Raw genomic sequence first — 240096 nt, 5'->3', positions numbered from 1 at the left:
GTAGCTGCAGCATCCAGTGCTGTAGGGACATGTGAGATCACTGCAGAAGGGAAAGGGGATGCGCAGGAGCACAGGTCCCAGCTGCCTTTGTCTAGTAGTGAAACGTATCACTTCTAGTCATAGTTCATTGACCAGAATAAGTCACAAGGTCCCAAACTAACTGCAAGGGAGAGTGGGAAATATAGAGAGTCACATGGATATTCACTGACTTTCTCTGCCACGACTGTTTTTCAACATGGCGATGAAATAGAGGCTGTTTAGATAAACACTTAAAAAGTTTAACATCAAAAAACTCTTAATAATGGAACTCCTTAGCATTTCCTTTAAAAAGAAGGAAAGTGATCTGAAAAAGAAAGTCTGAGATACAAAAAACACAGTAAAGTAAAAGACAAACTGTTGGGTAAATCTGAACACATACTGCTGGTGAAAACTATACAAATAAATAACGAAGTGTAACTTGTGGGGTTCAAAAATAATAGCTGGTAAAGTGGAAGTGCTGATAGGCGTTAAAACATTCTTAGCTCTTTGCATATTTGGGAAGGTTATAAAGATAGTAAATGTAGAGTTTGTTAGGTTTAAGTATTCATGTTCTGATTTCAAAGGAACTACTCAACAGAAGAAAAGTACAGCCTATACCTTCAAAACTAGAGGGGGGAAAGTTGGGACTTAAGAAATTTAATCCGCCAGGCAGATTGGCTCACACCTGTAGTCCCAGCACTTTGGGAGGCCAAGGCGGGCGGATCACCTGAGGTCAAGAGTTCAAGACCAGCCTGGCCAACGTTGTGAAATCGCATCTCTACTAAAAATATAAAACAGTTAGCCGGGTATGGTGGCGGGCGCGCCTCTAGTCCCAGTTACTCAGGAGGCTGAAACAGTAGAATCACTTGAACCTGGGAGGTGGAGGTTGCAGTGAGTTGAGATCATGCCATTGAACCCTAGCCTAGGTGACAAGAGGGAAACTCCATCTCAAAAAAAAAAAAAAAAAAAAAGAAAAAGAAAAGGTAATTTAATCAATTGAAAAGAGGCAAGAAAGAGAAAAAAGAAACAGAAAAGCCAGAAAAAATAGAAAGTTAAAAAACTGATGACAGGAGTAAATTTAAATATATTAATGAAATAAACCCAGTTGAAAGGGAAGTTGTGAGATTGGATTTAAAAAACCAAAATCTATTGGATAAAAGAAACAAAATCTATGTTTGTGCTTTTTATAAGAGACATACCTAAGACATTAAGAAAGAATAGTTGAAAGTAAAAGAATAGAAAAATATATTTTAAGCAAATATTAAGCAAAAAGAGTTGGAATATCTCTCTCTATAAAATGTAAAATAGATTTGAGGGCAAAAAAACCTTATGATAGACAAAAGAGATCATTTAATAATGATAAGAGGTTTAACTCCCCGGGTGGAAAAAATTCTAAAGTTTAAAACTTGGTAACATAGCTTCAATAAGATAAAGGGGAATTTGTCATACTTACAAAGAGATACTGTCGAATTCTCCACTATTGTGAGTCGTTAAATATATATATATCTCAATAATTGACAGATAAAATGGACCAAAAGCATTAAAGATATGATTAATCTAAGCAATACAGAAAGCTGATCTACTGAACATATAGATTTCTACGTTCCAAATAAGGTATACAAATTAGTTTTGGTTATGCAAGAAACACTACAATAATTTATCATGAATTAGCCTATAAATCAAGTCTCAACCAATTTTAAGGAAGTGATCTTAAACACATATTTTTGACCACAATTCAATTAATAAAGATATCTTTAGCTAAAAGGTAATGTTTTAAAAATTTAGAAAATCCAGAAACACTTTTAAAGAACTCATCAATCAAGGAGAAAATCATAATGCAAAACAGAAAATGTTTAGGATCAAGCAATAATAAAATCCACTTTACCAACTTCACTAAAACAAACGGTTAAAAGAGGCTTAGAGGGAATTTGAAGTCATAAATGCTTAAATTAGAAACTGAGAAAGGCTGAATATTGCTGAGCTAAGCAATCATGAGAAATTATTTAAAAATAGAATTCATTTAAAGAAAGCAGAAGAAACAAAATAATAAGAATAAGCCTGGAAATTAATGTAATAGAAAACATGAATAAAATAAAAAAGATCAGCAATGCCAAAATTAAGGTTTTCAAAGAAGTGAGTTAAAATTGATAAATTGATCTGGCCTGGTTTAACTAAAAGAAAGAAGAAAGAGGAAGGAGGATGAGGAAGAAGAAGAGAAAGATGACAACAGAAATGTTAGGAATTAAAAAAATTCAGAGATATAAAAAAATAGTAAACTAGTACAAAAAAAGTTGGTGTCACATTTGAAGATTTAGACAAAATGGTCAAATTATTAGAAAAAAAAGGAACTTACCAAAACAAACTGAGGAAGAAATAGAAATTCAGTCATTGTAAAGCCCTTAAAGAAATTAGTTCACCAACTTTAAAATCTTACCCAAAAGCCTGACCCAGATGACTTTATAGGTGAATATTAATAAACGCCTAAAAAACGCAATTCCAGTGTAAGGCACACTTTCAAAAACTTGAAACAAGGAAAAACACACCCCCCAAAAAATTTGGTGTCCTCATTCCATGGAAAAAATATATATCTTATATAGCAAACTATATAAGGATGATACAAGAGATAAAAAATGAAAAAAAAAACTTCACTCATGGATGTAGAAGCAAAACTCTGCAAAAAAGTATAAAAATGTAATCCAGCAATGCACACAATATAACATATTATGATTAAATACATTTAAATAATGTATTAAATAATGTATTATTACTATTATTTATTTTATTATTAATTATTATTTTATCATCATTATTTTATTATTTATAATAATAAAATAATGTAAATAATATATTATGTTATTATTATTATTTGAATAATGTATTATTTAAACAAACTCAATTCGTTTAAATAATGTATTATTTTTTAATAATAATGTATTATTTAAACAAATTGAGTTTACTTTCAGAACACAGGATAGTCTAACTTTAGAAAATCAAATGATTACAATTCACTAAATTACAGATTAATAGAGAGTAAACACATGCTAATATGAATGGTTGCAGATAAATTATTCTATACAACTTATTTTTTATCCATGTTAAAACAAGCAAACAAACAAAAACTCTTAGGCAACTATGTAAATTAAAGCAAAGGAAGGACAAACACATAATTTAGCAGGGTGGCTTGCCCGAGGAGGCAGGCTATACAGATTGGTGTGGAGCATACATAGGAAGCTTCTGTGCCACTGGCATTTGCTTACCACACAAGGCTCTTCATGTTCTGGCCCCTCACCATCCCTCTAGTGTCACATCCATCCAAACCTTTAAACCCATTCTTCATTTCCATCTGTATGGATCTTCCAAAACCACACATAATGGCACTTCGTGCCTCCATGCCTTAGTACACACTGCTTTCTCTTGGCCAGAAATGCTCTTCCTCCCTTCTCCATTTAGCCAACTCCTACTCATCCTTCAAATTCTGGAACTTCATTTGACACCTTCCCTCAATATTGATTTAGAAACCTTCCCTTCTTCTGTAACATTCCATGTTTTCTTGTGTCATGGCACTAATTGCGCTACACCAAAACCTTCACTTAGGTCTCCTCTTCTAGTAGTCTTTCATAATAGTAATGTGTTACTTATTGAATATTCCAGGGAATTTACTTACATTATTTCTAATCCACAATACAACTGTCGAAAGTACCTATCTTCAGCTACAATTTAAAGTTGAGGAAACTGAGGCTTAAGAGAGTGAGGCAGTAAGTCCATAGCCCTATAATTATAATGGCAGCATTACACTCGCATCTGGTTCTATAATGTCTTATTGACTGTCTCTCTACCACCACTCTCAGTGCCTGAGACTTTCCTGGATAGATGGATGTGGATGGATGCATGGTCTGGGTTGAAATAAATCCTAGGTTAGAAGACAAAAAAAAAAGGGGCCAAATTTGAAGTCAGGTTAAGAAGACTCGTGCTCAAGTTTTGCCTCTACCTCTAGCTGCTAGGATAGGAGAGTTTCCAAACAGCTGAGCATGTCCAGATGTGATTAGTATGGCAAGCGGGCTGCCTGGGTTGGGGACGACTTTGGCACTACAGTCTGCAGATCAACAGAGAGGATGGAAGGACAGTCTGAACTCAGAGGCAAGGTGCCTGTTGGTACAAGTTTTCTTTGCGGAAGAGCTATGTTGCCATGCAATATTTATCTGAGATCCTTAGATGGTAAGATAACGATTTGCTATCTGTGCACAGCTGTTACCAGAGAGAGTGATGTGGGACTTGGTCTCAGTGCTGATTGCATACACATTGCCTGCCCTTTGGTTTGTGTCCAAGGCTGCCGTTTTCTGAAAATAGTACCTGATTCTGCCTCTGACTCAGTCCCTTTCTCCTCATATTCTCTCTGGTACATTAGGTCTAAGAAAATCAACTGATCTCTGATTGTTTGCTACATGCCTTTTTGTGTGTGTGAAATTTGTGAGTTATTACCAAGATATTTAAACTTTCTTTTATTAATTCCTGAAAGTTGGTGTCATGTGAATCAGTGGAAAGATACACACTTTCTTGTTGCCTCTCTAATGATTTACAAAGTCCTGGGGCATCCTTCACTCTGAATCTTTAAATAATGTAACAGAACGGAATTCATCAAAACCATCCCCTTGGAATCCATTGCATTGCCATTTGGGGTGGGCTTCTGCCTTCTTTTTTTTTTTGAGATGGAGTTTCACTCTTGTTGCCCAGGCTGGAGTGCAATGGCATGATTTCGGCTCACTGCAACCTCTGCCCCCTGGGTTCAAACGATTCTCCTGCCTCAGCCTCCCAAGTAGCTGAGATTACAAGCACCTGCCACCACACCCAGCTAATTTTTTGTATTTTTAGTAGAGATGGGGTTTCACCATGTTGGCCAGGCTGGTCTCAAACTCCAGACCTCAGGTGATCCACCCGCCTTGGCTTCCCAAAGTGCTGGGATTACAGGCGTGAGCCACTGCGCCTGGCCTGGATTAGGCTTCTTGACTTGCGTTGACTTGCTGACACCCTCTTTGCTCCCTCTCCAGGCACTCCTCTCCTTTAATGTCTCCCTTTTAAGTGACTGTTTAATGGGGCTTTTCTGCAGCCCACATAACTAGAAATGGTGATGCTGCATGTTCTGAGCACCTGCTAAGCCTCCCTCTAAATTCTAGCCAGTTGATCCCAAGTCTCCATTCAGTACCTTGAGTAGGATTCTGCACTCCCTCCAGACCCCCCACCCCTAGACAGTGAGGATTCAGCATGAATGACTGCTCTTTTTTTAAAATCCTTTTTGTATTTTTATTGATTGGTTAGACTCTGGGCATTTAATTCCCTGTGATGCGAACTCTCTCAGTTGTACATACTTAAGTCTGTCCATGTCTCACTGACTTACTGTCTCAGTCAATATAGTGTTAGTTGGCTTAACCATGGAACCTATTCTGTTTGCTACCTATAACTTTATTTTCTCCCTAACAAGGAAGCCAGGAAGTTGGGGGCAGGCAAATATCGGTACATTCAGTGACTAACTTTCTTCTCTTTTCTTTTTTTCAATTTAGTGTTTTATTATGAAAGTAATACATGCTCATCATCAGTAAATGGTTCAGAATTGGGGGATTTCCTAATCCCATCTCCTGCTAACAGTGTGTTAAGTATTCTTCCAGCTGTTCTCTAGTCATTTACTAAAAATGGAATAAGATGAAATAAAATAAGGTAACATAAAAATCACACAAAACACATTATATACACAAATAGAATACTACCAAAAACACGATTGTGTAATTTGACCTTTTTCATTTAATAATTATTGTGATTATTTTCTATATGTCAGTATATTTGTCCATTGTTCTTTTTTTTCCAGATGTTTCTTTCTAATGAATTCGCCATTACATTTCCAAAGTTATAAGATGGCCAACAGACCATAGAAAGACAATTATTTAGTCTCCTGCTTGAAACCAACAGCTTCAGCAAACTGCTGGCCTTGAATCAGGACCAACCATTCTTTTTAATACCTATGGAATACTTTTACTAGAACATTCTGCCTTCAAGGTATAGCAACCCAACTCATATACTACTTTAAGCAAAAAAGATAATTTATTGATTCACAAGAGTAGGAGGAAGAGATGTGGGGTTGGCCTTGGAAGGTATCAGTTCAGGGACCCAGTGGTGTCATGGGGATGCCCTTTCTTTCCATTTCCAGATCAGTACTAATGATTTGTTTGGTTTCCTTCTTTTCTACAGCAAAGCATACTTATTTCATGCAGTAGGAACAGAGGGTCACTCCTGCGGGTATCTTCTTTTGCATCATCTCACATCTACCTACCTACTGGTTGGATGATCCCGAGCTAATTACCTCACTCCTCTAAACTGCAGCTGTCATGTAAGCAGGTATTCCTGGGCTCTCTCTCTTCAGCTCTTTCTTGTGGTCCAGCCAGAGTCATGCCAGGTGTGGAAACTGGAAGTCTAGAAAGCAAAGTTTGCCACTGCTCTGATGCAGGTCCTCCTCCTGGGTGAGGAAAACAACCACATCCTTGAACCTAGGACAGCACCTTGGTGTCCATCTCCTCTTGCTTGTGCCTGGTCTTGGGATATTGGTGCTAGGCCTTCATTTTATTGTGTGCACCTTTGAGAGTAGATGAAGAGCTAACCAAACTATAAATCCCTGATTGGGTGTCTCTCTCAATAATGAACAGCTTAGGAACCCTTCTACCTTGTTTCTGAGGCCAAGGTTACTCTTCTCAAAGGAGTTTCCAGAGTTATGTTTCATTCTTATAAAATTATGCTTCAGAAGCCATAATACATGGGTGCCCACTGTTGAGGATTTCTTAAGATAAAGATCCTGGGCTCTACCCCTTGAGACTAAATCAGTAGGTCTGGGGTAAGGCCCAGAATTTACACTTTAAAAAAGTAACACACCAACTTCCAGTTCCAGTCTGGCATGTAAGAAGCTTGGAAGTTGTCACTCAGCCCAAACAACAAGTAAAAAGCTGAATAAGCCAGGTGTGGTGACTCTCATCTGTAGTCCCAGCACTTTGGGAGGTTGAGGTGGTTCCAATCACTTGAGCCCAGGAGTTCAAGACACGCCTGGGAAACATGGTGAAACCCCATCTCTGCAAAAAATACAAAAATTAGCCTGGTATGGTGGCACACACCTGTAGTCACAGCATCTTGGGAGGCTGAAGTGGAAGGATCACTTGAGCCCAGGAGTTGGAAGTTACAGTGAGCCACGATAGTGCTACTGCACTCCAGTCTGGTTGAGAGGGTAAGACTCTGCAACAACTCTTTTTAGATCTCTAAGAGAGATTAGATTACATGGCAAACTCCTGTCCCCCAAATTAAAGAGACCAGCAGGGGAATACAGAGAATCACAACTCTGTGAGCAGGAAACCATGAGTAGTAACCTCTGTAGCAACCGGTGCCCATGTAGGAAAACCTTAACTGTAATTGATGAATTGCTGGAGGCTGAGTGTGGACAAGTCAAAAACTCCAGGGGGACCCAGTCATTAGGAGATCCCCACATTTTTGTGTTCTACCTTTAGAAGCTCTACCACACTGCCACAGTGAATATTGGAGAAAAATCTCATCATGCTTCTGCCAGGGGAAGGGGAAAAGAACTATTTAAAAATACCCCAGAACACTCTGTTCTTCTGAACGTGGTCTGCCCTTAGGAGGAACTACTTAGCCAGAGCCTAACCTTCAGGGGTTTTACCAATGCCTAACTGACCTAGAAGAAGGGAAACACCCAACTCTAAGTAAACTAGGAATAGAGGGAAATTTCCTCAACTTGATAAAGAATATCTGGAAAAAAAAAAAAAAACAAACAAAAAACAAAACCCAGACACCCTAGTTAACATCATACTTAATGATGAGAAACTTGAAGCTTTCCCATAAGATCAGGAGCAAAGCAAAATGTTTCCTCTCTCCACTACTTCTGAACAGCAGATGAAAAATTCTAGATAATATAGCAAGAAAGAAAAAGAAAAGACACAGATTGGGAGGGAAATAATAATGTCTTTGTTTGCATATGACGTGATTGTCTATGAAGCAAATCTGAAAAAAATTGGCAGAAAAGTCTCCTGGAACTAAGTAATTATGGGAAGGTTGAGGAATACTAGGTGAATATACAAAAGTCAATTGTTTTCCAGTATACAAGTGTGTTAGTCTGTTTCATGCTTCTACAACAGAATACCCAAGACTAGGTAATTTATAAAGAACAGAAATTTATTTCTTACAGTTCTGGAGGCTGGGAAGTCCAAGGTTGAGGGGCTTACATCTGGTGAGGTCCTTCCTGTTGTGTCATCCCATGGTTGAAGGCAGAAGGGCAAGCAAGACAGCATGTATATAGAAGGAAAAGGAAGGGAAGGTCAGGGGGTAGGGAAGGAGAAGAGAGGGGGAGGGAAAGGGAGAAGGGAAAGGGTGGGGAGGGGAGCCAAACTCATCCTTTTATTAGGAACCCTCTCCCACAATAAGCCTGAATCCATTCATTAGAACAGAACCCCTCGTGACCTAATCCCCTCTTACAGGTCCCACCTCTCAGCACTGTTGCGTTGGGGATTAAATTTCTCTCCATGATATATTCAATCCATGACAACTAGCAATGAACAAATGAAATTCAAAATTAAAAAAAACAGTACTTCCCCAAAATAAAATAGGTATAAATCTACCAAAATATATACAAGATCCATGTGAGAAACATTGAAAAACTTTAATGAAAGATGTCAAAGAGGCACCAAACAAGTGGAAAAATACTACATATTCGTGGATGGGAAGATTCAATATTGTCAAGATGTCAGCTCTTGCCAACTTGATCTATAGATTCAATGAAATCAAAATTAAAATCCCAGCAAGCCACTTTGTGGACATTAACAGGTTGATTCTAAAGTTCATCTGCAGAGACAAAAGACCCAGAAGCACCAGCAAAACATTGAAGAAGATTAAAGTTGGAGGACTGACACTATATGACTTCAAGACTTAATATAAAGCTACAGTCATCCATACAGTGTGGTATTGGTAAAAGAATAGACAAATAGATCAGTGGAACAGAATAGAGAGCTCAGAGATAAACCCTGCAGATAGTGTATGTCAAAGGAGCAAAGGCAATATAATAGAACAAAGGATCTTCAACAAATGATCCCAGAACAACTGGACATCACATACAAAAAAAAAAAAAAAAAAAGAGTAAGACACAACCCTTACTTTCTTCACAGAAATTAACTCCAAATAGATCACAGACCTAAATGTAAAATGTAAAACTGTAACACTCCTAGAATGTAATAACACAGGAGAGAATCTAGATGAGTATGGGTATAGTGATGACTCTTTAGATACAACACCAAAGACATATCCATGAAAGAAATAATTGATAAGCCAGACTTCCAGACGTCACTAAAATTAAAACCTTTTGCTTTACAAAAGACAGTGTCAAGATAATGAGAAGATAATCCAAAGACTGGGAGAAAGTATTTGCAAAAGACACTTCTGATAATGGATTGTTTTAAAAAAAAACAAAAAACTCTTAAAACTCAGCAATAAGAAAACAAACAACCCAAAACGGGCCAAAGACCTTCACAGACACCTTACCAAAGAAGATATGCAGATGGCAAATAAGCATATGAAGAGATGTTCCATATCATATGTCATCAGGGAAATGCAAATTAAAGCAACAATGAAGTACCACTACATACATATTAGAGTGGTCCAAATCTGGAACAGTGACACCACCAAATGGTGGTGAGGATGTGGAGCAACAGGAACTCTCATTCATTGCTGGTGAGAATGCAAATTATACAGCCACTTTGGAAGACAATTTGGTAGTTTCTTACAAAATAAATATTCTCTTACTATATAATCCAGCAATCATGCTCTTTTGGTATTATGTCCACATATAAACATGCATATGGATGTTTATGGCAGCTTTATTCAAAATTGCCAACGCTTGGAAGCAACTGAGATGTCCTTCGGTAGGTGAATGGATAAATAAACTGTGGAACACCCAGACAAGGGAATATTATTCAGCACTAAAAAGAAATGAGCTATCACATCACGAAAAGACACGGAGGAAACTTACATGTATATTATTAAGTGAAAGGAGCCAGTCTGAAAAGGCTACATACTGTAGGATTCCAACTATCTGAGATCCTGAAAAAGGTAGAACTACTGAGACAGTAAAATGATAAGGGGTTGCCAGGGCTTAAGAGGAAAAGGGGGATGAATAGGTGGAGCACAGAAGATTTTTAGAGCAGTAAAACTGTTCTATATGATACTATAATGGTGGATACAGGTCATTATGAATTTGTTCAAACTCAAAGAATGTGCAACACAGAGTGAACCCTAATGCAAACTATGGACTTTGAATGATAATACTATGTCAATATAGTTTCGTCAGTTGTAACAAATGTACCACTATGGTGAAGATGTTAAAAATGGGGGATGTTGAAAATGCCTGTGTCAGCACTGGGAATACATGAGAAATCTCTACCTTCTGCTCAGTTTTGTTGCAAACCTGAAACTGCTCTAAAAAAATAAAATCTACTTTTTTTAAAAAAAAGCAGCACACCTAATTTTATAACTAACCAGGTTGGGAAGGGCAAACATATAAATCTTCTGGATAATCCTCTTTGTTTAACTTCACCTTTCTAAAGAGCAGCAGCTGGGTAGGTGTTGGCTGCTTTTCCTGCTATGTAAATGACAGGCCCTGGCCAAGAATGCTTAACAGACAGGTGTGTCCCAGCCTCTCCCCTACTTTTACCCAAGTCAGTTTTTTTTCATTCCTAGGCTAACTCTAAGGTGGAAAGCTTTTCCTAAGTGGGGGGTTGTGTTGGTCTTAAGGCTTATGTAACTTGGACATAGCCTCTTTAAGGAGAAAAAATAAATCAATGTATGAATATAAAACTAAGTACAAAGGCCCTCAGAAGAGGTCTGTAATAATGAGGAATTCTAAAGCTTAAGCTTCATTACCTTCACAGCAGATTTACCTCTGCACAACGTTCTCATTTTGGAGCAAATCAAAAGAACTCTGTTTTACAAATGTCTACGTTTTCAATATATATTAGTTAAATTGAATTTTTAGAAATAAAAAGGAGAAAAAACTCCACAGAAATGGACCATTTTGGCTGAGAACTGCAAAAATTCTGGGCACAAACATGTTATTCACCCTCTCTTGAGAGACTTAGCCATTCCCAGGCTTTTAGCAGCCTGAGCCTTGTCTCTGGGAAGACTCAAACACCTTCTGAGTTCCTGTCTGGAAGAGTTCAGTCCCTAACCTCCCTTTCTTACAGCTTTTACTAAAAAGGGCTTGCAATTGTGAATCTTTCCTCTGTCCCTTCCAGATGTATATGCATCTCCTGCAACTCAGGAGTGTCTTTCTCAAGGACTTGAAAGCCATTCCTTTGAAATGTAATCCTCAGGAAGGAAAGGGCCTCTGTCTCAGTCTCTGTGGGAGGATAGAAGCCTAACTTCAATAATTGCCAGCAAGCATTCACAGTTGGCTTAATTGCATTTGCATTGACCAACCTTTTGTAATTTTTCACTTCCCTGATTCCACTGAGCCTCCGCTCAGGCCTCTCCTACTCTCTCATTCTCCTTTAAAAACACCCAGTCACCTCTGTGCAAATCTGAATGGAGCTCAGCCCTTTCCCTTGTTATCAGTAGCTACTGAACAAAATCAGTTTTCACTGTTTTAACTAACATCCGACTTTGTTTATCTTTTACATGCCCCAGAAGAGTCTGAGGCTGAGTTCTTAACCACAGCCCAGTGGCACAGGCTTCGTTGGTGGGTGAGTTTACTCTTTATCTCCTGTGTACTCTGAAATTGTAGAAAGAGCAACATAAACCCTTTATAAACACCTTCCCATCACCTTTCTGACCCTATCTCCTAACACTTTCCTCCTTGCTTGCTCCTCAGCAACTATGCTGGCTTCCTTGTCCATCCTGGAACAGACCTGGCACGTTCTTGCCTCAGGGCTTCTGTACTTGGGAATCCTCTTCCTGAAACACTGTTGTCTGTATTTTGCAGGGAAGGACATTTGGGCTAGGAAAATTTAAGTGTTGTGACCAAGTGATTAAAACTTGAGAAACGCTCCTTAATGTTTTTTCCCACTGGCTTCATTCTCAACACCCCACTTCCTCTCATGATCTATTCGATCAGTCAGGAGACCCTGTTGGCTCCACCTTTGAAATGTGTTCTGGGTTCCACCAGTTGTCCTACCTCCACTGTTGCCATGAAGGTGGGACGACTACCGCTTCTTGCCTTCATGACTACTGGAGCCTCCCATCTTGTCTCCTTGCTTCTTCCCTTGTCCCTGTAGTCTATCTCAACACAGCAACCAATGTGGTCCTTTTAAAATACAAGTTAGATCGTGTTGCCCCTCTGCTCAAAACCCTTTGATTGCTTTGTATTTCCTGCAAGGTAAAAAACTTTGAACGGCCTTACAAAAGCCTATCAAGCTCTACAGTAATGCCAGTTGGAATTGAGATGCAAAATACACACTGGACTTTGAAAACTTAGTTTGAAATAATGTAAAATAAGTAAGAATGTAAAATATCTCATTAATAATTTTCATAGTAATTATATATGGATATTATAACATTTTTGATATATTGGATAAATAAAATATATTATTAAAATCAATTTTACTTGTTTCTTTTTACTTTTTTACTATGGCTACTAGAAAATCAAAAATTACATATCTGGTTCATGTTTGTGGCTTGAATTATATTTCCATTGGACAGAGCTGGTCTATAGTAACTGATCCCTCCCGAAAACCTCTTCTGATCTTATCACCTGCTCACTTCTGTTCTTGCCACGTTGGCCTCCTTGCCATTCCTTGAGCATCCAAGCACACGAGACACGCTCTTACCTCAGGGCCTTCGCACTTGCTATTTCCACTCCTAGAAAACCTTCCCCCTGTTATCTGGATGTTTCTTCATCTTCCCTAGACTTGATTCAAATTTTACCTTCTCAATGATACCTTCCTGACAGCCTACTGAAAACTGGATTCCTCACCCACCTCCACTCTCATATCCACTATCCCTTTCCCTGTCTTACTTTTCTCCATAGCATTGTCACCATGTAACATACTGTACATCTTTCTTATTTATTTTATTTATTGTCTAACTTCCCCTGTAGAATCCACCAGGCAGGGAGTTTTGTTTAAAGTCGTGCTCCCGAAATCTAGAACTGTACCTGGTATGTAGTAGATGTTCAATAACTTAGTGGAATGAAATACTGAATGAATCTTAATCAACCACTTCATTATACAGGTGAAGGAACTGAGTGGCTTTCCCAGGGTCTCACAGCTTGTTTAGGGGCACAGTGGATGTACCCTCAGTAAGATCAGATGCCACCATCTAGAACCCAGCCCTTTACCTATATTTGAATTTCTTCACTGGACTCTGTGCACCTTTTTATGCCTCTTTTAAACTTTGCACTTAAGGAAGACTTACTCTAGAAATAATCTACTCAGTCACACCCAGGGGATGACCTCCAGCTTTCTTTCTTGCTCCAAGGATATGCTTTTGACATTTTTTTTCCCTAGGCAGGAATTCTGGGTCTGTCTGGATCACAGGAAACTAATTATTTCACCAGGGAAAAAAATCTGCTTGAAGGAAGCCATTACATTTGATTGTATAATAAATAAAATATTTAAACTACAGCCTGAGGATTTAAATAGTTCATTTATTCGACAAAAAGACACATTTTTATTGAGCACTTTGGCATATTGATATATGCCAGGCATTGTTTTAGGTGCTGGGAATAAACAGAGAGATGTGCCAGTCTCTGAGGAATGGACAGTCTAGTGTGTATGTGTGGGGAAGGAGGGTAAGCAAACAATTGCAGGGTGCATTAGTTTCCTATTGTTGCTGTAACAAATTACCACAAGCTTAGTGGCTTAAAACAATGCATATTTATTTTCTTACAGTTCTGGAAGTTAGAAGTCCAAAATGGATCTTATTCAGCTAAGAATCAAGGTGTCAGGAGTCTGTCCCTTATGGAAGCATTATGGGAGCATCTGTTTCCTTGTCCTTTTCAGCTTCTAGAGGCCGCCTGTATTCTTGACTTGCAGCCCTTCCTCCATCATTAAAGGACATCTCTTCAATCTCTGCTTCCATCCTCACTGGCCTTCCCCTCTCATTCTGACTCCTCCTGGGTCACTCAAGATCTTTGATTTAAATATATATAGCTGTATATATTTTACTCTAGTTATTTATATTTAATATATTTTGATGATATATATTTTAATTGACAGATAATAATTGTCTATATTTCTGAGGTACAATGTGATGTTTTGATATATTTATACATTGTGGAATGATTGTATCAAGCTAATTAACATATCCATCATTTCACACATAATCATGCATTGCTTAACAAGTGGGATACATTCTGCGAAATGGTATGGCCTATTGCTCCTGGGCTACAAAGCTGTTCAGCTGGTTACTGTACTGAACAGTGCAGGCAGTTGTAACACAAGCTAGGTATTTATATGTCTAAACATATTTCAACATAGAAAAGGTATAGTAAAAATACAGTATTCTAATCTTATGGGACCACAGTCATCCATCGTTGGCTGAAACATTGTGTGTATGGATGACTGTGTAATGAGAACTTTAAAATCTATTCTTTTAGCAATTTTGAAATACACAATTTATGATGATTAACTATAGCCACATTGCTGTGCAATAAATTCAAGATCCTTAATCACATCTACAAATTCCCTTTTGTCACTTAAAGGAACTTACCATTCACAGGTGTGGGGATGAGGATGTGGACATTTCAGTGGAGGGGTGGGTGGGTGGCATTACTCCATCACAGGACAATGTGACAAGCGCTACAGTTGAGGTGAATATTCGATGCTATGTAAACAAAAATGACAGCTCAGAGAAGACATTGAGGAGAAGCAAGGTAGTTTTATAGAGCAAGTGGCTGCTTAGCTGAGGCTTGCATGGTGCAGTGAATGGTACCATTCTTAAAGGAATACACAAGAAAAATGAAGTATAAATGAAGATGAGATTTGTATTAACTACCTATTGCTGGGTCACAAATTACCTCCCAAACTTAGCAGCTTAAAACAACAAATGTCTAAGAGTTCGTCATTTCTGAGGGTCATCAGTCTTAACTATCTGATCCTGCTCTATGGTCAATCATGAGATTGTAGCCAAGTTGTTGGCTGGGGCTGCAGTCATCTGAAGGGGCTGAAGAAGCAGTATCTAAGCTCACCCATGTGACTGCTGCAGGAGGCTTCAGTGCCTCACCACATGGGCCTTTCCATAGAGTTGCTTATAGGACACAGCATGGCATTTGGCTTCCCAGAGAGTGAGTAATCGAAGAGAAAGAATCAAAGACAGAAGCCACAGTTATTTGCAACCTAATCTCAGAACTGACATATCCTCACTTCTCCCATGCTGTTGGTCATAGAGACCAACCCTGGTACAATATGGAGAGGGGAGAGGACCACAGAAAGGCTGAACTCCGGTAGCAGGGATCACTAGGGCCATCTTGGAGTCTGGCTACCACAGTATTCTTGGGATTACAAACAGTTTCCCATTGTTGACATGTAGGCAGTCTGGAAAGATTGGTGGGGGTGAGGTTGGTGGGGGTGAGGTTGGCATGGGAAGGAAGGGCTAGAGCATGTGGAGCCTATACACTTGCCCAAGAGTTTGTAGATAATTATTTTCTTGATAGGGAGGGATTGCAGGGGCTTAGTTACGGGAGTGACCAAGTTGCTTTTTAGAATGATCACTGCAGTAAGAGTGCATGGAAGGAGGTGGCGCAGAAGGCAAAGAGATTAGAGAGAAAGAACTGCTAAGAAGCTATTGCAATAGCACAGGAGAGAGAGGAAGAGGCCTGATATAAGGCAGTAGTGGTCAAGGAGTGGTGAGGATGATGGGTTCAGGGCACATTCAGGAGGTGGAATGGTTCATGGTTCGGGAGGGAGAGTTAGGGAAGCCATAGGGCCGCTCTTAAGTTGCTCGTTTGCAGGAGGGATTGGTAACATTACATGAATATAGAAAGAAGGGCAAGGTCCACATGAGGTGAACAAAAGTTAAGATGCCTCATATGAATACATTGTGCCTATGGGGCATTCAGGTGTAGAGATAACTAATGAGTAGTTTGAGTGGAATAAATTTAGCTTAGACTAACTACAGCAAGAGCTTCTTAGCATTTGTCAAGAGATTCTGTGCACTTGGGCAAGAGAAGAGTTCTTCTCACTGTGTTAGTGTGATGTCCGAGCCTAAGCTGAACAGCATTTTCTAGACACCATCTTTATGTTTTCATCATCCTTGTAACTACCATTGATTGTCTGCTGCATAGCGCACTCTGTGCTTCACACCTTGCATGCCCTTTCATTTCATTTCATCTTCCCACTAACCCAGTGAGTCATGTAATGTTATTTCTTTTTTACGGGGGAAGAAACTGAAGAAGGTTCTACTGCTAGCCCCATTTTACAGATGAGGAAGCAGACTTACTTCATGTCAATAACATTGCTCAGGGCTATACAGGGAATCAGTATGCAGCTGTCAGGTCTAGATCTTCCTCTCTAGACCAAGCTTGTCCAACCTGCAGCCTGTGGGTCACAGGCAACCCAGGACAGCTTTGAATGTGGCCCAACACACATTCATAAACTTTCTTGAAATGTTATGAGATATTTTTTGCAATTTGTTTTCTTAGTTCATCAGCTATCATTAGTGTTAGTGTATTTTATGTGTGGCCCAAGACAATTCTTCCACTGTGGCCCAAGGAAGTCAAAAGACTGGACACCCCTGCCTAGACCCTACTCCTTTAATTGAGCAGGCATCTATCATATGCTTTATAGAATTAGAGACACTTTCCAGCATGGTTTGGGTGGAGTGATGGTTTATGATCTGATGTGTGAGAGATAGCAAATAGAAAGCAGGAACAAGGTCATGAATCCACATATGCAGTGGTGTGAAAAAAGGGTCAAATGCCCTCTTCCTGGTAAATATAGATGTCTACATATTGGCAATGTTTTCAATCTTTTTCCTAAAACTCTCTTCTTGTTTTTGCTACTTCTGAAAAAATGTGAGGAAATGCTTTCATTCACTTAAAAAAATAGCAAATTGTTCATTTTCTTGTCACAGAAAAATGCCAGCATCTTGCATTAGCAAGATGGCTTTTGAAGCTTAAGATGGATGCAAATGGAGTTTTACCACAGCAGCATTTTTCATTAGAAGGGAGAAAAGGGAGGGGAGAGATGAAAGATGTCAGACAGATCCTGTCTTTTTTTTTTAGGGAAGGTTCCCACAACAGCAGATAGACTGGTCTAGAAATAGCTACCCGTCATTACTTTATATATATATATCTATATACACCCCTCTATTTCTTAAAAAAGTTTCCATATCCGAGGTTATACTGTGGAATTTAAGAGGCGATAAAGGGAATAATAGTCATGCATGCTTCATGAATGGCTCCCAGATTATTCACTGTCCTAAAGAAGATGCAGGCTCTGGACTGCAGACTTCCTGTAGGTCAGAGTATGAAAGCACAGGGTCCTACTGAGGCAAGAGCAGCTTCACAGCTTCTCTGCAGTTGTCTAGAATTTCCCAGAGAAAGCAAAAGATGAGGCTAAATGTAGACTTTCACCTTGAAAAGCTGTAAAGGTAATAAAAACAGGGCATAGTGGGTTGGTTTGCAAGACTCCCACTTCACATTTTATGTGCGTTTCCAAGCAACAGAGCTTCCTAAAACTAGAGAAGTGGGGACGTGAGTGACGAGCACAGTAGGCTCAGCCACTAGCTGCACCAGATAACTTTGGACACAAGAGAACTGCTTGCTTCATCTCTGTCCATTGTGGAGTCAGCTCCAACCCTGACTCACTCCTCCTGCCCACCATCCTTCCTCCTCATCCCCACCCCACTATCCTCAGAGCCTTGGGAATCCCTGCACATATTAGCTGTCTAATCAGTACTCATTTCCTTTCTTTCTTTTATTTTTTTTAGACAGAGTCTCACTCTGTCGCCCAGGCTGGAGTGCAGTGGCGTGACCTTGGCTCACTTGAATCCAGGTTCAAGCAGTTCTCCTCTCGAGTAGCTGGGATTACAAGCACGCACCACCATGCCCAACTATTTTTGTATTTGTAGTAGAGACAGGGTTTCACCATGTTGGCCAGGCTGGTCTCGAACTCCTGACCTCGAGTGATCCACCCACCTCAGTCTCCCAAACTGCTTTACAGGTGTGAGCCACCGCACCTGGCCCAATCAGTACTCATTTTCTGGCTTTCACTGATACAATCATATCTTCTATATTGATTTATCTGGGAACCATCTAATCTTTCCTTAGATATTTACTGGTTAGGTAAATGAAGCAGCTCAGTACTGGGGGGAGTCCTAAATTTGGGATGAGGCGTTATTCAACTGTTCGGACACAACTCTTCCTATTGCATGTAGGCTTTGGGCCATAACAGAATTTCTGGTTCTGGCTTTGGGTTTCAAGGCATTAGCACTTCATTAAAGTTAACTTAAAAAAATGCATCAACTGAGTTTTCTTTCTCAGCTAATTTTAACACATAATGTTTTTTATTTCTTTCACTTTTCCATTCAGTGAAATGCATATTAAATGAAAGAAAGAAAATTATGAAACTTCTGTAGTCTAGGCTCACAATTAATAAGATGCTTAGGTGCCTATCAATATACTTGTTGGTAGTAACATCACAAAAACATATTATACAACTTCCTGCAAATGGGCTAAGGATAGCAAAGACTGTGGAAAAACTCTCTAACTGGAAATTAATCTTCCTCCCAGGAGGACCACAATAATAAAGTCAAATGCTGAATATATGCAGATTTATGTGACATGCTAGCCCATTATTACCACATATTCTATTAATTACTAGTCAGCCAGAGGAAATCAGCTCAGGGGTAGAAGGAAGTCAGTTCATGGACAAATTCAGCCTTCAGTTTGAAATTCTTCCACTGCCATAATCACTGAAACCTTTCAGGTTCTGAATGGCCACATTCACAAATTCTTCCACTGCCATGATCACTGAAACCTTTCAGGTTCACCTACTGAACATTAGGATTAGCTCCTTAGCAAATAGCGGTTTGACGAGACCTTCGGAATAATTTTCTACTTGCGCAACTTGTCCAACTTTGCTATAATTGTCTTTTTAATTCTACTAATTTTAACTTTGCTTGTGAAGAAATCATTTTATGATATTAATGAAATGGATATTGTCTGAGAGGTTTTCGGATAACTGAATTTCCTAAGTGTATTTCAGAGTGGAATCTGTGATGCGTCTGGAATTCTCCCCCTTCTTAGGGACATCTCTGGCCCAGGGAGAGGAAGCACCCCACACCCACAGATGGCAGGATACTCAGGCTGGTGCTCTGTGACTCTGAGGTCCACATAGAAACAGCCATAGGAACCCCAGCACCTCATTCGGACTCTACTTCCTCTAGGTTAACTCTTATCTTCTCCCTCCAATGTATCATTTCATTAGCTCTTCCCATTTAGTAACTCTGTTCCAACTAGTAGACTTCCTCCTTCTTCCTTATCCTTTTACCTTCTTCCATATCCCCTGCCTGTTTGTCTCCTATTTTTTTTATCTGATGCTTCTTTCAGACACCGTTCTTGGTAACTGACGTGTCCTACTTAGTCCAAGTCCACTCCTGCAATATGCCCCGGGGAGCACTGCTGCGGTGGGTGGGCTCCTGGCCCTGTTGCTCTGAGGCCCACCCCTGTGTTTCAGGGAGATCTCAGCCAGTTCCTGGGTTTCTTGCTCTGGTTGGAGGAATTTCTGGCTCTCCAGGTGACCTGGGTCCCAAGTGAGACATAGCATGTATGGTAAGTGGAGTTCCACCTGAGCAGCAAGGCCCAAGCAAAGCATCCCCGCGGAGGAGGGTGTTCCCTGCTCAAAAAATATGAGGTCTCACCTGTCTGTATCTATGTGCTATACCTGTGATCCAGATGTTATGATGTACCACATGGATGCAAGGATATACGGTGTGGTCCAGATGTGCACCTGGCCAGTCACTAGTCCTCTGAGCCTTGGTGGGGAGCTCACATCCCCAGAAATAACACTGAAGTCTCAAGCTTTGTCATGTGTATCCCTCTTTACTGCACAGATCCTTTCTTTTCTTTTCTTTTCTGTCTCTCTCTCTCTCTCTCTGTCTCTCTCTCTCTCTCCCCCTCTCTCCCTCCCTCCCTCCCTCCCTCTCTCTCTCTCTCTCTCTCTTTCTTTTGGCAGAGTCTCACTCTGTCACCCAGGCCAGAGTGCAATGGCATGATCTCAGCTTACGGCAACCTCCGCCTCCCAGGTTCAAGCGATTCTCCTGCCTCAGCCTCCGGAGTAGCTGGGATTATAGGCGTGTGCCACCACACCCAGCTAATTTTTGTATTTTAGTAGAGACGGGGTTCTCCATGTTGAACTCCTAAGCTCAGGTGATCCACCCACCTCAGCCTCCCAAAGTGCTGGGATTTTAAAGGCATGAGCCACTGTCCCTGGCCTGCACAGGTCCTTTTAATCCTTCTGGGATTTGACTGCTTGTGGACGGAATTGTAATCTATTCTTGGGTAACACAGTAATCAGTAGATTACTGTGATGTGGGCTCATGTGAGCCCTTGCTCAGATGCCTCCTTCGTTTTCATGGGCACAACATTGTCAAACCCAATATCACTGCATAGTCCTATTCTATCTTTTTCAAGAAAAAAAAGGAAATTCAATTATTTATTTATTATAATAAAATATACGTCACATAAAATTTACCATTTTCACCATTTTTAAGTATACATTTCACATTATTGTGCAACCATCACCGCCATCCACCTCCAGAACTTTTTCATCTTCCCAAACTGAAACTCCATACCTACTAAACAATAACTCTTCATTCTCCCCTCCTACCCCACGGCAAACACCATTCCACTTTCTGTCTCTATGATTTTCCCTTCATATAAGTCGAATCACATAAGATTTGCCTCTTATAATTGGCTCATTTCACTTGGTATAATGTCTTTAAGCTTCATCCATGTTGTAACATGTATCAGAATTTTCTTCTTTTTTAAGGCTGCATAATATTCCATTGGATGCTTGTATCACATTTTGTCTATCCATTTATGCGTCAATGGACACTTGTGTTGCTTACATCTTTTGGCTATTATGAATAATGCTGCTATGAGCCTGTGTGTATAAATACCTGCTTCATTTTCTGCTTCAATTATTTTGAGTATATACTCAGAAGTGAAATTGTTGTTTCATATATAATTATATTTTTAATTGTTTTGATGGAAATATCATGCTGTTTTTCACAAGGGCTGTACCATTTTACATTCTCACCAGCAATGTACAAGCGTTCTAGTTTCTCCAGGTCCTCAGCAATACTTGTTATTTTCTGTTTGGTTTGTTTATTTTATATAGTAGCCATTTTCATGGGTGTAAAGTGGTATCTCATTGTGGTTTTGATTAATATTTCCCTAATGATTAGTGATGTTGAGCATCTTTTCACGTGCTTGTCGGCATATCTTCTTTGGAGAAATGTCTATTCATGTCCTTTGCCCATTTTTAAAATCAGGGTGTTGTTTTGTTGTTATGTTGGGTAGGAAATCTGATTTTTTAATGATCTTTCCCAGGTGTTAAATATTGACATTAAGATTTCCAAGTGTTAAATGTTGGAACAACAACAACAACAACAACTATGGAGATCAAACAAATCATATCAGCCGGATGACTCTGGCCTAAGGGCTGCTGGTTCACCACCTCTTTCTCAGAGAGGCACTGAGGAGTGTTGTCCAGAAAACAAAGCATGGTGGGAAGGACTGAATGATGGGCACCTGCATTGTGCTGAACACATTTAGTGCTTTCCAAAGTCCCATTTTCCCTCCTTTGTTACAAAAGCCAAAATCCATATGCCTGACCTGTGTTTACCTCAGAAATGAAAGCAAATGACATATTTGGCCTTACTTAAGGGAGGGCTTCACCTGGTGGTGGGCGGTCAGAGAAAATTTCCCATCATCTGAACGGGAGACATTGAGCCATTTGCCCCACTCGACAACTTTTCACCAGCAGATATTCCTTCGTAAGGCATCTGTTGACTCACTCTGTTTACAGAGGGGGAAAATGGCACGTTGATATGGAAGTATATTCACTAGATAACTCAAGGAGACAGCAACTGACCGCCACACTGATCTCTTCAGTTCTGCTGGGAAATGTGCTTTGAGTGGGCTCAGTGATAACGTCCTGAACGGGGAGGTCCTAAGATTGATTTCTGTGCCTGCTACTATATTGCTGTGGAAACTTACTGCTCTGAGCTCCGTTTCTGCCCCCATAAAATAGGCTTAATAATACCTTTCTGGAGGGGCTTTTGCTAAGAGAAAATGAGATTTTTTAAAAGTATAAGTTGTTTTTCAACATAATATTTTTCTCAACCCTGGTTAATTCTCATTTTTCCAGGTAGTCGTAGTCCTGGGGACAAGCAGAGGAGTGGGTAATGCTTGTAATGGTATTTGGTCTGAGCCTCTTGAGTGTTATACTGAAATTCTAAGACCTCTCAATCTTGCCTTTTGAGGGCCAATGATGGTTTTTTTTTTTTTTTTTTTTTTCCTGCCGTAACCATGATTCTCCTTGACATTCTCCACTTGGCAGTCTGCGTGCTTCTCCCGGCTCCCCAGCCTGCCCCGGCAAAGGTAATGCTGCCATTAGCCAGGGTGGCCCCTGTCCTTTGTGATCCACACCACAGCAAGCTCAGCACTCACGCCTGAAACTCCTGTGCGTACCTGCTCAGGGCTGAGTGTGGGCGTCTCCCCACAGGCAAACACTGTCCTCCAGGCTAAGGTCTCTGAAACTCAACTGCAGGCTCTTATTCTCACAAACCTTGAAGATGTTTTTGAGGACCTCCAGGAATATTTGGATCCCAATTTAGGGAATGCTGTTCGTCCTAGAACACCGTTCTAGGATATTCCAGTGATGGGAAACAGGAGGGCAAGTGACAGACAAAGGCCTGTCTTTACATACACCTCAGCCCCTCTCCTTGCTAGCTGTGTCACCTTGGGCAAGTTTATCAACATCGTGGGCTTCAATGTCCTCTTCTGCAAAATTAGGCTAATAAGACCCATCTTATCAATGTGATGAGAGGGCTAAATGAGACGTCAAATTTAATGTGCTCTATATTCAGCAGGAGCATCACAAAAGACAGTTGACAGCTAGCAGGGAGAAAAGCGCAAGGGACAGGGCCTTGAAGCATTTGCCAGTCGCCAGCCAAAGGTGCAGCTTGCACAATCGTCATCTCTAATGTGCCAGGGACCAGAATAGTCCCAGCACTGGGCACTGTGAGGACACTCAGTGAGTTTCCTGTCTATAGTAGGGGGTTTCCTGAGATGTGGTGGGTCATGTCACCTCAACCCGTGTCACAGAGCTCACCCGCTGTTTCTCTTCATCCTTTCTCTTGGGAGGCTTGAGAGCCCTTGTACAAATACAACTCCTGGGGATCTGCCTGATAGCCTAATTGCTCCAGAATGGGTAGGAAGATTGGGCTCCTCGCTGTGCCCTTTCTACACAAATGGCCATAGCTATCATCATTCAGGACTGAGCCTGTGGAGAAAATTGTACAATTGTGCAGATTAGAGCTATGACAAATTCATGGTTTTCAAAATCAGTTAACTCTTAACAATCTTTTTGTCACTATCAGCTCCTTCTCCTATTCCCTCTGTGGCTTTCCTAAACCTTAACCCTTTCCCACCAGTCTCCCAACTGGCCTCCTCTCCCACCCTCTCTGCACATGCACTGGCCTCCACTTCTGTGGGGAAACCCAGCGTGCTAGGGCTCATTGTCATGCCTGCATCTTCAAAGTTGTCTACTCCGGCACCAGCCCTTCCCTTCTCTCCTCCAGCCTGAGGAGATAAGAGGCACTTCTTTCAGTTCAAGAGCAATCCTCCTGTAGTAGACTGATATTCTTTCTGCCTCCCTGGTGTCCCTTGTCTGGCCAAGAAGCCCAAACTGCCATTTGGAACCACCCTCTTCTGTTCTCAGCTCATGTGGTTGAGTTGGCATAGACCCCACACCTCCTCCTGCCCCAGAGGTGGACGTGTGACCATTCAGGGCTAATCAAGATACTCTTTAGCCCTGGGCAGAGTTTTTGGATCAGAAGAGATGCATACATAAGCCCAGGTCAACCAGAGTCCACCCAGTCTTGACAGAGCCATTGAAAGGCAGGCTACTTATTTTACTGAAACAGTGGACCCTAAGGACCATATAATGATGGACATAGCACCATTCTTCTACCACATGGATGCAGACTGCCTGAGAATAAAGTCAGTAGAGAGGAAAGTGAAGCCGCGAGAGAGGAAAGAAGCAGGAAGAGGAGGGAGAGGATGTAGAGAAGAGAGAGAGGGACAGGGAGACAGAGGGAGAGAGATCGTTCTGAAGACATTTTGCTGAGTCTTCAGAGGCAGCGCTTCCTGAATTTTTTTCAGTTACATGGTTGGTCAGTTCTCTTTTTCTCTTAAGTTGGTAGAGTTTCTTTTACTTGCAACTAAAGAGGACTGGAAATATACTTTATCTGGACTGTAAATGTCACTAGGAAAGGACTATGTCTGTCTGTGTTGTTTATTCCCAGACTTAGGACTGTGTCTGGCACACGGTAAGTGCTCAATAACTAGTTATTGACTAATCCCATCTGTTACTCGTTTTGATCCCATCTCGTCACCTTACCTTCATCTTTGTTGCTTTCGTTTTATTTCCTATGTTTTAAGACTCTCCCTTCCTCAGATAATATATTTGCTCAAGTCTCTAATCCTAAAAATAAAACTGAGTATTCAACCAAACAAACAAACAGAAATCTTCCTTCATTATGGCATTTCTTCCTAGCATGCTGACCTACTTTCCCATCTTGTCTGAGACTTTCTGAAGCATATTCTTAACTCACTGCCACCTGGTTTCTGTCCCGACTCTTTCACCGTTGTTACGGTTTTCTCTGACATCACTGAAATGAAAGCACATAGCTCTCCATTTCACCCACTCATTCAATCCACACAGTCGTTGAGACTCCCTTCCTCATAGAAGGCAGGATGTCCCTCATTCTTCCAGACTGTACCCTCTGGATCTCAGTTCATGGGGCTTCCTTTTGGTAAACGTGTGGCTTGGAATTCTAGCCTTCTATTCACAGACTATTTGGAATTCTTCTCTTGCAGCGGGACTGTGGCAGCACAGCACAGATTCTCCTTAGCCTTGGCGACTTGTCCCATGTGGCAAAGTAGATCAGGCTTTCATCATCCAGCATGTCCAGGGCCCGAATGATGCCATGTTTTAACCTTTATAAGTATGCCACGCCTCCAAGGAGGATGGCTATTGTGCCTCAGCCTTCTCCCCTGGACCACAAGACTGCTTCTTTTAGCTCAGCAAGTATCAGAGGCCAGTCTCTAAGGTTAGCTCTTTAAGTGTTGAACTGGGAATATGCTCTGCAACATCCAGGATTAGGATAGAGATGGATTTCATTTTGTATGGGCTAGCGTATTATTATTAAAGACCATTTCAGCAGTGGGACTGTGAAAGGAGGTACTCTGTCATCTGGTCCAAGAGCTCCTCTGGGAATTAATCCTGGCTGGTTGTGATGAGCTGGTAAGGAGCAGAGGATTGCAGTCTTTAAGTAGAAAATTAGAACCTCACCCATATAACTAGTGAAGGTGCATTAAATAACTTGAATTATTTAATTTATAGGAGCTTACGAGAAAAATGATCTCTGGTCATTCTGCTAGCTTTAGAAAACAATAGAGTTCTCGAATGGTTACATTGATTTATCTATTCAACAAATATTTAACAAGCATCTACAACATGCAAGGAATTTATTATCTACATAAGGACAAAAAAAAATTCAGATAAATGGCTTTAATAGAATGTGCTATTAAATTTTAAATGGGTTTTCTTCTGTTAAAAGGCCACAAGGAGCCTTAACATTGGGCATTAAGTCAACAGTACGAAGTGCTCATTTAGCTAATAAAACACCAGCCCATCTCACTGACTGTATATCAGAGTCTAGAGCAGTAGCCTGCAGGGAACCTGGGAATTGGTCTTTCTGACAATGTCCTTGGGTGATTCTGATGGCCCTTAGGTTTGATCTTGATACAGTTCATCATTTGCCTTCATAACTGGACTTGACATCTCAATGTCATTTGAAATATCTCATTCTTGAAAATGGGCCATGTCTTGATTCTCTGACTGCATTCCCGGTTGTCTCCTCTCTCTCTGGTTTTTTGTCAATCTCTTTCCCTGGCTTCTCCTTTCCCACCAGTCCTGCATTCGGTTGCTAAACTACCTCAAACTTAGTGGTTTGAAGTAACACAAAGTTGCTATCTTATAATTTGGTAGGTTAGAAGTTTCACCCAGGGCAGACTGGGCTAAAATCCAGGTGTTGACTGGGCTGCATTCCTTCTAGAACATCTGGAAGAGAATGTTTCCTTCCCTTTTCTGGCTTCTAGAGGCTGCCCACACTCCTCAGCTCATGGTAATGCCGAGTCTTTCCATCTTCAAAACCCATAATGGCTGACTGAGTCTTTCTTGCATCGCACTGCTCTGACTGTGCCTCCGTACTCACATCTCTTTCTCTACCTGCTCTTCTTCCTCCTTCTTTCATCTTTAAGGTTCTTCTATTGTTCCATCTTGAAAGCCATCAACATTGGGGCCAAGTCCTCCTTAAAGATTTTTGTGATGATATTGGGCCTACCTGGGGAAGCCAGAATACTCTCCCTGTTTTCAGGTCAGCTGATGAGCAGCCTCAATCTCATCTGCTGCCTTCTTCCCTTTGCCATAACACAGATTCTGAGGATTTGGCCGTGGACATTTTTATGGGGGGCCTTCTATTACTAAAGCCACTTTATTATTGTTGTTCTCTAGCCCTCTCTTTGCAAATTCAGACCTACAGGGGCCAACAGGCAGTGTTAAGTAGGTGAAGCTGGATAGGGAAACACAAGCGTTGAACTGGATGCTCATTTTTGCTATGTGAGAATGTGGGCCCAGCATTGCCGGATCCGATTTTTTTTGGAAAAGCTAAAACTTTAGATTCTCTTAAACATGTCCCCCAACTTTTAAAGGTTGGCAATGAATTTAAATATTTCAAGGCATTATGCAAGCCAAACCAAACATGTCTGCGCTTTGTATTTGGCCTTGGGTTGTCCATTTGTAACCTCTGCTCTTTATGCTCCCCTTGGAAATGATCACATTATATCTAAGGATTATGTTGTCTGTACAATGACTTGTAAGCCTATCCAACTAGCCAGACCTCTATGATAAACTGAGAACAACATCTCCAACTACGTGCTGGACAGCCACACTGACTTATTATCTCCCTGTACAAACCTGCTGCTCAAGCCTAAAACCTGGGAGTCTCTTGCTTGCTAATCCAATGGTCTCCAAGTCCTGCAATCCATTCCCTCCTTTGCACTTTACTTAGGGCCTTGATTACCCCTTTACTGGGTTATAAAACTCTCTTTTGATTCATCTGTTAGGATCCATTCTTCTTTCTGATTCCAGCCTGCCTTAGCCAGTCAGCTTCAGCTGCTATAATAAGACACTGTAGACTGGGTGGCTTATAAACAAGACATTTATTTCTCACAGTTCTGGAGGCTGGAAGTCTGAGATCAGAGTGTCCTCACTGTCAGATTCTGGTGAGGGGTCTCTCCCAGGTTACAGACTTGAAGACATGACTATTCTCACATGGCAGAAGGAAAGCCAGTTAGCTCTCAGGCCCCTTATTATAAGGGCAATGATCCCATTTATGAGGGCTCTACTCTCATGACCTAATCACCTCCCAAAGGACCCAACTCCAAATACCATCACTTTGGGGATTCAATTTCAACATGTGAATTTCTGGGGAGAAATTCAGTTCACAGCACAGCCTAATCTCTAAAAGGCAGCTCAGATCACATCATGCCTCTCCTCTACTTAACATCCTTCAGTGGATTCCAACAACATGTAGGATGAAGTTCAAAGTCCTTAGTATGGCATTCCACGCCTCTTATCATATGACTCTGCATTACCCTCCAACCTAATTTCTTATTTCTCATTGCTATCTGGTGTTCCAGTATTACAGAACATTAGTTGCAGCTCCCTATCCACTCAAGTGTATAAGAGAACACTTGTTGTTGTCTCTGACTGGTATGCCCTTCCCCATCAATACGCATGGAGACCTACTCATCCTTAAATCAAAGGCCAGGTCTTACTTTGTGAACTGTTCCCCGTCTCTTTCCTTGACACAACTTCCACAGCCCTTTCTTCAGGCTATCATTGTGTTTTGATTATGTATTTTTATTGCACTTATCTCATGTGACTTTAATTTTTTGTTCACATGCATGTCTCCCATCTTTGTGTCTCCCATCTTTGTATTATGAGTACTTAGCACAAGGCCCTCACAATGGACATGCCTAGTAATGTTTCTGAATGAACAAGTGAATGAATGAAGTATACTAGACAGATGGCATCTGTCCTGTTTATGATCAAAATTACCCTCAAGGAGGTGTAATTCTTTGATGAGTTTCTCGTTCCTCTCTTTGAACAAGTTGCTATCTTCCACCAGCTGCAGAAGTGCTTTGAATGATTTCAGATGCAGAATTCAAAATTGGCTGCCAAGAAATGCCACTTCATTTCCTTTCTAGAATAACATGATTTTCCCCATAACCCAGACAAAATAACAACCCTTGGCTAATGTTTCATATAAGGGGATTTTTCAGAAAGGATGAAAGGATTAACAGGAATGGAATTTGGCTTTGCTTTTTTCCCCTATGTTTCCTCAGTGTTCTCAGGTGTTCCTGTCCAGGTATGAAGCCTCCTGTTTAGAGTGCACAGGGGAAGGCCACTCCAGGTCAGGCTTTTAATCCCATGGTGATGCCATCTCAGGAAGTGCCAGCACCCTGTGAACCTTGCAGGATTCTGCAATACAGTCATAGATCCGGGCAAGGACCACAATTTACACAGCATTACTCTCTCAGACAGAGAAAGGATTAGTCATCTGTCTAAAAATGGAAGGAACAGGCACAAAGGGGCACTTGTCTTCACAGGGAGCCCAGCCAGCAAAGCCTGTAGACTGACTAGAAGAACTGGGCTGAAGATCAGCCTCAAGGGTGCTCCCCTAGTCACTCAGTCTCTAACTGTAGCGCAGATGCCAGGTGCAGAAAAGAAAAACCAGTTCCTGGATGTACATAGTTACTAGATGCCACCTTTTTGATGTTTGAAGTTTTATTTTCCCTGTGTCCCTGAGCATATTATCTACCTGTCTTCCTTGAGGGAAAGAGAAAAGAATGGACGTCCATTGGATACCTACTATGAACCAAGACGTGTTTTAGATGACTTTCCTTTCTAAATGTATTTTAATTGTATCAGCATTTTTCATCTCCATTTTACAAATAAGGAGAATGGGGATCAGAGAGGCTAAGTCACTAGCTCAATTTTACACAACCAGTAAATGATAGGGCCAAGATATGGTTCTAGGGAGATGCTATCTTAAAGTCCATGCTTGTTCCATTTTTGCCACAGCTGATATAGTTGTAAAAACCAAATTTTGGGGTTTGTGTACCAGAATCAACAGCTTATATTACCCACTCACTTATAATCTTATTGGGCGGATGGGTTCAGAGTATTCTTAGGCAACATTTGGGCAATCAGTCAACATATATTATGTGAAGAAACTGCAGGTTGATCCAAAGAGGCCTAAGACCCAGCCCCTGCCTGCCACGTTCACACTACCTGGTGTGATGCAGACAGTAAGGAAAAGGCAGTGTGATAATACAGGAGCTGTCTTAAAGAAGCACGTCAGTAATTCCACACATATCTACCATCACGCACACAATGATGATGATCTCATGTGTGACGTGCTCCCCTGGGTATTTGTGGGGCCATAGCTATCACTCTTTTTTTTGCCCATGCAGGAAAGTGTGTTATAATAGAATGCAAGTAACTAGGAAAATGCCGTTAAAGTGATTACTTAAATCTGTTCTAATGTTAAATCACAATAAATCAATGAGGATCTTTGGTGTTTTGGTTATTAGTAACCAAATACCAACTGCTATCTCACAATAGATGACAGTACATTCATGTGTTCAGAGCCATTGTGCCTGAGAATCACCGCAGGGGTCAGCCAAATGTCTAGTGTGGACAAAACATGCTGTAAGCTGAGAGGAAGGGGAACTCAAGGGACCTGAAGCAGACTGGGATAACTTATGGGAAAGAGTGATGACTTAGACCAGTGCCCAGCATAGTGCCTGGCATGTGGAAGAGCTTAACAAAGGGACTGAAAAATGCAGGGCATACATGGGCCTCATGCCAAAGAGCTGCAGATGCTGGCCAGTCATTCCCAAAGTCCAGCACAAGGCAAGGCCCCCTTTTCCCAGTGCAATGCGAATACACAGATAAACCCTGCCCTCTCCCTACCTGCAAGCATGTCATCTCAGTTGAAGAGTCAAGTGGAAGAGGTGCTCTCTGAGAGACTATTTTCTAAGGAAATGCTTGATTTATCAGACTGGATTATGCTTGAAAATGAAAAACACTAATTATTTCCTCTCTTAGCCAGATGGTGGGGGCTTGGGAGAAAAGCCAGACTGATAAGGGATAAAGTAAAGGAGCTACATTTTCTCTGCCCTGAGTGAAATGTGAAATAAACTTTGTGACTCAATTACATTTATACTGCTATTTGCTGATTTTTAAATTCTAGATATTATCTTGTATCCCTATGTCCCCCTCTCCTTCTTCATCCTAATTATTTTTAATAGTTAACACCTATATGTTTATATCTTTTGTGGATACCTTTATGTAACTTCATACCTACTTAAATATCTCTTTCTTGTTCTATTAATGTTCAGTGATGTCGCTGAGCTCTCATTTTGTAAGACAGAGGCACTCTTCCATCTGCTACCCCTTCCACCTTCTAATTTCTGTAATTTGGATCATTAATGTTTATCTTATGTTCTGTAACCATATTTTAGTCTTATTTTACATTACATGTAGGTTGAGTCTAAAAGGTTGAGAACCAAAAATAAATTTATGCAATTTGTACAAATATTTTTTCACAGCAGGGCTACACGTCAATATCATGACTCCTGCTTCTCTCAGACTTCAGCTAGTACACAGCTGCTACTATAAGATCTACTACAGACTTAGTGGCCTAAAACAACACAGATCTACTATAGTTTTTAAAGTCATAAATCTGCCATGGGTCTCATTATGGGTCTCATTGGGCTAAAAGCAAGGTGTCAATAGGACTGGTTCTTTTAGGAGGCTCTAGGGAGGAATTCGTTTATTTGCCCTTTCAAGCTATTAAAGGCCACCTGCACTCTTTGTTTTATGGTCCCCTTCCTCCTTCTTGAAAACCAACAAACACCGAACTTCTCTATATCCTCTTCCAGCATCATATCTCTCTCTGACCATAGCCTGGAAAGGTTCTCTGTTATTAAGAACTCATAGGATTCAATTGGGCCTACCTGGAAAATCCAGGATAATCTCTCGATCTAAAATTTCATAATCAGGCTATTATCCTAAGTGAATTAAGACAGGAGAAGGAAACCAAATATGGCATGTTCACACTTATAAGTGGGAGCTAAGCACTGGGTCAACATGACATAAATATGGGAACAACAGACACTGGGGACTACTAGAAGGAAGAGAAGAGCAAGGGATGAAAAACTACCTGTTGGGTACTGTGCTCACTACCTGAGTGATGGGATCATTCACATCCCTAAACCTCAGCATTACACAATATAGCCATGTGAAAAACCTACATACATATTCCCTAATCCAAAATAAAAGTTGAAATTATAAAATAAAATTCCTAACTTTAATCACATATGCAAATTCCTTTTTGCCATGTAAAGTAATGTATTCACAGATTTCAAGGATTTAGGACATGGGCATATTTGAGGAACCATTATTCTGCTTATAATACAAAACAAAATGTTTCTAGTGTTGAGAAAAAAATGAATTATCCTTCTTATATATCATCAATTTAACTCAAGGAAGAGTTCAGTAAGACATGTTATAATCAAACTGTCAAAATTCAAAGACAAAGAAAGAATTCTGAATGCAGCAAGAGAAAAGAAACATATTACATACAAGGGATCCCTAGTACAACTGTCATAGGATTCTTCAGCAGAAATCTTGCAGGCCAGGAGAGAATAAGATGATATATTCAAAATGTTGAGGTAAAAACCCTGCCAACCAAGAATTCTTTACCTGACAAACTGTTCTTCAGAAATGAGGGAAAAATAAAGGCTTTTGCAGATAAAAGCTAAAAGAATTCATCACCACTAGACCTGCCTTAAACCATAAATTTATAATTTATGAAGCAAAATGCTCCACCAACAAATTTTAAAAACAAATAATATTCTGGAAAAAATGTTGCAATATGTACTAAAAGAGTTAATCTCCAGTATACATAAAATAGCTCTTGCAAAAGATGACCCAAACACAAATTAGAACAAAGAACATCAACCATTAGTAGAAAAAATGTAAATGGCAAATAAAATCTTATTAGGAACCTGAATCAAGGAAAGGTGAGTGAATAGAAGGTGAAACAATGTGAAAAAATGAGAGAGGTAATTTTTCACACAGTTTCTTGGAGATTGGAGGAAAACAACCAATATAAATATGTGAAAGATGTAGAATGCAAGAAATAGTGGGTTTGAACCAGGAGTTTGAGGACAAGAAATTCAGGTGAAAACATAACAGCAGGCCTAGAAAGTATTTTATCCTACAAGTCTCTTAAACTATTATATTTTACACATTTTTAATCTCTCTATGCTGCATTTGAGTTGTTTATTCATTTCTTTCCAGTTTCCAAGATCTGTCTTCGTGTGTATAGGTAGCTATGCAAGTCCTCTGTTTTACCTCCCAATAGTTATATGTTTTGTCTCTAGAATTTCCATTTCCATTTGGTTCTTTTTCCAGTCTTTCCATCCTTTAAAAATTTAGTAAGATAAATTACTTTTTTTTTTTTATTACCTCAAATTGTTGGAGTGCTGATTTCCTGTTTTGTTATTTTTGCCAACTTTCCTTTATGAGAGTTGATTTCTTTATGTGATTTGCAATTTTTTTAACATCAGTTTTTAGGTTTATTTTTCACTGGGTTGTGAAAGCACGACCATCGTAAGAATTTGCATTTGTATCTGACAAAGGGGTTTAACTAGCCAGACAGGTGTCTATATCAATTGCTCTGCTTGAAGTCTCATATTGTACATTTGATTAAAAGAAGTGCGTGGAAATGATAAACACCAAATGCAGGGTAACGGTTACCTATAGGTGGAGAAAAGAAATGGATATACATTAATGCATATCCTTAAATATTATAGTAATAATAGTGTTATTTTATAAGAAATTAAACTTTATATAAACTGTATAATATTTAGAAAAATTTCTGCGATTAAATACATATATTTGTGTAAGTTCCAGACTTGGAGATGTGATTTCTCAAACTTTTTTTTTTTCCCTACCTTTACCACCAAATGACAAACTTCTTTCCTGCCATTGGCCGAGGATACAGGTTGGATATTTCTAGTACCCTTTTCAGTGATACTCAGTTTTTAGACTGCAAGTTTAATGCACAAGTATTCATTACCGTTACTCTTTTTGTGTGTGCCTCATGCAACATCTTTTGACCCTAGTGGGCAATAAAACTCCAGTGGCCAGTTCCTAGAGCTTCTAGCTAGCCCACTCTTTCCATGAACCACAAGAGGATCAGCTTTGGCTTGCACCATGGCTTTGAGCACCCTTTTCACTTACAGCACCAGGGAATTTTCTTTATTTTCTTTTGAAAATTTCTGAGCATTTGAGTTATTGTTCTGTTTTGCCCAGCATTTCTGTGTGTTTATTTATTGGTAGAAGCATTTCCACACTGTCTCAGTCCAGAAGTGTCATTTTTAGATTTAATACGTACATTTGGTTAAGATTTTCCCAGAAATCTCATAGCCCTTATTTTCACTAATTATTATGAAACATTTGAGACACACAGAAAATATACACAAATACAATTAACATCCATATAAATGTCATCTGGGTTAAGAAAGGAAACACTAATAATACAATAAGATAGAATAATACACAGGGTAATTCTTGTGCCCCCAGCTCCTGAGTTTCATCTCCATTTCTTTTCTCCACCCTATAGGTAACCACTACCCTGCATTGGGTGTTTACCATTTCCATGCACTTCTTTTAATTTTTCAATTTACAATATTAGCCAAAGGAGCACTTTAATGTTCCAGGCACTCTTGTAAGGGCTTTAAAAATGCTAAATTCTCGTATCTTCTATGAGATAGGTATTATTATTATTCCTTTTTTTTTTTTTTTTTGAGATGGAGTTCACTCTCATCTCCCAGGCTGGAGTGCAATGGCACGATCTCAGCTTACTGCAACCTCCGCCTCCCAGGTTCAACTGATTATCCTGTCTCAGCCTCCTGAGTAGCTGGGATTACAGGCGTCCGCCCCAGCTAATTTTTGTAGTTTTAGTAGAGATGGAGTTTCACCATGTTGGTCAGGCTGGTCCATTTTCCTGGTGAGAAGAGTCCATAGAGATTAAGTAGCTCTTCCACAGACACACAGTTGGTGTTTGTGTACAATTTGAACCCAGTTAGTTTGGCTTCATAATCTTTGCAATTAATTAACCACTATGCTGCTACATATATGTTTATCCTTAAATATTATAGTAATAATAGTCTTATTTTATAAGAAATTAAACTTTATGCAAACTGTAATATTTAGAAAATTTTCTGCAATTATCTTTTTTCCACTCAGCATTATACTTCTGAGGTTTATCCATGTTGATATTTGTAGGTCTAATTCATTTGTTTTCTAACCTGTATAGAATTCAATCATGTAAATTTACCTCTAGTTATTTATTCATTTTCATTTTCATGGCTACTTAGATTGCTTCCAATTTTTTGCTACTACAAATAATTTTGCAAAGAACATTTTAAATACGTATCTCCTAGTAGACAAATGAGTTTTCCTAGGCTATATTCCTATGAGTGAAACCTGTGGTCATGTGCTTAGGCAATGTTATTAATACTAGATTTTGCCAAGTTTTCCTTTTAAAATGGTTGCCCAGTTTACATTTCCAATGCAGCGTATGAGAGCTTTTTTTGATTGCTCCACATCTTTGCTATAGTTATATCATTAGGCTGTTCAGTTTTTGCCCAGCTGATGTGTACACAACAGAATTTTACTGTCATTTTACCCATTACGTGCTTAACAGTTGGGCATATCTGTTCCATTTATCTATTGCTGCCTAGCAAATTACTCCAAAATTTGGCCTCTTAAAACAATCAGTTTTTGATGTTTAGAAATGTAATGGATCACACATTTAAACATGTAACAACAGAAATGGCTTATCTCTGCCCCAGGATGCCTGAGGCCTCAGCTGGGATCACTGACCATTGGGGGTGACTCAATGGATGGGGCTGGTATCATCTGGAGGAATCTTTACATATGCTGGCTATTGGTTCACATTTCACATGAAGATACTGCTGTGAATACTATGTACAGCTTTTGTGTTTGGCCTGGGCTTTCTCACAGCATTGTACTTCAGGATAGTTGAACTTCTTCCAGTTTTAGTATATGTGCTGCTGACGTAAGCACGATAGTTGAACTTCTTATATGGTGACTCAGATCTCCGAATTAGAGTATCTCAGTAAACAAGGTTGAAGCTGTATTGTTCTTTTATGACACAGCTTTAGAAGTCACACACTATTGCTTCTCCTGCACTATATGGGTTAGAAGTAAGTCAACAAGGTAAGCACACATTCAAAGGGAGGGAAAATAGGAGGAATGTCCCCACTTCTCAATAGGAGGTATGTCAAAGAATCTGCAAACAAGTTTAGAACTGCCATAATGTCCCACAAGTGTTTAGTCATTTTTCCCTAAAACAACATTCACTTAACAAAGTATAGTTTGTTTTGAATAACATTTCACATTAATTACATGTTATTGTTAAATGTCTTATTGTTAAAAAGTCTTCAAAATTTTTATTAAAAGATAAAAGTGGTGATGAATATAACAAAATTAATACTTTAACTCATAGTAATTTTAAAATCCTAAATTGTGAAGCTGATTCTATTGAGAATATTAATTTTGCATTTATGTATTAGGAGAAACAAATTGTGTTTCATGATTTCTCACAAGTGGCAGAAAAATAAAAGTGGGAGGAGGAGGAAAAAACCACAAATCTTTGAGAGCAAGATTTTGTAGGACTGGGCAATCATTTGCTTCTTATCCATGATGTTATTTATTAGGATAATTTTCTAACAAGTGGTATGGTATCAGTGAAATGTTACATCTATCACTCTTATCAACCCATAAAGTTTTCCCAAAACAACAGGAAATAATTATTTTATCTTAAAGTAATTATTTTCTATACAAAATTGTTGGGTTTTATTTTTAAAGATGAAGAAGAGATTTTAGTGAACATCGGCTATTTTCTTGTCTGACCAGCACATCTTTCTTTGCAGGACTACCCCTCTCCCAGTGCACATAATTCTGATGAGGCTGTCAATCATGTATTTCTCCTTCTCCAGCCACAGAAGCAGGCTCCGACCCAGGCTGGACAATCAGAGTCCCTTTTGGGGCTTGATACTGTGCAGGAGACTTGCCTTCTCCTTTAACTGGGACCAAAACTCTTTCGAAAGTGTGAGTCTGGAGTGGCTGGCTGGTGGTTTCATTTTCTGCCCCATGGAGAGTGCTTATTGAAGATGAAGTCAATTCTGAGGAAAGCATGGCCCAGAGGTGGAAAGAGAAAGGCAGAGTTCTGATTATTATCTTCTGATCTTTTAGATCTTATTGGACAGAAGTCCACCCTCAGCCTTCCTGGTTATGAGAGTCAGCTGCTGTTCTGTTTTTGCAAAAATGACTTTTCATTGTGTGGTCTGCCACTTGCTAGGGAGAGGGTGTTGATCACTATCAATTCCGGAAGTACAAATGCAAGATTCAAAGTCGATCTCCTTAGCAAAAATTAGTACTAGACACACTATTATTAGGAAATCTGCAAAACCAGTCTCAAATAACTGACAAGTGATATCTACGGAGGGAAAGCAAAATTAGAAAAAACTTATCAGTGGCATATGATCTAGAGCAATGTATTTTTACCTTAAACCTGGGTGAGATGGCTGATGAGTAGATTCTGAATTGGATTTTAGGAGTTGGTGATACATGAAGGAAAAACACTCAGCAGCTTTTTCTTTATCACATGGAAGAAAACTTCTGTTTGGTTAGTGATTATTTTCCGAACCACAGTATAAACAGGAATAAGGTTATCAACAGATAAGTAAGTGACAAAGAAGGACATTGCTACTTGAATAAAAGAGGCTTTTTTTTGGATGTTCAATTAACCACATGATTTATTGACAGCAAACAGTCCAACTCAGCCATGTGCTTCCTGACTTTGACTCACTATTTAAAAAATAGTAAAAACTTTAATAACAAGTTGGTTGTGTTGATTATGTGTTTTTAGCATATTGCGGTGAAGAAATTGGCAGTGAAGATAAGAGGGTTTTTTTCCCCCTCACATGACAGTGGTCTGGCTGTTAAAAGAAAGGGTTCTCATGAGTTTGAGATATGAAGAGTAAGAGGAAAGCTTTCTTCATGGCAATAATAATGCTAGAGAAGCCATTTTAGTGACATCTGGTGGCTTGCACAAAAGCGTATTGATGATATAGTATCACATTTTCCATCTTGAAATTAAAGGATCACGCTGGGTGTGGTGGCTCACGCTTGCAATCTTAGCATTTAGGGAGGCCGAGGAGGATGGATCACCTGAGGTCAGGAGTTTGAAATCAGCCTGGCCAACATGGTGAAACCCCATCTCTATTAAAAATACAAAAAAAATTAACCAGGCATGGTGGCATGTGCCTGTAATCCCAGCTACTTGGGAGGCTGAGGCAGGAGAATCACTTGATCCCAGGAGGACGACGTTGCAGCGAGCTGAGATTGTACCACTGCACTCCAGCCTGGGTGACAGAGCAAGACTCTGTCTCAAAAACAACAACAACAAACAAATTAAAGAATCAAGGTTTCTTAAGACTGAACTCTGGTGAAAATGGCTTAATTGTTAAGAGTAGGACTCTTGCAAGATTGATGATTTTAAAAAAATGAATAAAGAAATCAATGCACTGTATTGGGCATGTTTATTTTTATCTTTGATTAATTACTTTATCATTACAAAGAATGCAAACAATTCAACAAAGTATAAGGGAAAAATTAGGAAATAACCTCAAATCTCATACCATTGATAACATTATTACACTATTCTCTGTGCACATATTGAGACAGAAGGGTAGAGAGATAGAGAGGTACATAACTAGATAGCACTAATTTTATAAAATTGTATTATACTTTTTTTTTTTTTTGAGACAGAGTCTCACACTGTCACCCCAGCTGGAGTGCAGTGGTGTGATCTCAGCTCACTGCAACCTCCGCCTCCCAGGTTCAAGTGATTCTCCTGCCTCAGCCTCCTGAGTAGCTGGGACTACAGGTGCACACCACCATGCCCAGCTAATTTTTGTATTTTTAGTAGAGACGGGTTTCACAGTGTTGACTAGGATGGTCTCGATTTCTTGGCCTTGTGATCCACCCGCCTCAGCCTCCCAAAGTGCTAGGATTACGGGCGTGAGCCACTGGCGCCTGACCTACACTTTTTAATATGAAGTATTCAGTTTAATTTTGTCTATATTACAAAATCTAATTCACTAGAAGAAACTGAAACGAAAATAAATGTAATTACATTTCACACAAGAAAAAGAAATTGAAGGGAAAATGAAAACTGCTTATATATGTTCCTTTCTCATAAAAAATTTACAAAACCATAAAGAAAAAATTGAGAGGTTAGAATCATTATCTTGTTTAACCAACTTCATGTACTAATTTTAGATTCCATTAATTGACATCCTGCTATAAAATGTATGGAAGTTAGAAGTTTCCTATCTTCTCTCACTTTTTTCTTTCTCTACCTTCCAACTTTGTTAGTTATATTATTCTAAGTTTGCCAAGGTTTAAAACATTCAGTTCTATGATTGTAATCATCATATTTGCTTATAATTAGAACTACATTAAGACAGATTCAGTGTTTACCACGAGCTTTACATCACTACTTCTATATTACTAGGTTCTTCATTTGGTTTTCTATTATTTTTCTTTTTGATATTTAAAGGTGCCTGCTTTGCGCCTGTAAATTAAATGCAACTTGGCTGGGTATAATACACTTGGCTCATACTTTCTTTTCCCTAGAACTTTATAGCCATTATGTAATCATCTTTTGGCATGGAATATTATTGTGGAGACTTCTGAGGCCAGCCTGGTTCCCTCCCCACCCCACCCCCAGCCTTGGGGGTTGCTTGATTTTTATGCATAATATTTTAATTGTTAAAATTCAAAACCTTCACCAGAACATGGCTTGGTGTTGAAAGCTGTATTTCAATTTCTCCTGAAAAACAGGTGTTCTTTCAGCATGTAAGTTTAGTTCTTCCCTCATTTTGGAGATAAACTTTCTGTATATTGGAATAATTTTTCTATTTTATTTATTAGCTTCTTATACTAACTGTAGATCATCTTTGTTCTCAATATCCATTACCATCTCTGAATTTTCTTTAATCTCTTTTTCTTTTGCATTTGCTATGATTATCTCACTATAATAAAAGCCTTTTCTGTGTATTAGTGTCTGTGACTTCAGCCACCACTTAACACCATTTTCATTCTGTGTCTGGTGTCTGGAGACGTTTATCTTGTTCTGAGTGCAATGTATGTCATTAAAGACATTTTAAAACATGCTCTGTTATTGTATTAGCGTGTTTGGGGAAGGACAGTGGAGGGAGGAAAGGATGGGTTTGTGTCTTTAAAGTTTTAACCTGACCAGAATTCTCTTCTAAGTTTTACAAGCTATTCTGTAGCTAACTTCTTATTCCTAATAATGTTTATTTGGGGGTTTTCTCTCTTTTTATTTCTTTCCTTCAGATTTCCCTGAGGCTGTTTCTTCTTTGCGGGACCATTTTCCGTTTTCCTAAAGTAGAATTTTGGAATTCCTTAATGAGAATCTATTGGTAGAAAATGTTCTCTTTTATTTGGAATGGTCTTCATTTTACCATTGTTGTTCCTTCTCATAGAGTGATGCCTAGGATTATTCAGTACAATGTAGAAGGGAGTGGTAAAAATGGAAATAACAATTCGTTGTCCAGTCAGGAAAATAAAAACCATTCTTGGTATTTCAACTGAGAAAATGTATTAATAGAATAGCTTTGTTACAGAGGTAATGATGAATAGAGAGCCAAACAAATATGCTTCAGATAAAAAAATAAGTACCAGTCATATTATTATTAAGAAGTTTATAAAACCAGTACCAACATGGTAATGGTATAAAAATAAGCACATAGACCAATGGAAGAGAACAGAGAACCCAGAGATAAAACCAAGCATTTGTACCCAACTGATCTTCGACAAAGCAAAGAAAAACAAAGTGAAAGAAAGGACACCCTATTTAACAAATGGTGCTGGGATAATTGGCAAGCCACGTGTAGAAGAATGAAACTGGATCCTCATCTCTCACCTTATACAACAATCAACTCAAGATGGAATAAAGACTTAAATCTGAGACTTGAAACTATAAAGACTCCAGAAGATTACATCGGTAAAACTCTTCCAGACATTGGCTTAGGCAAAGACTTCATGACCAAGAACCCAAAGGTAAATGTAACAAAAATGAAGATAATTAGATGGGACTTAATTAAACTAAAAAGCTTCTGCACAGCAAAGGAAACAATCAGCAGAGTTAACAGGCAACCCCACAGAGTGGGAGAAAATCTTCACAATCTATACATCCGACAAAGGACTAATATCCAGAATCTACAAAGAACTCAAATCAGCAGGTGAAAAACAAACAATCCCAGCCAGGCATGGTGGCTCACACCTGTAATCCCAGCACTGGGAGGCTGAGGCGGGTGGATCACTTGAGGTCAGGAGTTCAAGACCAGCTTGGCCAATATGGTGAAACCCCGCCTCTACTAAAATTACCAAAAATTAGCCAGGCATGCTTGTGAGTGAGCGAGACTCTGTCTCAAGACAAAACAAAACAAAACAAAACAAAATCCCACCAAAAAGTAGACTAAGGGCAAGAATAGACAATTCTCAAAAGAATATGTACAAATGGCCAACAAGCATATGGAAAAATTCTCAACATCATTAATTATCAGGGAAATCAAATGAAAACCACAATGCAATACCACCTCACTCCTGCAAGAATGGTCATAATCAAAAAAACACAAAAAACCAAAAACGAAAACAGACATTAGCGTGGATGTGGTGAAAGGGGAACACTTTTACACTCTTAGTGGGAATGTAAACTAGTACAACCACTATGAAAAACAGTGTGGCGATTCCTTAAAGAACTGAAAGTAGATCTACCATTTGATCCAGCAATCCCATTCCTGGGTATCTACCAGAGGAAAAGAAGTCATATGAAAAAGATGCTTGCACATGCACGTTTATAGCAGCACAATTCGCAAAAATATAGAACCAGTCCAAAGGCCCACCAATGAATTAGTAAAGAAAATGTGTTTTATATATACCATGGAATACTGCTCAGCCATAAAAAAGAATGAATTAATGGCATTCCCAGCAACCTGGATGGGATTGGAGACTATTATTCTAAGTGAAGTAACTCAGGAATAGAAAACCAAACATCATATGTTCTCATTCATAATTGGGAGCTAAGCAATGAGGACACAAAGGCATAAGAGTGATACAATAGATTTTGGGGAATCAGGGGAAAAGGTGGGAAGGGGGTGAGGGATAAAAGATTACACACTGGGTACAGTGTACACTGCTTGGGTGATGGGGGCACCAAAATCTCAGAAATCACCACTGAAGAACTTATTCGTGTTACCAAACACCACCTGTTCTCCAAAAACCTATTGAAATAAAAATAAATTTAAAAAAATAATAAATAAATAAAATAGGGAGATTAACTTGGATTACTGAGGTGGGCCTAATATAATCACAAGGGTCTTTAAAGTGAAACAGGGAGGCAGAAGAGAAAGTGATAGTGATGAGGCATGAGAAGGACTTGGCCCAATATTTCTGGCTTTGAAGATGGAGGAATGGCATCACGAGTCAAGGAAAGCAGGTGGCCTCTAAAAGGTGGAAGAGACGTGGAAATGGCTTCTTCCCTGGAGCCTCCAGAAAGAAATGCATGCTTACCAACACCCTGATTTTAACCCAGTGTGGCTCATTTTGGTTGTTAGACCTCCTGAACTGTAAGAAAAGAAATTTATGTTGTTTTAAGCTACTAAGTTTGTGGAGACTTCTTAGAGCAGCAGTAGAAAACTAATACATTAAGGTCGTCATTTGCTGTGAGCATTACTAACCCCTGAATAATCAGGAGAGGAAGAACTAGCTGGGGTATTCTCATTAACAATTTATTTGCACTCCCACTTTCCTTTTGGTCATTTCTTTGTTAGTATCACCACTAAAAGATGAGCAGAGACTGTAAACTCAATGAATCTGGTGTGCTTAATTTTATGTTACATTAGCACGGCTTCAAGAGGAAGGCTATCCTTCCATGGGTAAGTCTGACCAGGAGTTAGTAGTGGTTTGAGTTACTGATGCTTTCCCTTACTCTCAGTATCTCAGTGGCTACTGTTTCCTATTTCCTGCTTATATTCCAGGAAGAATAGAAATAAGACAGCAGGTGCAGAGGTTTGTGACCACACTGACTTTTTTTTGGTTTTTTTTTTTTTTTGCCTGTGGTAAATTCAGTTTTGCCCACATGTTAGGCATACAAAGGGAAATCAATGCAAGTCTTTCATCAGGAAAATACTTAGCTCAGCGGGTGTATTATTAACAGTTTGTTATGGCTGCCATGATGAAGTATCACAGACTGGGCAGCTTAAACAACTGAAATTTATTTTTCACAATTCTGGAATTTAGAAATCCCAAGTCAAGATGTTGGCAGAGTCAGCTTCTGAGGCCTCTGTCCTTGTCCTATAGATGGTCATCTTCTTCCTATGTCTTTATGTGGTCCTCCCTTTGTCTGTGTGCTTCTTATGAGGACATCAATCATCTTGGATGAAGTCCCACCCATATGACCTCATTTTACTTTAATTACCTCTTTAAAGGCCTTACCTCCTAAAACAATCACATGCTGAGGTACTAGTGGTTAGAATTTCAATACGAATTTTGTTCACAGTTCACAATCCAGGCCATTACACCAGGCATAAAGGCTGTTAAATAAGCATACGGAAAATCTTCAGAAAAGCTTAAATGAAAATAAGTACTTAACTTCATATCCAGTATTTGTGCACAAGAGAAAATTTACAGCTAAATAGATTTCAAATGATGGGAGTTCTTCAGTAAAGACATACCTAGATTTCTGTAATTAGTTTTACAAGGAAATGAGAAAACTGCATTTATATTAAGCCCTGATAATGATAAAATGAAGCAAGCACTGGCATAAAAATAGTAAGCTCCATGTTATAAAATGCATAAATAGAAATGTTTGCAAGAACAATCATACAAAATGGCAAGCCATTAAAATAATTATCTAAAGAAATGATTATTTCTTGAAGTAAAAGACAACTATGGAAATACACACTAATTAACCTGTCTAAAATGAAAAGAGGTAATGTGAAGCTCAAAAACACTCCTGAAGAAAAATTTAGAAATTAATAGTTCATTGTTACAATAGAAGGATGAGCACTCTTGAAGTATCAAATCCTTTAAATATGAATATTTAGAACATTATGTTAGGGATAATCTGAACCAATATAAGAAAGGAGAAGGAAGTAGAAACACTTTTGAGAAACTATTAAATGAATCTAGCAGTTTCTTAGTAAACATCCAGTGTGAGTAGACTGGTGGATATATTCCTCCCCAATTTGCTCTGCTCCCACCACCCAGAAACCAACCCAAACACATAAAAACTAGGAATCTATAAGCATCTCTTGTATCAGCAGAAAATAAATCAGGAGATGAGGGCACCAAGTGGAATTCAAGACTCAATCAATTGTCTTATCCATTGAAGGTACTTTAATTTTGCAGTTATTGATTAATTAAAAAACACAGTTGTTGTCAGCATTTCCTAGCTACAGTAGTGCATAGGAAATTCCATTCTAAACAAAGAAGTAATTAATGAAATAACAACACACCTTAACATTTTACATTGATAGGTTACAGTTTACAAGGTGCTTTCACATACATTATTTCATTTGATTCTTACAACAAGCAGAAAAAACAGTGGGAAAGAAATTTTTTTTTTCAGGCTTACAATGAGTATTTTCAGGCCAATGGGCAGTTAACACAAGAATATACCAAGAATGAGACAGCAATACCCATAAGCCACAGTATCTTTTTTGGTAGGTTGACAGTTTGATTCAACTGGGTGTTCAGCATCAGTGAATGAGAAAGGAATTAGGACAGACACCAAGTTCTTATGATATTCAAATAATTTTAAGAACACTGTCAGAGATAAGAAGAAAGATGCCCTAAAATATATTGCCTTACTAAGACTTACTTCAAAGCAACATACCCTTCAAAATTTCAGATGAAAAGACAATCTTGTCATCAACTGTGAAAGTTAGGAGGAATTTTACAAACTGCCTAATCCAGTTCTTCTATTTTACAGACAAGAGAACTGAGGCTGAGATCATACTGATAGTTTTCCAGCCTGAAATTCAGATGTCTTGACTTTCAGTCTAGGGCTCCTTCTCATACAATGCCATCTCTTAATTATTTACTGAGCATAACATAGTATCTTCTGTTTCAAATAATGTAATTTGAGGTTAAATACTGATTTATGCTACTTATTTCTTATTCAAGTTTATATCTTGTTCTTGGCTAAATTGTGGCTGAAACTGGGAATTCTACATACCTTAAAAATATTCTAATTTAGAGTACTTGATTGGTCAGAAATTGACTCCCTTGACGTATTCGCTCATGATAAGCTTGCTCACGGCCTTTAAATAGAGAGTAAAATGGAATGGCTGAATAGCCCTCAAAACCAATGTATGTCTAGGGGTCATCTACCTAAGGTAGATTCTACAGCTGGGCACTAGTAATTTCATAGAAAAAAATATTTTTTTTAGAATTCATAGAAATCTTTTTGATTACTGAAAACTAAATTGTAATAATCAAATTGTCATCCCCATGACTTATTAAAATAATTTTACAATAATATACAACAAAGCTACCATAGAATTTGTAGTTTACATATAGAATACATTGGTCAGCATGTTCTTGGGTCTAAATGAAATACAAGAAAATTAAAATATTTTATACAAATGATGTTTTAAATTTATTAACATGACGATATGTCTTTGTTACATAAAACTTGCTAGAGCAGAGTATTTTAATTTTTTTCTTGCACGTTTTAAATATAGATGGACCAGTGAAATCAATATCAGCATTTACGTGACATTACCATGCAGAAACACTTGATAACCGAAAGACATATAGATTGGTAGAAAGAACATCTCAGACAGGATTTTTTTATGTCTTCAAAGGTTTTACAAGGGTGTGGTACAGATGAAAAGAAGTGGTGTGAGTGACCTACCTGCACCGATAATAAAGCAAATGGAATGATATATACATTAAGATCAGCTTGATTAAAAACAACAAATTTTATATGCATGTAAATTGATCATTAAAATGAACCCAGTTTAACCCTTCTTGTGTGTTGTTTTAAGGTAGGTCACTGAAACGCAGAGATAAAATCAGATGGGGAAAATTAAAAGTAAAGAAAAAAACCAGAAAAACAACTGGGTTAAGCCATGGATTCTCAACAAACACTGAACTAAATGTGCAAAAGTGCTTGAAATTTCCACCTGACAGCAATGTTGTTAAGTCAGTTGGCAAAAAAAAGTGTAGAAAAAAAACTAACCTCTCAAATACCAAAATTGTATCTGCATGATCGATCAGACATTCTGTTTACTGACAGAAAAGAGGTTGGAAATTATGAAATATCTGAAAATATCATACCTCAAAATTAAAATACAATTGTGGCAGTTTTACACACTTTGTTCCCTTTCCTCATTGATGAGGCATGGGATGAAAGCAGAAGTTGCAGCAGTGCCCCTACCCTAAGCTCACAAATATAGTATACCAGAATAATTAGCTGGAAACAACTTCTTTTTAAGGGTTACAGAACAAAACAAACGTAAACCCTCATTTAAATATGAATACCTCTATAATGTTTTCAATAACCAAGCCATTTTTTGACTTTGCAAAGTGTAAGTATTTATCCAAACCAATGTTCTTTTTAGTTTGCTTATTTTCATTTAAAAAGCTTATGATGAGGACTATTAGAGAAACTGTAAAATTTGTCACTTTCATTAACCATGTTCTATTAAAATACTGGCTAAAATCCTTAAGGAACAGTTAAGGTTTAGAAAACTTAGAACTCTTCTCTAATACCTACAGAAATGCTGGTACCAAGTGAGAGAATCTGGGTGATGATCCATATCATTAGTTTTTCCTGCTGAAAGTGACACATTTGTCACACTACACAGGCTGGTCACTTCATTACTCAAGGGGAGGAGGATATAGAAGGAGGGAAAGGGAACTAGAACCTCTGATCTACAGCCATCCAAATTTCTGGGTCTAGCTGTACTGTATTAGTCTACCAAAATTTACTGCCGGAATAGTGAATTCCAAGAAAGTTAGCTTTAATTTGTATAAATTTCCTTGGTGATAAGACAGTCTATCTTCAAAAATTACCAAGAGTTTTGGCAAAACTGAGTCTGAGCTACTCAAAGTAAAAATAATTATTAGAAAGTTTATCTTCAAGCCATTGACCAACAACAATATTGGCAAGAACTACTAAAAGCAACACTTATCCTTCCCTTCAAGTACCACGTAGCCATAACACTGCCCATCTGAAACACCAACAAAATAAAATGGAGCACTGTTTAGAGAAAACCAATGAAACTGGAAAAGGAAGAAATGGATGTAGGAGAGGAGAAAGACAACCCAAAGATAAGTAAGAAAGTGGTCTAGTACTGTGTTATGGCACAGACAATGCTTGCTTAGCGGTGCCTTGTTACATAGGTGGATGCAGAGTGCACACACGGGATGATGGCAATAAAGACCTCACTCAGTCGTTGGAATGAAGGAACTAGGTAACTGCTTCAACAAGGACGGTCTCAGCTCTACCTTATCTCTCAACAGAGCGTAAACACTGAGTGTGAGCTCGGATGTCATCTTGTTCCTCTTTAAAATTCACCAAATTCTTTTGCACATTTTTCTGTTATAGAGACACGGATATCTTCTTCTTCATAGTCATCAAAGTTGCTGGTATCTCCAGAGCCTCTAAACTTTGGTATGAATGGAGCTTCAACCTATAATTGACCGAGAAAGAAAAATAAGAAAAAAGAAAAAAAAATTCCTGAGAGTTTCCAAACACCAAGAAAAATAAATTCCCACTGTTATTACATGGTGGAATCCTTAGATGCCATTAGGTTCCTAAAATGTAATAGGGCTAGAAGCAGCAGCAAACAGTAGGTTAGCTATTAACCTCAACATTTTGATTCAAGGAAGTATGCAGGTCAACAAAATACTTACGAAATTTCTGGGATAATTAACTGTTGGCATCAAAATCCTGGCTCCTAAGGTTACAAAACTTAAGTCTTAATGTTTAGTTCCTTGTTTTTAAGACCTTATCTTTTCCTATTCCTTTTGTAAAAATTCTTTTCTCCTGAAGTTACAGATAAATCTCAGACTTACTTTTAATTGCTTTCCTTTTTTAATTCCCAAGTTTGTTTTGTTTAAAATATCTGGCCATCAAAACTTTCTGAGAGGTTGGAAAGAAACATATCTCTTTTAGAATTAGAGAATTGTTAAACTTTAAACATTTTTCTCCTTTGATCCTAAAAGTAAAATGTCTTCCCACTACTTTGAATATGGTCTTCCATAAAGATTAAATGTGGGTACTGAATACGTTTGAGGAAAAGATTTTAAAAGTTAAAAAAAATCATAATCTGCACAGCCTTTAGAGAATTTACAAACAATTACAGTCGCTTTATTTTGTTCTCAATACAACACTGTGAGGAAGGAAGGACAGGTGTTCTTACTCCCATTTTACAGATTATAAAAGAGTCGACCAAATTCACATGATGGATAAGCGGCTAAAGCAGCTTTCAAATTCATGATTCTCCACTTCTGGCCCAGAGCTCTCCAAGGGTTTTTAATTTATATCTCTTTCAGTAAAACATTTTCTAGTATACATAATCAATATACATGGTTATTTACTTACAAATTATTTAGATGCATGACTATACTAAGATATACACACACACTAAGGTATTGAAAAAGAATAAGGTAAAAATAAGCAGGAATGGGACTTCTAATATTATCTTTTTGTTTGAGAGCTGGTTGCCTTGCATGCCCTGCTTTGGGGACTGCTGTTTTGCACTGTCCAGAAGAATGACATAAGCAGACAGTTGCTTCATGTCTAGCCAGCCAGCAATTTAGAATAACAGACCTATTGGGGCAATCACATGTAGAAAATGATTGTACAGTTTGAGTTGTTCAGGCCACTTCTTTCTTCGGCCTTTTTTCTTCCCTGATGCATTTGCAGATGTATCAGAGAATAAAGAAGACAATGAAAACTATTCATATTTAGTATGATTTTTGCACCGCTGTGCATAGTTATAATAGTTGAGAAGATAAGAAAACAAATGGTTAAAGTACTCTATTATTCTTATTTGTAAATTATCCAGGGATCCTTACATCTGTTTCATTGATAATCAAGATTTGGCTGTCAATCAATTTGTCCATTACTATAACCTGTACGTTACATTGTGCCACTTGTTGGTAGGTTAGCTGTTTATTACCTGGGAAAAGTCAAGCCCTTTGAAAAGCACATAAACTCTAAATGAGTAGTGGCAGTCCAGTTCTACTCCATTTTGGGAATAATTATTAAAAATTAAATACATAACATGAATAGATTAGTAAATGATTGCCATTTGGCAGAAGATTTTATTTGTAAATATAAATATGAAAAGATGCAAATACATCATAAATCTTTAGGATACTAATAAAGCTGACAAGCCTCAAGGCAATCTAAAAAATATACTTCGAAATAGCATTAATTAACAATAAATACAACAATAAAGATAATATAAGCAATGATAATTAGAAAGGGAAATGGATGATTTTATTGGAAATATAAATTTCCTAAATTGACTCAAAAAGTAAAAACTCAAAGAGACCAATATCCAAGAATTAGTTTGTTAAAATTTATAAGGAATAGATATAAGATAACTCTATGTTCCTAAATTTTCTGCAGAATAAAAGGATGGAAACTTTCTAAACTCATTTTACGAATCCCATATAATCCAAACTTCAGAAAAACATAAACTATAGATTAATAAAACTTATGACTATGGAAGTAAAAACACTTAATAAGATTTTGGCAAATAGATTTCAGGCAAATATTCAAATGTTAATACCCCATGATTAAATGGTATTCATTCCAGGAAAGTGAGGATGTCTCCCTGATATAATTCATCACACTAACATGTCAAAAAAGACGACAAAATACAGTGTATTAGAAATCAACAATATTTTGTTAATCTGATAAAGAATACCTATCTCAGCCAAATGGCCAACTTCATATTTGGTGGCAAAACATGAAAGGCAACAAACTATAGAAATGATCCCTGAAAATATATTTTTGGGCATTTCCATTCAAAGCAGGAACAAGACAAGAAAGCTCAAGAGCCCTACTGCATTAAAATATTGTTTTAGACATTCTAATATGTATAATAAAACAAAAATGGAAATGAGATGTAAATACTGAAAAGGAACAGACAAAATGATATGCCAATCTCCTGTGATTGTCAATAAAAATCCAAAGGAATCACTGAAAAATGTGGAAATCAATAACAGAATTTAGTAACATGGTCAATTATAATATAAACATAGAAACAATATGTTTTGCCCATATCCTACTATAATGGGAAAGCAAACACATTAATAATAGCAACCAAAATAAAAATTTAAGCAATAACTTTAAGACATAAATTCCTTCCTATATGGAGGAAGCGGGGGAGTCTCTAAAACTTTACTGAATGACAAAAGATGTTTGAGTAAATGCAGAAGCAACATGTTCATAATGGCAACTTCTCAAGATTCAGGTTCTCTCCTAATTAATATGCAACTTTATTGTTAATTCCCAAATTCAATCAATCTTTAGAGAGACCAAACAAACAAACAAAAAACCCCATAAACCATTGGCAAGTTTAATAAAAAAAGAAAGAGAAAACATACAGGAGATAAGGATGATTTTCTAGGAAATATAAATTCCCTAACTTGACTCTAAAATAATGCATATGGGGCAAGAGAACAGAAAATTTGGAAAGGGTAAACCAAGGTGAAGAAACTGGACCCACCTAATATTAAAATATTTTAAAGCTACATAAAGCAGAGACATATACAGTACAAAAACAGACAAAAAGAACTAAAAAATAAAGATCAGGGCTTCAAGATGGCTGACCCAGAACTCTCCTCCACAAAGAAGGACAGTGAGTAATTACATGTTGAATAAAGCCTCTAAGAGAGAACACTGAAATTTAGCAGGGAAGTGACAGGGAACATCTGGAGCAGGGAAGCAAAAGGAAGTGAAGCAGCTGGCCTGGCTGGGACCAGCTGGGAGCCAGAAGAGGTTCTCCAGTGCGGGGAAAGGGTAACTGAGAGATCCCCAGTGGTCCACGTTTCCACCACAGACTTGCAATCCTAGCCATGTAAGATCCCCACAACCCTTGTGAATTCTGAGACAAGTATAGGGACCTGCCTGGAGTTCACACAACAGCCTTGTTCCAGAGAGGGAGTTTGTTCCAGGTCCCACACCCATTCCCAGGACCCAAGAAGCTGAAGCACAGTGCCACTTTGAGAAGCCAATTACCATTAGATGGTATGCATCTCTATACAACCTGGAGCCCAACTGACAGCGCCCCACGTCCACCACGGGGGCCCCAATGGTGCGGCTGGGTCCCCAGCACTCTAGCCCACACAGTGTCCTATACTCCAAAGAACAGGCAGGGCAGCACACTAGGGAAGGCTGTTTCTGGGGCAAAGGAAGCCAAAGCATACACTCCCCAGAGCCTGAGAGCCACCCGCCTGGGGCCACTGCCACTGATAGCAATGCCCAGCCCCCATAACAGGGCTGCCATGTACTTGCAGCACCTTCAGTGGACCTGGGAACTGGCCCATCTGGATTCTATTTGGGGGCATGAGGACAGACTCACTTTGCCTACCACCTCTCAAGTATTTTATCCAGAGGCCTGGGAATAGTCCTTCCCTGCCTACCAGAGTCTGTATCTGTGTACACCAATGGGAGTCTGAGGACAGGCCTGTCCCTTTAAGTGCCACCCCTCTCAGTGCCCCAGCACACAACCTGAGGGGCTTGGGAAGTGGCCCCCTCTGTCTATCACTCTGGGAACACATACATATGATCAGGAAGCATGACAAAAGACTCAGGTCATCAGCCACTGGCATCAAAACTGCTGTCCAGTGGCCCAAAGACAGACCTGTTCACCACAGCCTGCACCCACAGGTACAACAGAGGAGCCTGGGGACAGGCCTTCCCTGCCTGGTGGCACCTCCCACAGTGACTGAGTGCACTGTCTGGAGGCTTGGGGATCCATCCACTCTGCTTGCTGCTTCCGGCATGCACATGCACCATCAGGGGGTCTAACAACAGAACCAAACCACCGACTGCCTGCACTCAAACACATTGTTTGAGGGCCTGGGGATTGCCTCACTTGGTCCAACACAGCCTGTGCCCATGTGCACCATTGAGGGTCCTGAGTATATGCCTGCACTGCCTGGCACTGCAACCCCAATGCTCAAGTATGCCATCTGAGGGCCTGGGGATTGCCCTGCCCCACCCACTACTGGCCTGAGGCTGGGCCTGCCCAGTCTGCCACCACTACCACTGCTGGCACTTACCCACATATGCCACCTGAGGGTTTAGGGCCTGGCTTGTCCAGTCTGTTGCTACCATCACTAGCAGCAGTGTGGACTGCCTGGGAGCCTGAGGGTTGGCCTGTCATCACTGCTACGATTGCTTATGCCACACATGCTGCACGGGAGACTAAGGTCTCATCCATCTGCCCAGTCTACCACTGCCACTACTGGTACCTGAGCAAGCCACATGGAGGCCTAAGCATTGGCCCTCGTGGACCTGCTAAAATTGATGCCAGTCTATGGCCACCAGGGGACCAAAGGCGGGTATGCTTGGCCTGCTGCTACCACCACTGGGGCCTGAGGATCAGGATGCCTGGTGTCCCTGTCCCCAGCGAAGCCTCACCACAGGCTCCACTAACAATGCTGCCTAAGCCACTGAGGAAATCACAGACACCCACTGATGCTAATTACAGCTGAAGAAATCATAGAGACTACACTACTGCATGCACCCAGAATAAAAGCTAAACTGCCCAACAAACCAACATGATGATACATCTACAGAAAAAAGTCTTACCCTACCAAAGCCAATCCTAAAAACTGGAGGAAATGACTGTTACGCCAGATGTGGAGATGTCAATGTAAGTATACAAGAAACATGAAAAAGCAAGAAATATGACACCTCCAAAAGAATATAATTCTCCAGCAACAGATTCTAATTAAACAAAAAATGATGAAATGTCTGAAAAAGAATTCAAAATAATGGTATTAAAGAAGCTCAGTGAGATATAAGAGAACACAGACAAACAATACAAAGAAATCAGGAAAACAATTCAGGATATGAGTGAGAAATTCAACAAAGAGATAGATAGCATAAAAAAGAACCAAACAGGCCAGGCGCAGTGGCTCACGCTTGTAATCCCAGCACTTTGGGAGGCCGAAGCGGGCGGATCATGAGGTCAGGAGATGGAGACCATCCTGGCTAACACGGTGAAACCCCGTCTCTACTAAAAAAACAAAAAATTAGCCAGGCATGGTGGCGGGTACCTGTAGTCCCAGCTACTTGGGAGACTGAGGCAGGAGAATGGTGTGAACCCGGGAGGCGGAGCTTGCAGTGAGTCGAGATCATGCCACTGCACTCCAGCCTGGGTGACATAGCGAGACTCCATTTCAAAAAAAAAAAAAAAAAAAAAGAACCAAACAGATCCATCCCAGAACTGAGGAATTCAATGAATGAAATAAAAAATACAACTGAGAGCTTTGACAACAGACTAGATCAAGGAGAAGAACTAAGGACAGGTTTTTGAAATAATTCAGACATACCCGCCAAAAAAGAAAAAAGATAAAAATGAATGAACAAAGCATACACGATATAGGGGACACCTTAAAGCAATGAAATATTCAAATTTGGGGTTTTCCAGAAGGTAAAGTGATGGGTAAAGACAGAAAAACTCATTTAATTTAATAATAGCTGAAAACTTCCCAGTTCTTTTAAGAGATTTAGAAAGCCAGATACAGGAAGCTCAAAGATCAAATAGACAGAATCCAACAAGGTCTTTTCCAAGACATGCTGTACTGAAATTGTCAAAAGTCAAAGACAAGACAGAAATCTAAAAACAGCAAGAGGAAAACATCAAGTCACATATAAGGGAAACTCCATCAGACTAATGTGGATTTCTCAGGGGAAACCCTGCAGGTCAGGAGAGAAAGGGATGATATATTCAAAGTGCTAAAAGAAAAAACAAACCCTGCCACCAAAGATAAACTGCTAGACTAACCAAGAAACCTTTCTTCAAAAATGAAGGAGAAAAAAAGTCTTTCCAAGATAAGCAAAAACCGAGGGAATCATCCCTACTACACCAGCTCTACAGGAAATGTTTAAGGTAGTCCTACATCTGAAAGTGAAACAATAATATTTACCATCATGAAAACAAGAAAGTATAAAAGTCACTGGTAGGGCAGACACATAAACGAGAAAGAGAAAGGACTGAAATATTACCATTACAGAAAATCACCAAACTATAATGATAAACAATAAGAGGGAAAGAAAGGAATGACAGATATACAAAGCAACCAGAAAACAATTTTTTAAATGACAGGAATAAGTCCTCACCTATAAATAATAACTATAAATGTAAATAAATCAGATTATCCACTTAAAAGATATGGACTGTCTGAATATATAAACATAACATGATCTAACTATATGCTGCTTACAAAAAAACTCACTTGACCTGTAAACACACAGATAGATTGAAAGTGAAGAGATGGAAAAAGATTTTATACAATGGGAAAACAAAAACAAGCAGGAGTATCTAAATTTATATCAGATAAAGGAAACTTTAAGTCAAAACAGTAAAACGAGACAAAGAAGGTCATTACATAATGATAAAGGGATCAATTCAGCAAAAGGATATAACAATTTCAAATATATATGCATCCAATACTAGAGCACACAGATATATAAAGCAAATATTATTAGATCTAAAGAAAGAGACAGACTCCAATGCAATAATAGTTGAGGACTTCAACACTCCATTCTCAGCATTGTACAGATTATCGAGACACAGAATCAACTAAAAAAAATGGACATAAACTGCGCTGTAAACAAAATGTACCTAGGAGACATTTACACAACATTTTATCCAATAGTTGCAGAATACACATTCTTCTAATAATCATATGGAACATTCCCAAGGATAGACCATTTATGTTAGGACACAAAACAAGTCTCAACAAATTTTAAAAACTTGAAATCATATCAAGTATTTTCTCAGATCCTGATGGAAAAAACTAGAAATCAGTAACAAGAAGCACTTTGGAAACTACAAATTGATGGAAATGAAACAATACGCTTCTGAATGACTATTGGGCTAATGAAGAAATTAAGAAAGAAATAAAAAAAAATCTTAAAGCAAAGAAAAATGAAAACACAATATACCAAAACCTATGGAATATAACAAAAGCAGGGCTAAGGGGAGGTTTATAGCAATAAACACCAAAAAGTATAAAGATTTCAAATAAGCAACCTAATAATGTACCTCAAGGAACTAGAAAAGCAAGAACAAACCAAACAAAATTAGTAGAAGGAAAGAAATAATAAAGATCAGAGTACAACTAAATGAAATATAGAAAAAATATACAAAGGATCATCAAAATGAAAGGGATTTTTTTTTTGAAAAAATAACCAAAATTGATAAACTGCTAGCTAGACTAACCAAGAAAAAAAGAGAGAAGATCCAAGTTAACAAAATCAGAAACGAAAAATATGTTACAACTGACACCACAGAAATACAGGAGATCATTGGAGACTATCATGAGCAACTATATGCTAACTAACTGGAAAACCTAGAGGAAATAGATACATTCTTGGACACATACAACCTATAAGAAATAGAAATAGACTGAACCAGAAAGAAATAGAAAATCTGAACAGACCAATAATGAGGAACAGATTGAATATGTAATAAAAAGATTACCATCAAACATTAAAGAAAAGCCCAGGGCTGCATGGCTTTACTGTTCAATTTTATCAACTTTATAAAGAAGAATTAGCATCAATTCATCTCAAATTATTCCAAAAAATTAAAGAAGAGAGAATTCTTCTTAACTTATTCTACGAGGCCAGCAGTACTCTGATACAAAACCAGACAAGTGAACAACAAAAAAAAGAACACTACAGACCAACACCTCTGACAAATATAGACACAAAAATTTTTAACAAAATACTAGCAAACAAAAATCCAATAACACAACAAATATATAATATAACATGATCAAGTGGGATTTATCTCAGGGATGCAAGGATGGATCAATATATGCAAATCAATTAACATGATACATCACTTTAGTAGAATGAACAAGAAAAATCATATGATTATCTTAATAGATGCATAAAAAAGCATTAGATGAAAGCCAACATCCCCTCCTGACAAAAACTCTCAACAAATTAGGCATAGAAGAGGCATTCCTCAACATAATAAAGATCATATGTGACAAATTCACAGCTAACATATTGAATGAGGAAAAGTTGAAAGACTTTCCTCTAAGAATGGGACCAAGACAACAAAGTCCACTTTCACCACTCCTAATCAACATAGTAATGGAAGTCCTAGCCAGATCAATCAGGGAAGAGAAAGAAATACAAGGCATCTAAATAGAAAATGAAAAAGCCAAACTGCCCCTCCTTTCAGATGACAATCTTACATACAGAAAAACCTAAAGACTCCACCAGAATATTCTTAGAACTGATAAACAAATTAAGTAAAGGTGCAGAATACAAAATGAACATACAAAATCAGTGACATTTCCATACACCAATAATAATCTAGCCAAGAAAGAAATCAGGAATATAATTCCATTTATAATAGCTACAAAAAAACAAAACAAAATAAAATAAAATAGATAGGAATAAATTTAACCAAGAAATTGAAAGACCTCTACAAGAAAAACTACAAAACACTGATGAAAGAAATTAAAAAGGACAGAAACAAATGGAAAGACATTCCATGGTCATGAATCAGAAAAATAAATATATTAAAATGATCAACTATGCAAAGCAATTTACAGATTCAATGCAATTCCTATCAAAATACCAACGATAGTCTTCACAGAAATAGAAAAAAAATCCTAAAATTTGTATGGAACCACACAAGAGCCTGAATAGCCAAAGGAATCCACAGCAAAAAGAGCAACGCTGGAGGCATCATGCTACCTGACTTCAAAATATACTACAAAGCTATAGTAACTAAAACAGCATGGTAGTGATATAAAAACAGACACAGAGACCCATGGAACAGAATAGAGAACCCGGAAATAAACCCACGTATTACAATTAACTGATTTTTGACAAAGGCATCAAGAACATACAGTGGGGAAAGGACACTCTCTTCAATACATGGTGCTGGAAAAACTGGATATCCATATGCAGAAGACTGAAACTAGACCCCTCTCTCTCACCATATCCCCAAGTCAACTCAAAATGAATTAAGTACTTAAAAATAAAGCCCCAAACCATAACAATACTAGAAGAAAACACAGGGGAAATGCTCTAGAACATTGGTCTAGTTAAAGATTTTATGGGTGGGGCACGGTGGCTCACACCTGTAATCCCAGCACTTTGGGAGGCTGAGGCAGGTCAGGAGTTTGAGACCAGCCTGACCAACATGGTGAAACCCTGTCTCTACTAAAAATAAAAAAATTAGCTGGACATGGTTGTGGGCACCTGTAATCCCAGCTACTTGGGAGGCTGAGGCAGGAGAATCACTTGAACCCAGGAGGTGGAGGGTGCAGTGAGCTGAGATCGTGCCATTGCACTCTAGCCTGGGCAACAAGAGCGAAACTCCAACTCATAAATAAATAAATAAATAAACAAAAAAACCTAACGAACAAAAAAGAGTTTATGGCTAAGTCCTGAAAAGCACAAGCAATAAAAACAAAAATAGGCACATGGGGCTATATTAAATTAAAAGTTTTTGCAGAGCAAAGGAGACAATCAAAAGAGTAAAGAGACAACCTGTTGAATGGGAGAAACTATTTGCAAACTATTCATCCAAGAAGGGACTAATATCCAGAATATACAAGGAACTCCAATAATTCAATAGCCAAAAATAAATAATCTAATTAAAATGGGTAAAGGATATGTGTACACATTTCTCAAAACCAGACTTACAATGGCCAACCACTACATGAAAAAACGCTCAACACCATTAATCATCAGGGAAATGCAAATCAAAACCACAGTGAGATATCATCATACCGGGAGGAATGGCTATTATCAAAAAGACAAAAAATACCAAGTGCTGGAAGGGATGTAGAGAAAAGGGAATTCTTATACACTGTTGGTAGAAAGGTAAGTTAGTACAGCCACTATGGAAAACAGCATAGAGATTTTTCAAACATCTAAAAATAAAACTATCATACAATTCAGCAGTTCCACTAATCCAAAGGAAATCAGTATATCAAAGCAATACCTGAATCCTCATGTTTATTGCAGCACTATGCATAACAGCAAAGATATGGAATCAACCTAAGTGTCCTTCAACAGATGAATGGGTAAAGAAAATGTAATATATATAGGAATACTATTTGGCTGTAAAAAAAGAATGAAATCTTGTCATTTGTAGCAACATGGATGGAAACAGATCATTCTGTAAAGTGAAATCAGCCAGGCATGGAAAGACAATATCACATGCTCTTACTTATATGTGGAGCCTAAAAAAGTTGATCTCTTAGAAGCAAAGTATAGAAAGACAGCTACCAGAGGCTGGGAAGGATGTGTGTTGGGGGAAGGGATGAAGAGGACTAAGGTACTGAGAACAAACATACAGTTAGACAGAAGGAATAAGTTCTAGCATTTGATAGCACAGCAGGGTGGTTATATTGTATATTTCACAACAATATGTTGTATATTTCAAAGTAACTGGAACAGAAAATTTGAAATGTTCCCAACAAAAAGAAATAATAAACGATCAAGGTACTGGATATTCTAATACCCAGCTTTGGTCACTACACATACTATGCATCTATTAAAATATAACATGTACTTCATGAATATATAAAAATAGTATGCATCAATAAAAATAAAAAAGTTCAGAAATAGACAGATGTATATATTAATTTAACATTAGTAAAGGTAGAATTTCAGATAAGAGGCCAAATAAGAATTATTCAATAAATATGGAGGGCAAAACTGGTTAATTATTATACAAGAACAAAAAATAAGTTAGAGTTCAGAAAGCACTGAAAGAAAATACAAGTTCAATAGACATACTTATTGTGGAGTAGGATATTTTTTCTTCTTTTAGAGACAGGGTCTCAGCTCTGTAGCCCAGGCTGGAGTGCAGTGGCATGATCATGGCTCACTGCAGCCTTGACCTCTTGGGCTTAAGTGATCCTCCTGCCTCAGCCTCCAGAGTAGCTGGGACCTAGTGTGTGCCACCACACCTGGCTAATTCTTTTTTATTTTCTGAAGAGATGACGTCTCACTATGTTGCCCACCTGGTCTTGAACTCCTGGCTCAAGTGATCCTCCTACTGTGGCTTCCTAAACTGATGGGATTACAGGTGTGAGCCACTGCACCTGGCCTGTTTTAAAACGATTGTAAAATATGGCAGTAAGTCACTCAGATGTAATTATGTAGTATGTAGCAACTGTGATATAAGAGACTGAAGGAAAGGGTCAAGTGCAGGGTTGGAGGAGGTAGATCTTAATTGGCTACTGAGCTCACAGGACTGGACTGCAGTGATGAAGAGCATAGGAAAAAAAAGTAAAAAGACATATGCCAAATACTAGGTTCTATTTGGATGGTGGAATTACGATAATTTCAAATTCATTTGCTTGATAAATTACCTGGTTATAAGTATATGAAACATATCTCAACCAGAAAGGAAAATGGAGGCTGGGCCAATCTATCTAATCTTTCTCACCAAACTACTCTTCCTTTTGTATTCTCTATCCAAATTCAAAATTTAAGGGTGCTAAAACTGATGCTTTAGAGAGGTTAAATCATTTGTTCATGATCATACTGCTAATGATTGGTTGATCAGGGATTCAGATCAATGTCTACCTAACCCCACAGTTCCTTCTCTTTTTTTGCTGCCTTCTGAGACAGTCTTCCTACTCCCAAAATGCTCAAAGCATAAAAGTTAAGAAGATGATACATCTAAAATTCATGAAAATCTTGTGAAACAATTTATTGTTTAGTGGTTTGGAGTTTGATTTTAAGAATCATACCAAAAGGACTTTAAAGGGATAATGTGACCTGGAATTGAGAATCTGAAGAACCTGGGATCAAATATAGGTATTACTTAGCAGCTGCATGATTATGTTTAAATTAGTTAACCTCTCTGAGCTGATTTCCACATCAGTAAAATGGGGAAATGGTATCACTTATTTCACAGGATTATTGTGAAGACTGAAAGCAGAAGTTATAGGGAGTTGCTTTTATTAATTATACAGTATTGCATTGATGCTAGCAAATTTAGAAAAAATATAAAAAACAAACAGCTTTTATGAAATCTAAATCTATTTCAAAGTGCTATGAATCTTATTATTGACTATGTAACACATCTATTTGCGATAATAATGCTAACAGCCATGATTCATGAACTTAACAGAGAGTTTCTGGATCCCTCCTGTGAGACAGGCTGTACTGCATTCACATTGTTTTGGTCTGGCTATATTTTCTTTTTGCTGCATTTTAAAATTCTTTAATTGTTTTGTTTTTGTAATCTTTATTTATTTATTTATTTCTTTGAGACAGGGTCTTGTTCTGTCACCCAGGCTGGAGTGCAGTGGCATAATCACAGCTCACTGTAGCCCCAATCTCCCAGGCTCAAGCAATTCTCCTGCCTCAGTCTCCCGAGTAGCTGGGACTACAGGGATGAGCCATCACACCCAGCTAGTTTTTGTATTTTTTGTGGAGACGGGGTTTTGCCATGTTGCCCAGGCTGGTCTCAAACTCTTGAGTGAGACTCAACCAATCCACCCACCTTGGCCTCCCAAAGTGTTAGGATTTCAGGTGTGAGCCAAGGCACCCAGCTTGTTACTGTAATCGTTTGTAAAATATATAAATTAGAAAAACTGTGCTTTTAATACTTAATTAGAGCATTAATTTTTTTTCTCCTTAAGGAAACTCAATCATGTAGTTGCACAGCATTATTAAAGATGACAAGTCTCTAAAACATTAGAAGTTTTGGTTTTATGAAAAAAAGAGAAAAAGATTAAATAATTCAAAATGAAAACACTTTATTCATGCAAATTATCTTTAATTATTTGAGAAGCAAAATGAGAGATAAAGGTAATTCAGTGCAGCAAAATCTTTTCTAAAATGTCTCAAATTATTACAATAGTGAAATGATAACTACTATCAATTAATATATTACTGTTACCACAACTGTTATACTGGTAACTTGTGTAGCAAAACAAAACAAAACAAAACAAAAAACAATACTACTTTCTTTTAAATATGCTACTGTTTAGCTGGGGTTTGTTCTCTATTTTATTATGGTGGTATAATAATGTCAGCGATTAACTTGATCTATACTCATATTCAAGCCTTCAAGTTGCCTGAATTTCTAACACTAAGAATCCCTTTAGCAAGCAAAGAGTCAAACAAAAGACCAAACAAAACAAATCTCAAAAAACTCAGGTGCAAAGTTTTTCTGAATTTCCACATTTCTCAAAGTATAGTACCTCTACATTTATTTATATGACCATCTGACTAATCTCCCTGTCCCCTGGAAGGATAAGCTTCATATGGGCAGGAATAAAGGTTGGTTTTACTCATCATTGTATTCTCAGCACCTTGCAGAATACCTAACACACAAGCAGGGACCTGATAACTATTTGGAAAAAATTTTATGTGAATAAATAATTGTTAAAAGGAAAAAAGTTGTAACTTTGGATAATTTGTTTTGACCTCCCAAAAAAGCATGAATTAAAACCCCTATTTGTATGAATTATGTTCAAATTAGCTTTCAAATGGATAAAAGAAAGTTGCATCCCTAAAGGGAGACCAATGCTCATTTAAGTCAATGAGCAAACATTCAGTGAGCATATACCAAGCATAAAGCTCTTTCCAGATGATAGCAATATGAAAAAAAAGTAAGATATGGTACCTGTTCTCAATGAAATGTTTTAAAACAACAGTGACCATGTAAGATATTAATAAAGAATACCCATCAGAGAAAAATATCAGAGGTGATATTTAAACTAAATCTTAAAAGATAAATAAGAGTATGGCAGATGCACAAATGGGAAAAGTCATTCTGAGTAAAGGAAAAAAAATTTACACAGGCACAAGTGTAAAAAAGCATGGTCTGTTTGGGAAACACTAGATAAAAAAATGTGTAATCCTGATAAATGCCACAGGGAGGTCAAAATGAAGACTAAAAAGGGATGAAACTAGCAATTAAATGTTGTTATATATCTGGCACATGCCAATTCTGGATGGGCAACTACATTTATTTATATATCTTCCTAATGTGGCTTCACATCAGTTTTGAAAACCCTTAGGACACTGCCTAATATATAATTTCCACAGTTTTGTGAAGTGTAACAGGCATAGATAGGAAAAATTTAACAAAGGAAACATTTCAGGTTGATGGTCAAAATAGCATATATGCTTTCTTTTAAAGCTAGGTAGGGCCAGGCGTGGTGGCTTATGCCTGTAATTCCAGCTCTTTGGGAGGCTGAGGCGGGCAGATCACTTGAGGTCAGGAGTTCAACACCAGCCTGGCCAACATAGTGAAACCCTGTCTCTACTAAAAATACAAAAAAATTAGCCAGGTATGATGGCATGCACCCGTAGTCCCAGCTACTCGAGAGGCTGAAGCAGGAGAATCACTTGAACCCAGGAGGCGGAGGTTGCAGTGAGCCGATATTGTGCCACTGCACTCCAGCGTGGACTACAGAGTGAGACTCCACCTCAAAAAAAAAAAAAAAAAATTCTAGGAGGAAACTCATTTTTAAGTTATGGGCTGTAAAGTACTTTAGATCCTGCACAAGATTAATTCAAAAGGTAAAAAAATTAAAACTATGTGTTAAGTTGAAAATATCTCCACCACATATAATTTAAACACCAACTTTAAAAAAGCTTTTAAATTAAAAAAGAAAGTCTCACCTTCCTCTGGTAAATAGCAATCCAATCTGTCGTGGCAAACCACTTGTGAGTTTTTATATCACTGACACCATTCTTTAGATTTCCATATCTCTTGGTCAAATCCACCTGCAGCAGATTCCGTAGAAGGTCCTTGAGATCTGAACTGAAGTGGGATGGGAATCGGACCTACACAAACACACCATTTGGTAAAACACACATTCTAAGACTCATGATATTTCTGTTTTGATTTCATAAAGTCTTTTTTTAAGGCAACAAGCCATTATATGAACAAAAATATGGAGCGATGACCTTCACATACTTTTAACTACATGTTACAGTCCCCACAGTAGTCCTAAAGGAGAGAATTACTTGGGTGAATGAACTAAACCTGTTCTCTTAGGGCCTTGCTTTGGTCATGATGTCTTTAAGAACATGGAGCAGTCTCCAGAAAAATGTGCATACCTACAGAACTTTTGCAAAATATCAGAAGGTTCACCTATCTTTAAGAGCAATCTCTTTGGATCGTACATTACAAATCTGTGTCTCAAAGATATACAAATTTAACTTTGTAATATAAATAGAAGAACCAGCATATGAAGGAAATCAGTATGTACATTTTGAAAAGAGATCTATCAAAAAGGAAGTCTAAAAATGGTTGTAAAAACCCACACTGCCTTTCACAGCATAGGAAAAATTTTTCATTTATCAGAGGTTGGCTTTTAAAAATAATTCTCCTATTATGCAACAGTTTAAAAATGATTTAGACTGGTTTAAAAGCATTTTTCTACCTACTAACTTGTGAAGACTTTACAAAAATACTAGACTGGCCTCCAGCCTTAAAAACAACTGGAAACCCCCAAATAAGTGAAGATTTTTGGCAATCAATAAGGTTAAAGTAACATTTATAGGAAACCTAAGTCTATTTTTCATTTTGTTTTGTTTAAACACATTCTTCTCTTCTATACCAACCTAACTTCTGGTTCTTACTGTTTCATTGATATGGGTACTAAAAAAATTAAAATGGGTACCACCAAAGGATGAGAGAATAGCTGCATCTATGCCTCCTTATTCTTTTTTGTCATCACTACCACCTCCCCACTATCCTTTCCAACTTGTGTTAAATCCCTTCCACCACCCTTTTCCCTGTCATACACACATATGTATGCACACATGTATGTGTATACATATCTGGATTATTACAGCCTCAACTACAAATTGATCATAGCACCTTTGTAGAAAATACTTTAAAGGGTTAAGAGACCCATTCCCGAACTCTCTGCATTCTTATTTTGTTTCTCTACAAGTGCTACCACTACATAATTTACATAGTGCATCATTATATTACCTCAGTTGCTCTTTATAATACATTTACTTATTCAACTATGCTGTAGTATTTGTGCATATTTCTGTCTCCCCCAGGCTCTGAGCTTCTGAGGGAAGGTACTGTGCCATTTTTATTCTCAGTATTTATTAGACTATTTCAAATACTGTAGTTCATCCATTTTACAATTATTTATTGAGTACCTACTACATGCCAGGCACTATTCTAGGTGCTGGATATAGAGCAGTGAGCAAAACCAGGCAAGTCTCTGATTTCATAGAACTTACATTCTAGTTGGATAGGACAAATTCAGTGAATATGGTATTATCTCCATTTTAAAGATGGAGAAACTAAGATTCAGCAATGTTACTGGGTATAGCTTCCCCAGTCATCAGGCCATAAAGTGGCACAATTGGGACTAGAAATCTAGTCATGATTTGTATCTTCATGAATTTTGCTCTTTATTACACTGTCTTCAAATATATAGACTCCTTAATTTATATTCTGACTTTCTAAAAGCTCAACATACTTGACAGACATTCTCATGTTCTCAAAGTAGAAGTTAAATCATGAGCATGCAAAGATAGGTTTTATAGTACAGTTAAATTCAAAACCATAGCTTTTGACTGCCACTTTTGTGCTATTCTATAAGTAAATTCTCTCAAAATCTGGTCCTAGGACCCATGCACATCAGAATAAACTGGGAGACAAAAGGATAGAAATGTGGATTCCTGTGGCTTGCCTCAGATGATAGGGGTATTGGGCCTGAAAATCTGAGCTTTTATTGCCAAGGGATTCATATGTACATAAAAGCTTGAAAAGCACTATTCTCAACTCTGTTCACTACTTTATGCAGAGGTTTTATTTTCTATGCTAGTAAAAGATCATAGCATTTTAAATGTAAATAATAACAATACAGTAAATTGAAATCATTATCATACCAGAGGAAAACTAATATTGTATCAAGCAACCAAAGACTATTTAAAGGGTTCATAGTCAATAAATGACCAGGATTGGGGCTCAACTCATACAAATTAGCAACTCAAAATCTCATTTTTGCAAGGCCCTTTATTATCCTAGATTATGAGCAGTTTTATGTTCTAAAACAGTAAGGTATGTGAACTTCTACCTTCTCTAGTTTTATTCTTGACACAATGGTTTACTAGAAGCTAGGCATTATGCTAAACACTTTGTGTACTGGCTCATAAAATCCTATAACATTTGGATAATAATCTAAATTAGGTAGGGGTGAAGCAATTGAGACCTACAGAAATTATTTTGCCTAAGATTACAGAGCTAATAAATAGTAAAGGTGTAATTCCAAACTGGGTACACTGACTGCAGGGTATATATTTTTAATTATTTATTCTCCTTCCATGATTCAATAACTTAAAAATAGTCATTATCAGGAACCTTCTAAAAGACTGAAATTTTCATCTTAAAAGTATTTTGCTGCACATTTCCTCATTTACCTAGATGAAGTAAGAACTAGAGAATAAGGGGTATTCAAAAGGCACACTGTCTACTTTAAAGATAACATGACATTTTTCCAGGGGTATGTTAGCTCAGATTTTTCCAGTGATAAATCTAAACTTTATTTAGATTCCAAAGAAATAATTTATTTGAAGTACATCTATATTTGTTTAGGATTAAATTTGTGTGAACTGTTCAATAGTAATGTACCAGTTATCTCTTTCATTATGTTCAAACAGCAGACAGTAATATACTACATATAAATTATCTTTGGAATTCAGGTAATATGCAATAGAATGCATGAAAAATAAAAGCATCTAAATAATGTAGTTCTTTATTTTGGAATGCAAATAAAGTGATGGTCTTGACTTTGTGTGTGTGTGTGTGTGTGTCTTTAATCTTCAGAACAGTGATTCTCAAATGGGGAGTGATGGGAGGTCATGACCGCAGATATCAGAATGATTTGGGAACCTTTTCAAATTATGGACATATCCTCCTCACCTCCATATCACACCCTCTTCTCCAGAGATTCTCACAGGTAGCCCACACTCTCATAGTAGTCCATGTTAATAATGGGAATCTGTCACGTATTTAAAGTATTTTGGGGGAGAAATAATGAAAGTCATTGTGAAAGTATTTTTTCCCATGATTATTCTGAAATTTAACTTGAAATGTAATTTCCTTGTTGACTGAACTTTCCAAAGAGCCATGTTGATTTATCAAACCGGAATTAGTGAAAAACAGAAAATAACTTCAACAAAATTGTTTTAAATGCACAACTTTTATTTGTAATACATCAACCTCGAGACACTAAAGATTTCTATGATGGGAAGAGTGACTATCTAATTTTTCCTTTAAAACTATATCAAAAGGGTATTACTTTTATCATTATTATCAATTATAACTACTATAGAAAGTGAAATCAAAATCTTCTAATATTGGAGCTAGAGGGTGCTTAGTTTGAGTTTAAACTCTCATTTTAAAGATAAGGAATCTGAGCTCCAGTGAGACTACCAACTCAGTTAGTGGAATTATTGGGAAAATAACTTAATCTTCCTGTCACATACCTATGAGCTTTTTGCCAGTCCAAGATAGGGCAAATAATGTGAAAGTAAATGTAAAGAGCCAGATGTTGAAAAGAGAAAGACAGTCTAAAATCATTTAGCCATTAGGTCTGAGAGATAAGGTTATGGGAAACTGGCATCATTTAACATGGAAGAAGTGTTTGTATAACATAAAATAGGTGTTTGTGATACGTACACCTCCCAAGGTGTTTTCTTCAGTATTTTTTTCTTCAATATTATTTATTGTTTAGGAATATTTTCCAACCATTAGAGACTATATTACTTCTGATTTTTCTAATTAAATTTTCTGGAGAATAAATCTAATTCCCCAGTGAGGTACAGATACACAAAACAAGCTCTCAACACATGGTGTTTATCAAAATCACTTGTGATACTTAAAAAAAATGTTTTGAATCCACAGAAGACCTCTTGAGTCAGTAACTCTCAGGAAAGACACCAAAGATAGAGTACACTTCATGAAAGCTTCATGAAGCCAGAGACCACAACTGACTTGCTGTATCCAGCATGTAGAACTGGTCTGGCACATACTGTGAGCTTCATAAGTATTTAATGAATGCATGAATTGAAATTTGACAAATATTCATTGAACCTCTACTATGTGTTATGCTTGTACTAAGCAAGTACTATGTGCTTACTAATATATCTCAGGAATTTGTGCTTGGATTATATAAGTAGACAAAATAAGATGAAGATTTCTGACTTCATGGAGTTTACATTCTAGTGAAGAAGACAATTAAAACTTAGCAACCGAGGGATCCTTTAACAATGTTATCCTATCTTCTTCATAAAACTTTGCATTGTAAGGTGTTTGACTTTTACTCTGACGAAAATGGGGAATCCTTGCAAGGTTTTAAAAAGAATAATAGGATATGATTTAACATTTTTAAGGAACCACTCTAGTGACTCACTTAAGAGCAACAGCAGTGGATGTGGTAAGAAGTGGCTGAATTCTGTAAATTCTAAAGACAAAGTAAAAATGGTTTCCCTGTGCATTAGATATGAAGTGAGGACTCCAATGTGTCTTGGCCTGACCAACTGAAAGGGTGGAGCTGCCATCAGTTTAGACGGGGAAGGCTTCGTGAAGGGGGGTGGGTGGAGTGTAGGAAAGAGGACAAAAACTTGTCAGTTTTAGACAGGTTGAATTTGAGGTATATATTAGATATCCAAGTGAAGATTTCAAGTTAGAAACTAGATACAAGAGTATGGATTTTTGGAAACACGTATGGACTGGAAAAATGAGTTTGAGAATTGTCCTGAGCATTTAAGTCATGAGACTGGATGAAACCACCCATTGAGGAAGTGCAGAGAAAGAAGAGAAGAGGATCAAGCCAAGGAGATTGAGAGGGAATGATTAGTGATACAAAGTCACTGAAGCCAAGTGAAGGAATAACAAATGAATCACTGAACTAGATTCTTCTATTTCTTGCTTTGCCACAAACTACCTTTTGTCTTTGGGTAATTCTGATTTTTGATTTACCTACATACAGGACTAGAGAGTTAAACGAAATAAAACTGAACATCCTTGCCACCTAAAAATTCTACCAAGCTATTTCTTTAGTAGAAAGAATTCCTGGGTTCCAATCCCAACTCCACTACATACATGCTCTGCAATCTAGGGAAAACTCTTAACTTTCTGAGTCTCAGTTTCCTCATTTATAAAACAATGAGAGTGTATCTCATCTGGCAGGTATGAAAAGAAATTATGTAACTTACATGAAACTGCCTTGTATTATGCCTAGTATTTTGCAGACATTAATTCAACACAGTTTTCATTTTTTAAGCCTTCCCATTAGAATACTATTTTAATGATCTGAAACTGAATTTTTGAATTAAAGAAAGAACTTGGAAGACAGCCATATCTATCATTATTTTTACAGACGCGCCAAGGACAGTCTGTGCTAGAAAAGTCATTGGGAAAGTATAGGAAGTTCCTCCTTTCTTCTTGTCTCAGGCTCCACCTGTTAATTTATAGAACAAACACTTTCATCTTTTCTTAAGGTCCTAAGTTTGATAAAGTGAGGGAGAAAATGTCTTACTATAACTTTGTTTTATAAAGACACCATTGTCAATATGGCTGATATCCTAAACTACCATCAAATTACATTATATAATATGTTAAACGAACTATAAAACTCACTCTGAATTGAGCAAACTCAACAGAATATTTTTTCTGCTTTCAGCACTGATTATAAAGTCTTGCACATTTGAGTTTTAGGAATAACTATTATTTTCTAAAAATTCAAGAGGAAGTTACAACCAAAAAGTAAATCCATTCATGTTGTTCATGGTATCCATACTGAGTGATTTAAAATCACTATCTGGTTTACTGACTGTTTTTTCTTTTAGAAATAAAATAAGGCCGACTGGGTGCTATGGCTCATGCCTGTAATCCCAGTAATTTGATTAAGTAAATTGAGAGGCCAAGACAGGTGGATCACTTGAGGTCAGGATTTCAAAACCAGCCTGGCCAACATAGTGAAATCCTGTCCCTACAAAAAACACAAAAATTAGCCGGGTGTGGTGGCACATGCCTGTAGTCCCAGCCACTCAGGAGGTTGAGGCAGGAGAATCACTTGAACACGGGAGGCAGAGGCTGCAGGGGGCCAAGACTGTGCCACTACACTTCAGCCTGGGCAACACAGCAAGATTCCATTTCAAAAAAGTAAAAAATAAAAATAATAATAAGAAAAAGAAATAAAATGAGGCCAAATCAAATTGGTTTACACTAAGCTTAATCACAGAAATTACAAAGTTGTTCTTCGAAAGAAGGGAAAAATCTTAGTGCTATTCTGCAGTTATTGGCAGGAGAAAGGATCATTTAACTAGTAACATTATCTTTTATGAATTGGGATAAAATTTACTATAGGCTTACATGACTCAAAAGAGTTTGTACACAGCCAAGAAGCAATAATCTATTAACTACTGGCTATGAGCATGTTGAGATAAATTTTAACAAATTATTTCTAAATTAGGTACAATAAGTTCTCAAAATATCTGCAATCCCAGCAAAGAACTGATTGATCAAAAATCAGATTGAACATATACATTAGACAATTTTTCAACAGGCATAATAACTTTTCATATACTAGGCATGTTGTAGATATGGTGCCGAGTTCTACACTACCTCATAAGACCTGGGTATCTTTAATCAGCCTGGATTCTACATGTGAAAAGAAAGAGCTAAGACATTAAAAATATTTATAAATATTGGTACTGCATCTGTGGGCTCTCTATTCTGTTCCCTTACCTATGCAGAAACAGTGGTAGATATGAGTCTACAAGGTTGCAGAGGATTATGATCTGCCCCATTCTCCCTCCCCCTGCTCTCACATAAGAAGCCAGTTTTGCGATTATTTGCTCATAGGACCACAAGAGCTGTCACCAAAGAAGGTATTAATAAGAATTTTAAATAACCACAGTGAAGTGTTTAAAACTGGCCCTGGGTTTTACAAAAAGAGTAAAACTGCTTTTGTGTTTTATGAAAATGATTTCCGAGTACTTCTAAGTCTCTTTAACTATGGCCATAGCAAAGTAGTAAATGATATTGTAATTTCCCCAAAAGCATTAACAATAGTATCTTAGAAAAAGTGTAGTGGAATATCTGCATATGTGTATGTTATTTAGGAAACAGAACGTGTGTAGAAAATAGTTAACATAGCAGGCCTGAGATTGCTACCCTTAGAAAGAACGGCTTACAAGTTTGGCCCTTGGGAGATGTCTGGCAATTTGAATAGTACCAGTGTCTTTATACCAATATGAAACTTTCCCTAAAGGATTAGAGTGGCTCACTGTGCCTAGACTGTTGGTACAAACAACATAATTTATTCTGAACATCTATTTTTGTTCTGGGGGCCTAGGATTTTGGCATGCAGTAGGCAGAGGGTGCATATGTGACCAACCCCCAATGAAAACCTTGGGCATTGAGTATTTAATGAGTATTGCTGGTAGATAAAATTTAACGCTTGTCAGAGTTTGTTGCTGAAGGAATTATGTGCACCCCTTGTGACTGCCCTGGGACAGGACTCTTGAAAGCTTGTGCCTGGTGTCTTCTGGACTTTTGCTATCTTCACTTTGTACCCTTTTGTTGAAATAAATCTTAGCTTCAAGTACCACTGTATGCTGAATCTTGTTGAGTCCTCCTGGTGAATTACCAAACCTGGAGATAGTTTTAGGGACCCCTGAGACAGAAAGGAATAGCAATTGGGCTGATAATCAATTACTCTTCATGTAAATATTGAATTTCCCTTCAGGAAAAATTAACCAACTCTTTGCTCATTCAGTATATGCTTATGTTTATGCTTCTATATTTTGCATAATGTCTCCTTATATATTGTTACTCATTAAGCATGGAACAATATTTACATTAGGTATGTTGAAGCTAAGAATTTTTTTTAATTACATAAGCCAAGGGCTCTAAAGTTATGGTTTCCATAGTAGCTGTTACTTAAGTACCTTACATGCAAGTATAATTTTTGACTGCAATATAAACTTTCTATATATACATGGGTAATGCAGCCAGATAGAGGTGCTATAGAGACCATAACTGATTCTTGTCATGGAGTACATGACACTGAGGCACGAAATTTAAAGACTACATACAGAAACTCAGCATATGTATTGCTAGGATGAGGCATAGTTAATGCAGGAATCATAAGTCTTTTCTTTCAACTATGAATTTGTAGACTCAAACCCTAACATTGCATGAATAATTTGACATTTAAATACCACCTCCTCTGTTTTTTTAAAGGCAAAATATGTGTAGGAGAGAATCTAACAAGTTGATTGATCATCTTTGTGTGCATTTAAAAATACCAGCTTGAGTTAAAATATTGTAATAGAGAAAGTATTTTACAATCTAATGTTCATATATATGTACTTCAGTGAATTTATCACTTAATTAATAAATTTAACTTTAACTTTGATAAGTCATTGATACCTATAACCTTTATAACATGACTTCAGAATGGAGGATATAATCAATATAAGATGTGGTTGCATAAAATAATATGCTTCTAAAATCAACAAAAACAATTCTGAATGAAAAGCACATTCTTAAATGATGTATCATTAAAACCATTAAAAGTTCAAATGCAAATATAAATATGAGGATCCACAAATATAAGACCAAATTGGATTTTTAATAATTTGCAAAATTTAAAAAACTAGTTAGTTTCCAATTTGGCTTTAGCTACTAACCAGAGAGACAATAATATTTTTGCAATGTGAATAGAGACACATTCTAGTTTGAATCTGAGTGTTTAAACAGATGATTTACTGGGAAATGGTTAATACAATCTAACTTCACATAATACAGCGCCTTTTAATGGCAAAAATTCCGCTTTCATGACTTCTACTTTAGATGAGTAAAGGGAGTAAGAGATAGGGATAATTTTATGTCCCATATGGGGAAAGATAATCTGGTACTTTTAGCTAAAAAACAAAAGTACACCAAATATCCTGTCACACTTCTAAATAAATGAAGGGGAAAACAGAATATTGTGATATAATAAAGTTTTATGTTGTTATTCTTATAAGGTGCCTACGATTTAGACTGTTATGATTTTAGAATATATGCAGATTATTAGATACAAAATTTTAAAGTTTGATATAAAATGAATATATATTCATAAACAGCTGAATATAAATTTTAACCAATAGAGAATGATTGGCAAATTGAGGCCAATGCATAAAGATGAAGATACATTAATTTTAACTAAAGAAGTTTTTCTTAATAAATGTAAATTTAGTTATGACAGTATCCTTGTTAGAAAACTGCATTTCTTATATGAAGTTAAGCATAAATAAAAGCAATATACTAAAGATTCAAGAACTTTATAATTACTGTCAATTAAATTATTTGAAACATTATATTTACATTCTTAGTTTTTGTATTAGTAAAATATTCTTCTTCCATTTGTGATTTTAATGTATTTTGGTTCTCTCATCATTCTTCATATGACCTTTAGTCCTCTTGAGAGTCTACACTTCTCAAATTCTTCAAAAATAAATCACTGCCTTGTCTGTTAATTTTTCTCAAAGTTTTGTTTTGTTCATATCAAAAGTTCTGCTGGGGGAAAACAATTACAAAGATAAGAAATCTGAAGCCAGAGATCTACAAATGTAACAAGAACAGCAGTGGTATTAATACTTGTTTAAATAAATACTGCATTCTGCTTTTCTGTATTGCCTTTATCAGTGCACAGTGTTCAACATCTAGCTTGGTTTATTTATCTGTAAGAGGTATTTATTTTTTTACCTTTGACATAGTTGAGGTATAAATTCTTCAGTCAGTCACCTAATTTGTGAATACTGGTAATACATAAAACTTTCTACATAAAATGTGGCAAAATACAAGGGAAAATCTTGTGATCCAGGCAGACTGCATATGTACTCTGAGACAGGGAACAATACTGTGCTGAAATGTATATTCTAGGCGATTGGATAGACTAATTCTATTGGCAAGTGTCTTGTTCCTACAGCCCAGCTATGCAGCAACTATGATTTAAATTTGAGTGTTGGCAAAAAAGATAAATTACCACATTATTGACATTCAGGGTACCTTGAGAATAGTTAACAATGGAAACTATAAGTTGATAGATGTCAAGGGTAAGCTTTCACACTAAATGTAGAGCTTGAATATGGCTGAGATACAAAGAAATAAAGACTTTCCCTCTATCTCCTATAAGATTCTTCAGATTGATTAGGCTTATCTCTGCCTAAGAAGGTCACAAAATACAAAACAAACAAACAAAAAATAAAACAAAAAAACCTCAACTATATAACATCTCAGGCTAACGTGGTATCAAGATTGATGCTCTATTTCCTGATCATATTCTAAACAGGACTATGTGGGAAGGAAAAGACAAAGTAGTACGACATGTAGAAATAGAAAGAAGGGAAAATAAGCAAAATACCCCTTCCCATATATTTTGTCATTAATGTATAGACGGTCTCCTTCTGGGAATGTTTAAAAGCCTATTCTTTTGCTGCATGACAGGAAATTCAAGCTCATTTCTATTGAATTGAATATGGTCTTTTTTAAAAAAGATCTGAGGTCTGAGTTAAGGCAAGCACAAATGATTGACCCTAAACAAAATACTCTTGAAAGCAAAATTAGAGGTTATAAGTGCAAAAGAAGGAAGGTTTAGAAAGAAATTTACAAAATGTAAAATACTACAACATAATAAGTCTACTCATGTTCAAGAAAAATTAATGTTATTTCCGTGTTTGCTAAAAACCAATGACAATTATAATCACAATCTATATGAACAATTCTGTTAAAGTCAGTTCTATAAATTTCCATCTTAAAAAGCCTTATTCATTTTGTATTTACTTTTACTTCCAATTTTATAGTATTGGACATAATTAAACAAGAAGTCTCTCCTGAAAATGGAAGGGCATATAAAACAGCCCCAAAAACTTTTCTCCATGAAGATAGACGTATGAAATAATAAACTATTTTTCTTTATTTGAAGGAATATTGAGAATTATGGCTATGATCCTGTTCTTTGTGGTAAAAATACTAAATACAGAAATTGCTTTACTGTTTTGTTAATTTCTTTATAAAACTGCCCCTTTTTACTTAAGAAACTGAAATGATTCATTTCTTATGCTATTAAGAGCAGCAACTGTAGGTTTTTCTATATTTTTCCCAATGTAGAATAATAATTATGATACAATATAGTTTCAATACATGAAGCTTAAAATTCATGTACAGTAATAAGAGAGGAATAATAAAATATTTTACTTACCTTTCCAGAAACAATCTTTTCATAAATCTGAATTGGTTGGTCTGCAAAGAATGGGGGATAGCCAGCTGCCATTTCATAGATTAGCACTCCTAATGCCCACCAATCCACTGCCTTATTGTAGCCCTGAGATAAATCAACACCAATGTCAACTGTTATTTAAGTTACTCAGAAGAGAATGAAATCAAAGATAATTTCAAAATGATCTGGAAGCATATAAAAATTTTTTTAAAGCAATTGCTGAGCAGCTATTCAGGACAGAATTTAAAAATGAACCAAATGTATCAGGTCAGATTTAAATTAAATAAAGGAGAGGATTTCCAGATATTGAAATTGGATATTAGGAAAGATTATTAAATCTTCTTCCTAAAATGATTAAGAATATTATAGACAATGAAATTTTCTTTATTTCACTGGTATAAGTTAGTTCTTGCTCAATAACAGGAAGGCAGTTAGATCACATTACTTCTTAAGGCCCATTCTAGGCCCATAATCTTATGAATCAGATTTTCCACAGCATGCCTAGAAAGATCAAAAGTTTTCAAAGAAAATAATGGAAACTGGACTACACAGTAAATAGTGAAGTTGACTTCAAAATATTCTATATTTTTGGAGTTAGGAGGGTGAATGTGCTAGGGATAATCCCATCTGCTTCATAGGATTTTGTGAAAGCAAAAAGTTTAATGTAGAATTCAATTAATGTAAATATTTAAGTATACTTTACTTTTGCTATCTACTGTTTTGCTTCCTGTCTCTAAAAGGTATGTTTTGTGAGGACTGTATCAAATGAAAGGGAGTAATGTGTATAAAAAGTGCTTTGCAAACCAAATGTAAAAATGTAAGGTTATGTTTGTTTTTTTTTTCATATTAAGCTTACTAAAATTAAAATCTGGAAGTATTTATAAGAAAATAAATAAGAATAACAGGCTAATATAGTTTGTTAACTGTGATCAGTATCAACTGGCACAAGACATTTTTTAACAACCCCAACAACCTGGTCATGAAGAGAAATAAGCTGAATTCTACCCAGATCTATTGTTCCGCCCTCAGAGGTACCCTCTACCATCACGACTCTCCACATTCCACCCTTTTGTCAAAATTTTAGCTTTACAAACTACTTAGTTTTCAAAATTCTAGCAAAAATATAATACTATAATGCTATAGAGATTTTCTTTATCTCTTTTTTCTTTCCTGATACTGTATATATCTTTTTAAGGGAAGGAGTGGTATAATAGGAATAGCACTTTGTTTTCTAGTAGAAATAGGCATTAACTCTCTTTAACTTTTTGATTTATATGTTTAAATTGTGTGCTAATGTTTATAGTAAATGTGTCAGACACAAGTTAATACCCAAGGTATAGAAATCAAAACACATCAATAAGAAAAATGTTAAATTACAATAGACAAATGGGCAAAGGAAATGAACTATTAATTTACAGACACACAAAGAAATACCAAATGGCTATTAACCATTTGAAAAATAAATCAAAAACATGAGAATTAAAACAATGAGATACAATTTATTACCTATTAAATTAGTAAATATTTTAAAAATGAGTATACCCAGTGATAGTGTTATGAAATAGGCACTATAATACACTAATGGTAGAAGTGTAAAATGGCATAATAACTTTGGAAAGCAATTTGGCAATATGTATCAAAAGCCTTAAAAATCTTCCTACTCCTTGACCCAGTAATTCTACTTCTGGGAATATATGCTAAGGAAATAATGTAAAATACAGAAAAAGCTTTATGTATAAGGATGTTTATCAAAGTTATTTATAATAATAAAAACCAAAAACCAAAAATAAAACCTGAACACTCAACAATAGAAGAGTGGCTAAATACTCTATGGTACATTTGCAAACAAGCCATTAGAATGATGTTTGTGTGCTTGTTATAATAAAAGTGAAAAAAGTCAGAGACAAGACTATATACATTTACTATGATTTCAACTATGACAACCCAGAAATAAGGCCACACACCTACGACCACCTGATCTTTGACAAAGTTGACAAAACCAAGCAATGGGGAAAAGATTCCCTATTCAATAAATGGTGCTGGGATAAGTGGCTAGCCATATGCAGAAGACTGACGATAGACCCCTTCCTTATACCATATACAAAAATCAGCTCAAGATTGATTAAAGACTTAAATGCAAAACCCCAAAGTATAAAAACCTTGGAAGATAACCTAGGCAATGCCATTCTGGACATAGGAATGGAAACAGGTTTCATGACAAAGACACCAAAAGCAATTCCAACAACAGCAAACACTGTCAAGTGCGATCTAATTAAACTGAAGAGATTCTGCACAGCAAAAGAAACTATCAATGGTAAACAGAGAACCTGCAGAATGGGAGAAAATATTTGCAAACTATGCACCTGCCAAAAGTCTAATATCCAGCATCTATGCGGATCTTAAACAAATTTACAAGAAACAAACAACCCCATGAAAAGGTGGGCAAAGGACATGAACTGACACTTTTCAAAAGAAGACATACATGTGGCCAACAAAGATATGAAAAAATGCCCAATATCACTTATCATTAGAGAAATGCAAGCAAGTCAAAACCATAATGAGATATCATTCCACACCAGTCAGAATGGCTATTATTAAAAAGTCAAAAAATGGTAGGACGCAGTGGCTCACACCTGTAATCCCAGAACTATGGGAGGCCGAGGAGGGTGGATCACTTGAGGTCGGGAGTTCAAGACCAGCCTGGCCAATATGGTGAAACCCCGTGTCTACCAAAAAATACAAAAATTAGCTGGATGTGGTGGTGCATGCCTGTAGTCCCACCTACTTGGGAGCCTGAGGCAGGAGAATCGCTTGAACTCAGGAGGTAGAGGTTGCAGTGAGCCGAGATCATGCCACTGCACTATAGCCTGGGTGACAGAGAGAGACTCCATCTTCAAAATAAATAAATAGTCAAAAAATAACAGATGCTGGCAAGGTTGCAGAGAAAAGTGAACCCTTAGACACTGTTGGTAGGAGTGTAAATTAGTTCAACCATTGCGGAAAGCAGTATGGAGATTCCTCAAAGAGTTAAAAGCAGAACTACCATTCGACCCAGCAATCCCACTACTGGGTATATACTCAGAGGATTATAAATCATTCCATCATAAAGACACATGCATTTGTTTATTCATTGTGGCACTATTCACAATAGCAAAGACATGGAATTAACCTACATGTCCATCAATTGTAGACTAGATAAAGAAAATGTGGTACATATATACTATGGAATACTATAAAGCTATAAAAAGGAATGAGATCATGTCTTTTGCATGAACATGGATGGAGCTGGAGGCTATCATCCTCAGCAAACTAATGCAGGAACAGAAAACTAAATACCACATGTTTTCACTTATAAGTGGGAACTAAATGATGAGAATTTATGAAGACAACGAAGGAAAAAACAGACGTTGGATTCTACTTGAGAGTGGAGGTAGGGAGGAGGGAGAGGATAAGAAAGATAACTATGGGTATTGGGCTTAATTCCTGAGTGATGAAATAATCTGTACAACAAACCCCCATGACATGAGTTTACCTATGTAACAAACTTCACATGTAACTCCAAACCTAAAATAAAAGCTAAAATGTACATATATATATATATGAATGTTTTTAAAAAGACTGCCTCTAGGTTGGTGGGATTACATATAGGTTTTTTTTGGTTGTTTCTTTATGTTTTTCTGTATTTTCTAAATTTTGTATAATGAGTATTACTTTTACAATATATACACATTTGTAAAAGTTTTAGTGCTCATTTTGTTGTCACATTATTTGTTAACTGTATTTAAAGAAATGTGTTAACTGCAATGATATTTAGATTATAAAATATCAAGAAGTTATACATTATTTAAATTACAAAAGATAATGAGAGAAAACTTGAAAGAAATCTTTTATTTTAACCCTTCTATAGGTTAGCCATATTTCAATGATCCCATTTGGGAACCACTGAAGCATGTGTCTTATTCCCTTCCTTTTCCTCTCTCCTATTTGTGCCTGGTTATTGTTAGGTTCTCCTTTCTAGATTTCTCCACCAAGAGATGGCAGAGGAAAAGTTAACCATTCTTTTAGATATAGGTACAGTTTCTCTCACCACATTTCACTATTTAGAAAAGTAGAGCTGCCTTCAATACAACTAAAACTATTCAATTGCTGTTAATAGTCCTATTTAAAATATAAAAACACTTCTCAAACATTCCTTTTATTTAACTGGTAAATTTGAAAAAGAAAGAATGGACAACTAGTACATATCATCTCTAGATTTACCTCTTGGTATAATCCAGAGCAAGTCTTCTCTACCCTCCTGTTACTAGGAATAATTAAGAAAAGACTATGTTTTTGGTTGCAAAACATGGATCTAGAGGTCATATTTATTCATATTATTTCTCTAAGACCCAGAGTTAAAATTGACAGAGGTTTAGGATTAGTGGTAGATGCTAAATAGTAATTCTTTAGTAATCATGTACAAATAGATTTAAATTCATAACTCAGATCAAATTAAAAATGTAAAATTAGATCAATAAACTTTTTACAGAAGTCCATAGGGATGCATGACTCATAGTTCTACCTCTTACGTATTGATATTATGAATATACCTTGCTGAGAATTATTTCTGGAGCCAAATACTCTGGAGTTCCACATAATGTCCAAGTTCTGCCTTTAACTCTTTTGGCAAACCCAAAGTCTGTGACCTATAAAAGAAAAAAAGAATATTAGTGAAAATGTATTACCTCACAATAAATGTGTTTATTGAACCTAAATTGAAAGTTTAAAATTCAAATTGAAACTATGAAAGAAATGGAAAAAATAATTAAGTCCATGTAATTGAAATTCATTAATGAATAGTGAATGAAGGTTTAAACACTCCAAGTTGGAAATCCTTCCTCAACACAAAGAAAAGGAACAAATTAATAACAACAAAACCCTTTTCAGTCATTATTATAAGATCCTAGACCCAAGGAATAAAAAAGTGAAAATAAAAGGTAAAAATAAATAGCATTAATAAAAATGAAACAATGCTAAATATCTGCCTTACCCCAATATGTCCTCTGCCATTAATTGCACCATCAGAAGTGTAAAAATGTCAATGGGAGAATTTATTGATAATTGTGTAAAAAGAAATGCTCCCACTTTATTAGTAGTAGAAGTGAAAAGAAAATGTTTCTACGAGTTCAGTATTGGTAGTCAGGGATCCTTTGGCAGTTATATTGTAGTCGTAAAGGGCATGGACTCTGGGATCAGACTGCCTAGGTTCAAATTCTGACTACCATTTACTGGCTAAATGACCTTGCCATGCCTTAGTTTTGTTAATCTTAAAATGAAGATAACAGTGGTATTTCCACTTCATAGGTTTATCAGGATTAAAGAAATAATACATGTAAAACACTTGGAATATGCCTGGCAGTAATAACTGCTCACAGATTTAGCTATTAATATCTCCTTATGCAAGAGGCTATACTCAGTTCACAGCTATAGATGAAGGGAGATACAAACAGGTTCCTTTCATAATAGGATTTTTGCTTCTCTGTAGTAGCAGCGAAACTCTGAGCTCTACTTAAACTGTTAGGAATAATTGTCTTCTTCAAAAAAAAATCCAGGTTGGGGTTACATACATACAATGTCTTGCCTAGTATTTTCTCAAATACATTATACAGAATATGTTAAAGTCATACCTGGATATAGCCTTGATGGTCAATTAAGAGATTTTCAGGTTTTAGATCTCTGTAGATGAGGTCTAGTGAATGGAGGTACTCGAATGTTAGCACTATCTGAGCTGCATAGAACCGGGCATGGGGTTCACTGCAAAGAAATAAAAACATTGATTTTCTGTAAAAATGAGTTAATACATTCTAATTAGTAGATTATACATAAAAACCAATACGAAGTAGAGGTACTTTGGGAACAAAAAGTATTTTTAAAAAAATGTATGTAAAGAATCTTGCTACTTTTCAAATATTTATTAAATCTCTATATTGTGTTCAAATAACATTCTGATAAATTTATGGGGAAGCACATGTTGAGGAAAAATATAAACCTAAAATAATTATCTCACTGTGAATCATTATAGCCTATATTTGAATATATTGATGTCTTTCTAATTATGTCTGATCTTCAGAATGACTGGAAAGCAAATGTGCCGATTGAAGTGTCTATCGGGGCCACTGCTATAGTGGCTCCATCTACTTTTCTCACAAATTTCAAGTGTTCATAGAATTTCCCTACATAGAAGTTCTTTAGCTGCATTTATCTGCAGATTAATGCCATTTTACCCATTTTGTAATAGTTCCTGTTACAAAAATGACATGTGCTCATTATGGAAAAATATCATAAAATATCGATGAAGAAGGATGAATACTCATAATCCCATTCAGAAACCATAGAAACGACCTTGGCATCAGGATTTCCAAATCTTCTACTATGCTTGTTTACATAGATAGACATAAGAATAATCTCTATGTTAGTGTAAATATGTACAGTTCTTTAATGTATATATTAGATTAATAGATCAGTGTAATTTTGATGTCACAATCTGAAAAATCCAAAAGGATATACCAATTTTCTGAGTTTCTAATTTATCTTCTAATGCATTATTTGAATTCTACTAATCTGCCTGATAAATTGCAATGCCTTTCAGATTTGTTTCCTCAGTGAACAACCTTAACTATGAATAGAATTTCCCTCAAGATGGTTGGTATGAGTTTGATCTGGTAGTAACAGAAATACAAATTCCAACAAAAGATTATATGTGCTCCCTTTTTTGCTTGTCACTGCATTTCCCAAGTGCTCAGTAAATATTTGTTGAAAGAATGCATATGTAAAGAAAAATGCTTTTGGGGAGCAAAATTCTATAATACCCTTCCAGTTTCTGCTTCATCCCAACACTGTCAATCTGCATTGTATGCCAAATGACAAGGAATGAGGAGAACATTGTAAGCAGAGATTAAAATAATCATTCTGATCATTGCAACATTTATGCTTAAACTGGGAAACATTTGACCTGGGAGGTCCCCTCTTATTTTCTCCATGCACCTGTAAACATAAAATGTCACTAATATTATTACTTTTTACTTATAAAATATTAATTTCCATATGCTGGTGTTTAATTGGAGGAATACATACATTACATAGATCTATAATAAAATTCTTTTTTTTCTTGCTCTGTTGCCAGGCTGGAGTGCTGTAGCATGATCACTGCAGCCTCAAACTCCTGGGCTCATGCAATCTCTCCACCTCAGTCTACCAAGTAGCTGGGACTACAGTTGCACACCGCCATACCCAGCTAATTTTGTGTGTGTGTGTGCGTGTGTGTGTGTGTGTGTGTGTGTGTGCATGAGGTGGTTTGTCATGTTGCCCAGGCTGGTTTTGAACTCCTGAGCTCAAGTGATCCACCTGCCTGAGCCTCCCAAAGTGCGGTGATTACAGGCTTACATGAGCCACTGTGCTCAGCCTCTAATCACATTCTTGAAAGGTGAAAGTAAAATATTCCAAGTGCAAAGTGTTATTGGGTATTTCTACTTAATATCGAATGTAGGAAGACAATGGTAAGGGCTAATGCTGTAGCAGTTTTAAGTCCAGACAGTTTTAAGTAGAGAATTCAAATGGCTCATTTGATTCTGATTAAAGCCATGCTAAACAATAACTCATATTCCTACTGCCTCAAAACTTCTAAGATGGACATTGCAATCGTTCAAGTGTATATGTAGTACTTGTGAAAGATGAGAAAAGACAAGTGTCTCAGTGTGAATTCCTTCAACCAACTTGCTGTTCTTTTAGTACCAAGTCAAGTATTAAAGACTCAATATCAAAGAGTACTAAGACAGTGAGGAGTTGCAAAGAAAAGAAGTTACCAATTATATAAAGTTAACACAAACTTTTTTGAGAACAGGTTCAGGTGTGGTACTTTAGTGTAAAACTTTAAATAACCATAAGGCAATATGAGGATTCTGCTTGAACAAGAGGCAGTAGGAGAGGACGATAGGAGAGGAAAGAAAATTCTCAAAGATAAGCAGAAGCTACTTTGCACAGTGCCTGACACTATATTAATTATATTAGTTGCCCTGTACATATTAAGTCAATAAATGAATCTTGGCTTAGGCCTCAGGTAATTAAAATGACTCCAATGTTTGCTCATTACTTGATATCATCTTGTGATAGTCTGAGTCTGCCACCATCATTTTATGAATCAAATTACCATCATCAGTCCTGTTTCAGTTCATACTTGTGTTTTAGTTATGCCAATATTTAATTATGAAAGTTAATTGTATAAGTTGGGTCGTTTTTGTCATACCCAACTAAATCAGAGTTGAGGGGCTGGGGCAATAAAGCACTCAGAGCACACAGTACCTACTCCAAGAATTAAATTTTCCATATGCCTAGCTGCTAAAGCTTCCTGCTGTAACCTGAAGCCAGTTTTATTTAATAGCTACTGAAACAACCTGTTGTGACTCTAAGACTAGTTTGAACCCACCACCATCACTCATCAATCACAGCTTGCCAGCTCCCCAAAACTTTGCTAGTGCCAATGAACTTTGTTCCAAAACGTATTATCTCTCTGTTTTATAAAACTTCTAACCTTCTTATTGTTCTTCAGTCACACCAAAGACCACCTGGTCTGTGTGATGCCTTGCATTGCAATTCTTACTTCCCAAATAAAATATCAAATCTAGAGATCTGCCTCTATATTTTAATTTTGACTTTGATATACTTGGTGTCAGAAGTGGGATCCTAAAGCTGACTTACTTCAGGGAGAATCACTGGCCCTGGGAACTATAGCATGAAGTACCCCCACTGGAGCCCTTTCAGTCCTGCTGCTTCTGGGGAGTCCCCTCTTTTCCCCTTAGTGAGTCTCTTTTGGACTAAACTCTTAATTTTGGTTGAGTTCTGTTTTATTTGGGATTTGGCTGGGAAGGGGTCTTTCTCTTTCCCCCTCCTGTTTGAGAGGGGTCTTTTGCCTCCTGGTTGACTGATGTCCTCTTGGGGAGGGTTATTTTCCCCCTGTTGACTTCAGTGGTAAGGATTAGACCTCAGTTTTGAGGTTTGGATGAGGGTACTTTCCCCTTCATTTGGAGAAGGCTTATTGTTCTTCCTGGTAAGGACATACTTTATTTTCTGTTGGTGCTTGTGTTTATTTGGACTTATGTATTCAGCACTTGTGTTTAATTGGCTCTTATGTATTTGGCATTAAACCGAATCACCTAAATACATTTAGTTAAAAATAGGCTCTCAAAGTTTAAAGGCATGCCCAGATATTTTCTGAGACTTGAGCTGGTAACATGTTCAAACATTATACGAATCATTCAAACAGTCTGTTGTTCTTACAACAAAACTAAAAGACCATGGTGATAAAATCATATACTCCAAATAAGACTCAGATCACAACTGATATCCTAAGGCTAATAAAAATTTCAGGACTCAGACATTGCCTTGCTACAAAATACTGTCTCAAAGCTAGTGGAGACAAGTTCCTTTCTGGAGCTTTTCCCTCCACTTTTACAATTCCTCTTCTTCATCCTAATATAGACTAAATTCTCTTTTCTCAAAACTCCTCAGCTATTTTGGCATATTGTTTAAGTAAAAACACTTGAAAATCATCAGATAAAGACAATCATCTTGATTTTCATGCTGTTTTGGTTTTAAGATAAAATTCCAATGTAAAGGACACTGTCTCTATACTAAAAGAAATGGCAACAATCTTATCTTCAGGGACAAAGAATTGAGACAAGAAAATATTGTACAGACCTAGTTCAAACAACTATCATTTGGGTGTCCTCACATAATTCATTCACATTTTCTCAGTTAACAATTCTTTGTCTAATCCAGCATATTGTCAATTGACTCAAACTACTCTACCTATAATTTAGTTCACAGACTTCATAATATTACCTATTTAAAAAAAGCTTAATGTTAAGCCTCATCCCATTTTGTTAGAAAAATAATTTGGATCTAATTCTCTTTTTATAAACTGATGGGTTTATTGTTTTACTATCTCATGACTAAAGTTCTAAAATAAAAGCTGTAATATTTTTATTTATACATTTGTATAGGTGTTTAGATGTTTTTATGCACATGTACATATATTGTATGCTGTGTCTATATAATAAAATCTGACATAGTTGTCTAGAAATCCCTTAAAGAATTCTATTTGGATAAATGGGTGCTAATATACAATATTTTAGTTCACATGACTTAAGTACATCTTTGATAAATTAATTGGTTTTTAAATTATTTTTTAAAGTTTATATTTTAGATTCAGAGGGTACATGTGCAAGTTTGTTACATGGGCATATTGGATGATCCTGAGGTTTGGGGTATGAATGTTTCTATCATCCGGGTAGTGAGCATAGCACCCATGAGTAATTTTTCAGCCCATGTTCTCCTCCCTCCATCTCCTCTCTAGTAGTCCCCAGTGTCTACTGTTTCCATCTTTATGTACATGTACACTCAGTGTTTAGCTCCCACTTAAAAGTAAAAACATGAAGTATTTGGATTTTTGTTCTTGTGTTAATTCACTTAGGATAATGACCTCCAGCAGCTTCTACGTTGCTGCAAAGGACATGATTTCATTCTTTTTATGGATGCATACTATTCCATGGTGTATATATACCACATTTAACTTGAAGGCAGCTGCAGAGAAATGTCAGGTCACTTACAGAGGGAATTCCATCAGGTGCATCTGATGGACCTCTCAGCTTATACCTTACAATCTGAAAGAGATCGGGGCCTATTTTCAGCATCCTCAAAGAAAAAAAATTTCATCTAAGAATTGAATATCCCACTAAATTAAGCTGCATAAGTGAAGGAGAAATAAAATCTTTCTCAGACAAGCAAACACTAAGGGAATTCATTACCACCAGATCAGCCTTACAAGTGGTCCTTAAGGGAGTCCTAAACATGGAAATGAAAGATGAATACCTGCTACCACAAAAACACACTTAAGCTCATAGCCCACAGATAATAAAAAGCAACTACACAATCAAGTCTGCAAAGCAGTCAGCTGGTAACATAATGACAGAATCAAAATCTCACATATCACTACTAACACTGAATGTAAATGGTCTAAATGATCCACTTAAAAGGCAGAGAGAGGCAAGTTGGATAAAAAGAAAAGTCCCAACTGTCTGCTGTCTTCAAGAGGCCCATCTCACCTGTAGACACTCACAAGCTCAAAGTAAAGGGATGGGGAAAGAACTACCATGGAAATGGAAAACAAAAAGAATAGGAGTCTATTCTTACATACAATAAAATGGAACTTAAATGATCAGGAAAGACAAAGAAGGGCATTACATAAAGATCAAGGGTTCAATTCAACAAGACTTAACTATACTAAAAAATTATTAATAAAATAAAATTAGAAATGTCTTCAAAATTGTCAACATAGATTTTTGCCTAGATTTCCTGGTCAGAGAGTTTTATATTTGCCTCTGATAAATTTCTTAAGGTCCTGAAGCTATAAACCCAGACTAAAACAAAAGGATCTTTGTATAATAAATAAGATTAATTTAATATTATTGATTTAATAAACATCTATATCTTCTGAGTTATTGATAGAAAAGTCATGTATCTAACTTTAAATTCTTATTTAGGTAAACATTTGATATTAACATGCTATAAAATTGGCTAATAAAAATAACTTAAAATAATGACTCTGCCTAATATCTCAATTTTCATAGGTAATCCAGGCATAATTAATAAAAATGAATAAATTAGGCAAATGTAAATTAAATAAACATTTATAAATAAACTATTCATGTAAATTTAAAGTCTTACAGTTATGTTATATTAAACTAAATAATAAGATACTTATTAGATGTCTGGGCCATATCAAAATAAGATTAAAAACTAAAACAAATTACTAAATAAATACAAATCCCTTGTTGGGTTTTTAAATTTTATAAAAAGTTTAAGTATATTGAGGTATAGTAGGCAAAATATGAATGTAAGAAAAAATTATGTTGTATGAAAAGTATATTAGGTGGTAAATATTTTTCCTAAAGTAAAATGATTGTCTGTTCCAAAAACAGAGGAAGAAGAAAAGGAAAATTATAAGATTAATACTGGGGGTTTGGAAAAATGAAAGGATGGGCCATATGAAAGAAGTTTTATGTGTAAATCGTTAGGGAAAGAAATTGGAAAGGAAAATTGTTTACATGTTTTTCTAAAAATTAATGATTGGTGTCAAGGACCAGAGTCTGGCTCTCTATATTTAAAACAACAAAGCTTTCTTGAAGTATTCATCTACTCTCAATAATACTGCAAAAGGTTGTGATTTTTAATTATAAAATCTGTTTCTTTGACAGCCATCTTCCCAAGTGCAGTTTCTATTTCTGCCACATTTCTTCCTGAGATCTAATTAATTTCCCTAGTTTTAGGTTTGAAATGCTGTCCTCTTCATTGAAAATAGTAATTCCATTTCTTGAGGTAAAGTTTTCCTTTTGAAATTTATATTTCAGAAGTTCGACTTTTGCTGTATCACACTACACATGATTTGAAGGTCATACATCCCCTTCTTTTTCTTGAAAAGGTATATCTTTTTGCTTGGCTGGGGTGATAACTCTCTCCTTCAACCTTTTTCCTCAACTCCTAGAACTTTTTTTTTTTTCCAGTTTGAACTCTGTTATGGCCTGATGCTGAAATGTTTATCTGAAAGGCCTAGAAAAGCAATGTTTTCTTCCAGTATAATTTGAATCTATATTCTTGGCTCTTCTTGATATGTTTGTATTATTTCATGTAACCAGGAAGTTTCTCATGCTGTTACTGACAACTATGTATTTCCCTGCTCAAGATAGTCTTCTTCTTGTTCATATTTTTCTATAATACAATGTACACTCTTAACCCTGGACATATTCTTCCTGTGTCTGATTAAATTCAAGTACTCAGTCAACTTTCAGGTGATTGATAATTTCTTTAATGGAAAGCTCTAAATGGGAAAAAGAAATATGAAAAAATGAGCATACTGCAGAAGATTTTTCTTTACCATTTTGGTAATTTGTCTAAAAAACTAGATTTTATATTTTATCAAGATAATATCCTATGTTGTCTTTATCAGGTTTTTCATTACTCAGAAAAACTGAGCTTTAAAATAATAAAAGTTTTTACGTTCATATAACTTTCTGTATTATATCTGATGTCTTTTGATTATCACTCTGGTTAAATAAATGACTATTATTTTACAGTGACCTGTTACTCTGTTTTGACCAAGTGTTTTGAGTCTTTAAAGATGTTTAACAAACTTCCCAAAAATCAAATCCTAAATTAAGTGTTCTTAATCTAGAATTAGCTTTGGGATTTTCCAGCTGGGCCCTTGGAAAACATTCGAAGACACAGAGATCATCTTGCAGACATATTAAACAATTAGATTTATTTTTAAATTATATAAGAGACATTGTATAAATGATGTGATACTAGCTCTTTTAGTTGCATTTATAGCTATGTTGTTCATATGAATGTTTCAAAAATTATATAAATTCATAGAAATTAATGTTATTCATAATTCTGGTTATTGCCTTAAAATGCTAGATATAATAGAAATAACTAAGTTTACTTGTTAACTGTAAACTTTCATCAGATTTTTACCCATGGCTATTCTAGATTGTTGTCATCCAGAGCTATTATTTTGAATTCTCAAAATTATTTACAATTAGATTCATAGAAAAGACCCCAACAAGTACTCTTAAATACAGGCTTTTAATAGCTTTAAGATCACCAGACTAAATAAAAATTTCTAGAATCCTAATAAAAAAAGATGAGTACATGAAAATACTAATAAAGATCAAGCGGAACAAAAATTATATGAACTTAAATAATTGATGAAAAAATAATATTTTCACAACTTTCATTTAAAACATTGTTAGTTCTTAAATATTTTGGTCTCCAGGTTTAAAAAAATTTATCTCTTAAGCTATTTATAATTTATAGCAATTTGGTAAAGTATATTTTTGTAAAAAAAAAAAGATAAAAGCATTTGTTTTTTTTTCTCCTTATTAATTCAAAAATTAGTTGTAAGTACTTTTATGGGAATATGACTATTTGCATAAGACCATAAAAATCTGCTCTCTCTTTATAGCAGAATACAATGGAAAACACTGATTATATTACTAAGGCTCTAACTGAACTGTCATATTTTAAAAGTGCATAAAAGGCCTGACTTCAAGGATTTCTCAGCATTACAATAAGGAAATAAAAACTGTTACTTCCTGGCAGGACCAGGAACCTTAAGACTGTAAGTAAAATCTAAGACTGCCTTGGTTCGGCTTCCTTGCCTCAAGAGGTTTTTAAATCCAAGATTCCTATGTAATCAATGTAGAGAAAAAAGTTGTTTCTAAAGAATAACTTAATATGCCTGTTATTAGACTTTAAGTCTGTACATTACTTTTGAGTCTTGTTATCTACTTATGGACTAGACAAGGTCCTCAATTCTTCTAGGTTACTCCAATCGAACTTTCTTCCATAAAATTGTTAAAATGAGAACCGCTCTGTTCCTGAAGCCCTGTAAGCTGAAACTATGTAAATTTTAAGAAACAAGTCTCATGCCTGATGTATGGGCCACAAAGTAAGTTCATCAAACTGCCCAAAGTCATAGCCAGAGACGTTTAAACTGTAAACAAGACCAAAAAAATTGATGTTTTCCATGGTGTGAACAGCTTTTCTCAAGACATTGGAACAGGACTCCATATTGTAGTGAAACTCTTACCCCTCTTAATGCCTGTCTTTTTCACTTAACCAAATAATATTGTAATTTAAAATTCACAATCAGTAACTGTTATAGGTACTGGTGAGACCTGCTATAGCCATTGACAAAACCTGACTTAAGAAATTCTTTCAGTTCATCTAGTCCACAACATTGACAATATCCTTAACACAATTTTTTGTTTAATTTTGCTGGTGGTTCCTCTTGCAAAGTCTGGCATTCTCTGCTTTAGTTCAACCCAGTCATAAAATGTTAGTCAATGGCTATAGTAGGTCTTACCAGTTTCCCCTGGTCCTTTGATTTGTTTAGTGTTTTGCCCTTAGGCCCAGGCTTTAGTTCCAAAGCACTGCACAAATAAATTTTACTATGCTGTTAATTTTTTTGTACTATCATTTGTAAGCTTTGTTCTTAATGCCTATCTAATCTTTGTAAAGGCAGCCATCCCAACAGAATAACATTAACCCAACACTTAAAGATGATTGCTAAAACCTATGGAAGTGATAAGAAGGAATTCGATGCTGGACTCCAGACAAAAATCTACTTTGAGAAACATTTTCCTTCTGGCCTCTTGGTTACTTGAATGTGGCCCAGGTCCCTGCATAGAACCCCACAATACCTTCTCTCATATGTGTGACAGAGACAACTAGACCAAGTCCATCCCAGAACCAAGGAATAATTAAGCCTAACTTCAAGATGGTTGATAAGCAATGCTTTCAGAGAAAGATCTTGATCAAAAGGGAAAAATGTGAAAGCTGATTACACAAATTAGTCATTCTCATCATACCCAAATAAATCAGAGTTGAGGGGCCAAGGGAATAAAGCACTCAGGGCACACAGCACCTGCTCCAAGAATTAAGGCCAGGTGTGGTAGCTCACACCTGTAATCCCAGCACTTTGGGAGGCCAAGGAGGGTGGATCACTTGAGATCAGGAGTTCAAGACCAGCCTGGCCAACATGGTGAAACCCTGTCTCTACCAAAAATATGAAAATTAGCCGGATGTGGTGGCGGGCACCTCTAGTTCCAGCTACTCGGGTGACTGTGGCAAGAGAATCACTGGAACCCAGGAGGCAAAGGTTGCAGTAAGTCAAAATGGCACCACTGTACTCCAGCCTGGGCAACAGAGGGAGACTGTCTCAGAAAAAAAAAAAAAACAAAAGAATTAAATTTTCCACAAGCCTAGCTGCTGAAACTGCCCATTGTAACCTGAAACCAGTTTTCTCTAACAGCTACTGAGACAATCTACTGCAATTCTTAGCCGAGTTTGACCCCCCACTGTCACTCACCAATCAGAGCTTGCCAGCTCCCCAAAACTTAACTAGTGCTAGTAAACTTTGTTTCCAAACAAATAAATATAAAATTTATTTTTATAAAACCTCCAACCTTTTCTTTGTTTTGTAGACACATTGAAGACCACCTAGTCTGTGTATATGCCTCAAACTGCAATTCTTGCTTCCTCAATAAAATGTTGAATTTAGAGATTTGTCTCTACATTTTTTACTTCAACATACTATACTGAATGAAGTTGTATCTGTTTTTTATTTTAGCTTTATTCTATTAGTGATTATTAATGAATAGTAGAAGCTTACAAACTATTACGTACAGGCAAAACTATCAGATTCTATAACCTATTTTAATAACTGTGAGATCTTATTAGTCATAACCTCATGAGGTACAAACTCCTGTTAAATTATGTATGTATTTTAAAAACTAAACTTTGCAAGAACTTTAAGGAGAATTAAATTTGTGAAAAACAAACTTTTATAATCTTATTACCATAATACCATTATTATTATTTCTCTATATATTTCTATATATATATATTTAAGGATCCTTAAAACAATCCTCTGTCCTGGAGTTGTATTATTAATATTTGTTTAATAAATGTTGATATTTTAAAATTCAATTAATTTTTGCATTTTCTGAAAACTATTCAAGTAGTGGACCCTCACAATATCTACCAATAGTATAACATTTAAATTGGCTTCGAAGTCCTTTTATTTGAATTTTAAAACTTGTGTATGATGTAGCCTCTTTGTTTCCACCTAATGCTTCAAATGGCCAAAATATTAATCAAACAAAATAAGTTTTTGATATTGGCATCAACTTAAAAATCTGGTTAAACAACACAAGCCTATAAAGATTTGAAGAAGACAAAAGCATTAGTTACCTGAACCTTCCAATTCTTCTTAGATGTGAAAACATTTCACCCCCAGGGACATATTCCATAACCATGTATAAATTAGAATTATCCTATGAACAAATAAAAAGGAAATACAATTATTCAACTTAGGTAAAAATTATTTCAATATTATACCATGTTGAATTAGAAAAATTTAACATCTTTCTGACAGATTAATAACTTTGAGAAATAAAGAATAAATGGAACATGCTCTAGTTTTTCTATACAAAGACACTTATATTTTTCCCCTCCTAGTTATTTTTGCCACAAATTAGTCTGGGACTTTTGCTCTTCCTTTTCTTGCAGAGAACATCTAGTTCTTGAACAATTAAACACTCAGGCAAAGAAATAATGCTATAATATATGCAAAAGAATAACAAAGTTAAAAAACAATTTGAAAAAGTAAGAATATTTACACTTTATGTATAAAAGATTAATGGTTTTAATATTTTAAATACATAGGTCTTAATTTAATTTAAAGAATAAAGGAGAAAAAAGATTAAAATGTTTCATATGATTAAATATTGCAGAAAGATGCCAGTATCATTCCGAAGAACTGAAAAGTGGCCAATTTAAATAATAACTCTTACACAATTTTTCAGACACTTAAATAATGGAACAAAAATTATTCAGCTTTGTATAAGTGAAAAGACTAGAACTCAAATTACTAAGTAAAAGAAGATGAGATAGTAGCAAAAAGGGCTTAATAAAAGTAGAAAATGTGTTGGGTATATGAATTTGCATAAGAATTGTTTAATAAGATATCCCTATGGTTTTTGATAAATTGGAGTAATTCTTTTTGTAATACCATCTCAAGAAGAATTGCATGTATCACCTTTGAACAATTTCTCCAGGGAGAATCAAAACCTTTTCAAATGTTACCTAAGTTATAAGCACAACAGGATTTAATTACACAAACTCGAGAGGTATTTGTTTTATTTATATTTTTTAGGTTTATCATCTGGTTTAGAATCCTATTTATAGTTTCATCTTAAAAAAAGCATATTAGGTTGAAAGTATCTTATTTAGATATTACTAAAATTTACCTTAAAAGCATACTCCAGTCGAACAAGGAAAGGAAAATTCACTGCCTGTAATATTCTTTTCTCATTCAAAGTATGCTCTATTTGCTTCAGTTTAACAACCTGTAATTGAGAGATAAATATTTCTTAATGTATTTAAGCAAAATTAAAAAGTTATCATTTAAAAAATGTAATAAACTTGGATAAGGAAAATTGTTAGAATTGGATAAGGAAGAGAATAACAATTACCAACTATTAGGTTGGTGCTTAAGTAATTGTGGTTTTTGCCATTACTTTTAATAACAGGATTCAAACAAAAACCTAATAGAGGATTTAAAACTTGGTCTTAGGAAGATCAACTACAGTTTCAATTAAGAAGTGGGAGCTAAGTAGGAATAAGAAACAAACCCATAAGAAATTACTTTAAAAATTAGTTATGTCAATTATACTTAAATAAACATATATCTATATAATTACTTAAAGTAATTTAAAAATTAATGTGAAAATACTAACGTCCTAATCACTCAAAGTCCTCTGTAAAAGCTGGCTCAAATCTCTGCAATAACTAGATACTGACTTTAAATACTTCAGAAGATGAATAAGAAAATTAAGAATGAAGAGAAAGCCCATAATTGAAAAATAGTGAGTAAAAATGAACAATTTTCATTTTATAATATCTAAATAAATATAGGTATAAATTCTAAAAATTTATTTTATATCGCTATAGAAGAGGATGCACAAAATATTGGGGGAAAAAACTACCTTTTTAACAAAAACTATCTTTGTATCCTAGGTCATTCAGACTTAGGCTTCCTCTAGATTTTCTATTCAATAGAAGGGGAAAGTAATTTATCTTAACTTCACGAAGATTGTAATTCTATTCCATATGTGATTTTATTTTGAATTTTAAAAGTGGTGACCTTAGCAAGACATATAAATAATTTTCTTTTATATGTGTAAATCATTAGAAGGTGGCATACTTTCTTGCCAGAGTCTAATGGTCAATGTGAGGACAGTCACAGATGTCAAGAAGTTAAACATAAATAAGAAAAGTAATTAAAGATAGAAGCCAGGTATTAATATATAAAATTAGGAGTATACTGATAATATTGAGCAAAAAAATAGAGTGGGAGTCAATCTGTGTTTTAATCTAGGCCTTCTATTTAACTAACTTTCTGACTCTGGAGATGCTTTCAAATCTTTGGGCCTCAGGTTTTCAAAATCTGTAACATGAAGTGGTTGGGTCACTACTGTACACATTTTAACTTCTGTAATAGTTAGAAAACAAATTAGTCCATAATTGTCACAATAAATTACAGTTGTCCATCAGTATCCCTGGGGGTTGGTTCCAGGACCTACAGCAGAAACCAAAATGCCCAGGTGCTCAAATCCCTTATATAAAATGACAGAGGCTTTGTATAAAACCTATACACACTCTCCAGATACTTTAAATCATCTCTAGATTACTTATAATACCTGATATATTTTAAATTCTATGTAAAGGGTTGTTACACTGTATTGTTTAGGGAAAAATAACAAGAAACAAAAGTCTGTACATGTTAGGTATAGATGTAATTTTTTTCCCAAATATCTTCAGTCTGTGATTGGTTAAATCCATGGATGTGGAACCCATGGATATGGAAAGGCTGAATGTATATTAACTATGCATCATATAGTTACAAAAAATAGGAATAAAAATTAAATTTAATAATATAATTATTTGAAGGTGTCAATGGTAAGTCATTATACTGAATCTGTTTAATAGTCTGGCTGATAAAACTAAAGTTTACCCTGAAAGTAAAGAACAACAAATACACTCACCTTCTGCTTATCTAAGATCTTCATGGCATAATACTGTTCAGTGGCTTTGTGTTTTACCAACATGACTCTTCCAAATGAACCTGTTCCAAGGGTTTTTTTCCTTTCAAAATCTTCAAGTCCGGCATTATTCTATATGTAAATACATAAATAAAACTTAAAATTCTCATAAAAACACTATGGGAAGTATAAATGCTTTAATAATACATAATCATAATGGATAATCCCATTGATAACTATCCATTTAAAAGCAATACAAAAAGGCTATTGAGATTCCAGTTTATCGATTCTATTTTTCCCTTTGAATAAGAAGGGATTTAATATCTGAGGACAGAATGTATTGGAAAACAGAGCATAATAGTAATAGGAGGAAATAAGAGCCTCAGCTGAAATATTAAAGATTATATTACAATATGCATTTCTAGTATTGGACTTTAATCTTAGTACTGAACTTCCGATAAATGAGTTTCATATTTTAATAATTACAAACTGACCAGAGACATACTGACAAAGAGTTATAGAAGCCATACAGACTTAATGCACTTGCAAATAACTGTAATGAATAGATAAACTGAGGGATTAGAGCTCTTTCACTAAAGTTACCTGTGAAGAAATCAGTCTTGCTTCATTTCTGTCTTTATATAAGCTTATAGAACAAGATAATAGCAGCATGAGAGAGCCTAGTGGCTTTCTCTCTTTATGTTATAAAACCACAGCATTATCTAAAACAATAACAATAAGGAAAGAAGAATTCCTCATTCTACAAAGAACCAAAAGCCAGCATCCCCGAACAATAATCAGACTCTTTTTTTCTTGAATAGATGTTTTGTTATAAGGAAACATCTTTGTTTGGCTTTGACTACAGCACAGAAGCAAATAATTGGAGGCATCAATCTATTAAATTTGTTCCTGCCACAACAAAATGAAAATTATTAGGAACAAATTATGTGTTAAACAGCAACAAGTAATAATTGCTAACCCTTTTGTTTAATAGGTTTCATTGCAAAGAACTCCATGAAAATATCAGAAAAATATTCTGAAGGCCCAGTATATAGCGTTTAGCTTGAGAAAAATGTGATGCAATATGATTCTTTATCCAGTGAGGAATCTGTATAGGTATTACAGTTCACTGTAGTTGGATTTTATCTGTATTTCAAATCAAACCTTGCCTTTTGAGACCCATTTTAGCTTCCTGTTGGATCATTACAGAGAGCAGGCAATTCTGTTTCACTTATAACTTGTTTTCATATTTTGATTTTGCAGCTTAAAATTTAAAATAATTTAAAGTAGTTATAAGATTTTTTATCAACACAAAAAGCCCTTCTAATTCTGACTGAATTAATATTTAAGTTTAGGTTTTATCAACATAGGTGGATTAAAATGTTCACCATAGTCCCAACCAAATAATGAAAACAAATTTTATTAACAGACAACAGAATATGTGTTTCTGCTCTTTATGCTTTTTTCATTGCTTTTATTTGTATTATAAAAATACGTTATCTTCCTTACCTCTCTTATTGTTTCATGTTACACAATGTCTAATATTTTGTATGTTTAATCTTTGTGGCTATGTTTTAACTTATAGGTCATACTCTAAATCTTGGTAGTAATGCATCTTTAAGAAACATTTACTTAGAATTCTTCAATGAGAAAATACTTGAAATAAAAACTTTTGAGCTAGAAAGAAAAGACCTTCAAAATTTAATTTTTTTGGTTATAATATTTTTTGTTTTTCCATAAGTTATTGGGGTACAGGTGGTATTTGGTTACATGAGCAAGTTCTTTAATGATGATTTGTGAAATTTTGGTGCATCCATCACTTGAGCATTATACATTGCACCATATTTGTAGTGTTTTATCCCTTACCTCCCTCCCATTCTCCCCGAACCAAGTGCCAAAAGTCCATTATATCATTCTTATGCCTTTGTGTCCTCATGGCTTAGCTCCCACGTAACGGTGAGAACATATGATGTTTGGTTTTCCATTCCTGAGTTACTTCACTTAGAATAATAGTCTCCAATCTCATTTAGGTCACTGCAAATGTGTTAATTCATTCTTTTTTATGGCTGCATAGTATTCTATCATAGTTTCTTTATCCATTCGTTGATTGATGGGCATTTGGGTTGGTTCCACAATTTTGCAATTGTGAATTGTGCTACTATAAGCATGCGTGTGCAAATATCTTTTTCAAATAATGACTTCCTTTTTTTTTTTGACCTTTATGTTCTTACTCATAAGTGGGAGTTGAACAATGAGAACACATGGATATGGAGGGGAACATCACACACTGGGGCCTGTTGCAGGGTGGGGGGTTAGGGGAGGGATAGCACTAGGAGAAATACCTAATGTAGATGATGGGTTGAAGGATGCAGCAACCACCATGGCACGTTTATACCTATGTAACAAACCTGCATGTTCTGCATATGCATCCCAGAACTTGAAGTATAACAAAATTTAATTTACTATTAAAATTCATTCATTATTTATAACTCCAAAAATATTATTTTTATAAAGTATAGATGGCTTTTTACATAGTTTTTAGATTCTAGTTAAGATCTAAAATACTTAAACAATATAGAACATACCCCATCAAAATGATGATAAAAAAGATGCCCATCTACCAGGGATGTTGTTGATAGCCAAACTCTCTATGATTGAGAATTTTAAACTGTACATAAGGACTCTTATTTTTGTAATTAATAAAAATTGTAAGTATGCTATCAAAGGCATGATTCAAAATTAATATATTTGAAAATATTAAGATTTTATAGCAACTTGGAATCAGTATCAAATTTATAATTAGGTATTATACTGGAAATTAGTTCCTTCTGTAATTTAGGTATACATTAAGATTATTAATTAATACATCAAAGTATAACTATGGCAAAATTCCCATTTTAAGCTTCTGTTTACTAATACCACATGAAAATTAAAATTTCTGAAGTAATACATTTCTTAGGCAAGAATCATGATTTTATTAACACAAGGTTTTTAATTGTAGAAAAATCTAAATATTCCTTACCTGAGTTGGATTCTCCCATTTTTTCAAAAAGTCTTCTTTGGCTTTGGCTAGAAACTCTTTCACTGAAAATATACATATAAAAACAAATTTATCTTGTAAGAATATTTACAATATATATAAGAATATTTATATTGCATATATTTTCTTGCTTAAAAAAGACATGTCATCTATTGTGATAAAATGTATATTTATCACGATGATACATTAAAGACTATTTAGTATCTCTAAGAACCTTCTCAAATCTCTAAGATTCTCTAATATTGTTCTATAAGGAAACCACTTTGATAATTTCAAATGTCATAACAAAAATTCTGTTCCTGAAAACATAGCAGAAAGTAATGTAAGAAAGTCAGAAATTAATTTAGGACAAAATAGTGACATAAAAACGCCATCAGTGATATTAATAGAGCCTTTAGATACAAGAATTTAAAACATCTGGAGAACATTAACCTACTGATTTGTGGAATTTCAAAAATAGTTGATTTTGATAAAGAGTTGTTTTCAGGTGTAAGGATTTATGTTATGTATTAGATTTGTATTCTCTTTACTAACGGCAAAGGGAAAAAATAAAAGCACAGACTAGCACATAAAGGACACCAACAAAGACTTAAAAACAGAACAAAACATCAACAACAAAAAATCCAGTTTAACAATCTTATTCTAAATTTGCAGCATAAACTAAATGTCTGAATACTCAATTTAAAATGTAAACTAAAGTAAAGCAATTCAAAACCAAATGTTTATATATTGATTAATAATGTACATATAAAATAGCCACATTATTTTACAGAGCTATGGTTTGAAGTTTTAAATTTGTAAATTAAATGATGAACCAGTTAAAAGTTTCCCCATTTTCAAAAGCTATCTTAGAAAACTTCAGATGTTTAAAAACAAATAGGAAAAATATTCCAAAGAGATAAAATAGCATTAACAAAATGTATTGTTGTTCATATCTTTAGGTATAAGAATAAAACCTGACTATACTAGTGAAGGGCTCACAGATTCTTTAAGATTCCCAATGATACAGTAGTATTGAAGTGAGACAGGTACCTATTTTAAAACATACTTTATTTTTCCTCCTTTATAAATGTCATACCAATGTCATACCTTTGGGAAAACACCGTTACTAACCAAAAAGGCTTCTGGCATTTTAAATGTTTTGAGATTTCAAAATGATGATGACAGGCTCCAAGAGCAGACATTAGTTTTTAAGTAACATTAGAGTATGAATCTCTGAAGACATTATTTTAGTACTTTCTATAAAGTATCCTTTGTATTTTACTGTAAAATACTCTCAGAATGCCTATTTTAGAAAAACTGAGAAAAATAATTTTTAAACTAGAACTTTCCCATTGTAGGAAAATCTCATGCACTTAAACAATGAATCAAAGAATTTCACCTAATCATCCAAATATAATGTAATTCTTCCTGAGGGGTGGATTAAGGGTGGCAAATTTTTCTCTTTTCTTTTTATTACTTTTTTTTAAGACTGGATCTTGCTCTGTCACTCAGGCTGGAGTACAGTGGCATGATCACAGTCCACTATAGCCTAGACTACTAGGCTCAAGCAATCCTTCTGCCTCAGCCTCCTGAGTAGCTGGGACTACAGATGTGCATCACCATGCCTGGCTAATTTTCTTATTTTTTGTAGAGACGAGGGTCTCACTGTGCTGTTCAGGCTTGTACTGAACTTTTGAGCTCAAGTGAACTTTCTGGCTCAGCCTCCCAAAGTGCTAGGATTACAGGTGTGTCACTGTGCCCGGCCAAATTGTTATTTTTTCTTGGAATTTAGGATGGTTCAAGTCATCCTTGCTTCTAAAAATTAAAGTGCTAGTTACAAAAGAAAAAGAGTAGTTTTACAGGTAAGATTTTCTTTTTTTCACATGGAGCAGACATATCTGCACATGGCATTCACTTGGACATGATGGCTATAAATTAAATTAAAAACATAATTTATTGCAACATGCACTGTGGCATTTAAGAAAAAACAATTTGTGATTCCCAAAATATACCTCTTGTTTCTTCTGAAAAATATTTTTAGTTATCTTTTATTTATAGAACTTGCACATCGGCTGGGCGCGGTGGCTCAAGCCTGTAATCCCAGCACTTTGGGAGGCCGAGATGGGCGGATCACGAGGTCAGGAGATCGAGACCATCCTGGCTAACACGGTGAAACCCCGTCTCTACTAAAAACACAAAAAATGAGCCGGGCGTGGTGGCGGCGCCTGTGGTCCCAGCTACTCGGGAGGCTGAGGCAGGAGAATGGCGGGAACCCAGAGGCGGAGCTTGCAGTGAGCTGAGATCCGGCCACTGCACTCCAGCCTGGGCGACAAGCCGAGACTCCGTCTCAAAAAAAAAAAAAAAAAAAAAGAACTTGCACATCAAGTTGCAATATAAACTCTCCAGATGCCTACATAAGTATAAATAATTTAGAGACAAAGAAAAGAGTCAGGGAAGGTAAAAAAAAAAAAAAAAAAACAAACTTAACATCCTGTTTCAGTTTCTCCTGTCACTTTATGCTAAGTGGATCTGGAGTTAAGAAAAAAGTAACTGATCAAAGGAAGGACTGACAGTATTTGTCAAAGATGGTAAGTTGAAAAAAATTTCTTTTCCCTGCCTGGTGATAAGCTAAAAGAAAAATTTCAGGTATTATTTAGTTTTATTCACTAATAGAATATGCAATAAATTCTTTAAAATATTCTCTGTATTCATCAATGTTCCTGAGTTTACTGTCAAATAATACTGTAGAGAGTAAGTAAACGTTTTTATAAAGGTCTTATGTGAAAATTATCAGAAATGAGCATTAATTAAATATATTACATTTTGTGAATTACTTCAACATATAAAGGGATTGTCTTTTTGAGTACATTAAAGGATGGGCACTAAGTATGATGTTCTTAAATAGTTCCATGAGGAAAACCTGTTCCTGAAACATTTTTTCTCATATAACAATATTTACACATATGAAATCTCTAGTTTTTATGTGTACTATGTAGGTGCAAAGATGAACATAGTTAATCTTTGTAAAAATATAAGTTAATCAAAATACACATCTTTTAATAACAAATCTACCAAAAATAAAATATTTCACAATATATTGGATTATGTGTAACCCTAAAACAATAAGCAATCTAAAACCACGTGTATTTGCTTTGAATTTTATTACGTTTAGATATTGGTGGATGTAGCTTCTAAATGCTTTTCTTTTCTCTGGTAATTTAAATAATTTCTATCCACTGAAATAAAGTGTTGGCAGCTAATTAATAAAATAAGATGTGAGAGAGACAGCCAGATTCAAATACTGCTCTACATTCAACCCAGAATTTCCTATCAAGTATATAGTTTGAAGTTCTCAATTTTTTAGTTTACTTATTGTGTTCTAATACATAAGCCATATCTACATTTAACCATTTAAACTATTATGATGGTTTTGGAGCTTGGCACATCTGAGTTAGAATATTCACTCTAATACTTCTAACTGTGTGATCATAGGTACCTATCTCCAAAGCATCTAACAGTGATTAGTAACTCTTCTTAAGAAAAAAATACTTTGAAGAATGATTTTTCTGAAATACATTTTATTCTCTATTGGTAAATAATTGAACAAACTAGATGTTACAAAAAAGAGGACACACAAAAAATTTATTCCCAAAAGTATACATTTTCAATTATATATCTTTTCTGTTTGTATGATTTAAAGAGTCTATCACATTGCATTCTAAAGGAAATGAGCATACCAAAGGAATCTATATGTTCACCCAAGATTTGTTTGCAGGAACATTCACCCACATTCAAGAGATGAAAAAAAAAGAGAGACAATATTTATGCATTTTCACAAGTTCATAAAAACACAACTTAGTTCTTATCCCCCCTCAAATTTGTGAATGTATTTAGACATAGAATATAGTTTAAAAATCAGATTTTAAAGTTTATTTTAAACATTAGGAAAACTGACTGAAAATTCACGCACAGCATAACTTCATCCCATATAATTCAGATAATTCTACTATAAGAATGTTTCACTATTAACATTTAACAAATGTATTTATTAGTTTTTTTGGCTGCTGTGTAAGATAAACTAGGTTACTGCATATCATAAAAAGAGTATGTTATTAGTCATAGTATACCATTATCCAATTCTTGAGTATCATTCATATTTTGTATTAAGAGTTTATAAATCTTTCTTCTATTATTTATCTTTCTTTTACTTTATTACTCTTTATTAATCTTTCTTCTACTACCTTGTACATCTTTTACTGTTTCATGGTGCTATAATTATTCTTTCTAAAATAATCACACAAGAAATTGCAATATAAATCATGTATATAGATAAAACCCAACAAAACTAAACAAACTATTTCCTTCATCAATGAAAATATTTTATTAACTTGATATACTTAAAATGTATACTTTATAAGGAAAATAAAAACTTGCAAACAATAAATAAAAAATTTTAAAGGTAATATTTGTTTTATTAAAAAGTAATTGCCTACCAGATATTTCTGAAGAGGAGCAAGCTTGTGTCCAAAAAATAAATTAGACAATGATTAAATTATATGAATAACATATTAGCATGAAGTCACCAATACGCTTTTTTTCAGAATACCATATACAGAAATAAAATGTTAATGTAGAAATACAATTATTTGATTATCTGTATTCAAATAAGTTATCTTAAAATTAAAGAGTAAAGAAATAAAAATCAGTAACTACTGTTTAGTGCCAAAATCAATAACCTTCTTATTTTCCTTAAAACAACTAACAAAAACTTTAAGTTCTCACAACAATAGTCCTCATAACAACAATATTAAAAAGCAAGTATTGACATACATATCCTGTAACTATTGCAATACCATCTCTGGAGTTCTGTTATTCAGTCAAAATATACTGTAGGAAAGACATTATGCATTATAACACCTGGTTTCTTCCTTTTGAAAGACTTTAGTATTTTTCAGTCATTCCACTTCCTCAGTGCTGGTTTAACAATCCTTTCAAAATATTTATTGAGCACCATTTAGTGGTGTCAGATTCTGAGCTAGACTCTGAATACTACAAAGAATAAACATATTTCCACTGTTAAGGAAATGAGAAGCTTACATGAATCATCATAATGGAATGGGACAAAGACTACAACAAAGGCAATTATAAGGTGCTGTGAGAGCTGGGAGGGGGAAATTCTTGGACAGTAAGGTAAGGCATAATAGATGACACAGCATTTGTGCTGAATCTTGAAAGATAAAGAACTCCTCTGGCAGATAAAGTTGGGGAAAAAGACCTCCTAGGCTGAGGTGATCTTATATAAATGGCATGGAAGAAGAGCATGGTTTATCCAGGAAACAGCAACTGACTTGTAATAACTGTAGCATTGGGTACGTGTAAAACATCAGTGGGAGATGAAGTGCACAGGCAAGCAGGTGCCGAATCAGGGAGATATTTTTTGGCATAGTGATGTGCTTTTCAATGCATGGGTAAAAACAGGAGTAAACCGAGTTAGTTCACAGTTGCTAGATTCTATTTCTCCCTGGAAATAGAAGGCAAGATCTTTTGCTAAGGAAGAGGGGAATCAGATAAAATAATGAGGGATGATGAGAATTAGAGGTCTCAGTATGTTAGACCTTGATGGCTATTTATGTAGGGAATAAGGAACAGGGCTATTGAAAATTTTCTATTAGAGAAAGATAAAATATTAGGAACCACAAACAATAATGTGTTTTTAATAGTGTCATTTTTGTAATAACAGTTTAAAAATGTGTTACTGAGAAGATAATAATTCATGTTCCTTCTACTGTCTTTGTCATTATTTTCATCTCTCTCCTTTACCGTAATAAAAGCATTATTCTATTTAATAATTATTTAGTGTATGCCAGAAAGAACAAAACAGGATGGAAACTAAAGTAAGTTACCTATGCAAATACCAAGTTCTATCATTAAATAACAGAAGAGAACAATTTCTTCCAAAATCTTGCCAAAATCTCTGGAAAGTGTAAATCTAGGGGAATGCATTAGTCTGTCTTCTTCCACCCCTATTCAAACATCTACCTCTTTAGAGCTCTATTTGGTATTTCTAAAAATACTCTCCCCCTCCCCACATACATACACACTAAAAATATTTTCAGTAAACAGAACTATAAAAACTCACACAAAATATTCTAATTGCCACAAAATATCTCATAAAAATTTAGCTTATAATAATCAAAGTAACAGAATTATTCTGTAAAAAAAGGTTTTCCTACCAGATGCATCTGATGATTTGCGTGCTTGATCAAAAAGAATAAACAGAGATTAAATAACATATAAAATAACATACCTACAAGAAATTACCCATCTATACATGTTTGCTACTGTACTGCACATAGAAATAGAATGATATAACAATTGAATATACATACCAAATGTTTTATATAAGGATTACAAGAAATTCTTTGGATATCCTTTTTTTAAAACCAACCAAAACTTTTCTCTGGAGATGTGCTAATACATTATCATCTTCTATCCTTTGAAACTGAAGAATAATTGTGTTCACTTTGCTGAAGGGGCACTTTACTTGCCTCATCATATTAAACATACTGATTCAAACTAAATTCACTGTAACCTTAAAAATGATAGTGGGTATAAAAAACAACTTTAATACTTCAGTTGTAATTGTACAGTTTATTGGATTGGACTATGCCTACTTTTGATTTCTAAGATGATTAATTAGCCTTTCTATAAAGACTAAAGTCACATATATATGATTATTTGCAAGTTTAATAGGCAATGAAAGTTACACTTCCTATTACAATATTTATTTTACTCTTCTTTCCTCTCTGTGTTTTATTACTTGTTAATTTTTCATCAAGTCTTAGTACAAGGGAACAGCATAATTGACTCACTAAACTGTGAAAAATAAAAATTTTTATTATAGTTTTATATGGAAAAATATTAACTTTTAATGAGACATATATTTAAATAATCATTCTAATAGAAATACATTAACTTATTTGACTCACATCTACATGGATAGATGGATACACTATGAATTCACACAATGTATTCATTCACAACTAATCATATGTACATGCTTTCTCTCCCAACAGCTCTCCATCTGGGGATGTTGTGGATTTTGTAGGCCATCCATACCATGTTTGACTAGTGATGTTTCCTATATAATTTTGTAATGAAAACTCAAAGTAAATTTATAGTCATAAAACTAATGACCCAGGCAACCTCTGAAATGCTCCTTGAAGTATATTTTACTTCCTTAATTGTTCAATAAAGCTTTTTCCTGTAGGAGTATTATATCTACTACAATCATATGTCAAGGATTTTCCAGAAAGGCCTGAATTCAAATATTTTGTCTTGTTACCCGACAATATAGAGTTAAGAATGGATTCCTAGATGATAAGGAATGCACAGTATCAACTTTGGCAGTAACAAATGGCTCAATAAATGGTAGCATCAATTTATTGTTCCACCATATCCTTGATGCCCTATATCCACAACAAAATTTGTTAATGTTGGACTTTCCATTTTTTGCTAATCTAATGAGTATAAAAAATCATATCTTATTGTTAAAGATTAGGTAAATATCCCTTGGTAGAATTATATACTTTTTCCCTTAAAGGTCTTATTACACTTTTATTAGATTTATACCTAGGTTATTTAGCACTCTGGTTGCTATTGTAAAAGGTAGATTTTAAAAAATTACCTTTTTTGTTTGTTGCTGATGTATAGAACATAGCTGATGTTTATATATTGATTTTGTTTTTTATGTCTGGCAATCTTGCCAGACTCCTATCAATTCTGAAATCACATTGGTAGATTCACTGGAGTCTTCTATGTAACCAATCACAAATCATTTGTGAATAATGACAATTTGGCTCCGTCCATGTTTTTCTTGTTTTACTGCTCGGGTTATGACTAACAGTGCAATGATGTACAGAAAAAAATGGCAGTGGGCATCCTTTTCCTATTCCCAACTTCAGAGAAAATGTATCTAACTAATTTTCTTTTCCTATACTTGACTTGTAAAACTATCCTAGAATTCATAAACGAATTTAAGAGTGTTTTCTCTTTTTCAATGCACTGGAAAATTTCATACAAGATTGAAATTTTTGTTCTTTGAATGTTTCCTAAAACTTGTATGTAAAACTCTCCAGTCCTAATTTTGTTAAGTTCTGAATAAAGTTTCTGTGATTCAATTTTTAAAATAGGTATAGTTCTAATTAGTCCTTTAAAATATTTTTCCATAAACTAATCTTTGATTCTCATGTATCTTTATTTTCTATTCTACCCACTGATCTTTGCTCATGTCTTTATTAGTTTCTTTCTTGTTTTGATTAACCATGTGGCTTTTTAAACTTGTTTTCTTATATCATGAATGTCTTTCTTTTTCCTAATTTAAGCACTTAAAATTTAATTCTGTATCCACTTCGGCTGCACCCCACAAGTTCTGATACATAGTTACACCTTAAATTTACCAGTTAATTCTTTGGTAAGTTATTTAAAATTTTTAAATCTCCAAATGTATATATTTGTGTGATTTTTTAAAAGTTTTTTATTACTGATTGAACTTAATTACCTTGTGGTAATTAAGTAATTAAGAATTGATACACTGTAGCCTGTATATCAATTATTTGAAACTTGTTGAATACGTTTAGTCATATGATTAATTTTGTAAGTGTTCTACATATTCCTGTGTATTCTTGAATTACTGGGTAAGAATTCTCTATCTATATCTATAAAATTTCTCCTACATAGATCAATTTTGTTTTGTATATTTTAAGGCTCTGTTAGAATTATATACATTTTTTCCCTCATATTTATTTTTATGTCACTAATTTAATATAGTAGAGATATGTGATAATTTTACTATGTCTACTGACATTATTAGCAGGTTCTAATCCTGTTGTATCTAAATATCATTTGCAGTATGTGTGTAAGTGTGTGTGTGTGTGTGTGTGTGTCTATTTTTGTTTCTGGATTGTGAACACAAAGTTCAGTGGGGCTTTATCTGAGAGAAACCTGCAGGTCTTGGTCTGAGGATGTGTCCCAGTAAAGGGTTTTGTATTAGCTTCTGCCTGGTACAAAGTATATGTTACAAGCCTGCTACTCTTCTGGCAATGTATTTTATTGGTGGTTCCTAGACCACACAATTAATACAGATTAAAAACTGAAACGTGCTTGAGAGGAGGCAGTTGATTAAAAATTCTCAGGAGAGGCATCCTACACATGCACACACATCCCTCCCCTGCTCCCAGGAACCCAAGCCAAGAAACACAAGCTTCCTTATTTTCTCCTTTTGTCAGTGGAGAGGTTTTACTTTCTAATCTAAGCTTTCACTGAGGTTATGATCCTTGCAGGATCCCAGCTTTATAAAGGGTGCTAAGAAATCCTAAACTGCATACATTAAACAACCTGTCTTCCATCTCTGTGAGGCCATTTTAAACGAAAGCCCCACCAAGTCTAAAAATGTCCTCAGGGCAGTTGAAGTATGCTCCCCCTTACAGCTCCGGTTTTCATTTACCACTTCAATTTTTGCACTTTGGGAATTTATTTTAATTCTAATTAAATTAGAATTCACTTAAAGAGTAAATTCAGGTATTCATTTAAAAGGGCACTTGTTACAGTTTATTCAGCATTTCAAGGTGCTGTTGATCTTCAATAATTTCTGCCTGAAAAGATTTTTAAGTTATCTAGTCTCCAATTTTGGATTTCTTTCTTTATAGGACAAGCTTCATGTTCAGATTGTAAGATAAAAAGACACCAGAATGTTTATGGACTTCATTTTTTTTATGCTGGAAATTCCAAATACTCACCAGGATATATTTAGGTACTGGCATCTTTGTTAATCTTGTCAAAGCAAAATGAGGTCTTTCAATTTACAGATTGAGGTTTTTCTTCAACTAACAAGTTTTCCTGAATCATATTTTTTATTATTGCTTCTGTTCTATAAATTATTTCTGTTCTGTTCTGTTGGAATGCTATCCATTCAATTTGTAAAATGTCTTTTTATTTTCTTTTTAAATTTTTTGTCCTGCTTTTATTTAACATACTTTTCATCTTATAATTTTGATCTTGTCCATTTCCTCTACATTCTATTAGGGTCTATCTGGATAGATCTTCACATTATTAATTTACTTTTCTGCAGTGATTATTCTGCTTTTTACTGCCTCTAATGCAGCTTTATATTCTGAAAATGCCAGGTTTATTTTCTTATAACTTCTCCCTATCACATCATTATGCTTCTTTTCCATTCCTGCCTCTCAGCCAGTAATCTTTTCATTCTAGGTTCTTGTTATATCTTTGTTTCATGTCTTAGTTCACTAACTCCATACTCACTTAAAATTTTAAGAATTAACACAGATGGAATCTATAACTTTTTGTGTTATACTTTCCTGCACAAATATTTTCTAAATATAAGTTCATTCTCTACCTCTTGAAGACTGTGACTTTATCGTTTTATGGTGTATAACCTCTTTTATAGGTTCTGCATTGTTGCTTTTCTTGTTTATTCATTCATAAACAATTATAAGCTTTTCAAAACTTTACAAATGCCCCAAATAAGGTAAGTGTTTTTTCTTTGGCCCTTCTCACTTCCTATTTAGGTGCTGTTAGACTAAACTCTTCACATCATTTAGTGTACACATATTTACATTATCAGTTAAGTAATCCAGTGACCTTCATAAATGGGAATGTGGCCAGGACTACAGGATTCCTTGCTGGTAGTGATGCCTTCTACGTTAGGAAAGAGCCTTCTATATTTAAAGAGAGTCCACTTTTCAACTTGAAATGGCCTAATACATTCTTGGTTGTCCCACTATAGCTGTTTTAGAATGAAAGTAATGAGCAGTATTGGATCTTCCACTTATTTTCCTCATCCCTCCAAGTTAGTGAGGGTGAAACTATTGTTTATTTCTTTTCCATGAAGAAAAGCTACTCAAATTAAAACTGTTAATTAGACTTTGGAGTCTGATCATCAAAATCTTGTACATATTTGGGCAAATAACCATCTTTAATTTCAGAGATGATGTACTGCTTTCCCAATTTTCTTTTTCTTATAGGATTTTCAGTCAGAATCCAGAAAGGGAAATTAATGAAGTGTTGGTGGTATTCAAGTCTGTATGGTGTTGTAATTCATAGCAGATTCATGCCTTCTTTTTCAGAGATTTGCCCTCAACTACAGCTGGGCCAGGGTTCTCACCCAGGATTTTGATATAATGATGCTAGTTATATCAATAAGCACATAAACTAGGAAAGCACGTAAACTTTGAAACTTTCAGATGACTAAGCTCCACTTTGCACAAGCATCAGAGAAACCTATTCACTACACAGTGAGGATAATAAAGCAAATACAAGGAAAAAAGTAAAGACATCATGTGATCTCAGAGAGAAAAACTGAGAAAGGTACTATTATGATTCTAATCAGCTTTCCAAATCAATTCTCTTCTTTGGGACAGCTCAACTCTACTTTTGCCTTTGAGCTCCATGACATACTCTGCATCCCAATACCAGTACCTTCTTCTGCTTAAGCTTATTTGAGTAAGTTGCTACATCCTCTAAACAAAAGGGCCTTACAATAGTTTGACTGATTTCTAGAGAGGTTCCTTTAGTATTTCTTTATAGACCTTGTTTGCTTAACAAGAGCAAAAACTTCACAAAAAGGGTCTAAGAAAAACATTTAGAAAGTGAAGGCTCTTTTCACACTTATGACCAATTTTTTTAAATACTAGAAAGATAAAGGTACTGACTGGTACAACTTGGTTTCTTAAGCATTTTATATGACTTCATCCTACAAAGTTGATGAAGGAACAAGTAAATACTATGGTTACTGTATTTTTTGAACCAAAAAAATCAAAACCCACACTAATATTTTTCATTGGCAACGTAAGGAAAGTGTTCAAGTATGTAAAAATGAATTATATTTAGTTTATCATTAATTCTATAAGTATTTATTGGGTTCCTTGCTGTGTTTGGGGTACTGGGGTGACTACTAGAAACATACAATGAATAAGGCACTATCGTTGACCAGAGTTCAACATTTAGAGATTAGAAAGTGACACACAAATTTATAATTTCAATATAATACAATAATTGTTATAGTTTGTAAGTGTGCTTTGGGAGTACAGAGAAATCACCTAATTCTACAGGGTCAGTGTCGGAGATACTAACCGGTTCTCTGAATTTTTATGATAAAGACTATAAATATGGAAAGGTAGCAAGGAATTATATGTAATGTAGTATGGCTAGATCAAAACTTGTGAGAGAGATTTTGCAAATAAAACCAGAAAGGTAAGTCATTGATTGCATATGACCTAATAAGGAGTTTAACTTTTATTTTAAAGGCAATAGGGAATAATTGAAAGTTTTCACGTTAGGTTAAAAAATGGGCATATTTGCATTTTAAAACTTTCAGTGTGGAAAACGGCCTGGAAGATATAAAACTGGAAGCTGGGAGACCAGTGATGCAGTTATTGTAATAGGATTGAGAAGAGATCTAGAAGCCTTCCCAGAGTCAATAAGACTGGAGAATATTGAGTGATTTCTGATGTAGAATCAATAGAACTTAATGACTGAGTTCATGTCTGAGGGTAAGAAACAAGCTAGAAATGACCAAGGTTTCTGTTTTCACTTCCTGCATGGGCAGTGAGATCATTAACAGATATCAGAGTCAATGAAAATGGAACAGATTTAGGGATGATAAAAGAAAATCCACTTTTGAACTGAATGTTCAGGTAATGATTGAAACGTAGGCATGGATGAGATTTTTTGGAGAGAATGTAGCATCAAAAGAAGGCCAAAGATGGATTCTCAGAGAAAACCAACATTTAATTGGCAAAGGATAAAAGGAATAGCCTTATAACGAGAAAAGTACCACGTACACAAAAATACCACATGTGTAGTTATAGACTTAGATTAAAAGGCCTAGCACTTGCTTATTTTTACAAATAAAACCACACTTCACTTTTTATTTTCCACATTTTGAAATGGCTAGGGCATTTAACCATTTATGACATGATTAAAATCAGTTGAAATTGGGCAATCGCGACAAAGTCAGAATGCCTAGCTGTGATTACTATGATTACTGTGGTATAAAATGGCTAGAAGAGAAGGCCAGTATAATCAAATATATCAAATACTATCTATAATGCATAGCTTTTTAAAGAAAAATTAAGCAATAGTGAAGCAACAACATTTTTCTTCAGCTAAATCCAATCCATCCTGTTGTAAAACCACCAGAATACCATAGTGGTTACCTAAAGATTCTAGATTATATGCCAAATTTTCAAAGAGAAAATATACATTGATACATTGGCCTGATTCAAATAAAAATACGTATGATAACCAGGTATATTCAGTTTGATATCCATAGAAATCCTAAGGAATGCTATGTTGATTTTGTAATATTTGTTCAAATTTAGAAAAGCAGATCAGAAAGATCTATTTCAGTAACAGGAAAACAACAATCCAGTTAATTCTTAATATTTTGCATGTTAAAATGTCCCTTTAATACCTAGTATTATTCTATAAACAAATATATAACAATGTTTAAGCTATATTGTACTGCAGCAGGATAAAGAATGATTATTGGTTATAATGAGGTGATCTCCAGTTATGAAAGAAAAGGTTCATCAATTTTGAATTCTATCATTATACAGCAAAAATCCACCTTTCAGTTTCTAAATTCCAATTCCAAATCTTTTAAATGCAAATTATAAGACTGTTATGTTATCAGAGAAACCATATTCTCCTAAAAATATCTGAATCAAATGTTAACTTCCAAGCATCTTATTTTTCAGTTAAGCAAAAGATGCTAATGAATTATGCTCTAAGCAAATATTTTTCACTCTAACAACAGGATATCTATTTTTAGCTGCAGGTTTGGCTTGAAGTGACAGCTTTTACCCTGTGATAAACTGCAGTACATACTGTAGTATATTTTCTCAAAAAAACAGTTTTGGAAATATTTAGAAAAAATAAATCACATTACAATAAAAAAGAGACTAGTTGTCACAAGTGTACTTATTCTAAAAAACTATTTCCCCAAAAAACTGTTTATTAAACATTTTAACAAAACCTACAAAACCAAATACTCTAATTATTTCATCATTAAATCCTTATTTCTCAATAAATTTTAGGTAAAAACAACCAAGACATCAACAAAATTTTGGCAGCATCTTATTCTCAAGATTACTATTTTTAAAATCTAATAAAAACAATCTAACAAAAATTAGCATTAGGATGACAAAGCTAATCAAAGGAGAGTTAAACTAATTATCTTCAGGATCAGATACTAAAAGAAAATCCTCTCTTATGGTTAGTCTATTTACTAATTTATAACACAATTAATAACAGTGCCCAACAAATACAATAAATCGAACCATAAAGAAAATCAGAAACTGGTTATTGGTATTGATTATTAATAGTGACATTAATTGTTTACAGTTCTTACTGGTTTTTGAAGGCAATTTACTAAAATGCCTAAGTACAAAAGCATCACCGCAAAATATAATTCACAGTAGCTCTGGCTTCATAGCTGTCCCTTCAAAAATATTTTTTCCTCTTATAAATATATTTTTTAAAATAAACAGCTGCAGAGTCTCAGAGAGCATACTTACCACTCATGATGAAAAGCAACCTTTCCAAAACATATTGCTCAAAACAACAATCCAACAGCAAAGGGAGTTATGCTAATCTCTAGAGGGAGAAGAACCGATGGTGTAAACACACACACTGGAGCACGCAGCACACAGAAAACGAAAAGAGCTTTCTTTTGTTTTAAAAAGAGAAGCCCCTAGAAACAAAGCATAACTGCCTAGCATGAGATATCACTAGTAAACATCAGATTAATGCCAAAGATGTCTATAACTAGATTGAATTTTTTTCAAGCTAGTTATCCCAGCCTCCTTCATATACCACTAGAACAACTCAAAATGGCAGGGAGAAAATGTTCGAACCAGGATGTATAAGATGTTCTCAATTATATCAGCATGAGTTGTTACCACGGCAACATTAGACCAGAATTATCAGTTCACTTGTATCCAAGGCGTAGATTTTCTAAAGCTTTAATCAACCAGACAAATAAAATACCTTTTTATTTTAGAGCCACATGATTTTAAATTACCATATTCCTTAAATTTAAGCACTAATCTATGCTTTTTACATCTTTCAAAGATATGAAAAAATTACTGTTTTCTTCAAATACTCACACAATCCCATGTTGAACCTGGCAAGGAGCAAACAGCAGAATGATTGCACCTAAACGTCTTTCAATTACACCAGCTCTTACTGCTAGCTGTGGACCTCGCTGATATTAAAATGCTGTGTGCTGTTGCTAGTGACTATTGGCGATGAATCTTATTGCCCAGATCGCTGATAGCTTTCATTTTTCATGAGCCAGAAAGCTATACTGCAGCACAAATGTTAACCATTTAAACATTCTGTGTTACGGAAGAGACAGGATATAATACTATATACATATATGTATATCTGCATTTTTAAAGGAGAATCATAGAATAACTTATTTGTAAACTTCCATTAAATTCAGCATTACAAACAGTGTCAGATGCCATCCATGTGGTATTCAAAAGAAAATACTACACAAAAAAGTTACTGGCAATTATTGCAGAAATGTAAAATTCCTCATATCAAATAGGACTCAGATGACAGATTGTATATAGCAAGGTGGGCTGACTGAGTAGCATGGCGAACAGATTGTTCTGATTACCAGAGATCCAAAATTTGTACCAAAATGGTACAAAGAATCTATAGAATGGTTCCTTGATAAGTAGAACTTCAGCATGTGAACTTGCCATTTTAACAGTTGCCATGTGAAGCAGGACTTGGTGATGTGGAAGTAAGTCAGGAAATCTCCCCAAGAAACAACTATGAAGCTGGACAGAATTATCAAAAACAATGATTTCATGGCTCTGGAAATTGAGCAGTCATAAACAACAAATTGAGAAACATTTATTTGTGAGGAACCACTGAACTCTGCCTAAAAACAGTGGGAGTCAGAGATGTTCTTGCCTGGGGCTGCTCCCACTCCTTTAGAGCTCAGTCAGGACAGTACTTCTACCAGGGTAGGGCTGGTCATGAAAACTAGCAGCTTCACTTCTGGAAGGGGCTGACATGAGAAGGGGCTGATTTGATTTGGAGTGGACGCCAAAAAACCCATTAGTGATACTGTCAACGAAGAATGCAAACTGAAAGAAATTAATAAGGAAAGTGCCCAGCTCTACAAGTCTAAGGCTATGGCCCTGGTAGGGCTAAGCAGCACATTGGTGGTAGAGCAAGAAACATAACAGGGTAAATTAAGATGAGACAGGCAGACAGAGGCTATGTACATTCACCAGGCTACCCAGTCTGCCCACCTTACTGTATACAATCTGACTGGGAGGTAATGACGCGCACAAAGGAGATGAAAGAGGGCCCAGTGGAAAGTTAAAGCTGGTACAGACTTCCAAACTGCCTAAATATTGCACGTGCTCCTCAATTCCCACACAGTTCCATAAGCACTGGCTGGGCCCAGTGTTTGAGTGCAACCTCTGATCAATCATCAAATAACAATTAAGCTACAGAGACACAGGACAATCTCTAGGAAACCAGGTTACAAAATAAAAATTAGAATAAGAAAAAAAACTAAGCAGAGAAATCAGCAGTCACATATCATGAGGGATATAGATTCCATAGATTAAGACACAGGAAGTTATTAATAAAAAAATAAACAAAACCAACCCTCAGGGAAAAAAATAGTCAAAATTCAGAGCTACTATCACATGTTATTTTAAAAAACACATTTTTGACAAAAACTTGTGTGATCCACAATGAGGAAAAAAAGCAGTCAATAAAAAATGTCCCTGAATGGGCCCAGGTGTAGAATTTAGCAGACAAAGGCTTTAAAGACTTTAAAATAGCTATTATAAATATATGAAAATAATTAAAAGAAAACTATGCTAAATACCTAAAGGAAAACATGACAGTAATGAACAACATATAGAAACTTTCAATACAGAAAGAAAAACTACTTAAAAATAAAAAGTGCAGATTTGAAAAGTATAATTAACTGAAATTTTAAAACTCAGTATAGTAAGCACAACAGTAGATTTAAAAGAGCAAAAGATCAAATCAGTGAACTGGAAGATAGATCAATAGAAATCATCCAGTTGGAAGGACACAGAGAGAAAAAGACAGGAGGAAAGTGGACAGAGCCTGAGAAATTTATGGGATGTCAAAGGAACCAAAATACTTCTCATGGGAATTAGAAAAAAAGGAGAGAGACAAAGGGTGATGAGAAAACATTTGAAGGAATAATGGCCGAAAATGTCCCAATTTGATGGAAAACAGTAACTTATGGATCCAAGAAGCTCAGCCAATGCCAACTAGAATAAAACCCAAAAGATCCACACTTAGACATATCATAGTCAAATTGTTGAAAGATAAGGAGAAAAGTCATGAAAGCAGCAAGAGAAAAATGACAAATCATGTCCAGGGGAAAAAGAATATGATTAATGACTTCTCATTAGAAATAAGAAGGGCCAGAAGGCAGACAAATGAAGTGCTAAAAGAAACAAGAAAGCAAACCCGTCCACCAACATTTCTCTATCCAGGAAAACTATCTCCAAAAATAAAGGTAAAATGAAACATTCCCAGACAAAAAACTGAGGATATTTGTTGTAAGCAGAAATACCTAATGAAGTCCTTAAAGCTGAGAGAAAATAACACTAGACAGTAGCTCAAATTGACAGAAACAAATGAAGAGCACCAAAAATGGTAAATATGTAAATAAAAGGCTATATAAATACAAAATTTTTCTGTTATCTCTTAATTTCTTTAAGAGACTTAAAGTTGTATGAGGCAATAATTACAACATTACATTGCTGTGTTTATAAAATATCTAAATATATGTGTAAAAACACAAATTTGGAAAACAAATGAAGCTATATTGGATCAAAGCAGTTCTATTCCACTAGAATTAAGTCAGTACTATCCTGAAGTAGACTATGACAAGATAAAATGTGTATTATAATCCCTACAGCAGATATTAAGTAAATGTTTTCAAATTTTATTTCTAAAAATCAAAACAGAATAATAAAATGTCACACTACATATATATAATAGAAAAGAAGGTGGTAGAAAGGGAAAAGAGGAACAACAAAAACTATGAGACAGAAAACAGTAAAATGGAAGATACAAATCCAACCATATCAATAATTACATTAACTATGAATGGAAGAAACACAAATCAAAAGGTAGAAATCAGATTGGATAAAAATCAAGGTCAAACTATATAACATCTATAAGAGACACATTTTAGATTCATAGATATAAATAGGCTAAAGTAAAAGGAGAAAAACAAGATTCATCATGCAAACAGTAACCACGAGACAGTTGGAATGCCTATATCAATATTAGACAAAATAGACTTTAAGTCAAGAAAAATTGTGAGACAAAAAGGACAGTCATAATGATAAAAGGTCAATACATCTGAAAAATGTGGCAATTAGAAATGCATATGCATTGAACAGAAGAGCCCCCACAGTACTAAAATAAAAATGGACAGAATTGATGGAGAAAAAAATTTAATACTAATAGTTGGGGATTTCCATACTTCTCTCTCAATAACTGATGGAAAAACTAGACAGGAAATTGGAAAAGAGACAACCAACTTAAATAACACCATCAAAAAAATCTAGACATTTATAAAATACAGCATTTAACATCAGCAGAATACACATTCTTTTCAAGCACACATGGATATTCTACACATTAAGCAAATGCTAGAAAATATAGTGTCTCAATTAATTTGAAGGGTTTGCTAAATCTTTCAAAATATATTCTATAATCACAACAGAATTAAGTTAGAAATAAAAACAGAGAGAAATTTTAGAAATCTCCAAATATTTAGATATTAAATCACAAAGACATTCCAAGAGAAATTAGAAAATATTTTGAGGTAAATGAAAATAAACTACAGCATATCTACATTTATTGGATATAGATAAAGCAGGGTTCAGAAAAAAATTCATAGCTTTAACCATTTAGAGTAAAAAAGAATAAAAGTTCCAAATCAGTAACTTAAGCTTCATATATATAGAGATTACTATATATTATAGTAGTATCATATTATATACAATATATTCAGCAAAATATATAGAAAAACAGTAGATAAAAATGAATGAAACCAAAAGTCTTATTGACAAAACTTTCACTAGACTGACCAAATATCAAAACAAAATAAATAAAAAGGAAACAGAGAAGTTATTAATTATATAAATCAGTAATGAAACTATGAAATCACCACTGATGCTAGATAAATTAAAAGGATTATAAAGGAATACTACAAACAACTTTATCCCAATCATATAAAACAACAGGTGAAATGGAAAAACTGTTAGGCACAAATTACCAACACTAACTAAAGAAGAAATAGAAAATGTAAATAAACCTGTAACACAAATACTGAATTAGTAACTAAATTTTTTCCCACAAAGAAAAGTTCAAGTTGAGATGGCTTCACTGGTTAATTATATGAAACCTTCAAAGATAATACCAACTCTACACAAACTCTTTCAGAATTCAGAAGTGGCGGGAACACTTCCCAACTCATTCTAAGAGGCCTAATATCAAAGTTAGGCAAAGATCAAAAGAAAACCACAGACCAATATACATTGCAAACATTGATGCAAAAACCTTTGTCAAAATGCTAGCAAACTTAATCTAGCAGCATATACAGTGGATCATACACAATGATCATGTGGGATTTATTCCATGAAAGGTAAGGTTGGTTCAACATTGAAAATCAATTAATGAACTACATTATATTAATAAAGTATAAAACCAAATAATCATCTCAATATATGCAGAAGAAGCACTCTACAAAATCCAACAGCCATGAGAAAACCTCTCAATAACCAGGACGAGAAAGGAACTTCCTCAAACTGATAAAGGACATGTGGGGCAGGTGAAACTCTATACTTATGTCATATTTAATGATGAAAGATGGAATGCTTTCGCCTTAAGATAGGGCACAAAGGCATTCACCACTTCCATGCATCTTTGTACTGGGAAATTTAGCCAGTGCAATGAGGCAAGAAAATAGATATTAAAGGATAAAGAAGAAATAAAACTGTCTTTATTTGCAGATGAAATTATTCTATATGTAGAAAATTATAAGAAATCTATAAAGAAACTACTAGAACCAAAAACTGAGTTTAGCAACATCATAGGACGATATAAGATCAATATTAAAATCAATAACATTTGTATATACTAGCAACAAACAATCCAAATGTGAAATTAAGACATGGCTCCATCACATATCAACAGAAATAAAATACTTAGAAATCATTTTTACAAGACTTGAACACTAAAGAAATTAAAGAATATGTAAATAAATGGAGAGACATTTCAAGTTCATGGATTCCAAGATTCAATGTTGTTAAAATAACAATTCTCTACAAGTTAATCCATGGACTAAATATATAATCTCTATGAAAATCTAATAAAGCTTTTCTTTAGAAACTGACAAATTGATCCAAAAATTTACATGAAAATGCAAAGGACCCCAAAATAGACAAAACAATTTTGATAAAAGAAGAACAAAGTTGGAGGACTTACATTACTTGATTTCAAAACTTACCTTAAAGTTACAGTAATCAAGACAGTGTAGTATAGGAATAAGGACAGACATGTAGTTCACTGGGACAGAATTGAGAATTCAGAAATGAACCCTTTCATTTATGGTCAACTGATTTTTGAGAAAGATGCCAAGATAATTAAATAGAGAAAGGAAATTCTTTTTAACAAGTAGTGCAGTAAAAATGGATATACACACTGAAAAAAAGAACTTCAATTCATACTTCACACCATATATAAAAATTAACTCAAAAAACAGACTTTTAGAAGGAAGTACAGATTGAAAATCTTCATTACTTTGGGTTAGACACAAATTTCTTAAGGTCTGGTACCAAAGGTACAATCCCAAAAGGAAAAAATGATAAATTTGACTTCACTAAAATTACAAATTTTGCTCTTCAAATACATTATTTTTTAAAATGACAACATAAGATGGACTAGAAGGAAATATTTGAAATTTATATTTATGGAAAAGAACTTAGTTCAGAATATACAAAGAATTCTTGAGACTTCATAATAAGAAGAAAAACAACTCAATTTTGAAAGTGGGAAGATTTGAAAATACATTTCTCCAAGGTACATACACAAATGGGTTATAAAAACTTGAAAATATGCTCAACATCATAAAGTTATTAGGGAAATACAAAGTGAAACAATTGTGAACAATGGATTCACACCCACGTAATGGCCATAAGCAAAATGATTGATGAGCTGGGTACAGTGGCTCATGCCTGTAATCTCAGCACTTGGGAGGCTGAGGCGGGCAGATCACTTGAGGTCAGGAGCTCAAGCCCAGCCTGACCAACATAGTAAAACCCCATCTCTACCAAAAACACACGCCCGTAATGCCAGCTACTCAGGAGACTAAGACAGGAGAATCGCCACTGCACTCCAGCCTGGGTGACAGAGTGAGATTTTGTTTCAGTAAAAAAAAAAAAAAAGAAAGAAAGAAAGAAAGAAAGACTGATGATACCAAGTGTTGATGAGCATGTGAAAAAACTGGAACCCTCTTACATTACTGGTGAAAACACAAAATGGTACCACCACTTTGAGAAACAATTTGGCAATTTCTTTAAAACATAAATTTACCATATGACCTAGAAATTCTACTTCTAGATATCTACCCAAGAGCAATAAAAATATGTTCACACAGACTTGTTTTCAAATATTTATAGCAACATTATCCAAATAGCCAAAAACAAACTAATTCTGATGTGCATCAATTGCAGAATGGATAAACAAAATGTATTATATCCATATAACATATTATAAATCAACAATAAATTGGAACCAACTATTAATATATTCTATAACATGGATGAACCTCAAAAATATTATTCTAGTGTAAGAAGCCAAAAGCAAAAGATTACATATTATATAATTCCATTTATATAAAACATCCAGAAATAAAAATCTATAGAGATAGAAAGCAGATCAGTGTTTATCTGAGCTTGAGGTGAGAGTGGGGATTGACTGGATATGGGTAACAAAAGAACTTTGTGGGTGATGTAAATGTTCTAAAACTGATTTGTGCTGATAGTTGTGCAAATCCTTAAATTTACTAATTAATGCGGAATTATACACCTAATGAGGGATTTGTATGGTTATGAAAACATACCTCAATTAAAAAAAAAAAAAAGCTGTCAAATGCTTCTCTACCAGGGAAAAAACAATTGGCTTGAAACAGATCTTTGCTGTGGGAAGAATCATTTCAGTGGACAATTTAATTATGCAAATGTAAGGCTGGTAGGCATCCATTACCTTGGGGGAATGATTTAACAAAATCTTTTGAGGCTTCGTAAGGGCCATGCCTTCTCAATACTCTGTGGTAAACAGAGATAATTAAAGGAAAGAAGGTAAATAGATCTGCATTAAAAAACGAAACACGAATTCTGAAAGGGATTAACTCCTAGACTCCATCCTCTCTGAGGTTCAGAATTACAAAAATCTCTTTCATAGATTTTAGTGATAGGTCTGTGGCTCACGAGTAGGAATATACGCTTAAGGAGGCTTTATCAAAGAGGAAAGGATAATCTGGGTTGGTGATTCAGGCTGAAAAGTAGAGACATTGTAGGCTAAATCCAAGTGGCTACAGAGGCCAGACAGGTAAAGCAACAGAAATAGTGAATGCTGGAGCAAATCAGATAGAGTCTATCTGATTAAACAGGACAATTACTCAGTGCAATTCATTTTTTCCCATGAGAGAATAAGAGGCCACTGAAATCAGTTTCTCCAATGGTTCAAGCATATGAAAGTCCAGATATTTATATGAATCTCTTGATTTGAAATTATGGTATATTTTTATATAATGATATAAAATTCAACTATTTTTGAAAATATCATGAGAACTAAACAAAACGTATCTGCAAATTGCATCTGGCTCACAGACCACTGGTTTGCTATCCCTGGACTAGATTTCAAGAAAGAAAGGCTAATTTTGGTACAGTGTGGAGATGGGCTGAAAGTACCTTCTCACACATCCAATTTGGCAAGGAAGCCAAGATGACTAAGCATATGAGTATAAATTAAGGAAATGAAATCCTTTGACATAACCTTTGAATGAACATAATACTGAAGAATGAATCATCCTGTCATTAAGAACCATTGAGGTCTCGGCAAGGACCAGTGGCATCACATCAACAAGACAAGGTACATAAAATTTGTTGGGGCCACTTTTAAATTATGAAACAACGTAGCAGTGGTAAAATCAACAGCTGCTAAAAATGCTATCACTAGCTTATATGTTCATGCTTGTAATCCCAGCACTTTAGGAGGCCAACACGGGAGACTGCTTGACCCCAGGAGAAAAGAACAGCCCGAACAACACAGCAAGATCTCATCTCTACAAAAAATAAACTTTAAAAAAAATTAGCCTAGCACAGTGGCATGCATCTATATTCCCAGCTATTTGGGAGGCTGAGGTGGGAGAATAGCTTGAGCCCAGGAGAACAAAGCTGCAGTGAGCCATGATCGCACCACTACTCTCCAGCCTGGGCAACACAGCAAGACCCTGTCTCCAAATAATAAAAATAAAAATCCCCATCACTTTCTTCAGCTAACTTTTGGACAGCAAATTAGTCTCCTTGGAATGAGTAAACTCCTAGGAGTATAGCAATACTTGAAGCAGCTGAATGAAGACTCTAAGAAAGGACCTCCTTGTGTTGGTGATTAAACTGAATATTTAAAAGATGACAACTTATTTGTCTCTCAACTGAGCCATACTTGTTAAATAACAATAATGAAACATCAGAGCTGAAAGCAACCATGGTTTCAGGACATGAAAGTAATATTCAACCTCTCAGACATATATCATTCTTCCTGTTCAACTTATTACTTCTTTCTGAATGACATTTTATTTTCAAAGTTCTTTGTCTCTCAGATCATCTGCTACTACTCAGTGACCAATTTTTAAAAGTGGAAAAAGTTTTTGTTCAAGATTGCTTAGGCTATTAGGGTCTTTTGTGTTTCTACACAAGTTTTAGGATGGTTTTTCCTATTTCTGTGAAACTTGTCATTGAAACTTTGGAAGAGATGGCAGTTAATCTGTAGATCGCTTTGGGTACTAGGAGCATTTTAACAATATTAATTCTTCAGATCCATGAACATTAGATATCTCCATTCACTGTGTTTTCTTCACTTTTTCATAAATGTTTTACAGTTTTTAGTGTACAAATCTTTCACTTCTTTGGTTAAATTTATTCCTATGCATTTTTTCTGATACTGTAAAAAGAACTGCTTTCTTGATTTCTTTTTTCCAAACTTCATTGTTAGTATGCAGAAACACTATTGACTTAATGTATTTTAATTTTGTATCCTGCCTCTTTATTGAATTTGTTAGTTTTAGCAGTTTTTTTGGTATAGTCTTCAGGGTCTTTAATATATAAGATAATATCATGTGCACATGTAAAATATTTTACTTCTTCCTTTCCAATTTAGATGTTATTTACTTATTTATTTATTTATTACTGAAATGCTCTGCATAGGACCTCCAGTATTATATTGAGTAGAAGTTATAACAGTGGGCATCTTTTCCCTTGTTCATGATCTTACAGGAAAAGCTTTCATCTTTTCACTACTATTAAGATGTTAGCTGTGGGCTTATCCTATGTAGCCTTTATTATGTAGAAGTACAGAATTTCCTTAACTAAAAAGTTTCCAATCATAAAAGAATGTTAAAGTTTCTCAAATGCTTTCTCTGACTCTACTGAGATGATTATATATAACTTTTACCCTTCATTCTGTTAATAGTGTCTCACATATGTTGATTTGCATATGTTGAACCATCCTCGATTGTGGTGTGTCATCCTTTAATGTGTTGTTGAATTTAATTTGCTAGTATTTTGTTGAGAATTTTTGCATCTATGTTCATCAGGGATATTGGCCTATAATTTTCTTTTGCAGTGTCCTTGTCTGGCTTTGGTATCAGAGCAATGCTGCCCTGGTAAATGAGCTTGGAAGTATTCCCCCTTCTTCAGTTATTTTGGGAGAGTTTCAGAAGGACTGACATTAATTCTTTCTTAAACGATAGAAATTCACCAGTGAAGAAATGAAGTACTACTAGGTTTTATTTTGTTGGGGGGTTTTTTGGATTACTGATTCAAAGTCTTCATATTCCTTATTGGTTTGTTCATTGCATCAAACTAAAAGCTTTTGTGCAAAAAGAAAACAATCAACAGAGTGAAGAGACAACCTATACAACGAGAGAAAATACTTGCAAACCACACATCTAATAAGGAGTTAATATTCAAAATATGTAAGCAACTCAAACAATTCAATAGCAAGAAAACAAATACCCAATTTAAAAAATGGGCAGGTGACTTGAATAGGCACTTCTCAAAAGCAGACATAAAAACAGTCAATGGGTATATGAAAAATACTCAACATCACTAATCATGAGGGTAATGAAAATTAAAACCACAATGAGCTATTACCTCACATCTGTTAGAATGGCTATTATAAAAAAGACAAAAGATAATAAGCATTGGTTAAGACGTGGAGAAAAGAGAACCCTTGCACATTGTGAGTGACAATATACATTAGTACAGCCATTATGGAAAATGATATGAATGATCCTCAAAAAATTAAAAATGAACTATCATATATCCAGCAATCTTCTAAGTATGTTATCAAAAGGAAGAAATCAGCATGTCTAAGAGATATCTGTACTCCCATGTTCATTACAGCATTATTCACAAGATATGGCATCCATGTATGGTATTCTATGCAATGGAATACACTATCAACCTCAAGAAGGAAATTCTTTCATTTGTGGTAACACGAATGAACCTGGAGGACATTATATTAAGTGAAGTAAGGCAGACACAGAAAGACAAATACTGCATAATCTCACACATGTGGAATCTAAAAACATCAAAATCACAGAAGTGGAGAATAGAAAGCTGGTTGTCAGGGGCTGAAGGATGGGAGGGTTCAGGGAAGGAAGATTTAGGAGATGTTGGCTAAAGGGCACAAAATTTCAGTTGGACATAATGAATAAGTCCTGGAGATTCATCATATAGCATGGTAACTGCGGTTAATAATAATGCATTAATACAGGCACACCCCTCATTTTATTGCGTGTTGCTTTATTGCACTCAGCAGATATTGCACTTTTTACAAATTGAGGATTGGGGCAACCTTGTGTCAAGCAAATCTATTGGTGCCACTTTTCTTACAGCATGTTCTCACTTCATGTCTCTGTGTCACATTTTAATAATTCTCACAATATTTCCTTTTTCATTATTATTATATCTGTTATGGTAATCTGTGTTCAGATGTTACTATTTTAACTGTTTTAAGGCACCACAAACTGCACCCATATAAAATGGTGAACTTAATTGAAAAGGGTTGTGTGTGCTCTGACTGCTCCACTCATCAGCTGGTCCCCCATTTCTCTCCCTCTCCTTGGGCCCTCCTATTCCCTGAGACAGAGCAATACTGAAATTACGCCAATTAATAACCTTACAATGGCCTCTTAGTGTTCAGATGAAAGGAATAATTGCACATCTCTCACTTCAAATCAAAAGCTAGAAATGATTAAGCTTAGTAAGGACGGTATGTTGAAAGGTGAGACAGGCCAAAGGCTAGGCCTCTTGCACCAAACAGCCAAGCTAAGAATGCAAAAGAAAAAAGTTCTTGAAGGAAACTAAAAGTGCTGCTCCAGTGAACACACTAATGATAAGAAGGCAAAACGGCCTTATTGTTGATTTAGAGAAAGCTGTGTGGTCTGGAAAGATCAAACCAGTAAGTATTTCCTTAAGCCAAAGCCTAATTAAAAACAAGGTCTTGATGCTCTTCAATTCTATAAAGGCTAAGAGTGGTGAGAAAGTTGCAGAAGTCTGAAGCTAGCAGAAGTTGCTTCATGAGGTTTAAAGGAAAGAAGCCCTTTTCTATAACATAAAAATACAAGGTGAAGCAGCAAGTGCTAATGGAGATGCTGCACCAGGTTATCCAGAAGATCTAGTTAAAATAATTGATGAAGGTGGCTAGACTAAACAACAGATTTTCAATGCAGACTTAACAGTGTTCTATTGGAAGAAGATGCCATCTAGAACTTTCCTATCTGGAGAGAAGGCAATGCCTGGCATCAAAGCTTCAAAGGACAGGCTATCACTCGCTAGGGGCTAATACATCTGGTGACTTCAAATTGAAGCCAATATTCATTTACCATTCAGAAACTCCTAGTGCCCTCAAGAACTATGCTAAATCTACTATACCTGTACTCTATAAATGGAATGTGAAAGGCTAGATGACAGCATATCTGTTTGCAGTTTGCAGCATGGTTTACTATTTTAAGCCCACCATTGGGAACCACTCCGAAAAAGATTCCTTTTAAAATATTAGTGCTAACTGACAATGCACCTGATCACCCAAGAGATCTGATGGAGATGTACAAGGAGATGAAAGTTGTTTTCATGCCTGATAACACAACCACCATTCTGCAGCCATGGATCAAGAAGTAATTGTGACTTTCAGGTCTTACTATTTAAGAAATATATTTTATAAGACTATAGGTGTCACAGATAGTGATTCCTCTGATGGATCTGGGCAAAGTAAATTGAAAACCTGAAAAGGAGTCACCATTCCAGATGCCATTAAGAACATTATGATTTATGGGAGGAGGTGAGAATATCAACATTAACAGGAGTTTGGAAGAAGTTGTTTCCAACTCTCATAGATGAGTTTGAGTGGTTTAAAATTTCAGTGGAGAAAGTCACTGCAGATGTGGTAACAATTATAAGATAACTGGAATTAAAAGTGGAGCCTGGAGATGTGACTGCAATGCTGCAATCTCATGATAAAACTGTAACAGGTGAGGAGTTGCTTCTTGCAGATGAGCAAAGAAAGTAGTTTCTTGAAATGGAATCTATTTCTGGTAAAGATGCTGTGAAGATTATTGAAATGACACCTGAGAATTTAGAATATTGTATCAACTTCATTGGTAAAGCAGTAACATAGTTTGAGAGAACTGATCCCAATTTTAAAAGAAGTTCTACTGTGGGTAAAATGCTACCAAAAACATCACATGCTACAGAGAAATCTTTTATGAAAAGAAGAGTCAGTCAAGTGTGTCACTTCGTTGTTGTCTTATTTTAAGAAATTGCCACTGCTATCCCAACCTTCAGCGACCAATACCTTGATCGGATCAATCAGCAGTCAAACATCAAGGCAAGGCCCTCTGCCAGCAAAAAAAATTAGAAATCGCTGAAAGCTGAGATGATCTTTAGCATTTTTTCAGCAATAAAGTAATTTTAAATTAAGATATGTACTTTTAAAAAGATATAATGTTATTGCACACTGAAGGGACTATAAACATAATTTAAATGCACTGAGAAACCAAAAAATGTGTGTGACTTGCTTTACTGTGACTCTACCTGTATTGTGGTGGTCTGGAATTGGACCTGCAGTATCTCTGAGGTATGACTATACATGAAAATTGCTAAGAGATTCAATCTTGAATTTTTTGCCATGAAAAAGTAACTATGTGAGGTGGATATTAATTTGTTTTAGTCATTTCACAATGTATACTTATACTGAACCATCATGTTGTACATTATAAATATAAGCAATTTTATTTGTCAAGTATACCTTAATAAAGCTGAGGGGGAGGGAGGAAGAAATAAAACTTTCCAGTGTCAGCTTACAAAGAATGGAGCTAAATTCTGAAATTCATATTTTCCACATTCAGATTTTTGTTATGGACTGGTCTATTTTGGCATTACTATAAAGAAATACCTGAGGCAGAATAATTTATAGAGATTTATTTTGGCTCATGGTTCTGCAGACTGTAGAAGAAGCAGACTGCCAACATCTGCTTCTGATGAGGACCTCAGGAAGCTTTCAATGATAGCAGAAGGCAAAGAGGGAGCAGCCGTGTCACAGGCCAAGAGAGGGAGCAAGACAGAGGGGGAGGTGCCATGTTTGTTTTAAAAAACAACCAGTTATTGCATGAATTAATAAAGCAAGAATCAGCTCATTACCCATTGGGAGGACACCAAGCCATTCATGAGGGATCCTCCCGCATGACCCAAACACCTCCCATTAGGCCCCGCCTCCATTACTGGGGATCACATTTCAACATGAGATTTGGAGGGGACAAACACATAATGTTCTTACCATGACCCTGGTAGTTGTAACAGAAGGAAGTATAATGGGCCATTATATTTTTAATTTTTTAAAATATCAATACATTGTTTTTGAGGATAAATTTTACAATGTTAAATGTGTTTTCAATTTTTTATTTTATTTTATTTTATTTTTGAGATGGAGTCTCACTCTGTCACCCAGGCTGGAGTGCAGTGGTGCGATCTTGCCCCACTGCAACCTCTGCTTCCTGGGTTCTAGTGATTCTCCTGCCTCAGTCTCCTAAGTAGCTGGGATTACAGGTGTGCACCACCACCCCTGGCTAATTTTTGCATTTTTAGTAGAGACAGGGTTTCACCATGTTGGCCAAGCTGTTGCTGATCTCCTGACCTCAAGTGATCTGCCCACCTCAGCCTCCCAAAATGCTGAGATTACAGGCATGAGCCACCACATCCAGCCTTAAATTTGTTTTTAAAAATATCATTAAGGATAGTAGCTATATAATTTTTCCACATATTCTCAAGTGCTATAATCTATGAATTATAATTACTATAGTAATCTATAATTACTATACTAATTAAATAAAAAGGATATGCAGGTTTATCTGGAATTGGATTAATTTAATGCAAAAGCCTTAAAATGGTCATAACTTCTTCAAATTAATCCTATAAAATATAAAAATAATCTTAAATATGTACAAAGATTTAGTTATACAGATGTTTATCATGGCATTTTTTAATGTAATCGCAAAACATTAAAAAGAGCCTAGATGGCTAATGATTGGTTAAATAAATTATGGTATAAACTTACGATTTAATATAAAATAGTATTGTAGAACAACTCTTTGTAAAGAAAAATGAAAAATGTAACTAAACACTATGTATTGAAAGAGCCAAATTTTGGAGCTGGGCTGGGTGCGGTGGCTCAGGCCTGTATTCCCAGCACTTTGGGAGGCCAAGGCAGGCAGATCACTTGAGCTCAGGAGTTCAAGATCAGCCTGGGCAATATGGTGAAACCCCATCTCTACCAAATATACAAAAAGTTAGCCAGGTATGGTGGCATGTGCCTGTAGTCCCAGCTACTCAAGAGACTGAGGTGGGAGGATCGCTTGAGCCTGGAGGCAGAGGCTGCAGTGAGTCGAGATCCCACCATTGCACTCCAGCCTAGGTGACACAGTAAGACTCTGTTTAAAAAAAAAAAAAAATTGGAGCTGGTAGAAATTTGTGTGTCTATACACAAAATAGAGTATATATACAAAAATGGTAACAGTCATTATCACTTTTGGCAGAATTGTTTATTTATTTATTTTTTTTACCTTTTTCTTTGTTTTTTTCCTATAGTTTCAAAATTTTCTTTCCTATTTTCTTTCAAAATTTTCTTTCAAAATTTGTTTTTTTCCTATAGTTTCAAAAGTGAAAATATACATTTGGAAATCATATTAAAATGTTATTAGGGAAAAAGTGCTTCTTACACCTTAATGCGCATATAAATCAGCCGGAAATCTTTTTAAAATGCTGATTCTGACTAAGTAGGTCTATAGGTGGGACCTGGGATTCTTCCTCCTAACAAGCTACCAGGAGATGCTAATAATGCTGGACAGGCACCACACTTTGAGTAGCAAGCTCTCTTCTAACTCTGTCATGTGGCTATTTTTGAAAAGCACAGGCAAGTAAAAGCTTCTCGTTATGTTAGTACAGTTGATATAGTACTTGCATTGCTATATGGCCCATGGAATCATTTCCTGATTTCAACATCATTTAATATTCCAACTACTTTAGTTTTACTATAAAGTCTGCTTGTTATTTAAATTTTTATTAAAAATCATGATAAAAATACACAGGTAACACTGAAAATTGGTATTTACTAGAGCCAGGTCAGCACTTCACTGCTTTTGGTTAATGGCCACAGGCTTTTAAAATAAATTGCAAAGATCACAATAGAACAAATTAGTAAGAAGCTCATTTGTGTAATACTGCAGTGATGTTTAATGTTAATTTAACAAATAACTCAAGATTTATTGAAAATTATGCTAGTAATACTGAAATAAACTGACAAGTTATTTGCCTTCAATGAGTTAAAAATCAAATATAAGAGATAGACACATAAGGATTAATAGTAATACATTTTAAATACTATAAATAAACTACAAAAAAAGTTAAGTATAAGATGATATAAGAACATAAGGAAGAGTATAGACTCTAGTAAGGATGAAGGAGAGATGAATAGGATGCATTGGTGGTTTTGTTACAGAGATGATACCTGAGAGGACGCCTAAAGTATGGGCAAATCTCATCACTGGTAGATGTGAAGAAAGAGAATTCCAGACAGAAGCAGCATCTTGAACAAGCACTGTGGCAAAAGGAATCCATTATCTGACTATTCATTGCCATGTTGACTGTCATGTTAAAAGCGTTAGTTCTAAGTAAATGCCCAGCAAAAACGGAAGATGTACAGTAGTATACACATTTCCCTGTAGTAAAGTAAGTTAACTTATCCTGTATCATGCTAGTTAAAATCTTTAGGCTCTTTTAACAAATGTTGCATTATATTATTTTCCGCTTTAAAAAACTGCATTGGCTGCCCACTAATATCGTGTAGTACAACATTCTGGATGTCTAATAGAAAACTTTTAAAGATTAAATCCAGAAACTAATTTTCTAGACTATATCTTACTAAACCTTTTAAGTAAGTTCTAAATGTTCATATTTTCACATATTTGTGTGTTATTTTCTTAAAATAACCTTCTTCTCTAGGTCTCAAAATTCTATTAATTCTTTAATATTTTTGAAGGCCCCCATTTTCTCTTTAGTAACTTTTTTCTTACACTTAGCTTCCACAGTAAGCTTAGACATTTTAAAGCAACTATTTCATTATGCCTTGAATATTATATTATGTTTGCTTTTCCTACTCTTCTTTATGAGGGTAAGAACTAGATCTTATTCTTCCTAGAATCTTGCTTACTTACTATGATATAGTAAATACTCAAAAGAGTTTTACCAAATGAGTAGAAATTGACTATTATCAAGAAGCTTATGGAATAGTTTCAAGTGGAAAAAGCTGATAAAAAGACAAGGTGGAAAGTCTTTTAGCTGAGAAGTTAAAATGATACAGATTCAATGGGCTAACAAATAGGAGGTAAACTGAGAGATTGTATAAAATTTGCAAAGGTAAAACTGACTAAAGTGGTCTACTGTAATCACTTTATAATTTTGCTTGAGGACATCCATAATCAAAATTGCTCATGTGTTTAATATCATATTTAAATCTAAGATTTACTCATATGGATTTGTATTTACAAGAGAAATAGCCTGTCAATTCACATAGGAAAAGAGAAAGAAAAAGTATTTGATGGTATTGACTTATTTGCTTCTTATAATACTGCAGTTAGACCTTCATTAAGCCAGCATTGTATAACTCTACACATTTATGATCAAAGGAAGATTAAAAAGCTAACCATAATGAATTTGTTAGAAAGACAACTTAATGCATGTCAATGCTTTCATTCATTCTGAGTTGGAACAAAAAGCAGAATTCTTCCATGCTTTTCTTTGAACTTCACGTATTTATATGTGCATGCAATTAGCTCTTATATATTTATTTAATCAAACAGGAATTTCTGTTACTTAGTTTAATAGCAAAAGCTGAAACACCTGGAGACCACTATGTGACTTTTGTTCTGTGTTTCTTCCTATATATAATGTCACTGGACAAGAAAGAAACTTGGATTAAAGCTTGTTGCATTTCATGTCTCCTAAACTGGTAACTGATCTTTATACAATGGTTTATGAATTTTTTTGTAAATTGATATAGTTTCTATGCTTAGTTTACTTCATTATAAAAACACTTTAGGAACAAACATATTCAGTGTTTATCATCAGGAGATATTACATTCCCTTGTCAAACAAGTCATGCAAATAAACTGCTTTAAGTAGCTTTGAAGAATGTGGTTCGTATGTAACTTTGTACAGTCAGAACTCCTTCTATAACTCATTCATCAAATAAATAAAAATTGTGTTTTCACCACCAAAATAAACCTTGGAATTCTGAAATGATCGGATTCCTCTATTTCAGCTCTATCAGTGTTTTCTCCTCTACAACAACACATTTCATAATAGGAAATTATAGCTTTATGCTACCATACTCATCCTTACATATAAAATTATTATCTCTATTATGGTATTTGGGGATATAAAAAGGAAAGTCAAGTAGAGGAATACTTAATTAATGAACATTCAGTTACTCTTTAAACTGAATCATGCATATTACTTGCAGCACTACGTGGTTTCTTACATCATGCATATTATTTGCAGCACTACGTGGTTTGTTCCTAATTTTATTTGTGTACAATGATCCTATTTGTTTTGACTTCACACAAAAAAACAGAAGTTTATCCAATAGAAATCATGGTTCATGATACTATTTTTCATTACTAGATTTTAAAATATGTTTTAGAAAGCATCACAGGCCCCATACATTTAAAAAGTGGTGAAAGTCTAGTTCAAACATAACTTTTAATTATTAAAAACCCCTAACATTCATTTATTTGAGACACTTTTACTAAACACCCAGTATATGAGGAGCAGGTGTTAATGAAACTGAAATTAATTAAATTCTGTCTCCATTCCTCATTTAACTTTAAATTAAAAGATATTTGAAATACATAAAAATAATTTCCAAAAGGATTTAGGAGACTGCAATTTAAAAGAATAGGGAAAGGACAACAATTAACAAGCTTTTGTTACATGGTAAAGTTTAATAATATACCACTATTTCAATATTCAACAGTTCATTAACTTGAAGATATATATTCATATTCCTCATCTATCAACTTGCTATACAGTAAAGACTATAAATAACCCAAAACCTTTTAAGTGGAAAAAAGGCAGAAATATATGTTTCCTCAATCTCCCAAAAATAGTTTGAAGAATGTAAAAAAATTTCTGATTCAGTAAAAAATTAATTCAAATAAGCTTCTATAACACTGTCAAGGTGCTGTATAAACCTAGGAGTAAATTCTTGATTTTGCTGTTGTTGTTAAACTGAGTTTTCTTCCTTAACTGCTACCAAATACATAAACAGAAAGAGTCAAACCCTAGTGCTATTTGATGATCAAACAAACACACAAAAGAGGGCAAAAGTTTCAAGGGTAATTCTATTGTTCCTCTAATTGGAGTCACAGAAATACCTTGAGGAGGGTCCAAGGTGAGATGTAGAATGGCAGCACTAGTATTGTTTATATGTGCAATTTATCTTTTAGAGTGTATGGCACCAAAAATGGTTCCACAGCACCATTTTAGCAAAGTTGTAAGTCCAAACATTTTAACATGCCTAGAAAGAATGTGATTCATGCATAACCAAGTTTTCCCTGCATTTGAGTCATATGTATAAATAGCATAAAATGTAATTATAAAGTTTTTGATATCCATAAATGTTGTAAGTGTAAGAATTTAGATAGAATAATTATGGTTTTATTTTAGAAATTCCTGTTTGTAAAACTGAAATAACTTTCACACATGCATTTAAAAATAAAAACACGGCAAACACAATAGAAATGTAATTATAAATTCAAGAGTCTTGTTGCCCCTTTCAAAGTTTAAAGCTTATAAATACAAGACATTTTAAGAAGTAAACAGATGGTTGTTTCTAAAACTTATTTCATTTTAATGTAAGAACAACAAAAAAACGTACATTAGAAATGATGTAAGAATTTTACAGAAAACTTTGTCACTGATATTGAACTTAAATAGTCAAAAATAAAACCACATAATGATGAAAGCTGAATGATTCAGCTCAACTTTTAATCAAGTTTTTATGGAACTCTTTCAACTTCATCTTGCAAAATGTCCTTGTGAAAATCAGAAAACGACAAACAAAAGAGGGTTCTTTACATTTGATTGTAAAACTCCAATTACCATTTTAGTTGCTAGTTATAATGTATTATTTAAAAAACAAAACTTACTTGATCTGTCCCATAAGGCAGTATGTTCAGAGAAATGAAGGCTGTCATTTTCCAGAGCTGTTTTCTGATCATGTGCAGTACCTTTAGAGTGTCTATGAAATAACCGGCTAGCAAAACCTTCCAATTTCTGAAGAGCTGTAGTTGTACCTGTATACTGGTTACAAGGTGGTTCTCTATAAGCTGCCATTCATGTGCACTTTACTTAATGTAACTGCAAATGTTTCCAGAAGGAGCTCACAACTTCTTACACAGAAGCTAAGAGCTATGCATGTGTCAAACTTCCTGTTTGCAGGGTATTCAAACCACTACTGCTGTTCTGTTTCCTGTTAATATAAAACAGCACATTACTGAGCTTTTCTTAGCAACACTTTTCAGCTAGAGATGAGGATTTTAAAAACTTGCAATATCTGCCTAAAGGCTTTATGTTTCGTGTTTTAATATTAATATATAGGCTAATGAGAACATTAAATATAAAGCTTTATAAATATAGTAGGCTGAACATTTTTTAAATAAAGGAAAACTAGTTAAACATGTATGACAAGTCTATGCAAACAATTGAAGGCCAAGCCGTCCTCCAAATACAACATGCTAAAGACAGGTTGTATTTTTTCTAGGAAATCAACTAATATACAGATTTTATGAATCCTTATAAGCAGCTAACTTTTCATTAAAAAAACTAGTATGATACGGGTGTGACAAAACTCTTGCAAAACAAATTTATCACACATATAAATAAAACGATCTGAAATAGCACTTTAAAAAAATGGAATGTTTCTAATTCATTGATTTAGGCCTAATACATACAGGAACTACAGACACTTAGTATGTCAGTACTGGTTATCAAACTTATAATCTGATGACATATGTCTATTACCAGGGGTGTATTTTAAAACATTCTAAAATTTGAAAAGAAAGAACAAAATACAAGATTTAAATGATATAAAATCCACCATAGCAAGAAATTTCAATTGAGATAAAAAAGTTTCTTCTAGTTGGCTGAGACATGTTAATTTTAAAATCTTACCACTGAAGACTACTACTTACCTAAACCCCTGATTTAGTGATCTCACTTAGAAACATCTATTTTTTTTTAACGGAGTTTCATTCTGTCCCCCAGATTGGAGTGCAGTGGTGCGACCTCCGCTCACTGCGACCTCCGCTCCTGGGTTCAAGCAATTCTCACCCCTCAGCCACCCGAGTAGCTGGGATTATAGGCGCGCGCCACCATGCCCAGCTAATTTTTGTGTTTTCAGTAGAGATGGGGTTTCTCTATGTTGGCCAGGCCAGGAGTTTGAGAAAACTCCTGGCCTCAAGTGATACGCCTGCCTTGGCCTCCCAAAGTGCTGTGATTACAAGCATGAGCCACCTGGCCTAGCCAAAACATCTCTTTTGATTAAAATTAAATAAAATTTGCCTTGTCGATTTTCAGGAAAGAAAGTAACCTGTGGCATTTAACAAAAAATTTGAGTACTTGTTTTTTGACCCTAAAGGATAAGAAATTTCCGTGGTTCTCTTTGGAAGCAGAGGGGAGGGGAGGGAAGGGAAGGAAAGAAAAGAAATAAAAAGATCTATCAAAACAATCTATCTAAAAAATTTTTACTTCAGATTTACTGCCAACTGTTTGACAAACATAAAAAATAGAAACAATAGTGACAAGTAAAATAAATAGGCACAATAATGTAATCAAATTAGGACTACATACAAGGCCAGTAAGAAAACACTGACTAATGAATTTTGCCATGTAACAGCTCCTTTGTGTATACTTTGTTTTGTGTAATGGAATTTATATCAATCTAAACAAGTATGTAACAGTATCTATAAGATAAACTTCAATTTGTAGCTTTATGTATAAATATTATGTGTGAATAACAGTTAACAAAACACTGACCAATGAATTTTGCCATGTAATAGCTCATTTGTGTATACTTAGTTTAGTGTAATAAAATTTATATCTAAACAAATATGCAATAGCATCTCTATGACAAACTTCTTAAATTTGTAGCTTTATGTATAAATATTATGTATGCATAACAATAATTTGTTTCTTAACATCTGGTAGTGCCTTACACAAAACAGACACTGATTAAATGTCTGTAGTCTTCAATAAATATCTACAGAGCATGGACTGATTCTATAAGGGAAGAAGTGGATAAAATTACTGAATTCCCTTGATTTGCTCTACTGAAGGAAATTCTAATCATCTTCAAGGCTCAGTTCAAATGTCACCTCTTCAGTGAAGTCTGCCACATACTTCCTAGGAAAATAAACTTTGCTGCTTTGTTTTCACTGATCTCATAATATTATGTTAAAAGGTACTGTTTATGAATTTATATGACTCTAAATTGTGAGTTACTTGAATTCATAAATGCATGTATTACATACTCAATAAACATATGTTAAAAGAAAAAAGTATTCACTCATTTTTAACAATTTAAAGGTCTAAGTAGAATCACTGAATACTTGAAAATGTTTGAATTTTATTTTATGATGGAACCATATTTATAGATAATCCAACAAGCACCAAGTTGCTCATATATAGAGACAACAGTAGTAGAACTGTTATCATTGAACTTCTCCTTTTTTCTCAACACTGTTACTAAATTTTTTTCATTCTTTGAATTACATTTTTACTCAGTGCCAATGTAGGCTTCTTAAAATAACTTGTTTTCCCTGCTTCCAATCACCCTCTTTAATCATTCACCTCTCTGACATATTAACCTCCCCCAAATATTACATTCATGGTATTCCATTGCCAAATACACAAACTAATCCTAACATTACAGCTCAACCATATTCATTTTTAACATATATCTAGCCAGATTTTTTATTTATATTCAATGTTGCTCAAGTACAGAAATTGCAGATTCCTAACTAGAACACTAAGATCACTTTATTTAAAACAATGCATAAGTTTTAAAACAAAATTACTAAAGCAAAAAGGGTAAACTTCACTAGATGAGTATCTTGAAAACACTATATTTTAAATCTGCACTGTTTTAAAAATAAAATTGTTTCAATTTGTTATGAAGTCCTTCCAGAAAATAGAATATTTAATGTTTAAAGCAGTGTTTCTATATACGGTAATGTGACCAGGAAGCTACTGCTATGGAAGTGCTTCGGATATTTGATTTTTGACTTAAAAAAAAAAAAAAAAGAAGAACTCTACTGGCATCTACTGCTAGAAAGAAACAACTGCAGTTTTAACTAAAACTATGAATTCCTTCATAACTGAAATTAATTTTAAGAAGTATATTGCTTGTTATTTTTCCTGGTGGTGTTTCCACAACTTTAACTTGCACTAAATATCTCACTATGCACACAGAATTTACCAGAATAGCTTATCTTGCAGTTAAATAAGATTTTAAAACTAGAGAGTAATCAACTTCATGAGGTTGATTTTATTCCTCATTCATTCTGCATTAATTTTTAAAATTATAGAAAATTTCAGAGTTGAACCGGCTTCAACTGCCATAAAATGCCACAAAATACTGGTTTCTTCTATTTAATAATAGTGATGACACATTTACCAGCACTTCACAACATATAAAGTGATTTGCTCTGTAAAACCATTGTGAAATTATTGTAAGGCACATGAGATCCTTACAAATAAAGTAAGCAGCACAGGTATTATTATCCTTATTTTAAGATACAAAAAATAAACTTATAAATGTTAAGTGACTTGCCCAAAGTCACCTAGGTCTTCAGACTCCTAGATCAGGGTTCCTTGTACTGCAAGACACTGATTACCACAAGAAGTAAACACTTTTTTTAAATGCAGTTATTTTCCAAATAAGGTTGAAGAAGTGGGGCTGAAAGAATAGTGGTGGGTAAGACTGGTTCTTGGATATATTGCCCCAGGTCTGAACATCTGCTATGAGAAGGTTTTCATTAAGATGGTCACCTATAGTCATTCAATTTCATTGTCCATGTTTCTTACAATCATCTTGGAGCCAAGCAGAACTATGTACTTTAGAGTTTAAAGGTTAAATAAAAGAAAAACATGAAAACATATTTAGTATGTAAATGATGTATTTGCTCCATGTAGAGGACAAGTGACATGACTATAACTCCTGCTATTCAAATAAAGGTTTCAGGGTAATAGTGTTGCTTTTTCCAGAATGTTATATATAAGTGGATTTATAGACTATGTAACCTTTTCAGATTGGCTTCTTTCATTTAGTATAGAAGTTTATAGAAATTATGGCAATTGTGATTTATCTATGTTGTGTATCTTAATAGTTCACTCATTTATATGGCTGAACTCTACTGTATGGAAGTACCACAATTTATATATCCATTTACTGTTGAATTGCATTTGCACCTTTGTCAAAAATCAATTGACCATATTTGTGTGGGTCTATTGCTGGACTCTTTATTCTCTTTCACTGGTCTATATATGTGTCAATTCTTTCACCAATACTACACTGTCTTGATTATCATAGCTTTCTAGTAAGTCTGAAATCTGATAGGGTAAATCTTCTAATTTTTTTTTCTTTTTGTCTTGAGACCGAGTCTCACTCTGTCGCCCAGGCTGGAGTGCAGTGGTGTGATCTCGGCTCACTGCAACCTCCGCCTCCTGGGTTCACACCATTCTCCTGCCTCAGCCTCCTGAGTAGCTGGGACTACTACGGCGCCTGCCACTACGCCCAACTAATTTTTTGTATTTTTAGTAGAGACAAGGTTTCACCATGTTAGCCAGGATGGTCTCGATCTCCTGACCTCATGATCTGCCCGCCTCGGCCTCCCAAAGTGTTGGGATTACAGGCGTGAGCCACAGTGCCGGGCCCTTTTCCGTTTTTTTCTAAGTTGTTTTGGCTATTACTGTTTCTTCACCTTTCCATATAAATTTTAAAATCAGTTTACCTATGTCTACAAATATAATCATGCTGGGAATTTATGTGGATTCTGTTTATTGGAAGAAATGACATCTTAACTATATTGAGTTTTTCAATCCATAATCATAGCATGTCTCTTCATTTACTTGGGTCTTCTGATTTCTTTAATCAGTGTTTTATAGTTTTCGACATACAGATCTTGCACATAATTTTGTTAGATTTATACCTAAGTATTTTAAAAATTGGAGCTATTGTAAACAGTTCTTTAAAAATGTTTTGAGGTAAACAAAGCACTGGGAAGCTCAAACTGGGTGGAGTCCACTGCAGCTCAAAGAGGCCTGCCTACCTCTGTAAACTCCACCTCTGGGGGCAGGGCATAGCCAAACAAAAGGCAGCTGAAACCTCTGCAGATTTAAATGTCCCTGTCTGACAGCTTTAGACAGATCAACGGGACAGAAAGTTAACAAGGATATCCAGGAATTGAACTCATCTCTGCACCAAGCGGACCTAATAGACATCTACAGAACTCTCCACCCCAACTCAACAGAATATACATTCTTCTCAGCACCACATCGCACTTATTCCAAAACTGACGACATAATTGGAAGTAAAACACTCTTCAGCAAATGTACAAGAACAGAAATTATAACAAACTGTCTCTCAGACCACAGGGCAATCAAACTAGAACTCAGGACTAAGAAACTCAATCAAAACAGCTCAACTACATGGAAACAGAACAACCTGTTCCTGAATGACTACTGGGTACCTAATGAAATGAAGGCAGAAGTAAAGATGTTATTTGAAACCAATGAGAACAAAGATACAACATACCAGAATCTCTGGGACACATTTAAAGCAGTGTGTAGAGGGAAATTTATAGCACTAAATGCCCACAAGAAAAAGCAGGAAAGATCTAAAATTGACACCCTAACATCACAATTAAAAGAAGTAGAGAAGCAAGAGGAAACACATTCAAAAGCTAGCAGAAGGCAAGAGATAACTAAGATCAGAGGAGAACTGAAGAAGATACAGACATAAAAAACCCTTCAAAAAAATCAGTGAATCCAGGAGCTGATTTTTTGAAAAGATCAACAAAATTGACAGACCACTAGCAAGACTAATAAAGAAGAAAAGAGAGAAGAATCAAATAGATGCAATAAAAAATGATAAAGGGGATATCACCACCGACCCCACGAAAATACAAACTACCACTAGAGAATACTATAAACACCTCTATGCAAATAAACTAGAAAACCTAGAAGAAATGGATAATTTTCTGGACACTTACACTCTCTCAAGACTAAACCAGGAAGAAGTTGAATCCCTGAATAGACCAATAACAGGCTCTGAAATTGAGGCAATAATTAATAGCCTACCAACCAAAAAAGAATTCACAGCCAAATTCTACCTGAGGTACAAGGAGGAGCTGGTATCATTCCTTCTGAAACTATTCCAGTCAATAGAAAAAGAGGGAATCCTCTCTAACTCATTTTATGAGGCCAACATCACCCTGATACCAAAGCCTGGCAGAGACACAACAAAAAAGGAGAATTTTAGCCCAATATCCCTGATGAATATCGATGCAAAAATCCTCAATAAAATACTGGCAAACCAAATCCAGTAGCACATCAAAAAGCTTATCCACCATGAACAAGTGGGCTTCATCCCTGGGATGCAAGGCTGGTTCAATACACGCAGATCAATAACCGTAATCCAGCACATAAACAACCAAAGACAAAAACCACACGATTATCTCAATAGATGCAGAAACGGCCTTTGACAAAATTCAACAGCCCTTCATGCTAAAAACTCTCAATTAAATTCGGTATTGATGGGATATATCTCAAAATAATAAGAGCTATTTATGACAAACCCACAGTCAATATCATACTGAATGGGCAAAAACTGGATGCATTCCCTTTGAAAACTGGCACAAGACAGGGACTCCCTCTCTCACCACTCCTATTCAACACAGTGTTGGAAGTTCTGGCCAGGGCAATCAAGTGGGAGAAAGAAATAAAGGGTATTCAATTAGGAAAAGAGTAAGTCAAATTGTCCCTGTTTGCAGATGACATGATTGTATATTTAGAAAACCCCATCGTCTCAGCCCAGAATCTCCTTAAGCTGATAAGCAACTTCAGCAAAGTCTTGGGATACAAAATCAGTGTGCAAAAATCACAAGCATTCTTATACACCAATAACAGACAAAGAGAGAGCCAAATCATGAGTGAACTCCCATTCACAATTGCTTCAAAGTGAATAAAATACCTAGGAATCCAACTTACAAGGGATATGAAGGACATCTTCAAGGAGAACTACAAACCAGTGCTAAACAAAATAAGAGGACACAAACAAATGGAAGAACATTCCATGCTCATAGATTGGAAGAATCAATATCATGAAAATGGCCATACTGCCCAAGGTAATTTATAGATTCAATGCCATCTCCATTAAGCTACCAATGCCTTTCTTCACAGAATTGGAAAAAAACTACTTTAAAGTTCATATGGAACCAAAAAAGAGCCTGCATTGCGAAGACAATCCTAAGCAAAAAGAACAAAGCTGGAGGCATCACACTACCAGACTTCAAACTATACTACAAGAGTACAGTAATCAAAACAGCATGGTACTGGTACCAAAACAGAGATATAGACCAATGGAACAGAACAGAGTCTTCAGAAATAATACCACACATCTACAACCATCTGATCTTTGACAAATCTGACAAAAATGAGAAATAGGGAAAGGATTCCCTATTTAAATATGGTGACGGGAAAACTGGCTAGCCATATGTAGAAAGCTGAAACTGGATCCCTTCCTTACACCTTATACAAAAATTAACTTAAGATGGATTAAACACTTAAATGTTAGACATAAAATCATAAAATCCCTAGAAGAAAACCTAGACAATATCATTCAGGACATAGGCATGGGCAAGGACTTCATGTCTAAAACACCAAAAGCAACGGAAACAAAAGCCAAAATTGACAAATGGGATCTAATTAAACTAAAGAGCTTCTGCACAGCAAAAGAAACTACCATCAGAGTGAATAGGCAACCTACAGAATGGGAGATAATTTTTGCAATCTACTCATCTGACAAAGGGCTAATATCTAGAATCTACAAAGAACTCAAACATATTTACAAGAAAAAAACAAACAACCCCATCAAAAAGTGGGTGAAGGATATGAACAGACACTTCTGAAAAGAAGACATTTATGCAGCCAATAGACACATGAAAAAATGCTCATCATCACTGGTCATCAGAGAAATGGCAATCAAAACCACAATGAGATACCATCTCACACCAGTTAGAATGGCAATCATTAAAAAGCCAGGAAACAACAGGTGCTGGAGAGGATGTGGAGAAATAGGAACACTTTTACACTGTTGGTGGGACTGTAAACTAGTTTGACCATTGTGGAAGACAGTGTGGCGATTCCTTAAGGATCTAGAACTAGAAATACCATTTGACCCAGCCATCCCATTACTGGGTATATACCCAAAGGATTATAAATCATGCTGCTATAAAGACACATGCACACGTATATTTATTGCAGCACTATTCACAATAGCAAAGACTTGGAACCAACCCAAATGTCCATCAGTGATAGACTGGATTAAGAAAATGTGGCACATATAAACCATGGAATACTATGCAGCCATAAAAAAGGCTGAGTTCATGTCCTTTGTAGGGACATGGATGAAGCTGGAAACCATCATTCTGAGCAAACTATCGCAAGGACAGAAAACAAAACACCTCATGTTCTCACTCATGGATTACACAGAGGACTACATTCAAACAGGTCCTGGACAGCTGTATGCCTACTCAACCCGGCTGTTCACCATTGATTGCATCAGCATCCCATACACATGGAACTACACCGTTTTCTATGATCAGGCACGGGGAAAAATGCCTTTCTTGGTTGAAACACTTCATGCATCCTCTGTGGAATCTGACTATAACCAGTTAGAAGAGACACTGGGTTTTAAAATTCATGCTTCAATATCCAAAGGAGATCGCAGTAATCAGTGCCCCTCTGGGTTTACCTTAGACTCAGTTGGACCTTTTTGTGCTGATGAGGATGAATGTGCAGCAGGGAATCCCTGCTCCCATACTTGCCTCAATGCCATGGGGACCTACTACTGCCCCTGCCCTAAAGGCCCCACCATGGCTGTAGATGAAGAACTTGTCAAGATACTGATGAGTGTGCTTTGGGTAGGCACACCTGCCACGCTGGTCAGGACTGTGACAATATGATTGGATCCTATCGCTGCGTGTCCCATTGTGGAACTGGCTTTTGAAGAACCTCTGATGGGCTGAGTTGTCAAGATACTAATGAATGTCAAGAATCCAGCCCCTGTCACCAGCTCTGTTTCAATGCCATAGGAAGTTTCCACTGTGGATGTGAACCTGGGTATCAGCTCAAAGGCAGAAAATGCATAGACGTGAACGAGTGCAGACAGAATGTATGCAGACCAGATCAACACTGTAAGAACACCCATGGTGGCTTTAAGTGCATTGATCTTTGTCCAAATGGAATGACCAAGGCAGAAAATGAAACCTGTCTTGATATTGATGAATGTAAAGATGGGACCCATCAGTGCAGATATAACCAGATATGTGAGAATACAAGAGGCAGCTATTGTTGTGTATGCCCAAGATGTTATCGGTCTCAAGGAGTTGGAAGACCCTGCATGGATACTGATAAATGTGAAAATACAGATGCCTGCCAGCATGAGTGTAAGAATACCTTTGGAAGTTATCAATGCATCTGCCCACCTGGCTATTAACTCACACTCAGTGGAAAGACATGCCAAGATAACGATGAGTGCCTGGAGCAGAATGTACACTGTGGGCCCAATCGCATGTGCTTCAACAGGAGAGGAAGTTACCAGTGCATCAGTACACCCTGTCCACCCAACTACCAACGTGATCCTGTTTCAGGGTTCTGCCTCAAGAACTGTCCACCCAGTGATTTGGAATGTGCCTTGAGTCCATATGCTTTGGAATACAAACTCATCTCCCTCCCATGTGGAATAGCCACCAATCAAGTTTTAATCCGGCTGGTTGCATACACGCAGGATGGAGTGATGCATCCCAGGACAACTTTTCTCATGGTAGATGAGGAACAGACTGTCCCTTTTGCCTTGAGGGATGAAAAGGAGTGGTGTATACAACACAACCACTATGAGAAGCAGAGACCTACCACATGAGGGTCTGAGCCTCATCTTACAGTGCCAATGGGACCACTGAGTATCAGACCCCATTCATAGTTTATACAGCTATGTCTGCCTATCCATACTAAGGAACTCTCCAAAGCCTATTCCACATATTTAAACCACATTAATCATGGCAATCAAGCACCCTTTCAGATTACCGTCTCTTGAACAGTTGCAATCTTGGCAACTTGAAAATGGTGTTACACTCTGTTTTGTGTGCCTTCCTTGGTACTTCTGAGGTGTTTTCATGATCCCACCATGGTCATATCTTGAAGTATGGTCTGGAAAAGTCCCTTATTATTTTATTTATTACATTGGAGCAGTTATTTCCCAAAGATTATTCTGAACATCTAACAGGACATATCAGGTTTTTAGTTGTGTAGTACCTAAGATCATTTTTCTGAAAGCCAAACCAAACAACAAAAAACAAAAACAACTGATTCAAAGTCAAATAGAATTTTTGAGCATTTGACTATTTTTAGAATCATAAAATTAGTTACTAAGTATTTTGATCAAAGTTTATAAAATAACTTATGGAGATTTTTGTAAGTATTGATACATTTTAATAGGAGTTACCTATGTTCATTTTAAGGAGAAAAACACAACTCATTTTTAAAAATATAGTACAGCTACTAGAAGTCTTGTTTGATCAGTGATTTTATGAGATCAGCTGAACTACTTATGATAAAAATTTTAAAAAATCGCTTTGCCCTCATGACAGTTGTTCATGGCATGGAACTTTAACATTTTAATATAAACTTTCATCCAGTTATGTTCATAACTTTTACATTCCAGAATTTTTTTTTATTTTCCTGTCAATTAAAACAATTTTTAAAGATACCAGTGGGACAGGTTTGTTTTATTAAAAATCTCATATGTTCAAATTAACATAAATGTTAAATGTCAATCCACTGTACATAGTGGTAATAGACTAAGCAATTGCCAAGATGTATTCTATTTTTATGAAATGTATATATATTACCCTAGTGTACATTTTCTATACAATATCTTGATGGACTCTTTTACAAAATTATTTTATTAAAAAACAATATTACACTAAACAATGTTTTATTAGATTGGTGCACAAGTAATTGTGGTTTTCACCATTACTTTCAATGGCAAAACCCTCTATTACTTTTGTACCAACCTAATATATTGTGCATTGCTACTATATATTATTTTTATATATTACTTTTGCTAAACTCAGTTTTAGGAGACTTTCTTTTTGTAGATTTCTTGGAATTTTCTATGTAGGCAGTCATGTCATCTTTCAACAGAAACTATTTATTTCTAATCTGTATGCCTTTTATTTATTTGTCTTGTCTTATTGCGTTGGTCAAGAATTACAGTGCAGTGTTGAACAAGAGTGGTAAGAGTGAACATCCTTGCCTTATTCCAAGTCTTAGGAAGAAAGCATTCAGTTTTTCATCATTAACTACTACAATGTTAGCTGTAGACACTGTTGTGTAGATGCCCCTTATTGAGATTTTTCTTTTTATTCCTGGGTTAGCAGAGAGTTATCTTAGAAGGATGCTGAATTTTACTTAATGCGTTTTCAGCATTTGTTGATAAAACCATGTGGTTTTACCTTTTTAGTCTACTAATGTGGTGGGTTGCACAGATTAATTTTCAAATATTGAACCAACCTTGAATTATCAGAATGAACACCTTTTGGTCTTGGTGTAATATTCCTTGTATATATTGCTGGATTCAACTTACTAATATTTTATTGTGGATTTTTCTGTTTGTGTTCATAAAGATGTATTGTTTGGTAGTTTTATTTTCATGTGCCATCTTTGCATGATTTTGGTAGCAGGTTAAGATTGGCTTCATAAAATAAGTTGAGAAGTATCCTGTCTTATATTTTTCCAGAAGAAACTGTGAGAATTGGTATTTCTTCCTTAAATGTTTTGTAGTTTTCCCAGAACTATCTGGGACAGTGTTTTTCTTTCTTTTTTTTTTTTTGAAGATTACAAAAACTAATACAATGTCTTCAATAGACATAGTATTATTGAGTTATCAATTTCATCTCAAATGAATATTGGTAGTTTGTGTCTTTCAAGAAATAGTCTATTTCAACTTTCAAGAAATGGTCATTTCAAATGGTCAATTTCAAGAAATGGTCTAAGTTGTCAACTTTGTGTGAATAAAGTTGTTTCTAATATCCCCTTAGTACTCTTTTAATGCCTGTGGCATTTATACAACATTACATTATTTATTTTGTTGGTCAAATTATTCCACTTTGACCATGGGAATTTCCATCAATTTTCTCCTATGTCCCTTTGATATGCCTCCATCATTGTGTATGTGTGCATGCATACATACATGTGTATGTGTTTGAGCACTTCCTTACTTTCTAGCACTACAAGATGCCCCATGCTCACTTTGTGTATTTCCTGCCCCAGCCCTAGAATCAGGCATTTCTCCAAGGAGCCTTAGTTCCTTTTATTGGAGAATGGTCTTAGAAATCAAGATCTGGGAAGTGGGTACATTCATCCACTGGGGTGTTATTGCTTCTAGGCCCTCTTTTCTGAGAGCAAGGAAGTATATGTGTATACTAACATTTGCATATTCCCTTATCTATAAGTATTTCCATATGTAACTGTGTCTATAAGCAAAGCATAAGTTCATTCTGGTTTCCAGCTCTAATGCATTACTACACGATTTCTTCTAGCTGCCTCCCCTTGCTTATCTGTAAATCCTACTCCCATAGAGAGAAACCTGGCTCCCACCACCCACCATCAACTTATTTACTTGTTCAATTTCAGTATATACATATAGAAATATCAGAATTGTTAACCTGGTAGGTAGGTTAACAGCTTTATTCCCATGGAAAACAACTTTATCAACTAGAGTACAGTACTCCTTTGCCTCCAGTCTTACAGACTTCACTTATTTGCAAGGTAACTTAAGTCAACATTTTATCTCCATTTGCTTCAGTAGGTTGTTTCATACATTTGTACTACAGTTAGATTATTTTTGCATCTCCTGCATTTCATCCAGAGATCCATCAACCTTCTAAATGAGGTTTTTTAAAGTTTGTATACATTAAGACTTGCTCTTTGTGCTGTAAACGCTGTGGGTTTGGACAAATGCATAATGCCATGTATCCAATAATTTTACAACCCTAATTAATCTGTGTTTCCCTGAACCTTGGCACCCAATGATATTTTTTACTATTGCTGAGTTTTGCCTTTTCCAGAATGTCATATAATTGCAATCATAAAGTATACAGACTTTTCAGTGTTTTTATCACTTAGTAATATGTATTTAAAATTTATCCATGTCTTTTCATGGCTTTATAGCTCTTTTATATAATTCAATAATATTTGATCATATGAATGTATTAGTCTGTTTTCATGCTGCTATAAAGAACTGTTCGAGACTGCGTAATTTATAGAGGAAACGGGTTTGATTGACTCAGTTCAGCATGGCTGGGAAGGCCTCAGGAAACTTACAATCACAGCAGAAGGTGAAAAGGAAGCAAGGCACCTTCTTCACAAGGTGGCAGGAAGGAGAAGTGCCAAGCAAATCGGGGAAGAGCCCCTAATAAAAAGAGCAGATTTCGTGAGAACTCACTATCATGAGTACAGCATGGGGAAAACCACCTCCATGATTCAATTACCTCCACCTGGTTTCTCCTTTGACACATGGCGATTATGGGGATTACAATTCATGATGAGATTTGAATGGTGAAACAAAGCCTAGCCATATCAATGGATATATCACAGTTTGCTTATCCATTCACCTACTGAAGGACATTTTGGTTACTCCCAGTTTTTGGCAATTATGAATGAAGCTATAATGTGCAGTTTTCATGTGCAGGTTTTCATGTGGATATTGTTTTTAAATCGGTTAAATACCTACAAGTGTGATTGCTAGATTGTGTGGTAAAACTATACTTGATTTTTCAATAAATTGCCAAACTGTCTTCCAAAGTGGTTGTGCCATTTTTGTTACCACCAGCAATGAAAAAGAGTTTATGTTGCTCTGCATCTTGTCACATTGGCAGTCAGAGGGTGAGTGTGCGTGTGTGTGTGTGTGTGTGTGTGGCTTTAGCCATTCTAGTAAGTGTACAGTGGTATCTCATTGTTTTTAATTTGCAATTTGACAAATAATATTGAATATATTTTCATATGCTTATTTGACATCTATATCTTTAATAAGATGGCTGTGCAGATTTTTGTCTACTTTTCATTGGGTTGTTTGTTATCTTAGAATTTATATTTATTTCATATATTTCACCAATGACTTCATCTGGTCCTGATTATTAATTATATTATATTAATTATAATATTAATTAATTATATTATATTAAATTATTAATTATAATTTTTAAATAATTCATTCAATTTATAAAATCTATAGAAGCATTCAGATACATTGACACTTATGTAAGTTTTGATAGTTTGTAGGAATTGGTCCATTTCATTTATCAAATTTTGGGGTATAAAGTTTTTCATAGTATTCCTTTATCTTTTTAATGCCCAAGGATGCTTCAGTGAAGATCCAGCTTTCATTTCTGATATTGGTAATTTCTATCTTCTTTTATTCTTCCTTACCATGGCTAGAATTTTATCAATTTTATTGATTTTTTTTTCAAATAACTTTTAGTTTTGTTGACTTTATTGATTTCCATTTCAATAATTTCTGCTCTACTTTTTATTATTTCTTTTATTTTGCTTGCATTGGGCTTAAATTGCTTGTTTCTCTAGTTTTCTAAGGTAGAACTTTTTGTTACTGATTTTAGATCTTTCTTCTTTTCTAGAATCTGCATTTAAGGCTATAAATTTTCCCCTAAGCACTGCTTTTACTAAATTGCAAAAAATTTGATAAATTGTACACTGATTATCATTTAGCTTAAAATATTTAAAAATTCCTCTGGAGGCTTCTTCGACCCATGTGTTATTTAGAAATATGTTCTTTAACTAATTTCCAGCTTTCTTCCTGTTACTGATTCCTAGTTTAATTCCACTATGGTCTAAGAACATACTTTGCATGATTACTATCTTAAAAGATTTATTAAAATTACAGCCAAGAATGTGGTCTATCTTGGTAAAAGCTGAAGGAAAAAAATGTATATTTTGCTAATGTTAAATGGAGCATTTAATGAATGCTAATTACATCAAATTGATAGTGCTGTTCAGGTCAATTACGTACTTACACTGATTTTTTGCCTGCTTAATCTATATCAATAATTGAAAGAGGAGTGTTGAAGTCTTCAACTGTAATAGTGGAGTTGGCTGTTTTTCCTTTCACTTCTGTCAGCTTTTGCTTCACGTATTTCGATACTTTGTTGTTAAGTTCATATATTCAGGATTGATAAGTCTTTTTGGAGAATTGACTGTATGCAGTGCTCCCCCGACCTTTTTAAATCCCTGATTTTTATTGCTCTGAAATTTGTTTTCTCTGAAATGTATATAGCTACTTTAGCTTCCTTTTGGTTAGTGATTATATGGTATATCTTTCTCCGTCTCTCTCCTTTTTACCTTACCTATTCTTTATATTTAAAGTGAGCTTCTTACAGACAATGCATAGCTTGCTTTAAAAAATCATAAAAGAAAAAATGAAGGTAAAATAAGTATTTATTCCCCACTGATCTAAAAGAAACTTTTAAAGTAACAATAGTAACAAAATACTGGGTGAAAATTTCAGTATGGACAAGGAAAATGAATAACTGCCATGTCATAAGAGATGGGACAAAGTCTTGCTTTTCTAAAATGAGCTTCGTTTTTATCCACTCTGAACTGTCTTTTAATGGATGTTTACAACATTCACATTTAAAGTGACTACTGACATAGTCATATTAATATCCACCTAGTTTGTAACTGTTTCTAATGGTTGACTTTATTCTTTCTTCCCCATCCTATTTGTCCTCCTCTTCTGGTTTTAAATGAACATTTTATATGATTCTATTTAATCGTGTCTCTTAACATTTCAGTTATACCTCTTTGTAGAATTTTTTTTTAGTGGTTGTCCCACAGTTTGCAGTATTCATTTTTAACTAATCTAAGTCCACCTTCAAATAGAACACTATACTGTTTTCTTTGCAGTACATGTACTTTGTAACAGAGTATTCCCAAATACTTTCTACCATCTCTTATAACATTGCAGTCATTCATTTCCCTTGTCCATATGGTATTATTGGTAAGAACAGGAGGCAGAAAAATTCTAGGCAGAAAAGGGCGGAGTCCCTGGCTAAGGCCCCACCCTCAAGCCTGGAAGCATGGCCCAAAGTGAGAACATACATTCCTGTTTTCCCGCTTGAATGTTGCCTTTTCCAAAACCACCCATGGCCAGCCCTGTGCCAAATCCTGTATCCATAAAATGCCCTGACCCAGCTGGCAGAGGAGAAGCAGCCAAATGTGGAGAGGAGAAACAGCAGCTGAAAGTTGGAGAGAAGCAGCTTGACTTCAGAGGGATGGCTTGACAGTGGGACTTCAGAGAAGAGTCTGGTCGGAGAGACTTCAAGGGGAGAATACTTTCCCACTCCATCCCCATTCCAGCTCCCTTTCCCACTGAGAGGCACTTCCATCAGCAATAAAATTCCCCACACTTACTATCCTTCAATTCATTCATCCAACCTAATCTTTCAAGGCTATCACACTCTCTGACCTTGTGAAAAAGCAAAGGGTACACTGACCTGTTAAACACGTAAGCCATCCATGGACGGCAAAGTCAAAAGAGTGCTGACTGTAACACTACTTCTGGGGCTTTGAAGGGTTGCAGGTACTCCCTCACTAGATGCTGCCATGGCCCGCATGGAGTTTGGCTCCTGCCAGTGTCCAGAAGCACTCGTCTTGGCTCCTGCACTGGCTCAGCTGTGCTCCCCCTCCTGCAAGGGGTAGAGTACAGCAGACCTGAGCGAGTGAAGCCAAGTGATGCCAAGTGAAGCTGGCCAAAGCAGCCAACTACCTCCAGCACCAGCACTCCAGTTCCCCCCCTCCCCACCACAAAGGTGTCAGGGAAAACTTCCTGTTTCATTATCACCCAGTACGTTGTACCTACTGTTACTTTAAACAGTTTCTTTTAGATTAATGAGGAATAAGAAAAATAAAAGATTCTTATTTTACCTTCATTTTTTTTCTTTTATCATTATTTTCCTTTCTTTATGTAGATATGAGTTTCAGGTCTGTTGGCAATGAATAACCTTAGTATTTGTTTGAGAAGGTATTTATTTTATTTGCCCTTCAGTTTTGAAGGTTAACTTCACAGATATGTAATTATAGGTCAGTGGGTATTTTTTTTCTTTCAACTTTTAAAATATTTTGCTCCACTCTCTTCTTGCTTGCATGGTGATGAGAAGTCTGCATAATTATTATTCTGTTCTTCTATAGGTAAGTTTTTATTTTCCCTTCCATGCTCTTGCTTCTTTCAAGATTTTTTCTTAGTTTTTGGTTTTCTGCAGTTTGAATATAATGTGCATAGTTTAGTTACTTTATCATTCATTCTGCTTGATATTTTTTGAGGTTCCTGGATCTATATTTTAAAGTCTGTCATTGATTTTGTAACATTCTTGGCCATTATTACTTCACATATTTCTTCTTTCTTCTTCTTCTGGTACTCCAATGATAGATAAATTATATACCTTTTAAAAATGTCCCACCATTCTTGGATGCTCTGTTTCTGTTTTCTCATTATTTTTTCTCTTTATATTTCACTTTAGGGAGTTCCCATTGACCTATCTTCAGTCTCACTGATTCTTTCCCCAGCAGTGCCCATTCCATTGATAAGTCTATCAATGGCATTCATTTCTGTTATAGTGTTTTTTATGCCTAGCATTTCCTTTTGATCTTTTCTTAGTGTCTCTCTGTTTATGTATCTCATGTGCTCCTACATGATGTCTACTTTTTCCATTAGGGCCATTAACATATTTACCATGGTTATTTTATATTCCTTAGCTGATAATTTGCATATCTGTAACATCTGAGTCTGGTTCTGATTCTTGCTTTATCTCTACAGACTGTTTTTTCTTGCCTTTAGGTGTGCCTTCTAATTTTTGTTGTTGTTGTTGAAAGTTCACCCTGTTGCACTGAGTAATAAGAACAAAGGTAAACTTATGATGTGGATTTATTAATCTGGCCAAGAGGTAAGCTGTGTTTAATGTCTGCTATAGATGTCAGAAACTTCAAGTTCCTCTAGTATCCTTATGTTTGTCTCATCCATTGACTTTGAGCTTGTCTCAGTACTTGTCCTCAGAAAAGAGTCCATCCTTGCAGCTCCTCCAGCTGAAATGCATTGTTATTATACCAGAGCTCTGTTGGTATGATAGTAAGGTATAGGGAATGAAAAACAGTTTATAATTTTAGGATTAAACCTTCATTTTTTACTTTGCCTATTTTCTCTGAGCTGTGATCTTCATGGGCATTTCTCCAGTGGTATACATTCTCCCCCACTGAAAGTGACACAGGAAGGCTAGAGGGAGCTGAAGTGGGAGAAATTCCCTCCCCAAACCAGGACAGGGGTCTAATAATATATTTTCCCCTAAAGAGTAGACCTTTGTTGGAGAATACTCTGGGTGTATTTCATAATGATTACCCTTCCTCCCTCTGCAAAAACTACAAGGAGACCTTTTCCAGGATCTTCATGAGAATATGAAGTATCTGATTTTTGCGGGAAGTCAGGGACCCCAAACAGAGGGACCAGCTGAGGCCATGACAGAAGAACATAAATTGTGAAGATTTCATGGACATTTATTAGTTCCCCAAATTAATACTTTTATAATTCCTTACGCCTGTCTTTACTACAATCTCTGAACATAAATTGCGAAAATTTCATAGACATTTATCACTTCCCCAATCAATACTCTTGTGATTTCCTATGCCTGTCTTTACTTTAGTTTCTTAATCCCATCATCTTCGTAAGCTGAGGCTGGATGTCGCCTCAGGACCCTGTGATGATTGCATTAACTGCACAAAGTGTTCGTAAAGCATGTGTGTTTAAACGATATGAAATATGGGCACCTTGAAAAAAGAACAGGATAACAGCGATGTTCAGGGAACAAGGGAGATAACCATTGGGCCTGACTGCCTGAGGGGCCGGGCAGAGCAGAGTCATATTTCTCTTCTTACAAAAGCAAATAGGAGAAATATCACTGAATTCTTTTTCTCAGCAAGGAACAGCCCTGAGAAAGAGAATGCATTCCTAGGGGGAGGTCTCTAAAATGGCCACTCTAGGAATGTCTGTCTTTCACGGTTGCAGATAAGGGATGAAATAAGCCCCAGTCTCCTGTAGTGCCCCCAGGCCAATTAGGATGAGGAAATTCCTGCCTAGTAAATTTTAATCAGACCGGTTGTCTGGTCTCAAACCCTGTCTCCTGATAAGATGTTATCAATGACAATGCATGCCCAGTGGGACATGAAACTTCATACAATTCTAATTTCACCCTGGTCCTGTGATCTAACTCTGCCCCCATTTGCCTTGTGATATTTTATTGCCCTGTGAAGCATGTGATCTCCTAGACCCACACCCTATTTGTACATTCCCTCCCTTCTGAAATCCGTAATAAAAACTTGCTGGTTTTGTGGCTTGGGGGGCATCATGGAACCTGCTGACATATGATGTCTCCCCCGGACACCCAGCTTTAAAATTTCTCTCTTTTGTACTCTTTCCCTTTATGTCTCAGACCGGCCGACACTTAGGGAAAACAGAAAAGAACCTACGTTGAAATATCGGGGGCTGGTTCCCCCAATACCTGATAAAATACCTGGAAGCAAAACCCATGAAAGCGTGGGGGCCTCCCTAAGACTGCTGCTCCCAGAGGTGTCACAGTCCCATGTTAGTCCACACTCAGCCTCCAGCAATTTGTCGAAACTATCATTTAAATGTTCCCGCCAATTTATGGCTCCAGTGGCTTTGGCTCTAGGTAAGCAGATCTCTGCCATGAGTCTCTGGATTTGCTTTTCTCTCCAGATTTCAGGCTAGTGGTTGCCCTGCAATCTCAGTTCTCTGATTGGGTGGGGGGGTGGGAAAAAGAAAACACTGATTCTCAGTTTTTTAACTTTATCTTGTAAGAATGCTAGTGGTAAATTCTAGGTTCTTTATATGTCAGTGCTGAAAATGAAGTCTCTTCTCTCTGTTTTTCATTCCCATTTCACATTCTCTGCCTTCTTTTGAATTACTTGAACATCTGCATATTTGCACAGTTGCTTTCTTTCCTTTTTTGATGTTGTTCTAGAGATTTCAATATATGTACTTCATTTTTCAAAGTCTACTTAGAATTATTATTATTATTATTTTTCAAGATGGAGTTTTGCTCTTGTTGCCCAGGCTGGAGTGCAGTGGTGCCATCTCGGCTCACTGCAACCTCTGCCTCCCAGGTTCAACCAATTCTCCTGCCTCAGCTCCTGAGTAGCTGGGATTTCAGGCATGCACCACCAATGCCCAGCTAATTTTGTATTTCTAGTAAAGAGGGGGTTTCTCCATGTTGGTCAGGCTGGTCTCAAACTCCCGACCTCAGGTGATCTGCCTGCCTCGGCCTCCAAAAGTGCTGGGATTACAGGCGTGAGCCACCACACATGGCTAGAATTAAAATTTTATCACTTCAAGGGTAATTTATAAACCTTACAGACATTTGGTTCTTTAAATTTGTCTCCTTCATACTGTTAGTTGTTTCCAACCTACATACATTGGAAACCCCAGCAGACAATATTGTAACTTTTTATTTCTACCATTATACATATCTTAATGAACTTAAGAGGAGAAAAAACAATCTATTATATTTATCCAGATATACATTATTTTTGTTGCTTTTCCTTCCTTCATGAAGTTCCAAGTTTCTCTTTGGTATCACTTCTTTTCTGTTTAAATAACTTTCCTTAGCATTTCTTTTAAAGCAGCACTGCTGTTGATGAATTATCTCTTTGGTTTCCAGTAATTTGTTTATATCTTTGTATGTAGTTTTCGTGGCATTCACTAAGCTTCTTCAATCTGTAAATTTATGTCAGTTGCCAAATTTGAGAAGTTTTCAGCCATTACATATTCAATTTTTAAAAAATTTCTGCAGCAATCTCTGTCCTCTCCTACTGTGATTTCAAAGACCTATAGGGTTAGACATTTTTATATTGTTCTACAGATTCTTAAGGCTCTTTTCCCTTTATTAAACAAATGTTTTCCTGTTGTTTACAATAGACAATTTCTTCTGATCTTCTGTTCTAATTCACTGACTCTTTTCTGGGTCGTTTCTATTCTTTCTCATAATTTGAGGTACTCGTTTGGTCACTGTTGCTATTGCCACTGACGCAGGAGAGCAGTTTTAGGAGTGTATCTTGTCTCAAAGCAGGACCAGAAAACAAATAAACAAATGGAATTTCATTCATTTTTTTCCTTGTCACCGGGGATTTCCTTACAGGGTCTCTCATTAGAGAAAGAGTTTCTCTTGGAGCATTTTCTGTCTGAATCCACTGTACAGTTCTGGAATTTGGACTGCCTTGAGTCTAAGCTGGAGGATGTAGGAAGAAATTCTTAAAAGTAGGAAATTCACTACTGTATTTGTCTCCTTTCAAGTTTTGGTTTCCCTTTCCAATCTTCCTGCTATATTTACTTTTCAAAGTCTTTCCACAGCTACTTTATGTATTCTGTTCAGAATCTTTTTTTTTGGCATAATCAGTGGGAGGAATATAGTGATGTGCATTTACTTACTCCATGTTAACTGGAACTAGAATCTAATCTCATCACTTCTGATTTTAATAATTTAATAATAGATTTAGAAATAAAAAATGTAAAAGATAAAGTTTGACTTTCAATATGCTTCACCTTAATCTCAGTATAAAATTAACATACATTTCTCTAAGTAAATCCACAGTAAAGTTGTAGTACTTTTGTCACAGTACTTTATGAGACAAAAAGTTACATGCATACATTTCTTTTAAAAATGTAATTTTATACAAAATTTCATGATTACTACTATCAAGTATGGTGCCATTATTAATATGAAATTGATTCACACTTGGCAAACGGATATATTTTCAATTATATAAACAAATTTTCACAATCACACCATATTTTTTATCCTTGGACCCACCAGAATACCTAAAATTATAATAGTAATATATATCTCAAAGTAAACTAAAAAAGTTTATAATTGTTCTGAATATTAAGCATTAAGTTAACACAATATGTGAAAACAATGATATTATTATTCAATATAAAAAGAAATGGAAATTTATTTAATCTCACAATTCTAATGTAAGAATATTCAATTGCTCAAAACATATGTTGTACTTGAAAGGTAAATATTCTCTAATTTTTCTTACAGGAATTCAAATTGCTTTTATTCATATGTTTGAGTCTATAGTACACTGTCCAATGTTATAGTCACTAGTGACACATGGTTATGCAAATTAAAACTAAATAAAATTAAAAATTTAGTTCCTCAGTCACATAAGCCATGATTTCAAGTGTTCAACAGCCATATGTAGCTAAATGGCCACCTTTTAGACAGTGCCAACATCAAACATTTCCATAATCACAGAAAATTACATGGGCAAAACTGGGCAATAGGAACACACATAATGCTGACAGATATACCACTTTTTAAACTAATCAGTTACCTCTATAATCTCTGGTTTCCTCTTCTGCTGAACGAGATCATCAATAACTTCCCTGACTATATCACTAGTTTTGTGTGTGGCTCAACTAAGAGAATATACATGAAACTGCTTTGTAAACTGTATTACATTAATACATCTGATTAATAACTATATGACTATTATTTATTTAAAGACTATTATTTATTTAAACAACCAAACTGTTCAAACAAGATTTTTAAAAACTATTCTGTTGTAATATTTGAGCATGAAAGTGGTGGGTATGCCATAACAATCAATTTCTACAATCAATAGAATGCTATAGACCCAAATGAACAATTCCAGTGAAATCAAGACAATATTGTTCTTCAACATGAAAGCTGTCAGTTCTATGTGTCCTATACTGTCTAAAAACCTTGTATGCTAAAACATCTTTTTTTTTAAACTGTACTCTTTTGCAGCTAAGGTGCATACATTACAGAAATAATTCTAAACAACATGGTGGAACCCAGTGTCCACTAAAAATACAAAAATTAGCTGGGCGTGGTGGTGGGCGCCTGTAATCCCAGCTACTCAGGAGGCTGAGGTAGGAGAATCTCTTGAACCTGGGAGGTGAAGGTTACAGTGAGCCGAGATCATGCCATTGCACTCCAGCCTGGGTGACAACAGTGAAACTCCGTCTCAAAAAAAAAAAAAAAGAAAGAAAGAAAGAAAGAATTTTTTTTTAGACTGGAATAGACTGGAATCTGAGCAATTCTGAGCAAAGTCTCTTTATTTTTTACAAAATGTAAAATGTGGCTAATTGGCTTTCTTTAAATAAAAAATTCCCACTAAGTACATATTAATCCTTAAAATAATTTTATGATTTAAATATAGGAAATATTATATTTTCTTCAAAACACAAAATACATTCACTGGAAGTACTTAGAAAATAAAGTAGTAAATATCAAGTTAGGGAAACAGTAAATATAGTCAATTGAATGTGTTAGCAAAATAACTTTTCAAAAGTCAGAGTCCAACAGAAAATAAGAACTATATGTATTGTCTATAGCTATCAAATATAAGAAAAAGAAAAAACCAACAAAATTCATATTTATCTCACAGACACAGTAAAATAGCTCAGTAATGTGCCAGGAATAATTAGACTTTTATGGCAGATGATTAATTGTTTTGAACTCATGCTGTTTATCTAATTAAACTATTAGTAATACCAGCAGGTAAATTAACTTCATACTTCTTTTCTGGAAAGATAGATATTTAATATTGACACAGTTGAGCAACCCTCCTGCAGAGCTGAATACACAAGTATTTTTGTTTTCAATTTTTGTTCTTCTTTCCAACAAAGAAATGCTTTAGCTCAATGTCGTACAGGTAATTTTAAGGAGCAGGGGAAAATTAGGATGCTTATTAATGATAAGCTTAAATCACATACAGCTATTTTAAGATTTTATTTGATAGATTACTATCTTATGATTGTTCAATTTAGCAGATAATTCTACTCTTTGGTCTTCCTCCCTATTTATCTTCATCTTATGTACAAATGTACATTTTCTATAATGTATTTCAGGTAACATACACAGCTGTCAAGACCTGAAGTATAAAGAAAATAGGAACTTATAGAAAGATGGAAGAAGAGTATACCAAGCAGATGAAGCTGGGAATTAAAGACCCAGATATAGGAATAAGGCAAAAACAGTATGACTACTAGAAAGAGAATGGATTCAGGAATTTTCTGTGTAGGTGGAAGGTAAGAATGGAAACACAAAAAAATAGTTAAGGACTACTGTAAAAGCCCAGGCAAGAGATGATGGACACCTGAACTGAGGTTGTGGTAGGAAAGAAAAATAGACAGATTTCATACATATTTTTGAAAAACAGGGAGATTTGATGATTCATTGAAGCTAAAAATAAAAGTAATCAAAGATAATTCCTGTATTTTTTTGGATTGAGCATGTGGGTAAGTAGTGATGCCAGTTATTATTAAGTTGGGGAAGGGTGAGGAAGTGATATAGACAGGAGGCAGGGAAATACTGGGTAGAAGAGGGCAAACCCCAAAGAGGGCCACATTCTCAAGCCTGGACCTGCAGTCCAAAGTGAGAACATGTATTCCTGTTTTCCTGCCCAAATTTGCCTTTTCCAAAACCACGTTGGCTGGCCCCACCTCCTCATCCTGTGCCCATAAAAACCACAAGCTCCACCAGCAGAGTGGTAGAGTGGCAGAGAAGAGAAGAGAAGCAGCAAAAGGACATAAAAGAGAAGCAGCTTGACTTCAGAGGAACAGCTTGACAGTGGGACTTCACAGAAGAGCTCGTCAGGGGATGCCAGAACTCCAGGGGAAGATCACCTTCCCACTCCATTCCCTTTCCAGCTCCCCATCCTGCTGAGAGCCACTTCTACTGCTCAATAAAATCCTCCACATTCACCACCCTTCAATTCATTCATGTGACCTTATCCTTTCTGGATGCCAGACAAGTACTCGGGTACCAAGAGGGCGGGTGCAAAAGGCTGTCACCCTGATCCTCCATTGATCTGTTAAAACACTTAAGTTGTCTGTGGGTGGCAAAGCTAAATGAGCACATTGTAACACATGCCCTCTAGGACTCTGGAGGTCACAGGTTCCCTGCCCCTCCCTGCTTCCCACCACACCCTGGGAAGCTGCTAGGGGACTGCACAGGATTCTACTCCTGTGGATGCCCAGAAGAACTTGTCTCAGTCCCTGCACCCACTCACCTGCATGCTCCCCTTCCCATGAGAGGTTGAGAGCTGCAAGCTGAGTAAACAAATCAATCCCTTTGTGAGTCCCGTGAAGGGGTCAAGGGAACTATCCCATTTGGAAGGAAGGGGCTGGAGGGGTGTTGTAATAAAACATTCTATTGGACATATTAAATTTGAGATGCTTACTAGACATTCAAATGGAGATTTCAAAAAGATAGCTGAATATGAGCCTGAAACACATCACTGCCTTCTAAATTTTATTTTAATCATATGCATATCTGTTAACAACTAGTTTATATTTCTGGTTGTATTAGGGAAGAAAGATGGTTTAAATTTTCTTTAACTATTAAGTAGATCCTCCTCTTAATTGTGACTGAGTCTTGAAATGCATACCAAAGGTCATAGGCTGTCTGTCCTTCCTCTTCTTTCTAAACTCTCAGTGGATTTCTGATAAGCAGAATGCTCCCCCTATTAATTCCATCTACTACCTAGAAACTGTGGATATGTTTCAATATATGCCTAACTGGACTTTGTGAATGTAATTAAGGCTACTAATTAGTGACTAAATAGATTCTCCTGGATTACTTAGGTGGGCCCAGTCTAAAAACATTTGCTCTTGAAAGCAGAGAACCTTGTCCAGCTAGGAGCAGAAGAGAGCCATGGCAAGATGTCACGAGATTCCACGTGTGAAAAGGATCAACACACCATTACTGGCTCTGAGATAAAGTAGAAGCACCAGAGAGAGGGCTCTAAGAGCTAAGGGAGCCCCCTAGATGACAGTCAACAAAGAAACAGAGACCTTAGTCCTATAACCATAAGGTACTAGATTCTGCCAGAAATATGGATCAGCTCGGAAGTAAATTCTTCCTCAGAAACTCCAGATAAGAGCCTGCCAGAATTCTGACCTACAGAACAGTGAGATAATAAATGGGTGTTATTTTAAGCCACTACATTCATAGTATTTTGTCATAGCAATAATAGAAAATTAACATAAGACTTAAATGTAATAAGGTGATGGGGATGAGGAAAGTGGATTGTATTTCCAGAGTCCTAAAATGTATGAAATATGGACATGTGAAACTCCTAGTCATGGTTGATGCGGGCACTGTCTCCCTTTAATACTTAGGGCCTTTTGTGTTGATGAGAAAATTTCATTGATCTATTAACGCCCTAGCCAAGACTATGGCCAGGCAGTCCCATAACTAAATCTCCACAGATGGGCTTTCTAAATACCTGAAATGTGAAGATGAAACTTCTCCCCTCAACCACCACTACCACCACAGAAATGGTGCAGGGCATGGGATAGTCACTCCTTTCACTCGCATGAGAACCTCAAGAGCATTGATAAGGGCAAACTTCGAACCTCAGACATTTACTTGACTGCCAGTGTAGTTGCCCTGACTGCACAGCATAAGGAGGGGAAGGTAGGGGCTATAGACAGCAACATTACAAATGTCCAGTTTTAAAAAACACGTATTTCCCCTTCACCCATAATTACTACGATAGAAACCCAATTTTCACCATTCAAATAATAACCTGACAACCTCACTCTTCAGGTAATGTGTAAAAAAGCATTCTGGATACGAAAGGCTGTAAAGTTGTACTAATACAAAATGTAAAAAACTTCAGGTAAACCAGTAGTCAAAAATCATGCATAGAAGTTCCATTTACGCAAGATGACTTTCTCCTAGCTAACTCCTACTTGTTAATCAAAGTTTAGTTCAATGTTATTTCTTCTCTTCTAGTTCCTAAAATATATTAACACCCACATTATTGTACTGACCACATTGTAGTAATTACATGTTTATACTTCTAACTCTGTGAGCTTCTCAAATCATTTCTTACCAGAATCTAACACAATGATGATCACACAGTATGCATTCAATACATGTTTTTGAATTGATTAATTTCTTCAAGATACCATAGCTCTTTTATGAGACAGCTTTAGGTATCTAAAAGATGAGTCACAGACAGAAATAGAGGCCCTTCATTAGGACCCACTATATCACATGTATTTCTACACTACTTTCGGGAGCTATGCATTTCCAGTCTTCAATTTCTCTCTTTTGATTTAATATTACTGAGTGTAAAAATGTTAAGAAAATACAAAGCTTACTGCCTAGAATATTTTGGAATTCATTTATATTAGACTATGTAATATATTCTAAATGTTGTAAGATTGACTATAACAATGCTAACTTATATGTCAGGTATCATTCTAAGTGTTTTACATGAAGTAAATAAGGCATTTATTCCTCACAACAATCTACCTTTACATTGGATATTATTATCCCATTTTCCAGAGGGACAAAGAGGTTAAGTGTGTTGCAAAAGGTCACAAATTGCAACATTCTATAGAGTTCTACTTTATTTTCTCTATCCCTCTCCAAGAAGTTTATCAAACCAATTTTAAATGAATTACATTTCCAAAAGTTTTAAGCCTTCCCAATTTTTTTAAATAAATGGCAATATATAGTAGTGTCACGAAACTAGAGGTTTAAAATTACTAAGATTTTGTTAGTACTCTGCTGTTGTACATATGGTTTCTCCTTTGTTTTAGAACTCTGGTAAGTGATTACTGAACCCAACATTAGCTTCTCTATAAGGAACTGGTGCTGATTTCAGTAACTTTCATTTCTATATCACTCTTCAAGTAACTTTCTTATGGTTATTCTGATAAATAGCTAACAAAGTTGATATAGTCTTAATATCAAGTAATATCTGAAGAAACTTTAATATTGCAGAAAAGTCAAAATTAACTACAACTCCATACTCTGGGAGAAACAATCTCATACATCACTATGTGGTATCCTATTCCAATAAATTCTAACACATTTTAGAACTACAAAATAAATGTGAGCCTGAGGCACTAGAACTACATTATAGCTTAAATTGACACTGTTTGAAATCACCCAGGCCCCAAATGTATGGTCTGCTGCCAACCATGGCAGAACAGTTACATGACACTTACCTCACAGTATTATAAGCTATGAAGTCAGCCAGAAGGTGGCAGAATGGGGCCATTTAGGCTTCACATACATACCAGAAAAATCTTTTATTGTCATTACCTTAAATTTTGGCAATATAAGATAAACACAATTTTAGGTTCTTATACAAATAAAAGTGTAATGTATTAGAAATATGCAATAACATCATTTTATTTATATAAATCAAACTATAAAATTCTCACATAAACTGCCATATCAGAAACTAATACCCATTTTCCCTCTCTCATAAATCTATTTATACAACCCATGAAAAAACTAAGTCTTCCAAAGTTCCCCCATATAATTCCAAAACGTCCTTTCAATTCACTAACAATTTAATGGAAAAATACTAGTAACTATTATATTACATTATATTTAATTTGGTAAGTTCAATCATAATTATATAATGGCAAGGTAAAATCTTTTATAAAATCTCATATAACTTTTAAGAAAACAATTGTTCTTATATTGGATTTAATGGAGTTTACACACTATGACTTAATATATGGCATATCAGCCATATTATTCTTCTATTACATTTGACTGCTTACAATAGATCTGTTTATCTCTGCATTCCTGGTACCTATCACAGGACTTAGAACACATAAACCCTCAATTGAGAAACACTTGCTCAATTGAGTATAAGATTTCAAAGAGAAAACTGAAGGCCGAAAGCAATTAAGCAGACAGCTAAAACACCAATCTGTATTAACATGGTTATTTATATTTTTCCATCAAGTGACCAGCCTTCCCAAATGAAAAACAAAACCACCTACAGAAACCAGATTTTAAAGCCAGATCTGCCAACATTAGCCTATTTACATCAGAGGGAGAGGTTGAAGAGTGCTGGAGAGAATTGTTTTGGAGAATTGTTATGAGGTATGCAACACATTTAGGGAAGGAGGTCACCCTTACCTCAAATCAGTTGAGGGGCTTCAAGGGAACTACTCAGAGACTTAACATGTACCCTATCCACTAGGGTTTATAAGAGTTAGGGGCTGTTTTGGGGGACTCACCAAATGTACAAAATGTAAAGGTACTAAATGGTAGATAACAACCACCTCTGCACAGTGGCAGAGTGAAAAGAGTTGTGTTGTCAGGGGGCTCAACTTGGGATAGCAGGGAAAATACATTTATGTCCTATAGACCGCAGAAAAGAGAGTGTGGGCAAGGGAATCATAAGTGGCCAGCCAGAGGAGAGGCCTTCTCTCACAAAGGGAACTGAAATCTGAGGGCCACAGCAGGTTTACTGTGAAGCTAACAGAGATTAAATTTCAGGACCTCTCAAGTGCAGGCGACCCTTCTAATACCCTGGGAGAGATTCTAGCATTGTGTTTGCAAGAACACATGCTTTTGTAAGATTTGCAAAAGTAAGATATTTTAATAGCAATTGGTTGAGATTGCTTTCCCTTTTCTCTCCAACTTCCCCTTCTTCATACTTTCCATTATGTCAGGTGCTAATGGAATGGAGCCAGGCATTTTACAGATCTGGATAAGGGAAAGTTGAGGTGGTAATGTACAGTTTTAGCTACAACTGGCAAGAAGCTTGGGGATTTTTCAATTAAAAAGTAAAAAATGACAGACTCATGATTTGAATGTGTTACATATATAATGTATATGAATATATATGTATAATATATGAATGTATATGAGTACCTCCTTTTTCATCTTCTAATTTATGTATTAAAAAACCAAGATAAATTTAGAAGAAACATAATGAAATAGGAAACAGATTATAAAGATGAGACATAAAATCAATAAAAATGTTCCTATATAGTAAAGTGAATTCAAGTTATTTTGTATAACAAATACACTAAATTATGAAAAAAGGAAAAATTACAAATAGAAATAACAAATAGGCATGTTGTTTCATAATGTAATTAATGAAGATATTATGAGCATGTTAGAAAAGATGTTTAAGTCTCTTGGCAATTGACACAAAATAGTAACAATAACAAAGATACATAAAATTCGTGATAGCTAGTACAAGAACATTAAAGATAAACTATTAGTGAATATTGTTACTTCAAAAATTACCTAAGATCAAGATTTGAAAAGTCCTGAAATCTTGTAGCTCATATACAAAAGAAACTTCTCAGGAACCATTACATGGTGTTTCTTCAACCATAAAAAACAAGTATCTGGGAACCAGAAGGTGGATGTGGGAGTGGTAGATATCACCACCCTATTACACTGAATCTATGACTATCAATTATAAAAATCATCATTATATCATGTACCACTAATAAAAAAAAGAAAAAACTACAGTAATTAAACTATGAGATACTTTGTCAGTCATAAATTTTCCCTATTGAGAGAACTATTTTTGATTTATTTAGATATAACTTTTTAATATCACTCTTATACACATACAAAGTGAAAAAAAATTTAATTTGTTAAGAAATGCCTAAAATGCTTTCATATTCATTGTCTGACTCTTCCAGACTATTTTTTGATGCACAGTCATTATTGTGTGTTTTTACACAATTATCGTTCTTTATGATATCAAAAATATTGGTACAGTATTTCTTGAGGTACTCTACTACCATCTCCTATATTTTCTTCCAACCTGCTGATACTCATTTTCATGTTTGTGCATGCATAGACAATAACGAGCACATCACAAGAATTGCCTGACTGATGCCATCATTTTAGGAGGTATCCTAATTTCGAATACACGAAAATGTGAGACAAAAGTATGTATGTTAAAAGTAATGAACTATAGTATCATAAGTTAACCATTTGAAAATTTTCTACTTCTTGTCTCTGTAACTTTGGACTCTAACAGTTGAGAAATTTTAATACCTTTAGAAGTACTCTTCAAGAAATATGAATTTAGAAGTACTCTTCAAGTAGGGGAAGTAGAAGTACCTGTAACAATTAATCCCTTGAACCAGAAGTTTAGAGGGCCAGCTGGGTATTCTGGTCACATTTCACTGAAAAATACAGGCCAGAAAGGAAAGTTATTTCTGTTTGGGTGATTAATCCTGGTTATTACTGAGACATAAAGTTGTGTTATAGACAGAGGCAGAGTACCTTCTTGTAATTTGCATATTGAGTATAAAAACAGAGAAGACTTCAGTATTCCAAAATAGGAAAAACTACCAAGGTCTCAATTATTCAAGAATGATGGTCTAAACTACTACCCTGAAAAAGAACCCCTTCTACACTTACATGCTGGCAAGTGGGAAATTTACAGCAACTTCAGAACAGAACAAGGACTATAGCAGCTACCCATAAATGCCACCTTGCTATGCTATATATGTTCCTTTCTGTTTCAATCAGTTTGAATAGGGTCTCTGCTTCTTGCAACTGAAAGAAACTCATTAAATACATATTCCAAAAATAAGAATATTTCTTAGATTATCCTACTTTTGATATATATGTCAACTTTATATACTTTTGGTATATAAACTCACCTCTAAGAGCTGCTAGGTAACAACAGAAGTGACTTCCCACCTTCCTCAACTGAAGAAGTAAATATTATTATAAGTGATCCTTAAGTTCCCTCTGTTACCAAGCAGAGTCCTAGGTTTTCCTACCACAGTCACTGATGCTGTGTTTCAAAGGTCAGTGTCCTTGGTGGGGAGCTGTTGTTTCACTCTTTCTGCTGTGCTCAGGTTTGCAATGCCATTCCCAGGCTTTCTTCTTCACTTTAAGCTTTATATCAAGTAACCAAAGAGAATGATGGCTGTTTTATATTTGTTTCTTAGATTTTTTTCTTTTGTTACTCTTATTCCCAGCACCCATAAATACTATTATTGATATTTTGGAATATTTGCTTCAAGTCCATATTTCTGTCTGTAATATTAAAATGTATATATTTTGAATATATTATCTATTTGAAAGTTAGAAAATTACAAATAATGGGATTTGGGTACAAGATGGCTGAGTAGAGATGTGAGACACCTGCTCTCTCCAGAAAGAAGAACCACAATTATGAATAGATAATCATACCATGAATAGAACATCTAGGAAAGAATGCTAGAGTACAATGGAGAAACACAGGGAACATTTGAGGCACAGAAGGAAAAGGAAGCAAGTAGTCAAGTTGGTCAAGATTGGCTGGGAGCCTAGAAGGGCTCCATATTACAGGGACAGCATAAGTGACAGAACTTTAGCAGTTCACATCTCTGCCACGGACTGCTGTGAAGTAAACCTCAGTAGAACTCCTCTACCAACAGGAACGCTGAAACTAGCATGGTTGGTGAATTGGAGATTATGTGAAGGCATTACAACAGACAAGGAATTCATGCTGGCTCACTCACACCCACCTAGGGATGAACAGCTGCAGCAAGGTGCCATTTTGAGAGCACAGCCATCACGGGAAGTTTTGCCGCAACAAATGTCTATTATCAAAAAAGTAGAAAGATTACAAATTAACATATAACAATATGCCTCAAGAAAATAGAAAAGCAAGAACAAATTAAACCCCAAATTAGCTGAAGAAAAGAAACAAAGTCAGAGCAGAAGTAAATGAAATAGAGGCTTTAAAAACAACATAAAGGATCAACAAAAGTTTAGTTCTTTGAAAAGGTAAACAAAATTGATAAACTGCTAGCCACAGTAACCAAGAAAAGAGAAGATACAAACAAACAAAATCAGAAATGAAAAAGCAGACATTACAACTGATATCACAAAAATACTAAAGATCACCAGAGACTATTATGAACAACTAAATGCTGACAAACTGGAAAACCTAGAGAAAATGGATAAATTCCTGGAAACATACAACTTACTAACATGAAATCAGGAAGAAATAGAAAATCTGAATAGTTCAATAACAAGGAGAGAGATTCAATCAGTAATAAAAAGTATCTCAATAAAGAAAAGACAAAGACTGGATGGATTTACAGCTGAATTCTACCAAATGTACAAAGGATAACTAATACCAATCTTCCTGAAGCTATTCCTAAAGATCGAAGAGGAAGAAACTCTCCCTAACTCATTCTACAAGGTCAGCACCAATCTGATACCAAAACCTGACAAAGAACAAAAAAAGAAAACTACAGGTCAACATCTCTGCTGAACAGACACAAAAATCCTCAACAAAATACTATTAAACCAAATCTAATAGCACATCAAAAAGATAATACGCTACAATCAAGTGGGATTCATTCTGGGAATGCAAGAATGGTTCAACATATGCAAATCAATAAATGGGATGCACCACATCATCAGAAAAAATCATATTATCTCAATGGATGCAGAAAAGACATCTGAAAAAAAAAACCTCAACATCCCTTCATAATAAAACTCAACAAACTAGGCATAGAAGGAACATATCTCAAAATAATAAAGGCCATACATGCCAAACCCACAGCTAACATCATAATAAACAGGGAAAAGCTGAAAATCTTTCCTCTAAGAACTAGATCAAGAGCAGGATGCCCACTTTAACTACTATTATTTGACATACTGCAGGAAGTCCTAGCCAGAGGAAACAGGCAAGAGTAAGAAATAAAAAGGCATCCAAATTGGAGAAGAGGAAGTCAAATTGTCCCTCTTAGCTGATGATATGATTTTATACCTAGAAAAACCAAAGACTTCACCAAAAACTTCCTGATTTGATGGATGAATTCAATAGAGCTGCAGGAGACAAAATCAACATTCAGAAATCAATAGTATTTCTATACACCAATAATGATTTAGCTGAGAAAGAAATAAAACCAATCCTATTTACAATAGCTACAAAAAGAATTCCTAGAAATAAATTTATCCAAGAAGGTGAAAGAACTCTACATTTAAAACTGTAAAACACAAATAAAAGAAATTGAAGATGAAAAAACATCCATGCTCATGAATTAGAAGAATTAGTACTGTTAAAAATGACCATACTTCCCAAAGCAATCTACAGACTCAAGGTAATCCATATCAAAATTCCAACATCATTCTTCATAGAATTAGAAAAAATAATTCTAAAATTCGTATGCAACCTAAGAGGAGCCAAAATAGCTAAAGCAACTCTGAGCAAAAAGAACGAAGCTGGAGGCATCACATTACCTGATTTCAAAGTATATTAGAAGGCTACAGTAACCCAAACAGCACAGTATTGGTATAAAAAAAGACACATAATGGAACTAGAGAACCCAGAAATAAAGCCACATATTTACAGTCAATTGATCTTTGACAAACCTGACAAGAGCTTCCACTGGGGAAAAGACACTCTCTTTAACAAATGGCCCTGGGAAAACTGAATAGCCACATGCAGAAGAATGAAACTAGAACCCTATTTCTCCCCACATAGAAACATCAACTCAAAATGGATTACAGACTATATAAGACCGAATTATAAAAATACTAGAAGAAAACCTAGGAGAAACTCTCCTGGACATTGCTCTAGGCAAAGAATTTTTTTTTTTTTTGAATTTTTTTTATTTTTGAGATGGAGTTTCTCTCTTGTTGCTCAGGCTGGAGTAATGGCATGATCTCGGCTAACTGCAACCTCCACCTCCTGGGTTCAAGCGATTGTCCTGCCTCAGCTTCCCAAGTAGCTGGGATTACAGACATGCACCACCACGCCCAGCTAATTTTGTATTTTTAGTAGAGACGGGCTTTCTCCATGTTGGTCAGGCTGGTCTTGACTTCCCAACCTCAGGTGATCTGCCCGCCTCGGCCTCCCAAAGTGCTGAGATTATAGGCGTGAGCCACCGCGCCCAGCCTAGGCAAAGAATTTACAACTAAAACCTCAAAAATACAGGCAACAAAAACACCAACAGACAAATGAAACTTAATTAAACTAAAAAGCTTCTGCACAGAAAAAAAAAAAAATCAACAGGGTGAAGAGACAACCTGTTGAATGGGAGAAAATACCTGCATGCTACTCATATGCAACAGGGGACCAATATCCAGAATATAAGTGAAACTCAAATAACTTAATAGGAAAAACATAATCCCATTAAAAAGCAGGTAAATGACACGAGTAGACATTTCGCAAAAGAAGACAAACAGCCAACAGGTTTATGAAAAATGCTCAACATCACTAATCATCAGAGACATTCATATTGAAACCTTAACTAGATATCACCTTACTCCAGTCAGAATGGCTATTATTTAAAAAAAAAAAAAAAAAAGTAGCAGCTATTGGAAGGATGTGGAGAAAAGGGAATTCTTACACATTTTTGTAAGAATGTAAATTAGTACTGCCACTATGGAAAATGGTATGGAGATTTCTCAAAAGCCTAAAATCAGAACTATCATATGATCCAGTAATCCCACTACTGGGTATCTACCCAAAGGAAAAGAAGACAGTGTATCAAACAGTATCTGCACTTGTGTGTTTATTGCAGCGCTATTCACAATAGCAAAGCCATGGAATCAACCTAAATGTTCACCAATGTCTAAATGGATAAAGAATATGTGGTATATATGCAGAATGCAATATTACTTGGCCATAAAAAAATGAAATCTTGTCATTTGTAGCAATATGGCTGGAACTGGAGGTCATTATTTAAAGTGAAATAAGCCAGGCACAAAAAGACATATATCACATGTTCTCACTTACATGTGGGAACTAAAATATTTGATCACATGGAGGAAGAGAATGGAAAGAAATAGCAGAGACTGGGAAGGGTGACTAGGACAGAGCGGGGAGGGGAGCAGCGAGGCTGAAGAGAAGTGAATTAAAGGGTACAACCGTACAGTAAGATAGAAGGAATATATTCATTGTTTGATAGCAGAGTAGGGTAAGTAAGCAAAAATATATTGTACTTGGGTGACTGACACTCTAAATACCCTGACTTAATCACTATAAATTACATAGATGTAACAAAATTCACATTACTCCATAAATTCGTAAAAGCAAAAAAAAAAAAAAAAAAGAACACTGCAAATAACGCTAAAGACCCTTCTGATTACTATCCACATCTTAATTCTCCTCCTCTGCCCTTAGCAACAGCCACTATTCTGAATTTGCTTATATCTTTCAAATGTCTTTTTTATACTTTTATATACATGTTTACGTGTAAAACATATACTGCTTTACTTTTCTAATTTGCCTGGATGGTATCATGCTCTACATATTTTGCAAACTACTTTTTTCAAATGTACTATATTTTACCTGCTTCTTTATTGATGGGCTTTTAGATTATTTCTAGTTTCCAGTATCACAAATAATTAAATAATGGACATCATGTTCATGTCTGTTTTTTTCTGTTTCCATTTTGTTTCTCCTAACATGATATATCTGTAGCCTGATTTCTTCCAGCTATCCTTCCTACAAGTGTTGGTCTACCATCCCAGGTTACAGTAATGTTTACAAAGTCCCTAGCTATTAATCATTTTAACAGTTTTATTGAGATAACTTATGTACCACAAATTTCACCAGTTTTAAATGTAAAATTCGGTGATTTTTAATAAGTTGTGAAATGGTTGCCATAATTTAATACTGCATCATTTTTCTCATCATCCCAGAAAAGGAGCCTCATTCCCATTTGTGGTAATTTTCCATTCTCACCCCTAGCCCTGAGCAAGCACCAGTCTACTTTCTGTATCTACAGATTTGGCTTTTCTTTTCATATAAATGAAATCACATAATGTGTGGCATTTTGTGTCTCACCTTTTTCATTAGCATGTTTTTGAGGTTTATCATGTTGCAGCATGTATTGATTCCTTGTTCCTTTTTATTGTTGAACAGTATTGAATTGCACGGATAAGCCATATTCTCCTTATTCACCAATTGTTGCCACTGTATGGTAACTAAGAATAATGATGCTATGAATATTCAAGTACAAATTATTGTGTGGAGGAGTGTTTTTAGTTCTCTTGGTTATTTTTCTAGAAGTGCACATTGCTGGGTATGGCAATCTGATGCTTAACATTTTAAGAAACTGCAAAACTGTTTCCAAAGCAGCTGTATCATTTCATGTTTCCACCAGCAATGTCTGAGGGTTCCCATCTCTTTCCATCCTCACCAATATGTCTTTTTTGGATACATACTTCATTTTGAACATGTATAAGTGTTTCTACTCAGAAGATACCTAACAGTAGAATTCCTGGGTCACAGTTTATATCCATTTTCATTTTAACTGATATAACCAAATTGTCTCAGGAATGGCTATCCCAATTTACATTTGACATACTTGTCATATGTGATACTATGTGACTTGTTCATCTTTGCTAATCTGGTGAATAAAAAAAGGTACCTCATTTTAAATCATATTTCACTGATCACTAGTGAAATAAAATATTTTCATATGTTAATTGATCATCTAAATTTCATAGTTAGTAATTTATCCATTTATATCCTTTGCTATGTTTTTCTATTTCATTTTTAGTCTCTTTATGTTGACTTATAAAATGTTCTTTATTCTGGGTATTAATCGTCTGTCAGTTTTACTCTTGGAAAATATTTCCTACTAACCTCCTTAAGGAATTTCGAACACTGCATCTCAGAGTTCTCCCATGGAAAAACATTCCTCTGTTGTCACTCAGTCACTTAGGTTTCTTGATTCCTGTGCCTAAGACTTTGTCAATCCTAAGAGTACCTTCCACTGGTTTCTTGGGAGCCCTATCAGGCACATACAAATAAGATACCTTGCTACCTGCCTTTCTTGGTAGGACATGTGAATTAGACTCCCCTTTAAGACCTGTACTAGTCTGGATCGTTAGTTGCAAAAATGTAAAATAAAAACTGACGCTAGTCAATTTAAGCAGAAAATGAATTTATTAGATTGAGTACATATGGAATGGATGAGAAGACTAAAAAACCAGATTTAGCCAGTAACCAAATGAGGCAAGACATAGTTAAAAAGTACGGCCAGGCATGTTGGCTCATGCCTGTAATCCTAGCACTTTGGGAGGCCGAGGCAGGTGGATCACTTGTGGTCAGGATTCGAGACCAGCTTGGCCAACATGGTGAAATCCCATCTCTACTTTAAAAATTACAAAAATTAGCCAGGCATTGTGGCGCATGCCTATAATCCTAGCTACTTGGGAGGCTGAGGCAGGAGAATCGCTTGAACCCGAGAGGTAGAGGATGCAGTCAGCACCACTGCACTCTGGCCTGAGAGACAGAGTGAGATTCCGTCTCAAAAAAAGAAAGAAAAATAAAAGCAGTCCAACTTAGGACACTATCTATTGTGAAATGGACACCTGCCTCCAATGCTGATGGCAATGTCACCAATGGATATACATTACTGCATCACTATATTCTCACTCTTTAAAACTCATCATTTAATCTTTTGTCTTTGAGTTAGCCTCACAAGACTCACTTGCAATATTGGTTTCTTATTAATGTAACAAGTAAACTCTGGCCTGAAGGTGAAGTACACAGTTGTAATTATTTCCAGGGACATAATTAGTCTTCTTGACCACTAAGCAGCTGTATTTTGATGCTATTTTCCCAATCTTATATTAGAAATAAATACTAAATAAAAATTGTAAGCAATAGTTGCCACATCATTCTCTGGGGTCAGTAGAGATATTTTTGCAGTCGTTTTTAGATATATGTATGTAAGTTGTTATGACTATATTAAAGACACAAATCACTCTGAAAAATATCTCAGATCTATGCTTTTACCTTCCAAGTAATTGTATTCATTTATTCATCAAGTACTTGTTGAGTGTCTACTATGTACCAGGCAGCATACTGTATGCTAGATTTCTGTGATGAGCAAAAACAGACATAGATCAGTGAAGAGAATGGACTGTGAAAAAAGTAATATAAGTGTATAAGTGTATGAAAACATATAATATGAGACCCTACTGTAGTGTGGTAAGATCAAAAAAAGGCCTTCCAGAAGGCATAATGATTGAAATAAAATGTGAAGAATGGGAAGAAGAGTTAATCTGGCAAAGAGGAAGGAGGTAAAGGGTCTTCCAGGAAGGAAAGACTATGGGTCAAGGCCTTATGAAAGCTAAGTACGGGGGTAAATTTCGGAAATGATAGTTTTATTTTGAAGTTTTAAAATTTTACTTTTTATATGAAAGTTATTTCAAACCTGCAGAAAAAGTTACAAAAGTAAAAATAATATGAAGAATGCCATTTTTCCTTTGTCCATATTCACCTGTTATCAACATTTGACCCCATGTGCTTTATCCTTCAGTTGCCTGCTCGCTCTCCTGCCCTCCCTCTTTCTCTGTCATCCCTTTCCCCAATTTTTCAACCACTGAGGTAAGTTACATACATCATGGCTCTAGATCTCTTAAAAATATTTTTGTATTTTTTTTCGAAGAGTAAAGATATTTTCTCATACAACCACAGTGCAATTATAAACTGGTAAATTTAATGTTGGCACAATACTTTTATCTAGCCTATCACTCACATTTTTTTTAATTTTTTTTTTTTTTTTTTTTTGGAGACGGAATCTCACTCTGTCGCCATGCTGGAGTGCAGTGGCGCAGTTGCTGCTCACTGCAAGCTCCGCCTCCCGGGTTCACGCCATTCTCCTGCCTCAGCCTCCCAAGTAGCTGGGACTACAGGCGCCCGCCACCACACCCGGCTAATTTTTTGTATTTTTAGTAGACACGAGGTTTCACCGTGTTAGCCAGGATGGTCTCGTTCTCCTGACCTTGTGATCCGCCCGCCTCGGCCTCCCAAAGTGCTGGGATTACAGACGTGAGTCACAGCACCCGGCCTATTTGTATTTTTTTAAATCACTCACATTCCAATTTGTCAATAATATACTATATAGTATTTCTTCCCTTTGAGTATAGGAACCACTTGAGGATCAGGCCTTGCATTTAGTTGTTATGTCTTTTACTCTGCCTTTAATCTATAAAATTTCTACAGCGTTTCTTTGTCTTCTATGGCATGGACATATGCTTTTTTTTTAACTTTTAAGTTCAGGGGTACATGTGCAGGTTTGTAATATACGTAAACTTGTGTCATGGGGGTTTTTTGCACAGATTAGAGAAATTATAGTTTAAAAAAATATATATACTTACCTAGTAGAATCTGATCAAAATGTTGGAAATTATATATGGGTTCTATTTTACCCTTGGGTTAATTCCTTTGAGATGTTTCTATAAAATCAAATAATGGAAGGATTATGTACAGTAAATCTTTAATAATCAATACTAATGTAAGATATTACTATAGATTATCTTAAGCAGAAAACAGACAAAACAATTTTGATTTAGCATTGAACTAACCCCGTATTTTTTCCAAACTAATAAAAGAAGTAATTTGTGAGATCTTAGTAAACATTAGCTAGCAGTACAGAAAGGCTCATTTTGTGTTTGGGGCACATTTCTGCATACATTTTGGGTGTTAAAGTCAGTAGTAATGCCGGTGCTATCATAGTAATAACAAAGTCTTATTGTGCCTTAAAAGTACTTTAAGAAGTGATAGGGGAAAAAATCAAACAAGATAAAGGGGCCAAATCATGACAGTTCTTATATGTCAGGCTAAGAATAGATTTTATCTTATATGCAATGGAACACCATAAAGATAATTTTAAGCAGGGAGTTAGATTAGATTTGGAAGATCGACTAGGAAAATTGAAGGCGGGAGAATGGCTAAGAAACTGTTGTAGATATCTTCAAAAGGGTTGATAAAGACTGAACTAAGCTAGAATCAGTGAAATTAGAAATAAAGGGACAAATCTCTAAGACTCAGTCACCAAGGAGAGGTAGAGGACAAGGAAAATTAAAGAATCTAAGATGACACCCAAAATTCTGGCTTATATGACTAAAGAGGTGCATCATTTTCGTCAAAATAGGAAGTATCGATTCAGGGAAAGATAATTTCCCCAACTTGACTTTGCAGGGTTCACATCCAGCAAAAATTAGATACACTCAGAGCACGGAAGAGATATATGTTGTCACAAAGATAGAAAGTAATTAGAAGTGGCAGAACATGAAGTAATTAGTGAATAAGTCACTTGGGGGAAACACTATAGATTAGGGAAACTCAACTATCGAGTAAGGGAAAAAACTCACAACAAATTATTGATATTTGCCGTGGCAAGAAGGAATGATATCAACCTCAGAGGATTTGAGGCATAAACAGAAAGAAAATGGAACTAGTGTATTACCCTACTAAAAAAAAAGTAAGAAAATGGAACCAGTGTATTACCCTACTTAAAAAGTTTGGTTTTGAAGGGAATTTGAAAATAAGATGATGATACAGCATAGAGGTAGCAAGTTTACATTTTCTTTCCAGAGGAAAATGAGCATCATGGGAAAAACTCAAGTGTGTGTATATCTGTGTGTGTGTGTGTGTGTGTGTGTATATATATATATACTTATATATATGTAAACATACATACACTCTCACACATATAGCCTATGCACATCTTCCCATATGCTTCAAATCACCTCTAGATTATTTATAGTACCTAATACACTGTAAATGCTATGTAAATAGCTGTTATACAGTATTGTTTTTTATTTGTATTATTTTGCACTGTTGTATTGTTATCTTTCACTGTTTTGTTGTTTCAGTATTTTTGATACATGGCTGGTTGAATTATCTTGGTTGGTTGAATCCAAGGATACGGAGGGCTATCTGTATCATGTTTTTGTGGGAAAATTTGAATAGACATACATGTATATATGTATACACACACATGCACTCTGGGGAAGAACAGAGCAGAATGAAAAAGCTGAAAGTAGGAGTAGGGCTTTTAAAGCACGATACCAAAGGCAAAAGCCGTAAAACATACACTTGACTATATAAAAAGTTAACTTATTATAAAATGTGAAAGACAAATCGGAAAAGTTTATAACATATATAATCAGAAAAGGGTTAATAAAAGGGCTTAAGATATTCACATATACTTCAATAGAAATATGAGCATAAGAAAGATGAGACTAGGTGATTTATTAAGTATATATAAATTACCAGTATAAAAATTAGCAATAAATATAATGTTTAGTTTTCTCTGGAAATAAAAAGAAATTTAAATTAAAAATATGAGAGGTTATCTTGTACTTAGTAACTGAATTAAGTTGTAAAAATTATAACTCATTTTCATAATGTTTCAGGGAAACACCCTTGTTATTTTTTAATCATGTGTATGAGAAACATGTATCACAAGACTTAAAGTATGTCTACAAAAGTATTAGTGTAAGTACTGTTTGTATTTTTTCAAAGAAAGATTGGAAACAATCTAAATGTACAACAATAGGGACTCCTGTCTATAAAAGAAAGTACTTATCCATACAATGGAACACTATATAGTCACAAAAATGCTACTGTAACATCTATCAGAATGGCTAAAGCAAAAATGAAAGGAGAAACCAAAAGTCGAAACATATTTGACAGTATCCACTAAAGCTGAATGCCCATTCCTAGATATATAAACTCAATAGAAATGCATACGTGTTTGCCAAAATACATATACTAGAATGTTTATAGTAGCACCATTTATAGTAGGCCCCAAAAGGAAACATCACATCCCATCAATAGTAGAACATTTAAACTGTGACATATTCACAAAATAGAACATTATACAGCAAAGAAAATGAACAATCTCCAACTATACCTAACAAGAGGAATGAATCCCACAAACAAATTGTCAGGCAGAAAGAAACCAGGGACAAAAGAGTACATACTGAGTACATGCTGTGTGATTACCTTTATAAAAGAGGCAAATGTAATCAATCCTGTCAAAGTAGAGAGAATGGTTACCCTTGAATTGGGGGGATAAAAAATTAGTTCCATACACTTATTTTTTAATACATTTAACATACTGACTATACAACAGATTCCTTGCAGATTATCCAAATGCAAAGAAATAATCGAAAATGAAAAAAGCAAATTTTGTCAGAATATATAATAGGGATGGCAGGTTAGAATAATGGTTACTAGGGCAGGTTCTTAAATCAAGACTATCTGGATGTGAATCCCAGTTATGTGATCTTGGGCACATTACTTAACAACTGTAGGCATCAGTTTCTCATCTGCAAATGAGGTTAATAAAAGTACACTCTTTATGGGAGGGTCTTCAGGTGGATTAAATAAACAGATTTAAGCACTTATAATGGTGTCTGGTATATAATAAGCACTGTATTATTATCATTATAATCTGAATTTGTTAAAACTCATTTTTTTTAGTATTTTAATTTTAGGTTCAGGGGTACATGTGCAAGTTTGTTATATAGGGAAACATGTAACTCAGGGGCCTGGCATACAGATTTTTTCATTATCCAGGTATAGCCAATAGTTTTTCTCTTTCTTTTCTTCTTTTTCTTCTAAACCTGTCCCTCCTTCCGTCTTCCACCCTCAAGTATATCCTAGTGTCTATTGCTCCCATCTTTCTGTCCATGTGTTCTCATTATTTAGCTCCCACTTATAAGTGAGAACATGTGATATTTGGTTTTCCGCTCCTTTGTTAGTTTACTAAAGATAATGGCCTCCAGTTCCACCCATGTTCCCGCAAAGGACAGGAACTCCTTCTTTTTCATGACTGCATAGTATTCCATGGTGTATATGTACATTTTCTTTACCCAGTCTACCATTGATGGACATTTAGGTTGACACTATGTCTGTGCTATTGTGAATAGTGCTGCAATGAATAAACAAGTGCATATGTCTTTATGGTAGAATGATTTCTATTCCTCACGATATATACTTGGTGGGATTGCTGGGTCCAATGGTAGGTCTGATTTTAGATCTCTGAGGAATTTTCACGCTGCTTTCCACACTGGTTGAACTAATTTACACTCCACCAGCTGTGTAAGTGTTCCCTTTTCTCTCCAAGCTTGTCAGCATGCTTTTTACTTTTTAATAATAGCTGTTCTGACTACTAGTCAGTATGAGATGGCATCTTGTGGTTTTGATTTGCATTTCTCTAATGATTAGTGATATTGAGCATTTTTTCATGTTTGTTGACTACATGTATGTCTTCTTTTGAAAAGTGTCTGTTCATGTCCACTGTCCACATTTTAATAGGGTTGTTTGCTTTTTGTTTGTACATTTGTTTAAGTTCCCTGTAGATTCTGGATATTAGAACCAGACTAATTATACATTAGTCAGATGCATAGTTTGCAAATATTTTTGTAGGTTGCTTGTTTATTCTGTTGATAGTTTCTTTTGCTGCGCAAAAGTTCTTTAAATAGGTCCCATTTGTCAACTTTTGCTATTGTTGAAATTGCTTGTGCCATTTTCATTATGAAATTTTTGCCCATTCTTATGTCCAAAATGGTATTTCCTAGGTTATCTTCTAGGGGTTTTATAGTTTTAGGTTTTACATTTAAGTCTTTAATCCATTTTGAGTTGATTTTTGTATATGGTATAAGGAAGGGGTCCCATTTCAGTCTTCTGCATATAGCTAGTCAATTATCCCAGAATCATTTATTGAATACGGAGTCCTTCCCCCATTGCTTGTCTAATCAGCTTGGTTAAATATCAGTTTGTTAAAACTGACACATATATCCATTTTATATATGTTTTAAAATATATTTTAACTTTTATTTTAAGTTCGGGGCATATGTGTATGTTTGTTTTATATGTAAACTTGTGACTTGGGAGTCTGGTGTACGGATTATTTTGTCACCCAGGTACTAAGCATACTACTCAATAGGTTTGTTGTTGTTTCCTTTTTTTCTTTCTCTTCTGAATCTCTCCCTCCTCCTGGGTGTGTGGCTTTATTTCTGGACTCTCTAGTCTGTTCCATCGGTCTATGTGTCTGTTTTTGTACCAGTACCATACTGTTTTGGTTACCATAGCCTTAGAGTACAGTTTGAAGTCAGGCAATGTGAATCCTCCAGCTTTGTTCTTTTTGCTTAGGATTCCCTTGGCTATTTGGGCTCTTTTTTGGTTCCATATGAATGTTAGAATAGTTTTTTTCCAGTTCTGTGAAGAATGTAAATTGGTAGTTTGATAGAAATAGCATTGAATCTGTTGTAAATTGCTTTGGGCAATATGGCCATTTTAACCATGTTGATTCTTCCTATCAAAGAGCATGAAGTGCTCTTCCATTTGTCTGTCATCTCTGATTTCTTTGAGCAGTGTTTTGTAATTTTCATTGTAGAGATCTTTCACCTTGGTTAGCTGTATTCCTAGCTATTTTATCCTTTTTGTAGGAATTGGGAATGAGATTCTATTCCGATTTGGCTCTCAGCTTGGGTGCTGTTAGTGTAAAGCAATGCTACTGACTTTTGTATATTTATTTATATCCTGAAACTTCGTTGAAGTTATATGTCAGATCAGGGAGCTTCTGGGCAGATTATGGAGTTTTCTAGATATAGAATCATGTCATCTGCAAACAGGGATAATGTGACTTCCTCTCTTCCTATTTGAATGTCTTTTATTTCTTTCTCTTGCCTGATTGTTCTGGCCAGGACTTCCAATACTATGTTGACTAGGAGGAAACTCACCCATATACTTTTAAACAGGATATACAATTATCCCTTGGTATCCATGGGAGATTTGTTCCAGGGGCCCTGTGGATATCAAAATACATGAATGCTCAAGTCCCTTATGTCAAATGGCATAGTATTTGCATATAGCCTATGCACATCTTCCTGTATACTTTAAATAATCTCTAGCTTACTTATAATACCAATTATACTGTAATGTAAATAGTTATTGTTATTATTTCTACTACTTTGTATTGTTTTATTATTGTTTTGTTGTTTCAATATTTTTGATTCATGGCTGGCTGAATCCTTAATTGTTTGAATCTGTAGATATAGAAAGTCAACAGTATTCAAAAAATGCTAACAGGCTGGGTGTGGTGGCTTACGCCTGTAATCCCAGCACTCTGGGAGGCTGAGGCAAGCAGATCTCCTGAGGTCAGGAGTTCGAGACCAGCCTGACCAATATGTCAAAATCCCGTCTCTACTAAAAATAACAAAAATTAGCTGGGCTGTGGTGGCTTGCACCTGTAATCCCAGCTTCTCAGGAGGCCGAGGCAGGAGAATCACTTGAACCTGGGAGGTGGAGGTTGCAGTGATTGTGCCACTGCACTCCAGTCTGGGCGACAGAGGGAGACCCTGTCTCAATAAATCAATAAATAAATTAAATAAATAAATAAATAAATAAAATGCTAACAGTGGTTATCTGTAAATGCTGGATTCTGGTAGAGATTTTTCTTCTGTTTTTTTTTTTTTTTTTTTTTTTCCTACATGTACATAATGATGAATGGAAATTTTCACCTTCTTAATATTTTTTTCTGAAAATTATTTTGTTGAGAAAAATTGTTTGATACGCTTACTCTAGGTTAAAAGCAAGTCATGCTGCCTTGATGTTAGAATGACTTTTCCATGAAAGAGGAAAGTTTCTCTGCATAATAAGGGGGTGGAAATGAATTGGATGATCCAGAAAGAAACATCCAGAAGACAGGAGTGACCACAGTTGTATTCTGTTCTAGAGAATGATCAAGAAAGAAGACTTCCAGTTAACAGTGCAGTCAGAGGGACAATTGAAAAAAAACTTTAATGTCTCATGAGGACTACATTGTTTATTTACCTTTTGGTATTTATACAAACTGTCCTGAATTTTATTTAAGAAATTTTCAGTCAGTTGTACTCTGCTAACTAAATGCCTTTAAGAGAACGATTTTTTTTTTTTTTTTTGAAGAACACACCAAGGAGAGTCCCACTTGAGACTTTTTAACTAAAGAATGGTTCCCAGCTGTATCTCAGGTATCATTACTCTAGAATTAAGTCAAAAAGATATGCTCACCGTAACTGCTCAACTAGCAGATGCAAGGTACTAAGGAATAAACGTCCATTCCATGGAAAACCTGTAGGTGTAAATACATTTATCTACAATGGAAAAAGGGTTCCAGAGGGCTCTCTGGAAACGACTGGGACATAGGCAGTTTGACATGTGATTAAAAGCATTAGTTCTACATACATATGGCCAACAAGTATATGAAAAAATGCTCAACATCACTAATCATGAGGGAAATGTAAATGTAAGCCACAATATCATCTCACCTCAGTTTGAATGACTATTGTTAAAAAGACAATAGTCTTTTTGGATGCAGAGAAAGGGAATTCTCATATACTTCTGGTGGGCATGTAAATTAGTACAGCCATTATGGAAGAGTATGGAAGTTTCCTCAAAAAACTAAAAACAGAACATATCATCCAGCAATCCCAATGCTGGGTATTAATGCAAAGGGAAGGAAATCAGTATATTGAAGAGATATCTGCACCCCATGTTTATTGCAGCACTATTCACAATAATCAAGATATGGAATCAACCTAAATGTCTATCAACAGATTAATAGAAAAAGAAAGTGTGTATATATAAACAATGACCTACTATTTAGACATAACAAAGAATGAAATCCTGTCATTTGTGGCAACATGGGTGAGCCTAGAGGACGTTATGTTAAGTGAAATAAGTCAGGTATAGAAAGATAAATACCATATGCTCTCACCCATATGAGGGAGCTTTTAAAAGGTGAGCTCATACAAGTAGACAGGAGAATTGTGGTTATTAAAAGTTGGGAAGCGAGAATTAGATAATTGTGGGTTACTACAGATTAGAGAGAGGTTAACTGATAAAAAATCACAGCTAGATAGGAAAAGTAAGGTCTAGTGTTATATAGCACTGGATGGTGACTATAATTTACAATAATTTACTGTACATTTTCAGCCACAAGAGAGCATTTGAATGTTCCTAATGCAAAGAAATGATAAATGTTCATAGTAAGGATATACTAATTACCCTGATTTGATCATTACACATTATATAGGTATCAAAATATCACTCTGTATCCCATAAATATATACAATTATTATGTGTCAACTAAAAATAAAAGGGAAGGGGAGAGCACTTGTTCTTACTGGCTCTGTGAGGTTGGGCAGGTGATAAAATTTTTCTATATTTAAGTTCTCCCATTTGTGTTTCAGTTGTCTGTGTTATGTAACAAACTTTGTTTTAAAACAATCACCATATTTTGCTCACAATTTTCTGGGTCAAGAATTTGGGCAACACACGGTAGAAATTGTTCATCTCTACATCACAATGTCTGGGGTCTAAGCTGGGTGGCTCAACAGCTGTGAGAAGCCGGAATAGCCCAAGTGAGGTCATAGGTCTGCTGGCTGATTTCACACAGTTTGCTGAGTCACTCTCTCATCTGTCTTCAGCTAAAGGCTGGGCTGACTAAAAGGCCCACGAAATAATTCACCTTATCTTGTGCTACCAATCTCTCTCTCTCTTTCTCTATCCGCAACCCCCACACCCCATCTCTCTGTCTCTTTCTCTCCAAGTGGCTAGTTGGGCTTTGAACAGCTATGCTTCTAGATGAAAAGGGTGGTTAAGAATTTGCAGTCATCTTCACTTTGTCACAGAATATTCCTCCATTTTCAAAATATACTTAACTCCTTCCAAGACCCCCAGAAGCCTTATCCTAAGGACCAGGATGTAATCTAAATCAAATGCAGGTATAGATGAGGCCCCTCAGATCCAGTTTCCTGAGTGCAGCTCCTCATACTCCTCATCTTAATCTGAAGACTTGTGAACTAAAGAGACAAGTTATCTGCCCAATACACACCCAATATACGATGGTGAGATAGGAATAGAAATTGTAATGGATACTCCCACTCAAAAAGACGGAAAACAACAGGTATAAACACTCCCTCATCAATAGCAATTCTAAAGTCCAGTTGGGCACATGTCACTAATTCCTTGATTAGTCCTGAGAGTGGTTCTCCTGGTCTCTTAGCTGAACTCTCTGGCTTCTTAGCTGCCTTCTCTGAATCATTCTTCCACATGAAATGGCCTATGTGAAGAGGTGAGTAGCTTTTCAGCCTGCTTCCTTTCCATAGTAGGTGAGGGCCCATACACTTTTTTTCCTTATTATCTCTGACCCTCTCAATCAACATTAATACAATTTCTTTTAAAACTCTGTGGGTTTCTCATGTTATCAAATTCTAATATATTCCAATAGATAAAAGCCACATCCACATTTCCTCTGGAGAGACCCTTCTCTACCTTGGGCCTCACATAAGACTGCTATGGGACAAGTCCTTAAGATTTCTAAAAACCCCAACTGTCTAATTGAGAGTTATGTGAGCCACACACAAGATTCTCTCTTTTTTTTTTTTTTTTTTTTTTGAGATGGAGTCTTTCTCTGTTGCCTAGGTTGGAGCGCAGTGGCACAATCTAGGCTCACTGCAACCTCCACCTCCCAGGTTCAAGCGATTCTCCTGCCTTAGCCTCCCAAGTAGCTGGGACTACAGATGACCGTCACCACGCCTGGCTAATTTTTTTTTTTTTTTTCAGTAGAGACGGGATTTCACCACGTTGGCCAGGCTGATCTCGAACTCCTGACCTTGTGATCTGCCCACCTCGGCCTCCCAAAGTGCTGGGATTACGGGCACACACAAGATTTTTATAAGCCTTTCAGTCTAGGAAGGTCTGCGAGACATCACTTTAAATTATCTGAGGTAATAGCAAAGGGTCTTTCGGTATTTTTTTTTTTTTGATTACAGCAGCTTTATTCATAATTGCCAAAACTTAAAAGCAATCAAGATGTCTTTCATTAGGTGAACGGATAAAATAAGGTATACATCAGGGAAATGAAATATTATCTATCATTAAAAGAAATGAGTTATCAAGCCATTAAAAGACATAAGAGAATCTTAAATGCACATTATTAAGTGAATAAAACCAATCTAAAAAGGTTATATACATTATGGTTCCAACTATGTAACATTCTGGAAAAGGCAAAACTATGGAAACAGTAAAAAGATAAGTGGTTACAAGGGACTGGGGTATAGAGAATGAAAATAGCTCAAGTGCAGAGGATATTTAAAATGTACTCTGTAAAATACAACAATGAGGAATACATGTCATTATACATTTGTTCAGACCCATAGAATGTACAACATTGAGAGTGAACCCTAAGGTAAATTATAGACTTTGGGTAATTATGAAGTGTCAATTTGGGCTCATCGATTGTAACAAATGTACCTTCTGGTGACAGATGTTGATAATGGGGAGGCTATGCTTCTGTAGAGGTCGGAGATACATGGGAAATCTCGATTCTGCTGTGAAGAAAAAACTGCTCTAAAAATAGTCTCTAAAAAAAAGGAAGGCCAGAATCTCTAATTGAACCACTTGTTATGAGTTGAAAAGTTTAAATACTTTATGATATCGTACAATCAATGAGTATTTAGTAAATAAAAAGCCATAATTAAATCTTGTCAGTGTTTTAAACCTCACTTACAATTTTAACTTTTTGATATAATATTTTCTTCATTAATTTCTAAATTACATTGTTACTGATAAATTAGTATCACTTTTTCTTTTTCTTTTTTTTTTTTTTTGGGGGGGGGTCTTTCAGTATTTTTTAAACGGTAGTTATTTTATTTAAGAGAATTTTTGGCCGGGCGCAGTGGCTCAAGCCTGTAATCCCAGCACTTTGGGAGGCCAAGACGGGCGGATCACGGAGGTCAGGAGATCGAGACCATCCTGGCTAATATGGTGAAACCCCGTCTCTACTAAAAAATAAAAATAAAAATAAAAAAACTAGCCGGGCGAGGTGGCGGGAGCCTGTTGTCCCAGCTACTCGGGAGGCTGAGGCAGGAGAAGGGCGTAAACCCGGGAGGCGGAGCTTGCAGTGAGCTGAGACCCAGCCACTGCACTCCAGCCTGGGCGACAGAGCGAGACTCTGTCTAAAAAGAAAAAAAAAAAGAGAATTCTTAAGTCATGAGATATTAATAAATAATTACCATAAAAATATAACTGCAGGCAGCTTTGAGGTCCTCCTTCTTGAACACAGAAATCTAGAGAGTTCTCCAAATCTTTATTAAATAGTAATTATCTCATTTATTATGTAAATCACTGCTGCCTGTATTTAGATAGATTAAATTCCTGTTACAATTTGGCACTAGGAAAGTGGTTTTATACTGTACCCTCTCCATGTAAAAAGTGCTAAATTTTATGCTCAAATACGGTAACTAGCTTCAACATAGGTTTGTTGGTTCAATCATCTTCTTGCCTTTGATTTCAAGGCTCTTGTATTTATAATTTTGCTTTAAAGGTTATATGTGCCTTCTATTGAAAAACACCTGAAATCTTTTTTGGCTGTGGTAATGGGAGGTGAGGAGGTGACAAGAATGAATAATATAAGTTACAAAGAAAGTAGAAAGTTCCATTTCTGGCTTGGGAAAATGAAACACCAACCCCGAGTTTTCCTTAAACCCGAACCTGTCAGGGATTAAGGAAAAAATATGCCTACAGGACATTTTTATGTGTCAACTTGGCTAGGGTATAGTCGTAAGTTATTCAACACTGATCTAGGTGTTGCTGTGAAGGTATTCTGTAGATGTGACTGAAGTCCACAGTCAGTTTACTTCAAGTAAAGAAGATTATCATAGATAATTTGGGTGGGTCTGATTCAATCAGTTGAAAGCCCTTAAGAGCAGAACTGAAGTTTCCCAGAAGAAGAAACTCAGCCTGTAAAGTACAGCTTCAGCCTGTCATTGAGAGGTCCAGCTTGCCCTTTGTTGCAGATTGCTCTATAGATTTTAGACTTACCTAGCTAGCCACCACAATCAATAAGTCAGTTTCTTGCAATATATCTCTTCAGATATATCCTACTGGTTCTGTTTTTCTGGTGTAACTCTGACTGGCACACAGCCTTACAGAGTAATGAGTTTCTTATCATTGAAAAGATTATAATAAGGAGAAAACTAAATGAAGTAAAAACTTTACGAATTTTTAGAAAGGCAGTCAATATGGCATGGGAGTTAATAACACTCTAGAGTCAGACTGTTTGGGTTCAAGTCCTAGCTTGCCTACTTTTTAACTGTGTGGCTTTGGACAAGTTACTTAATGTATGCCCCAATTACCTCTTGTATAAAATAAGAACAATAATGGTTCCCACTTCAAAGAGTTGTAAAAATCAAATTAGTTGTTACAGGGTTGATAACAGTGCCTGACACATAGAAAAAGCTATGTAATACTCTAAAAACTTGATAGGTAGGTAGAAAGATCTTCTAAGGTCCTTCAGATATGATGAGTTTTAAGTGCATAATTTTTAAAAGAAAATTTTCATCATTGTGTTAGGGAAATGGTATAATATGGTGCTTATGAGCAGAGGGCCTGGAATCAGACTGATGGAGTCTGCATCATTCAAAATTCTGCCATTAAATGTGTGATCTCATCTTCTCTAAGCCTCAGTATTCTTACTACATAGGGTTATTCTGATATATAAGTCACTTTTTGTAATTATTAAAGTTTTGGTGAATAACTTTCTAAAATGTCCCCATTCACTTTTATATCTTTTTATTCTTGATGATCCTGAGGATATGAATATAAATATATTTGATATGGCTTGGCTGTGTCCCCACTCAAATCTTGTCTTGAATTGTATTCCCATAATCCCCACGTGTTGAGGGAGGGACCCATGGGAAGTGACTGGATCATGGGAGAGGTTTCCCCCATGCTGTTCTCATAACAGTGACTGAGTTCTCACAAGATCCGACAGTTTTGTAAGTGTTTGACAGTTCTTCGTTCATGTGCTCACAATCTCTCCTACCACCTTGTAAAGAAGATGCCTGCTTTCCCTTCCACTACGAATGTAAGTTTCCTGAGGCCTCTCTGGCCATGTGGAACTGTGAGTCAATTAAACCTCTTTCCTTATTATTTACCCAGTCTCGTATCTTTATAGCAGTGTGAAAATGGACAAATACAAAGTTATCTACAATCTAATATAAAATTACTCGCAGTGGATGAATTTGTTGTTTCTAGTTGTCCACAGACTGACAATTCAAATAACTTGTTAAAATGAGCCTAATCTATGTAGACCATGCTTAAGAATTTCCGTTAAAAACAATAGCTTCTATTTATTGAGCATCTTGTGGGTACCAAGAGTAACACATTACATAGGATTTCTAAACCTCACAACTAGAAACTATTTCTATTTTGCAAAAGAGAAAAATCTGAAAGTAACTGCGTGAATTATGATACAAATCCTCTGTGATGTCTATTATTGCTTCTTTGAGAATATTTTTTACTTTCTGGATGTCAATGTGATCCATATACCAGGTTAATAATATTAAGTGCCCAAGTAAGTAGCCTCTGATCCCCTAAGTAGCTAGCTCCTAAATTCTCAAAGGATATTCATTTAATTAAAAAAGCGGGGAGTGGGGAACAATTCAATTACTTCTTCAATTAGATACATTTATACTTGCTGTTAATAAAAACTGTATTTCCACAGAAATAAGGATACATTCTCATTTAACTATTCAAGCATGAATATTTTAAATTCAAAAATAGATACATATTAAAACTGAAATGTTATTCTAGAAAATATATAAACTAACATACTACTACGTCTTTGACTATACAACATTAATTAAAAACTCATGCCATTAAAATGCACTGAATATATTATCCTTTTACCTGAAAATTACATTAAGTTAAAAATTAAATTTTTAAAAAGAACTTTGCTAAAATATTTTGTAGAATTTTTAAATAGGTATTGTACCTATATTTCTTACTATACATAACACTACAAATAAAATTGGACTATTTGTAGTTAATTCAAGATATATCTATTCAGTGAATATGTATATCCTCTAACCTTTCTAATATAATATCTAAATTCATTTTTATCTCAATAGATGCAGAAAAGGCCTTTGACAAAATTCAACAGCCCTTCATGCTAAAAACTCTCAATAAATTCAGTATTGATGGAACATATTTCAAAATCATAAGAGCTATTTATGACAAACCCACAGCCAATATCATACTGAATGGGCAAAAACTGGAAGCATTCCCTTTGAAAACTGGCACAACACAGGGATGCCCTCTCTCACCACTCCTATTCAACATAGTGTTGGAAGTTCTGGCTAGGGCAATCGGGCAAGAGAAAGACATAAAGGATATTCAGTTAGGAAAAGAAGAAGTCAAATTGTCCCTGTTTGCAGATGACATGATTGTATATTTAGAAAACCCCATCATCTCAGCCCAAAATCTCCTTAAGCTGATAAGCAACTTTAGCAAAGTCTCAGGATACAAAATTAATGTGCAAAAAACACACGCATTCTTATACACCAGTGACAGACAGAGAGCCAAATCATGAATGAACTTTCATTCACAATTGCTTCAAAGAGAATAAAATACCTAGGAATCCAACTTACAAGGGATGTAAAGGACCTCTTCAAAGAGAACTACAAACCACTGCTCAGTGAAATAAAAGAGGACACAAACAAATGGAAGAACATACCATGCTCATGGATAGGAAGAATCAATATTGTGAAAATGGCCATACTGCCCAAGGTAATTTATAGATTCAATGCCATCCCCATCAAGCTATCAATGACTTTCTTCACAGAATTGGAAAAAACTGTTTTAAAGTTCATATGGAACCAAAAAAGAGCCCACATTGCCAAGACAATCCCAAGTCAAAAGAACAAAGCTGGAGGGATCACCCTACCTGACTTCAAACTATACTACAAGGCTACAGTAACCAAAACAGCATGGTACTGGTACCAAAACAGAGATATAGACCAATGGAACAGAACAGAGTCCTCAGAAATAATACCACACATCTACAGTCATCTGATCTTTGACAAACCTGACAAAAACAAGAAATGGGGAAAGGATTCCTGTTTAATAAATGGTGCTGGGAAAATTGGCTAGCCATAAGTAGAAAGCTGAAACTGGATCCCTTCCTTAGTCCTTATACAAAAATTAATTCAAGATGGATTAGAGACTTAAATGTTAGACCTAATACCATAAAAACCCTAGAAGAAAATCTAGGTAATACTATCCAGGACATAGGCATAAAGCAATGGCAACAAAAGCCAAAATTGACAAATGGGATCTAATTAAACTAAAGAGCTCCTGCACAGCAAAAGAAACTACCATCAGAGTGAACAAGCAACCTACAGAATGGGAGAAAATTTTTGCAATCTACTCATCTGACAAAGGGCTAATATTCAAAACCTACAAAGAACTCAAACAAATTTACAAGAAAAAAACACACAACCCCATCAAAAAGTGGGTGAAGGATATGAACAGACATTTCTCAAAAGAAGACATGCATACAGCCAACAGACACATGAAAAAATGCTCATCATCACTGGCCATCAGAGAAATGCAAATCAAAACCACAATGAGATACCATCTCACACCAGTTAGAATGGCAATCATTAAAAAGCCAGAAAACAGCAGGTACTGGAGAGGATGTGGAGAAATAGGAACACTTTTACACTGTTGGTGGGACTGTAAACTAGTTCAACCATTGTGGAAAACAGTATGGCAATTCCTCAAGGATCTAGAACTAGAAATACCATTTGACCCAGCCATCCCATTACTGGGTATATACCCAAAGGATTATAAATCATGCTGCTATAAAGACACATGCACACGTATGTTTATTGCAGCACTATTCACAATAGCAAAGACTTGGAATCAACCCAAATGTCCATCAGTGACAGAGTGGATTTAGAAAATGTGGCACATATACACCATGGAATACTATGCAGCCATAAAAAAGGATAAGTTTGTGTCCTTTGTAGGGACATGGATGCAGCTGGAAACCATCATTCTCAGCAAACTCTTGCAAGAACAGAAAACTAAACATCACATGTTCTCACTCATAGGTGGGAATTGAACAATGAGATCACTTGGACTTGGGAAGGGGAACATCACACAATGGGGCCTATTATGGGGACAGGGGAGGGGGGAGGGATGGCATTGGGAGTTATACCTGATGTAAATGACGAGTTGATGGGTGCTGACAAGTTGATGGGTGCAGCACACCAACGTGGCACAAGTATACATATGTAACAAACCTGCACGTTGTGCACATGTACCCTAGAACTTAAAGTATAATAAAAAAAATGTGTACATTCCCACCCTACCCTATCTTAGCCATTGACTCCAAAGATCATACCCTTAGCCCATTTCATTCTACTCTTTCTCTCTAACCATGTTCTATCTTTTTAGCTCACTCCCTTTTAAGATCTCAACTTCAACAATCTTTAAACCTTACCAGGATCTCTAATCCTTTTCAGGATCCTTGATACCCCAATATTATCTTTTTTCCTCCTTTAAAAGCACAAATTCCAAAGCCAAGCATAAATAATCACTTCCTGCATACATTTTCAGCCACTTGCACTTCTCTCATTTTGTCTATACTTGCTTGGCAAAACCATAACCCTGGTGAAATCTCTATACCTACACTGTGCCTGCACTTCTGCAGCTGGGTAAGGCTGGAGAAAAACAAACTACTCTAACGTTTTATGATTTGAAGTTCAGAACCAGAAACCTCAAGAGTATATTTACTGGTGTCTGGCAATCATATTGTACTTCCCTAGTCCATCCAATCTCCCACGCTTCTAGATGACTTTTATACCTTTTCCTCTTTACCAAACCTCCAACACTTTTCCCATAATTCTTCCTCACAACTGATAATACTGCTTTCTACTGCTCTGAGACATGCAAGCAGACCTAAATGTGACAAAGATAATAAGTCTTTTAGAAGAACAAAAGAAACTATTTTCATTAACTTGGAGTAGGCAAAGATTTGTTAAAAGGGAAACAAAATGGGCTAAGCAAAAAGTTAGTACTCTCAGTATATTGAGATTAAAAGCTGTGTTCAAGGCATATAATTAAGAGAATAAAATACAACCCATAGACTTGGAGAAAATATTTTTATTTATATTCACAAGCTATATGAATGTATAACGTTTCTGCAAAATAATAACTCCTATTTTATTTTCCCAGTAGAAAAATAGGCAAAAGATTTAATTTAATGTAATAGGCATTACATCTAAAAAAGGATATCTGAATAACCCAATAAGCACATAAAAAGGTGTTCAACATGATTAATCATCAGGGAAACAAAAATAAAAAGCATAATTATATCCTGATATACACCCACTATGGTGGTTAATTTTATGTGTCAACTTGACTAGACTAAGAGATGCCCAAATAGCTGGTAAACATTATTTCTGGGTGTGTTTGTGAGGATGTTTCCGTAAGAGATCAGCATTTGAATCGGTGGGCTGAATAAAGAAGACCAACCTTACTAATGTGGATGAGCATTATCTAATGTGCTGAGGGCTTGAATAGAACAAAAAGGTGGAGAAAGGGCAAATCCGCTCTTTTTTTTCTTTTCTTTTCTTTTAAGACTGGAATATCTACCTTCTCCTGCTATTGGACATCAGTGCTCCTAGTCCTTGGGTCTTCAGACTCAGCCTAGGACTTACACCATTTCCTCTTCCCTTTCCTCAGGTCTTTGGACTTAGACTAAGTTACAGCACCAGGTTTCCTGGTTCCCCAACTTGATCATATGACTTATCAGCCTCCATAATCATGAGTCAATTTCCATAATAAGTATATATGTATGTAAGAGGAGATTTATTATAGAAATAATCTTCCCCTCCCCCCCCACACACACCTCCTATTGGTTCTGTTTCTCTGGAGAACCCTTAATAATATACAAACTAAAATGGCTAAAACAAAACAATACCTGTCAATACCAAGGATGGTGAAGATGTGGGGCAATGGAAACTCTCCTACTCTGCTGCTGTGAGTGCAAATTGGTACAACCTCTTTGGAAAACACTTTGATAGTATCTACTAAAACAGATACATATGCTTTATGACAGTATTCCATTTATAGGTATATACCTAACAGAAATGAGTATAGATGTGTATGAAAAGGCACAAAAATGGTCAACAATGTTCACAGAAGTTCTGTTCATAATAGTCCCAAACTGGAAAACAACCCAAGTACCATCAAATGTAGAAAGAAAAAATAAATTGTGTATTCATACCATGGAACACTATACATTAACAAAAAGTAAAGAACCTTACATTCAGCAACAGGACTAAATTTTACAAACAATGTTGTAATTAAAATCCCAGATACAAAACAGTATAATTGTTATTCCACTTATGTAAAGCTGAAAAACAGGCGAAACTAATCTATGGTGACAGAAATGAAAATAGTGGTTATGTTTGAGGGAAGGATGCTTATTGACTGTGGAGGGACAAAGGAAGCTTTTAGAATGCTGTTAATTTGCATATATTGATCTAGTCATGATTATGAGGAATTCATTTGCAAAACCTCTTCAATCCATAAGCTTAAAAATGTGCACACTTTATACTATGATTCATTACACAGATTTACAAAAGGAGAAAAATACTATCAAGGAATTTCTACTTCAATAAAGTGACATATAAAAAAAGCTCTTGCTAAAAATAACATAAATACTGGCAGGAATGGGGTTAAGAGTTGTTTGAAAGTAGTAGCAAAGGAGGTAGCAGGTTTTGAGGAACACCAAGGTCCTGAAAATGATTAAAGAGAGATCTATACTGCTTTTGCCCTCAGGGCATTTTCCCAGTTGGTAGAAAGGACATGCAAAAAGCTAAGGCTCAGATATTCAACATTACACTTGACTGACAAGGGGGAAAAATGGAATTCAGAGACTTTAGGGGCCAAGAAACCAGAAATAAAAATCCCAACATTCTGTACTACTTTTTCTTCTTGAAGCATTCAGATGTTTAAGATACCTAAGGCATGACACTAAAGAACAGATACCAAGAAACACCTTTTTAGGAGATTAGAAAACTAAGCAAATATTTCAGTAATCTCACAATGAGGAAACAAAAATTGAAGTTCAGGGCTAGCATGAAGTAGGGTCTTGATAAACACTGCCAGGCTTTCAGTCAAAACCACTGAAAGGCTCCATCGATAGGAGTAAGGATAAATAGGAAATAGACCAAGCCTCACAAAGACCGAGAACAGCCAATAAGTCATCTCAATTGTTGACTGGATCAACACAATCTGACCCAACTCTAACCATCAGCCAAAATAAGTCCTCTCTTAAGAAACATAACATGATACAAAATTCCTTGAATTCTCCACATTGCCAACATTCAATTAAAGATTCCCAGGCATGCCAAAAGACCAAATAACCAAAAATAAGAGAACAAACATACTATAGAAAAACACATTGGTAATAAAAACCGTAAATTCAGACATGAACTTTAATATATGTATGATTAATTTGTACAAGAATATAAATGAGTAGACAATTTTATAAGTAGAAACTGAAAAATCAACTGGAAAGTCTAGAGATTAAAAATATAATAATTGAAATTATATATCAGAAATTTTACATATACATGTAATTGGTATCCCAGAACAAGAGGAAAGAAAAGATGTGATAGAGGCAATATATTAAGATATGCTTATTGAAAACGATCTTAAATAAATGAAACATTTTGAGCCATGATTCTAAAAAGTTGCAAACACAAAGTAGGGAAAATAAAATCACCTAGGCATATTGTGAAACTGCTGAAAACCAAAGGCAAAAGGAAAATCTCAAAGCAACCAAAGAAAAAAAAAGATATACTACCTTTGAAAAGCAACACTGAGACTAACAGCTGATTTCTCAACAAAACAATGGAAAACAAAACATGATGAAACATCTTCAAAGTGTTCAAAGAAGGTAATTCTCAATTTAAAATTATCTATACTTATAAAACATATCCTTAAAAAAAGGTAAAAAATACACAAATCCAGATAAATAAAAACTGACATAATTCATCACTAGGACACCTTTACATAAGACTTACTTATGGCACAAGTAACTTAGACCAGAGAATGCATGAAGGAATAAGTGCAAAAAAAAAAAAAAAAAAAAAAAAGATAGGATAAATATAAATATTGAGGGCCCGGAACAATAATAACAATGCATGATGGAGTGTTAAAAACAGTCATGTGTCACTTAATGCTAGGGATACATTCTGAGAAATGTGTCATTAGGCAATCTCGTCATTGTACGAACATCAAAGAGTGTACTTACACAAACCTAGATGGTATAGCTTACTACATATCTAAGCTATATGGATAGCCTATTGCTCCTAGGCTACAACCCTATACAGCATGTTACTGTACTGAATTCTGTAGGCAGTTGTAATACAATGGTATTTGTATATCTAAACATATAAAAAGTACATTAAAATAAAGTAGTATAATTTTTAGAACCATGATTGTATATTTAGTATGTTTTTGACTGAATGTTGTTATGTACCACATGACTGTAATTAGTAAAAATAATACTGAATCACATCAGAAGTAAAATAAGTCCTCTCTAAAGAAATATAACATGAAACAGAATACCTTGAATTCAGTGTGAATTAAACTTGTCTTTTTGTGTGTGTGTGTGTGTGTGTGTGTGTGTGTGTGTGTGAGAAAGAGAGAGAGAGAGAGAGAGAGAGTACATGTAGGCAACAAAAGCAGAATAGACAGTCTCTTCAAAAGTCATTGGAACATTTACAAATGACTACTGTATATGGCTATATGGTGACCCATAAAGCAAGTATCAACAAACTTCAAAGAACTGAAATCATTCCAAACATGTTCTCTGAACACAGTGAAACTAAACCCAAAACCCCCAAATATTTGAAAACTAATCAATGTAACCATTAGTCAAAGAAAAAACAATGGAATAATGATAAAAGAAAACATTCTGAGACATTTTAGCAAACCAAATTCACTATTACATTAAAAAAGGATATGAATTGGATAATATATTGCAACCAGACTGGGTTTATTCCAGGTATGCAATATTAATTTAACATTCAAAACTCATAGATGCAGAAATAACATCTCATAAAATTAAATACCCATTCTCAAAGGAAAAATAATTAGCAAACCAGCAATAGAAGAAACCGTCCTTAAACTTAAGATAACAGGTTATCTTAAAATTTTTCTGCCTGGTTCCAAAATATTAAAAGCTTTTCAGTGACACCAGGAATATGACAAGGGTGGCTGTTATCATGATTTCTATGTACTATTGTATTGCAAGTCCTAATCAGTGCAATAAGGCAAGAAAAAAAGTATAAGGACTAAAAGGAAAAAGTTTACACTGTCAAAATTAAGCAAAAACGTGATTTGTGTATATATAAAATCTAAATGTATCTATAAATAACTTACAGTTAATAAAATTAGCAAGATCATTAGATAGGTCAGCATAGAATTTCCAACCCTATGCTTATATACTCATAATGAAAAATTAGAAGATAAAACTTTGACACTGATACCCTTTATAGTAACATTAAAAAGCATGTAAAACTAAGAATAAATGTAATTTTTAAATTACATTTAAAATTTAAACAGCATATTACAAAGCACTACTGAAAGAAGATACAGAATATTACAAAGATACTAAAAGAAGTTAAAGTAGATCTAAATAAATGGAGAAATACTTTTCATGGACTTAAAAATTCAATATCATAAAGATGAAAATTCTTCTCAAACTACTATATATTCAATGCAATCGCAATTAAGATTCCTAAAAGATTCATGTATATAATTATGTATGTGAAAACTGACAAGCTGATTTAAAATTTTTAAAGGAAAATTAAAAAGAAAGAATATTCAAAATTATTGTGAAGGATGAAGTTTTAGTATTTGTACTACTGATTATGATAACTTCTATTATAAAGTTATATGAATTCATGCAGTTTTGTACTGACACTAAAATAGACAAAACCAATGGAACAGAAAAGAAGTAAATCAAATATATTCAGCCTTTGATAACAAAGATGTCATTACAGTGCTTTGGGGAAGGGACAATTTCTTTTTCCTTTTAAATGGTGATGTGTCAAATAAATACTGATATTAAAAAATGACTCCTACCTCACCACACACACACACAAGCGCACACATAGAGAGAGAGACAGACAGAGAGACAGGGAGAAACAGAGAGAGAGATGCATACACTTGATTCAAGATAGACTGTATTTCTAAATATGAAAGGTAAAAGAAAGCTTCTAAACCTAACATAGGAAATATCTATGACCCTAGGGTAGTGAGAACTTCTTAAAGACCAAAGAAGGCCAAACAAAACACAAATCATACAGGAAATGATTTGTAAATTATTTGTAAGTTTGAAAATTATTAAACAGTATGAAGGAGACATTGTTAAGAAAGTGAAAAGGCAAGCTATGAAACAGAAGAAGATATTTGAAGTACATATGTCTGGGGGGGAAAAACCTGTACCCATGTTAAATAACTCTACAAATCAATTTTTTTGAAAAAGACAACAGAATGCTGCAAAAAAGGGATGGGGAAATACCTGAAAAAAATGTTTTATAAAAAGAGGATATCCAAATGACCAATACCAACATGAAAAAGTAATCAACACTATCAGTCATAAGGGATGTACAAATTATTACCAGGAAATGTTTACCAGAATAGGTATAATTAGAAATATGAAAAACATCAAGTTTGGGAAGGATGTGGAGTGACTAAAACCCTAAGCACTGCTGGTTAGAAACAGGTTCAACCAATCTGAAAATTTATTTGGTGGTATTTACCAGAACCACATGATCTGTGACCCAGAAATCCAGCAATTAATTCAACAGCATTCTCTCTCACGCACACACAAAGACACACATGCATGTATATATGCATGTATGTATATGAGTGTATCCATAACACATATTCATCAAATACATATTCACCAAAACATACATATATTTACCAAAAGTCATGTACAAGTGTGTTCAAAGCATTATTCATAAGAGCTCCAAACTGGAAACAACCCAAATTTACATCAACCATAGAAAAAATATGTTTTGCTATACTTATACAATGATATATATTGTGAAAATTAATAAATCACTGCTATGACAAAAACATGGATAAGTGTCACAAATACGTAAGTGAAAGAAGGCAGTCACAAAGGAAAACATGATGTAGTATTCCACATTTTAAATCTAGTAATGATTGGGTACGGGGAGGAGGGAAGCTTCTGGGGTTTCAATAATATTCTATTTCTTGGTATGGGTGAAAATTCACATGAGTGTTCACTTTATCAAATTCATTGGCCTATAAATTAGGATTTGAATACTTTTGAAATGTATGGTATACTTCAATTAAATTTTTTCTTGAAAATAGTACTACTGTAACATAGTTTCTCAATTCTACTACACAGAATATTATAAAGTAAATTACAACAAAAAACAATCATAACCAAAACCAAAAAAGTTTCCTTCTGCCAACTCTACCTCCACTATGGCTCTCACTGTTATTGTCACAGAAATCACTGGGAAAAAACATTTGAAGATTTTTAGGTCACTGATGCCTTTGAGTACAATAAAGATTAAAGATAAGAAGTCACTAACATGTTTATTTCTCATGCTAAACTTGTGTGAGTAACAGAACAAGAAGGTTATGGTGGCTTATACCTGTAACCCCAGAACTCTGGAAGGCTGAGGTGGGTGGATTGCTTGAACCCAGGAGTTCAAGACCAGCCCGGGCAACATGGCAAAAACCCGTCTCTACCAAAAATACGAAAATTAGCCAGGCAGGGCGGCACACACCTGTAGTCCCAGCTACTCAGGAGGCTAAGTTGGGAGGATCGCCTGAATCCAGGAGGCAGAAGTTGCAGGGAGTCATGATCGCACCACTGCACTCCAGCCTGGGGAACACAGCGAGACCCTGTCTCAAAACAACAACAACAAAAAAAACCAAAAAACAAGAAAGTTAAATCTAATTATAAAGAATCGGCCGGGCGCGGTGGCTCAAGCCTGTAATCCCAGCACTTTGGGAGGCCGAGACGGGCGGATCACGAGGTCAGGAGATCGAGACCATCCTGGCTAAAACGGTGAAACCCCGTCTCTACTAAAAAAAATACAAAAAACTAGCCGGGCGAGGTGGCGGGCACCTGTAGTCCTAGCTACTCGGGAGGCTGAGGCAGGAGAATGGCGTAAACCCAGGAGGCGGAGCTTGCAGTGAGCTGAGATCCGGCCACTGCACTCCAGCCTGGGCCACAGAGCGAGACTCCCTCTCAAAAAACAAAAACAAAAACAAAAAGAATCAAGAAATTGTTGGGTCAAAGATTCTAAAGGTATTTAAAGAATAGGTTCTTATATATTAAACCGGGTTGTGCATGTAACCCAGTTTGACATTTTTTATGTTGTTACATACTTCATATAACTTCATGTTAATACTTAAATATTAATATGCAGACCACAACATTCAAACATGTTGTATTCTAAAAGCTGAACTACATTAAATTTAAGTTCTCTATATCTTGACTGTAAGTAACTATAACATAGTAAGAACAGAAAAAGAACATTTTCTCCTTTTTCTTTCTTCCCGTCTCAGGTTTTACCCAAGACACATTAAAATTACCTGCCTGGCCACCAAAGTCAACTGATTTGACCACACATACTGTAAATCACAGGCCAGTTCACTTTAGTAGGTGAGCGATGAGAAAGGGAAAGAGAAAGTAGGGTCAAAGAGAAAACTGAAAGTGAAGGGAAAAGGGGTACACATTTTTTAAATAAATGAGAAGACATATTATTATACATGTAAAAGATAAGAATACAAAGACTCCTGGGAAAGCAGGAGGGATTGGGATCCAAAGTAATAGTGGAGGGATTGGCCTTGCAGAGAAAGATGTACAATGTGATATCTACAACATGTACCAACATTTTTCTAACTCCTTCCATCAAAGGGTGGAATCTAATTCAACTTCCCTTGATACAGACTCATTAAAGTGGCTCACTTAATGAACAGAATACAGCTGAAGTGACACTGCTTGACTTTGGAGGCTAGGTCATAAAAGGTGATACAGCTTATACCTGGCTCTCTCCCTCCTTCTTGGAACTTAGCCACATGATATGAAGGCCCAAGCCACATGTAGAGGTCATGTGTAGGTGCTCCAGCTGACAGTCCTAAGTAAGGTACAAATTACCTGTACGGCCAGCATCAACAGGGAAATATGTAAATGAGCAAGGCTTTATGTGTTTCTAGTCCCCAGCTTTTGAGCTAAGATAGTTGATGTCATATAGAGCGCATAGCTGAGCTCTGCCCAAATTACTTACTTTCAGAAGTAAAATAAATGTTGTCACTCTTTAAGTTGCTAAATTTAGGAGTCCTGTGTGATGTAACAATAGATAAATATAACAGACAACTCCTCTATTATAATAGAGTAAGACGGTCAAGTTAAAATACAGTAGGTGTGAATATTTAATAGGAAGAAGTTAAAGGGGTTCCTGTCTGATAGCTTTTCTTTTCCTGGTAAAATATGATGTAATATCATGACTTAGAAACAGATAATGGAGAAGTCAGAGGTATAAAGAGAGAAATGAAATAGAACTTGTGAAGAATGAGAGACAGAGTTGATCAGAGAAATGTGATAAAACTGTCAAGTCATGTTGACAGCCCATTTGAGGTTGATGATAGTAAATTTCTAGTGTTCTTCTGTGTGGCTTTCTCTAGCAGTGCTTGGCTCTTGGCTGAAAGCACTGAGAAAGCACATAGCTGAGTTTATCATGAGTTACTTTTTTGTTAGAGAGATTTGATAAAGAGGCAGATGTGCAAAGGAATTTTGGGACCAAGTAATCTAAAATGGTTAAGAAGAAAAAATGAAAATGAGAGGACTGATGGATAAATGGATGAGAAGTTCTGATGAAGAATGATCATAATGGGAATATTTAAAAAGCAAGCAAAAAGGAGAGGAAATTGTGATCAAAGAATCACACACCTACATTGGTGATTCTTGAGCAGTTAATGAATATGACATGGTCCTTGGCAAAACTAGACATCTGAAATGAACAAAAAGGGAATAGGAGATAACATGGTCAAAGAACAGAGGTGCAGTGATATTAAATGAGTCGTTAACATAGAATTCAAAACCACCCAGAATGAATGCAGAGCTGAGAGTGTAGAGGAACATTGTGAGCCAGATGCCAAAGTATTTGATGAATAAGAAGTAAGCAAGAGACTGGTAAATGACAGCAACAAGGATGAGAAACACATTGGCACAGTTGAATGATATATGCCTTGAATAACAAATTTTTCAAAAAGTTGGGAGCATAATACTCTAGTTTTCCCTAGTCCAGTGTCTTCTTCCTACCTGCCTGAGACCAATCTCCCCATACCAACTGTGATATAATTTTGATACATAAATGTCAAAGAAGCTACTACATAATAAAAAAAGGCAGGGAAAGAGGTACCCTCTTATCACATTAATCAACTATTATCCCCAAACAGTCAATACATTACTGACACAGTTCCTGCCAATGAAGGAAAGGGAGGAGGATGTATGCTTCTACAAGAGGTTTGAATTTTTGATCCACTTAACTATCCATGATTTTAGCTCCCACCATGACATGAGCCAAGAACTGTACCACATTCCAGAGATTAAAAAACTAAACAACATAGACACTGCTTTGCCAGAGCACACTGTAGTGGGGATAGGAGTTGAAAAAGCAATGTAGTACAAGTGCTACAATTACAGATGTAAATATCTCCAAAATGGACTCAAAGCAAGTTCCCATTTCAGTTAGTTTCAGTCTATTTCCCAAGATGATCTCAGAAATTCTATACCACTCCTATATAAATTCCTATGCTGCATTTTCACACTAGTATTAATCTCAGGTACCTATGTATCACTGTATGCCTTACTATAAATATCTGTATCTGCCTACCAGTTTAAGGACAGGAACCAAGTCTTATTTTTATTTGCATCTACAGACTAGTATAATGCCTGGTTTGAAGTAGGTACTCAGTAAGTACTGATTAAGAATGAATGAAAGACAAACAAGGGAATGCTTTGCCTGTCATTCTATGAATTGAACTATGGCTTATTCATGACCTCAAGACTACAGCCTAAAGTGAGGCTCATATTCTTCCACAGTTTAACCTGTCATGGCTCCTACTCAGAGGGAGTTGAGCTAAGATTGAAAGAGCTAAGTTACCAGTACAGCTAGCCCCTGTAAAAGAAATAATTAATACCTATACCAACATGCTCTCTGAAGTTTGTGGCTCACATACAACAATGGCCTGCTGATGCTATATGGTCATCTACTTAAGAAGAATACAGTATAGAAATGGAATATTCATTTTACTAAACAGGACTCTAAACTAATAAAATCACAAGTACAGTCTCTTTAATTTACTAAGGACAAGTCCAGATTGAGAAAACAGGCTTGTCACAGACCTAATGGTTTGGATTGCACAGCTGTCTTACAACAAAACAAGTTTAAGATGTCCCTGAAAAATTAACCTATGAATAGAAGACAACAGTGAATATAACATTAAACTGTGGTCAGAGAGCCTGGGACTTTATACCTTGTTACACCAGGCCAGATAAAAAAATATGGCATCTACATTGGATTTTCTAAGGCAGAACTAATTTCAATTATGCTAGTGTATCAATTTAACTGGTGCATTTCTCTCTTATAAGAATATCAAATTTGATTCGGAAAATTTTCTGCATAGATACATAGCATTACTGAATCTAATTCACATTACAAAAAAATACGTCCTATAATCCACTTCCAACAACATTCTCATCATTGTGCTTTTACTTGTCTAAATCTTTTACTAGACTATGAGCTACATGAAGACAACTCTTTACTCCCTATTTCACTGGTTAGGGAATAAAAATAAACTAAATGAATACATTAATTACAGCAGATTAAAATAAAGAAATCCACTAAAAGCATTTTAAGTTATACCACCATATCAGGGGAAAAAATTTATCTGCATAATAGTAGTAAACCTTAGTATTAGCAAGAAAGAGACTTATGTTATAAATACTGATGATTCTTTTGGAAAGTGCTGGGGGCTGGAGAGATTATAAAACCTATAAAGAGTAAAAAAAACAAGCCTCGGTGGTACACACCTGCAGTCCCAGCTACGCAGGAGGACTGCCTGAGCCCAGGAGTTTGAGTCCAGCCTGGGCAACACAGTAAAACTCTGTTTCAAAATAAATAAATAAAAATTTAAAAATGTTTTAAAGAGTAAAAAAGCATTAAAGTTTTCTTGCTTTTGAAATTGCTAAAAATACTACCTAAATTTGTAAACACATATGTTTCACCTTTAAACATAAATGACTAATCAGTTAAATATATTTATTGTCTAAGCTCAGTTTATATCAAGGTTTTATGACAATTCATTTTACTTGTTCTACAACTAGCTTTTGTAAGTTTGGAAGAATAGTCCATGGGTTCTAGGGTTTCAAGTTTAGGTGAGCAATCCCAGATTTTCTGTCTATGCTACTTGATTTTACACACTTTAATCATGTAACCTTAATTTTTCTAGATTAAATGAAATATATATATATAGTTTATTCACACACAATAGACTTTCCATGCTCTTACTCCTGTTAGCTGCCCCTGATCTAAAGTTTCTCTGGTTCTGCTATACACAGAACACCACATCTATACATAGTACACTAATGATTTCACATAAGAGTAGAATGCTTCATGTTTTATTTCCAAGACTCTGCCCTGATGGTGAACATTTTGATGGTTCCTTTACTTGTAGTAGGACATGAAAATATCTTCAAAGATAGTACAGTGATTCATAAATTTGTCTTTTTAGGTGCAGACCCTTGCTTTATTGGTCTGATTTGTTCACAGTTAAGCCCCCTGCTCAGAGGACCAACAGGCCAGCTAAGGAGCGAAGGAGGTGCCTCGAGCCTTCCAGAATCAAGGCTCTACAGGGTTCCCCAGTCCATCGCTCATTTTCTGGCCCCCTGCCTGGGAGGCTAGCTGGGAGGGGGTTCCCTGGGGAATGGGGATGGGCGACTACACGGGATTTCAGTGTGGGACCCAGGGTCTGCTCTTCACAGTAGGAGGTGGAAGGGATGACTAAGTTCTTTATTACAGACCTACAAAAAATGAGAGAATTATGTATTATTCTCACTAGTTTGGGCTTCTTTTTTCTTTTTCTTTTTACAAAACAGCAGCAGGAAAGAGAAATGCAGGTGGCAGATGAGCCAGGCATGAGGCTTCAGATCAGAAGGGACCAGAGATGAGGACCAAGGTGTGGCTGCCTGAACAGGAGTACTGTGGGCTGGCCTGGGCTCTCTCTATGCATCCTGAGAGAACTGCCATAGGCCCTAGTGGGAGGGGATGAAAGGCATGTGGGAGGGAAGAAGGCAGTCCCTGGATCAGCAGCAGCACCATCCTCTGATGCTGTCTGCCACCATCTTGGGCAGTCCGCCAGCTCGGAAGCACTCACTGCTGGAGCCTGGGCTCTAAGCATGGACCCCAGAGGCCAGACAGGAGAGAGGTGGCAGGAAGAGTTCTATTGGTGTTACACGGGGGCAAGGGAACCAGGACTCGTCCTTGCTTGTCAGCCCATCAGCTTCTTCAGGCAGGCCTCCAGCTGATCCTCATCTTTGATGCCCACAAACTTGTCCACCACATCCCCATTCTTCATGGCCAGCACAGTGGGCACCGCCAACACCTCATACTCAGTGGTGAGGTCTGTGTGGTCATCAATATCCACCTTGGCCATAAGTACTTTCCTATGCTGCTTGGCCACCATCTTCTCTAACCTTGGCCCCAGTATCTTGCAGTGTCCACACCACTGTGTGTGGAAATCCACAACCATGGGCGTCTCACTGTTGACCAACTGGTCTTGAAAGTCACGTCCATCCTGGATATTAACGGTCATCAAGGAGATCCTGGTGGTGTATATTATCCGATCTGAGTTGAGTGTTACAGCCAGGCCACCAGGACTGCATTGTGGGGTCTGCAGGACTCCGTAAGTGAGAGGTGGCCACCGATCCTGAGAGGGCTTCCTGGAGACGACTGAGACCAGGAACCTCCTCAGGAAAAGTCACTGAGACATTTCCCTGCAGTGCGAGCAGAGGGATACACAGCCCAGCCCTCCCTGCCTGTCAAGGGCACTCCTGTCCATTACTATCATTCCTTAAATGTAAATCAAAAGTTTTTGCAAATACATTACCATATATTTATTTGCTCAATTGAGGATCATTTGCCACTTCTCTGCCTACACATTTTGTGAGCACTTTTTATGATTTATTGCCTAATCTTGTTGCTTCCTAAGTGTTTATTTTTTCCTTTAAATAAATATAATAGAAGCATTGGATTATAAAGCTGGAAGAAGAGATCACAGTGTCATTAGTCCATCCCTCTCAATTTTATACCATAACTTGGAGATATTAAAACATATGTCCAAAATGAGATATTAGAATGTATTAGGAAAAAAATTAGATTTTTCTTACTCTCAAGTTTATGATTTTACTATTCAATTACATCTGAACTTTTAAACATCTATGTTAAAGGACTCTAGGGGAATAAAACCGACATTTACTTAGTACATAATAGATGTTGGTGCTATATTTTACATGTTCTTTCCACTACCCTGTATAACTACAAAACTGAATAGCTTAGAGGACGCACACTTAAATTATAAAAGTAATATTTTATGATTTTAAATTACTTTGTTTCTTTAAAAGTTACACTGTTCTCATCAGTGCTTTGGCTTTCCTCTTTTTAAAACAAAAAGGTTAAACTTTTAGTATATAAAATTCTTAATTTATGTAAGTTATGCCAGATGTTATAGTTTCTATAGTTTCTAAACAGTTGTCTTTGAAAAGAGTAAAATGAGGATAAAATGTGGAAAAGGTCCCTTGACCATCCAAGGTCATTTTCCCCCATGGCTGGGAGATAAAAGACAATTCACACATAGAATAACCAATCAGCTATCATTTATCAGAAATGACATGGGTATCCCAAATTCAGTATGTCCCAACCCCAACCCCCAATGTACTCCTGCCCTCTGTATTCATTTCCTGACTCTATTACCGGCGTTACAACCCATCTACCACGACACTGAAGCTAAAAATGTAACGTTTCATCCCCAATTCTCCTTTTCCTCATTTCCCACATGCAATCAGTAAAATACATTCTGCTCAATTTTTCAGATTTCTCCCATTTCAGATCCTTTTCTCCATCCCTACCTTTACCACCTTGGTTCAGACCCTCAATAGCCCTCACCCAAATTATCATGAGTCTTATAACTGATCTTGCCTCTTCCACTTGCTCCATAATGATTTATCTTCACATCACCACCAAAGTAACCTCTTTTAAACCCAAATTGTATCATGTTTCTCTCTTATTTCCAAGTGCACAACGGCTCCCTGTTGTCTGAAAGATAAAATTCAAACTTTCGCCATTATGTGGTCCTCTGTCCATTTCTTCAGTTTCATCTATCATTATACAATGTCCCCTTTTCCTGTCACCAACCCCACATTCCATCATTTAATCATAATGGGCAACTTACTTCCTTCTCCTGAATATGTTACATGGCTTTACTTCTCTGCATCTTCACTTATCAATGCTCTGTCTACTCACAACACCCTTCCTCCTATAATCCATGTGATGAACATTTATCATTTTCAATGCTCAACTCAGGGCTCAACTCCTCTTTGAAGTCCTTTTTGAACCTCTTCCTCCCCATCCCAGTGGAAATGACCTTTCTTTCCCTTGGTTCCCAGCTGAACTTTAATGAAAGGATTTGTGACAGGTTTCATGTGTTTGTTGACATGTCTATCTTTCCCCCTCTGGAATATGGGCACCCTAAGCAGGTACTGCGGCCTATTCAATCTTCATTCCCATAGTCTTATGTAGAGTCTGTCACATTTTAGGAGCTTGATTATGTGTACTGAATAAAGGAATGAATGAAGCAATGAACAAAGAACTATATAGGACATTCTTGAAGGAATACATTTAAAAGTAAGATTAAATACTCAAAATAATGAGATACTGACCTAAGTACATTTACCTTTTATAAATTTCACACTTTTCTATTTAACACAATGTTTTTCATTAAAAATTTAGGATTTATTAATCTAAGGAAATTTGATCACCCATGTATACAAACATTTATCACCAAGATATATAACTTCATAAGTTGTACTAATTTTTAAAAATTAATTTAATGGAATGTCAAAATGAATTATGGTCAACTACTAATTATCTGACAGGATCTTAATAGCTATCCTGGCTTACCTAGCACCTTCTCACGTGCTGCTTCTGTCACTCAGCCATGGCTTACTTTTCTAAGCTGGCTTTCATGCCTCTAATTATCCTACTGCTGGCAATGAAAAAGCAACAATCTGTCTACAGTCTAAGTGAAGGACACTGAGGAGGAGAATAGGAAAAATGGTTCCTGAACATGAGATAATTTGATACAGTGGACAATCCGCACAAACAGATTCACAAAATCATGGAACTGGATGAGATCATATGTATTTATCATCAAAACTGCATAACTGATTGTTTTGACTTTTTTCATCTTACACCCAAGAAAGATTTCCCAGGTACCTCTGCATTCTACTGAATTGGAACAAATATCTGCTACTGATTTTCCTTTGATAATTGAAAGGTGCAAAGACCTAAGTAAGATATAAGAAATCACTACATTGCTCATCAACATTTAAATCTACAAAAATTTTTCAATAAAAGAATATTCACTGAGATTGAGTATTAAAAATCACAAATTTTAATTCTAATACAGCCCCAAAAAGAATTTAACTTTGTAGTTAATAAATTACACACAAATTATTGAACTATAATAATTTGTTCACTAAGTTTATAAATACTTATTCTGAGGAAATGCTGAGGAAATAAGTTAATTCTTAAATGAGAAAAAATAAATTCAGCATTCCATTAATCTACACACACTTGTAAGGATCCACAAATAACCAAGATGACAGAAAGATGGGTTGGCATTTTTATTAAATGCAAAAACAGCTATGTTCTAAACCTGTGCTGTCCAATTTACCAAACACTAATTAGCCACATGTAAGTTAAAGATTCAGTTTCTCAGTGGTACTATTCACATTTCCAGTGCTCAATAGACATGTGGCTAGTAGCTACTATGGTGGACAGCATAGGTGGAGATCACTTCCATTATCACAGAATGTTTGACTGGACAGTGCTACTCTGAAATGAGAATTTGCCAATACTTTTAAAATGATAATACAAGTTCAAATAATAATTTTTTGATTGACTATTCGGCAAGAAGGGAAAAGTATACATTTACAAATGGGAAAAAAATAAATATAAGTACTGCGGTAATGAAGCCTTTAAGTAAATAAAATTAGTTTTATGTGGTTTAATTTGAAATTCTACTATATTAAATCTGAAAACATGATGATAAAACTGAATCTAGAGAATGGTACAAGAAAAAAATAATCTTTTTCACTTAAGATTTTAATATACCAAATAAAAGTCATGTTTGAAAAGTGAAACATGCTATAATTGTCTAAGCTATTCTGTGTGTCTTAGCATTGGCTATTCTACTGGATAGAGAGGCTGTTCAGCAAAGTGGTTAGAATTTCAGGTTCTGGGCTTACAGTTGCCTCAATTTAAATGTTGCTTCTTGACTTACTAGCTATGCAACCTTAAGCAAGTCACTTAGGCTCTCGGAGCCTTTGTTTCCTCATCCATAAATGAAGGAATAACTCAAGTACTTTACAGTTAAAAAGATTAAGTAAAAGTTTATATATGGAAAGCATTAGATAACCCGGCACATATTAGTCCTCAAAAAATTTTTGTTGAACCTAGTCTACTGGTGGCTTTCTATGATTAATTCCTATTGACTTTCAAATCCATAGGACAGAGAGATACTCTGGAAAACATTCAAAGATCATATGTGAACACTAGGTCACATGGTAACTTAATGACTTGCAGTCATGAAAGAATCTACATTCAAATCTCTACCAACACTGTTCACCCATGGGCCTCAACATTTTTCCAATGAATGTATAACACAAAGCCCAATAGGCAACTTGGAGGTATAGTATTTTTTTAAAATGAAATAAATAAAAACCCCTCCCAGGTTAAAAGAAGTAGCATGCTTTTTTGGTGTGTTGGTGACTGGGGCTGGTGTAAAAGGTAAAAGACTGGATAAGTAAAACAAACTTAACTGACGAGTTTAAACCTTCTCTGAGAATTTTATCATATTTCTAAAATTTGTTTCTCTGTATTAGCTGATGTTTAAATAACTACATCCAAATTTTAAAAGGGATATATCTTCAAGAGTAATTTTTAAAACACACACTATCATATACTATTATGTATATAATAGCGCCAGTTATTCTTTCATTAAGTTTTGAGATACATCAATACAATTTCCTAATGCACTACAGCAGAACAACAGGTACCTAAGTTAATGTTATCTCCAAAACCTGTGGAGATGAAGATGGAATCTCACTTAGCCTTTAGGTCTTACCCCAGAAAATGTTAATTCTAATACAGGGACCAGTTTCAGTAGAGTATAATATAGGCACCAGATAGTCAAAGTTAACCAAGACCCTTCTAAATTATCTTTATGCCTAACTTCAACTTCATTCTTCTGGAATATTTTTAGAACTAAGCTCTGGAATCACCTGCCTTTCTGAAGCTTGGTGCTAACTGAACCTGAAATTTTAACTGACTTGATACTTTTAATCAACTTTTCAAATCAAACATTTTCATACAGCAATTTTCAGAGTTCTAATTCCACTTTCCATAATGTTAGCACTTGTATTTTTGCCTTTCAGGTAACTCTTATATATATGAGTTACCCATTAGACAGTAACATGTTTTAGCTTTTACTTATAGTCTCTAATTGAAACTAAAACATTTGGTGAATATTTTGAAAATAAATGTATTAATTGATTATTTAGTGATGCTGAATGGAGTGCAGGCATCAGACTCTATTCCTTACTCGGTTATTACTAACAGTATGATCTCAACTCCAGCTTCTTCAGAGATCAGGATCTTTGAAAAGGAATGATTGTACAGGCTGATCTGTAACATCATATATTTCTAAAAGTTTTGAAAAACAAGTTTTCAAGAATAATTCTTTAAAAAAATACACAGAACAGTTAGGTATGTAATGATAAGAGTCCTTTCATTAAGTTTAAAATACAATTTCTTTGTTTACTACAGAACAGCAACATATACCTGATAACATTGCTCCAAATGAAATTACAAACATTAATCAACACATGACATTTCAAATAATTTTCCCTATGACACATAACATGCTATTTTTTTTTTTGGTCACTTCACAACAGCTTTTTAAACTATTATAATGACCTTGTTTCCATAAACAAAGTTACACAAAAAGCTGACTAATATACTTAAGTACTAGACTGTCATTAACACTTAAAACATAGGAAAGAATTTATTCATGGAAATAATTTAAATATGTTCAGATAAACATTTGAAGTTTCCATTTTGTTTTCAGTAAATATTCTGAGGTTATTTCACAGCTATGAGTTGCAAATTAATACTGTGTAAGGGAGAATTGTTTTGGTAACTTAATAAAAAATACACAGGTCACAGGAGAGTCTACTATCATTATCCAAAATATAAACATTATACAGGTCAGCACTTGCTAATGAAAACTACTAATAGGATCATTCTCCAAACACTCTTTTGTAACACAATTAGCACGTTTTAAGTTAATACAGTTTTAAATTAACACGAAAAATGACAACATATAAGGTACAAATAATTCTTTACGCTTTTTACATTTTTTATACTTCCTGTACAGTTAGTTACTATATTTCCGCAATTTTAAAAAGATAACAAAGGCCGGGCACGTTGGCTCACGCCTGTAATCCCAGCACTTTGGGAGGCTGAGGTGGGTGGATTACCTGAGGTCAGGAGTTCGAGACCAGCCTGGCCAACATGGTGAAACTCCGTCTCTACTAAAAATACAAAAATTAGCCGGGTGTGGTGGTGGACGCCTGTAATCCCAGCTACTCGGGAGGCTGAGGCAGGAGAATCGCTTGAACCCAGGAAGCGGAGGTTGCAGTGAGCCAAGATTGCACTATTGCACTCCAGCCTGGGCGACAAGAACGAAACTGCATCTCAAAAATAAATAAATAAAAATAAAATAACATACATTCTACCTCTACAATGGTTTCTTTAGATCTCTGTATGAGATACTGTGTGTTCTTAAATAGTTTATATAATAGCTCATCAAACTTTTCTGGAGCTCCCGAAAATTGATACCAAAACCTTACTGATGAAACATAAACCATATAATCTGATCTATTTATGTTAAACCAAATGAAAGACTAAATCCTTCTAAATGAATTCTACTTTACTAATACAGAAAAAAAAGCTATTTCCTTCATGCTAAATTATAAAATTAGCCTAATTCTTATGTTACAACCATGAAAACATTACAAGTAATATTTACACAAACTAAAATTATCAGGCCCACTTTAAGTGCTAACATGTCATTCACTACTGGTGATGTAACAAATATCATCTGTTATTCGGCCATTCTGAATTATAAAAATATATAAACTTTACAAAGGCAAACCAAGTTTTATTTCACGACCATTCTGACACATATATACACACATATATATGCATGTGTATACATGCATACACAAACACACAGACACACACACACACCTCACAGCCATACAGAAATTCCATTTTCATGATTTTTTACTTTTTGATGTAAAGTGTGGAGTACCCGCACCTTCAGCTCTCAGAAGAAATTAACTGTGTTCTGGAAGCACTTCCACTCCGAATGACCTTTAAGTTTTACAGGCATTGTAGCAGATCCTAGAATGTCTAGAGAAAAGGCAAACCTGCCTGGCTTTTTTCTCTAATGGATAAAGTTGCTGTTTGGTCTCATTATGTTTTCCATTCCTAATCTGAAGAGATGAAGGATCTCTAAGGCAGAGTTGTTCACTCAGGATTAGCCTCACTTGCGTAGAGCCAGACTAGCAGCCCCCGCCTTGTGATAAGGTTGGGTTGGACCCAAGTGATGGAGGGAGAAGAGCCAACCTTACCCACAGCACCACTACCTGTAGCTCCCAAAGAGTCGGCGAGAGGGGAAAGCAGGGGTGGGATGGCACTGGGGACTTCTTTCCTCGGACCATATTTGGGGAAGTGTTCCAGAATGTGTGCAAGTCCTCCTCGCTAGAGTGAAAAAGGGAATCCCAGGGAACGCTCTTCCCAGGATCCCCACATCCGGCCCTTCGCACTCAGCCCTCAACGCGGAGCTGGGGGGTCGGAATGGAGGAGGAAGGCAGCTGGTCCCCCGGCCCCCCAGAACGACTCCCGGCGGCCGCTGCTAGGCCTGGCCCGTGCCCGCGGCCTCAGGAGCTGCGACCCGGAGGGGCCTCGGTGCCCTGCGCCGGCCCGCCCAGCGGATACCCAGACCCGGCCTTCAACTCACCGCTCTCCACCTCGCTGCCTTTCTTGGCGGTCGCCGCGTTGCCCATGTCTGGGGCGATGGCAAGAAGGGGTCAGGGAGGGGAAGGGGGGCTGGGGCCGTGCCCGCCACTCCACAGTCTGGGGCAACTCCCGCTTCTGCACCCGTCAAAGCGGTGAGTGCGCCTAGCGCTGGCGCCCGGAGTCCGGGCGGGGAGACCGGGCCGGGTCTGAGGAAAGGGTTCCAGCGAACTCCTCAGCACTGGTAGCTGCGGCGACGGCGGCGGCGGCGGCGGCGGCGGCAGCAGTAGCGGCGGCGGGCAGACACTCCCCCTTCGCGCGGCCCGCCCTCCCCGCGCGCCCCCGGGCAGCCGCGCGCCCGGGCTAGGCCCTGGCCCGACTGTGTCTTTGCGGGCGGGCGCGCGCGCCGGAAGTGACGTGGGCCCGGGACCCCGGCGGCGGGCGGTGGACCCCTAGCTGGCCGAGCCCAGGGTTGGGGCCTGAGGTTCAGCTGACCGCCTCCTCCGCCGCGGTATCCCGGTCTAGCGCTCGGATGCCCATCGCTGAGATAGTGGGAGGTGGAGTGGGAACCGCTAGCTTTGCGGAAGGCAGAGTCCCTCCTCAGCCTGGCGTTCCCAGTGCCCTGGAGTGGAGTCGCGGGATACCGTTCAGCGGCTCGGGTGGTTTTCCTTGTGTCCCGCCACGCGGCGGCTCCTCACTCAAAGACTGCCTTTTCCTCACAGCGCCAGGTCCGAAAAAGAGCTGCACCTTCGGGTTGGAGATCGCGCGCAAGGGTGGTCTCTGGGTTTGCATCTGCCCGGCATCGGCAGTAGGAAAAGCCTGGTCCCTAGTCACGGTCGTAGTTCGAGCCTTTCATTCCCTCGCACATTGAGGTATTCGCTGAGCCCTCCGCGTTGTCCTCGGGGATAGTAGGCTCCAGTCACAAGCCCTATGTTTTCAGACTTCCCAGGTGGAGATAAAGGAAAATTTTACTATTTCTGCACAACTTCTGTTGATGTACAGCATTGTATTTAGCAACTTCTGTGTAGATCTGAAAATAAATACATTCCCAATTGTTAGTTGCGTTTTTATTAATATAAATCTTAGAATACTTGATTTTGCTGTTAGCTTTACTTAGGTAAATTATATGGCACTCTAGCATTTTTGTGGTTCCATTGAACTTTGCTCTGTGTTTTCCACTTATTACAAAGTCAAAATAGACTGTAACTTCCCAAATTATTCTATGTTCCCAAGGCACCAGGCATAGTAGGTGTTTTACGAATACCTGTTGACTTGAAATTTCTCAGGCTTTTAAAAAAATTTTCATTACTGACAAAAAAATGGAGCGATAAGATTATTAGTAAACTTCCTATTATCGCCAATTCTGTTAATGTATACTGCATTACAACTTCTATACGAATAGTAACTCATTTGCTCCTTATAAGAACCCTATGAGAGATGTGGTTTTACTGTCATCATTTTAGTTACGAGCAAATTAAGGCACGAAGAAGTGACTTACCAAGATTACACAGCTATTATCTGGTGGAAGCAGGATTTGAACCCAGGCAATTGGGCTCCAAAAATCTGATCCTTTGTCTCTTAATGTTGACCAAAAACTTGTGGATGTTGTGGTAAATTGCTTTCTCTCCATTTGAAATCCCATTGACTTGAAGAGAGAGATGCATAGTGAGTATACGTCTCAAGGAAATGTATTATATTGTTTTCTGGGTTTCAATTCAAATAAAATAAAAATAGTGAAGCAAGGATTTGGACTAGATGATGTGAGGTTTTGTGTCGGCATACAACAGTATCACAACAATGTCATCTCCAATCCCATTTAGTTTTGTGTTGTGGCTGTTATTTTGCCCCACATACATAGAAAGTTCAATAAATAGCACTGAACCACATGTATACCAATTAAAGACAACTTTTGATATTCTGTATTCTAGAGGGAATCTTTCTAGTATCACAGAATATTCATACTACTGTCATTGGGGTGAGTTTTAAATGTATACCTTTTAAAATAAATCCGCTTTAATGATAAAAGAGTGGTCGTGTGCATAATTTGGCACTTTAACATAATTTTGAATTCTAGGTCTCTAATAAGAGGGCTGCCATCTACATAGTAAATCATTAATTTACAAAGGAGACATTTGAGAGCTATTACAAAAATGGATACAATATAACTATACCTGAAAAATTAATAAGTAAAGCAAAAAATTCAGCTTTACAAATTGTCTCCCCTTCTTTCTCAACTTAACTTTATTATTGGTTAAGGAAATAAGTTCTTAATGATAGAGAAAAAGTGATCAGCAATTTAAAATTTCTTGCTATTTTTCTTTTTTCTTTATACCACTTTTTTCTGCTTCTTATATTAGCTTACTGCTGCTCTGGTTTAAGGAAGATTATACTTTAAAAGTATAGTTTGGTAAATAGTTTTTAATTAGTTAACATCCATAATCATTTATTTGTAATTACAAACAAGTTGTTTTTCATTATTAGAAGAGTTTTCTATAGAAATTTGTAATTTATGTAGCATCTAAAAGAGTATGTTTTATGAACTGGTTTTCTAACATTCTGGAAGGGGCAGAAATTTCAACTGTCCAGTTATTCGTGAATAATTGGAGGTTCCATGAGGCAATTTCTATCCTTTGCCACCAATGACTGCTGTACCCTAGACAAAAAGAGATGGAACTATGTAATTTTGTTTCCCTAGGAAAGCAGATGCAGTAAGAAGGGACTCATTCAGAGAAAATACTTTTGAGTTCCCTTCCATATAATATTTTTGCTAATCTGAGAACATACAGCATTGTGTAAAAGGGAAAATTATACCAGTGGTATTTGCAAACCTACATAAGCCAGATAACTATCTTAGCCCCATTTTACAAATGAGTGGAACAAGAGCTCAAAGAAGTGAAGTAAGTTGGCCAAGGTCACTCAAGTGGTAAGAAGCAGAGCTCTAGATTATATGCTGTCACTCTGAAACACATAATCTAATCCTCATTAAGATTAGGTTTTTAAATCCGTATTTTGCAGATGAGAAAACTAAGGTTTATGAACAAAGAATCTTGGCACTCTTCTTTCTAGACCACCTCTTAACTCATGAGTGAGAAAAGGGGAGAAAATTAGTAAACATTTTTTCAAATTTATTTTGTAGTTTCTACTTATATTGCCAACTTGATTTCCAAGTTCTTTTAAAGTAAAGCACCCTCAAACACAATGTATGTCGGAAGTACTTGTTTTTCTTAAGAGTGACCAATAATGAAAAACAACTTGTTTGTAATTACAAATAAATGATTGTGGATGTTAACTAATTAAAAACTATTTAGCAAACATACTTTTAAAGTATAATCTTCCTTAAACCAGAGCAGGGGTAAGCTAATTTTGTTTTCATATAATATTTTACATGAAATAAATGCAAGTGAGAATTTAACCACTATAGAATTACAATTTTTTGAATGATAATCATCCACGTTGTCTAATATTTTATTATTGTATAGTATATACGAAATCAAAAGATACCACATGAAATACCAGGCAAAGGGCAAAGTAATATTTCCAAAATGAGGAAGTAATTTTATGGCCAATAAATTACAAGTACAATAAGTGTTTTAAATCATTCTAATACAGTACAAAGTTTTCTTGTTGGGCATAATTCTAATCCTTTTGTTCAATGATGAATTTTTTTTATCTGAGTTTCAGTATTCATCTTTTTGGATATTCCTTTACAGATAGGAAAACTAAAACAATTGACTCTTGTTGAGTAACCAGAATATTAACAAAATATGTCCTAGTGCCAAAGTGGAATTATAGCTTCTCTCTTTCACAGAGGGACTGGGATACAAACTGAAAGCTTTAAGGAAACATATATATATATATATATGGGAGTGTGAGGGGCCACAAAACCAACTTTTTTTCTTAACATGAAATTATCTCTCTCAGAAAAGTTTATGTTTGTTTGGGATATTCTAATTGTACTAGTGTATTTATCAAAACTATGCCCAAATCTCTGCTATTTCAGTGTTGTGTTCTGCATTTTTTGACATGTACCTGTAAGACAAAAATAACACCCAAATTTACAAAATATTTGCTTGAAATCAAACACGGCACAAAAGCTTTCACGGAGTCTCAGCTTTTATAATCAGATTATCTGTGATCAAGGTGAAAAGGGGAGAATCTGGTCGACAAAATTAAAATTATTAATACATTTATATGATTGATAGTGACAAAATAGAATGTTATGTAGTGAGGTAGAAAAGCTTTCAGCATTTTAGTCAGAAATACCTGGGTTCATGTTCTGGTTTGGCCACTCTCTACGACAAAATATCTACAAAATATCTAAATTATTTTATTTCCCTTGACTTAGTTTCCTGTAGTGTGAAGTTATATGTATTAAATCATATAGTCTATGAAAAACACCTAGGATAACTTTCGTTATATGATAGGCACTCAGTAATTATAAGTCTGTTCTTCAATCCTCAATAACATTCTATTTTCTCATCTTTATGTTTCAACGACAATCATTCAACAAATTTGATTACAACAAATAGAATAATAAGGAGTTTGTACTATATGCAAAGTATTATGAAAGGGACAAAAATGAACAAAATCAGTTTCCTGTCCTCAAGAAGTTTTTGTGTAAGCAAGATGAATATATAAATCAGTGATTGTACAAGATAAATTTGTACTATAGCATAAATGTAAACAATTAGGAAACATAAAGGTAAGTGCCATTAAATCATAGATATTTTAGCATTGAATTTTGATATTTAACAGGTGGGGAAGATCATTGAGAACTAAGAACAGCTTGAGCAGAGGCTTCCATGGAAATTATCCCCAGGCCATGCTAGACCAGATGTTATGGAAAGATGTTGTAAGAGTTGCAACTTTCCTACTGGAATGTAAGCTATATGTGGAAGAATTTTTATTTTGTCATCACTATATCTACTATATCCAGCATTATGCCTCATATATAGTAAGTACTCAATAAATATTTGCTGAATGAGTGAATAAATGAATAAATAGGTTCAGATCAGATTGTATTTGGGGAAACCTTAAATGCCAATTAAGAAATATAGGCTTTGTTTATTATGCAATAGAGAGCTTGAAGATATTTAAAGACAAAAGTAATATAATCCCACATTTTATTAATAAGATAATTTTAATAGTAATGTGATGGATATGTTGGAGAAACAATAGATTGGCAGCAAGATGACTGCTGTAGTAGAAGAATGACAGGAAGTCATTCCGTAGTATATCAGCAGTGGGAGAAAAAAGAAAGGATGCATGTCAGATACTTGAATGTTAAGATCTATAGAATTTGGTAAGTGTTAAGACTCTTTAGCATAATACAAGTGATAGAAGCCCAATTCAAACTAGCATAAGAAGAAATAAGTGGAACTGACTAGGTCACAGAACTAGAAAATTTAGGTTGGACATGGTTTTAGGATCAGATAGATCCAAGGATGGATATCTCTACATATTAATCCTTATTCTGTTCATATATTTGACTGTATTCTGCCAAACAGTCTCTCTCCACATGACAAGTTTACATCCTCCCAGCTTAACAATCTAAACAATAATACCTTTTCTTTCCAGCAGCCGTATAGTGTAAAGTCAGGTGAATATCCCTTATCCAAAATGCTTAGGACCAAAAACGTTTTCAGATTTTGGATTCTGGATTATTTGCATATACATAATGAGACATCTTGAGGATGGGATCCAAGTGCAAACACAAAATTCATTTACATTTCATATATTCCTTATACAAAGCCTGAAAGTAATTTTACACAATATTTTAAATAATTTTTGTGCATGAAACAAAGTTTTTACTGCATTTTGACTTCAACCTGTCACGTGAGGTCAGGTATGGGATTTTCCACTAATGGCATTATGTTGGTGCTCAAAAAGTTTGGCTTTTGGAGCATTTTTAATTTTTGGATTAGGGATCCAACCTGTATATTATACACATTGGTTCTGTATGGCTAACATTCACATTCCTATGAAGAGAGGACCCCATAGTTGACATGAAATGAGATAAGTGTAATTTTCTAGAAGAAACCATCATATGGAGTAGACAAAAACAACAGATGCCCAATATAGTGAAAATAAAGACTTAGAGCTCTCGATCAATTTTCTATCCTGAGTGAATGGATAATGAGATCAAGAAAAAAGGGGAAAAACTGGTTTTTAAATTAGTGAGACGTGTAACTTGGGTCATACTGAGTTTGAGTTGGTAGTGGGACTTCTATACAGGGATGATGAACAGCAGGAAAATATAAAGTTAGATCAATACATGAATTGTGGGACACATGTTCTCAGGGCCTCCCGAGGGCTGTGTCATGGGCCATGGTCACTCATATTTGGCTCAGAATAAATCTCTTCAAAATATTTTACAGTTTGACTATTTTTGTCAACAATATTTTGGCACCCAAACATGTTGGGCCTAAGAGAAGACTCAGGACCCCACAGGAGTTGCCCAAACTCAGTGCTAAGGTACCAGCAGGGGCCCAATGAAGCCTCCCTGACTTTGAGCTTCTCCTCTGGTAGAACTCGTGTGTCCTCCTGAGCCCTGCACCTCCCTTTGGTTGAGGGTCCTTGATTTATTCTGAGCTGGTTTTTTTTCTCTTAGGAAGTTGTTATTTAAGAATCCGAATTCTAGTTCAGATTCTAATTTAACTCTAGCATTCAAAGGGTCTTCTCCATTGCTTTTCTCCCAAAATTAATCTCAATTTGGCTTGTTGGTGCACATTTGAGTGAGGAACTGAACTGTTGTTTTCATAGGTAAATGAGAGACTGTGTTTCTTCAGCTCCAAAGAGAAAGGGCATTTGCTCCTCCCACCTGAAAGGCACCCTTGGGTGGCCAGGGGCCTCATGGGAGTGTCTGTCCCTGCGGTAGCCCTACAGGGAACCCCCAACAAAATTAGTTTTAAAAAGGCTTGTCCAGGAAGTGCATACGGGAGCTGGTCTCTCCATACTTTGAGCCCATCTGGAAGGGCTCAGATTTCCCGAGAGAAAAACTGAGACACATAAGACAGTAGCAACGACTCAGTGGGGACACACTGTGGAGTCCTGCCCACAAGCAGCAAACACTTTGAACCACTCCACAAAAGCCCTAGGCCACAGCTCAATTCCTCCTTAAAAAAAAAAAAAAAAAAAAAAAGTGTGGGAAACAAATAATCTAAGAATGAGGAGAAAACAAGGAGAACCCCGCCCCTCTTCAAGCACTCTAGGTTTTATGGTGCCTCTGCTTGCCAGAGTTTGTGTAAAATGGAAGTAATATGGTCTTTGTGCACATTTACATTAAGGAAAAAGAGCCCTAAGGTCGACCTGCAAATGACAGAGTCCCTAAGTTCTCTTTTTTTCTATTTTCTTTTTTTTCTACTTTAAATCTGCTGTTACTTTTCCACTGATATAAAAACCACTGTTTGGATCTAACAGGTGTTTTTTTGTTTGTTTGTTTGTTTGTTTGTTTTTGCAATCCAGGGAATTTGTATTTATCTCACAGCTAAAGTTCTGAAGTAAAAGCTATAGGGTCTTTGTGTGTGTGTGTATATATATACATATATACATATGTGTGTGTGTATTTAAAAGATCCTTATAATTTCTATCATTTTTGTTTAATTGGCAATTAAATCTGTTTTAATTTCCCTCTAGCCCATCAGACTTTCAGTACCTTGAGATGTAAATTTTGCTATCTAATTTTCACCTAAGAGTTGTTTTCTCTAATATGTAAATTTAAGGCTACTTAGCTGACAACTGCCTGGATAGTGAAACAGGTTATCAAGAATTTAAAAGTCTAAGACAGGAAAAAAGCAGAAAAAAGGTCTTATGAATCTATAAGATGTATTTCTATTGGCATGCACAAATATGTCTATGTATTTATGTGTTGTGTACACAATGTTTCAGTACTAAAAATATATAAAAGAGCTCTAGCTAATTGGCTAAAATATAAAAGCAGTTAAATCAGATAGTCAAAAGAAAAGACTAGTCAAATACTTTTTGAAGTTAATGTGATTTAAGTAAAATCTTTAATAAAATAATCTGGCTTTAAAATTATTGGTAAAATAATATTAGAGATGTCTAAAAAATTGTTAGCATTTTTGATCAACTGGTTTTGTGCTTACTCCTGCAGAATACTATAAGCCATAAGGGTTATAAAACTATAACATTTTTGACCAAGTGGTTTTGTGCTTACTTCTGCAGAATACTATAAGCCATAAGGGTTATAAAACTATAAAACACAGCTCAAGACAAAATTATCTTTGCTTGTATAATTTTTGACAAGTAAGACATGAAATATTCTTCGTTTAATGAAAACAGCAAAATCCCAAGTTATTGGTAAAAATACCCTTATATTTAACGTTAAGTTTCTTACTTAAGTAAACACCTACAATTCACAGCTATAAAAGTAGTTAACGGAAATAAAGAATGACTATCACAGTTTTTGTAAATAATCTAGGTAATTATTTAATAAATCAATCAGGTAAAAGTAATGGAATAAATGCCTATAAACAAACATGTTGTATAATTTAGGATCTAATGTTATTAATACATATTAAGTATCTGGGTAATTTCCAATTAAAAATTATAGGAAAAAAATTTTAATGTTTTTGTTAAAAGGTAAATATATTTGTCTCACTGAAAGCTTATTTAAGGGTTATGTATAAAACAAAGTGAAAGGAACCAAAAAAATAAGAAATGTAAAAATGTTAAAAATATAAAGAGGTACTTTTGATAGAAAAAGTAAAACAGAAAGTAATTTTATCCAAGAAAGAATCTTGTTTGGTAAATTTTTGTCCTACAGTAAAATGGGTTGTTCAAGAAAAAGGGATTATTTAGGACAAAACAGAAAGTATAAGCATGTTTAAGTGTTCTATGTAAGTCATAATAAGGTTAGTAAAAAGGATTTTTTAAAAAGGGGTTGTATAATTCAGTTGGCTCAGCAAAAGAAACAGACAACCCACACTGTGGGAAAATGTCTTCACAATTTACACATCTGACAAAGGATTAATACCCAGAATCTATGAAGAACTCAAATGAGCAAGAAAAAACAACCTCATCAAAAAGTGGGCTAAGGACCTGAATAGACAATTCTCAAAAGAATATATACAAATGGCCAACAAGCATATGTAAAAATGCTCAACATCACTAATTATCAGGGAAATGCAAATCAAAACCACAATGCAATACCACCTTACCCCTCCTGCAAGAATGGCCATAATCAAAAAATCAAAAAATAATAGATGTTGGCATGGATATGGTGAAAAAGGAACACTTTTACATTATTGGTGGGAATGTAAACTAAAACAACCACTATGGAAAACAGTGTGGAGATTCCTTCAAGAACTAAAAGTAGATACTATTTGATCCAGCAATTCCACTATTAGGTATCTACCCAGAGGAAAAGAACTCATTATATGAAGAAGATACTTGCACATGCATGTTTATAGCAGCACAATTTACAATTACAAAAATATGGAATCAGCCCAGATGCCCATCAATAAACTAGTGGATAAAGAAAATGTGGGATATATACACTATGGAATACTACTTAGCCATAAAATGCAATGAAATAATGGCATTTGCAGCAACCTGGACGGAATTGGAGACTATTATTCTAAGTGAAGTAACTCAGGAATAGAAAACCAAACATCATTTGTCCTCACTCATAAGTGGGAGCTAAGCCATGAGGACACAAATGCATAAGAATGATACATTGGAGTTTGGGGAGTAGGGGGAAAGGTTGGGAGGGGGTGAGGGATAAAAGACTACACATTGGGGGGTGGGAACAGTGGCTCATGCCTGTCATCCCAGCACTTTGAGAGGCCAAGGCGGGCGGATCACAAGGTCAGGAGATCAAGACCATCCTGGCCAACATAGTGAAACTCCATCTCTACTAAAAATACAAAAATTAGCCGGGCATGGTGGCATGTGCCTGTAATCCCAGCTACTCAGGAGGCTGAGGCAGGAGAATAGCTTGAACCAGGGAGTTGGAGGTTGTAGTGAGCCGAGATCGCGCCACAGCATTCCAGCCTGGCAACCGAGTGAGACTCCATGTCAAAAAAACAAAAAACAAAAACAAAAAACAAAACAAAAAAAACCTACACATTTCATACAGTGTACACTGCTTGGGTGATGGATGCATCAAAATCTCGGAAATCACTACTAAAGAACTTATTCATGCAACCAAATACCACCTGCTCCCTGCAAACCTATTGAAATAAAAAAATAAATTAAAAAGATATATGAGTTGTGAATTTAGTATAAATATGAGAGTCAAAGCCGCAACTGTGAATGAAATAGAAAATACAGAGAAAAAAGGCAGCTAACAAAAGATAGCTACAGAACAGAGAAGAAATGGAGTCTGGTATAGCAGGAGCCTGTAGTGGTCAGACAAGTTTGGAGAGAACAAGGAAACACAGTCATAAAAGTCAAGAAAGAAAGAGGAATATTAATTTGATTGATTGCTCACTAGAAATGGACTCTAACTAATGTAAGCAAAACAAATTTATTGGAAGAATATGTAGCTGCATATAGGAGGGAATGCAAAACTAAAGAACCAGGCTTGGCACACTCAGGAACCAGGCAGCTCCAAAGAGTTGAAATAGCAGTTGCTGCCTGACATTTTCCCCTAATGCAGCCAATGAAATGAAAACAAAAACAAAGGCTATTCAGTTTCGTTTCTTTTCCTACAATTTACTTTCTAAGGAAACAGTTCAATTGGCCTACCTTGGTTTACATTTCTGCTTCTTACCCAGAGCAAGGCAAATGATTAGCAGTCCCATGAGACTCATCAGTGGTAGAGCAGAAATTTTCCATTACCAAAGAAGATGGAATAGAAGTTGAACACTTAGGAAAAAAAAAACATAAACATAAACAAAAAAACACACACAACAATGTCCACTACTACAGAGGATTTATTTAACAGTGTTAGTAAAGACAAATATTTCTTGTCAGTAGAGCTGTTTGGAGTATCCGTTTCCCCCTAAAAAAATGTGGTGAACTTTATTATAAAGTCATAGACATTTTGGATTAAATATACTAGAAATATTCTGTCAACCTGATGTGGTAGGCAAAATAATGCCTCTCCCAAAGATGTCCATGTCCTAATTCCTACAGTTTGTGTATATGGTACCTTGCATGAAAAAGGAAAATTAAATTTTTTTCTAATTAGTTCATGTGAAAATAGGGAGAATACCCTGGACTATCCCTGTGGGCCCACTGTAATCACAAGGGTCCTTAAAAGTGGAAGAGAGAGGCTAAAGAGAAGGTCAGAGTGATGAGATGTAAGAAGGACTCAATGCCATTGCTGGCTTTGAAGATGGAGGAAGGGGGCCAAGAATTGTGGAATATGGGCAGCCTCTAGGAACTAGAAAGAGCAGGGAAACCAATTCTCCTCTAGTCTCCAGAAAGGAACACAACCCTTCTCACATCTTGATTTTAGCCCAGTGTGACCTGTGTTAGGCTTCCAAGCTTCTGAACTATAAGATAATTTTGTGTTGTTTCAAGCCACAAACTTTAAAAATGCAGATTTCCTTAACTCTAACCAAGCCTATTAAATCAAAATAATTCATGTGGACTCAAAATAATCTGCCTTTTTATTATAGTTATTAATAATTTAATATTTTTCAAAATAGCTAGAAAATAAGATTTGGAATGTTTTCAACACAAAGAAATGATAGATTTTTGAGGTGATGGTTATTCCAATTACCCTGAATTGATCATTATACATTGTAAACATGCATTAAAATATCACATGTGCTCCATAAACATATACAATTATTATGTATCAATTAAAAATCTGCCTTTTAACAAAGTGTGTTCCTGTGTATGTGTGTGTTTAATTCTTGTGTGTTTAAGTGTGATCCTTATGCACACTTAAGTTTAAGAGCCACTACACTATTCTCTTACATCCAAAGTCTCAACTGCTCTAGATCAACAGTCCCAACACACGGTTGGTCAGACATCGCTTAAGAGTACTTAGGATAGTACTAGACTTCTTGAATTAGTATTGACAATTTATCTGGTATATTTTCCCCATATATTTACAGTATGTGACTCAGTGAGAAAGGGGTTGAAGGAGGAAAACTCACAACTATTGAGTCTTACTTTGGGTCATATACCATGCAGAGCACTGATATTAACTCATTTAAACCAAAATAGTGATCCATGCTGACCCCCATCCCACTTCCAGATAATATATAGCTCTGGGTCTTCAGATTTCTTTTGTGTGAGTAATTGCATTAACCTTCTAATTAGTCTCTATCCCCTAGTTCCTATCTTTCTCCCATTCTTTGTAGGAAATATTCTTAAATTGTGAAGTGGAGAATATCTAAAAAAGAGTACATAGATATAAATAAATATAAATGCACAAATTTAATAATAAAATTCTTGTACCCATATCCAGGCCAGAAATAGAACATTACCATACCTCAGATGCACCATATGTGACGCTCCCTGATTCATTTTCTCCATCCATATAATACCCTGATTTGATTAATCATCCTTTTAATTTATAGTTGCTGTGGGTTTGTTTTTTGGGTTGTTTTTGTCATTGTTGTTGTTTTACTACCTAAGCATGTAGCTCTAAAAAATATACTCTTCAGTTTGTCTATTTTTGAAATTTATAAGAATTTGTAAGAATTAGGTTATTTGCTTCTTTTACTCAGCATTGTTTTTGAGGTATAATCATGTTGAGTGTGGTACTGTAGTTCATTTATTTTTACATGTCTATCATATGATGAATATACAATTGTATGACTACACCATAAATCGCATATCTATCAGACTGCTAATGGATATTTAGACTATTTCTAGAATATTTTTTGTTTGAACAATGTTTCCATGAGCATTCTTGCTTATAAGCCTACACACTCAATAATTTATTTAGATACACAGCTAATAGTGAAACTGAGAGTGTGTAGAGTTTGAGCATGTTTAATTTTCCTAGGTAATAGCAAACTATTTTCAAAAGTAGTTGTATCAATTTATATACACACCAGTAACGGCTAATAATAAATTCCTACTGTTCTACATCCTCACATATACTTTCTTGTTTACTTTTTCCAATGTAACCAATCTGAAAAGTGGTTTTAATTTGCATGCTGAAAAAAGATTTGTATAACATTTCATATGTTTGAGAGCCACTTATGTGACATTTCTTTCCATTACTTTTTTTCACTTCTTTATTGAGTTGTTAACATTTTTCTTATTGATTCCTAGGGGCTCTGCATATTTGCTAAATCCTAACTTTTTCTAGCCTATATATGTGGCAATTATCTTCTCCCCATTCATGGTGTATTAATCAGTGTTCTCTAAGAGAAACAGAACCAGTATGATATATAGAAGGAGATTTATTAAGGGAAATTGGCTCATGGTATCACCAAGGTGAAGAGAATCCAGTGTCAGCTTCAGGAACCTCAGAACCAGGGAAGCTGACAGTACAGCTTCTCAGTCAGGCACCGGAGCCCTGGAAACATCTGGTGCAAGTTGCTGAGTCCAAAAGCTGAAAAACTTGGAGTCTCATATCCAAAGGCAGAAGGAGAACAAGTATCCTACTCCAGGAAAGGAGTGTTGGGGGAGGAGAAAGGGACCGAGAGAAAGAGAGAACAGGGAGGGAGACAGAGAGAATCACCAATCACCTCTTTTTTTCCCCTGTTTTTTCTCATCCCTAGGCCCCAACTGATTGTATGGTGCCTGCCCACATTGAGAGTGGGTCGTCTTCTCTCAGTCCACTAACTCACAGGTTAATCTCTTCTGGAAACAACCTTACAGATCCAGAAGCATCCCTCAATTCAGTCCAGTTGACACCTGAAATTAATCATCATACATGGTTAGAGTTTTTATTTCCTTTCTAGTATTTCTGATGTATTTAATATTTTATCAGCTTTATTAAAGATAATTGACATATTTAAGTATGCAATAATTTTTAAAATTTATGTACACAGAAAACCATCAGTACAATTACAATAACGAACAGAGTCATCACCTTAAAAAGTTTCCTCTTGCTCCTTTGTAATCTTTTCCTCATGCCCCTCCTTGCCCACAAAGTCCTAGTCAATGATGTGTCTGCTTTCTGTCACTATAGTTTAGTTTGCATTTCATTGAATTTAAATGATGGGCACAAGCAGTATGTATTCTTATTTGGTATGGCTTCTTTCACTCTGCATAATTATTTTTAGATTAATCCATGTTGTTTCACGTATCAAGAGTTCACTGGTTTTTATTGTTGAGTAGAATTTCATTGTATGGCTATGTGTATACATTCACCTGTTGATCAATATTTACAATATTTCCAATTTTGGCTATTACAGTAAAGTTACTGTGAATATTCATGTGCAAGTCTTTGTATGATTTTATGCTTTCATTTAACTTGGGTGAATCCTAGGAGTAGAATGGCTGGATCATGTGAGATATATATGTTTAATTTTTTTTTTTTTTTTTTTGAGACAGAGTCTGGCTCTGTCACCCAGGCTGGAGTGCAGTGGCCGCATCTCAGCTCACTGCAAGCTCCGCCTCCCGGGTTCCCGCCATTCTCCTGCCTCAGCCTCCCGAGTAGCTGGGACTACAGGCGCCCGTCACCTCGCCCGGCTAGTTTTTTTTTTGTATTTTTAGTAGAGACGGGGTTTCACCGTGTTAGCCAGGATGGTCTCGATCTCCTGACCTCGTGATCCGCCCATCTCGGCCTCCCAAAGTGCTGGGATTACAGGCTTGAGCCACCGCGCCCGGCCATGTTTAATTTTTAAAGAAATTGCCAAGCTGTTTTCCTAAGATATTCTAACATTTTAACTCCCAAACAGTATGAGGGTTCCAATTGTTCCACACTCTCACCAGTACTTTTAATATAATCAATCTTTTTAATTTTTAATTTTAGATATTCTAACAAATGTGTAATGGTATTCTATTATGGTAATAATTTACACTTAGCTAATGACGGGTAATATTGAGCATCTTTTTCTGTGCCTACTTGCCATCTATGCATCTTTTTTTGGTGAAATATCTGTTCAAACATTTTGCCCACTTGTATTGGGTTCTCTATATTTTTATTATTGCATTTTGAGAGTTCTTTATTCTGAATACAGTTCTTTTATCAGATATGTTATTTGCAAATATATTCGTTCAATCTGTGGTTTGTCTTTCATTCTACTAATACTGTGTCAAAGAACAGAAGTTCTTAATTTTAATGATATTCAATTTATCAATTTTTTTTCTTTTTTGGATCATGATTTTGCTGTCGTATCTAACACATTTTTTGCTTAGCACTGGGGCACAAACTCCAAGTACAGATGGCTTCACTAGTGAATTCTACCAAATATTTAAGGAAAAAAACCTACCAATTCTACACAAAATCTTCCTGAAAATTAAAGATGGGGATATACTTAACTTACTCTATGGGACCAGCATTACTCTGTTACCAACACCAGACAAAGATGTTACAAGAAAGAAACCTACAGGCTGGGCATGGTGGCTCACGCCTGTAATCCCAGCACTTTGGGTGGATCACCTGAGGTCAGGAGTTCAAGATGAGCCTGGCCAACATGGCGAAACCCCATCTCTACTAAAACACACACACACACACACACACACACAAAATCGCCAGGCATGGTGGCAGGCGCCTGTAATCCAAACTACTCGGGAGGCTGAGGCAAGAGAATCGCTTGAACCCGGGAGGCGGAGGTTGCAGTGAGCTAAGATCACACCATCGGACTCCAGTCTGGGAGACAAGAGCGAGACTCTGTCGCAAAAAGAAAAAGAAAAAAAAAAGAAATCTACAAACCAGTATCAGTTACTAGCATACATGCAAAAATTCTAAATGAAATGGTAACACATCAAATCCAATAACATATAAAAGGGATAATACATCATTGCCAAGTGAGGCTTGTATCAGAAATGCAAGATTATCTTAACATTTGAAAAGTAATCAGTGTATTATAATTTACCATATTAACAGAGTAAAATATTGAAATCATAACCATCCCAATAGATGCAGAAAATCATTTCACAAAATCCAATTTCATTTCTGATTTTAAAACAGCTTTCATCTAGGAATAGAAGGGAACTTCTTTATCCAAATGTATGACATCTACCTAAACCCTTAGGCTAACAAGTGTTGAAACATCAAATTCTTTCTTTCTGAGATCAGAAACATGATAAGAATGATTGCTTTCACCACTTCTATTTAACATTTTACTGAAAGTTCTAGTCTGTGCATTAAAACTTTTAAAGCACAACTTACAGTAGCATCAAGTATATTAAATACTTAGGAATAAATGTGACAAAAGAGGTTCAAGACATATAAATGTAAAACTATAAAATATTGCTGTGAGAAGTTAACACAGTGGTGTGGTGGCTCACGCCTGTAATCCCAGAACTTTGGGAGGCCAAGGCGGGTGGATCACCTGAGGTCAGGAGTTCGAGGCCAGGCTGGCCAACATGGGAAACCCCATCTCTACTAAAAAAAACAAAAATTAGTTGAGCATGGTGGTGCATGCCTGTAATCCCAGCTACTCGGGAGGCTGAGGCAGGAGAATTGCTTGAACCCTGGAGGGGGAGGTTGTGGTGACCCGAGATCGCGCCATTGTACTCCAGCCTGGAGACAGAGTAAGACTCCATCTCAAAAAAAAAGAAAAAAGAAAAAAAGAAAAAAGAAAAAAAAGAGAAAAATAGAAGTTAAGGAAGAGCTAAGTTAATAAAGTGATAAGCCATGTTGATGCATCAGAAGACTCAATTTTGTTATGATGTCACTTCTTCCTAAAATTTATCTACAGATTCCATGGATTCCCAAGCAAAATTACATCACCTTTTTTTCTTTTTAACATTGACAAGCTAATTCTAAAATTTGCATGGAAATGCAAAGGATTTAGAAAGAATAACTAACACAACTTTGAAAAAGAAAACGCAAGTTATAACATATACACTGCCTGATTTAAACACTTATGCTAAAGCTTCGCTAATTAAGATAGTATGCTTTTGGTGTAAAGACAGACACGTAGCCAGAAATAGACCCATACATATATTTGCAGTCAATTCTTGACAAAGGTGCAAAATGTTCAAAGGTACATTTTGAGTAAAGAAAGGAAAATCTTTTAAACAAACTACTGTAACAGTGGATATCCATCTTTTAAAAAGAACTTTGATCCATGCCTCATGCAAGATACAAAAGTTAGCTCAAAATGTATCATATTCCTAAATGAAAACCTAAAGCTGTAAGATATTTTTTAGATTTTGTTATTAATTTTTACTATTGTTGCATTGTTGTCAGAGTACATTTCCTGTGTTATCTCATTCTTGGAATTTGTTTAGACATGCTCTATGACCAGTTAAATGGTCAAATATTACACTTGTCACAAGTTAACATGAAAAGAATGTGTGTTCTGCAGTTATTTTATTGTGTTTCATATATGTCTATCAAGTTAACTTGGTTAATCATGTTCAAGTGTGTACAAGCTTACCGATTTTTGGATATTTAATCTAGCAAATACTGATGGAGGGTAATAAAATCTCCCACTACAGGATGATGGATTTGTTGATTTTTCTTTGCAATTTTCCCAATATTTGCTTCCATATTTTAAGATGTTATTAGAAGCATCATGTGATAGACTTGACCTCATTCATTCATTTAGCAAACATTTCCTGAGCTTGTATGATCTGCCTTGTATGATGAGCTTGTATGATCAGTTCAGTCTAAGAGAAGAGGCAGATAAGCAAACTCTATCTAATGCAATGTGTGTTTCTAATGCACAGTGTTATAAGTACACAATGGTTTTTGTGAAATCACTGAGAGAGAGGGTATTTAACTATGACTTTGGGAAAAACTACTCAGAGAAAGGATTGTTACACTTGAGCATTGAAGTGGAAGTGGAAGTTGGCCAGAGGGCTTGAGAGATGGGGACAAACATGTGAAGCAGAACGTGCATTTGAGCCTATACAGAGGCAATGAAATGTGACTGTGGTCACATCAATCAGGGAAATGTAAATACTCCAATATGGAAGGATCGTTATGGGGAAATGGAAAAAGATATAGATGGTGAAGTAGAAAATAACTGGATTAAAGGGGACTTGTAAACTATCCTAATGTGTTTTTATTTTATCCTGACAGTGAAAGGGAGCTATTGAAGGACTGTACAGAGGAATGTGTGATTTGTGTTCTAAAAATAACTCAGTACCGGGGCAAACAATGAATTTTAAAAGCTCAAGACTAAAGACACTGCCAGTTGCCTTCCCAAAGTCCATTTTTTCTCTTCCTCCTTACCAACATAAGCACAATTTTGTTTGGGTTTATATTGTTTTTTAAAAGTGTTTCTTCCATGGCTTCCTTACAGCTCAGGGTGAGCATGTGATCAATTTGAGCAAGATGTAAGCTAAGGATTTATTTAAAAGTTTTCAATTTTTAAATTGATGTAGGTACTTCTCCTTCCTACCTATCTTTCCACCTTTTTTCTTCCTGGATACAAGGACAAAAGCGACTTTCTCCACATAGGAGATCAGAAAGATAGAGAAGCCTAGTTTTTGATGACATTGTTGAATCTCTGAAATACATAATTCCCTTTTAAGTTTCTGTTGGTTAGGTTTCATGTTATTTTCAGCTGCTGAACACAATCCTAAATAATACACAGTAAACATTTGTCTTCCATATTTCAAATTTCTACATTGATGATAGTGCAGAATCTCACACCCTTTCTTAGAAAATCACCCTTCCTTAGATATCCTTAGATATTTTCCCCCATGTTGCTCTTTCCATCATCCTGTCTTATCAATCCTGTCTCCTTAACAATAGTGTCTATTCCTTGTGGACAACATAGAGTCTTACATGTTTTATAACACAAAGTAGGTACTCTAAATGTGAACTGTACTATTGCTCCTTTCCCCTCTATTTGTATAATACATTTGGATAACAAATTGGCAACCTATATAAAGCAATTGTTTTTTCTTCCTATAAATAAGAAAATAAGTATGTGATAAAATTGAAAGAAAAAAATTCAACTGGAAAAACTGAAAATAGATCGGCTAACTCAAAAAATGTGATATTCTTTTCTTTAATTTTTAAGTAAATCATCAGTTTTTCTGAGATTAAGGGTTCATCTCTGAGAGCCGCCTTGTTTCCAAAACAAGTCTGCTTCACCATACAGCCAAAAGAATAAAAAAGCAGCTATAGTCTCCCTGTTGATTAGACTATTAGATTTAACTAGTCTTATTACTAATATTCATAAGTCCTGTGAAATACATATTATACTAGCTAATCAGTAAGAAAAAAACTAGACGAATGTTTCATTTCTTGTACCAAAATTAATTCCAAAAGTATTATAGATATACATGCAATAAGTAAAATCCTAGAAGTATTGTAAAAAAAAAAAAAAAAAAAAAAAAAAAAGTAAATTTTTTTATAATGGTGGAGTAGAGACAAATTTTCTAAAAGTGTAACACAAAACTGGAAACCATAAAATAAAAAAGCATATATATGCCTATGTGGCAAAAAGAAAAACAAAAGAAAGGCAAAAAGAGAAGCCAGCAAAAAAAATTACAAAAGATTAGTCAAAGATTTAATGTTATTTAAATATAAATAACACCTAGAAATCTTATTTACAAGTAAGATGAAGAATGGTAAAGAAAATTAGCAGTCAACCCCAAAACAGCCAAAAAATACTTGAAAAGAAATTCAGATTTATGCATGCAAAATAAAATAATAATCAGATAAGATTCTCTACATATCTGATTCATAATTGTTATAAAGAACGATAACACTTTATCTAAGACTTGTTAATGTATGTGTTAAAAGGTATTTTTATATTGTATGGAAGAGAGGATTAATTTGTATGATTCACTTGGAGAACAATTTGGCATCCTATAACCAATTTCTATCAATGTATTATAAAAAGTTGGAAAGCAAAAATAATGAATTAATAAAGATAACATAGAAAAACAAATAAGAAAAATTGAATATATAAACAAATCCAACCCCTGTAGCTTCAAAATGAGATACACAATAATTTAGGCAAAGACCTTACCAGCCTAGTCGTGATCCAAAAAAGGATGAAACTATCACTAGATCTCTAAAACTGTCAAAATGTTAAGGTCCCAATGAACTGCATTTTGTCAGAATAAAAAAAATTCACATAGTTTTGGGTTGCTATGGTTTGAATATTTGTATTTCCTTAAAAATTCATGTTGATATTTAATCCCCAGTGTAACAGTATTAAGAGATAGAGCCTTCAGGAGGAGATCTAGTGCCTTATAACAGGGCTGGAGGGAACTAGCTAGGTCCTTTTTTGCCCTTCCCCCTTTCATCGTGTGAGGACACAGCAACAAGGTGCCATTTAAAAGCAGAGAGTGGTTTTCCCCAGCCACAGAACCTGTCAGTACCTTGACCTTGGACTTCCCACCCTCTGGAATTGTAAAAACTAAATTTCTATTATTTATAAATGTCCCAGTCTGTGGTATTTTATTATACTGAATGGGAATATAATGAAAAGTACCACCTCTGTGCCCTGTATCCTTTAAATCTCTGATGGTGGTACTATTCTCTGCAATTTCTCCTGGGATATAGTTGCTCTGATTTAATATCTTGAATGGGATATGCAAGGAAAGACATTTTTAAGGGCTTCTGCCTAGTCTTTCTTATTACAACAGCTTTTACTGCACAAATTAGAGACCCCATGTGAGGCTTCTGCCTCCTATTGAGTATATCTATCCCAGTATATACTTGAGGAATAGAGAACTAACCACAAGGAAAGTCATTGACCCAATGAAACACAATTTAGGCCAGACTTGGGCCAGAACTCCATTTATTACCTAGTTTTTATAAGCCCACCATTCTAAAGAGGACTATACTGTAATTTCTGGTTCCCTGAACTAGAAATCAACTCATATCCCATATCTAAGGGTTCTAAAAAAAATCTGAGTATTACCTCTTTCTTATTGCAAAGTTGCCTTTATAAATGGCCAGACTCTGTGAGGAACAATCAAGGGAATGTTTATTATACATACTTGTGGTTTTGTTGCAGGATATTTCCTTAAGGGGGCTTAGCTTCTCTTCAATCAATGGACTCGGTGCGTGAACTGACATAGATATAAAATAGCTGAAGAACTACTATTTTGCATTGCAGCCACTAATTATTAACTGCCAATATTTGTTGGATATAGTCCAAGTCAAGTAACAACTTTAGTTGGCTATTATCAATCTGCCTCACTTCTTGGGACACAGTAATCTACTAGCCATTAGAAATGGTCCCCATGAGTTAGAGCACCCCTACTGTTATTCTGGCCTTGCTATCCACTATTTACATCCACATTGTCTCTGATGTATAAGTGCCACCACCTGGCCTCTGGCATTCAGAAACTCTTCTACTAACAAGTAGTAAAATTAGTTCCATGGCAGCATCTCCACCATCAACTGTAAACTATTGAGTTCCCTCACTCATAGATTCCTCATTACATTAGTAAAGAAAATGTCCTCTGGCCCTCCCAGGAAATAGAATCAGGTGATGGGTTCTCTAGTCTCACATTAAAAATCTAGCAAAATTTCTGCAGGCAGAGCCTTCTGACTCCTTAATACTATTCCAAAGCACTTCTAGTATTCCCATCTCATTTATGTAGACATCATCATGTCTAAGCTTCAAGATGTTATCTTAAAAATATAGTAGGACTGGCTTTGACAGTATTAAATGCTGGAGTATTAAATCATAAGGTATGGGAGGATGTTCCTACATGAATAAAATTTCCCCTCTTGGTCCCCTTCCCACTACCACCACCAATCTACTTCCACAAGTGTTCCCTAGTTCCTACAAGCACTTCATAGTCAGCTTCTAAAATTCCTTTTATTTTTTTTTATTTTATTTTTTTATTATTATACTTTAAGTTCTAGGGTACATGTGCATAACGTGCAGGTTTGTTACATATGTATACTTGTGCCATGTTGCTGTGCTGCACCCATCAACTCGTCAGCACCCAACTACTCGTCATTTACATCAGGTATAACTCCCAATGCAATCCCTCCCTCCTTCTCCCTCCCCATAACAGGCCCCAGTGTGTGATGTCCCCCTTCCCGAGTCCAAGTGATCTCATTGTTCAGTTCCCACCTATGAGTGAGAATATGCGGTGTTTGGTTTTCTGTTCTTGTGATACTTTGCTAAGAATGATGGTTTCCAGCTGCATCCATGTCCCTACAAAGGACACAAACTCATCCTTTTTTATGGCTGCATAGTATTCCATGGTGTATATGTGCCACATTTTCTTAATCCAGTCTGTCACTGATGGACATTTGGGTTGATTCCAAGTCTTTGCTATTGTGAATAGTGCCGCAATGAACATACGTGTGCATGTGTCTTTATAGCAGCATGATTTATAATCCTTTGGGTATATCCCCAGTAATGGGATGGGGGGGTCATATGGTACATCTAGTTCTAGATCCTTAGATATAGACCAATGGAACAGAACAGAGTCCTCAGAAATAATACCACACATCTACAGCCATCTGATCTTTGACAAACCTGACAAAAACAAGAAATGGGGAAAGGATTCCCTATTTAATAAATGGTGCTGGGAAAATTGGCTATCCATAAGTAGAAAGCTGAAACTGGATCCTTTCCTTACTCCTTATACGAAAATTAATTCAAGATGGATTAGAGACTTAAATGTTAGACCTAATACCATAAAAACCCTAGAGGAAAACCTAGGTAGTACCATTCAGGACATAGGCATGGGCAAAGACTTCATGTCTAAAACACCAAAAGCAATGGCAGCAAAAACCAAAATTGACAAATGGGATCTAATTAAACTAAAAAGCTTCTGCACAGCAAAAGAAACTACCATCAGAGTGAACAGGCAACCTACAGAATGGGAGAAAATTTTTGCAATCTACTCATCTGACAAAGGGCTAATATCCAGAATCTACAAAGAACTCAAACAAATTTACAAGAAAAAAACAAACAACCCCATCAAAAAGTGGGCAAAGGATATGAACAGACATTTCTCAAAAGAAGACATTCATACAGCCAACAGACACATGAAAAAATGCTCATCATCACTGGCCATCAGAGAAATGCAAATCAAAACCACAATGAGATACCATCTCACACCAGTTAGAATGGCGATCATTAAAAAGTCAGGAAACAACAGGTGCTGGAGAGGATGTGGAGAAATAGGAACACTTTTACACTGTTGGTGGGATTGTAAACTAGTTCAACCATTATGGAAAACAGTATAGCGATTCCTCAAGGATCTAGAACTAAAGTTCCTTTTAAGTAGAAGGTGCATTTGACTCATTATTTGCAGTAGTTATATTCTATAAAGTCATTAAATTAATACATTTATTTATTATTTAGGGTATTTATTAATACCCTAGGACCATCGCTCTTAAGGTAAATAACAGTGTTAGGTTTCTGTGAGCCTCTGGTCACAACATTTTTCTCAACTGATCAACATATAACAGTGTTTTATGTATCTTTTTGTTTAAAGACACTTTATTTAATATATATTATGGATGCATTAACATTGAATTCACAGCCAATGGTACTATATCATATGGCTGAAAGAAGTTTACCTAACACATATGATGCTTTTCTCCATAAGGCACATCACATCCTTCTTGTGCTTAGGAGCATTAGACAACATTTCATCAGTTTGTTTGGGGGCGATTTTAAAAAGCAAAAAAATAAGTTTTTTTATTTTTTATTAAATAAGCAAAATCAACGACAAAAGGCAGAAAACTGAGAAAAATATGGCATGAAATTGACCAGAAAAAAACACATGTTTACAGTACAAGGGTTGAAACAAGTAGGCAGAGTGTAGTCTTGTTCAGCCTCAGCTGGGAATGTGCATGATGGAGATTTGAGTTTTTTGCAGCTCTATGTATAACCTTGAATGACCACAAAAGTTCTGTGAATATTGAGTTTGGGGGTACCAATAAATTCTAGTGAGTAGGTGGATTTGCAAATAGAGTCCACAAATAATGAAGAGCAGTTGTATTTCCTCCTAAAGGAGGGACTACATTTCCCCATTCAAGGTAATTGGGGTGGAAAAGGTAGACCTTAAAGACAACAAATATCTTTGAAGCATGTCCCTCATGTCAGCCTCTTGCAAAGATTTTTAGCTAAAGGGAGGCTACTCTCTTCTAATAAGAGGCAGGGATCTGGTCTGCTGTTCAGGGTATTCTAGTGATATTAGTTTCAGTCTTTCCTACAGGTCTAAGGATTCCTTCTTTTTTCTACTAGGGCCTTCTCTGACACTGGAGACCTAGAAACGTTGGGAATTCTGTCTTTGTCAGAACATGGGGAACTCTTATAAAAAGATTCTGAGTCTAATTTTCATACAACCTACAGGAGATAAGAATCATTTAATAACACTATTGCTGAGTCACAAAAATGTGGAGTTAGTAGTTAAAAGACTTGAGCTTGTCTTTTTCCACTTTAAGGGTATGCAAAAACCTGCAACAACTCTACAATCCTTATAATTACTCTTGTTCCCATACCTTTCAAATGCCACAGCCATCATATAGTTCAGTGATTTACCTGTCACCTTTACCACACCCCAATCCTAATTCAGCATAGATAAGAGAGAATAACCAGGGAAATTCTAAAAGAGAAAAAAGTAATGAAAGAGCACTAGTGTTATCTGATATTAAAATATATTTTCAAACCAAAACTGTTATAACAGAGTGAAATAACAAGAATTAAATAGCAAATCAATGGAATTGAGTAAAAAAGTTATATGGAAATGTAGTGCATGTTTAAATGTTGCTTTTCAGAGTCATTAAATTTTGAACAAACAGTTACATGCTGCATGATGATATTTTGGTCAATGATGGACTGTATATACGATGGTGGTCCCATAAGATTATAGTGGAGCTAAAAAATTCCTATCACGTAGTGACGTCTTGATGAGGCTGACCCTGTGTAGGTCTAGGGTAATGTGTGTGTTGTGTATCAATTATTAACAAAAGTGTTTAAAAAGTAAAAAAATAAAATAAAAAACGTTTAAAATACAAAAAGCTTATAGAAAAAGAAATAAAGAAATTATTTTGTACAGCTGTACAATGTGTCTGTGTTTTAAGCTGCTTTACTATAGAAGAGTCAAAAAGTTAAAAAAATTTAAAAGTTTATACAGAAAAAAGGTTATAATGTAAAATAGTTACAGTAAGCTAAAATGTTAATATATGACTGAAGAAAGAAAAATATTTTCAATAAATTTAGTTCAGCCTGTGTACAGAGTTTATAAAATCTGCAGTAGTGTACAATGTCTAGGCCTTCATATTCATTTACCACTTACCCACTGACTGACTCAGGGCAAATTACAGCCCTGTAAGCTCTATTCATAAGTACCTTATATGAGTGTACCATTTTTAAAATCTTTTATGCTGTATATATTTTGACTGTAGCTTTTCTACCTTTACATATGTTTAAATACACAAATACTAACTAGTATATTATAACTGTGTGCAGTATTCAGTACAGTAACTTGCTGTATGGGTTTGGAGCCTAGGAGCAATAGGGTATACCATACAGCCTAGGTGTGCAGCAGGCTATACCATCTAGGTTTGTGTAAGTATATTCTATGATGTTTGCACAATGAAAAATCACCTAAAGACACACACTTCTCAGAACATATCTTGCCATTAAGCAATGCATGACTGTATTTGATGGTAGAAGTGAAAGGATTTTCCTGTTGGTTCATATGTGGGATAGGAAAGCAGCAGAAGAGCCAAGGATGAAAGTAACAGAAGAGTCAAGGATGATTCCTAAGTGAATGAATGAATGAATGAATGATACCAGTGTGAAAGAGAGTAGGTAAGGGAGGGTTTGAATGAGATAAGAAAGGTATTTGTGTGGAGACAGTGCAGATTATGTAGTCTTGTGAAGGATGGCAAGAATTTGAATTTTATTCTCAGTGAAATAAGAAGATTTAGCAGAAGATAAACATGATCTTTTGCATATTTTTAAAAAATATATCTGGCCACTAGATGTAGAAGATTTTGTAGGAAGATAAGAATGGAAGCACAGAACACAATCAAGAAGATTTTGTAATCATCCAGGAAGATATAATTGTATATTACAACAGGGAAGTAAGAGTGGAAGTGGTGAAAAAGGGTGGAGTTTGAGATAACTTATGAAAATAGAGTTTGTAGGATTTGCTCATGAATTGGTTGTGCAATCTGAAAGGAACAGAAGAATAGAAGAACACATAGTCTTTTACCTAGAGCAACTTAAAGAAGGAAATTTGACATTTACTTAGGTAGAAATGCATGGGGGAGCAAGTTTAGTGGGAATTGAGAAGAGTGGAAATCAAGAGTTTGGTTTTGGACACATTAAGTTTGGAGGTGGCTATTAAAGGTCCAAGTATTGATATCAAGGAGACAACTAGGTATATGGGTCTGGAGCTCAGGTGAGAGGTTAGAGATATAATTGCCTGTAGTATACAGGCCAGGTAGTGTAAAGCCCCTTTTAGGGGCTTTGTTCCTTATACCCAAAATCCTGGCACAATTTCCCTGAAACACTTGTCTAGAAAAAATTTGAAGATATATCTCAGTACATGCTCCACTTCAAATTAGTGTCTCACTCTCAAACTCTGTCCCCAGACTAAAGTTCCCCTCTCTTTCTATCTATTTCACACACACATACATTCATCTCTCTCTCTCTCTCTTCTCTCTCTCTCTTTTCTCTCTCTCTCCTTCCTTCTCTCTGTTCCTCCTTTCCTCCCTTTTCTCTCTCTCTTTCTGTCATCCCCATCTGGTGCACTCCTTAGGTAATACAGAGTTTTCACCCTGCTTTCTGATTGCTCAAGAGGAGGCAACAGTAGTTCTAACAACTGAAGTCATATCTTTTCCTTTGACTAATATTTCCTCAGGGGGAACTTGATCCAAACTAATATGACACCCAACAAACAGAACAGAAACAAGAAACAGTAAACAGGAATTTTTTAGAAGACCATAAACCTACCAAAGACCTATCTATACCTAACCTCTGATATATATTATTTGTCCAGTAAAATTAAGATTAAATTCTCATGCCTATAGTATTCTACTGACTCGTTTCTCACTAATTGTATTGTGATTCTGTTAAAACTTCACTTTGCCACTTTGGGAGGCTGAGGCAGGTGGATCACAAGGTCAGGAGTTCGAAACCAGCCTGACCAACATGGTGAAACCCCGTCTCTACTAAAAATACAAAAATTAGCCAGGCATGGTGGTGTGCACCTGTAATCCCAGCTACTCAGGAGGCTGAGGCAGGAGAATCACTTGAGCCCGGGAAGGGGAGGTTGCAGTGAGCCGAGATAGTGCCACTGCACTCCAGCCTGGCCGACAGAGCGAGACTCCATCTCAAAAACAAACAAACAAACAAACAAACAAAAACTTCACTTTGCTTTGATAAATACTGTCAGAATGTTGGTAGATATTATATCAAGAAATAACCTGTCATAATCAGCAAGAAAAAAAATAAATAATCTCATCAAAAAGTGGGCAAAGAACATGAATAGACAATTTGCAAAAGAAGTCATACAAACAGCCAACAAACATATGAGAAATTGCTCAACATCACTAATCATCAGGGAAATGCAAATTAAAACCACAATGAGATACCACCTTACTCCTGCAAGAATGGCTATAATTAAAAAGTAAAAAAAAAAAAAAAAAATAGATATTGGCATGGGTGTGGTGAAAAAGGAACACTTTGACACTATTGGTGGTGTCTATAATATAAATATAAATATAAATTAGTAATATAAATTAGTATAACACTGTGGAAAATATGTGGAAAATAGTATGAGATTCCTTAAAGATAAAAAAAATGTGTAAGCATATTATGTCACTCCTTTGCTTCATTACTTCATTAGTTTTTTTCTCACTAATTGTAAAATAAATTTCAAAGTCCACAGCCTTCATTTCAGTTGTATAGGAATTTGGCCTTTGGTGCCCCATAGGGAAGAAGATTGAAGAATGATATTCTGGGTTGGACACGGTGGTTCATACTTGTAATCCCAGAACTTTGGTAGGCCAAGGCAGGAGGATCATCCGAGACTCTAAGCTTGAGACCAGCCTGGGTAACACAGGGAGATTCTGTCTTTACAAAAAAAAAAATATTTTTTAAATAACCGAGCATCGTGGCACATGCCTGTGTTCCCACCTACTTGGGAGGCTGAGGTAGGAGGATTGCTTGCGCTCAGGAAGTTGAGGCTGCAGTGAGCCATGATTGTGCCACTGCATTCCAGACTGGGACACAGAGTGAGGCCCTGTCAAAAAAAAAAAAAAAAAAAAAAGATGCTCTGAAATGCCTCGGAGACGATTAGATAAGGTGAGTAAAGAGGGTTGTTGGGAGAAAAAACCTGAATGAAGATTCACAAGAAAACCTATCTGAGACTGAAGTACAAACATGGGCTAGAGTAGAGAAGAAAGTTAAGTTTTAGAGGGCCTACAAGGCTTTATTAGGAATTTAATTTGAATCGGGCTGACATTTGCAGACAATTTTATGGCATCTAAAAAGGGAAGTAAGAATGAAAATGCCCCTTTAGGAATATGATTCATACTGTAATTTGTATGTTAGGTTGGTTTAGAGACTGTACTATCTTTGTGAGTCTTCTGATTAGGAAAAACAAATCAGAAACACCAGGAAATGTTTGTAGTTGATTTAATTACATATGTCTATTTCTTTTGATTAATATTGCAGTTCTGATGAAATGAGAAGCCTCATATATGGTATCAGCAAGGGAATCCAGAGAATTTGACAGTGAAGAATCAGTATAATTATAATGCCTTTCCTGCATCCATGCCCTTGTGTCCTTTTTAAACATTTTCTTTGAAGCTTAAAAATAAGAATGAATATTGATTTCTTTACTCTTCTTATGTGTGTATATGTGCATGTGTGTATGATAGTAGGTTTTGTTTGTTTGAGACGGAGTCTCACTCTGTCACCAGGGTGGAGTGCAGTGGCAAGATCTTGGCTCACTGCAATCTCTGCCTCCCAAGTTCAAGCAATTCTCCGGCCTCAGCCTCCCGAGTAGCTGGGACTACAGGTGCGTGCCACCATGCCCAGCTAATTTTTGTATTTCTAGTAGAGACGAGGTTTTACCATGTTGGCCAGGATGATCTCAATCTCTTGACCTCGCGGTCCGCCCGCCTCAGCCTCCCAAAGTGCTGGGATTACAGGAGTAAGCCACTGCGCCTGGCTGATACTAGGTTTGAAAATAATTAAAAGGTCAAAATAGTTTTTATTTTTCTGGTTTTAGTTAGACTGGAGAGATACTAGGCAACCAGGACAAATGCATTTGAAATTCTCACTACAGTATCACATTAGCTAATTTATGACAAGTTGCATTATTTATTAGCTAATTTATGACAACTTGCATTTTCATAATACCGTCAAAATTGTTGATATAATCATGAAAAATAAAGTTTCTAAAAGGAACTAAAATTGCTACATTCCTTGGACTTAACAAGGTCAAAAGTCTCCTTCAATTAAAAACATCCAATATTTATAAGAAAAATCTGGTGGGAGGGAAATTTTGTGATTGCTTTGAAATGCTAGGTCTAATTTCTGATTTCTAATTCTATTTTTGTTTCTAGTTTTAGAAAAATAAACTGACAGAGCAAGTGAGTGACTAACATATATAGTTTGTCTTGTTCTTCTAAAGATATCAAGAGATTCAATTTTTATTTTTAGAGAATAAAAATTTGGCCCAAATAGGAAAAAATAGAAAAATAATCCCTGAGCTTCAAATAAGAAGATCTGAATAAATTCAAAATTCATCATTTTTCTCTAGAAATATCAAGGCAAGGAAAAGTATGAAATGCCAACATATCTGAAATGTTATAATTCATAAAAGGGATGTGTTATGTTTTTAGGAAGGGCACCTTTAGGAAAAGCATGGGGATATTCCTGCGGGACCTGATTAAATAAGGACATGATTATTATGCATAATTTTCTCAGTATAGAATCAGTGGCAGCATAAAACATAAGATAGTTAGGTTTGGTTCATGTCATTTTAGTTCATACATACTCTTTTTTTTTTTTTTTTTTGAGACGGAGTTTCACTCTTGTTGCCCAGGCTGGAGTGCAAATGATGTGATCTTGGTTCACCGCAACCTCCGCCTCCTGGGTTCCAGCGATTCTCCTGCCTCAGCCTCCCGAGTAGCTGGGATTACAGGCATGTGCCACCATATCCAGCTGATTTTATATTTTCAGTAGGGACAAAAATACAAAATTTGATCATGTTGATCAGGCTGGGCTCGAACTCCTGACCTCAGGTGATCCTCCCACCTCAGCCTCCCAAAGTGCCAGGATTATAGGCGTGAGCCACTGGTCCTGGCCTATAGTCTTAAAAATATATTTTGCTAAGACTAGATTTTTGTGTACATCTTACAGACATATTACAATGGAGTAGCACATGGGCCATGACCAAAAGAAGCTTAGTAATGGTACCTGAAAGGGTAGCTAGGTTAAGTATTCTATGACAAAGTAAGCCTCCTAAAACACATAATCATGGACTGCGTCTAGTTGTAAATTTCAGACGTAGTTGGAATCTACTAACAGGAGAAAATGAAGAGAGAAATGCGCAGATGGGTGAAGCACAGATACAGAGCTGGAGTGCTGGAGACAAAGATACAGACACTGCTTTCAGGGTCGGTCCTCATGCTGGATAAGATGCTCTGCATTTCTTTTTCAAAACTTTCTAATCCTCATTTCCCTCATCAGCAAAATGGGGGAAAATAGTGCTAACCTTGTGATATTTCTGCAGAGATTAAAATGGGGTTAGTCATGCAAAATACTTAGCACAGCGTAAGATGTAAAATAAACACTAGATTAAAATGTTGGTTACCTCTTGCCAGCATTGTTGCCTAGCTTCTGTATCAAATGTTCATTCAGAGAATAAAAGTCACTAAGAGTTATACAGAAAAAAGTGTTTATACAGGGATTAGACCTTACACAAGTGTGGGAGCTAGTCAAAAAGTCTGTGTGGCCTTGTGCCTGGAGTTCAGCCTGAAGTTGCTGT

General features: G+C 35.7%; 1 protein-coding gene, 1 non-coding gene and 1 pseudogene across 14 annotated transcripts; all 3 read right to left on the bottom strand.

Annotated features, from left to right (window-relative positions):
* Positions 1-5873: 5873 nt before the first annotated feature.
* Positions 5874-6010, bottom strand: LOC112616104. Its single transcript, XR_003117565.1, has one exon. It is a non-coding gene; the product is annotated as a small nucleolar RNA SNORA2/SNORA34 family (small nucleolar RNA).
* A 37964-nt stretch (positions 6011-43974) lies between these two features.
* PRKACB (protein kinase cAMP-activated catalytic subunit beta) lies at positions 43975-209530 on the bottom strand. 13 transcript variants are annotated; one of them, XM_025376486.1, is made up of 13 exons: positions 112031-112269; positions 103076-103099; positions 101336-101359; positions 100580-100588; positions 96843-96904; positions 93824-93952; positions 92027-92125; positions 90969-91051; positions 79787-79913; positions 78710-78805; positions 74103-74225; positions 62494-62658; positions 43975-47302 (listed from the first exon to the last, which is right to left on the bottom strand). In XM_025376486.1, exons 1-13 carry the CDS (start codon positions 112038-112040, stop codon positions 47177-47179), a joined length of 1077 nt encoding a protein of 358 aa, XP_025232271.1. In that variant the 5' UTR covers positions 112041-112269; the 3' UTR covers positions 43975-47176. The 13 variants fall into 13 exon arrangements, with proteins under 13 accessions (XP_025232271.1, XP_025232277.1, XP_025232262.1 ...); XM_025376492.1 differs by lacking the exon at positions 112031-112269 and adding an exon at positions 111440-111813; XM_025376477.1 differs by lacking the exons at positions 100580-100588; positions 112031-112269 and adding an exon at positions 209144-209460.
* On the bottom strand, positions 201196-201829 carry LOC112618920 (annotated as a pseudogene).
* Positions 209531-240096: the final 30566 nt, after the last annotated feature.

Source organism: Theropithecus gelada, chromosome 1, assembly GCF_003255815.1.
Source record: "Theropithecus gelada isolate Dixy chromosome 1, Tgel_1.0, whole genome shotgun sequence".
Lineage (NCBI taxonomy): Eukaryota > Metazoa > Chordata > Mammalia > Primates > Cercopithecidae > Theropithecus > Theropithecus gelada.
This window is presented reverse-complemented; position numbering and strand designations above follow the sequence as displayed.

Coding starts and splice junctions, on each gene's coding strand:
- PRKACB (XM_025376468.1), bottom strand. CDS start 132,187: ATGGCAGCTTATAGAGAACCACCTTGTAACCAGTATACAGGTACAACT. Junction 74,226..78,709: donor CAGAAATAATTCTCAGCAAG/GTATATTCATAA, acceptor GATTTATCTCAG/GGCTACAATAAGGCAGTGGA. Junction 62,659..74,102: donor AAAAGATTGTTTCTGGAAAG/GTAAGTAAAATA, acceptor GTGTTTGTGTAG/GTCCGATTCCCATCCCACTT.